Source organism: Hippichthys cyanospilos, chromosome 11 (assembly GCF_059441005.1).
Source record: "Hippichthys cyanospilos isolate Australia breed blue-spotted pipefish chromosome 11, RoL_Hcya_1.0, whole genome shotgun sequence".
Taxonomy (NCBI): domain Eukaryota; kingdom Metazoa; phylum Chordata; class Actinopteri; order Syngnathiformes; family Syngnathidae; genus Hippichthys; species Hippichthys cyanospilos.
The window spans coordinates 4,793,038-5,067,500 of NC_142379.1; the positions used below are offsets into that span (position 1 = coordinate 4,793,038).

General features: G+C 39.7%; 9 protein-coding genes and 2 long non-coding RNA genes across 20 annotated transcripts in view; 5 read left to right on the forward strand and 6 right to left on the reverse strand.

Moving 5' to 3' along the window:
• Positions 1 to 2,529, reverse strand: part of LOC148415518 (neprilysin-like) — a 40,935-nt gene extending 38,406 nt beyond the window's left edge. Inside the window, exon 1 of the mRNA XM_088428316.1 lies at positions 2,404 to 2,529. Within this exon, the coding sequence (XP_088284442.1) occupies positions 2,404 to 2,446 (43 nt within the window). The 5' untranslated portion in view covers positions 2,447 to 2,529. The remainder of the gene's footprint in view (positions 1 to 2,403) is intronic.
• An 18,962-nt stretch (positions 2,530 to 21,491) lies between these two features.
• On the forward strand, positions 21,492 to 36,662 carry LOC148415519 (putative G protein-coupled receptor 149). The gene is made up of 5 exons (XM_088428280.1): positions 21,492 to 22,538; positions 24,324 to 24,505; positions 24,930 to 25,432; positions 31,387 to 31,530; positions 32,854 to 36,662. Exons 1-5 carry the CDS (start codon positions 21,649 to 21,651, stop codon positions 33,358 to 33,360), a joined length of 2,226 nt encoding a protein of 741 aa, XP_088284406.1. The 5' UTR covers positions 21,492 to 21,648; the 3' UTR covers positions 33,361 to 36,662.
• Positions 36,663 to 39,149: 2,487 nt separating this feature from the next.
• dhx36 (DEAH (Asp-Glu-Ala-His) box polypeptide 36) lies at positions 39,150 to 79,619 on the forward strand. Of its 2 annotated transcripts, XM_088428151.1 has the most exons (27): positions 39,150 to 39,651; positions 39,765 to 39,922; positions 40,336 to 40,422; positions 41,666 to 41,924; positions 42,006 to 42,044; positions 42,702 to 42,872; positions 42,951 to 43,030; positions 43,624 to 43,698; positions 44,483 to 44,649; positions 44,741 to 44,822; positions 44,910 to 45,050; positions 45,324 to 45,429; positions 46,808 to 46,895; positions 47,102 to 47,157; positions 47,271 to 47,335; positions 47,684 to 47,827; positions 48,128 to 48,245; positions 50,140 to 50,238; positions 51,397 to 51,570; positions 51,665 to 51,751; positions 51,835 to 51,918; positions 52,004 to 52,103; positions 52,202 to 52,292; positions 53,232 to 53,352; positions 55,850 to 56,002; positions 57,485 to 57,762; positions 79,185 to 79,619. In XM_088428151.1, the coding sequence occupies exons 1-26, from the start codon at positions 39,412 to 39,414 to the stop codon at positions 57,728 to 57,730; spliced, it is 3,231 nt and encodes a 1,076-aa protein (XP_088284277.1). In that variant the 5' UTR covers positions 39,150 to 39,411; the 3' UTR covers positions 57,731 to 57,762; positions 79,185 to 79,619. The 2 variants fall into 2 exon arrangements, with proteins under 2 accessions (XP_088284277.1, XP_088284276.1); XM_088428150.1 differs by lacking the exon at positions 79,185 to 79,619 and having other exon boundaries at positions 57,485 to 58,390.
• Positions 58,136 to 87,837, reverse strand: LOC148415521 (rho guanine nucleotide exchange factor 26-like). Its single transcript, XM_088428152.1, has 15 exons — positions 87,630 to 87,837; positions 84,688 to 86,014; positions 83,879 to 83,930; positions 83,617 to 83,759; positions 80,237 to 80,293; positions 79,175 to 79,335; positions 74,131 to 74,283; positions 73,846 to 73,975; positions 72,638 to 72,712; positions 71,514 to 71,603; positions 71,273 to 71,427; positions 66,958 to 67,140; positions 60,503 to 60,573; positions 60,292 to 60,396; positions 58,136 to 60,188 (listed from the first exon to the last, which is right to left on the reverse strand). The coding sequence occupies exons 2-15, from the start codon at positions 85,924 to 85,926 to the stop codon at positions 60,046 to 60,048; spliced, it is 2,757 nt and encodes a 918-aa protein (XP_088284278.1). The 5' UTR covers positions 85,927 to 86,014; positions 87,630 to 87,837; the 3' UTR covers positions 58,136 to 60,045.
• A 7,216-nt stretch (positions 87,838 to 95,053) lies between these two features.
• Positions 95,054 to 122,274, forward strand: LOC148415522 (uncharacterized). 2 transcript variants are annotated; one of them, XR_015867277.1, is made up of 4 exons: positions 95,054 to 95,171; positions 98,236 to 98,320; positions 115,728 to 115,833; positions 122,194 to 122,274. It is a non-coding gene; the product is annotated as an uncharacterized LOC148415522 (long non-coding RNA). The 2 variants fall into 2 exon arrangements; XR_015867276.1 differs by lacking the exon at positions 122,194 to 122,274 and having other exon boundaries at positions 115,728 to 116,033.
• Positions 114,636 to 120,246, reverse strand: LOC148415523 (ras-related protein Rap-2b). Its single transcript, XM_088428153.1, has 2 exons — positions 119,357 to 120,246; positions 114,636 to 117,137 (listed from the first exon to the last, which is right to left on the reverse strand). The coding sequence occupies exon 1, from the start codon at positions 119,946 to 119,948 to the stop codon at positions 119,397 to 119,399; it is 552 nt and encodes a 183-aa protein (XP_088284279.1). The 5' UTR covers positions 119,949 to 120,246; the 3' UTR covers positions 114,636 to 117,137; positions 119,357 to 119,396.
• Positions 122,275 to 132,475: 10,201 nt separating the features above from the next.
• p2ry1 (purinergic receptor P2Y1) lies at positions 132,476 to 137,474 on the reverse strand. The gene is made up of 2 exons (XM_088427474.1): positions 137,210 to 137,474; positions 132,476 to 135,690 (listed from the first exon to the last, which is right to left on the reverse strand). Exon 2 carries the CDS (start codon positions 135,564 to 135,566, stop codon positions 134,505 to 134,507), a length of 1,062 nt encoding a protein of 353 aa, XP_088283600.1. The 5' UTR covers positions 135,567 to 135,690; positions 137,210 to 137,474; the 3' UTR covers positions 132,476 to 134,504.
• Positions 137,475 to 160,182: 22,708 nt separating this feature from the next.
• Positions 160,183 to 234,684, reverse strand: LOC148415525 (muscleblind-like protein 1). 7 transcript variants are annotated; one of them, XM_088428102.1, is made up of 11 exons: positions 234,325 to 234,684; positions 205,143 to 205,922; positions 179,574 to 179,744; positions 173,880 to 174,086; positions 167,309 to 167,548; positions 166,406 to 166,459; positions 165,754 to 165,904; positions 164,361 to 164,396; positions 162,814 to 162,905; positions 162,512 to 162,585; positions 160,183 to 161,302 (listed from the first exon to the last, which is right to left on the reverse strand). In XM_088428102.1, exons 2-10 carry the CDS (start codon positions 205,314 to 205,316, stop codon positions 162,529 to 162,531), a joined length of 1,182 nt encoding a protein of 393 aa, XP_088284228.1. In that variant the 5' UTR covers positions 205,317 to 205,922; positions 234,325 to 234,684; the 3' UTR covers positions 160,183 to 161,302; positions 162,512 to 162,528. The 7 variants fall into 7 exon arrangements, 6 of the variants coding, with proteins under 6 accessions (XP_088284228.1, XP_088284225.1, XP_088284227.1 ...); XM_088428099.1 differs by lacking the exon at positions 166,406 to 166,459 and adding an exon at positions 209,893 to 209,977 and having other exon boundaries at positions 234,325 to 234,338; XR_015867269.1 differs by lacking the exon at positions 166,406 to 166,459 and having other exon boundaries at positions 162,407 to 162,585.
• LOC148415526 (uncharacterized) lies at positions 229,356 to 242,599 on the forward strand. The gene is made up of 3 exons (XR_015867270.1): positions 229,356 to 229,493; positions 230,744 to 230,902; positions 242,375 to 242,599. It is a non-coding gene; the product is annotated as an uncharacterized LOC148415526 (long non-coding RNA).
• Positions 242,600 to 252,422: 9,823 nt separating this feature from the next.
• Positions 252,423 to 256,151, forward strand: LOC148415527 (succinate receptor 1-like). The gene is made up of 2 exons (XM_088427904.1): positions 252,423 to 252,545; positions 254,810 to 256,151. The coding sequence occupies exons 1-2, from the start codon at positions 252,543 to 252,545 to the stop codon at positions 255,758 to 255,760; spliced, it is 954 nt and encodes a 317-aa protein (XP_088284030.1). The 5' UTR covers positions 252,423 to 252,542; the 3' UTR covers positions 255,761 to 256,151.
• Positions 256,152 to 260,136: 3,985 nt separating this feature from the next.
• Positions 260,137 to 274,463, reverse strand: part of aadac (arylacetamide deacetylase) — a 17,075-nt gene continuing 2,748 nt past the window's right edge. The window contains exons 1-6 of one of the 2 annotated variants that reach the window (XM_088427179.1): positions 269,297 to 270,284; positions 267,129 to 267,642; positions 265,246 to 265,474; positions 264,089 to 264,158; positions 262,674 to 262,845; positions 260,137 to 261,768 (exon numbers count right to left, since the gene is read on the reverse strand). In XM_088427179.1, the coding sequence (XP_088283305.1) occupies positions 261,151 to 261,768; positions 262,674 to 262,845; positions 264,089 to 264,158; positions 265,246 to 265,474; positions 267,129 to 267,269 (1,230 nt within the window). In that variant the 5' untranslated portion in view covers positions 267,270 to 267,642; positions 269,297 to 270,284 and the 3' untranslated portion in view covers positions 260,137 to 261,150. Of the gene's footprint in view, positions 261,769 to 262,673; positions 262,846 to 264,088; positions 264,159 to 265,245; positions 265,475 to 267,128; positions 267,643 to 269,296; positions 270,285 to 274,463 lie in introns of those variants that run through there. The other variant, XM_088427180.1, reaches the window with a different exon arrangement.

The following is a 274,463-nucleotide window of genomic DNA, read 5'->3' on the forward strand; positions in this document are numbered from 1 at the left end:
TAAATACTTGGAGAATGATGTGGAAGAAAATGACCCAAAAAAGAGTCAAAATACTGCTTTAAGAAGGAAATGGATGATAATAAATCTGACGAGCTATTTTTAGAGTTTTGAAACTCCACATACAATGTACTGTACTTTATTATTTCATTTTGAACCACAAACGCATGATGCGATTGTCAAGGATGAATCGGATTGTCATTAACCCTTGTACGGTAACCCATTGTTTAGGTTAAAATACTGTGAGGATGATGTAGAAGAAAATGACCCAAAATGGTCAAAAAATTGCACAAGGGTATGTTATGCAATCCTTTTCTTCTTAACAGCAAAGGCATTCAATATTTTTTACTATCCCTTGATCTGTACATTAAAGGGAGAACATAAAAAAACAAGGGAGCTGAAATTTCACCCTGATGGTGATGACATGAAAAGTTCAAAATGGCTTGACCGCTCATTTATCACACTGCCAGGAGTGTGCCATCCCTTGGCTAAAATATTGCAAGAATAATGTGGAAGAAAATCTTGATCACATGATGTAAAGATGGCGGGCATGAAAAAAGTTCATCTCTGCTACCCCCGCCAGGGCACTGACACACCCCCAAGTGTCCGTGCACAAGGAATTCATTCTGAAGGTGTAAAGGGATACCCACCGCTTCATTCTACAAGTAATTTCCACTAGAATGGCAGCTCCGCGGCCCTATTAAAATTTTAATATATCTTTGCACCCCCAAACACTTTTTAATCTTCCACACCCCTTGAGGGCGCTGGAATGTTAATTTTATGAGAAAAAAAATACTGAAATGTTGCCATTACAGTCTTAGGCACCCCCCCCCCCCCCCCCCCCCCCCACCATCAAGGCATCGGCGAACCCCGAAGAGTGCACACACCAGTTTGTGAACGTCCGCTGCTCATTTCTATTCAGTAGATTTCCACTAGGATAGAATATTGGTTGCGCAATAAAACTTTTCAGTTTGCCCTCACACCTGACGGATATCTCATTTGAAAAAGTGAACTGCACCAAAAATATGGACATTGTCACTAAACTTGAGATAATAAAGATGCTTATGCTTATTGGTAGATTTTATAAAGATATCTGGTCAGTTGGAAGATATTTTGAATTTTAATGCAGATTCGGTTGTAATCATTATTTGGCAATGACATCATTAGTGGAATCCCCAAATGGTATTAAAACAAACACAATTTTGTTCACGTTACAATCCAAGCATCTCTTTATAAATTCAGATTTTCTGATCATTTATACCATTTTTTTATTTCATAAATCCTGTCTACCATTTCCATCCACTGAATGTTTGCAAGCATTTTAGGGGAATCAGTAAAAGCTTCGTGTTTTCCTCATTGCATTTCAATGGGTGTATCTTGAGATGTTTCCTGATACTTCTTTTATTCAAACCGATACCATTAAGAGCAGTCAATTCTTGAGTGTTCACCGATACCAGTGGCAAGTATAGATACCTCTAATAGTTTTGAAGTAATGACAACAGCAGATCATTTTAACCTTTGTGAGGTGTTTTGTCTAGTTCTCTGATGCTTACATCAAAATCATTTAGAAAGCTTTGAAAGATGCCGGTAGGGAGCTGAAATTTCACCCAAATAGTCACAGCATGTCAATGCTCAAAATGGCATGACCAGATAGTGATCGGTGGTCCATCCTTTAGCGAAAATACTGTGAGCATTATGTGGAGGAAAATGCCCCCAAAATGATCAAAATATTGCACAAGGGGTAAATCTCAAGGCAATTTTCTTTTCTTCTAATTTGTAATGTCCAATACGAGTCTCAACTGCCATCTCGAGTAAAATCTTGGCTTAAGGCCAGGTATCCATACTAGCAATTATTCATGTCTTTGAATCACATGCAAATTTTGGCCGTACTTGGGATGGACATTATCTCAAAAGATGTCATTTAAATGATTGAATGATCTAGTAGCGTAACAAAATTATTTCAATTGACTATACATCAGATAACAAAATATTACTATCATTTAATTAAGCAATTTTAGAAGCCGATGGGGTGGAGGCTAATGAATCCACAATGCAACCGATTCCCATTTCCAACAGCAGCTCTGCCATCCTATCAAACTTTCAAAATGCCCTCGGAACCTCCAGTCAGCTGCAAAACAGAGCAGCATACTAAATTTGACATTTCCACCGAGTAACAAAGATGAAAAGTTTGTGCGCAGGGGGACTCACTCATGCGATCAAATAAAAGCATTAAAAAAAAGTGAAGCGCCTCACATGGTGACACTCCTGTTGCACGTCGTGAACTCCGGTGAGGCTTTCTTTTTTTTTTTTTTTCGCGTGAATCAACTGGTGCACACGCCGGCTCGTGCCACGTAGCGTGCACGCGCACACATACCAGACATAGGCGCAAAAAAAAAAAAGGCTTACCGGACGTGTCGGGGAATTTTGCGACGATGCTATAAACTGGCATCCCATCCGCTCGTTAGACATCCATCAAATCCACTCGAGAGGAGGAGGAGGCGCAAAGTGCAGGTCCGTTCGTCTCAGTCTGAAAAGCTCCACATGGCGCAAAATCCCGCCTCTCTCTCCTTTTTTAAGTGCGCGCACGCGCACGCGCACGGACGGATTCTCCAACTACCTGCCCCTTACGAGGGTGTCATGCAGCCGGGCGGGGGGAAATTTGGAGGGAGCATCGCTGTGCAAGGGAATGATCCATTGCGCTCTTGCGCATGCGGTGCAAGCGGTCAGGTGCGAGGTGCTCCAATTCGAAGCGCCCCCCACCCCTCCCCACACCTCACAGCTGGTGAACTACAGAAAGGCTGACAAATGTGCTAATGGACAAAATGTGCTCAAAAGTCAAGCAATTTTACACAACTCAGTACGCAAAAAAAAAAGGAAAGAAAAACAACCAATTGAGTTGGAGGAATGAAAAGTATTTACACGGTGCTGGAAAGCAATTGAACGACATTACAATCAAAGAGAGTGCTTGCATCCATTATTTCTGTCTCGAGTAGTTTTTGTTTGACCTGACTGAACTTTCGCTTTGTCCGGACAATTCTTAAGGCATTCTCGACGTCATTTATGCTTTAACCTGTGCAGCTCAATAGCAAGTGTCTGCAATAAAAAAACAAGTTATTTATAAGGACATATTGCACAAGTTTATGAGCAGATCGGTGATTGATTAACCGGTTATTTTTTAACTAACTGATAGTTATTTGCAATTGTGATTCGCCCTAAAAATCTTGATTTTGTGTGTGTGTGTGTGTGTGTATATATAAGTAATCAATAGAGTAGCAACTAATGAGCATTTCAATAATCAATTTATCTGTTGATAGTTTCTCAATTAATCGATGAACCGTATTAAAAAACAATTTCAAAAACATTTCAAATTGACATATACATATATATATATATACATATATATATATATATATATATATATACATATATATATATATATATATATACACATATACATATATATATATATATATATATATATATATATACACATATATATATATACACATATATATATATATATATATATATATATATATATATATATATATACATATATATATACATATATATATATATATATATATGTGTATATATATATATATATATATATATATATATATATATATATACACATATATATATATATATATATATATATATATATATATATATATATATATATATATATATATATATATATACACATATATATATATATATATATATATATATATATACACATATATATATATATATATATATATATATATATATATATATATATATATATATATATATATATATATATATATATATATATATATATATATATATATATATATATATATATATATATATATATATATATACACATATATATATATATATATATATATATATATATATATATATACACATATATATATATACACATATATATATATATACACATATATATATATATATACACATATATATATATATATATATATATATATATATATATATATATAAATATATATATATATATATATATATATATATACATATACACACACACACACACACATCTTCTTTATCATTATAAATAATATAAATAATAATAACATACTTGAAGGTAAATGAAGCAAATCTAAAGCTGATAGCCCCGTGCACTAATGAGGTTTCTGTTTCAAAAATGTTGCTGAGCCCAGCTCATGTGCTTGTGCAAAATTGCTTCCCTTGCGTTCCTGGCGGTTGCCAAGGTTACTTGGATGCCAAAGATGGCGAGCAACATATCACACATTATTCTCTGCTTGTTTTACATAGCAGACAAGTGTCGCCTATCGGGAGCCAGTATCATGTTCTAAAGTTCATAGTTGCGTATGTTTAAAAATGCCTCATAATGTATGAGTCAAGGCTTTTCCACTGACTTTCAGGGTGGTTATAATTGAGCCTCATTAATTCTGCCTAGCAACAGGTGATCAGAAAAGAATAATAGTTTGTCTATAGAGCAATGTTCTGCTCATTACTCTCACATATTTTTAGAAAGCTTTATAATGTGGTTTGTGTTATTTCTACATTTTATGTCATTTATATTATGGATTATTATTCAACACTCATTATGGAGGATTTTAAAGATCATATCACAAGGTTAAACAGATTGTTTTGCACAAACTGTCTACAGCCATAGGCACATCATTATAATAGCAATGAAAAACCTGTTATATGATACAAAACTCTATCTTGTAATTATGATAATTCTATGGCTGGGAGTCAATAGAACCTTCATTACGAGATCACCTTAGATTTCGCCACCGTTATTTTCCAGTGGCTTAAGCATTTGACGTGAAACAACATTTACTTCGAAAGGTGTAATTTTCTTTGTTTTGGCTGCTGGTGATAACGAAAGATAAAAGTGTTTAATGGGCCATTTTGCATTTAGCTGCTCAGCACAATAGGTTCCATGCAATAAATCATTTACACACATACACAAATGACATTGACAGCGCAATTCAATAGTGGGAGAGTGACTGAACGGGAAATTCTTTCATCATCACTCACCGTTATGAACCAAGGGTAAACGTACCGAATTTCTAAATACACTTCCTTTGTTCTACTATGTTTCCTGTATCATTTCGACCGACGCGAGGCTATCAGAATTTGACCTTAGGGCTGTGGTTCTCAAATGCGGGAATGCGTATCCCTGAGCATACGTGAAGGCACTTTGGAGGATTTTAACAGTTTGTCCAGGTATTAGCAAATCTAATTAATAATAATAATAATAATAATAATAACAACCCCTCCAAACAACAACGAAAGATCATTTTAAAGAAGGTCCTACATATTCCTTTAAGCATACATGAAATAAATGGTAATCCAAATCATGTTTTTCTACAGTATTTGCAAAAATCTTAATGGGTGATATTTACAGGTTAGTCTAAAACTGAAAAAAAAGTGCATCAAAGTTCCAGAAATGATGCCAATCCTTTTTTATTTTTTTTGCAATTATACTTCACGTGACAAAAACAAAGCCTTTTCCCCGGGGTCATCCGTGCCCCCCCCCCCCACTATTTGAGACGGACCGTTTTATGACGACACAGTTTGAGTCTAGAACGTCTGAATGCACTTTTACATTGTTTACTTAGCGTAGCTACATGAGTTTTTTTTAAGTATATCAAGATGGCAACAAAAATTCCTGCATTCCATTTGCTCCGTTTACAAGTTGAGCCCCAAGTGGTCTTTGGCTTCTAGTGGTTTTAACTAAGGTCACCCAAGGGACAACAGTGCAATTAACTGCAAATCATTACCGACTTGGCTTTTGTTTTCCCAGCAAAAAGACAAAAGTTGGTAAGTTAGGTCACACGCTGCGGTTGCGGACACATCATCACATGCTGATGACAAACAATTTATGTTGTAATTGAGGTAAAATTATACATGATTCACAACACGGGCGTTTCGTATTGTCAAATCATCCCTCAATCGAATTGAACACTTACGCAATCTTCGTCTTGTGTCGCCAGGTCACCGCCGTTTATGTTTCCTTGCTTCTCTGGAAAACACCGACTTTCTTCCTCACTCACATCCGCAATTTCCATCCATGTGAAAAAGCCTATGATGAAGTCTGCGAAGCACAACTGACAGATTTCAAAGTCGTTGAGCGTCAACAGATGAAATACGTTCACATGGGCCAGCTGCGCAAAAGGCTGAGATCAAACTCTTCATCAATTTTGCTGCGGCGTGTCATAAATTAAAAGCCGAGCCCCTTGCGTCACAGTTGGCCATTTGAGCCCTGTTCGCTCACATTTTATCGCCTTGTAATTATTTTTGGCCATGGGTGGGCAGAAAGGTAAACATTCCTTTCTTTTGTATTGTGAAATTTATGATACTTTCATTTGACTTTTTTTGGCATTGATTTTGCATTGTTTTGATCATAGCCCCATAATGCAATAGTCAATTCATCTGTTCACTGACATAATAAACTAACTAAATCATGGTGCTTTTTTGATTTGGTTTTATTTTTGGCTTTTGGTTCGGAAAACACATTTTTTTCATTTATGCAGACTTTAACTGATTCAATCCCAAAGATATTTTTACCAATCTGTTAGCGATTTATATTCCTTGCATATTTTTTCAGTTGTTTTGCTGAAAATGAATGAGAAGTACAAAAGCAATCAATTACTTAGAGTAATTGATTTTTTTGTAATTTATTTAATTGATTATTTTTGGTAATTAAATATTGAACAATTTGATTACTTCAAGCAATCACTGATCGTTATAAGGAATTAAGCACTACTAGATTACATTATGTAAACGAGTACTAAAGTGAATGTTAAAGTAATTGATTACTTTAACTTGGACATGGATGCACAACACACTGTATCAAGTCAATAATTTTCTCATCGAAAAATTATTTTCATCTACGTTCTAACCCACAAAAAAACGGTACATTTCTCCTTTAAAGCAGATAATCCAGCAAATTTAATGATATGTAAGTAAAGCTTCGTGAACCACTTTTGATGGCATTCTTGGTTTTAAAAAGTAACAAAAATGATTGATGTAGCATGAAAAAAAAAAACTTTATTTGCTTATCTTTAACAGAAGGTCTTGACATATCAGTTTTTTTTTAACTACATTATATAGACAATGTGTAATTGCTTGCTTGCTTGATTTTTTTTTAACTCTTTCAGTGCCATGGGTGAGAATTCCCGTCATTTAAAATAGCAATACCAATAATAAACAATACAATTCTCGTCAATGACGTTTTTTATTGAGAGTAGCTGACACCCTTGACGAATGGTGACCTAAAATATGTAAGCCAATTGAGCACTATAGTTATAAGTGTGACCATTGGAACAGTGTTTCCACACTTACAACACAGATATTACCTCGATCAATTCTAACTGAAGAATGGAAGTCAATCTTTCATATGGCAGTGCCCATATTTACATAAACATAGCACACAATATTCTGTCGGCCTTAAAATGCTAACTATATGCCAGTTATCTAAATAGTTTGGACATCCTTGCACTAACTGTTCTTAAAACCAAAAGCACCATCTAGAGCAAGGGTGTCAAACTGATTTTTATCGTGGGCCACATTGTACTTAAAGTGTCTGTTAGAGGGCCGGAATAAATCCAAAAATAGTCTAAAAAAAGCCTCAATTTGAACGTAACCCTTTAATTTCTCTAAAATCCTGAAAATTTAGGACTCAAAAATAGAAAAACATGAGTCTAATAAACGCCATTTTTGCTGGTTTACATCTTTCCCTAGTTTTGAAAACAGAGGCCGATTAAAAACTGTTCAGAAGATAGATCGGGAACAGAAAATGGTTATTTTTGAAGACAATCTGCAAGTTTAGCTAGGAACTTGAAATCAAATCAGCATTTGGCGGGCCACATAAAATGATGTGGCGGGCCGGTTCTGGCCCCCGGCCTTGAGTTTGACATCATGATCTAGAGGATTTAAAAAAATCACAAGTGGTTCATTCGACTTCATTTTTCCACCATTATGCAAATTAGCGTAGAGATAAGTCAAAGGTACATCTTTTTATTTTTTAATTTTGGATGAATTTCTTTTTTTTTCTGTTCGATTGAGCGTTACTTTCACAGCCAATACTCCAACGTTTTAACCTCCTCTCAACAATAGAACAAGAAGTGACCTCCTAGCGTTGTAACAGAAAATCACAAATATAGCGCTACGAAGGCTTCGTTTTTAACTGCCCAATCATGCTGTCTGGTTCCCGAAATTCCATTCTTACCGAGACTATTTTACCCATTCCACTTATCTTCACTTTGCACAGCGGGAGAACAGTGTGATGTGAGCGTGTTGGAGGTGAGCTGTGAGGTTGTTTGCTTGGATCAGGTTCACTCCAGTGGTTTGTTTTATCAGGCCCTTCTCACTGGGAAAGCGTCAGGGGAGAGGTTCTGCTATCAGCAACAGACGAGCTGCCTGCTTCTGATGTAGGCGCACACACACATGCGCACACTTTAATGAGCTCGCTTCTGTCACTCACGCGAAAGAACGTCGAGATTGAGCCTTGCGCTGGTCTGCCAGAAATATTGAAGATAGAAATGGTTCCAAGTGCCAACTTCCTCTGTAATTCCCCGACTGATACAAGACACTTTTCTCATTTTATATATGTCCTTTTGAAGAGAGCCTCCATTTAATCCCTGAGCCTCACTCGCTCTCAAACGATGAGACAGTAGCGCGGCAATCTGGAGACGACCGATAGTCGGCCCGGAATGTGAAGTCACGATAATTCTTTCCAAAAATAAATAGGCCTTGCGTTTGCGTGCGGTACAAATGAGGCTATCGTGGAGAGATTAGACTTACCTTGGTAGGGACATTCATTCTTCTGCTTCCTGTCCACATCAGACATCAACATCCGGCGTGACATCTGAGATACTTCTTGAAGAGCAATAAATGCTTTCATCACAACAGAAGGGCTTATTCTCGCTTTATCTCCTGTTCTACCTGTAATGGCCTTGCTATTGGCTCACACTTTAAAAGCACATGTTTCAAAAATAAGACAAAGCGGTCAAAGGGGGACAACCCATTTTTTTTGTTATTTACCGTATTTACCCAAAATAAACCAAATTGGATCAAACTAGGACCTTTCCAACTTTAAAGTGACAATATGTAAGATTTAGACCGTTTTTCATTCAAAAAGGAATCATTTAAATGATTATAAATTTAAAAAACCTGCAAATAAATGTGTTCTTAATGACCAACAGTATGTTTTAAATATAATCGTACTTCTAGTTATAATTTATTTATATGGCACGGGGGGTGGCACTCCTCCAGAGGTCGCCATGTCTGTTATAGCTACGGACAGCATCTATCTAAAAACAGTCTAAAAAAACGTATAAAAACAGCATAAATAACTCAAGTCAAAAGGACAACATACCATTTTTGGCCAAATTTTGGTCATTTTTGTACCATCTGTTTTTAGAGTGTAGAGATCAAGATATTGCCGCTTTGCCTTCGTCCTCTAATTCCATGTTGGGGCCTATTACACCGAACGCTGGCAAAGGAAAAATTTGGCTTTAGCAAGCAGCATGACAGCAAATAAATCATTGGCTACCAAGGTGATGACTATGTCAAACATTCATCTTCTCGAGGAGACTCAAATTTGATGTTGTCAACCCCTGTGTCGTCCTGGCCAGTCGCCGGCAGAGGATCCACTGATGTCCGGGCCTTGATTGATGGCCCATATCGAATGGAAAAAAAGTTCAAGTGTTTTGAGTCCGGATGTGCCTTGTGTTGCATTATGGATGCAAGGCCTGGACAGCAGCCAGTGACCATGACTGGACTTCTTACTACTATTCCCATCAATGGGTGAACTGGAGCCTAACGTTGGTGTTTTTGAACGAGAAGCACGTTTTACTCTGAACTGAAGAATCCAACATGCATTTATTGGAATTTGAGGGCAACCGGAGTAGGGTTAGGATTAAGGATATGATTAGCCTAGGCTTAGGTTTGGGCCAAAGGAAATATATGGGACGTCCCTGGAATTTTGGAACGGTACTCACACTTTTCTAAAGCTATGATAAATCATGAGTAAGTTCTATAGTAATCCATTACCTTGAACAAAAGTAATCAATTTCTACGTTTAAGCACAGGTGTCAAATTCCAGTCCCCGAGGACCGATATGCAGTATGTTTTCGAACATTCTCTCTCAAACACACGTTTCAAATGATTATGATAACTTTCAAACTTCTATAGATCTTGCTAATAAGCTAATCATTTGAATCAGGTGCGTTGTGAAGAGAAAACCAGAAAATATGCAGAATACCGTACCTTGAAGACTGAAGAATACCGTTACTTGAGTGACTCAAGTAATCAATTACTTTAATTTACTCTAGTTGATAACTGATAGAAAAGGAATTTGTTACGGAAGGTATTTAAGTCCCTAAGGCAATTGATTACTTTAACATACAGAGTTGTGGATTAAAATCCTACGTTACCTAAGGTAATAGATTACTTTAGTACGTAATTCATTTCGTAGCAGTCATTTTTAGGCACTCCTCTAGCTAAAGACGTGAAAAAAATGATGAAAGTCAGTACCAGGAATTGAATGTCTCTGCTCCTAAAAAAACGTAAAAAGATGTCTTTTGGATTGAATGAGATAAAAGACTGACCAAATATTTGAGTCAATTTGAAGCAACTATACAGGTTGATTTATATAAAAACAACCCATTTTTTGAGGTTGTTTGGTCTAAATAAACCCATTTTTGGGGGGTTATTTGTGCAAAACAACCTAGAAATGAGGTCAAATTGCGTTGGTCCTTTTCTGACACAAAGTTGGGTATTTTTTAACCCAACCGTTTTAACAATGTGCAAACATTGGCGAACATGCAAACTCCATCCAAACATTTGGTTGGAGATTTGAACGTTGAACTTTTGACTTGCCACGTGCACTTAATAAAGTTAATTCATTCACTACCACCCCATAAAAAACGGGTCATATACACCCATAGCACTTAATGGCAGAGAATGAGTTAAATGTATTTGTGATCCATTTTCACAAACTCAGGCTTATATTTCCCAACATTTTTCCACATTCATCTTGCAACGGTGTGCATGATCTGCTAATCCCTTATTTTGATACCCTTTGATTACAATTGGAACCTTTTGGCTGCTGGGAAATGAAAGTCCTTAAAAGTGCCAAATCACGGCAAAACGACTCCTAAATGCGGTTGGGCATCCTGCTTATTCGTTTCGAACGGTCCAAAATCTGGCCTTACATTCTGGAGACAGGAGGGCACCTTGCTCAAATTCTGGGCCAATGGGTAACGCCCACGTCCACAGCAACTGCTGTGACTGTTTACCTATTAGGTGCTGACAGCTGGGTGTCAAGCAGGTCAATGTGATTCCTGTTGGACGAGCTGATTGTGATGATGATGTCGAGGCTAATAAAAATTTGACGATTGCAGTTCATGGAGAGTGCAACTAATGACTTGCTTTTGTGCCAAATGCCAAGGCTAACTTCACGCTGGTATTACAAGTGCTTCTCCCGGTGCCTGCCAAGGTCACGAAAGCTTTTTTTGTCACATGATCCTTGGAGGTTCAACACCAGTGTCAACACAAACATTCCTACACACTCCGCTCTGATAAGAGACTGCCAGAGCTCTCGATTTAAAGTCTGATGGCTTGCGGAAAGAAACTATTCCTCAGTCTGCAAGTGCGGGCTGGGGGGGTTCTTGGAGCCTTGTACTCTCTTGGACCTCAGTGGGGAGAACAGCCTCTTATGGGGGTGGGTGGGGTCTTCAATGATCTTCAGAGACATGTTGAGGCAACGCTGGGTGTAGAGGTGTTCCAGGCACACCTGGTGATGTTTTTTACGGTGCGAACCACCGTAATCATTGCCTTTCGATTTCTACCCGAGCAGCTTCTCTACCAGGCTGGGAAGCTGCTGGTCAGAGGCTCTCAATGGTGCCTCTATAAAAGTCTCTGATGGTATTTTTCCTCAAGCCAAACTTTTCAGGCGCCTGGGGCCACAAAGGTGTTGTTGGGCCTTTTTTTTCAATGCCGTGGTGTGGAAATCCCAGGACAGATCACTTCAGTGGTTGGACCTCAGCTATTTGAAGGTGTCCACTCTCTCCACCGGTGTGTCATTGATGGTGACTGTCCTTCTTCCTTCGAGGGTCCACCACTATCTCCTTGGTCTCACTTGTCATCCACACGCCGCTGCTCCAGTGCGGCTACCTCCTCCCTGTAGGTTGACTCATTTCCGCTGGAGACAAGGCCCACCACAACCGTGTCATCTGCACACTCGATGATGCAGTTAGTTGCATGTATTGCCACACAGTCGTGAGTGTACAAGTACAGAAAAGGGCTGAAGACGCAGCCCTGTGGTGCTCCTATTGTCACGCAAAGTGCGGAGGAGGCCAGAGGGTAAGATGGATTTGAATGCAACACTGTAGTCCACAAACAGCATCCTCATGAGATCCTTTCCAATCATCTTCAGCTTAAGACAAAGAACATTGTTTTTACTTTAAGAAATTATTGCAAAAACAAAATCTTAGTATAAGAACAGACTTATACATAGGCATTGGTTTAAAAAATTATAGCAAGACACCTCTGCCAATTAAGTTTAACTAGAATTACGTTTAAATCTACTCTATTTTTGTCATTGTTTTGTTTAATAAAGTCATCAGAAATATATTAGGGGTTGTCTTGTTTTAAAATTAAAGTTTTGTATGGGTATAATTTTGAGAAAAATGTTCTAATTTATGACTTTACGTAAGAAAATGTAATAAAACCTTAAATTAGGTTTTCTAGACAAGAAAAAAAATCTTACCCCATTGGCAGATTCTTTTTTGCTTAAAAAAAGAAAATTTGCTTCATTTTAGAAAAATGTATTGTCTTGTTCTTAGTCCATCATTTTTTGCAGTGTAGTATTGATGTGTAGTGTGCAACTCATCTCTCCTATAGCTCGCTGCCTGAATGTATTTTGATCCACTTCCAATTTCTGGCATGGGACCACCTGAGCAGCTGTCTGCAAAATGTGTATATTTTCAGCGACTTATCGCGCATTATGTGAATTCCCTTGGAGATCAATGATGTGTTATCCAACTGTCTATCTACTATAATTTGACAAATTTTGTTAGGGTGGGAGGAGTGAAGGCTTGGGATATTTACTCAGCTGTAGGTAACAGCTATTCGAATGTAAGTTTTTATTTTGTCTGAAAAAAATATATAACGCTTCATGTTAATAGATTTGAAAATGCAAAGATCCAATTTGAGAACTTGCATAAAATTTTACACACGCAACAAAACGGAGCAAACATTTCGTGGTGGATCGCAAACTTTTTTCACTGTTGTGTCTGCTGTGACATTTTTTTCGGCGTTTTTGGGGGACGTGAAAAAAAAAGACTTGCTGTGCCATCTGTGTCTGATTTATGAAACTTTGGAACTACATTTATAGTGGTATCTCTAAGGGTATTTTAATTAGTTTTTTTTTCAATTTAGTACTTCCAATAGGGCTGGCTCGATTCAAATAAGGGAAGCCCTCAGGTCAATTATCTACTAAAATTCTTGAGATGTGTGTATTATATGATAACATGAAAAATATTATAGACTCTTTGTATTGGAGACATGCAGTAATGACGTTTTAGTTGAGTGTGAGCCGTGAAAGCATTAATCATGAATTGTCTCTTTTACTGCTCCACATATTTCTGGCGGGTATTCACATTCATGGCTGTACCCATTTTTCAATGTAGCTCCTAAACCGCGCAAAAAGTGTCCGGTTCATTAACATTATTTAGCAACTATAGAACTGTAGTTCTGAAACGGGTGTACTTGAAGGAACTTCAGGGGGTACTCGAGATTTTAAAGAAAACAAACAAAAATGTACGCAAATTATATTAATTTCATGGGAAATACCAGGCACAAACAAAAATGTGAACGAGCTATACAGGGCAGCACAATATAACATGATGAAGATAAGAGCTAATATTAGCTAGCATGTTATCCACGGTCAGATGGATCAACAAACAAACTAATTCTGGCCATTCTATCATACATTAACATTCTTACGAAGAAAGTAGAACTTACAGACAGCCGTGGGCCAGATTTCACAGAGACAAAACAACGTGTGCGTCACAGACTGAACGCTCTCAAAACCACACCATCCTTCTCACTACAAAATGTAATATCAAAAGCGGCCAGAGGTGGCGCCAAAAAGACCAGTGGTTGGGACCACTGTATTAGAGTATTTGTGTACTGCACAAATATAACATAAAGCAACATCTTCAATGCTCCATTTTGACAACAGACATGTATTTATTTGAGAGCCCATTCATGTACCGTAACTCTGTAAGTGCTGCTGCTTTTGTCAGCAATTGAGTTGAATCTTTAGTGCTTGTGTGTGGGAACATTTATAAAGTAGTCGCTATCCATAGCTATGGTAGCATTAACAATAGAAGAAGACTTAACACGTTAAGGAAGAAGTTCCAGCTCACCCAAAACCATAATATGGATATGAGATACAAAATAGTTTGATATTGTGTTGTTTTTTTTCATTATTTTTCTTTTAGAAGGATTACTATTTCCCATCAAAGTGGATGGATGTCAAGAACACGAAACCGGAAAAAGAGGATTTCCATCAGTAGTTGCTGTTAACATTATGATAATTGTCCACATTTTCCTTCATTTTTTAGTGAATAATACATGAAGCTTAATGACAAAATTCAGACATGTGGGAGATGGTTATCTATGAAGGCGTCCAGGGCTATTCGACCTGGCTTTCAACATTATACAGAATGGGAGCGTGTGATGTTGAGTAATGGAGGCCTAGCGACATTTACTCTTTGCTTTATAACCCCCCGGTGGCAAAGCACACTTGCTATTTATAGTGAAGTTCAAAAGGAGGAAAGACTTTTCTTTTTAAAGGCAGCCAAACAGCTCATTTCAGAGTCAGCTGGATAGAGACTCAAAAAACGCACCAGATGAGGTTTGATGAGGAGATGTTGCACGTCAGATGCTATGTTTGTGTGCGTGTGTATGTATGTCTGTGTGTGTTTTTGTGGGGACGGGAGCCAAAGTGGTGCACAGATGGCTGCCAAGAAACTGATCACTGTGACATGTATTTTGGAGAAATAAATGTGGCAAAACTGTGGAGGGAAAAAAAAAGGCAAAATGCATATGTCACCTGACATAATGTTGCCTGCCTTCGCCTAACAAACGTGACAATTTACTCCCCAAAATGATGCCAGCATTAAAAGGGCCAATTTCTATCAGTCTCAGTTTGCTTAATCCATCAGAGAAGCATTTAAATGAGCCCAGGAGGAGTGCTAATGGGGCCTTAATGAAAACTTCCAGCCTGCTCATTAAATTAGACACACACACACACACACACAAACATCAAGAAGCAAAACACATATACAGAACATGCACTGACTAATGTTTGCCACATGACCTGCGTTACGCTGTCCTTTTATCAACTCCACTCCACGAAGCTTATCACAGGCTAGCAAGGAGCCAAATGCAACGGTCGCCATGGCAACTTGTTAAAGAGCATACATGGCTAGAAGTTTGATTGAATTCCCACAAAGGGTTATATGTTGTGCTGTCTTGTGGCAGTCACCCTACCTGTGTGCATTATATTTATATATATATATATATATATATATATATATATATATATATATATATATATATATATATACACACACAATAAAAACTGTGACTTACAACTTCAAGCCGTCAATAATGTTTGCTTTTTGTTAGCATTAAGCTAAAAAGCTTGCTTTCCTGAATCCTGAGGCAAATATTTGTGATTGTTTTAAATACAGAACGTGTACTTCACAATGTTTACTTGGATAGAAAACTTCAACTGGGGGTGGTAATAAACAGCTTGCAGCCTTCTCTTTGAAAAATAGTTCACTCTGTCAAAGTGATGCGATTGTGAAGTAAGTTTAGTTGGGTTTGCTGCCACAATCTGGGGATTGTATTTTCTTTCTCTCTCTCAAATAAAGTAGAGAAGCGGAACAATGACTTGCACCTCCAGAAAAGGTAGCACAAGTTGATAATAGAATCTATTAGTCTGAGTCACTTGTTTGTTTAGCTGCTGATGAAATGGGCTGTCACTCATTTTTTAATTTTGGGATTTGGATTTTTGGAGTAAAAGTAGAGCTGATACTCTGTTCTAAATTATGTCAAGAGAAATTCAGATTAGCACGACATAAAAACCACTATTATGGCCAAATGGCGAAAGAGTGACCACATCAATGTCTTCCAGAATGCTAATTGTCATCACTGCACCAGATTATAATCAGGAATTTGTTTATAAACGTGCCAAAGACACTACACTTTGAAAACGCGTTTATGTGTTGCTGTTTTGGTTAGCAATAGTGTTCAAACCTCAGCCATTAACTCCTTGCAGTCAGTGTAAACAACAGTGTGAACTGAGGTTATTGTTTTTTTTTACCAGAGCTTTTGTGTTAGGCCTTCTGAAAACAAACAAATCCTTTTTAAGCAAAGGCGACAATGCTTCACTTTTAATGAGGAATAAACTGCTACCGTTTCTGTGATACACGATAGACAGATGTTGATTGTTTTCGTGCCCACACTTGTCATCATCTTTCTGCATAAATATATTTCACTCGTCTTTAGTTATACTTTGACGAGCCTTCTGCTTGGCCGCCTCTTTTCTTCCCCTCCGTAATTGATTCCTTTATGCTGGGCGAGCCGAAGGAATTCATCGTGATGATTAGTGTGACGCAGGCTGCGGCGATGAAGGGTCACAGTTCGCAGATGGGGGTGAGCAACCCCTCCCAGAAAAAAACCTGATCTCATTTGCCACATTTCTTCACATCTTGTTAAGTGTTCCTCACAAAGAAATGCAGTTGTGACTCAGCTGGGGGGGATTCATCTCGCCTGTCCTTACCTAACAGCTTTTGGCAAATAGATAGGAGTCTTTCAAAGGATTATGTTCAATTACTTTACAGTACACTAAAACAGTGTGGACGCTGGATTTGTGGTTCACTTGCAATAATTGTTGTACAATAACGTCATCTGGTGGTCAATGAGAAAATCTGTGTCGATGCTGCTTTCGCAAACTGTTCCATCTATGATGGTTTTTATAACGGGATAAACAACGCTAACGTTAACTAACCAACACATCGTCCTATACACCGGAATGGTAAATAACAATTGCATATGTAAATATAGATGTATGCATATACTGTACACACACACAGATTTTATATATATATATATATATATATATTATACACACACACACACACACACACACACACACACACAAGTCCATTTCAATTACATATAGTATGTTCTCATTCGCAGATTGTGATTTGGTATGCACATTCTATTGTAATTTGGATTTTTAATTAAATCCAATGTGAATGTCACTGTAGGTGGGAATGGTAAGCTATTTTAGGTTAATTTATAATTGAAACCATACAAGTGTATAAATTGTATCTCTTCATTAAAACATTGGTAGCTAAGGTCTTGCTCACCTATCATCGTAATGAGGACAGGCATCCAAGAGATTGCAAGAAATGCTATATGTCATGTCTGCATATAGTGTATTTCTAATCCATATTTTGCTATTTTTGCTGCAGCATAAAATAAAATCACCGAAGCTCACAAAGTGAAAGAGAGCAGCTCTTTGTACCTGCTTATACTCATGGGAGCATCTTAGATGGGTTCACAGCACTGCATGTTTGGTTTTCATTTCCTTATTCAGTTTTTTTTTTAAGTACCATCACTGTCTTTGATGTGCCTCTAAAAGGATTCTTGATGCAACTTAGAATAATGAGGTTGTTGTTGTAAAATGTGCTGCGCTGAAACGTTTCACCAGAGGCCACTAAGCAAACACCGAAGCTGCAGTACAGGACATCCTCCTGAGACCTAGCCTGTTAAATATAAATATCCAAAACAGCGGACACAAATGAATAAGAAGGGTCTCAGCAGGAAATGATACATCAGGGGTGTCCAACATAAGGGCAGCGGGCCAATTCTGTACGGCAAGCGGGTTTAATGCAGCCCGCGAGATGATTTTGTTATGTAAAGAATAAAAATGAGCTGATTTTTTTTTTTTTTTTAAGATACGAAGACCTTGAAATGTTTATGATTAATAGTAATGTTAATGTTTTATGTTTAAATGTGACATTGTGCTTATACAGTACTACTTTCGGCAGTATTAGAAAAGAAAAATACATTTCTTGTTGTTTTAAAGTTACATAAACACAGTATCTAATCCTGATTTTTTTTTTTTTTTTTTGGGGGGGGGGTTGGCCTACGTGGGAATTTGACACTCCTGTGCTACATGGATTGCATGGTTACATTTTGAATACAGAGCATCCAATTTATATGCGATTCATAATTCATGTATTGATCTGCTATGCAAAGACCAAATAAATATTTTAATCTTTATGTAGTTAAATTGTGCATATTACCAATACAAGATATGAACGTGAGTTGCATGTATTAGTTTTATCTGATAGAAGTTGGCATCCTCACGTTCTGCATTGTAGTGTTCAAGTATCTCCGGCTGCAGCTAATGATGGTCCAGTGGGGCTTCAATGACACAGCTTAAGGAGGACATCTAGTGGTCATTGAATGAAGTGCAACAACGTCACATTGAGTCAACTATCTTTTTTTATTCCGAGCATACCCATTTAAATGCACAACACATTCGAAGCGCTCATGGATTTTTGTGGATTTGCTTTTCTACACACATTCTACACAAGATAATTGCATAGTTTCTATTCAAAACAATTATAGTATAACTAGTAAGAATAACAATACTGAAAGCGTGATCCTCTTTTGTAATATCTGTATGTAAACCAAAGATCTTCATTTGTTGGGACATTTAAGTGATGCTGTTACATTCATGAGATGTGCTCCACAAATAGAGACTGATGTCATTTCGCAAGGGTGGGTGTGAATACGGAATTGGGCAAAGTACGTCAAAATTGTTTCCTTGCAAAAGGAGTTTTTACTTGCTGTCGTGACTTCGACTTCACTTTTATTTAGATTTATGATATGTGTCTCACAGGGTGTCAGGAGTTGTGAGATCAAAAGTCTGTGTTCATTAATTTAAAGTTTTTTTTTTTATTGGATTTGACTTCAGTCGGTGTTTATTGAAGTAGACAGTGCAATGAAAGTGGATACAAGAAAGTAATGAAGATGTCAGCCTTCAGCCGTCGAGCTGATTTAGAAAGGCATTAAAAAAAGCCACACGCAATGTGAAAGTTAAGGGAATAGTTTGGCATAGATGGAACATTTTTAGGTGGTGTTTGAGAACAACTGGAATTATTTTAAGTTGCAGATTGACAATTATGTTTTATTGAGTTAACTTTATTTAAGGGATTCAATTCACTGCAGCACATTTTACCGTTTTTGCATCCCATTTGGGGGTAAAATTAAATGAGAAGTAATTAATGTGTGAACTTTCCGATTTATACTTCAGAGCTATAATTTATTTTTATGGTTATTATTTCTTCTAATATTAGCTTATATATGTCATTGTTATGTGTTTAGTTGTACTGAGTTAATGGTATTGCTATTGAAAAGATAACTTGCATTTAATGCCTTTCGTTAGCAAGAGCCAGGTACTTTCATTGTCCTTATTTGAATATGTGTTTATTTACTTCAATCCATTGTGTGTAAGATCAAACCAGCCCAAACTGTTTTTTTTTTTTTAATTTTATATGAGATAAATGCCTATCCACCAATGAAACTGTGTTGCTCAATCTGGTATTCAGACCGTGGCCACATGAGGGCAGTATAAGACAAACATAGAGAGGTTGAGCTCCTCTGTGATCCTTAGTACAGCAGTAATATTAATTGTCCTTTGCAAAAGATAAAACAAATATTTGCCTATGACTACTTACAGTTATACTGTATACGACCTGTCTGCATGTGTTGCAGCAAAATCTGTGTTTAGAGTTCCATTTTCCCAAAGCAATGATTTGCAAGTCCCCCGAATCTACACCAAGCATTCTTAACTGTACCTTTTGTATTAATTGATCAATATTGGTCACATACTAAGTGAAATAAACTGTATTACTGCCTTACATTGAACACTCATGCAAAAACACACAAACTAGGTCACCTTGCAGTGTATCACTGGGCTCAGTTGGTATGTGCGTTTGCAGTGTTTGTGTGTACACCCACGAGAGTTGCGTTTTGTCCTCTAATGTTCCCCGCTGCGCCCCTGTGGCTCCACAGAGAGCAAAATCATTAGGCGGCCTCGAAGTCACTTAGCCCAAACTCAATTAGCCGACCACAAGTCAGAGATGTTTACACTCATGTTTATGTCCCCAGTGAGGATGCTTCCCGCACCGTAGCGACCTCTGTACAATGACATCATTGAGTGGCAGAGGAGGAGTAGACTTTACAAGCGTGGGCTGTCATTGCGAGGATATACAACACAAGTGCTTAAGAAATGGAACATGAGTTTCATATTAAAGCATGTGAAAGGCCATGAACCTTGTCAACAAACATGGTGGTCCTTCGTAGCTGAAAATCCTTGAAAAGCCCATAAACCGACAAAACAAGGACACGGTCGGGAGGGATAGGCGCACACTGACATGAAAAGTGTAAACATCGGCTCAGTAATGCAAGATCTAAAATCTCATTTTTAACCTTTTTGGTGGCCACCAAGACACTTTGGAGTCAATTTCAGAAGAATTTTTTTGAGTGCTATGAGGTAATTTGCGCTAACGATTCCCAATTGGTGGCAGGTATCCTGAACAGATGGGCAAAGGTTTTTTTGTTTTTGTTTATCATTAGTTCAACAATTCATGCATAAAAAGGGGTGCGCACAAAAGAGTGATTGCTCTATAAAATTGGCTTCTTTCCCTGTTACCTAATCAAGCTCAACCGTTCTAATAAAAGATCATCACTAAAATGTCAATAAAAGTTTCACAACCTTTATTGTTTACAGAAAAAAAACATCTTTCCATCATTCAATTTTCCATAGCGATGAAGCCATTCCCTGACTTTGGGCATTGTGTAAAATACATGCTGTTCGTATAATTAATGGGCGGCACGGTGGCAGAATGGTTAGCACGCTGGCCTCAAGTATTCGGAGGTTTTGTTTTTTTTTTTTTATTCCAGCTCCAGCCTTCTTATGTGAAGTTTGCATTTTCTCCCCGTGCCCAAGAGGGTTTTCTTTGGTTTCCTCGCACAATCCCAAAAAGCAAGCATGGGAGGTGAATTGGACACTCCAAATTGTCCCGTTTTTCATAAACCAAATCTGAACGTAGAATATAATATCCATGAGAAAATAGCAGAAAGATTGTAACTATCTTTTTTTCCCCTTAAGTGTGGATGTGGCCAGAGAGTGACAGGTGGTTTTGGATCCCTGACCAGGACGTTGCTCCGGCCCTGGCTGATTAGTATTCAGGTGGACCACGTGCATGAAATGAGGAGTGCGCTGCACGGGAGCACTTTGACGCACGTATACTACAAGTACTACAGTAGTGAGCATGTCGAGCCCAGCCCCATCGTGACTGAAAAAGAAAAAAGGGGTGGGTACCGATAACGTGCGCACATCGGCAGCTGGACGCGAGGCTCCACAGTGGCGCGCTTGGAGCGGCCAAGTCAGAAATTTGAACAACCATCACGATGTGCTTTATGCTCGTCTTGTCTGCTTTTGGTGACAACCTTCGATTCGTCTAGCAGGGAAAGATGTCCACGCCGCACCTCAACTCCACCGGCGAGGTGACGGCCGAGGGGCGCATCCGCCTGCTGCTTTTCGCCTTGTGCGTAACCATCGCCGCCGCCACCTTCGTCGGCGGCGTGTACTCGCTGCTGTCCCTGCTCCAAATGCGAAGGAAGACGTCCCTGAGCCTCATCGTGGCGTCCATGTCTGTGGATGACCTGCTCAGCGTGGTGCCGCTCTCCCTCTTCATCCTCCTGCAGTGGGAGCGCGACGGAGGCTCGGCCAGTTTGTGCACCCTCGCCGGGCTCCTCTACGTCTTTCAGGGGGTCTCGAGCAACATGAAGGCCTGTCTGATCGCCGGCTACACTTTTTACGTGACCAAGCGTTTCGGGGTGCTTCGCTCCGTCCGCCGGCCCCTCCGGGTGATGTGGGCTATCGCCGGCGTGTGGGCGGTCAGCCTCGCCGTCAGCGTGCTGCCTTTGTGCGGCTGGGGCAGCTTCGCGCAGGCTCCTCTCGGATGCTTCCCGGAAAGTGAAAGCTTCTACACGTTGCTCCTCTTCCTTTTGTATTCTCTGTGCTTTTGCGGCTTGCTCTTCTTCTTCCTGCCGCTCACCTATCAACTGCTGTGCTCGGGAGAGCCGCAGAGGAGCGTGCAGTGCGCCGGATACCTGAGCGACGTCCGCTCGCTGTCTCGGGACAGCCTGGACAAAAGTTTCGGCGTCTACAACGAACTGAGCCCGAGTTCGTGCGGGACGACCTGCGAGATCAAGGAGGGGAAGGAGGCGGTCGAGGGGTACCCCGGGGCCGTCTGTCGGCAAAAGTCGGCGGTTGTGGGAGACTCGCCGGTGGTGTTTGCGCAAAAGCGCTTCTCCATGATCCTGGCGGTGGTCAGGGTTACTTTGTGGATGCCGATGATGATGAGTAACAACACACGCACCACATAACGTTAAACACGTACCTCGGAATGGCAAATGCATATTTCCATCGAAAATGTGCGTTTAGCAAACAAGTGCCAGTTACTTGCGCAAGTACTACTAGTAAAATAATTGTTTCACATTCACATGAAGATGCTATTAAACAGTTCCAACCTTTAAAAATGAATTTTGTAAAGCTATACAGTACATTCTATATACGGATACTAATGGTGTGCACGCCTTGGCCACCTGGGGCCAGTATAACATATAAACAAGCATACACATGAAGGTCACTACTGATACCAAAATAAAGTAAAAGTCATTCTTTGCAGAAGATTAAGAATATAAGCGAGTACTGCAATGTCTACAGGTGTTGATCTACCATTTGTGATGTTAGCATGGACGTTTAAGCTCAACTGCAACTTTAATGAGGACAAGTGCTGTAGAAAATGGATCATTAATAACAGTTTGCAGTAGTCTTTTAAATTGCTGCCATATTAAGTAATGCCTATTTTGTTGAAATTACTGACGTGACATGAATGGCAAATTCAAGTTCATGTTCATCTACAATTGCAAATGAACATTGATGCTTGTATTGAGTGGTACAATGCACACAGATAACCAATTCAACCACAGTTGCAATGTTGGTAGGATGGTTTGCTGCCCTATTTGGTCCTGTTTGAAAAAGACCCTAATACCAAAACACAACCATCATTTTTTTTTTACATTAAAACATTAAAACCAACTGTTTGCAGTAAGATAAACTACTCAAGATTAGACAAAACTTCATAGATGACTCTAAAAAAGGTACAAGTCAACTATAATACAGTAGATGATTACCAAATGAAATGGTCGTATTCAGCCTTCACCTGTTTTTTTTTTTGCTTAGGAATCAGTGTCCGCCCATTTGAGTGTTAACTAGGTGCTGCAAAGCCTACTAAAGCATTTGTAGGATGATCCCAGGAAGAACATTTCATTCTAGGACATACAGTATCAGTTAAAAAGCCTTTTGGCCTTGACAAGACCACTTTTATTAAGTATTCCTCCAGGGTGGCCATTAATATTGAAAATGGTGAGTTCAGGGATTTGGTACATGTGTACAATTTAGTCTTTCAAGCAAAATCTTTTGTAATATGTCCACAGGTCTTGATGTAGCACATTTAGAGCGCAAGGTCAGCGCAGTGCAGCGCAAGCAACATGTTTTGCAAATTATTTAAACACGCGTTGTTTGGAATCTTGAATTTATATATATATAAAAAAAGAGAAATTCACAAAGGTTACTGACAATAAGAAAATGGATGAGTGGAATTTGTCAAAATGCATACTGACAGGCTAGTAATCTCTGAAGGAATGCTAATGGGTCATGAGCCCCCCCCCCAAAAAAAGACTTCTTTTTAGCATTACCTGAATTATAAGTTGACTGACATAAAAATGGGGCCGCTATGCAACAACCAGCATTGGTTAGCTTGAATCTGTGTCGTGCAATGAGATGGAATGTAGTAACTCTTGAAATTAAATATGGTAACCACATTAATTAAAAACTATTGGAGTATGATGCATGTGTGTACTTGTTTACATTTTCATTTTGAAAATATAACAATAACCTGTTCAAACATCTGGCAATAAAATGACATCAAAACCCAAAATATTGTAACGCTCTCTCAAAAGGAGCCCTGATAAAGAACCCATTTCCCTCTATGATCTTCTGCATCTTCAGCCGCACATAAATTGAATTGCCCTCGCTCAGCTTTCATTCGCATTCATTTCATTCCTCTCTTTCATTCACAGACTCTGATGCTGGTGCGCCATGCTGCCAATGCACGCAGCTCATCCCTTGAGACGCTGGGCTTCTTCCTCACGTTGCTCGCGCCTGCCGTCACGCCGCTCTTTGTGCTGTCCAAACGCTGGATCCACATGCCGTGCGGCTGCTTCATTAATTGCAACCGCGAGCCGATATCGGACCCTTCAGGTAGCCAAGAATCACATACTGTACAGACTAATGACCCAATTATACAGCTCCGTAGAATTGCCAATGTGGACTAAAGGTTTTTGACCGGCAGAGTCGTTTGAATGTACTTGCAAATACGTGTGAACATTTTTGCAAAAACATACAGGCAAGCTAAATGCTAAAACTGTCCTTTTTTCTTCTCCAAAACGCCACATGAATTTATCTCCACAATGTTCAATGCATGCACAAGTTAAAAGAAAAATGTGCATTACTTGCATAAGTTTGCCAAAGTTTGCACTGCTTGTGTTTTTAGATTTTTAGACCTGCCATGATTAGCAAACTGGAATTTTACAGTCATTTCTGATCAATGCAAAGAAATGTTCTTTAAAATTGGAAACCAACATAGTATCACTACACCAACAATTGTCATAACTTCTATTCACAGCAATGAAAAGAAGATTCGAGTTCAACCTTTCCCTCCAAAAAGGCTGCGGGGTGTTCAAGCTGTCTCACGCGCCCATGTCTCACGCCGCCATGCCGGCTGAAAAGCGGGCCTACCACAGCCTCTTTAACAACGATTTCCCTAACAGTCGTCTGGACGCGCTGGAGAGCGGTGGGCTCTGCAGCTTGGGCCCAAATTTCGCTTTCAGTGCGACACTGCCCGTGGACAGCTCTTTTCATTCAGACCTCTTGTTAGAGGATGTCGGAAGCGTCAGAGAGACGCTGGCTGATTGTCCTCCGCTGCCCCGCGAGAACCACGGAGGTGAAGAGGACTTTCGCGACGTTCCCTCGCTACCTCTTAATCATCGGGAGAAGGAGCGCCACCTCACAGACACTTCGTCTGTGTTTGAGGGCTCGGAGAGGAGGCTGTCGCATGAAGAGGGCCGGAAAATTGAGCTGACAGATTGGGAGTGGTGCAGGAGCAAATCAGAGCGAACACCCAGACAGGTAAAACCCTTGCCCGCACGTTCCGTTTGTAATTCTGACACCGGAACACTCCATGAAACGATTTGTAGCTGTCGTTTTGTAGTTAATGGCCGGTGAGAATCGATTTTTTTTTTTTTTTCCATGGCACTCAATTCTCCATAGCTTTTGTATGCTAGTCAAACAATTGCTACGTTAGCACGCTATATATCTTGACCTTTAAGTCGATTGACTAGGAGCGATTCAAGATTTAGGACTGTAAAGTGGTTGGCTTTTAATCTCCTCACATGTGTTTATATTTGGTCCAAAGGGAAATTAAACAGTTTATTGTCGGTTCACATTTTCTTGGATGTGATAATCTGCAGGTAGAACCTGCATCTCCTCCTTTATGGGCACACGTGGACAAACCATTATCAAAATCTTTCATCATTTTACTGGCAACACTTTTTAAAGTAATCATTGGTGGAACTTGCGAGGTATTCCATTGCCTGATGCTGTTTTTGATACAACACCATTTTAGTATCAATCGATCAATCGCTATTGCAACCTAAACTATTGTCCGATATCAATCTGGTAAAATAGCAGGAATGATACATGCTTTTATTTAGATTTTAGCAAAAAATATTTGAAACTCGTTCAAACAAAGAAAAGTGAACAATGGTCGGTATATCACATAGAAAATCTGTACGCTAGATCCAGACCTTGCTGGATAGAACAATATGAACGAAATATGGATTGGAGTGCTTGTACATAAGTGCGAATGCAAAAGATTTTCTATACAGGTCAATATAATTGGATACATTTGAGGAGCCGATATCAGACCGATAGCCAATATCAATATTGGATAGGGCAGCCCAAATTTTGTGCATTAATGAACTAACTAATTCTTCCGAAACATTGATGTTCTTCTTTCTTTCTTCAGAACTAAGGTCTAGTAGTGTATGTTTTCCTTGGTCAGATAAATAATTATTTGGCAATTCTACTTCAACAGATAATTGATAGAAACCACTTGGAAAAGTGATTACATGAACGTTGTGTGTTTAATTTAATAAAGGCCAGTAATGTCAATATGGAAATGAATAAGGAACATACAGTAGCGCAGGAGTAAAATGTTTTGATTAAAGATGTTTTTTTTCCGATAACACATACTGTATATTGGTTCTGATAAAACTGCTTTGTCTACAGTATATCCATGCTAATCCAAATTTTCTCAACTGCACAGCTGCCTTAGCAAGGTCTGTTTGTCATATCTGTGCAGTGTGTGAGTGTTTGTTTTTTTTTTTACTTAGTTATGTCTCTCTCTACATCTCTTGATCCGTGCTGAACTCAAAACGTATTGCGACCAGTCGGGGAAATCGAACGAGGTGCTGTCAGCCACGCTTTAGGCAGAAAATGTCAGCCTGTCAATCAAACGCAAATATTCATTGCATGCTTCTCCACAGAGTTAAGCTTCCAGTTGGGCTGGGATCTATTTATTGACTTCCTCGGGCAGGGGTGTTGGAGGCTGTGATGTGTACTCATGTCTATATTAATTGGATTTATCCATTAGAGGCTAACATGTTTTTGTAATGGTTTACTCGGAACACAATACAAGGACATTGTGAAGGCAGTCGACTAAACACAGCATCACACAATGTTCGTTTTTTTTTTTTTTCCTGTTTCATTCCCTAACTCAGTTGAAATGAGATTTGAGAGTAGAAATGATTAAACATTTGCCTAGAGTTTGAAGTGAAATACGCATGGAGTTTTATGCATAAAGTACAAACACACACACACAAGCACACACTTTTATCTCTGCTCCACTTAAAACATTTTAGCTTGAAAAGGGTGTCAAATTCACCGAGCGTGCATCCACAGTCAGGCGTCGGCTCGCTCACTTTGCATTTTGTTTAAGTCGAAGATGATGACTGCTGCCTTCTGTATATGCAACTGGTGCGGCCTATTTTTTCACTGTAACAAAATTCTGCCTATTACAGCGTGTGCTTGTTCAGGCTTCGCTGGTTTGGGTCAGTTATTGCTGTCAGATATTACATTATTTTAACGACTATAGTCGTCAATGGCAGTTAATGAGTTTAAATATTATACTACTTCCAGTAGTGGCCAATAGGGGACAAAGGAAAACTGTAAAGTATAAAAGAAAAATGAACACACTCCAGAAATGTTTTATGTTGATATTTAAATGGGATTACTTTAACCATGATTCCTTTACCATGGTCAGAGATAAAACCCAGGTGGGTTTTGTGCTGTAAATCCTTCCTGGCAAGGGAAAGATGCATCTTTTTTTGCTAGCAAGCTAATAGTAGCAACATGGCAAGTGGTAGCTATCTTCTTGGAATTTTCTAAATAGCTTTGAATGAGAACATCAAATTCTTCTAAAATACCCAATGACAAATAAATTAGCAGAAAAAAAACAATTAATTGCTCTCTTAGATGACCTACTTTGCTGCTCACACCGCTTATTTTTCACCAATAATCTTCCATCTGCTCTAGTTTAGTGGCGCTTTTAGGGCAGGTGTTGATGCTCGAAACATGACGCTAACATATTAAGGTGTTTCGGACTGCCCGGAAAATTAGGGGAAATTTCACAAAGTAGGTTAGTATTGAAAAGAACGCTGAGAAATAATAACGTTATCCCGTTTTTTCCTCATTTGAAGGAGTCGTTTGACCAGACTTTCTCAAGGTCACACACATTTTTTAGTTTCTCTAGAACACTCCGACTGATTTTCAAAGTTATTTTTGCGTTGTACTCTGGTTAAAGTAGTTTTTCATACTCTCTGAACTTTGACAGATTTTCTTTTAAAAAAAGAAAAACATCTTGTCATGTTGCTACTAATGAGGTAAAGTAATTATGTTAAAACATCTTGTTTTCATACTGTATCATTAAGCACGTAGAGTATAAAAAGAGGGGAGGTGGTATGGATTTGTACAGCATGGAATGCACCATAATTTGTGGGGGAAAAAAATGATTCAGACCTACTTTACATACAGTACTATATCATGTCACCCTAAACATGTATTTAGAAAAAAAAAAGACCTCGTCTCATAACTCCTGGTGCACTGTGCAGATGAGTAAACAAACCCCCGTCAACTGTATGAAGAAGCACAGTAAGCCTGAAAAATGGCAAAATTAACAATCTTCCCACTCCCCTTGGTGCATGAAAAAGAGCTTATTTATACTAGCGTGCAAGCTGCAGGGACCCGCAAAGCTATACATCACCAACAAAGTTTGTGATTTATGGTGCGCCTGGCTGTGTTTTGTTGCTCATTAGTGGGCTAGATGTCATTATCCATTGTCTCTGCTGCGTACTGCCAACCCCTCTGGCCTCCAGCCTCCATAGAGAGAGGTGGAATTAAACCTTAAAGACATCTTTAGCCTCTCAGTGACTTCAGACTCTGTCGGTGAGCAAGTTTGCCATGCCGCTCCCCGGGAGGCTTTATCGTGCGTTCGCATGAAGCGAAATCGGAATCTTTTGATCTTTCTCCGAGCACATCCATTCATGGAAATAGATGCTGTTATATGGTCGCAGCGTGCACAATGAAACGAAAGTCCGTCATGAATGCGTCGAGACGCTACCAAACTGTAATCGATAAACTGCAAACAACAAAGCAAATGCAACATTGATTGAGGCGGACTGAGTCTGACAGGTGACAGCATTAGATATACTTGTGGAGTGATTTTACACTCAGGTAGGGTTAGCTTTTAAGATTCTCTTTTAAGATTTTTTTTTCACTGCATGGTTTGCATTTTGAGAATTTGGCATTTTGCGAAAAAAAGTCAAGTAACTAGTCAGTGGTGATTTTGGCTTTAGATCAGGTTGACCCACACATTGTCATTAGGCCACCGGTATTAAAAATAAATAAAGAATGTAGGGTGAGCCAAGGCAAAGCCTCATTTAAACTGTTTTAAGCGGAAATAAAATTACAGACATAGGTCTTTTGGTCTGTATTGTTCTCATTTTTAACCCAAAACCAAATTCATTGTTAAATTTGCTTTTTTAGAATGTAAAATATGGCTGTTGGAATTTGCGAACACAGATTTAAGAGCAACATAATTTGATTTTATATCTTTTTACATATGGATTGATGGCTAAGCAATTGCATCTTAAATGAGTCTTAAATGTGCAAATGTATGATGAAATAAATGAAGTTCTTTTTATCTTTTATTTTCTGATGCAAAAAACGATCTGATCCGTAACTCATATTCATGATCCGAACCTAAGTGGCAATTTTTGGATCAGTTGCAATAAAATGTCGTTAAACACAAATGGAATTTGAACAAAGACTGATGCAGATGATGATTCACTACATATATAAATAGTATTGATGAATGCACGCAAATGAATAAATAATAAAATAATTGCCCAGATCTAAAAGGAAAAACCCTGCAATTATCATAATCCCAAACTGTGTTTCAGCCAGACATTGGTGGTCTCCATCTTCTTTGTTTCTACAAAGATTACGTGATTATTTAATTGCAGCCCAAACTGCAGTTATTTTATGGCAGGTTTATCACTAAATAATTGAGCTGTAGCTCCTCTGTTTGCAAAAGAGACAGCAGGGAGAGACTGTGGCGGGTGTCATTAAGGCTTCTACATTATTTACATTAGCAGCCTTTTCTGTAATGATTGTGGAGATGGTGCACATTAGAGACAAAAGAGGATGTCAATGCCGCTCCATTACCTTGTCCGTGTCTCTTTATCAGTGTGAATGAGTGCGGGAAGAAGGAGGGAGTGAGACTTGAACGCTCAAGACACATTGTCAAGTAAATCAAATAATGCTTAGAAGCCATCAGCGTGATGAGCACACAGATGGGAGTCAGTGCGTTGTGGAGGCATAAATCTATTTAGGTTAGATCCGCCAGAAAATCAAATAATGAATGATTATGTGTGAGGGTGCAGCCTCGGATGAAGGTTACCCTGCATCTGTAATAAATGAATGTAAATCAGTGTACTGTCATAATGGAATCGCAGCCAAGCGTATCAAGTCAGGCATCATTTTGCCCGTCTTTAGTAACATAAGGTAATCAGAATGCAGTTGTCCATCAAACTATGTGCTAACTCCCACCAGAATAAAACATTCTGCGGAAGCAATTGATGATTATTGCATAATTTTCTCTCAATTGGACAGTCAGGCCAAATTTGATTCAAAGTCAGTTAAATCTGAGTTTAGTAGATTGAATGCTGGATTATTGAGGACAAATAACACTCGCTTCAAATCATAGGAAACTTTATCGTTTTTTCATGAGAAAATTTGGGGTAAATTTGACGTACACTGCACAAGCCAAAATAATGTGTTAAAATATTTTGAAAAAATACTTAAGACCACCCAAACAAAACTCACTAAACAAAATAGGGAGGTTACATACCTGTTTAACTTTACGATGGCCAACTGTGCATTTTCGGCAGTTAGTAAGCAACCCTTTAATAGAAAGAATTGTCATTAGATCATTTTAACAGCTTGGCAGCTAGCAAGTTAACAAATGAAATGTTTGACAATAAATACATCCTTACCAGAACAATGTCCTGACAGAGGCGAACAAAAGTTCCTAAAATTACATTTGCACCTCTGAGGGACGTTTTGGTTTGTCAATTCAAAGTAAAAAAAAATAAAAAATAACGAGGAAGGGAAAATTTCATTTCGATATGCGTAGGTGGGCCACCTGCCTGCAGTCTTAAGTGAACACGGCCAAATAACCGGAAGTAGCTCGTTGTCAGGTGTTACGAGCTGCCAAAATAAAATTGACTTTCAAAATAAATGCACAACTGAGGTAAATACAGTACTGTACTGTACTTATTAAAACGTACCGATCAAGCAAAACTTACCAAGTAAGTAAATGTAGATATATTTTGCCAAGTTGTCATGAACTAATAATGTGCAAAAGCTATGAGAAGCTTACACATTACTGCTGATGAATAATAGTGCACCTTGAGTAATTTGTTTTGTTAAATAATTTTCAATGGACTTTTCTTTTAATGTAGAGATCATCAGCTGGTCTGTCCATACCACTGTGCGCCTTCCAGGGAACCGTGTCTCTGCAAGCCCCCACTGGAAAGACCCTCTCCCTGTCCACCTACGAGGTCAGCAGTGATGGACTAAAAATCTCCCCCCAAAATTCCAAGAGGGTATGCAGAATTCTCCTATTTTGTTTTATATTCTGTTTTATATAAATTATTTCTTTATTTATTTATTAGCGTCACATTTTCTTTATTTGTTATTTTTTTGTCAGCGATAAATGGATTTCATTTTATATTCTGAAACAATAAAAATATTTATCCATTCAAATCACATTTTTTTTTTCGGTGATAACTGGAATGTTTGCCAATTTAGCGGGATTATATTTCATGGTACTTTCAAGTGTTTTTAACTCACCTCAGGAGAGTTATCTACTGAATTTACTGGCACCACTCAGTAGCGCTATGGTGTAGATATGCACTGCATGAAATACGTAATACAAAATATTTTGCACATTTTAGCCATGTCATTTATTTGTTAATTGATTTACATACAGTATTTGAGAATGTTGTGTGTACGCCAATGTATTGTATCGTATATACTTGCCAAATTGAAGTTGGAAAATAATTCTAAGTGTATTTACCTCTAGTAAAACGAGGATGAAGTCAAATAAAATTCATCTATATATTTCAATTATTTGTATAAAGTGTGTATGTAATATTATTTCACCATACACAAAGTGAAATATTGACTGCAGGCTGCATGAGAAGATGCAAACTCCACACAGGAAGGCCAGAGTGAGGTGGATTTGAACTCGGCTCCCTTTAACTGTGAGGTGGCTGTGCTATTCACTGCTCCACTGAGCCACCTACACACACAACACACGCAAAATTGTTATTCGGTGGTTCTCAAATGGGCCCTGAGGATACGTAAAAGCATTTTACGTGATATTTGAAGTTTCTGTTGCATATCTACTTTAATGTTTTTTTAATGCTGTGACAGGAACAGTACACTTTTCTTTTCAAATTAAGAACAAGTTAAATAGAATATAACGCCCTTTAAAAAAATAAATAAAGTGTTATAATGTATCCATTGCAAAACTTTTTATGACTTAATTTTGTGATCCGGATGCATATTGCGATACGATTCTCTGGCAGAAGGGATAGAAAAAAAACAGATGGTATGACACAATCTATCCTCTGGAGTGGCTGCATAAAATATGCCTAGAGACGCCACAACAAATGTAGGTCCATAAATTAGTAAATCAGAAATGGGTGTCACAGCACTCTGTATCATCCAAAAATTTGGCAGAAAAAATATTTTACAGGAAGGCACATCATTGGATTGAGAAATAGTGATAAGTGAGAAAAAACATGTCCAAAGGTTTTCAGTTTTAAATGACCTTAGTCCGTCTATGTAGGCTTCAGAATTGTGAATTTACATTTGTTTCTGTGGCATATGCTATGCTATGTTAATCTCCAGTTTGTTTACAGGTGGAGGTGTACCGCTCCAAATCGGTCGGCCATGAGCCCAGCGCAGATGACAAAGTGTCAAGTGGCCAGACAGGCGATGTAAACATCACTGGTGTCAGTATGGGCATGGACATCGGAATGGGCATTGGAACCGGGGTAGGGGACACCAACGTCAAGATCCACCTGGAGGTCCTGGAGATCTGCGATAATGAGGAAGCCATGGACAGCGTCTCCATTGTATCCAACATCAGCCAGTCGTCCACCCACGCCCGGTCGCCGTCACTCCGTTACTCACGCAGGGAAAACCGATTTGTTTCCTGCGACCTGGGCGAGACGGCCTCCTATTCGCTACTCATCCCTACCACGTGTAACCCCGAGACTGAGGCCATCAACATCACAATACCCGACACGGTGGAGGCCCATCGGCAGAACAGTCGGAGACAGACGCAAGGGAGCTCGGGGTATCAAGAGGAAATCCAGCTGCTCAACGAGGCCTACAGAAAACAAGCTGGAGATGCAGAGGACTAAAATGTATTTGATTGTCCAGTCATTTGATAGCTGATTTCCATTGACACCTTCTCACCGTTATTAGACAGACACAATTGGCCCATCAGAATATGTCATTCACCAGACGCCATTAAATGGGCATATTGGGTGCGACATACTTTCGTGTCCTGTCCCACCTCCCCGAGGGTCACTGCTAGACAATGTAGTGAGACACAACCCCGCCAGTATGTCTTGGGACAGCCTGAAGGCCGGCTCTAAATTCGACATGCCCCGAAGACATTCTTGGGGAGACATCTCGGAATCATCCATAATAGATGCGCAAGACACCTCACCTGGCTCCCATCTGTCAACATAGTTTCCATTTACAGAGTCAGAGTTTAGGACAATACAGAGAGTGGGAATATAAATTGAATGTAATTTGAGAGCATCACCAATTTTGTCAATTTTACACTCCGGCTGCCATCTTTTCCTCCGAGCCATCCATCGATCCATTCATCCTTTAAATTGCTGTTGCTATCCTGTTCAGGGTCATGGGGTTGGCAGACTTTGGACCAAAAGCAGACACAGCAGGGACTGGTCATTAGTCAATTACAGTGTATAACTACCCATGTTCCAGCGCATATTACTGACTCAGTTCAATGCTGCTTGTTATTAAGGCTGTTCCACTGACCAAACTGGGTCGATGTAAATCACTGTGTTATTGTAATTTCTCAAGAATATGAAAAAAAAGACCGTTTAAAGGTCAGGGAGTGAAGATTGAAAAGTTTTCTTGAGACCTTTAGAACCCCTTGTACAAAGCGTAACTGTCATTGCAAAGCGATTAGATAATAGATATGCAGTTCTGAATTTGTCCTCTACTGTTGGCATCGAACGCCCTCGCGTCTTTGATTACGATCGGATTGGTGATTTCACAGAAGCCGTATGAATCACGGCCACATTGTTAGCATCCTCTGTTGAAGGTTTGAGGATTCTGTCGGCTTTTGTATCAACATTTCTTCCTTCTCATATTCAAAAATATTGCTCATCATTGACTTTTCCATTCATCTCATAAAAAGATTTGTACAGTATATCTATGGCGTAGCCTTTTTTTTTTTCATGACAATACTTCCGGTAGCCCCAGCGGTGGATAGAGTAACTACATCTGCGATGCCTCGAGCTTTGGTAGTTTCAGCAAAACTCGGAATGCGTCATGAAAACCTAGTTTTGAATACAACTGTGATGGACAAATTCCTAGTTGTATAATTACAAAACATATTCATGATTATTAATTTCAAACAGACCTTAGGAAATCTTTACTCCCTGATCTTTTATGTTAACATGTAAATCTTAGGGCACTTTTTTTTTTTACTGTGTCTAGATTTGGTTGCACTGCCCATTTTTAAATTCTACAGTCACAAGCTAATTCTGTAACTGGGCGAGAGTGGGCATCGAGGTTGCCTGGTAAACTGAGAGCTTTGCCCTTTAGCTCAACTGTATTGATTAATTTCCCAGTCTTGCTTTCCACTTTACGCACATTTTACGCTCCGTTAATTTTCTACTGCCTGTCCTGTTCAGGATCATGGATGAGCTGAAGTGTAGGCAAGGTGACGGTGAGACAAAATCCGGCTAATTCACAGGACTTTCATTTATGGACTATGGGCTTTTCTGGTGCATGGTATTGGCAGCTTTCTAAAGGCAACACTAGGGGCATAAACCACTGAGATTTTCAGTCAAAGTATTGTTTTGCTTCTCCTGATTGTGCCTCACCTTCCGTTGTTTGCCTACCTTTTCGGTGATACCATTTTATTTCTTACTCATCTACTGGAAAAGATCATCATGGATAACAATGCACGTCTGGATAAAATGTATCAAACTGAGAGCATAAAGCATTTCCCAAAGGAGTCGCTAAACACAATTAGCGATATGTTGCTTCATGTTCCAATTAATTTTCTCTTAATGTGCAATTGAAAATGCATTATTACTATCACAGTTCTAAAAAGCATGAAGTTAAAATAGCTGATAGCTCCAGAGACCCTGTTTTTGGTTCTTTTGGGAACACCCATCCACTTGTTGCTATTTAGTCATTTTTGCTTCCAGGTAATTCCAACATAAAAGCAAACTAACGTCAAAGAGTACAATATGTGTTTTGTGCTTGTTAGAGGCGAAGATAAAGTAGGTTTGTTGAAGAAAATTTGACTTTCTCTAGATGCAGGCAGTAATAAATGGATTTCGACATTTTTTCAAGGCTGACGATGCGGTCTCATGTCTGTTGTCAACAATGACCGCGCTGCTAGAAGAGGGGTCAGATGACCATGGGTCTGACTCATCGCTTTTTTTTTCATGTTTCATTATATAAACTTGATCACATAAGAGCGGAAGCTAGATGATAGTAATGTTTTGTGATATGGCTGCCATAAGTGTTCATACTGCACCGTATTTGTTTTTATTATGCCGCATTTCTCCTTGCGCTTTCTTTATATCTATTATGTGTGTCAATGTTTGTGTTATAAAATGAAAAGACTGCAAAGAAAAATAACCACTGGTGCGGAGGGGACACGCACTTAGAAAAGAGGCATTATCGAAGGTATGACAAGAGGACTCTGATAGTTTCATTTTACAGTGTTTTTTTTTTTTTTTCCGGCACATAAGATTGTATAGTACCCCCAATCACAGGAACAATGTGGGGCTCACTTTCTATCCAATCAATATGCCACAAGGGCGTCTGTCTGCATGCATAAATTCTCAACCGGCATTCCAGAAGTCATTTTGTGCATTTTAACACCAATTTGAATTCTTATTTTGCCAGCGAGCATCTGTCATAACCAAATATGCCTTCATTTTCCCAGATAATGAAGTATATTTCCATGTGTGAGTGTGTGTGTGTGTGTCTGCATGTTGCAGACCAATTTCAAGATAATCTGTTCATGTGATGTTTTTGATGATGTATATCTCTTTGAGGCAGTCATTTGCAGGCTCCTCAATTTTCTGTTGGCGATCGCACCTCATCAGCTGCAACATGTTACTTCCTTCTGAAGAATGTTGTCGTTAAAGATTCATTATCAGAAAACTGCCTACGACTCGACTGCAGAGAATTTCCATTTCCACTGATGCCAGGCAAGACGCCTGAGAATTGCTGTAGGACCGCAGCAGTTGTAATGAATGTGAAAGTTGAATTTGGCCATTTCAGCTTTTATGGTGCCAAAAGTTCCAAGCGAAGCATTCAAGCGCGGCCGATACGAGTTGAAGTACTGTAACTCAATTATCCACTCGCACCTTACTTCTAATTAAAACAATACTTTTATGACTTAGCCATTTTAAGCAATAAAAAGTTAATGTTTTGTTTATACTTGATTAGGTAACTATTTCTTTCACATACAATTACTACTTTTAAAAGCACATGTACTTAGAACTCATGGTCTAATCAGGGCTCAGCTTACAAACGTCACATGACCAAACCCAGAAAACAGGTGAGCTGTGATTGGTCATGTCCTGAGCCTTGAGCACATGATGTCATTTTCATGTGCAACTGGAAATACATATTTTTACAAGTATTAGTTGTACATAAAAAATAATCTTATCAAATTAATTATAGACTCCACTTAAACGTTTTACTGCTGAAAATGGATTTTAAAAGTTTAGTATCTCTTTAATACTTGTGTTAAATTGATCAATAGAAGTTTTGCTTTCTTGGCGTTGGGAAATCAAGGGTTTGCATATCAGATGCTGCATGTTTATTCATTCGTGTCAGCCATCTGGCTCAGCACATGACACACAACTGGGATTCCTTCTTAGGAGGAAAAAAAAAGCAAGAAAAAATCCTTTTAGGCATTCATATGTTGCAATCCTGTGATGTTATACAAAAGCTTAATGACACATTCATTTCTGCTGTTAAGATTCATTAAAAAAAAAACGATATTCTTTAGTTAAAAGAAAATAAGGACGATATAATTACCCACAGGTCTGTTCTATGGCGCTAATCGGCGTTTGTTAGCATGACTAGCAGGGCAGTCTGAAATAGCAGAGGGTGCTATGGTCAAAATATAAAATCTTGATTTTTTTTTCCCAGTGAATCTGGACAATCACGATTTTATTTGATTTTAGTCAAAGTAATAAACTCAACGAATATTTAAAATTTAAATTTAAAATGGTGAGTTTTGACTGAGTCTACCTGGCAGATCGGGGTGGCGTCATTCAAATTGGTCCTACTATTACATCGCAGAGAGGCCCGATTCAGGATGGCTCACTCACACTTTTTCTAAACAGAAAGCTCACAAAATATACTTGATTGTTTCAATTTATATGATGGCCCGGCACTCCAGTGACCTACTTGTGTACAAGCAGTTCAAACTTTGTTTTAATAATATCTCCCCTTGGCAACTATATTTTAAAAGGGTGAGTGAGGTGATGATAACATGGAAGATGATGAAAATAAAATGCTCCGACTTCTTCTCGTTGCATCCAAGGGATTTCACATCCTATCCCACGCACAACCTTTCACAGTCACAAAAAAGAAACCTGCATATGTTCGAATAGTAAGCCTATAGCTCTACTGCGTTATTCATTACACTACTAAATATTAATGTAAGAAAAAAATCTTTTCACCTCAGGCTTTTTATGATTCAACAGGCCCACAGCTTTATTTGTATGCATCGCTGGTCGCCCCGAGGCAACGAAACCAAGGTGCGCAGACTAGAAATCATCAGCGGTGAGCAATGGAAAAATAATTCACCGCCCTATCCCTCACAATCTTTTCTTTAATTCGAAAAGCTCTCTCTCTCTACGCTTTTCTCCCACTTGATGTCCGGCTCTCGCATTCAGCTCCAGGTCTTCAAATTTTGTCCTGCAGTCTGGTAGGAGATTCGGTTCTAAGCACCACTGATATGTTTTCTGCCTCCTGGCAATCACAAATCGGTTTTGTTTTCCCAGAACACACAACAATATAATAGATGCCATCAAGAAGCGCCTTCTTTTATAATAGTTGTCGTACCTCCAATTAATCACAGGGTGTGTTATCCACAAATAAATGGACTTCTCCTTGTTTCTTTTAGATTTCAAATAGGTGGCTGGAATTGTTTTTTTGTTCTTTTGAGGTCTTAATCATTCTTAATCAGTCTTAATCATATTAATATTATATGTTTAATGCACATCTCTCCATGCTTTTATATACAAGCACCGGTAAGTGAGAATGAACAACCAAAAAAAATAATGATGTGAGGAACATCAGATTGCAAATATTGGTTTTGAGCTAGTATCAACAAAAATAAGGAAACAAAACAGAAAAAAAATTGCTTTCTGTTTTTAAAGCGGATATGTAATGGAAAATGTTTCAAATGTTTCAATTTCAGGCTGGGGGAACATTATACCATACTAATAAGTATATTAAGTGGTGGCGCTTGGCTTGATAAAGTTTGGTACGTAAGCTAGATTGTTTTCATTTGGTTGCAACCTTTAAGAGAGGGTCAACCCGGCCTGATGCATCAGCAAGACATGAGCCCGCTTTGTACCATTGGTCGCTGCTTGGAATTAATCTAATAAATATCTACAGGTCACAAGCGAGAGGTCATAAGCTTACTTTGCACACTTTGTCCTAAAAAATAGATAAATAAATAAAAAGTGAAATATTCATTAGGTGAATATTATTTTGTTATTAGTTAATTACATATCTATCTATCTATCTATCTATCTATCTATCTATCTATCTATCTATCTATCTATCTATCTATCTATCTATCTATCTATCTATCTATTTATCTACCCCCCGCCCCTTATTCGGTTAAACCAATCACAGCTCGAGACGTCATTTTCAAGCCACCTTCACCAGTGACGCCATAATGTGCGACACGACGGAAAAATGCACTTGAATAGCTGATAACTGCACATTTGTTGCATTATTACCAAACGACATATTAGGAATAATATCTTAGAATATTAAATATTCAACGCTAATGCTAGTGAGCTTTGTTTTTTTTTTAAGTAAGTCTTCGGCGTTCCTCCAGTTGAGCCGCTTAGCACCAAGCTAATGCTGCTTGCTAACTGTTGTGTTGACAAGTTCAATTATTTTGTGCCAAAGCCGCTTGTGATTCTCGCGGCGTAATGAGTTATAAATTCGGAGGCGGAGGTGGTGGACGAGGCAGAAGAGGGGGTACTAGTAGCGGTAGCAGTAGAGGCTCCCGTGATGGCAGCAGAGAAAGAGCCGGTCGGGGAGGTGGTTCGAGTGGCAGCTTGGAGCAGGACAACGGTGGTCGCCATCCATCACATTTGAAGGGCCGAGAGATTGGCATGTGGTACGCAAGATACGGAGCCGTGAGAAGGAAACAAGCTGACCGGAGATCGGTATGATTAAAAACGAATTCTCTCAAGTTTCTTTGAGTAGGGGTCGTTTGAATTTGCTTTAACCACGTTATGTTCAAATAATGTGTATAACTTGTGTTTTCACATGTGTGCAGCGAGCAGTGGTGCAGATGGATGAGGCCAGAGAGCAACACATTATCAAACTACTCGACTCAGTCCAGAATGACCGGCCAGGTCTTCAGAGACCCAACAGAGATGTGGGAGGCTCTTCATCGGACAGCTGGCGTGCACCTCACAGTAAAAGTGGTCACTGGTGAGAATTCATTTGATGGCTTTGACATCTATAGATACTACAGCGAACCTAGAAGATCATCTAACATCCTGTGTTATTTTTTTTGACTCGTCAGCTGGAAAATTGTGCCACTAATTACAACGCATCTTTGTGAAACTACAAAATAAAAGCATGGAACATTTTGCAGTCAAAAGAGCACAATCGAGCAATAACTTGCTTCATGTCCTCTTATTTTGAAAAGAAGGATGTACTGTTAATGACACAGCATTATATTTCATTAAATTACTTTTGGTGCCTACAGAAACCCTGTTAAAACCTCACGTATCACCTTCACGTACCTCCATTTGAGAACCACTTGTTCAATGGTCTGGAATGTGGTGCATGATGATCAGTATGCAAGCTGTTGAGAGCAGTGACCAATGTGCTTTGTGCAGCTACTTCGACGGAGACATGCCTGAAGAGGAAAAACAAAAGATGAAATTTGATGAAGATGAAGATATTGATGCAACACACAAGAAACGGTAACTACAGCATATTTTTTTTTCGGGTACTTTCCTGAAGCTCTCTGACTCAACTGCAGAGACTGCAGAGATTTGTGTTTCGATGGAGGTACATAAGATGTTTACATTTATAATGTGTGTAAATTTCATTCTTGGTTCCAATTACAAATGCAACACATTTAGAGGCAGATGTGACTGTTCTACTTGAAAGGGAAGTCAACCCCAATTTTTCATATTCTATGTACCCCCACTAATCCAAACACAATATTCTGAATAATATTACTGTTGTGGAATATGCATTAACTAGCAAAGTCTGTTTTGTTTTCCCATCCATCTCAACGTGCAGCTATCTTCTTAGTTGCTGTTGATTGAAAATGACACCACACTCATCAAAGCTCAGCTTGTGAACATCGCATAACCAAACTTAAAAAAAATTGTGGAGCCAATATTGGTCGTTACTTGAACCCTAAGTATTTGGATTTTGGTTTTTGTTGCTTAATTCATATTCCACAAAATGTAGTGTCAATCAGAGTGCTGTATTTAGGATGGTGGTCTGAGTAAAAAAAAGAACACATAAAAAAAATATATATATATATTGGCATCACTTCCTCTTTAATCTCCTGCAATTTCAAGGTTTTCCCTAACAGTGTTGCCACACATTTAATTTTAATTGTAGCAAGCTATTTCAGTTATATTGTGCTTCAGTCTAACGACTGGAGGCTTCTTGACCATATAGCCACACAGCTTACTTGGGTCCTATACTTTCCAGCAAGATGTATGTTAGATTCGGAATGTGCTCTTGGTGTCACAATCTCGGAGCATTATTTTTGTAACTTGCATTGTCGCCACCGTCATCCCCTCAATACTGGCTGAGTTCAAAGAGGCTACGGAAAAAAAAAAGAAAAAAAATGCTGTAATTTGTCATCGTTGCTGTAAGATAATGAAAGAATGTTGAAAAAAAATGTTAGCACTGTGAACTAATCAGAGTGTATGCCTTGCAGTGGTATGATTTAGGATTCAAATCTTGAGACAAGCCTTCCTGCAAGCTCTTCACCTTTAAATTGGTAGGGGTAAAATAAATAATGCCTATATATCCATGTCGCTACAAGAATAATTATGGCGTGGTATCTATTTAGGCATAGACTGCAATTTACGGATGTGACATTCAAACAAACTAAATGCCAACCGAGTTGAGTTCCTAATTACAAATGATTAATGACGTTCCCAGCCAGCTTGTTTTATATTCCCATCTTTTCCCTATTAGTTCAAACTCTGAGGCACTTGTTAAAGATGCGATCCCTGACGCTTGGGATGATTATGATGACGACAATGATGACGGCAATAATGACGACGATGTCAAGCAGCAGCAACTAGAGGTGGACGATGACAGGGAGGAACTTAGGAGGAAAGACAAAGATCTGGAGTTCTTACTCCAGGAAATTGCCAGAGATGTTTCCCTGGATGAATCGTTGAAGAGAGATCTCCAGAGTAAGAAACTACACCCAAAGTACAAGGAGATGCTGGTGAGTTGTGGTTATAGCTTTGCGTTTCCCTAATCACGATTCAATGCCTAATAAATAATCTGTCTTTTTGCTTTTCCGCAGATGTTCAGAGAGAAGTTGCCGTCCTATGGGAAGAAAGAGGTTATTTTTTTATGTTGAATTCAGTGATGTCTCGAGTTAAGTTTTGTCTTGTGATGATGGTAATAACGAGCATTCATATCTCAAAAAAAATTCTAATTGAAATGAATGAAAATGGCACTTAGATAGCAAAGTAAATAGAAGGGAACGTAATTAAACAGTTTGTTAATCACAATTTAATGCTACAATTCAATTCTCTGTGCTATTCCTTCTGGTGTGCACGATTTGGCCACCAGCAGCCAGTATAATACTGTCATGTAGACAAAGAATAATAGAATCATCTGGGATTAGGTCATAGTAGCTAATTTGAAATCAATTATTTTTTTTTCTATACACTAACACAATACAACAGAAGACAGATATTGACACTCATGATGTTATCAATGTAAATGACTGCTGATTTTACTGGGTTGTAGAGTTAAATCCTAAAGGATAAAGTATTGTGTGTTCTGCCTATAATTCATATTTTTATTTTGGCCCTAAAGATTTGCACTTATTTTACTGCTCCTATAAAATACTTCATAAAATGCTGTTGAACAAGTACTGTTTTGTCCATTAAGATGTTTGTTACTTCTAAAACCTTGTATCCCATAGCACAAGTTTACATACATTGATAGCGTGCATTCCACTGTGCTCCATCTGACTATTTTGTGTCATCAGGAGCTGGTCCAGCTGATCAACTCCAATCAAGTGTTGGTGGTGAGCGGCGAAACGGGCTGTGGAAAAACCACCCAGGTGACACAGTTCATCTTGGACGACCACATCAACCGCGGCATAGGCTCGATGTGCCGAGTGGTTTGCACGCAGCCTCGGCGTATCAGTGCCATCTCGGTACGCCGCCTCCACGCACAGCTCGTGTCGTCGCCTGACTCGGCTCTTATCGAATTTGCCCGTTTGCACCTTTTGCAGGTAGCTGAGCGCGTGGCTGCCGAGAGGGCGGAAAAAGTTGGCAGTGGAAATTCTTGTGGTTACCAGATTCGCTTGCAGAGGTGAGTGTGGTATTCATACATACCAGTTTTCAACTTTTTTTTTTTTTGTATGAGGCCTCACAAATGTCAAGGAAAAATTTGTATGTGTTTTTATTGATGTTATAGTGTGTGGTGAGCTTGAAATGAACAATGCAAATGATATAAAAACTCCCAAGTATGACCGTGTACCACAATTGCTCTGGACCGGTCCAAATTCCAGTCCAACAAATCAAAGAGTTAAAAACACATCTAATTGTGACACCCTGATGTTTTGGATTTCTTTAGTTTGTGCCAGTGCCACTAATGCTGTGGATGGCTATTGCAATTAGATAAGTGTACAAAATGACAGCTACATAAATTGGAATTTTACAAGAGACAGGTGGTACGTAATAGGAAAGGGAGTCTGATTGAGGACATGAAAGTAAAAAAGATGGTAAAAGATAATTAACATCAACTGTCAGAAAAAGGGGGAAATAATGGCCTGTCTTTAGACTTTTAACACATTTAAAGAACAAAGAAGTTTTTTCAAAATGAAACTTAATTATGTCTCAGCCATCTATATAGTTTTATTAGAACCTAATTTAGAAACTGCTTTTTTGTGTGTCTTTCCCCAGCCAGTTACCACGGAGACAAGGTTCGGTCCTGTACTGTACTACGGGAATTATTCTTCAGTGGCTTCGCTCTGACCCGTCAGTGTTCCTCCTTCAAGCGTTTCTTTTCTGTCTACTTCAGCTGGCTGTTTTTCCCTCAGTCACTCATCTTCTTGATTTGTGCTTGCTGTCAGTGCACAGCTCACATTAGTATGTACCCCCCATCCTCTTAGGCAGACAAAACACACACAAACACAGTTGAGTCATCCCCGCCCGCTCTTCGTCACGTCACGAGTATCCTCGGTCAGAAGCGAGAGTGCCGGCTTTTGTTATCTCGTTTTTGCTCATTCCAAAATTGGCGTGACTTGACCTGTGTGAGTCATTTTAGGACTACGGGCAGTCTGACAAAAAGCTGCAGCTATTATGCCTCATGTATGCACAGCAGTGGCCCAGAGATTGTTACGGTACATTTATACTTGTATGATATCCATGATGCATAAAAATTTCCAATAAAGAAAATCCAATAACCTTAATCATAGATGAGCACTTGTAGTACCAGGTACAAATCATTTCAGCTTGAAATCCCAGAGCTAAATATGTGCAAGATGCTGGTTGCAGATATGTAATTACGAAGAGGTGCATGCTTGAAAACTTTGGCCTACTTTAAAGAATCCGAATCTCAAATCTTTGTTTCGCTCAACCTATTTTTGTTTCCTATGTATTTAACTGTATTCCTTCATAATGTCTGACTACTAATCTACAAAAAAAACAACACTGAATGACTTTTGACTTGTATATAAACTTAGGAAATCATTTTGAAATTTAAACTATATCAATGACTGCTAAAAGAAATAAAATCAAAGAACTTGTGCTTCGTTATCAGGCGATTATCAAGTATCAGTCACTTGGTCCTGGATGAGATCCACGAGAGAAGCCTGCATTCAGACGTATTGCTCACTATCGTCAAGGACCTACTTGACGTGCGACACGACCTTAAGATCATCCTGATGAGTGCTACGCTTAATGCAGAAAAATTCTCCAAGTACTTTGGTATTTGCTTTCTAAATGACAAGCCTCATCTTTCAGCATTTAAGGTTTTGAATTTAGTAAATAAAAGCGCCTTCTGTGTCACATCTTTTAGATAATTGCCCCATGATCCACATCCCAGGCTTGGCATTCCCAGTGGAGGAGTTTCTCCTTGAAGATGTTGTGGAGATGACAAGGTAGAATATGAAAATTAAACATAGCCGTTACATGTAACTGTTGAACCAGTGTTTTGATTTTTTTTTTTTTTTTCCCTCCCCCACAAGGTATCGTCCCAAGAACCAAGACCGCCGGCCCGCCTGGAAAAGAGGCTTCTGGCAGGGGCGCCATTCCAGACCTGAGAAGGAGCAGAAGGAGGCCGAATACAAGGAGAGTTGGCCTTGTTATGCTCGGACCCTTCAGGCCAGGTGGGTTGGAGAATGCCAATTGTTAACTATATTAGGATAAGTCGCCTTTGTTGCTCATATATTTGAAGGTAAAATGAAAGGTATGTGTAAAATACCATTTATATTCACATCTATTTAGAAATTTAAGTCTTACCATGCAAGTTTATGGGATTGTGGGAAAAAGCTCAAGCAAACTAATGCAAATTTTACATAGGATGGTCTCGGCCGAATTTCCAGCTCTGAACTTTACAACTTTGAGGCAGATGTGCTAAACATATCACGTTTTCCCCCCAGATACTCTGAGAGCACCATTTCTGCTCTTGAGATGCTGGATGCAGACGACAAAATAGACTTGGACCTTATCTTGGCGCTCATCCGCCATATTGTGCTCAACGAAGAGGTGTGTTCTCCTTTGTAGGCTTCAATGGATAATGCACAATGAAATCAGGTCAAGTACAAGAATTTTGACTGTTTAGTAGTGAAAATCCAGACGGAGCATCATTATCTGCACTGAATGTATGTGTGGAGGTAGAACAGATGGGAGCAACAGCAGGGTTAGCATCCAAGCGCACAGTGACATAAGATCAGAGAAAATGACATGACAACTGGCATTGGATCAGCGCTAATGAGCGATAGCACAGATGCTCTCCCGCTGCATGGCTATTCCATTTTAATTTTGCTTATTGCCAGGTCCGCGTTCTAATGTACTTTGTTACACTTGTCGTGCATACTATTATCTGGTAGTCGTGCAGACTTTTGTTTTAAATCAGACATACATGCACAGGCTAACTGCTTGGCAACATTGTTTACAATGCACACGTCTATCAATTGGCACATGGAAGCTGGCTATAACATTCCCATGATCAGTACTAACATAAAGTCTGAAGCAGTTTAACAGCATGAAAAACGTTGGAACACTTTAATATGAAAAGACAAGATGTAGTGAACAGAGAACTATTATCAAAACAATTGGATATCTAAAGGGATGCTTTTAGATCGTTTTAACTATAAAGTAAACTACACAGCAGGATGATGAAACCCAAGTGATAAACGCTGAGAGACAGAGTCATTAGCCCATCGCATAAGAAGCTGTTGTGTCATGGCGACGCTCAGCCAGCCGGGCAGCCGATTGACCGCGACGTATGTCATATGGCCACAAAGAAAAGCAACTTGATCAGCCGTGACAAAATGGTGAATAGAGGAAGCGGCCAACTGGGCTGTGAGAGTGCTTAATTGTCACTGCAGCGCTTCATGATTATACATTCGTGGCATTGATGTGCATTTTGCAGCCATTAATTGAAATTTCAGGAAATAGTAACTCCTCATGACAGAAATTACTGTTCTATTGCTTCTAAGAGTTTATAACAGACTCCATAGATTAATACTAATAATCAGCTGTAATTTAAACACAGCAATGCTGGAAGCCAAAAATATGATTTTTCATGTCTGCTTTTATTGAAAAGATAAATTGGTTATTTTCCAGCAACTTAATATAATCCCGAGAGTATTTCTTTCCCTCATCTAAAAGCGCTGCTTTGAAATGATGAAAAACCATCAATCACGAAATAAAAATAGTCCTCCTCAAGTTGTCTCCCAGCATGCTGTGCAATGATTTGGCATCAAATGACAACGTGTACGAAAACAAATTGTTCCCGATAAGAGGCTGGAAGTTAATAAGTGTTTTGGACATAGGCCAAGACCAAGTAGCATATGAGCGTTTCTTCACTTTATTTTTGTTTGGTTAATCCCAAGTGACGCATCATTGTTTTGTCCAATAGGAAGGAGCCATCTTGGTCTTCTTACCAGGATGGGACAATATCAGCAGCCTCAATGACCTGCTGATGGCACAGCAGATGTTCAGATCAGGTTGATGCTCTTGTATTTATTTATTTTTTTTAACTTGAACCACTTATTTGTGTAATATATTATACGGGCCAGATGCACCCAGCAGCCCCCTACGTAAATTGAGTTTGAGACCCCATGATCAATCATTGTAGTAGCAGCCGAGCATAGCAGGAGCTTGTAGTCTACCAGCGCCAACGCTGACTTGTTTGTGCTTCCTGTTGTCACAGATCGTTTTGTTATCATCCCTCTGCACTCACTCATGCCAACGGTTAATCAGACGCAGGTCAGTACTTGCCAGCCCCGTCTCTCTCAGTTTCTCAGCCAAACGTCCAGCTTTATTTTTCCTTCTTGATTTCACCGAAATCCAATCTCAACCTCATCCCCTGCTCCTCCCAGGTGTTCAAACGTCCTCCGCATGGCGTGCGGAAGATTGTGATTGCTACCAATATAGCCGAGACGAGGTAAGTGTAAAGTGGCTCGCCAGGACAAAAGTTTATTTTGGCTCCAGGCTTTTACCAATTTCACTTGTGTATCTACAAAGCAGTGATTATTGATTGAAAATTTTGATAGTATCTTGAATGCGGCTGAATAACTGTGGCTTTATTTATGGGCTCATAAATTAAAGAACCTGTTTATGCTTTTCATCACTTCTCTAAAAATAGGATCTAAATTCCCCCGAGGGCTCATTTTTTTTCCTCAAACGTGATTATGAGTCAAAACTAAGCATTTTTGAAGCTTGTTTTGAAGTGGTTTTCATGTCTGATTTCATTCCGTTCCCATTTTCACTCCCCTCCTCCCACTTCTCTCAGCATCACCATCGATGATGTGGTGTTTGTGATCGATGGAGGCAAGATCAAGGAGACCAACTTTGACACCAACAACAACATCAGCACCATGACGGCTGAGTGGGTGAGCCTGGCCAATGCCAAGCAGAGAAAAGGGCGCGCTGGCAGGTGCGTTCATAGTTGTCTTTGTTTACTCACCTGGGCCATTTTATGGTTGTTAGGGCCACTGCGATTACGCGCCATGCCAATTTTCCTTTTATCATCCCTGTTTGTGGGCCAAAAGTCACAAAACGAGAAGGTTTCCAGCTTCTGTTGGCCTTCCAAAATCAGAGTGAAGCTAGGCCCAATTAGCGCAAGCTGCTGTTTCCATGCCATTGATTCTCAATTGAGCTTTTTTTTTTTTTTTTTTGCTTCCCTGACATAACTTTTATTTTCCCTCTCCTCTTTTTTCGGCATGCATTCACATAGAGTGTGCCCGGGGAAGTGCTATCATCTGTACAACGGTCTCCGAGCCAGCCTTCTGGATGCCTACCAGTTGCCAGAAATCATGAGGACCCCGCTTGAGGAGCTGTGCCTGCAGATCAAGGTCTGTTTGTTAGTCACATGCAAGCCAATCACAGGCGACAGCTCAAAGTACAAATCTTTGAGGATGTGCTGAGTTATATGAAAGGCACATTTTTCAGCAGCGTGACACATTGAGGCCATGTCTGTATTAACACGTTTAAAGTTCAATATTTTTCCCGATGCACTTTGGGTCTTATGTCCACAAGTAAGCTGCATGTTAAATTGCTAGCCTGTTTCAAGCCACCTTTTCAAGTCAGAATTTTGTGTCTTCTTTTTGGGACTCTGGTTTTGTATATAAATGGCATGTGAAAGCCCGGAATTCTCCTGTTGAGCTTTTCTGTATAAATTGAAACAAGCGCAGGACATGGCATAAAGCCTGTGAGTGGCAAAATAGTGGCACGGGTGTGAAATTAATTCTCAATGACATGTCTTGAAGGCCACGATTTATTTCTTCATTTTGGTCGTGATCTGGGGTTACTGTTTTAAATGAATGGCAGAATGTGGAATTAAACATATTTTCTGGGCACAGCGGCTGCTTTCGGCCGATAGTCTAAACAGGCAAATTCTGAAAATTCTTTCCTGTTCAAGATTGAAAAATAGAAAAGGGTGTCCCTAATAAAGGCCGTTATTGCCTGTTTAGACTATCGTCGGAAAGTGGCAGCTTTGCCCAGTAAAGGGTTAAAGGTAGTATCGAAATTAGGGCACAGATTAAATCATCCAGTTGATACCTACCTACACCACTTGCATCCAGTGCTTTGGGAGGAAACAAATGCTGTTTTATTCATAAGAATCTTTTGAAGTAATCGGATGATTTAATCAGTATTTTTTTCTGCCAAAAATCACCATCTGCCTAAAAAGTCCCATTATCAGTCCAGTCTTAATCGAGTATTCATGTTATCTGTTCAAGCTGTGATTTACCTGCTGCCTTTGTGATGGTTTAATTCTCAAAAAAATGACACTGGGGGTACTTAATAGTTCCCCATATTTCACTTTTATAGGTAGTTTCAGAAGCCCCTATCACTACCTTTTCTAGGCAGGGGCATAAACTGGTGGCATTAACGGGGAAGCTGAGTTAAAAAAATGTTTTTATAATTAATTCTATTCACCCCCTCTAGTATTGTGTTTGTAAAATATGAATAAACAGCTTTATTCCCCCTCTGAGGGGATTTCCAATTTGCCTCTTGCTGTCAGCTGAAAATGACATCACAGTTGCTCGGGGCTCGCCGATTACATCTCACCTGCTTCCTGAGTTTGGTCATGTGACATTCCTACTGCCCGTTTCCAGCTTTTCCCCATTAGTAAACAGCACCACCATGGAATGGATTGATAGTTGACTCAAATTTAAATCAATTAATTCAACATTTTATTAATTAATTCGTTTTTGTTAATTATTTAATGGTACATTTATTCATTTAATTTTAGCGTTTTCGGTCCTCCATAAGAAATGGCCTTACAATTTTTTCCTGTTAATGTGTTTTTATGCAAAGCTTTTCCTTTTACCTAAGTAACTGCACTTAGCACATAGGACCTACTGTTCAAATGGCGCCCTCTGGAGGAGGTGAGGGCATTGCCTCTTCAGCAATAGATTGCCATTTATTTCTCCCATCCTCTCCGCAATACCTCCCAATCCACTCAGTCTCTGCCTCGTCGCATGTTAATGGAACACAATGGCAAAGGTCACTCCCGTCGAGTGTTTGCGCCGGCGGATTCATTGAGTGTGTTTTTAACGTTGCTCTCGAGGTTCAGCTTGGAAGCATTTGAATACATTTTCACGGTGAAGCCAACGGGTGAGCGTTTGGATTTAATGCATCCGTTTGCATGTCGAGTAGGAGAAATGTAATGAGTGCGATCTTGCTCTTCTATTTGTGTCAGTCAGACGTATTAGCGTGTGATGGGTTTTGTACTCCCTCGTTCAGATATTAAAGCTCGGGGGCATCGCTCACTTCCTGCAGAAAGCTCTGGACCCTCCCACTGAACAGGCCGTGAATCTGGCCATCAAAAACCTCAAAGATCTGGTAAGAAGAATTTTACGTCCATTTTGCCTGTCATCTTTTTTGTAGCTGAAATGTGATTATCCTTAAGTTCTGTCTAAAAACACATTTTGGTTAAGAATATCTTTAAAAGCCTCTTCAAGTAAGTACAAATTAAAGTGAGCCATTGCCATTTCAGTGTGTCCTATTTTTTTTCGTAAATAAGAAAACCTCATTAAAACCTTGGTTTTTACGACTTTTATGGACACTTTTTTTCCCCCTCTTCACGCTCTGGGACACAGCCCTAACTCCTTGGTTGTCATGGCAACTAAAGTACGTCTCTACGTTGACCAAGCAAGTCGGAAGAGGGCGGGGTAACACAGGGGAACGGTTTTCAATAGCGACCTTAATTTACATGCTCTGTATTCATTGAGGCTCACAATATCAGGCAGAAAAAAACTGACCTTGAAGAAGTCTTTCTTCGCAGTAGTTGACGCTATACTCCCAATAGTTTGACATGTGTGAATCATCTTTTGTGTCAGTTTTTGCTTTCAATTTTTTTGTCATTATAGTACGCAATCTATTAGTACTCTGTATTGGTGAGTACTCAGTGAATAAAAAGTGGTGTCGAACTTGGTTTAAGTTTGGGGGGGAAAAAAGCATATTAGGGGTGAATCTAACTTTTTTCAATAATTGATTAATCTGTCAGTTATTATGTCAATTATTAGATTAATTGGGTAGGTTTTAATATCAGTCCCTTAATTATATTTTTATTCAAACTGATGGTGCAGAAAAGGTTTAATGTTTTATGATTCTTCTACTCGTATGATTAGTAACATCATGGATGAGCAAGTGATTGGTAATTGACAAATTACAATTGTAGAAAATTGACATTCTTTCAATGAAATTGTTATAAACATGTTATAATATGTTGGTCTTTTTTCTAAATTTATCTTTCATTGGGGTTTTCTTGAGTGGGAGGATTCTGTGTATGAAATGTATGCATGTAATCAGTTACTACTCACTTGTTTGCTCGTACTGTCATCAATTTGAAAAAAGTTGGTATAGAGCATCCCTAAATAACAAATAACCAATCTGGCTAAAATATATAATCATTGCTTTCCAAAATAAAAGTCATTATTCAACTAACAAGTAATTATTGATTAACTTGAAAAAAGTTGAATATCTTTTCATCTGTGTCAGAACGCCTTGGATCATTCAGAGAACCTGACGGCGCTTGGTTTTCATTTGGCGCGCCTGCCAGTGGAACCTCACATTGGCAAGCTCATCCTGTTCGGAGCACTGCTGGGCTGCCTCGACCCCGTCCTCACCATCGCCGCCTCCCTCAGCTTCAAAGACCCTTTTTTCATCCCCCTGGTAAGTCGCCAACACACTCGCACACACCAAAGCAGTGGCAGTAACAATGCACACGCGATTACCTCACATGATCCACTAACTTGTTGCTTTGCAGGGCAAAGAGGAGATGGCAGACAGGAGGAGGAAAGTGCTGTCCAGTAACTCTAAAAGCGATCACCTGACCGTGGTCAATGCCTTCCAGGTAGAAAAGCAGATTGTGGCTCCTTTTGCGGTGCGTCATTTACAAATCAATCAGTCTTCATTTGCGGTCCAACGATTGGTCAGGGCTGGCAGGAAGCTAAACAGCGCGGAGGCCGTTGTGAGCGGGACTTCTGCTGGGACAACTTCCTGTCTGCTAACACACTACAGGTGATCACAGTATTTTAAATTTCTGAGTGCGCTCTTGTTTAGAGAGATTACATTCCTTTCATGTTTTCATTCCTTTCTCATTTAGATGCTGCACAACATGAAGGGCCAGTTTGCTGAACATCTCATGCACGCAGGCTTCGTCAGCAGCAAGGACCCTAAAGACCCCAACTCTAACGTCAACTCAGGTGGATACATAAGAGGAGCTGCCTAATAATCGTAACTAAAATACAAATGATGATGTGTATAGTTTTACATAAATAGGACATCTTCTATGTTCTCCAAGATAACGAGAAGCTGATCAAAGCCGTGATTGTAGCTGGCCTTTATCCTAAAGTAGCCATGATCCGACCATCGCACAGCAAAAAGAGGCCCGGGTGAGCAAAATCATTCATCTCCAGACAAACTCTGTTGATGTTATCATCTCTCTCAAAAGATGTGACACTTGAACACTTTTTTAATTTATTTATTTTTTGCTTATTCCTACGCAGCCTTTCGTAAGTTGTTGTTTATTTCACGAGCAAACCAGACGGTCGGGCCAAAAACAGATTGTTCCCCGTCGTCAATGCGATGATTTCGTCAGGCTCACGCCGTGCCTTTGGGAATGTGGCCGTCTGAAGCGCTCATCTCAGTTGTGCTTCCCTCTGAGCCATGCTGGCAGGAGCTAAAAGCTCAAAACAAAACACAACAAAAGAATAAACAGCAGTAGCATTCCAATGAAATCCAAAGTTCCTTCAAATCTGCCTTTTCAGACATAACGAGAATAACTTTGTTTGATTGAATCGTGTTTTAGCCAGTTGGCAAAATTAGTTGCCACATTTTTTTAACGTTATTATTGAAATATTTTAGGTGACTTATTCCCCGCAAATGGGGTCAATGGTAAATATGTGGTTGAAAAAAAAACTGATATACTGTATTTTTTAGGATTCAAGGTTATAATAAGGCTTTATTTGTATTGAATAATGACACATGTGTAACTTAGTATGTGCAACAGCTCTAAACGGTTGGAGTACATGAAATTAAAAAGTAAAAAAAAAAAATAGGCAAATATTGGCCATTTGGCTGATTTATTTTTCTGCTAATGTTTGAACGACCATAATCAGATGATTTAATCGGAAAACTGATTAACCGCTTGGGCCCTAATTTTGACTCAAGAATAACACACTAGATTTATTTTCCAGTGAATATACCACACCCATATATTAATTAGAACTTCAGTTTCACCTCATCTGAGGCAAGAGTTTACCCATTTATAGTTGTTTTTATTTATTTTTTATGTTTTTTATAAATCTCACGCTCAGTGTTATCTCATTCAGGGTGAAAGTGTACACCAAACACGATGGGAAGGTGTGCATCCATCCTAAGTCGGTAAACTACGAGGAGACCAATTTCAACTATACCTGGCTCATCTATCACCTCAAAATGAGAACCAGCAGCGTAAGGAACATTTTTATCCATCTTTGCTTTTTGTCCAGATCAGATAATGTATTTATAGCTAAATCCCATTTAACTTGTGTTTAAAGGGACAGTGTGTAAGATTTAGACTGCTTTTCAATAAAAAAAGAATACATTAAATGATTGTAAATTTCAAAAATTTGCAAATGAATTTGTTCTTAAAGACCAACAGTGTGTTTTAAAAATACTCATAGGTCTAGTTATTAAATTATATTACATGGGGGGTGGCACTTCTCGGGAGGCGCCCATGTTTGTTATAGCTATGGACAATGGTAAATTCAGCACCTGCAGCACCTCCTGCTGCCTGTAATGAAAAACGTTTGAAATCTTACACACTATCCCTTTAATTGTTATGTGATAATTGTGAACACAGTGTCTTTTACACAATTAACCTGTCATTTATGCTATTTTTAATTAGATTAGATTAGATTAATTGGATAGGTTTTAATATTAGTCACTTATATAAAAAAGAGAATATTTTTATTCAAAAGTGCAGAAAAGACTTCATGTTTTATGAGTCATTTACTCATATGATTAGTAGCATCAGGAATGAGACACACAAAATTTGTCCTGCCAATGTTACAGCTCTGACATAATTCACATCCTATCTCAAAAGGTAGAAAAAAATGTTCTGTAGAGACAGGGGAAAAATGACAAAGTGTAACCATACAGTGCTGGTCACATGGTAACACGACAGGTTGAGAAAAAGATTCACACGTCTGTCCTAGTGTTGCGGAAAATGTCACAGGTGACTTTGTCCGCCCTATTTTGTGTTTGGGGGGAAAAAAAAAGGTGGGAGTTATCAGCTTTTTCAGACAAGGTAGCCAGCTGATCCGCGTGTGTGTTAGTATGTGTGTCGTCTAAGCTTTTGGCGTTGTCTCAAATGGGCGAGTGGTGAAAGGTTGGCAATTTTAGCCCGAATGAATATTTGATTAAAGCGCTGCCTTTCAACTGCCTCTCAAACGCTCTTAGGCTTCAAAGAACACACACACTCACACACACACAGACATGCTCACAGACAGAGAAGGGTGGCGATGACGTTAGAGTGCGGTGACGCGTTCGTCCCTGGCGGGGAGTCACGTTTCTACCTCACGGGGCCAAGGCGGTCGTCTCCGCTTTCTTCTTCCTCCTCTTTTTGTGATTTTATTGTATTTGTGACTTAGCTCTCTCGATTAAATGCGCTTCTTGAATGCGGACAGCCTCTTAAGTGGTCTGTTAAGGATTTATTTATTACCTGCGCCGAGCAGTAAGTCCGAAACTTCCCGGCTTTTTTGTAATAGGTAGAACCGTGGATTTTACAAGCCAATACCTTTTGTTGAAAATACACACAAAAATAATCTTCAAGCAGACCCCTGTAACGAAGCCCTTAGACTAACCTTATTGCCTAACCTTGAGCCCAAGGTCTTTGTTCTAATATCGTAGTTCCTAAATGGGGTTACGAGTAGGGTTAGTGATAGGGTATGTGAAGGGTCTTCAGGGGGGGATCTGAGATTTTAACAGGGTTTCTGTGGGTGACACGGAATTTAATTTAATGCTCTTAATGGCCATGAGAGGTACAGTGAATTTTCTTTTCAAATAAAGAGCACATTAATTGAAACGGAAACCCACTTAGTGCAAAATTGTGATATTTGTACGGCTGTGCATTGTCATTAGCGATGTGAGTGATTAAAAAAACTGATGATGATACGCAATTTAGGTTTTGAGAGTTGCTGAATAAAATCTCTTGAGATACAAATGCAAATGTAAACTATTTTAGTGGGGCTAAGAGAAACTCTCACCCCAGCATCAATATAGATAATTCCATGGCGTTGAAAGCACTAATTTCATCCGAGACAGAGATTTGGTGTCATCGTTTTGCATTTTCAGATGTTTCAGAAGAAGTACAGAAACAACAGCACTTTCTGGCAAATAATACAATACATCTTTATTTATATATCGCTTTGACAACAGCTACAGCTGCAACAAATAACTTAACAACATAAAATTGGCACATTACTACAACGCCTTGTTGTTTGAAGCTTATAGATGAAAAACAAATAAAGAAATAACAAAGGATATTTGATCACTCATGTACTTAATCAAATCTACCATGCATGAAATCTGATTATCGCCAGGTTGATACTAAAACGCATATTAGCAAACTCGATTTACTTTCCTTTATAAGAATGTTAAACGTGATTCACATTTTTTTTATATATATTACGGATAAGTCTTTATTTAGATGGTTGCCGTACATGATGGCAAATGGAGGTCAACGCACGCTGCACTTTTTCTTCTAAATCCATAACGTTTATTTTGACATGCTTGCATCACACGTCTTCGCTCTGCCACTTGAGTGCCTTTTCAAGTGTTTTTTTTTCATAAGTAGACAGGACAAGATGACATTTCTCATTACACCGGCAGACACTTCATTCGTCTCTAATGGGCCGCTGTCAGAGGCCCAGTCAGGTCGCGTCTGACACGTTCTGTGGCTTTTCAGATCTTTCTATACGACTGCACCGAAGTGTCTCCCTTCTCCCTGCTTTTCTTCGGAGGTGACATAAGCATCCAGATGGATGACGGCCAGGAGACCATTGCTGTGGATCAGTGGATCGTCTTCAGGTCGCCGGCGCGCACTGCTCACCTCGTCAAGGTAAGACTGTGTAGACAATTACAGTAGTTATGACCTTTTTTTTTATTATTACAGCTCAACAAGCATTTTTAAATTTAAAAAGCCCCGTAATACAGTGTTTTCCTGCTCTGACATGTAGGGATGCTCGATTCTACTTTTTTCACTCCAGGACTCAATTCTTGAGTAGTCACCGATACTAAGGACCGATATCACTAGTACTTTTGATACATAAGCCCCTCCCAAATAAAGAAAGACAGATGAGAGATCATTTTAACCCTTGTATGGTATTTTGTCCAACCCTGTGATGTTTACATGAAAGGGAAAGCATAGGAGCTGAAATTTCACGCAGATGGTGAGGTGTCAAAGTTCAACATGGCATGACTACTTTGTTATCACACTACCAGGAGTATACCATCCCTTGACTAAAATACTGCAACAATGTTGAAGGAAATGACCCCAAAATGGTCAAAATACTGCACACGGGTTTTCGACAGACCTATATATCCCAATTAAGCAGTTTTGCTTTAATATGCATGCATTCTTGCCCATCTCTACTAATGTGATTTACCTTTTTCAGCATTGCTATTTCACAACACAGTTTTTTCAATTTGAACAGAGAATATGTGAGAAAATAGGAATGCCTGACAAAAGTGTATTAAGCATAAGAAAAGAGGTGGGTTTCTAGCCTTAAACATGTATGATAAACAAAAAAAATGATGAAAGAAAACGATAAACAAATACATATATATTATACATTATATAATAAATGTAAAAATATATAAGAAATAACAAATGAAAAATGGATGAATGTTTATAATGCTCCCTCACTAATTTGCGGTTTGTTTATTATTTGGTTATTCACTCTATCACAGATTTTCATTTATGACCATAACTTTTTATATAACTGATTTCCATTGCTCTTTTTTATTTTTGTTGCAATTTTTCTTCCTTTTAAGTCAGACCAATCAAAAAAAGTTCAACCTCTACTATGTATATATACACGTTAATTTATGACTATATTTACTGTTGGTTTCACTATTTTTCTAGATTTTTTTTTCCCTCCTTCTAAATTAGACAAAAAAAAATCATATATTCTTTTAACAAAAGAAACAAACTTAAAGGGAAAAAAAAAACAAAGTTAAATCTACTCTGCAGATTTTTGTTACAGCGGTTATTTTTGGTAACGTAAACCCTACGAAAACAAAAAATACAAAATGACAAAAAAATCAATCTACACTGGGATTTCACTTATTGGTAGTGTTATTTGGAACGTAACCCCACTGCTCCATATAGTGAATAAAAAAATATAATGAACAAAAAAACAAATATGTACAGTATAATAATCAACAAAAATGAAAGAAAAAAACAAGTGAAAAAGCAGATGAATAAACTAAAAGATAAAAAGACCACGACATATAAAAACAAATCTCTACCTCCACAGATTTCACTTTTTGTGGTTGTTTTTTGGAACTTAACCCCAGCAATAAATCACGTTTCCCCCAGAGTCTAAAGCGAGAGCTGGATTCTCTCCTGGAGGACAAGATCCGCAAGCCGGCCCCCGTGGACTGGCAGAACCAGCAATCCAAAGACTGCGCCGTCATCACGGCCATAATTGACCTCATCACCACGCAGGAGACACCCACAACAGCGGCAAGGCCGGGGGGTGCCGCCAGAGGACACGACAGGACGTCGGCCCCCAGAGGACAACACGTGTACTTCAATGACGATGACGATGATGACGATAATTAGCTTGAGATGAAAACCGAGAGAAAGAATCGCAGGTTAGTCAGCCTATTTATTAGAAAAGCACCAAACTTTTCTTCTTGTCTCTTTTTCATGGGAATGGTGTCGAAAATGTTTGGGCTGCTCTGGTTTGATCACTGGGATGGAAAAAAAAACTACAACGGTCAGTCAGAATGCTGGAAATTGGCTGGCACGCCTTTAAACATGGCTGACATTAAAAGAGTTATTGAAGCAAAACTTTCAAATAAGCCATCAACTCCACCAATCACCATACACAAACACACACACCTGCTTTCTCATATTCTTTTCCCATGTAGAAATGTCAAGGTAAGTAAAGCAAGGCAACCTGCTCAAAATATGAAAATAAAATTTCCAACCTGTCGATTTTGCCATGTAAAAATGAGTCAGTGAAACAATGAAGCTTTTATTTATACTTGATGTGACTATTGTGCAATCCCGGGACACTTCATTAGGTACACCTGCATCATCAAAGCCAGCACAAGCAGCCGTATCAAAAACTTGTTGACAGCATTTACAGGATAAGATCAAAAGTTTAGAAACACTTTTGAATTCAATCGCATGAAAAAACGTGCGTGACATTTTGACTGCGGATAAGAACGTTTCTACTTTGTATTGTTTTATGAAAATAAACAACGCAAAAACTTTTTTTTTTACATATTTACACACGGCTGATTTACAATTCATGCTCGGATATAGAAGAAACCTTGAAACCCACAGCTCGGGCAGATGGTCTTGTTTGGCAAATGGGACAGTATGTCGCCAGACAGCAACATCACACAAGTTCATGCGTCACCCAAAGGCTTCGAGTGTGTGCAACTTGTGACATGTGTTACTTATTTTAGAGAGTGCCCTTGGCTTTTAACAAATTGGATTTTCCAACTTAGGCAACAATTGCAATCTTTATTATTACCTCCCCACCAATATGGCTGATATGGTCAAAAGAAATGGAACACACAATCAATTACTTAACTCATTCAGTGCCAGCTTTTTTCAGACTCCCCTTTGCAGCTTATATTTATATAGGCCTTTTAAACTTTATATCTGGGAAAAAAAACTGTAAATAAATACCCAGGATTTCATGTCTGTATTCTGTAACAACGTATCGATATGTCTTTGGGATTGAATAATTTAACTGTGGATTTGGGAGGCATTTTTGGCCTATGACAATATTAGCAACATTGAATACCCTGCAACTTACTCCCCCAACCCCCCCAAAAATAGTTTCGCAAATTTGCCTTTGTGTGGATATTTTTTAATAACCTATCTTATGTTATGAGTTGAAAGACATATTGGTGACAAGGAACTATGTTAAAGTGAATTGTGGGTCTTCATTTAGAAAAAAAAAAGTATTTTTGCAGGCATCTTGGTGCCAACATGCTAGGAAGTACGTTGAGTTTTAGGTCAGACAAAAATAGTATTTTGCTGCCATCTTGCGGCACCACTAAGGTACTACGTTTACATGAATTACAGAGCTATAATTAAACAAAAGTAGTTCTTAGTTTCCAAGAAACGATGATGAAGTTGAGCAGCTTTGAGTTTTAAAGGTATTTAACCATCTTCCCCTGTAAAAAGTTCAAATTGTGTCTAATTTGATAATCAAATCAATTTTTTATGTACAATATATACCTTTGAAAACACATATTCCACTTGCTTTCAGCTAGAAATAATATCACCTCTTTTTAAGGCACAAGTAATAACCAATCACAGCTCACCTGTTGGTCAAGTGACATCAACAAGCTGAGCCGAGATTGGTACCTACATTTCAGTTGACGGTAAGTAGCAAAATGTGTTTTTAAAAATACTAATTGTACACGAAAAGTTTTTTTTGCCATCAATTTAATTATGAATAAAATAATAACCTTTTAATGCTGAAAATTACTAAACAAATAAACAATCTCTGAAGGAGTTCTTGGCATGAGACCCTATCTCAAAAATGGTCTCAGTAGCAACTTCTGGATGAAATAATTTAGCTACCATTGCTAGTTTCAAGTCTTATCGTGAGTAAACCCTTTTTTTTTGAAGCAGCCATTTTGAGTCAACTGGTATTTTGTAGTGACTGTGAGTCATCAGTTTCACGTCCCATAATTTGCGGGTTTGTGTCCCAATATGTTCTGATGTTTCAAATGCCGTTTTTTTTGTTCAAAGAGACCTTGAAGGCATCAGGTTGACGCCACCTTCTCGAGTGTCTACGGGTTATTCAGTAGACGTCAGCCATCTTGTGTCTTCCCCGTTCCTCATTTTCACCAAGGACTAACGTGAAGAACGTCTCAGGTAGAAGTCCCTTACGGCCCCCGAAGGCATCACACATTGGTCTCCAGGCCCTGCAGGCGGTCCATCCTTTGCATGTTGCGCTCAATGGTAGCCTGACACGTGATTGGCTCGGCGCACTCCGCCAGGAACCAGCCGCGTTCGCCGTCGCGTAGACGCTCACCCTCGTACCAGCCTGACAGAGACAGGGTGAATATTTGAGCGTCTTAATTCTTGTAGTCCTTGACTACCTACATACCAATACAACCAGACAATAATGCAAAATATTAGTTTCTTACCGTCTTCTACCGTCTGCGAAACAAGGACCACGTCAGCCACTTGCAGCGATAACTCGTCCGGTTGCTTGGCCGTGTACGTTCTGATCACATTCATCTGCATGGCGTCTACAACGGCAGCACGACACATTTATTTTACAAACGACTCTATAGATGCCACATGCAACCAACGGGTGTTTCAGTCAACGGCCACACGGGGGTGCAATTGTCTTACTTGTCCTATCCTGACTCTTGTCTTTGTTGGCGTTGTGACTCAGGGCGCTGATCCACCGAGCACGTTCATGCCTAAAAAAACAAAAAAACAAAACACATTCTGTCAACAAGTAACTGAGCACCTTAAAATGCGTACCTTCATATTGTTGCAATGTTTAATCGTGATAAAAGCAAACCGTAACATTTTTAAATATATAATAATAACTTTTAAAAAAGACCTGCAGTTGACGTTTTTTTTTCCCAGAAACATGTTTTTTTTTTTAATATATATTCGAGCAATGATTTTTAAACCACAGTACAAGATCTGGAGACAATGATCAAAAATAATTGATTAATAAGCAGTTGCAGTTGCTGTCAATCATTTCAGCACTATGAGAGAATTCCATAAATAACCAGTAACACAACTGCAAAGTACTGTAAAGTGGACTGGAAATACTAGCCTTAAAAAAACATGCACAAATTGAGAAAGTTGCACGTTATTTATTCACTTTTGACTACCTACAGCCTACCCAGAGCATGTCTGTAATCTACCACCAGGGAATTTTAACAGTGCTTATTATAATTGTGCTGCATCATACAACTCAAGTTTGTAATATTTCAGATAGCAAAGGTGCACACCCAATAAACTTTTTTTTGACAATGTAATCACCAAATTGAGCATTATCCGAACAAAAAGTAGTGTGCATAAGGCACATTTGATGCTTGAACAGAATGCGCCTCTGAGTAGATTTGAGCGGCTCAGCAGGTTTGGAAACAACAAAGGTGTGTTGTCGGGCTGACAAGCTAAACAGAAGCAGCACAAAGACAAAATCTCAGGAGGCCACTGACAGACTTTAGCTTGTTCTTTCTCATTCTTCACTGATCCGTGGGAAGAAAACACACGCACAAGGTGGGCGGAGCCACACAGGTCCATTTCCACGTAACATTATCTCTGGTTTACACCTGTTCCCACATTCCGCTGAACTGAGGGTTAGGATCTCAAGAGTGAGGGGATTTTAAGGGATAGTTGTGAGTGTTTTCTGGGCCTGACTCATAAAACATGAAGGAGCATGCTGATGGAAGTAAAGCTTGCACTCTCAAATGGAAAACCTGTGAGTCAGCTCGGATTATTGTTTTCCAATTGTGCACTTTGCCTTTTGATCCTTTATAGGAGACATCATGTCTCACATTGCCCAGGTTACCGGATATAAGACGTCATAAAAATTTGACTTCTTTACTGCATATACTTATGTGCTTTTTACGAAGTACTAACAAACGTGTTCAGTAATTTTGACATTTGTGAGTGTGATTCGAATAAGAAAAATTTTTTCCGTTAAATAACAAGCACAACTTAAAGCATTAGTTGTGCTTTAAAAAAATGAACAAGCCAGATAAATTGACTTGAAATGTGACAGCTAAACTGCGAACTTTGCAACCAAAATTGGAGGATTCACACTTTGCAATGCCAAGTTTAAACTCCGTATTAGTCATCCATGCTTGCCCTTACATTTCACAAGGCCTTAAACGCTTTTATATATATATATATATATATATATATATATATATATATATATATATATATATAAGAAATTGTGAACATAGTAGATTTGTTCACAAATTGAATCAATAACTTGACAGGTAACGAGAGGAGGACATTACAAGTTGGGTCAAACCATTATATTATGGGGAGTATCTGGGTTAAGATTAATGAAATTCAATCCCTTACTCATCATAAAAAATGTTTTATGAACTTACTGTGTATTTTCTTGAAACATTTCATTAATTCAATTATTTTTGAAGGTTTTTTTGCATGATGGTTTGTTTTAAAATCTCAAGTACCCCCTGAGGTTCCTTCAAGTACCCCCATTTGAGTACCACTAATCCAGAATATATAAATCAATTATTTTTTGATGCCCTGACCTTTCACTCTACCCGCCATCATCATTTTCTAACTAGACTTACAGACCACGTAAATGCCATTTTAAGAATTTGCTTTGTACCGCTGAAAAAAAAGGATGGGAGACCACAAATTGTCCGCGGGCTGTAGTTTGGACACCACTGCAGTAACTTACAAAATACTGCAGGTTATTCGTCATGCTCTTGCGCCATCCCAGCAAGAGGAAAGAAATCACAAGCGAAAAACAAAACAATCCCCTAAGTGGAATCATATGGTGAAAAACAAGACGGGTGCAACGGTAGCTAGCGCACAACACCTTCCTCCGACGCGGCCCGTTGCGTAAGCGCTACTGTTGTTTGCTGGAGGTGCCTGTCTGACTAACAACTGTGTTATTTCGCCACATGCTTTTGTGTGACGGTCTCCGTTCCAGCCTGGAGACGAGGAGTTATTCACTGAGCGGAGAATGGGGGTCACGTTAGCGTGTGCACCACACCAAAACAAAAGAGTACAGAGGCTGGACAACAATGGCAAATGTCATCCCCCTAAAACGGACTCGCTCGATGATTCTGTCATTCAGTTTGAACAGCAGTCTGGAATGTTTTATTCTTTTCCTTTAGCCATTGACATTATTCTCATAAGTCATAGAAAAGTCAAATTTGGTTCGCATCATTGAGCCGGTCCCATCCTGCAAGATCAATCTCATATTAGGGTCGTCTTATATTGGTAATATGAGATGAACCCCAAAGTGTATTACTTATGTCCGGTTTCTCTACTCTGTAATTTTGTTTTGCTTTGCGTCATTGCGGAAAATCCTACTTTCCAAAGATAGGACGTGGGAAATAGAAGCGTGGTTTGCAATGTGTTTTAATTTTTTTTTCATTTGTGAGTTTGTAGCCACATAATGTGCAGTGCAAGCTTGGTGAGTGACAATCACCTGTAGCGATAAACCCAACAAATAGGACACGGATAGACCATATATTCAGCCATTTTCAGCAGTGAAGTTATTTTGTCAAATTAATTTGATGATTAAAATATTATTACTGCACAATTCATACTTGTAAAAACACATTTTGTCGCTTGCTGTTAAAATGACATCACCTGTTCTGATTTATCTGATTGCTCCATCTCGTAGGTGCGTAACACAACCTCAGCCACCACTGTAGCTTCTATTCTATGCACCTCATAATCCAGTGTGCCTTTTAGTATAGAAAATATGGTACAATTAACTTTTAAACATTTTTGCTCAGGATTTATTTTTGAAGAAATCAAACCTTCATTGAACAAATGTTAACGTTCAACTTTGTGAGCACTAAGGATGCCGATGCTCCGCAGGAGTTTATTCCAATTTAATTAGTCTGACTCAATGATGACCACTTCCATGTGTCACATGGGGCTCAGTCACTAACTCGGGAAGAATAGACATCGGAAGTGAAAGCTATTTTCCGACCCAAAACAAAAGATGGCGCAGACGCGAGATGATCAAGACCAATGCATGTGTGTGTTTGCGTGCGTGTGTGTGAATGGGGGTGGCGGTCGTGGGAAATAGCCCGTTTAACAATGGGACGCTGCTACGCGACCGCTGTAAAAATGGACACTTGCCAGAGTACTACTGTGACATCCCAGCCAAGGCCCCCCCAAGTTATCAAAGGATGAAGGGCTTTTCTATCACAGCGCACAGTGCACGGAGGGGGCAGTAACCGCTCATGTAGACATGGCCAACACTTGTCATGTTTGTCGCAATGGCCCCTCCTCAGTGGGCCCCACACAATTAGAGCACCTCTTAAGTCACTTTGTTAAACACCAATAAGCCAACATGAGAATGCCCACACATTATTTAGCATCACTTTACACTTGAATGACTTATAAATTTGAAGATATCCCTAATTTTTCCTGTAGAGCGTTGGTTCTCAAATGGGGGTACGTAAATGCAATTCAACATGATATTTTAACAGCGTTTTTGCAGGTATCCAAACATCCAAATAGTTGATTTTTTATGATGTGACATGACAGGAATCGTTTCTTTTACTTCTCGAATTGAAAGCAAATTAATTGGAACATGAACTCTGCAAAGCCTTGCACGCCTCTATTTTGTTTTCTACAGCTGTGCTTTAAGTTTCTACAGAAATCAGCGCATTTAAATTCATGTTTTTTAATGCCATGGCAAGAACTGAAATATTTCTTTTCACTTAAGAGCAAAATCAAAGGAACAAGATGCAACTTGTCGCTAAATTGTGGTTTTACACCCTTGAAAACACTGTATGCCTGTACTTTGTCATTATATGCTGATTCGCCTTGGCATTATTGAAGCGATATCGTGGGACCCATGGCTAACCAATTAAAGTTTGAATTGAGCACTAAAATGCACTATAAGTACAATATTGTAAGCACTCACACAAGATCAAGTCTTTAGCATATCGGCATCTTCGTGACACCGTTACGCCGACCAATAGCAGACCGGGAGCAGCGCAGGGAGTTTGACGCAAACCGAAAATAAGAGCAATTACCTAAAAACGCCTGAAGAGGGAGGCAAAACAACATAAACACAGCCAACCCCACAGGTCATGACAGTTGTTGATGCCGTAAAGCGGGAAAAAGTAGTATTCCACTTCGTACCGTGAAAAAAACGTAAGTCAGGGACGCCGTAACCCGGGGGTCCGCTGTACTTAAATTACTCGAGGACTCATTTCACCCTTTGTCCATAATTTCATGAGGCAAAATTGATTCTAATTTTAGATTGACCAGCATTCCGAACTGCTCAGCTATTGTTTTAATTGTCATTAAAATTATATCACTTCTAGTAGAAAATCTTGATGAGAAATAGACTGCTGTGCGCTCACCCCAAGTGCAACTGTTCATTCTCAAAGGCGGGCTGTAACAAATAAACCGCATACGAAGCCAAATATATGACAGATCCCCTTTGTTTATGCGTGCGTTACATAATCCGTCCAAACAGACCCTCTTCACTCTATTTACTGTACAAAAGGGAGATGGAACTGGCGGTTCGGGCAAAGCCTTTCCTAACACAGATAAAACTGTAATCCAAATAAAAGTACTTCTTAGTCAAACGTATACAGTCATGGATTGATTTAAGAAGCAAATTCAAACCGCTGGGCTGGAAGGCTGTCAACAACACAATTAACCGTTGCAGCCGGCATGCCTCACAGTACAAGCCGAGACAAAATGACTGAGTGGACTAATAAACTTTATTTCCGAGGTCCCATTAGGAGAAGGCAGTAAAAGGTGAATGTCGTGGCGCGACAATGCACGTGTAACAAAATACCCCTGCGAACCAGAAACCGGCCGAAAGAGACTGGAGCGAAAACGTTGTTGGTTGTTGGGGTTAGTTTGTCGAGAAAATTGGATGCTGGCTGTGACTGTGTAAATAATAACCGCTCTATTGCACTAGGGCTGATTATGAGAAAACAATCGCCAGGATTATTTCGATTATTAATCGTGATCTCAAAATCAATCTCAAAATGTAGTATTTAGTCAAGTAAAAGTGAAATTCAAAATAAAACGTGTAGAACAACGTTGTGCTTCCGCTATTATAACATAATTTTTGTGTGAACGTATTCATACAGTGTTTGTGTATGAGGAGGTTAATGCTGTTAAAATGAACCCAATAACGAACTAGTCGATTTATTAAATTAATCAACAGCTATTTTAATAATCACATAAGTGTTTAGAGCTTTTTTTTTTTCAATTACCTTGATCAAAATCCTCAGATTTCAGCCTCTAATTATTCATTCATTTTGTAGTACTTCATGGAAATAAACATATTTTTTTCTGTTAATCAAAATAAGACATTTTACCTTGGAAAACAATTTCAGAACCAGTACTTCAGTTTCAAAAAGTGGGCAACTTGTGACATAGTTTGTTGTTTAACACCAGGTAATAAATACAAAAAACAAAAACAAAACAATAACCGGTTAGTAAAAACTAATCTGGTGGGGGAAAAATGTGTAATACAATTACAAATAAGTAAAATTTTACCTGATTATTTGATTACATTTTACTTACTTTTTTATTTTCAAATTTAAATTTTAAAACATGCTTTACAAACAAACCCTGACTTGATTGATACAATAATTGATAGAATTATAAACATTGAAACCATTTCGCTAGTGACAACCCTACTAATTAGCCATTAGCATGTCAATCAGATTTCACATTAGCACGGAGGATGTTTTAAACATTTACTGTATTTAAATCTAAAGTGTGTATAATTGCTGCGTGTTTAGTTTTAACTGTAAACACCAACTGGGAGATCATACTTAAATGGATGGTACACTTAATATAATGTTAGCCTTTTGTTTTTAATTCATTTGATAGCTAAATTATTTTCAGTTACGATTCATGTTTTTAAAACTCATTTTGCCACTTGCTTAAAATAACGACTGATCTCTGAGGTACAAGCTAACCAGCTACAAGCTACGGCGAGATCGCATCCTCGAAAAAGTTAATTAGCTACATTTTCGGTTATCATTAGAGGAGGGCGAGGAGTAGCTAATCATGTGACACACCAAGCAAGAAGAGAGAAGTTGGAGACGCTGTTCTAATTGAATGGGACGTGTACTTACAGTGACTCCGTCCCCAAGATCATGGGCACCTTTTCCCCAGAGTGATTGCTGAGGAAATGCAGTCGGAAGAGGTGGTTCCCGGCGGTGCCGCGGACGGGTGACAGGTTGACCCTCTCAGGCTGGCAAGAGTCCACCCAGATCTCGTTCCTCAGGGCGTAGTCGATCACGGAGTAGCTTTCGTCGCTGGTGATGAGAAGAGGTCGTTATTCGGAAACATTCTGCTCAAAAGTTGCCGACTCAAAGTCAAAGTTTGTCTTTTGGTCGAGTTTTAGAACTTCAAGAGCGCGAGAAAAAAAACACAAATAGGAGAGTTTCTGGAGTGGGAAACGTGAATATACGATTACCTTTAAAAGGGAAGGAAGTCAAGTCAAAAGTCTAAACGTGACATTCCGAATAACTCATTCACTACCAGTGACGTCTGTAGACGTTCAAATATCTAAATTACTTCCAGTAAATGAGTTATATTGAGTTTTTACAATAGGAATTAAGAAGCAAAAGCCAATCCGTTTCAGCCATCTCAGCCGGCGGCCATTTTGACACTTGCTATTGACCGAAATTGACATTATAGTTGCTCGGTGCTCAGGTAACAGGCTTCGTACTAGCTTGAAACGTAGAAGTAGAGAAAAACTTTTTTAAATGATTTTTTTTCGCTTGATTTCTGCTTTAAAATACTTGATTAAAATACTTCAACATCAAAAATTGATGGGTAGAAGTGATGCGCCACTGTCCCATCATAAGTACAACAGAATAGAATAAAATGCTTTGAACGTCATTGTATAGCTGATACGTAACCAAATTCAGAGTGCTGCTCCGATTGGTGCATATTAAATAAATTTGAACAGTAAATAGAATAAATATTATAGAATAAAAAGCATAGTTTCATAGAGTGCGTTCGATTCATTCTATGTTGTGTGGGATTATATAATACACAATCGTCACCCCACATCTGTTACGGTTCCGATACTACCGCCGAAGGCAGAAAACCGCCATGTCGGCTTTTTGTCGTTGCCCGGAATAGCGACCCAGAAAAAGAGCGGAAATTCCAGCTGGTTATTTTATTCAACCCCCTTTCACCCAAACATTAAATTAAGCTCGGGTTTCTTCATCGGGCGATGTTTTAAACCCCTCCGAGGCTAATGATCGTCAAGGTAATAATGTTCACCTTGAAAAGCTCGTAAATCAGCAGCCCCTTTATACGTCAAACCTTACAGCCGTTATATCAAAAGTTAACCTGTTTCTTTAGCCTGCGTTCCCCACGAGTACCTGTCCATGAGTCGAAGCTTTTGTCGGCTAGCGCACGCGCGCGGTAGGAAACATCTGGAGTCAATTGCGCAACCTTACATGCGAAGCGTGTTTACGTAGCGCGCCTAAGAAACAGGAGCTTAAGGCGAGCCCATGTGGGTTTTATCAAGCGGAGACTGGAACGGCAGCTGAGCTGGTGGGGCTGCTGGACGTCGAAACGGCATCATGTGAGCCGCCGTGTCCATTTAGGGAGCACGCTCCAAAACAAACAGAAGGGCGTAAGTGTCGAAACGCTTCTGTTTTTGCAACCTCGCTTCAAAATATAACTGTTGGGCTGTGCAGGGGTCGCGGTCGGTCAGGGAATCCTGTCACGGTCTGGAGGTTCTCAACTAGCTTTGAGTGTTGCTCCAACAGCACCTGCCCAGTACCACCCCTACACTGTTACCCCACCCGTTGTTCGCAAATCAACCACGCCAAATAATTAGGACTTCTGCAAAGAGGAGAACAATAGCGCAGTCTCTGAATGAGTTTCAAACCGTTTGAATTTGAGGTTGTTTCCAAACTTTTGTTACAGCGGGCCCCCGGTTTACGAGATTGATCCGTTCCGCGGTTGGATCGTAATGCGAATTTGTCGTATGGCGGGCAATCCAAACCTATGTTAAATGGCTAAGACGTGTAAAATCCCAGGCAAAAACATCAAAATTGTATATACATGTTAAAAATTGGTATAAAAATAGTATAGTGCTTTGTATATATAATATAAAGATCATATGTAAAAATATATAAAGGATTTATTTGCCTTTTGGGCAACAAGTTTGTTATGGCCATATTCCCTAGTGAAGGTAGCCTAGGCTAGGCTAGCTTAGCCTTCTTCGTATTCCTTGATTATCTTGCGCTTCGTTTCCATATAAATCATCTTCTTAAGTCTTTCCTTAACATCACTAGCAATCATACCATATTGAAAGCACTCTAAAACGAGTTCAAGTCTTTAGGCAGCCATCTTTGTGACCCCGTGCACCGACCAATAGCAGCCATCTTCATGACCCCGTGACGCTGACCAATAATAGATCAGTTTTTTAGGGAGTGGTGACGCCGACCAATCGCAGACCAGTATTGTTGTGACTTAGGCAGTGATGCGTGTAAAGACTTATGAGCGCACACTGACCGCCATGTTGGATGTGTCGTAAGGTGAAAAAAAACGTAAGGCGGGGACGTCGTAAACCGGGGGTCTGCTTTACTGTATGTTTTCCAACAAAATCCAGAAAACATAATATTCTGAGGAAAGGTTTGCAGAAAATCATTACGAAAGAAAGAAAAATGATGGGAACCATCAAGTTTTAAGGAGCTAATGTTTATAACGGTGATCGTGGTTGCTCCATATCCATCTTCACCACACCTTGTTGCTTTGATTAACGGCAAGCACGGCGCAGAGAAGGATTTCCGCAAAGTCCGTGAATATTCCTTCAACAACGGCAGTATTTCTTTCTTGTCACATTTCATGACTGATAGCTCTACAGGTAACAAACATGTTTGGAATGCCATTCGCACGGTGGGGGAGGGGGGTGGCTGGAGGGGATTGTGACACAAGCAGAACCTGCGTGCTTGTGTGCTGAGTTCTCTCCTGTGGAGAAAAGTGGCTTTAAACAGTATAAGTGGCCCTAATCCAACACCGTGCAACCTCGGAGATTGAACATAATTCCTTCTGGAATGCAGTTGTTTGGATTTTGAAAACATTTTCCCGGTAGGAAACAGTAGGAATTGAAGTAATCCGTTTACAGAGCCGAGTCTTTTTCAGTGACAATTTTGAATGTAGGGCGACTCGGTGGAGCAGTGGTTAGCACGTCCGCCTCGCAGTTCAGGGTCCCGAGTTCAAATCCACCTTGCTGTTTGGAGTTTGCATGTTCTCCCCGAGCCCGTGCGGGTTCTCTCCGAGCACAGCGGCTTCCTCCCGCACTCCAAAAACATGCATGGCAGGTGTATTGGACATACTAAATAAAAAATTAATAAAGATGCTTTTACATTGGAAAGTTTTCATAGAGGTTCAAGAATTCCTGTCAGTAAGTATTGTTATATTATCTGCAGAAAGAGTTGAGGGAAGTGGAGATGAGAGAAAAGCCAGCTGCTGTGGATCCTTCAGCGTTATGTAAGCGTTCCCGCACAGTCCGGCACCTCAGCACTTTCCTGCTGCGTGGCAGCCAAATCTGACAGGGGCCTGCTTTCCACTATTCCCCACCTTGAATCCAGGAATCTATTCTTCTCAACAAATAATCAAGCTTAGCTGTCATTATTTGAAGAGAAAAGTGAAGATGATCAGCATTCGCCTACAATACTTAGTAAATCAGTGGAATCTATAGTAACACACATATTATGAACATATTTCCGCAGTACTAGATGGTTTATTGATGACAAATTGTACAACACAAGCTACCTTGTGGGGACTAAAACATTTGGACCAGCACTGGCTCTTTGTGGATGGAAAAGTTGCTAAATGCCACTAGAATCTGTAGATAAGTGTGTAATGATTCACTGAAATGCTATTTCATGTTAATGCTACCATTCCTATATCCAATGCCGTTTTTTTTAAAAAAAGCTGTGGGACAACACATTTCTCACCCCCTCCCGCCCCCCCAAAAAAGGTCAGGAAAACATGTTTTCCTTCAACAAACGATGACATCATGGCTGTTAGCAAGCCGGCAGTAGCTTGGCGGCGTTTTTGTTTTGTTCGACCGCACACGGCCAAGTCGTGCGACACTGCGGAACAAACCAATATTATAACAGCTTCTCTCATTCACACCCCCGTTTCCCAAAAGACGTCTCGTTCCAATTCCAAACGCAAGTTGGACTGCGCTCGCCAAAACAGTCCGCCTTCTTCCAGGTTCCGTTCCCAGAAAAAACATCATTTGGAATGTTTCTTTTTATTCCCCCGCCCTTCTCTATGATTCTTCAGAAAATACAAGTAGAAACGCTGCAGGCTCAGACACCTGCAGCCAAATAATTTCATCCTTACGCCACCAACTGGCCAAAGCCGGTTTCAGGATATTCGCCGTATTCGTCCACGCCTCGCCGCGCTTACCTTTTTTTTCGGGTGACGATGAGAACATCGTTGAAAAGGAAAAAGTAGACTTGTTGCCGCGACGTCCGCTTGAGGAAGATGCCGTTGTCTTCCACGAAGGCCGTCAGCTCGCCGCGCTTCACCATCCACCGGGATGACGAAACCAGCGGGAAAGGCTGCGGGGTCGGACAGGACCTCGATTAGTAAAGGCTTCAAAAACATCCTAATTATTTCATATTAGGTCACGATAAATATATTTCACCTTGATCTTAAAGTCCAGCTGAGAGTTAATGGTGTACATCATCTCAGTTCTCTCCATGGTGCGTGCACCCTCGTTGCATTTCCTTACCACCTGCATGTGGGGGGTGGGGATGACCCCAGGGAAATTTAGTTTTTGCCATGGGAAGTATAATTGCGATAAAATAAGGCTAAGCATCATTTATTTGATTTTTATCAGGCATTTTGATGTACTTGGTTATTTTTTTCGATTTTAAACTAACCTGTAACCTGTATACACGCTGTAAAAAGTAGTTAACAGTTGTCGAAAGGTATCTCATGTTGCTTTTTTGTTTTGTTAAGGTTCAAAATGATACAGTTTTAGGTATATAATTTTTATAGAATTTATTTACATTTGGCATAGCGAGAGGGTGGACGCGAAGGTTTTTCGCATTGCAAAATATAATTGAGCTTGGGTTACGGCAAGGTTATTTTTTCATCATTATTTCACCTTTGTGCAGTATTTTGAGTCATTTTCTTCCTAAATATTGGCACATTCCTGGTGGTGTGATTAAAAAAAAGTTTGACATGTTGACAATCTTTTGTTGAAAGTTAGTGTATTGATTTTTTTTCTTAAAAAGGATACAGGTTTAGGTATAGTTATATATTTTTTAGCGATAATAATCGTATTTATAGTCAGCGCCTTGAATGGGGGGGCGCAAAGTTTTCTCTTTCCTATGTGGGCTTGATAAAATATAATTGAGAAGCACTGTTCTAAATGAACTAATCTATTTTTTGATTTATTTTTATTTACTTTTTTTTTTTAATTCTTTACTGAGTGGAAGAAAACTTTTTCCCGTAGCAGTTAGATATCTGACGTCAATTTAATCAGAGGATTATTAAGCCAATGCCTACAAATTATTGACTTATTCTGAAGAAAATGTCCATTAAAATAATTTTCAATATTGGGGACTTTTATCTGCTTGTTCTGGACTGTTGCCATGATTTTTTTTTTTTACAACCAATTAAATTATTAGTATAACCATCCCATTAAAAAAAATCTAAATAAGAATTATATAGTATTCGATGAAGTCTGCAGTTTTCTGATTTACAGAGATTAATGTTCATAACATACTGTACTTGTGCATATTGTTGAATATTCTTACTGACCTTGCTGACGGCATGTAAAGCCTTCTTACAGTCTTCATACTGCGCACAGTCTTTAGGAGTCTTCTGGCAAATTGTCTGCAAGACGCAGGGCAAAAACAAAACAAAAATCGGAATCAACTCACTGCGCTTCGAAAAGCACATTCAGCCTTATCAATGCTTGATAGCGCGTCGAAACCTAAGAGCAGCTGTGGGAAGAAAACGAAATGAAACTAAACTTTCTCAGGATCTTGAGGCCTCTGTGTGGACTAAACCCCGGAGACTCTTGGGAGACGCGCAAGATGTTGCAACAAAAGGGGGCGAAAGCGGAGCGCGAGAATTCCGAGGGAGAATAACGGATACTAAAAGAATTAACTAGAAGGAAATGAGCAAGATCAAGTTTGTGAAGTAAAGTGGCGATTATATTCGCCATGTTGGCTTCGGCTTTGGCATTTTTTATTCATCTCGCAGTCGATAAACTTTGTCATTATGCCTCTGATCATACACTAATCTGATTGTTTGTAATGGAGCCTCGCTCCAGCATTGCCCCGCCCATAGTAGAATCTGATAAGCCGTGCAAGAATCAGAGCCAGTCAATAGTTAAAGCCATATATGGCTAGCAAAACACGTTAGGAGAGAATATGTTTAGTAGTCGGGTAAATTTAAATAATCTCCAACAAACTTTTAACCATGAAAACCACATTGAATTACCTCGTGTATTAAATGTGCAATATACATAAAGTTGCATTGCATTCTTTTGAATTCCCACTAGCATTCTTGGCTAACGTACGCTACTAAACAGTGGGGACATGAGCAGTACACAAGCTAACATCCAGCTAGCTGCTAATTCGCGCCATCATCGCCTGCATTTTTACTTGATAAACCTTCATTTAACAATTGTTAACGCTGACTGTGCGTGCGTAAGCCACAAGAGAGATTTGCTGTGTTAATTTAGAAATCCCAAGCAATTTAAATGAAATGTTGGGATTTGTATTATTCAAAGATTTTCCCATTTCACTGCAAAATATTCCTTGATTCCTTGAAATCAATATTGGCTTTAAATACGGGTAATCGGCCTGTTCGACTCCCGATAATCGGGATCAGAAAAATAGCATATAGGTCGATCTCTAATGTGAGTTAAAGCGTACGCCTTGCATGCTGTGCAATGACAATTTCAACAAGAATGACATAAGAGCCAAAGTCTGATCATTCCAAAGCTCAGGCGCACTCACGTCCATGAGCAAGGGCAATCGCGTGACCCTCTGCATGGGCAGAATGAGGAAGGAGATCATGGGGAGGTTCCTGCAGTCCGGGTGGCCCTCGATCCTGCTCAGCACCTCCTTAAACGCTGGATTCTTGGATCTGCACCATGTGGAGGAGGACAAAAAGTAGCTTTAGTAAACTGCCAAGGTCAAAGTGTGAGAGTAGTACATTCTGCATGAAAAGCCACAGGAGATAAGATAATGTGAGTGTGTGTGTGTGTGTGTGTGTGTGTGTGTGTGTGTGTGCTCACTCACAACAGCCTCTGCAGGGTTCTTTGTTGGTAGACCTCATTGGAGCAGTACGTCACGTAGGGATCAAAGTTGGATTCGGCGTGCTTGCAAATAATTTCGCTGATGCTGTCGATCACAATGTTGTGCTGATGTTTCTCCTCCAGTTGTTTGAAGAACCTAAGAAAAAAACAAAAAAACAGCCATGTTGCCATTAGCCTCGAAAGGGTCCCCAAAACACTTTTGGAGAAAAAAAAACGGCATTGACACAAAAAACGGAGGGGGGGTGAAGTCATCTTGCAAATATTCGGCCTTTGGAGGTATACCGGGCAGGATTGTGCTTGTGTGTAATAGAATGCTACCGAACGCCAGAGTATTGACCTCCACCCCACCCAATCAATCAACAACAATGACATGTCGTGCTGAGGAGATTTTGGAGAACATGTAAAAAAAAAAAATCCTTTTTGAGTATTGAGGCCAGTTTGGGTTATCTTTGACCCGACCGTTTTTAGAGGGTAAAAACATGTTGGTTGATGGACTGACCCAATCTTCTGGGTAAAAAGTTGGGTTGTTCCTCTTTTGACCAGTTTTGGGTTATTTTGACTTTTTTTTTAGTGTAACAAACGTTGGTTGGTAAAAATTCTACTTTTGGGTCAAACATTACCCAAAACGTGTCAAAAATGGCCTGACGCAACTTTTCGGGTAAAATTAATAACTTGAAAAATTAATTTATTTATGTATTACTGTTTTTGGAGTGTAAAAATGTTGGTTTAAAGAAACACGGTCACAAAAAGTTGCGTAAAAATTCACCTAAATTGGGTCAACAATGGATTGACCCAACTTTTTGGGTTGAATAAATTTTTGATTGGACTTGGAATATTTTTCACCCACCTTTTTCTAGCGCTTAAAAAATATCTAGCTGTTGAAAATAACCCAAATTGGGTCAATAACTTTGAATTTTTTTGACCCACTATTTTCTAGTGTTAACAAATATTATTTATACTCTAAAGCAGGTGTCGAAAATAACCCAAAATGGGTCAATCACTGAATATTTTTGACCCAGCTTTTTCTCGAATGTTAAAAAATATTAATACTCCAAAGCAGCTGTCGAAAATAACCCAAATTGGGTCAACAAATAGACTGACCCAACTTTAAGTTGAACAAATAACTTAAAACGCTGGGTTGATCTACTTTTGACCCATTTTTCTTAGGTTAAATAAACATTCCTAGCTGATAATATCCCAGATGAAAAAGGAAACGGGTAGGAGGAAAAAAAAATCGTCACTAGCATTATCCAGAAGCATCAGGGGAACGTGCAGGACATGACAGATGCTAGAGTCAAGCAGGGCAGGAAACATCCTCAACACCTCTCTCTTGTAAGATCAGAGAAGAGGAACTCCGCGCCTCCTAAAATAGAGACACTCTTCAACATTAAACACCAACAGAGACCTTTTCTCTTCCTGAGGAGCAGCAGATGGTCCGTTTAACAGCATGACACAAAAAAGGGTTAGCGTGTCATGCCAAGGTAGCAAACAGGAAGGTGACAAATGGCGACTTTGAAAAAAAATCCTCCTATGCTACTACTCCACATCCAAACGCACATTTTGTCTATCTATAGGAGACAATGCTTTTGAGGACCGCCTCTTTCCTTATGAGGACATGTCCACCTACTGTAGGATCAAAGATCGCGTGAGTAATCCTTAACATCTATTCTGGGCTCAGAACAGGTCAAGGATGTGGGCTCCCACTAGGGGCAAAACTCACTGACCCGACCCCTGTGGCTCCACGTTGTCGTCGTGACGGAATGTGCAGGGCTGACCCGACAGCATTTGGAATCCATTTGGACTTGGGATATATCTAAAAACAGTGTCAAAAGTATTCCATTGTGTGCTTACTCAAACTATAGCTGGCCCTACAACGTAGCTTAAGTACATTTCATTTAAACCTTGTTGCTAACCGAAACAGCAGCGCCGACTCGAGGACGTGAACAGTCAAATTTTCGCACTGTGTTAATTATATATATATATATATATATATATATATATATATATATATATATATATGATAGTGCGGACACACTGACCGGCATGTTGGATTGTTCATAAGACGACAGGTTTGTGCGGAAGAGGGGGACAAAAAACGCCGCGGTCCACGATCGTAAGATGAAAAATTCGTAAAACAGGGAGTTTGTAAACCGGGGGCCCACTGTACATAAATATATATATATATATATATATATATATATATATATATATATATATATATATATATATATATATATATACACACAGGATGCATAAAAATTGATTACTTGTCATTTTATTTGATTTTGACACTTCTCATCACGACCCCCCCTCCCCAGCTACAATCCCATCAATTGCCAAAATTTGTTTACGTTCTGTGAAGATGAAGTAAAGAATGCGAGTAAATGAATTTTGGTATGACCTGAGGCGGCTCCTGAAACACAATGAGTAACACACCTGCGTGTAAAAGACTCGAGGCCCTCCCACGTGCCGTCACATCGCACACTTGACGGCGTCACAGGACGCCCCCAGGCGTGATAGACATTCTTTCACACGGTAAACCCAAATTCCAACTAATCTGTTTGACTGCTGCTACGGGCCATTTGGATATTTTAGCTGCCCACTGTGGGTGGTGAGGTGTGGCGGTTGTGCCAGAATGAGGTGTGTGTGTAATGAAATGCACAAGAGGTCACTGCAAGTCTCAACAGAGACAGGGAATTTACAATAAAGGAAAATCTGAATTCCTGGTTAATTTAAGTTCGTTTTCAAAATGTATGACAGGGGCACCCAAACGTTTTGCCAGAGATCTACTGAACTCTTGTGATCTACAAGGGGGTGTGGCGAGCGGGCTAGTTTAGTGATATCAAAGTTTCGTACCAATGAGAAGACACATCTGGGTAGTGTCACTCACGTCTGTAGCGTTGTAGTAAGAGACTTAGGCATGCAGTACTCATTGCTTCAAATGACCCAGGCAGGATAGACATAGTGGACCCCTGTGTTACAACGTCCCTGTCTTACGTTTTTTCCATGTTGCGACGTGGAATACTGTGTTTTTTGGTCCCCTCTTTACGGTATTTTCCTCGCTTTGCGACAAAAACAACTGTCACGACCCTAGGGGCTTGGCTGTGTTTGTGTTGTTTCGGCTCCATCTGCAGGCGTTTTTAGGTAATTACACTTATTTTCAGTTGCCGTCCCTGCAACGCATGGTCGAGACAACAATCTAATATTTGATCATTTTTGGCTTCCAGAGTGAGCATCTTTCAGAAATTGTACCACTTCTCTCAGAACAAAGGTCAGGTTATGGAAACCCTAATTGAATACCAAGAACAGTCGCTGAAGCCATTTGAACGGAGTCATCTATGACTACAAATGGGATTGTACGGGCTGCTATTTTCACACTCGCGTATGATTATTGGCCCCACGGGGGAAATAATAAAACACAGGCAGCTGCTAAACCAAGTTTAGGCGGATTCCAAGTTTAGGTGCGAGAATTCACCACTCTCATGCTTGTAATAATACACAAATCATACTGCAAGCAGGCTCGAGTCAATTTTACATGGCTCATAAATGGGAGGAATGTTGATTTTACAAAGTAGTTCAACTAAATATTATGTAGCAGTAATATCAGATGAGAAGATTGCCGTTTGTTCAAATGAATGTATGAGTGCACTTGAAGTTTTTACACTTAGATGAGTCTAAATTTAAATTATACAAAACTTATTTGGACATTTTCGGCAGTAAAAAAAAATGCCTATATTTGATGATTTTCGTTGCACAATGAACAACTTAAAGGGGTATTACACTTATAAATTTTCAGTGGTAAAAATGTAAAATTTTGTGTATGGTTAATTTGATAACTGAATGACTTTTTACATACAATTAGTAGCTTCTAAGAACAGTTTTCTCCACTTGAGGTAACAGGTAACAACCAACAGGTAACAACCAATCGCGGCCCAGCTTGTGAATGTCACATGACCAATCCCAGAAAACCGGACTTGTGATGTCATTTTCATTCGACAGCAAATGCCAAAACTGGTTTTAAAGGTATTAATTTAATGTATAAAATAATTTAACTATCACATTAAGAATGGACAAAATAAATATATTTATAGTTCAAAAAATGCCTAAATATGTGTAACTATGCTTTGAAAACATTTTTTACTGGAGTCAACTGAAAATGAACAACTTCCAATTGAATTTACTGTCACTCTTACACCCCTTTGTCATTTTTACACCCACACAAGTAGTTTTTATGAATGTCATTCATCACAAAAAAATATCAGCAAATTCTCATGTTTGCCATATCACAGTTGGGAATGAGGATGAGGAATCCCTTGGTAAGAGTGTAGCAATATTTTTTCAATGACATTCCAGGATAAACGCATTCTGGCGCCAGGCTTTCTCCTCTTTGTGCATTGCGTTCTTTTGTATCATTTATACATGGAAAAGTTAAAACAATTTCACCTTGCTTGGGAAAACAGTGGGAGATTTGTCTCAAAATTCATGTTTTTCTCATTTTAGATTCATGTTTTTCTCTTTTTAAGTCCTAAATAGGCAGGAATTTTCAGGATTTTAGGGAAATATAGGGGTGCGTTAGAATTTAAGCAATGGGTGTTATGGAGGAAATCCACTTGATAGGATTCTTACAAGTCTTGCTAGCAGACTGGAATGGACAGATTGCGGTCAAACTGCCAGGTGAAACAACAATAAAAATAGAATTTGATCTTAATTTGCCTTTAACCTCTTCTCCCAATCAGTTTTTTTGGGTCAGTTTGAAAACAAGCCAGGCTCGAAGTGAAAAAAGAAGGCAAATGTGGTGGTGTTTATAGACACACCTCACATGGAAGTGAATGTGCTCTCCCAAGTGTTGAAGCGCTATTAAATGCGAAATTATCCGGCTCATTGGCCGTAAGCAAAATACCACAAACTTTTTATGAGGTGCTCGGAGTAGGCCGAGAGACAGCACTTTTGTTACAGGAATCTAAATTTGGCGGCTGAGCAAACCATCGGCCAACACAAATTGTAACATGGACGTTTATATCTCTTACTTTTTGCTAGCCTCGCACACGTCGCCGATGTTGGAGAAGAGATGGTGGTGTTCCGTCTTGGTCATGGCTTCGCTGAGCTCCGGCGAGTTTTTGAACATGCGGATCAGGATCTCCAGACTGTGAAGGTACGAGTGCTCTGAGGAGATCACTTCGAAGATGGCCTGACGAGGAATTTATACGTCATGAAAATGTTTTCGGCGTAAGGGCAAAAATATTGGGACAAAGACACAACTCCATGTTTATATATATATATAAATATATATATATATATATATATATATATATAATATATGTGTGTGTGTGTGTATAAAGGAAACCACCTTTGCTTGTAAAAACACATATTTTTCATCACAGTTGCATATTAAAAAAAAATGAAACCTTGTTGCTAACCAAAACAGCAGTGCAGTTTTAGGAGTCCACAACACACACACACGCACGCACGCACACACACACACACACACACACACACATATATATAAATATATATATAAATATATATATATATATATATATATATATATATATATATATATATATATATATATATATATATATATATATATATATAGGAAACCACCTTTGCTTGTTAAACAAATATTTTTCACCTCAGTTGCATATTAAAAAAAAATAGCAAATGTAAATATCTGTGTAAGATGTGGGCCCCTTAAAGATGGAAGTAGGGCCATAAACGGCCCCTGGCCCTTAGTTTGGACACCTCCTGTTTAAATGACAATATAGTTTATTGGAATAGAAAATTGATCATCCGTGAAAATGTGTTATTGTGGCGGGTTTAGTTGTGTTTAAGGGCAGGGAGACTTCCGCAAATTAGGATCATTGACAAGTAAAATAAGTCTGACATCTGATCGATTGACACATGTATCGAAACTTCAGTCGCTGAAAGTTTTTTTTGTGGAACTGATAATTGTGTATCAAAGGTAATCAGTTCTAAATAATCAGTCAGGCTTTTTCAGAAATGGGCCGGGAATCTTTCAAGAGAGACTGCTTCGTTATTCAGCATGAATCATAACTGGTATTCTATTAAGTATAAAACATAATCAATACCTCTTGTCTTTTGCGTTCTTCCTGACTCATCCGATCAAACATCCCGCTTTTCTTGACCTTGGCAGGAGGGGGAAAGCATTTCAGTCAGCAAAACACTTTTGGCATCAAGAGTCAATGTTTTCAACTCGCTTCCCAGGGCTTCTCCCAAGTGTGTGCTGAGATTGCGTCTGTTTGTCCCAGCGCACAATGAGCGGAGCACTTAACACAGCGCGCCGGGCGGGAAGAAGGGCAACAAAGTTGTTGTGGAAAGCGGGACAAGAGATCTTCATTGCACAAGGACGCCCATGGCGACGGGTGACAAGCTGACGTAAAAAGTAACAAACGGCCGTCCGTTGTGCTCATTCGGTATCTTTTGACTGGAAGGAATGTAAAATGTGTTTGAAAACAATCGAAATCAAAACCCAGCTTTTGGAATGGACTCTGTGTCAACTGTGAAGTGAGAGGAACTGACTCTGCCCGCACTTTTGTCCGGATGAACTTAAGCCTGAATTAAAAGCGCCCCCGGCACCCTCGCTTAAAATTCAACATGTGAGGAGGACACCAGGAAGTGATACTGCGTCGTCTCTGGTATCTAATCTAACGCCCAACTAAGAACAACATCAAACCAGGAAATACTTCTTGAGGGTTCACCATACATTCTAATAGGCGTTATTCAAAATATTCTTGTCCAAAAAATTTGGATGCAACTTAACATTCATAGCTGGTACAAACTTACTTATAGGGATGGTCCATTTATTTTTCATGTTTAGCAGAAAAAGGTTAATAGTTTGTCCGTAATTATTTTAGATAGCTAGCCTTTATTGTCTTTCCAACTACACAAGTACAAGGCAGTGAAATTTTGACTTAACGAGCTCGAACCGACCAAGAAACATACAATAGAAATGACTGACGGGTCAAGATCCTAGAAGAAGAAGAAGAAAAAAAAAAATGGCTTAGGCCATTCCCCAAGCAAAAGGCATGGCTTAAGTCCGGAAAAAAAATTTTTGCAACACTTGCGCCAACAAAGACACTAAAACGATATTAAATAAATGATTATCCTATTATATTATTGTAATAATGTACAATTAATACCTTTAAAAACACACTTTTCTACTTGCTCCTAACCCCAACCCTGAAAATGACATCATCTGTGCTCCAGGCTTGGGTCACAACCAATTACGGCTCACCTATTATGTCATGTGATGTTCATAAGCTAAACAGTGATTGACTGCTCATTACATCAGCCTTTAGCACAGTACTAAATCACAGTATTAAATCGATACTTAAGTATCTGGGATTGAATGTCTGGACTCCTTAAAAAAACGTGAAACTACGTCCTTGGCATTGAATGAGTCAATGAATTAAGAAAACTTTGTATTCCTCCCACCTCAGACTTATTCAAACAATACTGTATTATGACTAACAATGCTGTTTATCTGAAACATGTTCAAATATACCTCAGCGAGGAGATACAATGGAGACAACTGGTAATTCCGGTTTTCATTCTTTCGAGTTTCATATCGTCAGAAGAGGACGACGAGCGTGTTGTACCGGTGCATCCTCCGAAATTCTAAAATAACTTTCCCCAAAGCAAACAATTTTGCGGCCGATACGTTCGGTGCGTCGGCATCGGTACAGGATGTTGTCCCATAATCTCTCCTGCTCACTTTCGATTTATCTTTCACATCTTTTATCGCAAGTAAACAAGCCAATGAGGATGCCCTGGAGAAAACAAAAGTCCATCATCTCTTCCTCGAGTACATTCCCTCCATTCCGATTCCTAACTGCATTATGCAACCTCGGCCCAGCGCACGTCCCTCTAAAGGGAACATTTCAGGCATAGTTTGAGGAGCTAGCATGAGACTGTGCAGTTCTCCCTAATGGGCTCTGGGTGACTGAGTGCCTCCTTCTTCTTGAAGAAGTGCGCCTGCTCTTCACTCACCAAACTGGATGTGACGGCATTCTTCGCAATGCGCACATTCCAAGCACTCTGTACTCTATTTGGTGACCAGAATGGAAAGGGGGGGAAAACTATTAAGTATTCATTGTGGGTGAATGCTGAAAAGGTCAATTTTAGGATGTTCGAATATCTGTCAGAATGGATTTTTTTTTTCTTTGTGGGAAACAAAGTGTTTTGATTAAAAGTAGCTTCTCTGTGGAGGATCTCTTTTTGTAGTTTTCTTTTGGATGGATTCTTACTAGATTTTTATGACTATGTTACATAAAAACGGAGTACCGTATTTTCCGCACTATAAGGCGAACTGGATTATAAGGCGCACCCTAAATTAATGACATATTTTAAAATGTTTTCCATATATAAGGCGCACAGGATTATAAGGCGCACCCTCAATTAATGACATATTTTGAAAACTTTTTCAATCACAAAATAGTAATATTCAAAGTAATAACAATAATAACTCAAATAATAACTCTCAATACATAATAACTCAATGTCAATATGACCAACTTTGTTCAACTGTAAACACACAAAAGAAACAGGTAAAGCTTACTTTACCACTTCATTCCCCCATCTACCAATCCCAATCTCAATATTAATCCATATATAAGGCGCACCAGCAGCTTCTGGAAAAAAATAAGGCTTTTAGGTGCGCCTTATAGTGCGGAAAATGCGTTAAATATTTTTGAACATACTGGCAAATACATTTGGATATACTTGTAGGCTGAATTCTAAAAATATATATATTTTTTTATTGCGTATTGGCTAAGTAAAAAGCAGTTGGCTTACATTACAGTAAAAGCCATACAAGTTACAAATAAATGTTTACTTACTTAATCTACAAGCATAATACTAGACCAAATGCTGAAAAATATAGCTATTTTTTAACTTGAATAAGCAAAAGCATTTGGCCATCATTAACCTAAAACACATGTGCATACCGTGTGACATTATTGGAGAGCTAAAACCATGAAAATTACAAATAAATATTTATTTTTTATATATAAGGTAGCCCAAATGCAGAAATGTATGTAAACACCCCATGGCATTTCAACTGATATAATAATGATAAGTTTACTTAATTTTTTAACGTTCTACAAAAAGGCGAGTCAATAAAAACAAGCGTAATAATAAATCCAGAAAAAATATTAATAAAAAATGATTACTTTGACTTTTTTTTTGGATGGAATTTTGTTTTGAAAATTCTCCCGCCTGGTTTAAATGTTTGACAACAAGATATAAATCTGTTGCAGTGTTGCAAGATTTTATGAACGAAACATTCATCGCAAGTCGTATTCCATCAAACGCCGCAAACATGATGTCCTCTCTGGAAACTTTTAAATTTAACGTTCGGGAAGTTCTTGTCACAAAATCTCTTGGAACTGGCGATATGTCATATCTGCAAAAATGTTTAACGCCACCATGTGTGTGTAAAATGTCTAACCACAGTCAGCTGGCTCCAGGACGTCCGGATGGGTTTGTATTGCAACACGATGCCGTTATCGACCGGAGCTTCTCTGGAATCGCCGTCCTCATCCGAATCGTTATGCAACGCCTTTTCCTGATAGTTCTGGTACAGTTCCTCCTCTGAAAACGTTTTTTTTTTTTTTTTTTTTTTTGGAGAAGGGATTAGTGTCTGAGACAAGAATGGAAAATGATGCGAGCTGTGTTACGGGTGAAATGCAATACTGAAGACTTGCGTTCACCTTCGCTGTCAAAGGTGCGTTGAGGGGTCAGAATGTTCTTCTTGTCAGGAATCTGAAAATAAGACACATGTGGGATTGTACATATACCAACTCTGCCATTTTGTCCCTGACCTGTCTGTTGACCTCTGTCTAATAACAGAGCCGTTGTGTGTGACGAGGATTACGTCATGTCTGCAAAGCATCATATGATACAGCGGGCACTCAAAGGGGGTGTTACGTAAAACCACATTAGGGGTTACGTGTTTTTTTCACCGTTTATGCAGGTATGAGCAAATGTATTGCTTTTTAATTGCTGCATAAGCAACACTATGTTTTCAAGTTAAGAGTAAATTGATTAGAACATGAAGTGAAATTTTGTTAAATTGTATTATAGTGACTTTTTTTCAAAAAGCTTTAGTCTTGTATGGATATGCATTGTTATTTAATGTATAAGACATTTTAGAATTGCTGAAGAAAATACACCTAGAGATACCGCTACAAAACTGGTTGCAAAATTTGATAGATTGTTCAGACATGGATATCACAGCACTCTTTTTTTCAAATCTTACAAATCTTTTTTTTTTTTTTTTCATCCAAAAACATATTTCCTAGGAGTTTCATCACCGAAAAAAAAGTTGAGAACCGATGAAAGAACAGATACCCTTGTAAGGCTTTCTTCTGTGATGCGGTGCAAGTACATGAACTTTTTGCACCTTGATACTTAACGACCGCTTGAAGGAACACACAAGAGCCAGTCGCCGTGTTTGATTTGCGTTGTCGACCGCTTATCTGGATGGGCCCGTTCTCTTTATCTCGCTCGCTCCGCTTACCTTGCCGTTCCTTGTGCCGGTTGGACTCGTAGGGCTGTCGGGCTTGGGTGCCCCCGGGCCGGCGGGCTTTATAACGCGAGGACTGCCGGGGCGGCCCGGAGGACTTTTATTATCGTTGTCCAATCCCTTCACGGCGTTCTGGGCCAGCGCCTGGGTTTCCGTCTCGACTCCGGTGACGACGGCCCTCCGGTAAGAAGTACTCCTCAGGCCCCTCCTCAGTGTCCCCGGGCTTTCGTTTTCCCCGTCCGTCCCGTCGCCGTGCCCCCCTCCCGTGGAAAAGTAGGCCCCCGTCTCCACCATGCTGAGCGTTTTCAACGTCCGCTTGGGCGCATCCAAACCCAGAAGCCCCGCCAAGCCTTGCGGCCCGGACGCGGGGGTCTTGCTCTGTCGACTCCCTGAGGCTAAACCCTTGGGGATGATCTGCTGGGTGCCCATCTTCAAGGCGGCGGGGCTGTGGGTGCTGAGGACGATCGAGGGGGCGGGTGAGGTGCACGGGGAAAGGGAAGGGGAGGGCGACGGGGAACCAGCGCGTCTGGCGTCCTGCGGGACGGCGGGCGAGGAGGAGCGTGGGGTCGGGGGGTCGGAGGAATTGAGGGAGGATAGGGAGGGGATGCTCGAGGTGGAGCTGTGGGAAGGAGTTCGTTTCGACGAGGGATACGGACTGGACGGAAGGGACGGCTCGAGGTTGTTATTGTTAGGGGTGCGTTGGACTGTTTCTGGTGAGGGGTTATGATTGGACGGGGTCTTCTCCTTGGGTAAATTTAGGCTAAAAACACTGGAAATGAGCGCTTGAGGAGAACGGGCGTACTTGTCGGGCCAAAGCGTCCGTCCGTTACTTCGATTTATCGCGTTATAATCTCCGTCGTTTACTTTGTTGTCCAAGGAGGCCGATCTGCCGCCGTCGGACTTGAACTTAGACAAGGAGAAGCGTCCGTTGGAGATGTGGCCGATACTAATACTCCGAACGACTCTGGACTTTTTGGAAGGCTTGTGTAAAACGTGCTTCAGCACCGCCGCGTTCTTACCCTGAGACGTCACCGCAAGTTTTTCGGCCGGCTGGCCCAAAGTGAAAGCGCGCTCGTCCTCCGGCGGGAAGTCCGTCGCCGCCGCACCGTTGGCGTGGTAACTCCGCGGCCGAGGCTTCCTGGAGTCCGGGGGGCTTCTGCGGTTGTCCGTGCGCCGCTTCCACAGAGGCATGATGTTATTGTTGGACAGGTCCACGTCGTTGCCGATATCCATGGTCCGCGAGTGTCCTCTTCACTTTCGGAGTCACGGCCGGAAGGCCGCAGCGCAAACACTGCCGCCCTGCCGAGAGCCGATCTCAACCCTTAGAGCAAACAAAGAAGAATGGCAGTTCATTCGGCCGCGTCCAAATTCCTATACTCATTAACAGATCGTACTAAAACCAAGTGATGAGAAATGACCTCAATAGCAACTCAATAAAAAATAGAGCCAGACTGATTTTTTTGTTTTTTCCAGGACCGATACTGATTGTTTGTAATCAAGGAAGTTGATATCCGGAGTTTGGAGCCAATGTTTCTTTCGAAAATGCATATTATGCCCGTGAAAATTATTCTTGTTCAGCGGTTTAGTGCACGCTCATAAGGGACTAATTTAAATGTTTTCAATTTTTCGAGGTAAATGATAAGGATATATAACAAAAGAACATTTTTTCTTTATTTTGGCTCATTGATACTAGAATGGAAGATGAAAGGCTAGTTATTTGATTAGCTATTGTAAACATAACTCACTCGATGGATCATACATAAATACATACAAAAAATATCGAAGTTTAAATCTCGTCGTTCTCGATCAGATTTATAGATTGATTAAAAAAAAAAAAAACCCACGTTGTTTTGATATTTGCTGTGTTTAATGCATTACTGGACTTCTTTCTGCCTGTCTTTGAAATGCCCGACTGCATTTGAATGCACCATGTCTATAGCAGTTTACGCTCATCCTCGACACATGTTAATAATTGACTAGCGGGTTCTTAGCATCCTTCATCAATGATCGAATATGATTTTTAAATGTCAGTGTGATGATGTTAGTCGTTGGCCATAAAAACGGGAGTTGTGTGAAAAAAGCTGGCTTCAGACTTCAAAATAAAAGCCTACTACAGTCATTGCATAGACACACATGTATTATTTGATGTGTTTATTTTGAAGTTGGCCTTAATAAGCATGTCTTTGGTCTGTGACGTGAAACTAGTGGTATCATCTTTGACATATCTTATTTCACGATACGCATCACATAAATGTCACATCCACGTATGTACTGTTTAACGTTTGATTTTATAAACTTTTCAGCAGCACACACTGACTATTTACAGGTGAAACGGTCAGCAATTTGAGTCCTTAAAGAAGATCCTAATGAGAGTTAAACACCGTCTCTATACCTATTAGCAAACATGATTTTTTTTTTTTAGGCTGTCACCGATTTTAAGTCTGAAAAAAACTGATGATTAAATACAATGTTATCTATACTGTACTGAAATAAATGACATTTGAGTCCTCCCAAAGACGCCTGTAAATAGTTAGACTACATTAAGGTAAATAGTTAAAATAATCAGCAAAATATCAGCAATATGTCCGATGCTTCAAGAGTCATAATCGCTGATTTAAAAATTGTGTTCATCGACAAGAAAAACATGTCCAAAACTAGTCCATGAGGTTCAATGTGCAAACTTTTATGATTTATAGCTGAATGCTCACAATGATCAACACAGTATAATCATAAAACTGGTAGATGGGAGTTTATAGTCTATAATTAGCCGTTTCGGGTATATTAGCGTTAAAAAAATATCACCGCAACTCATATGCAAACTCTATTCCCCACACTGTACAAAACGCAACACTTTTATCACCCTTGAAGGAAATCCCTCCAAACCACAATTGCAATTCTACGCAATGCAATCAGTTATTAGAAAGTTTCATATTCACCTGAAACAGAAACGTGCAGTCAGTTGACGTGCCGCAGGTCCACCATGTTCTCCCGATCCCCCCCTCCTGAATTCCGAGGACTTAATCCAACATCGTTTGAAAATCCAGACACGCAAAACGTGCGTGAAAGCGGATCTGGAGGCGAAACCGCGCGGATCGAGCGCAGACGAGTTCGGTTAAGTGCGCGGCAAAGAGCGCGTCTGAGGCGAGACGGGGCGGGTTGGACCGGGACAAAGGGGCGAGGTCTCTCGGGGCCAGGGGGCGGGCATCGCAGCAGAAAGGGGACACCGCTCGTCCGGTTCCCATGTGTGGACCCCCAAGTGGGCAGTATCGACCCTCTCACGAGGCCGAAACAGAACAATCACGTTTGATGCATTTACACTCCAAAATATAATCAAGACTTTTGTAACAACTAACTATTGAAATACATACATGGGCTAATGCAACTATTTTTTTAATAATTAAATTGATGAATAATCATTATTGTTATTTAATGAAGTATTTGAGTGAGATGTTTAACCGTGATTATTTTACTTCTTAAAAGGCATCCAAAATGTTAATTCACCGTCTATTGGAGGACAATAACGTACGCTGGCTCTCGTGGATGGATTGCGCCCTCTTGCGGCTGTTAAAGGAGTTACAACGTGCACTGACAAAAATGATGCACCGGCACAGTATGTACTGTACGGTAGATACAGCGTTATCTTGTTTATCGCGGGGTTATATTTCTAAAAATACCCGCAATAACAAAAATACGCGAAATACTGATTGAACTTTTATTTTTTGTTTTGCTCATGTTAGTTTTTTTCCAAATAAAAAAAAAATAGTGCAGTGGTTTGATTAAGGAGAAAATAGGGCAATACCGTGTGTAAACTGTTTTCACATCAGTAAAAGTAACTAAATGAAAGTAGGTACTAAAAAACACTTTGACTTTTGTGTAATTCAAAACAAACATTAGACGTGATCCAACTTTGAAGTTTACAAATCTCGTGCGCCATTTTTAGCAAGCCATAAAGGTCAATTTACATCACTCAACAATTGATAGGGGAGGAAGGCAAATTAATAATTGTTGAGAAATTTAAACTGTATCTTATATGTTTGAATTTAAGACTACAGATAAGAAGGACGTGGAAATTGCGCATTTTTGGACAGTAGGTTGGCGGCTCGCAAGCTTTACACTCCTTACCAGTAGGTGGCGGTAATGCACCTGAAAGTTTTTATTTTTCAACCAACAACCTTGAAACTTCACAAGAAGAAGAAGAATTTAACAAGGCAGTGGGCAATTACAGGTAAATTGTTCACTTTTCACCTGGGCCTCCACCGACATGGTAAGCGAATTACACAGTTCGATTTTGGTGTCCTCGTTGAGTCATTTTTGTAATCCTGGAGTTCATATCAACCACGATAATGTACATTGTAGTTTTAATAAGTTTTGCAATGTTATCTGAATTGCAGCTAGTGAAATGCTAGCAACGCTAACGGTAACGTTAGCAGATAAACAAAAATTAACTCTACAGAACAACAAACCACTGTGAACCTTTAACACACCGAATACAAAGAACAATTTATTGTTTTATTCAAGGTTTCATTGGTAATAAAGTTCCCTTTTGAGGGACTGATTGGCATTTATTAGAAAGGAATAGAGACTAACAAACCGCAATGCATTGTTGGACATGTAGTATAAGTGATGCGCGCTGGAAACATAGTTCTCCGTTGAAACGAAATAAATGGTATTAATCTTTTTCAACTCTCAAAATACCAGAGAATTTTGTAAGGTTCTCTTATATATAGGAACATAGCTCTCTATCAACTGTACGGTAATATAAATAAATAGAAAGTAAGAAAAAAAAACACATAATGTGCACAGATATACCTTTTTGTGTAGAATGATTTGATACTTTTTCACATTAAGCAGCTCCTGATGTGCATACCTTGGCCACAGTGAGGCAGTATAATATTTAACTGTAATATATACAGTACAAGCAGCAGTAATGTTCGTTTTCACGTTTTTTCAGCATTAAACTAGCAGAATTTTGGTTTGGCTTTGACTTTAATTAATGCTTACTTTTACCTTTCAGCTGGGAGAGGACTGAACACCTTGAAGCAAGCAATGGCCAAGTGTTATTTGAAGTTCCTTGGGAATTGTAAGTGTTGCTTGCCGGAAAAAAAAGTGTTGACTGTACAATTAAGTTTTTGAAACGGTAAAAGATATTGCCAGAAACCATTTTTTGATATGAATATTAGTGCTTTTAGAGCTGACAAGGTGAAATCTAGGGATTTTGAATGGTCCATATGGGAAGCTTGAGGAACTGACAAGTGTTTACATGATCAACACATCTGAGAGATGATGATGAGCTGACTACAGCAGGTGCACAGATGTTGCAACCTCACACGGAAACAAAGTCCAGTCCAGCAGAGCTCATCTTGAAAGTAAACGAAAAACAGATGAGACGTTTCACCTCATGCTCCACTTGAGCTTTATCTGATGCCAGACCGGTTCCCACATTCCAAACTCTTGAAGTATTGCTTTATGTACACAGAAATCAATCTTTGGCGGGGATTACTGCACTAGCCTTCCTGCTTTTGTCTCTAAGCTGCTTAACTCCGTTCGGGTTTAACCTCCAGAGTTGTGCGCGCCGGGCGCCGTCGGATGCAACAACGAATCGGTACTTTTCTGTGAAACTTGAGAAGTCCCGCTAGTATTGTGTATTTGTACTTCTCTGTAACCTGCTATTATGGAACACATTCAGTTGATATATATATATATATATATATATATATATATATATATATATATATATATATATATATATATATATAATTTTTTTTAGGGTCCTCTACATGTATGTAATAATCCCATATTTTGTTGTACGTAAATGTTTTGGTCTTATCAATTAGTGTTATTCCAAAAAAACAAATTTACTGTACTATGAATCAATACAAAATACAGATTTTTATTTTTTTTCTCCACTCTAATTAGAGCTAACTTGCAATCTTTCAAAAAAGTTGAACACTTTAAATCTGGGGAAGTTTGACATCTCAACAGATGACCTCCTCAAGATCTTAAAGGGACAGTGTGAGATTTAGACCGTTTTTCAATACGGACAGCAGAAGGTGCTGCAGGTGCTGAATTTACCATTGTCCATAGCTATAACAAACAAATGCCACCCCACCATGTAATAGACCTACGATTATATTTAAAACATACTGTTGGTCTTTAAGAACACATTTATTTGCAAGTTTTTGAAATTTAAAATCACTTAATTCATTCCTTTTTAATGAAAAAAAAAAAGTCTAAATCTTACATAGTGTCTCTTTTAAGAAGGGTTGTTTTATATAAATGCATAAATGGACATCTCTGTCCAAAAATAGCAACTTTGTCATTCAATATTTTAGTCAAGGGATGGCACAGTCCTGGTAGTGTGAGAACTAAGTGGTCGCGCCATTCTGAATTTCAACATTTCAACATCTGGGTGAAATTTCAGCTCCCTAGTGTCAATGCTTTCCCTTTGATGTCAAATGCCTTTGATGTAAAGATAAAGGGTTAATCAGGGCTTTGGCACCATTACGTCGGATCCTAGGATGCTTATTTTTTAGTGTGCTACGCGAGAGTTTTTCAGCAAACAGTGTACAATAAGTTCCTCAGAAATAACAGAATGTCACAATTCCACCATGAACTCAAAACACCTTTTGCTTTCAAAAGCCCCACCGCCGAGCTGACCTTCTAATTCTTAGACTCATCGCCACTCGTCCTCGCCTCCCCTTTCCTCGGCCGCCACCCACGAGTCTCCCGGCCCCCCCGTCAACGGAGAGCCCGCACCGGCTCGCCCGCGTCTTATTACGTATGCATGAGCCATATGTTGATCAACAACAGCTAATGACTGTAAATGCGTTGGCGTCGTGAGGCCCGCTCATCCTCTCCACGCACACAAGTGCATATGCCAGCAAAGCGGGGGAGGCGGGTAGCGGGGGCGTCCGTCGCGCTCACCGTTGGCACTCGGGCTGGTCGCCATGGTTACGGGGCATCTCGTCGGTACTGATTAGATGACCTGTGATTGACTCCCCCCTCCTCCTGTGTGTTCTCTTGCACATGCGGGACCATGATGTCATCGTATGTGCAGCGCCGGCGGGCCGGAAGGGAGAGATGAACCAGATCACACCTGGAGGCATGATAGATGGCTAAATGTTTTCCATGGATTGTAGAGCTTCATCAATGTGCCGCTAGAGGGCCACATCACAACAAGTGCAGTGTGAGATCATTCATAGTTTTGTTTTGTTTTTAACTCCTACGATGACAAATGGACCTAAATCTACAAAAAATAGAAAATAAGATGGGGTTAAGACGTTTGCTGGCTTGATTTTATTAATCTTGTTTGTAGTCTCTTGTGGCTTTCCTATTGAGCTGTCATTGCAATTAACTCATTTTAAATTTAAAAGAAAAAAAAAAGAATTTGCAGTCAGTTTATCACATCTTTTAATTTTTTTAATTTGCAAAGAGTCCCCTAATTTACAACACAAATTGACCTGCTGAAGAAATATATTTTTTTACTAAATTTAGTTAGATATTCTGAGCCATAAAATGTTCATATTTTGTCTATGAGTCATTTGATAGTTAAAAGATTGTTCACGTACAATGAAAACCTTTAAAAACACATTTATCCAACGGCCAAACGCGGCTCTCCTTTTTATCTGGGTTTGGCCATGTGCCATTCGTAAGCTGCACCCTGATTGGTTGTTACCTGAGCCATGAGCACATGTAATGTCATTTTCAGTCCATACCAAGAGGAAAAAGTTTTTGAATGCATTTCTTGTGCATTAAAATAATTATAAAATTAAACACAGCAATAACAGCACATTACCTTTTTAATTTAAGAAAATAGCTAAATACGTTTAGCTAAATACATCCAGGCTCATTTGTGAGATCCTGGATGTCATTAGGAGTAATTACCTTCCTTTGGGATGTTCTCAGTCTAAGCTGTGAGTCCCCAGATCCACTTTGGCAAAAAAGACATAAACCCACACATACGCACACAAACACACACACACACACACACACGTACACAAAGAGTGAATTTAGCCTGAGGTGTATGACTCACCTGAAGGTGGAAAGTCTGATTTACAAAACAGCACAAATACTGCTTGTTGGATAATATTCATTTTATGAATTTGAAACATTCTGCCTTCACAAATGGAATCCTGACTTTTGAGTTTTAGAATTGCTGTTTTAGTTTACAGTGTCCGGAACATTAGGTCCATATCTTTTCCTGCATCTCATTAGCGACCTAATGAAGTGGCCTATGAGGCTATGTCGTGATGCAGTGAAAGAGACGGATGCTCATCTGGAGCAAAGATAACATCTGTAAAAAGTATTTCTACAACAAATGTCTCAAATGACAGGCGGTCGGAATGTTGTTGCATTGTTTAGAGACAGTGTTTGCATGTTTTTGTGTTGTGTGTGTGTGTGCATGTTTGGAAAGGAGGTGGACAAACAGCAATTTAGCGCCGCTGGGCGTAAACCAAAAGACACATCTGTTTGATTTTCTCACACAGGCGGCTGACAGCAGCATGGGGGAATAAACTCTAATAGGACTCGCTTACTCCACAACTGCACGGCGTGACCACATTTTTCAACATTAACTTGGATGGACAAATACACACACGTAGAGGGCCACAACTCCAGCAATTGATGCTCTGTCATCAGTAGGTAAACGAGGGGTCAGTGTCAAGCCCTTTGAATACGATCGAAACAGAGCAATGTTGTTTTTCAATAGGTAGAATTATTGATAAATGAATATCAGACCTGGCCTTTCTGATGGTGGTGATGCTGGCATGTTCTTGCCATACACTTGTTTGTTTTTGAAGTCCTTAAGTACATAATTCAAGTACCTCGGTTAACCTTGGTATTTAGGAAAGTGTACATTGTCAAGTTCACCGCAGCAACAAGAGTTCATGCGTTCATGAGTTCATATGGACATAAATGCCCAGCTAAGGGGTTTAACTCTAGGCCTTAATATACCATCATGTTTATTATTTTTATAATTTTGTATACCTAACACGCGTGTGGCCACCGGCAGGACCATTGACCAATGAGGGAAGGAGTTGTCATCAACTCCTGCGCTAATTGGTCAATGGCTGCGCCGGGAGCCAATCACGTGTCTTGTATGAATGACCGTCTCCCTAATGAAACACATACACACGCAAGTTAGACTGAGCATTGCACCGGAGCGTTGTGAATCTCTTTCCTGGATTTCTTTTATAAATTGGAATTTCAAGTATACACTCTTATTGTTATCATCTTTGGTCAGCTACGGGCTTCACTTTAATTCAACTTCTGGGCAGCGCTAATTCAACCGCGGCTCTCAGCGAGACTACGAAAGGATGGGAAGGGATAACAGTACAGCTACTGTATGAGGTTGAATAATTTAAGATTCAAGTAAATATGTATACTGCAGTAATATTTTTCATGAATATGTAAAGTGCAAACACTTTTCACATTTCAAAATTCATGCATTAAAATTCTGCTGGGGGGCTGGGGGCTACTTTGCGGTTTTTCACCTACTGTTTCATGTGGGGAGTTCCTGTCCCTATTAACTGCAAAAAAACAAAGCATAAATGTGTGTGTGTGTGTTATATATTCACTGATAGAATCAAATCAAATACTGTACGTAATCAAATATGCCAGACCTATTTAAATGAGTACTTTTCAGACATGCAAGCACAAACATGTCAGCGCACCCCGCTGAGTTGTATTCAAAAGCGAGGTGAAAATGCAAGCATATCTTGCTGTCCTGTCAGGGTGTCATGGTCTGAATAGCTCACTCTACTGTGTTGCCTCTCACTATTTCCTCCCACATCGCTGAGCTCGCGGATGTAGCGTTACCGCCTGAGCGGCCCACACTGTCATTGAATGACAGTTTTGTCTTGATGACACACGAAGCCCCCCCCCCCGCCCCATTATTTTTTGCGTTTGATCTGTATATTCTGCAATGCAAATGCATCACGGAGTTTTTCAAACAACACATGATGGCTCCACCGTCGCACAAGTGGTCATTTGTGAGTGTGTGTGTGGACACGTGCCACAAAACTCACTAAAACATCCGCAATAAATCATTTAGCACGCCTGGCCGCCAAGAAAAGGATGACATCATCAGGATGGCATCACAGGCAAATGTACAATTTTCTCTGCAGTGTGACTAATGACCCAATTGACATTTTCAACTCTAAAGAAACATGGGAAAGTTAAGAATGTAGTTTATTTCATTAATGTACGCTTGTATGCATTTCTTTAATCTAACACATTTAGATGCTTAGTTTGATTAATAATGGAAACGCTAGAGACGAGAGTGACTATTATCCTTGAAATGGTTTCTCCTCTGTTTTGATGGATGCTATTAATATGCTATTAATTACCTAAAATTGTGCAGGTGTACCTCATGTTTGTTTCTCAAGGCGTCAATGTTTTCAAGTGGTGGAGGAAGCAAGAGGGAGTGTTGGCCATGAGTGAACAAAAGGAACCGCAGTATGAGCTCATCCATGAAATAGGTGAGCTCATGTCTTCTGCCTGCTGTTTAAGAGGAAGTCTGACAATGGTGGCGTGGCAAGACCTTGGTCAAACTGTCTCACAAGCGTTCAGTTGTGCAGGTGGACCTGATCTTTATGACAACTTTTCACACAATATACTTTTACAGTACATACTACCGTAGGGATGTTCATAGCCACTTTTTTGTCAGACCAGTATGAATACTCAAATTCTTGAGTAATCATTGATACCGATGACTCTTGTAGTCCATACAATTCTGCCCAGAAACAATGACAGATCAATTCATTGAAATACATTACTTTGTAGATGTAGATTTTTCTTTAAGAATTTCATGAAAACAATGCCCATTTTCTGTTTTAATTTGTAACTTCATTCTATTCTAATTTGTAAACTGCTCCAAGAGAGTGTCTAATTCTTTTATCAGCTGCTACTACTAATACCTTTAATATCTGGACATTGCCTGGAAAAAAAATATATATATAATGGGTTCGAGCATCCGTCAATCCATTCATTCTTTCTCAGCCGCTTAGCCTCACCAAGGTAGCCGGCTCACTAGTGTCTATCAGATCCGTCTTGGGGCAGTAGGCGGGGAGCACCCAGAACTTGTTGCCAGCCAATCGCAGGGAACACGGAGACAAACAACCATTCACACGCACAATCACACCTTAGCGCAATTTGAAGTGTCCTATTTATCTGCCATACAAGCTGTTGGACCGGTGTGCCCGGAAAAGACCCACGTGAGCATGGGGAGAACATGCAAACTCCATACAGGAAGGCCAATTGAACCCACAACCTCCGATTGTGAGAGAGGTTTGGGTTTGATCTTATCTTTTTTAAATGCTTCACAAAATAATCTTGTGGGACGGATTAAACTTGCTTGTGGGCCCTATAGGGTCCACAGGCCGTACCTTTGACACCCCTGGTATTGACATACAGATGAACAGAAACTAATAACGGATAAACTTTATGCAGTATGAGCTAAGATAATGGCGATTGTTCGAGAGCTCTGCATGTTTTTCCTCTTGCTCCTTCCTACACACTGACTCATCCGTCCTCTCTTAGCTACAGTAATCTTTTCATCTTGTGCTCTCGCTTTCTCTATCTGTGGCTAGCACATTGGAAGAGAGCCTCCTCGCCCAGACAGATGAGCTGTGACCCCACACAGACTAATGCAACACTTGGCCATGAGCTGCGTCCCAAAAAAAAATGCATGCGCAACAAAAGCACAGGGTTCGTTCGGCCTGCTGATGCACAAGGAACAAAGTTGGTTGTAGTCATCATCTTTTAAATCAAAGTAATAGCATGCAAAGAAAACGCTTGAAATACAAACAGGGACTGACCCGCTATAGGAAAGTACAGTCCGATTGCCTATGCGCATTCACCACACGTGAAATCGCTTTTCACGCTTGACAAACTGCCAAAATGTGAAAACTGCACGTGTGCTGCTTTAAAAATAAAAGACAATACAACACTTGAATGTTTAGCGAGAAAACAGGTCAATGTATTTATTGAGCTCAAACACAATGGTCACAGTCACACTTCACTGAATGAGCTTACAGTATAGCTCCTCCTCTCCCTTTTTCACAATTTACACAATGAAAATACCAAGTAACTCTGAACCAGTGTAGAGCATTTTCGGATAAGGGGAAAAAACAAAACAAAAGCAAAACAAACAAAAAAACAACACAGTACTGTGCCATCCATGTCTGACCTATTAAACTTTGGAACTACTTTTGTAATAGTACCTCTAAGCATATTTTGCCATGCTACAAAATTGATTGGGTATCATCATCTGTTTCATTTTTGACCACCGAAGAATTGCGTCTTGAATGACAATGAGCATTTGTATAAAACTTAATAAAATAAAAGCATACATTATATTGTAAAGGAGTCACAATAACACAGTTTAGCAATATGCCGCTTCTAATGCCCATCAATTTGCTTTTTCTTTCATCTTTACAGGCTTCATCCCAACTTCCAACCAACAATTTACACCTTAGAAGAAACTGTCGCGCCTGACGTTCGCTATTAGCACGTCGTTAGCATTTTTGCGAGTGGGCCGAATGACATCACACAGGAAGCATTTTGCATGAACCCAAACTAAACAAAAATAAATATTATTGCGCTAATGGACTTGTAAATGTTTCCTGGATCACTGGAAATGTAGAATTAAAATGTACAAATTAAACGACCTAAATAGGACTTTCTCGCACTGGACTCATCACCAACATACCAGAACCATCTCAAAGAAAGTGTACTTCATATTGTCAACTGCTACAATTAATACTGGTATGATGAATTTAAAAGGTTCAGTTGCATTTTTTATTATTATTATTTATATTTATTGATTATGATGCCCTAATTTAATTCTAATATGTATTTGTTACCGTTTTTGATGCATCTTTATAATTTATTAACAGTATTCCTTGAAGGGCATTTTTGGGGACTTGGAACAGATTAGGCTATCTACATGGCGGCTCTACCTATAAAAGATTCATATTACGAAAACCTCCGGAACAAATTCATTCCGTAAATAGATATACTGTACCACTGTACTACAATAATCAAACTGTTCAAAGGAGGTTTGCCATCTGGAGCTGCGCCATTCAAAGTCTTTTCTGTCAACAGCTACCGCGCTACAATGCTATCTTTCTTGCGAACTGTGTAACCCAATCTTATCATTGGAAGGCACAGATATAAAAATGTGTGTATGTTGTTGAATATGCTCCCTGGAGATTGGGGGGGGGGGGGGGGTGAATTCACTTCACAGGAATGCACAGCTGAGTCTAGCTGTTTTTACATCAAAACACCTTCTGTACCGCTTTTTAGTAATAGCTTGCTACCATCTCCCCATGCGCTTTCCATGTCAGATTGGGCCGCATGCTGTGAGCCAGGCACCAAAATAGTCTTTAAATGGACCTTTTGTCTGAGTGTGTATTTTTTGGCATTGGGTAATGTGGGAAAAATACGACATTATACTCGCCATGCAGCATAAAAATGCACACGCACGTTGAATGAATGCATCGAGAGAGTGGGCCAAGCTAACATGTTCGTTTCGTTTAACAGGAGACTGAGGGCAGAAGTCGAAGGTCAGCCAGCAGCAAAGCGGAGACTGTGGAGTACCGCATCACAGTGTCCACATTTTATACCGGTAAGATAACGTTGGCATGTCCAGCCACATGAGTGATCCCCAAAGAAAGCTTGGGCTGCAGCTAATATCTGTTTCAAAAGTAAATTAATCTGTCATTAATCAGAATCTGTCGGTTCTTTGATGAATTGGATACAAAACACAGGTTTTCATGTCCATCCTTTTATTAAAAAAAAAAACAGGAAAAACCTTTTTTATTGGATGAATACTTCTGACAGTTTCAAAAAAAAAGGCGGGCATTATCTTTGTGGGTAGAATTTAGTGCCTGTGTTCCTAATTTTGCGGCCAGCCAAGTGCATCCTCTCGAGAACATCTCCCATCATGTCCTCCTGGCTAGAACACTTCGCTCTCAGCCGCCTACACTCGCTTCCAGAAATAGGCAAATATTCCGAGGGAAGCATGACGGTCACATTGAAGGAGCCGCACACCTTGACAAGGGTGTAAACTGCTCTTTGACAGCGAGCGTTTAATCGCATCATGTCGATTGAGAACACATATGACACCAAAGGCATTTTCATTCCGCTAGAATTAGCCGGAAAACCGGGAGGGATTTAAGTCCCCCTTTAAAAGCGTGGATCAGCAACACTATCACAAATGGCGCTTTAAATCTATAAACGCTCAATTTTGATTGGCATGTATGCTGTACCTGTCAAAAGTTTCATTTTCATATATATATATATATATATATATATATATATATATATACACACATACACATACAGTATGTGATTGTGTACTTTATGCAACGTGACTACATATTTGGTAAACAGGCAAAGTCAGTGGGGCAAATTTAAAATAGTTTAGGCTAGTTGGTTTGAACTGCTGCTGTACTAGCCATATATATGGTGTGTTTTTTTTTTTTTAATTAAAAAAAACATTAAAACTTTTTTTTTCCAGGCCTAAATAAGTTGCCAAGGTATTAAACTGAGACTGTATTGGTATACACATTTGTAAATTAATATTTATGAATATAATATTAATATTGTTACAATATTTAAAACATTTTGATGGAACTATTTGATAACAATAAAATGTAAAATTAAAAAAAAAGTTGTGAAAGAAAATGATAAAATAACTTTGGTATATATACTTGTAAATGTTTAAATGATATAAATAATGATTATTTTATATGATTTTAATTTGATGGCTTCATTTCTTTTATATTATAAAAACATATCCAATGTAGATGTAGATATGATCATTATTAATTTTGTTTCACATATTTCAGCGAGGAGATACTTTAATAAGCCCAGGAGCGCGTTTAGCCACGTTGTTTACATAATGATGCCGTTGTGTGATATAATATCCACCGAGGGACACGATAGAAGTGCGGATAGCACCAATTAAACGGTGGTTTTAAGTGTGGCGTAGTCATGGCAACGGGTCGAGCAGGCCACGTCTGAAGTTCAGTTGCCTTTGTAAACATGGTTCCTTTTTTTTTTTTTCCTCCTTGTGCCGTTTTGTTACCTCAACCGCTGCAACTGCAAGCAAAACAGCTTTGGCGAACCTTTTTTTTTGTCTCTGGGGCAGTTGTTCGTGTTAGCATGGCAGACACTTTGGCTCAAGATGGAGGATTGGTGCCAAATGGGTTTGCAATTTACCACCCACACCACCGTGCAATATTTCTTACAAAATGTTGAGATTTCAATATTAGCACAGATAGGTAGAAAGAGGAAGCGTGGCATTCTTTGATGCCAGTGACCTTCCTTTTTTTTTCAAATTTAGTTTCAGTCTGATGCAAGTCTTTGCAGGTCAGACATGCAAAGTGAAGCAATTAGTCAGCCTGCATCAGCAATCTTCGGAACCGAATGTGCCTCCTCTTACCTTTTCCACACTCGACCGGGGTATCGTTTGAGCATTCTGTACTAATTGTACTGTTGAGAGAAGTTGGAATTTTGCCACACCCTTGTTGGATCTTATTGGCACATTACAAAGTTTTGCCTTTAATAATTCTAATTTATCAGTCCAATGAATTACTTAGCACAGTTTGCTTGAGGTCCACACGTAGCTGTCATATACTTTTAGAATTGATTATTCTCTCAATTATCAAATCATCTAATTGAGTAATCGTACAAAAACTGATTTTCCACAAGTACAAACGATGCTTGTGCAGCCCAGGTGTAAATTTTGTCGAATCAGGATTAAATTTATTTTTGCTTGATATTTTCAAATAAAAACTAATTAAAATTTGGTGGCAGATTGCTATTTTGTATAGAACACATAACATGAACTAAGAATAAATAATTAAATATCTGATAGATATAAAAATACCCCAATTAAAATGTTTGGTTTTGACATTTTTATTCAAGGAGTACAGTGAAGTGCAAAGACAATCTAACTGAATAAAATGGTGATGCAGTGTCTCATTTTGGACACCGGGTGGCACCTACGTAATGAAATACATTACAAAAGAAATTGAAAACCCACAAAAAAAAAGTCAAATGCAGAAGAGCTGTAAATAAAATACCTTTAAAAAGACAATGTTTGTAACACGGACCGAAACTGAATCTGAGTGAATCTTTTTGTCGATCTCTTCGGAGCGATCGAAGAATCTTACCTGCGCTGAGCGGTTTCACGACGAAGCTAGATGCTAATGCTAACACTGAAGCGATCAGCAAGCTACTTCACAGAAGCGTAACTAATCGCTTCCTCTTGTAATTTGCAGTGCTCATCTTGTAAAAGTAAGAATTTTTGTCTACTTATTTTGGACAGCGGACTAATGGGTTAAATCATTATTTATTTTTTTTAATTATTATTCACAAAATTATCAAGCGGGCCCAATTAAACCTTCTTGTGTGCCCGAGTTGGTCCACGTTTGACACCACTGTAAAAAAGTTTTGGAATGCGTCACTAGAAATAGCAAAGTCATTCACTTTATTCCAAGTCATTGGAAAAAAAAAAGTTTTTACTTAATGAAGGAACTTCTCGTTAGCGTGCGGTGGGCGAGCACCAGCTTCTCCGCTTTTGTTATTGAGGAAAAGCGCAATGACTCAGACTAGTAGTTTGCGCGGCCATATGTGCGTCTAGCTGCGTATACGGTACACGTAGACAAGCACAGACTGGTAGGCAGACGCCACTTCAACTGAGTAGGAGGAGGAAGACTGGCTGACGTGTGAACACAGAGGTTGCATATTGCTGTTGCACAACCGCAGACGCAAAGGTGCCAACTTGATAACGTGTGTGTGACTGTGAGTGTCCTGTGGGGATTTATCTTTGCCCAGCAGGCACCATATGGTCCAAACTGTAGACTTCCTCAAAACAACACACGTTTCTGTAGAAAGAAAAGAAAAAAAATATAAAATTACGCCAATAAATGGAAAGAGAAGAAGGAGAAGAGACAATGAACAAAAAAAGGGTAAAACATGCTTTATTTTGATCAAAATATCGATGCAGGAAGTAAAGATTAAGATTAGGAGTCACTCCTGGCAGGATTTTAAAGAAAAGATGCCCCTTGACAGCAGGGCTTTTATAAGGGTGGGAGGCCATGGGATGCTGGTTGGGGGGGTCCACTAAACCCCTCAAGGTCCATCTGGCGAGGAGGCATTCAACACTCCTGCAACATGACAAGGCAAGATGCTGACGACAGCATGTGAGTGCCAGAGTTGTGTTACACTCCAGTTGTGATTTGTGTCCATGGAGCCCAAGTGTGTGTTTGTCGTGTGACCCGCCCGCTCAGTGACAATTGAGCCGAGGGCAATTTTTCGGGATTGGCACATGGGCCCCTTTTTCACAAACTTCATCAGCTCTACTTTAGAAAATTATGTACCAAAAAATCTACCCCGTTCTACTACCTACCGCTTTGTGATTAAAAAAAAAATAGTAGCTGAATTCCAAAACGTGACTTAAATACTACTTTTTTGTAGCCCTGAATTTAAAAATAATTAAGTATATTTAGCATGTTCACTGAAGTCCGACAATGTGTGCTATGTCTATGCAGATATGGGTGGTATCATATGAAAGATTGACTTCCATTCCTTATTTTGAAATGCATGTAGGTAATAGCTATGTTGAATGTGTGGAAACACTGCCATCCAATGGTCACAGTTATCACTACAGTCCTCAATTGGGTTATGTTAGGTACAGTAAGCGTTAGTCAGGGGTGTCAGCTACCCTCCATAAAAAACTTATTTGATGAGAATTATTTATTTTTGTTTTTACTGTTTTAAGAGACGAGAATTCTCGTCTGGCGCAAGTTGTACGAGAAAACTGTAATGTCACAATGCAAAAGTAAGGACATGACAATTTTATTAGAAGTAATTTTTAAAGGGAAAAAAGAGATGATTTTGCCAGAATAAAGTTGTTGATTTTAGGTGTGGGGGAACCTAATAATTTTACAACAGTCGTCATCAAACAGAAAAAGAAAACAAATCATTTTTCAAAATAAAGTTGGTAGTTTTTCTTTCTATGTACATAAAATTTAGGAGAAAAACACAATTTTACAAGGATAAAGAAAAATAATTATATGCGTGTGCCATATTTTGCCGGCATTTTTTAAACATTTTTGTCTGATAATGCTATTATTCTAAATTTTGAATGAAACTAATGACTCACATTTTTTTTAGGTTACGGCCACCACGTCATTGTTATAGGGTTAGGCTCCAAATAAGTAAAAATATAATACACCGTTATGTTGAAGGCGTCGTAATTAGGAGGCAAAAAATGTTCCCCATAAACGTTCGACTTTGTACTCACCGATAATTAAAACACGAGATGCTAACGTGTGCGATTATTCGTTTTCAACTTTTAAACGGCGGCGATAGCGGAGCCTCGTCGACTAATCTTGATTGACCTCTTTTTCACCTCATTGGTGGGAAACAAGAAGGTAAAAAAATGATTTGAGGAATGTCAAGGTTTGTCTTAATGACATTCGAATGTGTTGCTCTCCTCCATCCTCTCAGCTTTTTTTTTCCCCTCTCTTCCAGCCTCATTGATATGCTCCATCTCGAGATTGATTTTTTTTTTCTTTTTTCTTTCCCCTTGTCCTAATTGGAGCACAAGTCATTACGGCTGACATTTCACACATTAAGTATCAATCAGCCGGGCTCTAATCACGCTGGAAAAAGCAACAGAATTCACAAGGGAGGCATTTGGCGCCTCGAAAATCTGATTTAGTCAACATTTGTCCTTCTGTCAAATGAATACGGAGCGCAAACTAAAGAGGCTAATATGCTTATTTGCTGTGATGATAGAGGAGGAAAGCCGTGCCTTCAACAGCTAAATGGGGGCGAACGAGGAGAAATGATGATCCCGCCTGGGGCCAGTGTAGCGCTGAAGCATATTTATGAAGCGGGGAAAATACTATGATGGACGCTTTGTTGAATGAGGGAAAGATGAGAGCGTTCTCAAAAAAAAAAAAAAAAACGACCAAGCTTCCACCTAAACCTAAAGGGATGTTTCTCTTGTGTAGCTATTTTAGCAGGAAATTGTAATTTTGTCTGTAATTGTTGTTGACTAAATTATTTTTCATGTAGAATTCATATTTTTAAAAACTCATTATGGCACTTTGGACTGAAAATGACATCGCATGTGTTGAAAGTAACAACCGGTGACAATATCACATGAGTAGCAGGTGAGCCGTGATTGGTCGCCACCCGACTTGAAATATGCAATCATTTCCATTTGATAGCAAGTCGAAAGATTTGTTTTTAAATATATGAATTGAACATGAACAATTATTGAGTTGTCAAATTAATTTTAGACAAAATACTTTTTTTTTTTTTTTTTTTTTTTTTTTTAAACTGCTAGAAATGGCTAAATAAGTGGATGATTCCTTCAAGATGAATGCAGCTAAATTAATACGAGAAATATATTGTGTGTGTGTATATATATATATATATATATATAATATATATATAATCTCTCATTCATTTACTATTTGAAATTTTAAATGGATTCTTTTTTTCTCATCACAAATTCATTTTAAAAAATGTAACCTATTTTAATTCTCAAGTAGATTTTTGTGTAGTGTAATTCATATTTTTAAATACATTTTTAATATTCTATTAACATTTTTTATGTTTCAATATTTTCAACTGCAGAAGTAGAAAAACATTTTACATTTCTTTACCATGTTCATATATTTTTTTAATTTTGACTTGTAATTTTATGAATGTATGCATCAGACTAAAATTAACATATTGTGGCCCACATAGAATAGTTTCCTAAGTCATTTGTCAGTGGTCTTGGAAAACAGGAATTTTAGAGCACACCTATTTTGTAAGATTTTTTATTATTTTAACAACATTTTAACAATTGTGCCTTCCAAGTGTTGAAATATGAAAGGCTGAAATATGCAATGTGGCTGATGATATATGACTTGAATCACTTGTATAGAATTGTATCTATACATTTTATATTTGAAATGTTTTGTAGGTTTTAAATATATATGTATATATAGGCTTATGAAACATTTTTAAACATATACTGTATTTTATAAATATTTTGTATCTTTTATAAATATACTGGGCAATAATATATATTTGTTTTCATTTCACTGATAATTTTAATCCTAAACAGAATTTTTGAGGGAACACATGGATTACCACGTTTAAGACGGAATGGCTGGTTGTCAATGAATAGAAAAGTGAGCGTGAATAGTCCCAGTCAGAGTTTGTGCACAGGAATTGTGGATCCACCCTTCCTTCCTGTCAGCACCGGCGTCGTCACTTGACACTATAGACGCCTTTCATTCAGTGAGACGTTGCGCTCGTACACGACATCGTCCATTCGTTCATTATGAGGATCGTAATTTATTGATTACGATGATCGGATATGTCAAACGAATTGGCTCGACTGATGCGCACCCGATGTGATTTGGAGACAAGTCAACAAAAAAGCTCAGCGGCTGTTTGACAAAAAAAAAAGTGTTGGTACACCCGAGAGTTCAACGCGGCCCAGCGGCACTAATACGGGCCACGAGGCCGCCGATTCCCAGTGTCACGGGAGTGTCACTTCCTCCTCCGCTGCTCCATACAGGATATGAGCAATTTCCTGCGGGCTTTGCCGCTCTGAAATTCCCAGAAACGGTCGACATTTTTCAAGATAACGCACGGTGATAAGGATCGTGTCATAAATGGCTGACAGGCGATGTCAAGTACGGCCAAAGTGTGAAAGTACACGCGCGCTTTTTAAAGCCTCCTCTCATGTTGCGGGTCAAACTGACCTATTAGTAAGTTGGAGTAAATGTTGAATGTAGTTTTTTTTAGTTTTATGCAAGAGAGTGAGAAAAGGTTCAAAGAGAGTCAAGCTGTGTCACTTCATGCACTGTTTTGATGCGTGAAGTACAAAATAAAACTGAACATTACGAGGCCAAAGTTTAGCATTTTTCTTCAAATTGCTATCTAAGTAAAATTTGTTGACCAAAAAAAAATAGAGTTTGGGGTTTTGGCACTTTTCGCCAAGTGAGGCTTACCCAGTTATTAACAATTTTGATTCATATAGCAAAACCTTGGTCAAAATGACTCATGAATATTATTGCGCTTTCCAAGGGTAAATACAAGAAATCATAAGCTCAATTTGTTAGCAAGATTAGACTTAAAAAAACATTTCTATAACTTTTGGATGATTACACTTGACCTTGGGTCTAACCGATATGGGCTGTTATTACTATTCCAGGTATGTAAATGTAACACACAGATTTGATTTAAGTGTTGCATTTGTTACTTTGTGATTGGATTTAATACTATACTACTATAAAACAAATACTATACAGAAATGTTTAATCATAGGTGAAAGGAAAACATTTAAAAAGTTGCATGTAAGTGTACCCCAAAAGAGAAGTCATCAAAAAAAATGTTTTGGATGGGATACACACAGTAGCATCTCTGTCGTTGTCATGGTAACACTCCACTGGCCTATAATTTTGTTGGACCTGCCAGGACGCTTCTCATGTAGCGTATTATTGTTCGGAGTTGTGCCTGGGAGTAATAAAGCCTGGCAGCAATAAAAACGTGAAAAAAACCCAACAAATTGTTGTTTCAACAGTAAAACAACAATCAACAGGCTTCAATATCAGTTTTAAAAGTTCAAACCCGGTGCTACAGATTGCGGGGGAAGTTAAATGTAAAATTTGACTTAAAATTCCACAACTCTTCCATCCTCCCTTCTCAAACTAAATCAGTAAGCGCGATACGTATTGTACCTATAGCTATGCATGAAAGGCTTAGCTATATTTTACCCGCTCCCACCAGGTTTTCTCTAGCCTGCCTGCCGCTCAGGTTACGAAAGAGGCGTTGCATAAAATTTGCCCGAGGAACAAAGTTTGATGATGAATCACAACTCCTGACGGGGGCTTGTGTGGAGGTGGGGGGGGTCGAAGGAAGACAAGCTCGGAGATAAGCAAACACACCTCGGCAGCAATATGACAGGCGAAGGAATGCGGGGAGGAAAGATGATGGAAAGAGGAGCACAACGCGCGGGGGCCGCGCTCGGAAGGTCACGGATGTCGCGGCGCGTTAGTCACATTGCGAGATGGTGACAGCAGGCTACGGACGGAGTGGTGGGAAGCGCTCACATGACCCGCCGTCGGGCCCCGAGGAGGATGCCACAAAGCCTCCCGACAACCGCTATTGTACTATGATGATGATGGGGGTGGGAAAGCAGGAATGCTGAGAGGTCAAATGCAGTCTTTTCTCAGCGAATGCAAACTATAAACGTCATTTCTTTCAACCCACCCACCACAAAAAAAAATGTCATGCTAATCAAGGGAAATTGCACTCTTGTTGTTGTGTGTAACTTGGCCACCGGTGGCAGTATAGAACACTCGCAGTGTCAGCCAAAGAAGAGTTTCACAACTAATGTGAGGGATTTACTAAGTCACAATAATATTCGTTAATTTTAAAAAAATTAAAATTGTGATCATGATTAGGGGTAAGTTTGTTAGTTTGGAAAATAATATTTTTCAGTGTGCTAAGTGTTTTGGTTGTCCATTGCTGTCACTCATTATATAATGTATTTGTGTTGTTAAAAAACTTTAAAAAAAACTAGGTGCTACAATACGCTTCAGAAAGATGATTAGGGAGTATATAATAGGGTATGGTTTTTTTTTTTTAGATTCTACTTATTGCAATTTATTGTTGTTCGTGTACGTGTGTTGCTCCACCGTTTATGTGTTTATATATTAATAGTTGCGTAACATTGCCACATTCATTAGCACATACTGTTTTCAATACTTTGTTAGCGTTAAGCTATGCCGATGTCTGCCATACCTACTGTATGCTCATATTTTCAAAACCTCATAAGTTGGGCCACTTGTGTCTCCAAGTACCGCTATACACAAACATGACTGTTAAAAGTTTGCTTAAAGAAAATGGCGTACACAAAGGTTTTTTTTTTTTTTTTTTTTTAAATGCACACATCTGCCGAGTGGTCACCCGGCAATTGCCACTTCCGAGCGGAACGATAAGAAAACAAAAGACTTCTTTTCGTACTCGGTGTCATAAACAGCCACCTCAAGAAGACAACACAAAAGACGAGTTGTCCGCTATTGTGTTCTGTTTGTTCTTCTTGGGTGGGCTGTGTTACCAGTGTTGTTGCTATCCAGCATCCAGCCCGCCAGTTTTTCTTGACTGCTCACCCTGTTCAAATGAAGCTTATCTTAACTCCTTTTGGACAGACTATACATTTAATCACAGGACAGAGTGACAGAAATACATTCACACGGTCATATGGTGGGAACCAAACCAGCGCTACCTAGATGCAAGTCATCCATCACAATCCAAATTTATCTCAGTTTTCTTTTCATGCAAAAAAATCTGAAGAACTCAAGTACCAGAATTTTTTATTTATTTATTGTTTTTACCAGTCCTGTCTAGGCCAGCTCAGTGTAATAGTGGTTAGGACTTCAGCCTCGAAATGAGGACATTTGTAGAATTAGCACGCTATTTCCTCTTTCTGCAGGTAGTCCTGCTTCTCATATCTAAAATAATGCATGTTTATGTCATAAGAGACGATAAATTCTCCATAGGTGTCTATGTCTTTTGCGATCGACTGGTGATCAGTTCAGGATGTTACCTGGTTTCTTGCCCAAAATCAGCTAGGATAGGCTCTCGTTACTGACAGGCAGCGAACAAAAGTGTGTGATTCTCTATTGTTTTGTGGGTAAATGTCTACGGTTCAAATCCTGATCAGGGTTGCGTCACCGCCGATGGATGTGTCGAAAGTTATGTACATTTTTATATTCTCGACATCTTCCCTTTCTACTTTTATATTCCATTGTAACAAGGAAGTGAAAATTGTCAACCAATGGATGAGCAGAGCTGGCTTTTTTGCAACCCTACAGAAAGCTAAAAATACTCTTACAAAAATAAACTGTATCAAATGGAGATTTTGAAACCCATCCATCCATTCGTCCATTTTCTGTATGGCTGATCCTCAGTTGCGTGGTGATTGAGCTGCGACCTATCTCGGCTGACGTTAGGCAAGAGGTGGAGTACACCATGGATTTCTCACCAACCAATCACATGCATAATAACATATTCAATGACCCCTTACAACGGAAATATCTTAAAACGAACCGTTCTTGTTGGAAAAAAAAAATCAGTCACCAAACCATCCCAGGCGTCAAGATCCTATCCTGCTGTTGTCTGGTCTCAGAAAGCTCCCAGCTATAACGGTGAAGCCAGAGGTTAGGGGAGCGTGTCTGTCATTATATTCTAGAAAAGAGACTTCCAGACTCCTTGTATCACGCAACGTAGGCCCTTATGCGGTTTCACCCCAGAATGCTGCGCGATTGCACAAATAGCAGAAACTCATCTTCCCTTTCTCTAAATGCATGTATGCGCTCAAGTGGTTACGTCTGAAGGCAGGCCTTGCGCGCGACGCTAGTAAATAAACGACCAGGAAATGTTCCAAACCATAATTCCCGTGGCGGAGAGTGAAACCACACCCAAACCTCAGGAACTCTGTCAAGTCGGTCTGAAGTCAGCGCCGAGCTTAGGAACGACTGTAATACCCTCGAGAGTATTAGGGTGCTTTCGCATCAACGGCCTTGAGTTTGTTTTGAACAAACTTTGTGTGGTTCATTTGGACAGGTGTGAACACAGCAAACAAACTCTGGTGCCGACCAAACCAACCGGTCCTCCAGAAAGACGTGGTCACGGTATGGTTCCAAAGGCGCTCTAGCGTGATTCCCGATTCGTTTCTACTTTTAACATCAAATGCCGGCACTTTCTGTGATTCGGCTAAGAGGATGACTTAAAATATTTTTGATAAGCTCTAATTTTGCCCTAAAAATCACTATCTTGACGGAGACAGATTGGGTAGTTGACCTAATGGAAAAGTCAACTTCTTTTAAAAGTACACTTGGTTAATTGCTGGTTTGCGGTATCCTGGTGGCTTGTCCACATAATTCTAGTTTATGATGACCAGATTTTCAACATTTAAAACAGGGATACTACAATTTGGCGACCCCAGAAACGCTGAGGCCGTTATGATCTGACGACATTTCCCATGATTCTTAGACACAAAAGCTGCAAGCAGTTTTTGTTCCAGTATGATGCAAATGTGAATCTGAACGTATTGCTATCACAACTGTGATTGACATACACATGGCCTCAAACTATTGACTGGACTAAAAAAACAAACAAAAACAAAACAAAACGGAACTTCTGGACGTAACCGACATAAAATCGTGACAAAACAATTGAGGCTGTTGACATCCGTTATGACTTTGGACACAAAGTTAAAAAAAGCCAAGACTGACCAAACCGGGAAGTCTGGTTAGAAGGTTATTATGAAAACATCACCGAGCACTCATTTTTCATTTTGTCGCTGGTCATTATCAAAAAACATCTTTACGTCCTCGACAATATGAGAAGTGTGTGCTTTGTTGTGATTTCTGGTATGCGGAAACAAACCAAAGAGTTAAACAAACACTGCATATAAACTCATCAACCGATTCAGATCAGAGACAGCTAATCGCATCAGTTAAAACACCCTTAGTTATTGTACTCGTCACCACATTCTACCAATCACTCATCCTTAAAACTGTGGTGGCAAAAGTTACTAATCCACACTGGGAGGCCGTAAGTAACTGGTCCAGTCTGGCTGGATCCTTTGGCCTACTTTTTTTTTGGTGTTCTGTTAGTATTATCGCAAAACAGTCATGAAGTTCATTTGGCTGAGCCGTGCGTGGATCCGTCTTGCGACACATTTGGGACGATGAACTCTATCACCGATATTACGTGAGCCCATGAATCTATTGAATAGCATAAATACCACAGCTATGCAAAATCAGCGAGTCGCATCCATGACTCTTCCTCCCCGTTGTTTCACGGGTACCGGCTAAAGACATGTCCAGACATTACAGTGCACGGAATGTTGGGAATGGGAGGAATTCGGGGGCATTCCCATCCGCGGCTCAACGAGCTCCACGGGGAGAAGGCCGCTCCCTGACTCGCGGGGGAAACGCAGCGACCCTCGGCTCATACAGACCGGCCCTTGTCCGGCCGAACAAGTCTCGGCTTCTTTGCGGCAGAAACGTTGAAATAGGCCGACTGTTTCTGAAAATATGTTTAGCATGTCCTACGATCCTTCGGCTACCCGGAAATCAAACTTTACCAACTACACTGTACTTTACTGTGCGGAAAACATCACAGTAACGTAACCAAACTGCAATTTTGATGGAATGTTTGCCCAGTAGCAGGCGCCATTTTGGGGACAGAGGCATATGGGTGTGGAACTCCTAGTCAGACATGATAGATTTAGCCATTTTTTACATTTTAACACGATTTTATCTTTAAATTCAAGAAAGCGACGCATGACACTTTTGGTCATGGCTATTCAATTATCTAACTTTTGGAACAATGCCAGGATGTGGCGGCAGCCATGTGGCAAGAGGTGCTGCTTCAGTCAACGTGACGTTTCACTTCCCGGTTATGAATGTCTTCTACAAAAACTCACATTTTATAAAATTCTGAAGAGATTTCACCATTTCTATGCATATATTTAACTGTGGAAAGTTTTAACATACTTAGCGAGAAGAGGGAGGGGTTGGGTGAAAACAACTTTTGAGGTGTCATTTTGTTATTAGGGTTAGGGTTCAAAAATGAAATCCAATAACATCCATGCCCTGCAGAATACATGCTGCCATTGAAAAATTACATTAGGATTTCTACCTAAATGCAACTACATGATCAACTTACATCCAAAATCTTAATGATTTCCTCCTGACAAGTATTTACAGTTCTTGACTGTGGAACAGACTTTTTCCTGATTGCACAAAGTTGCTGTTGCATTTAAATGTGCTCTTGTCCTCCATGGGTGAAGGGAAGACAAACAGGAAGTGGTTATTTTACTCTCATCTATGGCGATACATGCGGCTGCTTTTATAAAAGAGATATGTTTGACCAAACACAATGAATAATCATGATGAATAATCCTGAGTTCAGTATAGACCAAAATAATCGTGATTATTATTTTGCCCATAATTGTGCATATATGTCGATTAAATGATATTGTATCAAGGTTAGTCCTGAGAGCAAACTGTTCGTATTGCGGATCTTGACTGGGAACATCGCTGACAACGATGCGCAGTCTAAATCAACTCATGTTGTCACTTCGGATTTAACACAGCTGCTGCACAGGCATTTTTTTTTTAGAGGGGGCTTAATTATCAGCGTTGAGTAACTCGATAACAGGAGGCTAATACGGTTAAGGGGAAAGCCAGAGAGCTCCAGCGAAGGAGAAAAGAAAAACCACAGTTGTACACAACACAGCCTCCGAAATAGCGCTCTGACGCGCGGGGAGCTCAGGCAGCCTGTAATTCAGTGAGGAGTCTATATAGTGATTAAGTCTAGTGTATAAAAAAAACAAAAATGTTGAAAGCACTCATGATGGCAGCTCTGTGACTCCAGCAGAATTGACGGCATGATTAGATCAATAGGCATTTTTAATGCAAAGTTAATAGTATATGTGTGGTCAAAACGGACGACGCCCTCAACCTCACAATTGAACCCCCTCCCCGTTGTGGTCGTACCACATCCCAACCCCCTTTAACCATGGCAACCACATCCCGTGACATTAAAAAAAAAAACAACTAAGATACCCAAGTCCGGTAAATATAAGATTGAAAGCAGGAAGTGAAACCCTCGAGCAGCAATTAAAAAGAAAGAAGAACTCGCCACACCGTTTTTCTCCTCCAAAGGGCAAATTCTTTTGCTATCAGATGTTGACGCCGCAGCCTCTGATGGAAACAGTCAAAAGACAGAGGAGGGGGCGTTCACACTATCGCGTTTATAAGTAGCAATAAAGACGCTTATCAAGCAACAGCTTGAAGCAGAGTTCAATCTCCAACACGCGCATCACGACACCATGCAAACATAAGGCGGGCCTCCAACTGCAACCGACCAAAAGTAAAATTAGTCCGTACATTAAACATGCAGGAGGCGTTGGTGAACATTCATCTACTTTCTGTACTCTGTAAACTTAGAAACCCGTACAAACGTACTTGCAAGTATGTTTGAATGCATTTACAGGTACATATTTCAATACGTTTGAACATAAAGTATGCTTGAACATAATTACGTTGAAATTAACTTGTAAGCTAAATGCTAAAAACGTAGCATTTTTTTTACAATAATGCTGCGGGGCATACTCGTCAATACTACATTGCATTATGGAAACAAATGTTTTTAGCAATTAGCCTACAAATGCTTTTGGAATAGTTTGAAAATACCAAAGGCATCTGAAAGTATTTGAAAATAATTCCAAACTAATTTTCAAATATCAGCATATTCCGTACATATTGCCGAACTGAGATGTCATCGAGTATACTAAAGTTTTTGCGCAATACGCTTTCATCTTGCTGTGTCATCCCTCTTTCGGAGTAAAAGTGTGACCCAACAAGCCAAAGGCGGAGGTGTGAAACGGATACACGGTTTACTCCTTTGATCGCGCTGGATTGGCATAAAATTTGGACGACGATCCAGATCTTTCGTGTCTCACGTTTAAACGTTGACATGCATGTGTTAAGAGTTGGGGGTGGGCTGGTTGATATTAAAAGCTAAAGAAATAAAGTGCAAAAAGAAGTTGACCACGAGAAAATGTAATCCACAACAGTATGAATTCATATGGGTTCAATATTGGTCAATGGGTTGACCAGACATTTCGATTTAACTGGGACATCCCGGTGGAATTCACACGGTTGACTCCAGGTGCGTTCACTGACAATTCACACAGTAGGACATCTCAAATATCTATGGAAATACTCTTTCAGTGCACCAAAATGCAATGCCAAGTCCACGAGCAACACTGCAAGGGGTACGTAGAAATATTTTATCATTTATTTGACGACCCAAAAGAAGAGCTGCGTGTCAACTCTACTTGCAGGGCAGGTGATAACTTTTTTTTTTACCACGTTGGCACAACACCGAAAGCACCGTTGAACTATCAACCGAGATAGCATTTGACATTCGCCAAAGTAATAACACAACCAGATTACAAATACGTATCTCCTAGTGCGAATTTTTATCCATATTTGTATTTTTTTAACAAAATTGGAGCATTGTAGCTACTGTCATTTTACCAACAGAATAAAATTTGTGACGCGTCTTGCTAGGCTTCTGGAATTAGTCGATTTGACTGGCCCACATCATTTGAACAGTTTTCAGCATTACTTATATGTAAAATGTGATTAATTCCATCGGTTCCATTGCTTTGCGGCTGTAGTGTGTCTTATATTAATGGCGTCTTCACCTGATAGTTGCAGAGATCAGCTCCATGGTCGCATGTCTGCCAAGCCAAAGACGCTGACTCAGGAGCTTCGCGGGATGGAGCACTAGCCACAAACTCACATGGTTGACATACACATGAGTAAAGTACGTATATGTAATGTGATACCTCTCTAACGGTGTTAATTAAAACAGTCAGCGTTTTTAATACAGCTTTTGTATTGCCTATCATTATCTCAGGCAAACAGGATCACAAGCAAGAGTGGGGCACTTTCAATTGTGACAATCGGAAATTTCCGTTTTCACTAACGGAAAGTTTGAGCGCACGTTGAGATGATATCGTTGGTAGTCTTACTTCCTGTTACGTTGCTCAAACGACAACCCCATCATTTATAAGTTGGTAGAGGAAGTATTTTGACCTGTCTGAGCAGGGCGGCTATGTCCATGAATTCGCAAGCTAGCCAAACCGCATCAACTATTCTTCAAAGTAGGCATGGGCCCATATCAGATTCTGATGCTTTGATGAGCAAAAATATTAAATTATTAATTAGTAATATTAAAATTACAGCTCTTTTTTTCCAATAAATTTTTAAAACAATTCACTGAATACTTGGTAAGAAATGTGTATGATGTTTAGGAAATATTAATAATTACATAAAAGTCTTGTTTTTTATTGTTTTTAGCAAGTCACAGTGACACATCACTGGTAAACTATTTAAAAAAATAAAATAAAGACCTCTTCCATGCATACCAAGAAAAAAAAAAAAAGATTGCCGTCTTATTTTTACAGGCGGATTATTGATTCACTTCTGCAAGCACTAGTGATACCATATTGTCAAACTGCAGCGCACTTCCATAAATGTCCACTGAGGAAGGCTAAATTTTGAAAAAATCCTCCAAAATTATGGTTTCAAAACAACTTTGGATGTATCCACGTGTAACCCATAAACTTCTAAGCACATTCACCGAGCCATTCGTTTTTGAAAAACATAAATGCGGTATAAAACATTTTTCTTTATGGACATTCAGACTCTTGACTTGTCAAACCCTTTAGACTGGGTTAATAAATCCTAAGGGTATGATCAAACCCATTTTAAGAACCACTGGACTAACATGAGCATAAATTTGTGTTTTTGATAAAAAATGAACATTTATGTTTACCTTTTTTGAAGTCATGTTTTGACATCCATCTTGTAAAACCCAAAAGGGCGCAGATAGCATGCCAAGCATCATAAATTGAGTTTGATCGATTTTTTTTAATTTTATTTTTTGAAGTCCCTTGTGAAACGAGAAATTAGTGAAGGGAAAATGAAGCGTCATGAAGCTTTTGCAGTATGTTTTTGCTCCTCCAAATCAGAGGTCCGCAACCGCCAGTCCACAGCCCAGTATCGGGCCACGAGGGCTGCACCCGAAATACGAACTATTTCTGTTTTATATATTATCTGCGTCGAGCTATTTTATTTTGAAAAACCTTTTATTTTGAAAACCCGCCGGATTCTCTTGGATTCCTTTCGGTCACATGAGCTCCCAAAAATTCCATCCAGGGGTAAAATGAGTAAAAATAGATGTCTTTAGGAAGGGGAAAAGGCCAAGTCAAGAGACGGGAATTGAGCTTACAACTTTTAACGGGCAATCGCAGGAGTCCTACTTAAAAAAGTGACTTCTTGCGGCAAGGACTTCAAGCATCACTTTGTCGCAAAAAAACGACCCACAAACTGACATTCTCTATCTTCTTGTTACAGAATGGGATGAGCTAGCGAACGGCGGCAGCCTCCAAAGTATATCCGAGACTCCATCTTTTGTGAAGAGCGAAACAAGCTGAGGGTTCCCATTAGTTTGGCCCTACTGGTGAGTTTATATTTTATGTGCACTTTATACACCCCCCTGGCGACTATGTTGACCAGTCCGCCTATTTAACAAACCGGTGGAATTCAGAAATTGCCGTCATATCTGAGTCATGACGCTAAAAGTATTTTCAAAAACAAAAAGCCCATCTACGTAAAGTGGAAATTTAGTACATTTCCAATATACAAGCCTTTACTTTATCTCTAAACCAAAGGCACCATCTAGAGGAGTAAAAGGATCGAGTGCTTCATGAGGCTTCATTTTCTCATCACTAAAATAAATGTCTAAATTTGACACACCACAGATGAGATTGTCATTAAAAACCCTCCCGAAAGATAGATTTTAATTTTTTTTTTCTCGTTTGGATATGGCAACATCAAAACAGAAAAGTGACCATAAACAAGACACAACCTGGTGTTTTTTGTGTGTGTGTTTTTTTTTTTTAAATGCCATCTGTATTAAAAGTTAAAAAAACAAACAAAAAACATACGGACCACCCTCTGTTAAAAGACTGGTCATTCAATTTACAATCAGGATTAGATTTGTCAACACCATGTACACCATCATCGCTTGTCCTACAAATTAAACATTGATTGAAGAGGTCTGGAAGTGGTTCAGTGCCGTTGTCGTAATGGTTCCAGTACCTGTGCGTTTCGAGACTGGACGCAGGAAAGGATGGAGAAAAAAAAAAACGTACAGAAAAGCACCTTTCCTTGTACAGAACACCTCCATTACCACTGAGGTGTGTTGGCACTAAACGGGAACAGCTGAAGTGTGTTGGGCGGGGGGCAAAAACAACAACAACAAAAAAAGGCACTGGACACAAGGCGGTAGTCCTCACGTTGAGTCCGCTAAGATCTCCTCGCAACCCCGACAAGAGATTTGTTGTAATATTCCACCACCAACCTGTTAGACTTTGGAACAAAAAAAAAAAACAAAAAACTAAAAGAACGTCTAAAGTTTGCGCCCGTCCAGGATCGAGTGCAGTTATTAACAAAATATACTCTTGAGAGTCTTTCTCTTCCCCAAATCTCCTTTGAAATGTTCACCGTGCCGTTTCCTGGAAGGAGAAATTTGAGTTGGCTGGTGGGCTAGAAGCAGTGGGATCAGGCCGCGGACCACGCCGCAAAGATTCTCCGACCCAGCAGAATTCCTGAAGAGAGGCCGGACCCCTCCCCTCTGCCTCTGATGCTCCTCCTCTTCTTCTTCTTCTTCTTCTTGTCCCTATGCAGCATTCCTCTTCATTTTTTTTTCTTCCCCTCCGAGGCCAGGCCGAGACGCCAACAAGACACACTTGCTGCAACACACTGCCGCAAACAACAAAAACAACGGTCACCAATCACGTCAGGGCCACAAACGAGTCCTCGGATTGGGGCCAATAATTGAGAGTTCCTACTCTGGGAGACGCAAAGCCCACGCGATCTTTTGTCACACAAAAACCACCCCTTTTTTTTTTTAAAAACCTAATCACGTTGCGAGAACAACTAGTCTCTCCAGTTCTGCAAATGAGTCAGACACTTCCTCAATCCTATCAGTGTAAAAAAAAAAAGACAAACAAACAAAGGGCTGACTCAGTTCAGAAGGAGAAGGTTTCGGGACTACGGGGTCAGAGGTTCATGACTTCATCATGAGGTTCATCCACTGGACTCCTGAGTCACGACACAATTTACATTTACTCTCTTGCATATTGAATTGGATGCACATGGGGTCCTCGGTTTATGACTTTGATTTTGGTTCCTACATTAACGACATATTTTTACGTTGGGACGTTTCATAGCCTATCATAACATTAGTCAGAATTTGAGTAATGTTCAGAAGGGCTGGGTGAAGTGGCCCCCCCAAAAATCTTTTTTTTTTTTTTCTTCAGTCAGTCTGGATGATTATCATCATAATCGGTTTTAGTTAACATTAACCTAAAGGTTTGATTTATTCGATTTTTTTTTTCAAACTGTGCCAGATTTTCAGACAATATTAATGTTTACTAATAGTCATTTAAAATCAGTTTTAACCCCAGCTTGTCCACAAAAGGACAGCTTATTTAAATGCAACAATTAAGAAGTTAATTATTGTATACAAGTATGAAGTAAAATTTCAAATTCACGAATTAGCTCATTTTCAAACAATTTTTTTGTCGCATTAATTTTTGATTTACAGTTGCGTTCACAGTTCCTTTACCAAAAAATATCACAGTAACCAAAATCTGCAAAATAGAGCCCCCAGCTAGTTTTTTTTTTTTTTTTTTAGTTTTAATCCATGTGGTAGAGGTTGCTTTTTTTTTAAATGAATAAACTTATTTTTTTGACTGAGGAAAAAAACCCAAAATAGAAAGTTATGGTTGTTAATGAAAATTTGCAATAGTGGCACCGCAATAACCAAAGAGCAAGGGAACAATGTCTTGCCCAGTCCTAAATATCAGCCATAAATATGAAAAAACAAAAAAATCAGATAAAAAAGTAGTGATAGCTGAATGTGCCTTTTTGTGCCGCACAATCTGACAGTCTTAAACTCCCGCACGAACTTGTTTGTTACACGTGATTGAGAACCTCAAACCATGGTATGGCGGACAAATTTGTAAACAGAAGACCCTTTGTACCATGAAAATTAGCGATGGACATGTTCACAACTGACTTAATTGATTAGTAGGAATATAGTCAATTGTGGTATTGATTCAGTCTCATTTAGTTTGCCATCCGTCTAAAGGAGGACAGCGTGACATCAGCTATGACTGAACATACAGAAAAAATATATAGACTATTGTTGTGCAATTTCGAAATCACATTTTCTCTGTGCTGTAAGAATCCGTGGTCATGTGGCGCAAGATCGGCATATGCGTTTACCACCATATTTAATTTGTGTTTGTTGCTTAGAATCGTAGTTACTGTAATTGACTAGACAATGTTAAACTCAATTCGGGACACACTAAAGGCTGTTTTGACTTATTTAAAAAAAAAAGAAACAAGGGAGCCTAACTACATGTATATTAATTTCAACATGTTTTTTTTTTTTTAATAACAACCAATTCTCTTAGTTCTGAACTTTGAGTGTGACTGGCGCTCGGCCTATTTTTCGTTGGCCAATAGGGCAGTTAAGCTTGAACCTCTTGGACTCTGCCTAGCAACAAGTGGCCACGTGACCAGAAAAATAGCAATTCTGTTGAACGAGATAGCTCCATTTTGCAAAGTTTTACAACTACTACGCCAGTGACAACATTGACGTTGGAGAACATTTTTTTTAAACACTCGGCAGTTTTAGTGAGTGATATTTAACCGTTTCAACAAAAAAGTCAATTGTTGCAAATAAGTAATACAGCACTGCAATGTCATGGGTCTGCATGTGTAAACGGAACCCCACCAAGAATGCGCCGGTTTCTCGCCTTGGCCCCCGCCCCACCCTTCCACAAAGTTTGCGTTTGGATTTTTCAAGTCGTTTAAACGCTATGCGCCCATCGAGCAAACAAACGGCGATAATGGAATCAGCTCAACTTACGCGAGTGTGGAGTTGCGAGTTCGGAAAAGGGGCGACCTACCATTGCAAAACAAAAGCGAGCAAGGAGCCAAAAGTTTCCTTTACAGGATGACACAGGACGAACAACACTGGTCGTCGCCATTCGGCGTGGACGCATAGTTCATCTGGCGGACGATCTCGGCGAACAGCTCGTCCACCGAGGTTTTGTTCTTGGCCGAGGTCTCCATGAAGGGACAGTTCCAGTCGTCCGCCAGCGCCTTGCCCTCGCCGGACGACACCTCGCGTTCCCCCTCTAGGTCCACTTTGTTGCCCACCAGGATCATGGGCACCCTCTCGTACCGTTTCACCCGAATGATCTGGTCCCGCATGGGCTTGATGTCCTGGAAGCTCTGCTGGTTGACCAGGCTGTAAACCAGGATGAAGCCCTGGCCGTTTTTGATGTACAAGTCTCGCATGGAGGCGAACTGCTCGGTGCCGGCCGTGTCCAGGATCTCCAGAACGGACGGCGAGGAGTCCACCTCGATCTCCTTCCGGTAGAAATCCTCTATCGTTGGATCGTACTTCTCGATGAAGGAGCCCGTCACGAACTGGACGGTCAGCGCGGATTTGCCGACGCCTCCGGAGCCGAGGACCACCACTTTGTACTCCCTCATGGTTCCCCGCGAGAGCAGCCTCGCCAGCAGTTGTATTCGGAGGGATGGGGGGGCTCTCCGATCGCTGGCGAACGGGGCGTGGCTGCTTAACTAGCGCCGCTCGGGGTGTGCGTACTGGGTGGGGGTAAACGCGGTGCTTCCCGAGCCCCACTCAGCGCCAGCGCGGTGACATGTCGAGTCAGCACCCGAACACAGCCCGGCTTGTTCTTGGACTAGCTAACCTCTCGCCTTCAGCGTTCGCTCAAGTAGACACAACGCGCTCCTTTCCACACTCACTTTGCCGCGGTCAAGGTTTCGCGACACACCCGCTACTTCCCTTTAGGGAGTTTCAGAATAAAAGCTTAGAAAACCACTCGGCTAACCGCCCACCCCCGAGTCGAGCATTCTTAAAGTACGACTTCCGGCGCCGCCCTATATAATTTTATCTAACTTGAACCACCACGCCGGGCTTCCTGCCCACGCAAAGCGTGCGTCTGACGTCACAGATAGCGTAGACTTGCCCCGTTTTAAAGGTACAGGACGCGCTAACCTCACAAGACCTGCCTCTTGCTGCCCCACCTTGGACTTTCGACATGGCTGAGCCCCCAGGCTTGCTACCGCTTGACTCACAGCATTCTTTTTCCTCTCTGCTGTCATGTGATGCACTTTACAAAGTTGAGAGCCTCAAAACAAATGCCGTGAGATGTTCAAAGCCATCCCTCCGTTGAGATTTTACACAAGTGTTCTGGATCATAGATTGTTTTTATCGATATAACATTTGATGTCGGGCCGCAAACCTTTTGCTCAATAAGTAGAAATTATTTCTCACCGCAAGTCCAGATTAATACACGTGACAAAAAAGTCCCTTGAGTCATAGATTCTTGCTCAATGAAACCACTGTTATTGTGCCCCAAATTTACAAACTTTATAAAACTGAGCACAGCAAATCAAGTCTTGCACAAGTCTTGAACTGTAGAATTTCAACAGATGACCAAAAAAAAGCCCAAGTAGGCAGTTCAGTTTAAAATACCAAGTCGTGTGAAGTCTGACTGGCTTCAAAGTTCTCACACAAGTTCCTCTTAATCCAGTCCACAAAACTGACATTTCCTTAAAGTCAGTAAGTCTATGCCCTAAACTCCTAACAAATCCAACAGACTTGAAATTTCTCACATGACAAAAATGGATTTTGAACCATAAAATTTCACCTGATAAAACTGCTGCTATGCCCCAAAACCTCTTCATTAAAAAGTTTGTGAATCAGTTTTAATTTCATACCTTAGTTTTTCACAAACAAGTCCAGCTTCTAACCCAAAAATCAAGATCATAGCATTTCCCAAGACAAGGATGCTGTGATCAGAATAACTTTTTTTTTTTCCTTCATAGAGGCCAAGTCTCTCATTCAGCAAGTCTGGCTAGCTTAAAATTTCTCACACGCACACAAAAATTCCATTGGGACCACAGAGTCAAGTGACCGTCATCACCCTGTGACACAGCAGCCTTTGTTGTCACGGTCTAAAAAACTTTTGCCCACAAATAATGCAACTGTGCATTGAGAAATCAAGATCAATATCAGAACCGGGCCTCTTCACGGAACTTTTTCCCCCCCCGCAACGGACCATCACATGTGACGTCGTGGCATGTTGGCAAGTCAGTTGCGCAACAAGCCTCGCGTGTTTCCGATCAATGGTGATTCAAAACCCGGCTGCCGTGACTTCATCACCTCCGGAGAAGTCCGCCGGATCGATAGTGTTTTAATTTGTCCGCTAATCAACAGCAGAGCACGCGCACAAACACGCACACATCAAGCTGAATCATGAGTGTGAATCACGAGGACTCCAAGGTGTTTCACACACATTTCCATACGAGTCCCATGCAGCGGCAAAACTATTGACATTGACGCGCTCCGCTGGGTCAAACATGCGGATTGGCCCAATGAGACCTCCGTGATGCGGATTGGTCACGATGGCGTGACCCTGTCAGGTGGAGAAGGCGGTGCTTATTTTCACGCCGCCCTGATAATTAGATAGACTCTGCCGCCTAATCGGGCCGCTGCATTTTAACGGCGACTTGCCGAATGCGCAGCAACACCGCGAGATGAAAGAGTGGTGCGATGGTGACCATTTTCACACGCTTGTTGCGATTTCCTCCGGTCATTTCAAACTGCTAATACACACATATAATGACTGTTACAATAATATTGTGTTTTATTGATTCGAAGATCCGATTGTCTCCGTGTATTTTGACTGATTGAACATTTTGTTCACAGGGCATTGAATGCATCACAAAACCTTTCGAATGGCGACGTGACAAGATTGTCGAAAAAGAAAAATGAAAGTCTGCAAAAAGGCAAAGTGAGTTTGGAAGGGACACTTTAACTTTTATGTAGTATTTTGATCATTTTTAGATAATTTTCTTCATTCTCGCAGCGTTTAGTTGATGGATTGCACGATTCTGATAGTGATAGATAGCTAAGTGGTCGTGTCGTTTTTAACTTTGGCATGTCGGTGAAATTTCAGCTCCATACTGTCTTCTTTCACTGCTTTCCCTTTGATGTAAACATCAAAGGATTGGACAAAATACAAAACAAGGATCAACCAGAGTACATCACAGGAAGAATTTTGAAAATCAGATGAGGCGCTGTGGAGAAATTCAACCTTGTGAGAGGAATGCTTCCATGTGATTTAGCATTTAGAAGATTTGGTCAAAAAAACACTTTCAAATCAGAGTAGGGATGTCCAGATCCTGATCACATGATTTTCAGCTGATCGGAATGATATTTTATGTAACGTATATATACGCCTTTGGTATTGAATGAGTTAATATGTTTCACGAAAAATCCTTTGGACCATAGATTTTTAAATTGCACTTTTGTAAGGGCCTTTGTTCATTTTACAATATAATATAATCACTAAAAACAGTTCAACTGACATGACAATTTTTCCCTGTATATTATTGCGCTCTCTATATATTTCCTCGGTGCACAGCTATTGAGTTAATATGCTTAGCACAAATTGACCCGAAGAAAAAATTAAAAAAACACATCCAGATCTGATAGACTCGACCTTATAATTTAGCCAGTTGTGCCCTAAACATAAAGTTGCATTGATAGGCCCAGCTTCCATCATATATTAAGTGATTGACACAAATTGTCCCCAAAGTCAGATTTAATACACGTAAAAACATTGTTTTCTTTTCGCATGGTATTTGGTCAAGAAACAAAAGTTGTCAAATTAAAATTGTTGTAATTGAAAACTGAAGTACACTGGCCTGGTGTAATCCCAGCAGAAGGTGAACATCTTCAGAAAAACACAAGAAGATATCCATAAAAGATACAACAGACGTTTTTTTTTTTTTTTTCCTTTTTTAATTCTCACTCTCGGCGACGGGAGAGTGACGGTGGACTAATTAAATTGTCTGAAACACCCCGGCTAATTAATTAAGGGGATTAGTCGCCTCCCTCGTCCCGCCGGTTGAGAGAGGTTTTTCAAACAATGTTTTAGGTTCTGCCATTTCAATTGCAGTTTGTGTGCGTCTGTGTGTCTTTATAGGTGTGTGTGTGTGTGTGTGTGTGTGTGTTATTATGTGCCGTTTATAGCCTCCCAGATCCTGAATTAATTACTCAATTTTAGTTTGTGTTTGCACTCAGCCTCAAAGGCCGCGCTAGTGTGTGTTTTTGATTTATGAATTATACAGATGACCATTTATCATTCCTGTAGAGGCACGCACTGACATTTAGTGTAAATACTAAACTTGTTTTTTTTCCCCCGCTAGCATCTTGTGATGTGGCTTTGCTGTTATAAATCTGCAACTGTGCTTGGAACGTGAGAGTCACTTGGAGCGAAACGATTTGCTGTATTTTGTAACTAGCTAACTAGCATGTTAAAACGCGAATGAGACCAACTGACTCCGCATGTATCTAATAGTCAGTTAACATGTAAATTAACTGACTAACTAACTAACTAACTAACTAACTAACTTACTTACTTAATGGTGGCATGGTTAAAAATCTATCTATCTATCTATCTATCTATCTATCTATCTATCTATCTATCTATCTATCTATCTATCTATCTATCTATCTATCTATCTGTACATATATACATTCATACACATACGTATTCCCTAATTTTTTGCAGCATTTAAAAAAAAATGCAAGGTGAAGTTTACTGTATGTCCAGCAGGAGGCAGCAGACTGCCGTTCAACAACCTTTTGCTCAGCGGTTGGAACGCGTGTGAGAATTCACGGTGTAGGAGAGTGCAATAGCTGGATAAGAAGACACAGCATCTTTCATTGAGATCACAATAGCAGCTTTCATACATTATGTGGAATGTGGCCCACATTAAAAAGCCATACAGTCGGCTACAGTGAATGGGTCATAGTTAGGGTGAAATATCACTGGAGCTACTTTTGCTTCATTGCTGATTAAGTTTATCTATCTATCTATCTATCTATCTATCTATCTATCTATCTATCTATCTATCTATCTATCTATCTATCTATCTATCTATCTATCTATCTATCTATCTATCTATCTATCTATCTATCTATCTATCTATCTATCTATCTATCTATCTATCTATCTATCTATCTATCTATCTATCTATCTATCTATCTATCTATCTATCTAAACTAACTAAATGCTGCAATGGTCAGACTAATTAGCCACTTTGAATTAAATTAGCATGTTTAGCATGTTCAACAACATGCTAGATTCGAACTAAAAGGCTAATGGATTGATGGCACAAACCTTGACGTAATCTCGTTATTTAAGTGCAATGACCTGTTGCTGTTGTTCAAAACATTAGCGTTGACCTTGAAAGCAGCATCACAAATGTAAGAGTTTGGCTAGCGGCTTCGTCGCCCCTCGCGGACTTGCGCCCCGATCGATTTGTTTTTGATTGGTCACTCGATGTGCACTGGGTAAGACGAGACAACGGGCCCGTAGACGGCCCGAGAGGAAAAAAAAAAATGCTTGGTCACCGTCAAGGAGCAGCGGCTAAGTTTAGCGGGGAATTCAGGACGACTGGATCGGCTTTCACAAACAACCAGCTCAAGTAAAAACACAAACGCAGAAAAATGATCAAAGTTAGGGGGCGCTATGAGCGGATTTTAGAGGTCTCATTCAGTACCCCTTTAAATACATTATTTACATTTACACCAGGATACACACCCTTATTTTTTAAGAAAGTCATTTGTCTTAATAATAATAATAATAATTTCTAATTAGTGTATAATACACCCCGAAAATAGGACTTCATATTTCACACCAGTGAGAATGGACTCAGAGACAGACTTATTTTTACACATAAAAAACTCTGACAAAATTAGAAAACACACATGTGTCTGCGTGTGTTCGTTCCTTCACGCTCTCAGGACACACACGCACACACAATGAAGTTAATGGCATGAGACGAGGAAGATAATAGAAGGTAAACAAGCAGGCTGTAGCGGGAATCGAAAGGTGAAAAGGCGGACGGGTCGGTTATATTGTTCACATCACTCTGCTCCGTTGCTCATCAGTCATGGAAAAAAAATGGAATTCATATGGAACATTAAAGTGGCTGTATGCAGCGGTGAATTTTATTTTATTCTTTGAGGTTTACTGTTAAGGTAAACCACAAGCTAGTAGAATTGCACATTGCGTATCGCAACGTAGCTTTTCTTTTTGTCTGATTTTATAACTCATGGAATCCCAAAGACAAATTTTTACAAGTCCAGACATTGAATCGCAGGCATCATATTTAAATTTAATAGAAAATTCATTTTAAGCCGCACAGGACCGTAAGATCCAAGTCGGAACAACAGATATTTATGCAGAAAAATGATACATGCTTCCATGATTTTCCCATTTTTGTTTTTCTTTATAACATTTAAAAAAAAAAAAATCAGTGAGGAAAGATGATTCTCAAACTAATGATTAGAGTTAGACGTCACAGAAGAAATGAAACTCATTTCTCAAGGAAGCCCTCTTGTTAAATAATAACAGCATCGGTTCTTGTATTGTCTATATTGCTTTTCTTAAGTGGGGTCAGAGGTCAGCTGGAACACACACACACACACACACACACACCCATATATATATATATATATATATATATATATATATATATATATATATATATATATATATATATGTATATATATATATATATATATATATATATTAGGATGTCTCCGTTTCTGCACATCTGTGCAATAATATATTATTAATGAAGGAGAAAGAGATTCATTAAAAGGATTAAGGAGCAAGGCGAGAGCAAAATGTTTCCTCCTTTTTGCGCTTGGCAAAATGTCTTCCTTGGGATCTTCTCGGCTTTAAACACACCAAAATAAACAGCGGCTGCATGAGATAAGAAAAACAACAGTGGGGAGTCAGCTGCTAAGCATGCGAAGGTGTCACGAATCCACTTGTGAAAACACACAGATAGTTGGAGGAGATCATTCATGCTCGCAGGTGGCAGCAAGAGAGTGGAGGCGGTAATAAAATAGAAAGACAGCGGCTCCTTTGAGATCATAAATTCGGACACGTGACGATTATGTTCAGTGCGCAGCTATAACGGGTAATACGCTGCTGTTCTTGAATTGAAGCTCATTTAGATCAGCCAATCAAGTTGAAATTGGTTATTTTGTAGCTCTAAACTCGATAGTGGTGCCTGCAGAGGTTTTGAGGTCCCTGAAATGCATATTGTCATTCAATGAGATGAATAACGACCGTTTCCAGGGTGCTAAAAATGTTCTCGCGGGGATTCGATCGTTTCAACAAAAAAAAAAAATCGCAAACCACCGCTTTAATAAAGGAAAAAAAAAAGATATTTAATCCGTTGGCGGAATCTATTAGTGCATTTGCAAGACAATTAGCAGGTGATGCTGGCTTGTTGCTGTTTGGCACAGATGCAGGACCGAATTTAAACACTCCATGTGGTTAATGTCGGGATCCATCAGCAATGTTTTAGTGCGCTTATGAAATATTCAGCAAACAGCCTGGATGGCGCGGAGAGAAGGTAAACACAAATAGAAAGTTTTCATGAATGCGGTATAAAAATTCATTGGGGAATACAGGTACAGATACTAAACTTATTTAGCTATTTTCAGCAGTTTTTTAATGAATGTTTTGGTTGTTCGGATTTTGATAACGGAGTAAATATTCAAGTTCAATAAAACGCATTTACACTTGCTGAAAATGACATCGCACGCAAGGCTCACGTAACGACCAATCACTGCTCAGCATGTGAATGCCACGACAACAACAAAAAAATAATTCACGGAGAATGCATTAATACGCAATGAGCGTCTATTCAGTAAGCTAAAAATGACCTCTCCCACAACGGCGCAAACACCAATTTCTCACTTTATTGATGAAAATGCCAGAAAACTCCTTTTATTACACAAAGAACACACGTAAAGATTTTTCACCTTAATTTGTGAGTTCTTGCACATATTAAACAATTGTTAAACTTGTGTGTCCTCCTGCAAGTTTTTTTTTTTTTTAATCCATTTCTCGCTTTGGAATTAGCGCTTCAAATATGATTGCGTCGCTCTACTTTCTGTGTTTAACGCAACACACAGCTTGTTTTGCACTGTAATGCACACAAAGGCACGCTGCACCATTGCTTACAATCTACCCGCGTTTAAACGCTAGTATTATAGAGATTCATCACCTTCGCCGCAGCGCATTCCCGAAAACGACAACACAGTATCATACCCCGGAATCATTTTTTTGCATATTTTTCGCCTTAGCCCTCGGCTTTTTATGCTCACACCTCCCTTATCTCAAAGTCCCCCCTCCCCGACTCCCCTAATCCTCTCTCCTCCACAAGTTTTTTTTTTCGGTATTTAACCTCATCTGATCTCAAAGGCACAAGTCCTACCTTGCAGCGCTTATCAGACAGGCGGTCTTGGCCGGCACATCTCGATCCAACACCCCCTCAATAATCATGTTGTTCTATTTTTGGCTTGCTTTCTTCCAGCGTTTAAGTGATAATCTTGCTTTTCGTGTGTTATATAGTATGCATGGACAAGAAATATTAAAAAAAAAAAAAAAAAAGTGTGTCACACCCTTTGCTGATTGGTGGACAGTTTACATCGCAGCAAATAAACCACTCCCCAAAAATATACAATTTGGGCTCAAACCTGGAAGTTTTTTCATCTACTTTGGCTTGAGTAACGCGCGGCGCTGACCTTTAAAGCTGACTATGCAGCAGAACCTCTGCGGGAACTTAAGATGCCGCCCGATTCGTGCACAGTCCGGTGGCGTTGCTATACGGAAGAATGCGGTTAGCTCAGCGACATAACGGCAACGTTAAAAATGTTACCTTATCTGATTTGCCGCTTGTTGCCAGGCAGGCGGCGTTTCCCTCTCTATTTGTACTCCAACTGCTGTCAACATGATGGAATTGGAAAGTCAAAAGGAAGCTCTCACAGGACATTCAGCTCACTGGGCCGACGCCGTGGAAAGCGGCGGCCCCAGCAGGCGTCCGGCCGACTCGATAGCGTCGTTCTGGTGCTGCGGCCATATGCCGTTCATCATCCTGGCACCCTTATTGTGGCCACTGACAATATGGACGTTCATGTTGAATGACAGCATGATGGATGGATTGCCTTTTTGAATACTTCTGAAGGCCTCATGTGTGCGTGTTTTAAACTGGAACGGCTTTTCGGTTTTCCTGTTTCCTTTCATCGTGACCTGTTGTTTTTGAGTTAGGGTAATGTACGGTAATTACGCTAGAAACGTTTGTTGCTCCAATTGTCGTCGTCATTGAAATATAAAGCTATTTAAAAGGATAGTAAATATGTTCCACCAGTTTCAAACATTACATCAAAGGGAAAAGATTGAAAGAAGACACGAGGGAGCTGAAATTTCACCCTGTGAAACTGTGAGACTTATGTGGATGAAAATGACACAAAAATGGTCCAAAATACTGCAACTTTGTGAAGTATTTTGTCCAATTCTTTGATCTTAACATCAAAGGCATTTCACATCAAAGGGACAGCATTTAAAAGAGACACTAGGAACTGAAATTTCACCAAAGTTCAGCATGGCATGACCACTGACACTTTGGGAGAAATGTGAAAACTACAACAAAACAGAATAAATCTAATTTTCCGAAACTCTTCTTTTTGTCTTGTACCGCAAGTTACATATTTATTGTGCTTTAAGTTTGCCTCAGATTCCCACAATATGAGCAGTCAGTGAACGCCTCGTGTGTATCTTTGAATGCACCCGAAGCAGAAGTTTTTCTTTTTCCTCACGACGCAGCTCGAGTTCATTTTCCCATAAATAGCCAAAGTTGTGCAGCATCCGTAATTCTTAATTGAATCATGATCTCCTCCATTTTAGTAATATTCCTGTGTGTGAACAAGGATGGACACGGACCATTCTGCTTGCTTTTTTTTAATTGAAAATAATGCTGTAACAACCTCAACTAACATGAAAAGTTGTTAGCTGCAACACGCAACTCTCGTCCCGTTACTGTAATTCTTTTGAGTAAGAATTCGCTTGATATAAAAAATGCGTCAAAACTCGGCTTAGGTGACTGATGGATAAACCTCCCTGGAATGGTGTCGGATTAAATATAAATTCAACTTCCCGTTTATACGACGCGCTCGTATTTTTGTCCTCCATTTTTTGGGAAAAAAAATCATCTTATATTTGGGGCATTTCGATAATCATCACACTACCAGGAATGCTCAAAAAATGCTCAAAATACTGCACAAGCCAAAGCAATGAAAAATATTCACCAATTGGCAAAAGAAGAAAATATGGTTATAATAATGTTGCGAAATAGTTATGAACAAACAACACAGTCAATGACTCACACGGTCTGAGTCATTGGCTGTTTGCTTCATTGACTGTCAGTGAGGTGTGAGATATGCCAAAGTCTTCCACGGTCCGAGCTTCCAAAAATGTAAATGCTTGAAAAAGTCCACGATTGTCATTTACACGGGGACCGGATCTTGGTGTATTGTGCGGCGGAGTGCATAAATACCATGGTGTAACCGGGAGTTGCGGTTTCCACCACAGGAAATGCAGAGCGTTTTTTATGCGGTTCCCACAGTGGCGTTTCCTCGCTTTGGCCCGCTCACAAAAAGCATCTGTCGAGGCAAACGCTGCCACCCCGTTGTCGTGGTTACAACGATAACAACTGCACACCGACCCACGTGCAGTTTTATCACAAAACTGCCATGAACGAGTACTGACCAGTGAACAGTCACACCCAAAATGGTTCCCTCGAGACACCAGCCAGGTTTAAGATAAAACGCATCACACGCGCAAAACGCGAAAGCACCTCAAAATAAAACTTCTAAAATTGTTTTGAATGAATCAAATTTATATCGATCTTTTATCGGCTTTCAGATTATTTAGAAAGGCAGATTTTGCGAATATTCGTCAAAAAGCGATTTGAGTTTAATTTTTTCCAGTACCTCTATGTGTAAGGTTTGAACTCAACACCCAAACATCGTCATTCTGCTACTGTCCCTTTTTGCGCCAATGTCTAAAGTATTAGGATTGAAGTTGTATGATTACCGTATTTTCCGCACCCTCAAATACTTACATATTCTAAAACTTTTCCCATATATAAGGCGCACCAGATTATAAGGCGCACCCTCAATCAATGACATATTCTAAAACATTTTCCATATATAAGGCGCAGTTGATTATAAGGCGCACCCTCAATCAATGACATATTTTAAAACACTTTCCATATATAAGGCGCACCCTCAATTAATGACATATTTTAACACTTTTTCAATCACAATATAGTAATACTCAAAGCAATAACAATAACTCAAATAATAACTCTAAACTCTCAATAGCATAATAACCCAATGTCAATATGTGCAACCTTGTTTAACTGTAAACATACAAAAGAAACAGGTAAAGCTTACTTTATCACTTCGTTGCCCATCTACCAATCCCAATCTCAATATTGATCCATATATAAGGCGCACCTGATTATAAGGCGCACCATCAGCTTTTAAAAAAAAAATTAAGGCTTTTAGGTGCAGAAAATACGGTAATATGCTAGTGACACCAAATTCCTCGTTTGTAGTTTGCCTGCAGACAGGTGGCTTCCCCGTGATGGATGTGTTTGCGTCCCCCTCTGACCTCAGCACAAACACATTATAATTTTCCTGACCGTCCACAACTCTAGCCTGTGTCCTCATTGTCTCACTAAACTCTTGTTTTTCAAGACTTTGATTCCACTTTTGGTGCAAGGGTACCTTCCTGTCATCAATCAGAGGGTACACACAAGTGGAGGCATAGTAAATCTCCGGGATTTAAGGACGCTTGTCAACGCTTAGCTTTCGTTTTGACAAAAGAAGCAACAAAACAGCAAGGAAAAAAAGTCTTCATTACCTTCAGGCGCCCAAGCAAGGAGGAGATGGAAAGCTTGTTTTTTATCCACACGCCAAGCAGGGAGATTGGTGCCCACGGCCATGTGTGGACGCCGGGTTCCCGGCCAACGCTGCCCCCTCCCTCAACGCCGCAAATACAAAAGATCTCTGAGGATAAGCTCGAGTAAAGAAGTGCTACACTTTCAGTCCCCTACAGAAGCAAAGTGACAAAAAGGAGGTGGAAGCTCACTTTGAGTCAATGATGACGTTTTCAAAAAATTGATCAAGGCATTTGATGAAGTGGCTACGGATAATATATGAGACAAAAAAAAAAGTCCAGTGACTTACAGTTTGACAAATAATAAATCAGGGGGTAGACGATACACCCCTTATGTTCAGTGTGCAGCTTAAAAATTATAGACAGTTTTAGGCTTCCGATTACTTTTGATTTCCCTCTGTCATGGCCAAAATGCACATAAACACCACACATTTAATGAATCAGTAAGCAACAAAACATGCTAACATTGTTACGTTTTTTTTCACTGTAAGGGTTCAAAGGAAAATGGCCACACCCCTTTTTGCTTGTCAAAATTTGGCAGGCCGTAGCTCTGATTTAGTATTGCGTAACCATCAAAAACTATGTACACCATGCTTCTCAGTTATATTTTGCAAAGACCCCCAGGAAAGAGACCCCAAAAAGTATACCAAAAACCGTTTCCTTTTTAAGACTTAATAAAATTAAATGCATATATCTTAACTTATTAACTGCATATATACACATTACAGGTTAGTCTTAAACTGAAAAAAAAAACAAGTGCATCAAAGTCCCGGGAAAAAACAATGACACCAATCCTTATTTTATTTTAATTACACTTCACATGTCAATAACAAAGCCTTTTCCCTGGGGTCTCTGCGCTCCCCCTTGGCATGGCCTTGCGCCCCGCTATTTGAGAAGCACTGAAAAACACCTAGTTTCAATTCCAATCGGCTTACTTAAAATTGTCAGATTTCTTTTTTTTTTAATGATTAGGCACGGAATAACCTCAGCGCTTTACTACGGTTCTGCAACCAATAAAAAATTGTGCAAAGTAGCTAAAGTTAGCAAGGAGTATGTTTCAAACACTTTCCAAATCTACTACACTCAAAATATTGTGGTAACCTTCAATTTGTAGTCGATGGCCCGTGCAGTGTGGCGGTATCTCCAAGTGACTCTCTTTTCACACACGTTTATTCTCCACGTTGCAATAAACACTTAGTCAAGTTTTAGTGACAGTATTTGCTACTAGACTCCACACCCACACATTAAACAACATCCTGTACAGTGAAATGAACATTCATTACGGTGTCCTATACACACAATACTGTTGCCATTTGTCTTCTTCTTGTTATTGTCGGTGCAAGTAAAAAAGATGGCGGCCGCACAGCCGTTTCAACCTCGGGGCTGTCAAGCGGCCAAGGGCCGTTCAGTGTAGTGCATTTCATATTCCATATCAATAAGTGTGTTCGCTGGACATTTCATTAGGAACGCAATCGAATGAGATCCAATGCAAGAGCTGTATCATAAATGCGCTCGGTGTGACAACGTGCTCGTGGATCGACTCTCATCAGGCGTACCTAATGTTGTGTCTATTACGTAGATCAAGTCCTTCCACGTCCATTACGGCCACTCACTTTTCCCCGGCTCCTTATCGGCATTTGGTAGAGCTTACGCTCGGGTACTCCCGAGGGCAGGTTCCAATCCTCTTAATCTTTTACTCCTCAGCAAATTCAAAAATGAAACCTTTCAGTCCCAAGTCCTCGCGGGGAGGATGGAAAGGCCGCAATGTAGGCGCTACCGTAGCAGCCTGTGAGATTGTTAGAAAATAGCAATAATTTCATTGACTCTTGGGCCGGTTTTTAGGGCCCTATCTATCCATTTATACATTTTTCTGTTTTCTAATACAGATGACACAGATACATTTATCGTACGTGACACAGTTATGAATAGACATCAACCTGCATCACAGAAAACATCAAAACAGAGCGTTATTATCTTTGTGAAGGCACTTTTTGCTCGATAGACAGTAGGTGTATCAAATTGGGATTGGAATATATTGAATATTTAGGTAGTCTGATACCCTACTAAAATTTTGCGACTAATTAGGGATTTGGGTCTAAAGAATAAAAACCTCTGACTGCTTAAAAAACAATTATGAATCTAAAAGTTTAGAAAAAAATCGCCATTTCTGTTTAGTTAATTTTTAATTTTTAGACAATATTTTTTACTTAGATTTAAACTGTGCATATAAGCACAATACTTAACGTATTTTCCGCACTATAAGGCGCACCGGACTATAAGGCGCACCCACAATTAATTACATATTTAAAAACTTTTTCCATATTTTAGGCGCACCGAATTTTATAAGGCGCACCCTCAATTAATGACATATTTTAAAACTTTTTCAATCACAATATAGTAATACTCAAAGTAATAACAATAATACCTCAAATAATAACTCTAAACTCTAAATAGCATAATAACTCTATGTCAATATGAGCAACCTTGTTCAACTGTAAACACACAAAAGAAACAGGTAAAGCTTACTTTATCACTTCATTCCCCATCTACAAATCCCAATCTCAATATTGATCTATATATAAGGCGCACCTGATTATAAGGCGCACCCTCAGATTTAAAAAAAAAATAGGCTTTTAGGTGCGCGTTATAGTGCGGAAAATACGGTAATCTAGAAAGCAATAAGATTTTACGCAATAATATCGATCATTTTTGCTGACTAAAGCAGAATACTCGAGTAAGGGCGGTTTGGCAAAAAAATCGTAATTGAACGTTAAGCCCCGCAGCGTGAAGGTAGCCAGTTTTGTTAGCGATGGTTATGAGTCAAGTCAACTATCACGCCGTGTAGCGAGGCACCTCTGTCCATATTTCATTTGGGTGGGTAAGATTTATTTTGAAGTTTGCATGCACCCTTGTTTGCCGCGGTTAACTCCTTCTTAACGTTGCACACTTAATAAAACGCTACCTTCGGCTGTAAAAACAAACAAAGAAAAATGCCTCAAGCATTTTTTTAAACTGAGGTACTCAAAGCACTCGAGGACTCGTTGCACTCCTAGCTTCTAATACCGCGGCCGGCGTACGACGACACGCGCACAACAACACAGCACGGGAGCGCATCCACACTGACGATCACAGGGTAAAAATGGCCGCCGGGTCTTTTTTCCGATCTCCAAAAGGCGTAAGTTCAATCCGGCCGCTCCCCGTTTTCCACGTACTCGGCCAGGCTGTTGAGCGCCGTCTCCCCGCTCTTGGACTGCAACACGTTGTCCCCCTTCTTGGAGGGTTTCTTGGTGGCCCGCGACAACTTCCTCCTGAAGGTGTCGCCGGCCAGGAAGTAGAGGATAGGGTCCACGCAACTGTTGAGGCTGGCCAGCCCGCGGGTCACCTGGTAGGTGGCGTAGACGCGGTTGTTGAAGTCGCACATGGCCGGGCTCTGGAAGTACAAACGGGCCCGCATGTTCAGGTTCTTCATGACGTGGAAAGGCAGGTAGGAGACGGCGAAGACGGCCAGGACGATAATGACCAGATAGATGGATTTCTGCCGCAGGGGCGCGTTGTTCATGTCGCTGCAGATCAAAGCTCTGACGATCATGCCGTAGCAACAGAAGATGATGATGAAGGGGACGCAGAAGCCGAAGACGGTCAAGGTCATGCTGTAGATGAAGTACCCGGGCAGCTCATCCTCGGTGGCGGTGTCGTAGCAAGTGGTGACGTTGCGCTTGGAGCCCGTCCGCGAGTAGTAGAGGATGGGCGAGATGGCCAGCACCACCACGGCCCACACCAGCGCGCTGGTGATGACGGCGTTCTTCTTCTTGAGCCGGCCCAGGGACTTGAGCGGGTGCACCACGCCCGTGTAGCGGTGCACGCTGATGCAGGTGAGGAACAGAATGCTGCCGTACAGGTTGACGTGGAAGATGAAGCGCTGCAGCCGGCACAGCACGTCGCCGAAGATCCAGTCGGTCTTGTTGAAGTAGTAGAAGATGAGGAAGGGCAGCGAGAGGACGTAGCAGAAGTCGGCCAGCGCCAGGTTGAACATGTAGACGGAGATGCTGCTCCACGGACGCATGTGGCAGACGAACATCCAGATGGCCAAGCTGTTGCCCACCAGGCCCGTGATGAACACCATGATGTAGACGGTGGGCAGGTAGTAGAACTGGAAGCCCGTTTTGGTCAGCGAGCATCCTCGCGAGTGGTTGTGCAGCTCGCTCGAGTTCAGCAGGGAGCTCAGGTTCAGCTCGGAGGTCATGGTGTCCGTCGGGGGCGGGGGCTTGACCTTGGAGCGGGGAAAATCAGAGGACGCATCGGGGATTCGGACCTTTTATGGACGGGTGCTCTCGCTGCCGTAGGGGTGGACATTTGACAATGTTTCCCTGTTGGGAAAAAAAAGAAATGTTTATTCACGCCCGAAAGTACCCGTTAGTCCAGTTTTTGGCGGGTTTTTTGGCTTTGAAGAAACAAAAACTTCCATGTTTTAATTTACAAACGTGTCCCGATGTTACATTCTTTCTGGAAAAAAACTAACACAATCTAATTATACACAGATTTTTGTTTTTTTTTAATATATAGACCAGTTTGTTGTTTTACGTAGGAGTCTAATTTCACCCAATATCCGATTGGGTCACCCTCAATGTCCTTTCAAATTGGCATGAATGAATTACGATTCACTTGCTGTTTTGGTCCAAAACATATCAGGAAATTCCCCGAAACATTTATCATGGATTTCCAACAAAATAGCAAATTTCGATTCGAAACAAAGATAATCAATTTGCTTCCATAGAGGACTACAGAAATCAAATTTAAAGAACATAAGATGAAATTCCAAGCATAAGTTTATTTTAAAAGAGGTACCAAAACAATCAATCAATCATAAAAATAATATTAATAATATAATAATTCTATTCTCTATGCAGATTATCCTTTTTTTTGGATTGATACAAACTCAAGCTGCTGATTTTGGATAAAAAAACGTGGACTAGCCCCCAGACACATGCACATCCTTTAGACTGCAAACTCTTGGAGACTAAATGAACGGCGCCTCTGCTGGTTGCAGTTCAGTAGTGCCCTGTATTTTTCATCCTTCAAAACACGGTGGCTTAAATTGATCCTAATTTTAATAATGCAATCATTATGTGTCATCCCTTGCCATGGGAAAATGCAGCCACAAGTGTGGCTTTATTTGCTTTGCGGTCAGTTAAAAATATTACAGTGGGGAACCATGAAAACCACACAGCATTGAACAAACAATCAATGAATTAGACATGCTACTACAAAGCAACAATAGAGGAGAACAATGGCCTCTTTTTTTAGTTTTACTCAGGAGCGGCAATTTCATCCGAATAAAAGCCGCAACATGACAGCGCGTTCAAGACGATGCTAAAAGCAGCGTTTGGTTTCTTAATCGAGGATCCAACGAGTTGGCATCGCGGTAACCCTAAAACTTGGACTGATCCCCTGTTCATCACCTTCACACCCGAGCCCGACTCGATTTTGGAAACGTCCATTTCTGATTATTCCTAACACAAAAGACACAAAATTTGCCGAAAATCTAAACCTGTGTTTTAGATTCAGTTGAACACCTTCAGTACACACACACATTTGACACATTCGGCACTTTTCCAGCACCTAAAATTTCTGGTCGTTGATCAAGGGCACCTCATTGGAACCCCATTAATCAATGTCATTCTAATATATATATATATATATATATATATATATATATATATATATATATATATATATATATATATATATATATATACATATATATATGTTTGCATTGCAGAAATGAGCTGGATGCATTTATTACATTCACATGCAGAAGTAGTTGCGCAAAGACTTCACATTGAAAAAAACACATCACAACCGCCCACGCAGACGTAACGTACTCACCACTCAGCTCCACTTGTAGCCCACATTCCTGCTCCCACTCGGGAGATAATAAAAAAGAGCAAGGCTGAGTCAGGTGTCTCTGTTGGGTCCGCTAAAGCGCTTGGAAAAGTTGCGCACTTTCGACCTTGCGTGCGCTGGCGCACCGAGGCAACGTGCGTGCGTGTGTGTGTGTGTGTCTGTGTGTGAAAGTCGGTTACGTGTGAGGCGGGGGGATTGTGTGAGGAAGTGGAAGGTGGCCAGCGGCAAGACGGCGACGGTGGAGGGACAGAGCAACAAGAAAGAAAGAGACAGCTGCAGGCGTTGGCATGAATGAGCTGCGGGAGAGGGACATAGCGGGGGAGGGAGGGAGCGAGCGAGCGAGAGAGAGAGAGAGAGAGAGCAAGGGGAGGTGCACAAGAGCCACGAAAACCACTCACAAGCTTCCCAGACCGCCCCTTCCATCTCCTCCTCCAGTTACTGAACCCTAGCCTGTGAAATAACCGAGAGATTATTAGATGATCCCTCATAATAATAATAACCCATATCTCGGACACAAACAAATCATTTTAAAGGCCGTGCGGTGTGTGTGTTGCAGGGCATTTTAGAGTTGGAACGCAGGCGTTCGAAAAAGGTTGTTAGCCGAAGGTTAAAAGAATATGGCCAGGAACATTGGGTACAGTACAGCTGTGCCATCTCGTGAGATCCAATCGAAGAGCTGTGTCAAATTGGGTGTGGGAAAAGATAATAATGCTCACTCACGTTTGACTGTCGCACCTACCATATCTTCCGCACTATAAGGCGCACCGGATTATAAGGCGCACCCTCAAGTAATGACATGTTTTAAAACGTTTTCCATGTATAATGCGCACCCTCAATTAGTGACATATTTTAAAACTTTTTCAATCACAATATAGTCATATATACTCAAAGTAATAACAATAATAACTCAAATAATAACTAAACTCTCAATAGCCTAATAACTCAATGTCAATATGAGCAAACTTGTTTAACTGTAAACACACAAAGGAAACAGGTAAAGCTTACTTTATCACTTCATTCCCCATCTACCAATCCCAATCACAGCCCAAACAAAAATGTACAAAATGATATCTTCCTGTAATTAGTTTATAAATGAACTAAAACTCAATAATACCTATTTAGCTTTTAGATAATAGTATGTCCTTAATAAGATTGGGCATTTTTATCGTTGTCCAGTCAGTATTTCTTTGGAACATCTTTGGTGACTGTTATCATGAGATTGTGCAGGTACCCAATGTTTGGTATGCATGTGGCGATGGTATTGTTCTCTGTCCAAAATAATCCTCTGCAGTACTTGTAGTTAAGAGAGGCCCAACGCGCCATGCGGACTATAAATAAAAGCAATAAGCTCATCAGGACCGTCACTTGTGTGTCTCCTGCAGGACCAGACAGCACTATGAGAGGGAGAACAAATGGAGCCTGGCAGCAGGCCGGCGTACGGGCCAAAAGGCTAAGTTAATAACATTGTTATGCCAAACATCTCAAAAAGAGAGCCAAGACTATAGCAATGATCTAGTGCAGCATATTCCTGAAATTCCAAAACTAGGGCCCGGATGATTAATCATCTGTATGAGATTATTCTGACAAAAACAGACCTTTTTTTAAAATTAATTTTACTTTTGCATTTTTTTTTATGCAAATAAATCACAATTTATATATATATATATATATATATATATATATATTAATTGTATCTTTGACAAACAGGCTTCGGCTGATATTACATGTTGAAGATGTGATAAACATGAGCAAAAATACCACAGTGTTACAGTATCACAGTGTTAAAATTATTGGTCTTTTTTGTTTTTTAATCCATTGAATACAGTCAATTTTATTCTCAAACAAAATATTGAATATTCGATGCATTAAGAAATGTGTACCATGTTTAGTGCAAATGAATAAACAGAAAAAGACAAGTATTTCTAAGACAAACACATGCTACTTATCCTCCATGCATGCCAATGAGGTTAAAAAAAATTCAATAGTCAACTAATTGAGTCAACTCTGCAAGCACTGGTGATACCGTATCACCAAATTGCCACACACTTTCACAAAATTCCACTGTGAGGTCCGCACATTTTCACTTGTACCCCTTAAAATGATGCAGAAAGCAAGTTCTTTTTGATAGCATGAGCGTGAATATGAGTTTTTGATTAAAACGAGCACTTACGCTTGCCTTTTTGGAGTTACATTTTGGAAGCCATCTTGAAAAATTCAAAAAAGGTACAGTGGGCGTGGTTAAGGGATTGGTTAAGCTTCGTCCATTCGTCTCCCAGAAATGGACAACATCATTAACATTCAGCCTATTCAATTGTTTAGACACACAAATGTGTCATGTCCTCCAGCATGTTGCTTAGGTCCGAAGACAAAGACATTCCAAGAAGGTTAAAAAGAAGGAAAAAAGGAAAAAAAGTTTTCATTTGATTTCAATAAGGTGGTTGAGTCAACTCTGCAAGCAGCCAATCATATTCTTCTCCAGTTAAACAGCCTCTTTGTTAGATTAAGCAAAAAAGAAAAGTGTCCACTACCAGTCATGGACAGCACCTTGACTTTTAACACTATGGTAAATATACATATATATATATATTGCATGCTCCCAGTTCAGCTGACAATTCGGTGACAGAAAGTAGACTCAGCTTTAGACCAGGTAAAAGCTGATATTAGTTGTAGAATCTTATCAAGGCGCATACAGACAGCAACCACATCGTGCGAGACAGGCTCAAAAATAGGGCCTAAGAGTCAGAGAGACCATTAAAAAAAATAAAGTTTCAACCATATTGGTCTTTGGCTAATGCACTGGTAAGATGGACTTGAATGCACTGACTCGGCAAGGTGAGCAGACCTCTCTTGAATCCGCTCACGGACATTAACCGTCTCGCTGCATTTCCAGAAAAGCCACTCAAAGCCCCCCTATGGAAAACAAGGCCACGCTAATGTCGCTAAGTGGACTCTCGGAGTATGAGGTTGTCTTATCAATCTAAATGATGTCACCTAAATTGAACCGAACGATGCATCGTTTTGAGGCATTTAGCTTAGTCTTGCTTGTTAGTGTCAGATAGATTCAATTAAATAAACATCACACTTTATTATTATTGGAAGATTCCATTACACTTGTACTGCGTGTAATCATAGTGCTCACTAAGGTTATATGAATATCACAGAATTTTGGTCAAATGTGCCAAATTAACGCATCAGCTTTTTCTTTGGCTTCTGTGTGACACATTCAATTCAAAGATATTTTTTGGGCAATTTATTTTTAATATTTCTGAAGCGGTTGCCGTCTAATTGCATGGCGCACAGAGACCAAAAAAACATTCACACACCCAATCACACCCAAGGACAATTTAGAGTTTGATTTAGATTTTTGGAATGTGTGAGAAGGCCAGAGTGTCTGAAGAGATCCCACGCGGGCTCGGGGAGAACATGCAAACTCCACACAGGAATCCCGGAGCGAGGAAGATTTGAACTCGAGTCCCTGAACTAGGACGCGAACGTGCTAAGAAAGGCGCCACCGAGTCACCCAGCAGAAAGCATTGAAAGAAGACATAGAGGAGCTGAAATTTCACCCATATGGCGACAATGTCAAATTTCAGGAGTGTACCATCCCTTGGCTATGATCCTGTGAGGATGATGTGAATGAAAATGACCCAAAGATGGTCAAAATACTTTGACAAAATTATAAGAAGGCGCCCGTTGTGAATCCAGCCATGAGTGTAAAACGGCGCACGTTCCTGTATTTCTTTCCACGCCGCTCCACTGGCTCCTGTGACACCCCAATCAGCACTACCAGGCGCACTTTCCCGCTTGTGTCATTTTCATTAGGCGGATCTAGCGCCACGGTCCAGCGAAGCTGACCTCAGACGGCTGGAGCACCCTCCCGTTCCATCGGGGACATCGACATGAATGAGTCGCATTATTCCAATTTGCGCCAATGTTATTCATAGCTTGTGAATTGCCTCCCATCTGCCCTCCTTCCATTATGTATTTGTCTGACGCAATTTCCATTTACAGTCCTTGCATGTATTGTGATTTCTACGTTGATTCCCCGCAACAACAACCGGACCGCAGTAGACCAACTGGATTGTATTGATCAGCTCCCCCCTTTGCCATCCAATCTTCTTCCAGGTTCTCCACGCATTTCCCACGAGAGTCCGCGTTCCGGACGCCTCGCTGAGCTCAGCTGGCTTGCACATTGGCGCGCGGGTTTCACACACGTGCGTTTGCTCAGGTAATACCTGTTTTTGTTTCCATACGCATGCCGGCTCTCCATGACTCTTTTCGCATCATGTCGCCCATTTCATTGTTTTATCTTTTGTAAATACAATATTTCACATGGATTGAGAGTTTGATGGATGTTCAAAAATACAGTGTCTCAACATGATAATGGAGCAATGCATCAGCTGTCATTTAGCCAGGCCCTTGGATCAAAATGTAGCGTAATCTAAAAGAAAAACCCAAACATAACCTTAATTGAATATTGGTCATTTCATTGTATCCATTTATTTTCTTCCACTGGAGTTGGATGGTTGAGAAGAAGCAGAAGTAACTTTGGATTTTTTTTCATAAACATAATTATGTAAAAATGAAAACCATGTTAAGTTATACGTGACCTTTTTAGAGAAATCTTTTCAGGATTTAAGAATATTATTGCAAAGTAATACAACACAATGAAATTCTTATGCTGTTCACTTCCCTGAGCAGACTGCATTTCACAATCGAGTAAATAATAGAGTAGGCAATAAAACAAGAAAAAAAACAGCAATAAGGGCAGTAATAATTAAGCACTAATAAATTAATAAGACTTACATTCCGAGCATATTATGGAGTAAATGGAGTGGAACGAACCATATATATAGTGCAAAATTTTATGTATTTGTACTTAAAACAATAAAGAACATCCAATTGTTGCTAAATTATTATATAATTATAGTTATAGTAGTATAGTATAACTATAATGATAGTTTTTATAACTGCATTTGTTACATTATTCTGTTTTGTTTTCCTCAATTATGATGCTGTGACTGAAAAATGTCATTTAAAACTCACTTTATTTTTTTTTTCAGTTTTAGAAAAATGTTTAACCTGTATAAACGCTGTAAAAAAGTAGTAACAGTTGATGAAAGTTTATATAATAACATTTTCTTTTGTTGATATTAAAAATGATGCAGTTTCACCCTTTTTTTTTATAGGTAATAACCTTATTTATCGCGTGATGAGTGGGGGGGGCACAAAAGGTTTTCTCTTTCCTAGGGGGCTTTGAAAGAAATAATTGAGAAGCACCGCCTCAAAAGAAAGGTCGATTAAATTATGCAGCGGAAACAACACACACATACACACAAAGGTCAGCTGCTTCCAGGCTGCGATAGAGGCTTAACTTGACATCCACATTCTTGACCTTGTTTTGGTACGAAACATAACCAAACGGCGCCGTGTGATTATTCTAAGCCGGGCCGCGCTGCAGTCCAGTCGATGGACGCGTGAATGTCAGCGAGGTTTTGGTGAGGAGGAGCCACGAGAAGGTCAACGTGTCCACCCGGTGCAAATGTCACCGTGATGGACTCGTCACATTAACGTCCGGGGCTTGTACGTACGCCTATGTGTGTTATCACGGCGTGGATAGAGCGAGAGCTGATATTGACCGCGGCCTCATACATTTTTCATCCTGCGGTGATATTCATCTCTCTGCGATAAGAAAAAAAACATCTATTAATATAACTTAAATCCTTGTAATGAATCACCGGCTTCAAGTTTTCCGCTTGTTTATTTCCCAGTGAAAACGGCCACCCGCTCCTCTGACCTCTTAAGGCCAAATGGACATTTTTGCTGTGGTGTTTGTCTAACAAGCAAGCGCACAATTTACTGTAAGTTTATTGCAGCAGTAAACAGACAGTTATCGCACAGAGATGAAGGACATGCAAACTTACTTGCGCCAATGTGAGCACAGGAGTCAGGAATATCAGCTCACATGAAGCGTGTATGACTATAATGTAACGTGAGCTATCGATTAGAACAGTGCTTCGAAAATTTCTTTCACCAACCACCACCGCACACAAAATTTTTTGTCACTCTAAGCTATTATGACCGACGTTATAATCAAGTAAAGTCACCTATTATAAATATGACACTGGTTTTATTCCTAAAAAAATATTCCCGCCCCTTTGAAATTGTCAACCACAGTTTGGATGTCAACACAGCGTGAGAAAAAAAAAAAAAACAGCTTACAAAATGTACTTAAAATGTATGAACATAAAAAATATACATATAATCTTTTCTAAATAAATGTTTAAATAATAAAGGTTATACTGTCCAGTCAATCGCAGATATTTTCGATAAGGACTGATCTTATACTGCAGAAATAATAAGCAATAACTTTTTAAACTACTATAAAGGTACCCCCCCCCCCCCCCTCCCAAAAAAAATAAAATAAAAATCTATTGGTGCTAATCTCCATGCAGGTAGAAGGGAAATTGAGCTGTATGGGTTAGAAAATGCCATTTTTGTATTCTATTGCCTATCTAAAATCTGGTCAAAAAACACCTTCAAATTAGAGTAAACCGCTACAGTATAACCCAATTATTTCTCAAGATTGTCTTTTTTCCATGTTATCTTCCACTCAGGGAATCATTTCCTCTGATTGTTTGAAAGCTTTCTGTTCAAAATATCGAACAATTTTTGAGAAAAAAAATCACCAGATAACGTCTTAAAGTTCTTGAAGACGTTTACTGTGTTAACTACAAATATGGGTTGTCAAATTTGATGTATGCATCCAAGATTGTTTTGAAAGTCCAGAAAGTGCAGCTAAACAGGAAGCCTCAGCTCACTTGAACTGATAAGTCTGCCGGGCTTTCTTCACAGATTTGTAAACACAAACATTACTGGGAAATACGAGGTGCACAACAAGTGAAGCTGGCCTAGCTGTTAGCTAGCTAGTAGAAATGAAGTACATCGTTGTTGTTTTCACGGTAAGATGAGTAGAATGACTGCTCTGTCTTTGACAGGAAAATTCATGAATATTTTTGGAGTATAATTTTAATGTGCTTTTTATTAACACACTTTGTTATACATTCACTGCTATTTTTGGTCAGGCACCTGTGTGGACAACCCCTTGAACTTCAATAGGAAAAATTGTGTGTTTTTGTCATGTGAAGTGTAATCTTTTTTTTTTTTTTTTTAATTTCACGCACTTTGATGGTTATTTTTTTCAATTTTAGACTAAGCTGTAATCCATATAAACACTGTAAAAACTAACATTTATTGATAGTGATCCAATTTTTTTAGATAATAAACATAGCATGTTTAGTGGGGGAGGGGGGGGGGCTTGAATCACTGGCTTACATGGTTAAGTGGAAATGTGTTATATAAGAATTTTCATCTTTTTTTTTCAATTTCACGCACTTTGATAGTTATTTTTTCAATTTTAGACTAAGCTGTAATCCTATAAACACTAAAAAAGAACATTTATTGATATTGATCCAATTTTTTTAGATAAACATTTGTCAGCATGTTTGGGGGGGGGGGGGTGAATCGCTGGATTACATGGTTAAGTGGAACTGTGTTATATAAAAATTTTCATCTTTTTTTTAAAAATTTCACACATTTTGATGGTTATTTTTTCAATTTTGGACTAAGCTGTAATGCCTATAAACACTAAAAAATAACATTTATTGATATCGATCCAATTTTTTTACATAATAAACATTTATAGTCAGCATGTTTAGTGGGGGGGTTTGAATCACTGGATTACATGGTTAAGTGGAACTGTGTTATTTTGTCTTCCGTGTCTATAGATTTTCACCAAGCAAAAACAATATAGTTTTCTTTTCATCTCAATACTCAATATTTGATATGAATTGAATTGAAATGATATCCAAATTCCCAAAATACCGTTAACTGCAGCCCTAGATAATATTACTAAAACCCTGTTCCTTGTTGTCATGCAAGAGCAACATGGGTGTCAGGAAAACCACAGGGGCATTTGTCGAAACCGCTGGGGAAACCTCAACGGTCTCCCATCGCCACAATTGTTCCCCGCGCATATTTATCCTGATGGCTAGACGAAAATCACTCAAGTGGCAATTAAAGAAAGTGAGCGCTCTAATGGAGCGTGGTTGTTGAGTAAATTTAATGAAGCGCGTTAATAGAGAAAAGCGCTGCGACGGGACGGTGTAACTGCTGAAAAATGAGCTAACAGTTTACGCCGGCTAATTATACGGTCGTCATCAGATTTCGCTAAACGCAAGCGAACCTGCAGAAGTCATGAAAAAGGCTAAATCATAGCGTGAAAGTGTCAAATTGAAGTGAGTCATTCACGTGATGTAAGAGAGGTCCCATTAAACGGCGGCGACCCCTCCGGAGTTTCAAGCGTCAGTGCGGTCAAGTGCGCGGCCACGCAGATGCGAAGGATTGCGCAGGGCCAGCCTAATGGAGCGTTGCACTCCATCATTTGTTGGCCCCGAGGATGCGTTTAGACGAGACGCTGAGTGCAAACCGGCGGCGGGAGTCGCCGGGCTAATGGCACGCATTAGCGCTTTTGTTGGTGCCTTTTGCTTGACTTAGTGCTGACTCATGAGGGCAAACAGGATGTACGGGATCCCTTCCCAGCAGAGTTTCATGCAGACGCTGTTCGATTTTAATACGATGTTTGCCGCATGGTTTCCATGAAATTCCCACGGACGTATTCATCGTTTGTTTTTGCGGTTGCAGTGGCGGGGAAGTGCATTCCGTCGGACCGAGAGCTAATATTTTGCGGTAATGTACGAATTAAATAAGGTAAATACATTATTTCGCGCTTTGTAGCTATATTATATACCGTACGTAGCGCCACGCCGGGAAATTTTGGACGCTTCGTCAAGCATAGTAAATCTTGATGCCTGATTGATCGCTAGGAATCAAGGTTCTTACAGTTATGAAAATTAAATGAAAAAAACTAAACAGGGATTTGAAGACTTTGGGAGAGTTAGCGGCCGCTGGCCATGCTCTGGCACACTCTATGTTGTGTGTTGTAAAAGAAAATAAAGTTTGTGCCCCAAAAAAGACACTGAACAGAGGGGAAAAAAACGTTTTATTAAACACATTCCATGCACTTGATTTATTTAGAATTTCAGTAAAAATCATTTTTCGTAAAATTGGGTTATTTTTCTGTTGCCATTAACATATAAAAAAAGCGACAGAAATGTTTATTTATTTAATTTGTGAAATTCGTTTCCACAGATGCGCATTGTCTTGAGCAAAAAAAAACAAAAAAAAAACAGATGGTATCACACGATAAATCCTGTGGATTTCTTCACTAAAACGCGCCCACTACGAATATTGTTCTAAGATTATATTTTATTTATTTGGTCAAAACTTTCAGGATAAAAAGTATTTCAGAGGGTGTATATCATTGAAAAAAGGCGGAGAATGGGTGTAGTTCCATAGATAGGCACAAAAAATGGGTGTTGGATCTATTTTGAAATATTAGCATTTTGAAATATTAGCTTCAAAACAAAATGTGTCTGACTTTTTTTTTTTTTAGATCATCTAACTGAATTTTAATGTCCATTTTGGCTTAAATTGGGCTACTTAATTTTTGAATTAAAATAGAAAAACGTCAACATGTTATGCTAACATTTTAGCGGTGTTAAAATGACCACACGTGACTTAAAATGCAAATCAGTGAAAAATACTAAGCAAACGAAATAAACCTGTTGCAACTTGCAGATTCCATTTCAACCAAACACCCTTTCATATTTCAGAGTTTTACATTTTTTTTTTCTCTTGTTCGCAGGGTCATGTATCACTGCTATGTGCTCCTTAGCATGTTCAGACACATCGTAACACTGCCGGCGTGTGACTGGAATCACTTTATTTCATTTGTAGTGAATAACTGACTGATAAAATGCACGCAGCTCTTCCCATTTCCACTCTGGAAGTTCTCTCGTTTTACGCAGGCTTATCCCCCTGATGGGAAAAGTTGGTCAAAGTCAGTTTAGGGCTTCTTCTGTGCCTTTGTTCCTGCGTGTTTTACATGCATTAGGTGGAAGTGGATTTGAGTCTTTTTGATTAATTTTCTCGGGCGGACGGGCCACCCATGGTAATGTCGTTCAATGCAAAAATTTAGAGCCGGGGAAAGGGGTGAACGGAATTATAAATTACTGATTAAAAAACGTTCCCCTCAGATTGCACTTTCAAAACAAATAAATGTACTTTTTGAAACGGCAAATTTTTCCAGCTTTTAACCATTTTTCAATGTTGATTTCTCACCCTAAACATTTTCCTTCATTGATGCATTTCTAACTAGCCTTTGCTTATTCTGCGCCCCCGCACTGGCCCCACCCATGCAGATGAAAACGGTTCGGAGTTAAGAGGAGTGGTTAGTGTCACATTCTGTGTCCACCGTCCGCACACCTGCAGCCCATTGTCCTCAGTGGACTATTTGGGTGCGGCCGACGCACAAGGACGTTGCCAGATTATTGCCTTGTGCACATCCAATCCCTACGCCTGTTCCGAGTTCCTGGCTTCCTAGTATCTCTGTTTTACAGCATATGTATTTTAGTTGCTACTTGGCCTGCTCTTGTCCCGCGATCCGCCTCAGTAAATTATACTTTGAGTTTTATAGCAACGTCCTCCTGCTGGATCCGCCCTTGATCACGGGCAGTTAGATGCGCTTTTGTCATGTCTTTGTTTTGTACTTTGAATCCCAATTTTGTTCCTGAGTTGTACTTCCTGAGTTGTTACTTCACGCGTTGCGCGCACTTTTTCTTAAGAAACCTTTTTATATCTTTAACGCCGCCTTCAGTGTGTTCCGGGGTTCCCATCCTGTTCGTTCCGTCGGTTAGCACGTCCGACTCGCAGTTCAGACTCCCGAGTGCAAATCAAGCTAGCTCGAGCATACAGTACCTGTGCAGAGTTTGCGTGTTCTGTCTGAGCATCTCTCGGGATGTTTCAGTTGTTTCAAAAACATGCACGGAACGGTCTGGAAACATTGCTGAGTGACATCGATGAGCCACCTAGGTGCCAACGTGACATCATAAGACGCCTCGTTGATTTTGGAGTTAATTTATGCTTAATTAATGGTTAATTAGGTATTATTGATTTGATAACAGAGGCTGCGGGCTGATGAAAATTTGAAATTGCGACCCGCGGGCCGGACTTTGGACATGCTTGCACCAAATAGTCTAAAGTCCAAGGTGTCCCTAGCCACTGCCCGGAGACTGCTGGGATAGGCACCGGGAGTTTCTTTAAGTACCCCCGGGGGTACCCGTATCCCCATTTGAGAACCACTGCCCCAGACCATCGCCGCGAACAAAAATAAGGCCCTAAATTTCTAGCCCGGCATTTGGTGTGCAGCTTCGATTGTTGTCCTTGTGCGCAAGAGACAGCCGAAGGCCACACTTGTCACTTCGAGTCATTTTTTGTCAGTATTTAATGTGTTTCAACACATTGAAAGTCGTTCACTCGGTCATTGTCAGTATTGCAACCAATCGATGCTAGCGCGTAATCAAAGGCAGTCCCGGGTGGATGCCTCCGAAAATTAAACATCCAAACCTGCGCCGTCAAAAAGAAGAGCTTCACCGATAGCCAACCGGCCCCGCCGCCCGCCGTCGCATGCCCGCTTATCAATATAGTGCAGCGTGACGGGCCCGAGTGAGATGGATATAAAGGCTCAGGAGGGAGGACAACTTGAAAGGGGGGACGCACACAGAGAGAAAAGAGAGGGAGCTTTTGAGGGGGAGGCAAAGGTTGAATGACTAAAAGAGGAGCTGGAACAGGGATGAGAAGAAAGGCAAAGCTTGACAGAAGAGATGAAAAAGCAAAAAAAAAAAAAAAAAAGCGGGGAGGAAGCAGCGGCGCGTTACATCTGGCGGGGAGAAATGGGAGCGCCGGGACGCAAACAATCTCCTCTTTCTTGTTGTCGGAGGAGGAGGCAGCGGTGCACCATGGGAGCTCACGGGCGCTCGCAGATGAAGACTTCCCACTGAATAGCGGCAGAAACAATAAATGCACGTCCGGCATGAATGCGCCGACGTTTTTCGGGAGCTTTTCATTCCACAAGAAACGCTTTTAGGATAGTACTTCAACACTTGCGAATAAAACAAATGACAATAGAGCTTTTGATGATAAAGCGTGTAGAGCTTTTCCTCTCCTGAGGTGCACAGATAAAAACCCAGCGGATGTCTGAAACCACGCCAACGCAATTAGGTACAACGCAATAATTCACTCTAGTCCAATACAAACATTGTAATATGAAATTGAATTTGAAGGAAAACAGTAATGAACGCTAGGCCCCGACCAATTAATTCAAGGGCCGCTTTAATCTGAGCGCATTAGGTCGTTTAATTATTAAAAAAAAATAAAACGCATTCATGGAAAACTGGTTAGTTTTGGAAGTCACGGGTTTGATTCCGGCTCCAGTGTGGAGTTTGCATGTCCTGCCCGTTCGTTTTGTATTCCCCAAACTCAAAAAGATAGCTGGTCCTACATTTTGTTTTGCTTTTGACTCTTCTGTTGGAGACACGCACAACTAGTAACTGTGTAACATCCGCATTAAACTTAACACAATAAAGGTTGACAACATTTAACAAAGGAGTAATTATGTCAGCGGAACCAAACATACACTTGAAGCAGGTAGGAGCTCAGATCGGTTGTTTTATTACCGTATTTTCCGCACTATAAGGCGCACCGGATTATAAGGCGCACCCTCAATTAATGACACATTCTAAATATTTTTCCATATATAAGGCGCACCGGATTATAAGGCGCACTCTCAATTAATGACATATTTTAAAACTTTTTCCATAAATAAGGCGCAACGGATTAAAAGGCGCACCCTCAATTAATGACATATTTTAAAACTTTTTCTATATATAAGGTGCACCGGATTATAAGGCGCACCCTCAATTAATGACATATTTTAAAACTTTTTCCATATATAAGGCGCAACGGGTTATAAGGCGCACCCTCAATTGATGACATATTTTCAAACTTTTTCCATATATAAATTGCACCGAATTATAAGGCGGACCCTCAATTAATGACATATTTTAAAACATTTTCCATATATAAGGCGCACCCTTAATTAATGACATATTTTAAAACTTTTTCAGTCACAATATAGTAATACACAAAGTAATAACAATAATAACTCAATAACTCTCAATAGCATAATAACTCAATGTCAATACAAGCAATCTTTTTCAACTGTAAACACACAAAAGAAACAGGTAAAGCTTACTTTATCACTTCGTTCCCCATCTATGAATCCCAATCTCGATATTCATCCATATATAAGGCGCACCTGATTATAAGGCGCATCATCGGCTTTTTAAAAAAATTAAGGCTTTTAAGTGTTGCTTATAGTGCGGAAAATACGGTAACAATATCAGCGGAACCAAACATACACTTGGGGCAGGTAGGAGCTCAGATCGGTTGTTTTATTATTTAAAAACAAGGCTGGATAGAAAAGCAACTGCGACCAAATTGTACACAGAGGCACAAGCCGCAGGAAACAGGCAAGGTGAATTACGCCCACGCAAATTGTCCGTTCAGAAGTAGGTGAAAGGGTGGGACGGCGGCCAGATCAAGACAGCAGGTGTTCGGATAGCCAGGGGCAGGCGGGGTTGGGGTCCAACTGAGCAGAGCAGGTGTAACGAGAGAAACCTCGGCATGAGTGTGAGACGATCTGACAAGGACGTGACAGGTAGGGAAAGGTTTTTTCTGAAGTGAAGCTTTATGTTGAGCTGTGATGGTGATTGGACTCCCAGCGGACTGTGACAAACTTTGACACAATTAGTATGAAGTTGCTTCATTTGCCAGTCAATTTGATCTTAATTTGAAAAGCTGTTCTTTCCTGCCATTAAAAAACACTTGTGTCAATTTAATGATACCTTTTGAAACCCTGGTAAAAATCTCACTTCACCCCAAATATGTTTTTTTACGTACCCCCATTTGAGAACTGCAGCTATAGAACATGAGACAAAAATAATTACACTCTTCTTCATTTTTTTTCTTTCTCTTTATTAGGAAGATGTATTTTAAAACTGTTAAATGTTTGTCCTGTAATTTATATCTATTGTTAAAGACGTTTAGTGGCCAAAAATTGAGATATTTGATTCATTGCATTTTATTTAATTTATTCTTAGAATAATTATTCTTATTTTATGCCTTAAAAAATATTAAATATCGAACTGATTAGTTTCATGGGGAAACTGTTGCATCAAAGCCTAGTTTTGGTTTTATTTAATACCACTTTTTTTTTTTTCAGATGCATACCAAGTAGTACCAAAACCAAATAATTTTTGATAAGCTAATTTTCTTTGAAATTGATGATTTTAAAAAAAGACCTACCGATTCCAAAATTTTATTTTTTTTAAATGTAATGAAATGACTGACAACTTTCTATTTTTATCATTTTCAATTACTGATTCATGATTATATGATTCCTCCAAGGGTGTCCAATACTTGTATAGGCTGCCATTGCGAGTAGCTTGAAATGTGGCGATTTTGAATCCTTATTTTCTATACTGCTTCTTGCCATTTTTTTTCCCCACGCAATCACAAACAAACAACTAGCAATCGAATAGTTGATAATTTACCAACTTAAATTCTGGAAGCTAACAATGAGTCCGCAGAAAGTAAGTGATTCACCAGCTAATGATTAGCTAGCGGAAGGAAAACGAATCCACGCACAGTGCTAAGTACTTCCTCATTATTATTTCATAGTCATCTCACGAAGCATGTTAACTTTTTGCTGGGTGCCCCTCCGCATGCGGTCATGCATGCTGAGTATTCATTAAATAGCTGATTTTAATCCTCAAAATGAGTGCACGCCTAGCGTGGCGTTAATTTGAAACCAAAGAGGCAAGACGCTAACTTCCTAATGCTAAATCTGTCCCTTCTTTCATACAGAGCACGTTTGGGAAAAATTAAAGCTTTAAATTGGGTAAGAAGATCCAGCATATTTCAAAAAAACGTCTTTCACATTCTTGTTATGTTGTGGGTCAAACTGACCTATTTGAAAGTTTTCAAGTAGGCATTTGTATGCATTTTTGTTTAGTTTTTTTGAAAATTTTCAAATTGGGATAGGCAAAGCCTGGATCAGAATGACCCAAGAATATGACGTAAAGAAATCACAGGTTTTGTTAGTTAACAGGATTACACACAAAAAAAGTTTCTGAAACCTTTGAATGATTACACACAAACCTGGGTCAAATCGACTTGGGATGTTATTACTATTCCAGAAAAATAAACGCAACACACAGGTAAAAATTCAGTATTTCCTTTGTTACTTTGTGAATGGGTATTTTAATTAAAAAATACAAATAAAAAAATATTTTTGACCCCTTTGAATAAATGCACACACCTCCGGGTCATTTTGACCCGGAGACTTTATCACCGTTTTGGAGAAATGAACTTAAATCACTAATTTAAACAAAATATTGAATTTGAATTACACACATTTTGGACATGTTTGGGTAACAAAATACATCCCGGGTCAATTTGACCCAAGATCTTATTACTCTTCCAGTGAAACATGATCTAACACATCACTATTTATTAAGTATTGCCTTTGTTACTATGCAAGTGGGTTCACAATCAGAAAATAGATTTTGAAACTTTTGGATAAATGTACACATCCGTGGGTCATATTGACCCAGCAACATTATTGCTGCACTTGAGAAATAAACATTAATCACGGGTTAAAACATAACAATATGCACACATCTGACATTTTAGTGTGACTAAATACACCCCGGGTCAAAATGACCCAGAGACATAATAGCTGTTCCTTGCAAATGAATGTATTTTGCCTTCTCCTGGACCGTTAATATCCAAATCGAAAGCGTTACCAAAGAAAAATTAGCATAAGTATGCTGTGAGAAACGACCTGAGAAAGCCTAATAATTTCAATTCCACATCACTGTTTCTACAGCCAATTCTCAGGACGAAGCAGTCGGTTAATATCCTGCCTTCAATATCTTTCGGTGGACGTTTCCTCAGAACCATTTATCCTCGGCGGCATTAAACCAGAACCAAGCAGAACAGTTTATGGAACTCTGCGTCACATCTGCTCAAGTGAAAATTTAAGCCCTTGTAACTTGATGTCCGGCGCCCCGTTAAGTCACATGCTAATATTGGCGTTCCGCATGTTAAATGAGACGCGATTAGCTTCCGCTTGTACTTTTTGGTGGGAATTAGCTGCAGGCTGAGGCGCCATCGCAGAAGGAAATGACAAACGCCGCTCATCACTTTTCAATTAAACTTCCATCGGTCTTTGACGTCACGCGCATTTGGATTCTTTTATCAAGGGAGTAAACGTTGGAATTTGATGGGGAAAAATAATCATCTCCCGTGATGCGATAGTGATCTCACAAAAAAAAGAGCACAACTGTTTCTTTCTATTTTGCAACAGAGATTTTCGATTTTAGCTCAAGGTTAGTTTAATTTAGCTATTAACCCCTTTGAAAGGGTCAAATATAAATAAAAAGTATAAAAAGTTGCCGCTTGTCGTCTGGAATTTACGGTACTTTGTCTATAAATAATTTGAATGCTAAATTATTTTTCAAGGACAATGTTTTTAAATCTGCTTAAGGCTGAGGTAACGACCAATCACAGCTCAGTTTGTGAACTTCACATGAACAACAGATGAGCCGTGATTGGTCCTCACCTGAGCCTTAAGGACAGGTGATATCATTTTCGGTAAACAGCATGTTGCAAAAATGGTTTTTAAAAGTATTAATTATACGTGAAAATAATTGCGTTATCTAATGAATTATCCAATTTATTACTTCTGAAAATTTTTAAACTTGATTGAAAAGTCCCATTCACTATTTAATTCAGAAAAATAGGTACTTCCTGCACTATAAGGTGCACCGGATTTTAAGGCGCACCCTTGATTAATGACATATTCTAAAACGTTTTCCATATATAAGGCGCACCGGATTATAAGGCGCACCCTCAATTAATGACATTTTTTAAAACTTTTTCAATCACAATATAGTCATAAAGTAATAACAATAATAACTCAATAACTCTCAATAGCATAATAACTCAATCAATATGAGCAACCTTGTTCAAATGTAAACACATAAAAGAAACAGATAAAGCTTACTTTATCATTTAATTTCCCATCTACCAATCCCAGTCTCAATATTCATCCATATATAAAGCGCACTTGATCATAAGGCGCACCATCAGCGTTTAAAAAAAAAAAAAAAAAGGCTTTTAGGTGCGCCTCATAGTGCGGAAAATATGGTAATATCCCACATATCAATAAAGGAGAATATAAATGATTGAAATAATTTGAATTAATTCTTATGTGATAATATCATTTCAACAATATTAAATATTTCACAGGGTTATGAATGTGTATCATTATGTTTGTCCGCCTTGCCCCTCCTCCTCCTGCTCAGCTGGGCCTCGTTATCCCTGATGACCTAGTTCATGGATCTAACCTCATATGTCGTCTTTTTCTCAAGAAATTGATGAAAATTCCTCTTCTGTGATCATTTTCTGCTTTATGTGCTGGATTTTTTCCAACGGCTGCCATTGTAAATCTCAAAAATGGACTTTCCCATAAATGAATCCATCTTGGTCTGTTAGCTGGCATTGTTTGCATGTTCATCCTCCACGGAAGCGCCACGGCGTCTTTGACCGTCGCCGACCCCCCAGCTGCACCGGGACAATCCCACAAGTTAAGCGAGCCTCAATGGATGCTCTAGCTCAAAAAACGTGAAATATTTCCCTACTTCCTGTCGGTGCGTGAATGGCGTCTGTTCATGCGTGGGGGTACAGCTGCGCCGCCACTGCCCTCTAACGTGACCCGTATTGTGACAGTTGGGGATGGTAGACACCCACTGACTTCTTCTTCCTGGACTTGCTCCGCATCTGAATGTTTAATTCATGAACATTAAGTTTGCCCTCTGATTAAGGTTGGAAAATAATCTTTAATTGTGTCGTATGATACATTAGTGTCGTATGATGATATTAGATTCTAACGGTGTGATAACCGTCGGCAAAAATATCATGGTATTAAAATGACACACTATTGCATATTTGGTATAATATAATGTACGGTATTTTCCGCACTATAAGGCGCACCTAAAAGCCTTAATTTTTTTTAAAAGCTGATGGTGCGCCTTATAATCAGACGCGCCTTATATATGGATCAATATTGAGATTGGGATTCGTAGATGGGGAATGAACTGATAAGTAAGCTTCACCTGTTTCTTTTGCATTTTTACAGTTGAACAAGGTTGCTCATATTGACTGAATTTAGAGTAATTATTTGAGTTATTCTTGTTATTACTTTGAGTATTACTATATTGTGATTGAAAAAGTTTTAAAATATGTCAGTAATTGAGGGTACACTTATAATCCGGTACGCCTTATATATGGAAAAAGTTTTAAAATATGTCATCAATTGAGGGTGCGCCTTATAATCCGGTGCGCTTTATATATGGATCAATATTGAGATTGGGATTCGTAGATGCGGAATGAACTGGCAAGTAAGCTTCACCTGTTTCTTTTGCATGTTTACAGTTGAACAATGTTGCTCATATTCACATTGAGTTATTATGCTATTGAGAGTTATTATTTGAGTTATTGTTACTTTGAGTGTTATTATATTGTGATTGAAAAAGTTTTAAAATATGTCATTAATTGAGGGTGCGCCTTATAATCCGGTACGCCTTATACATGGAAGAAGTTTTAAAATGTCATCGATTGAGGGTGCGCCTTATAATCCGGTGCGCCTTATACATGGAAAAAGTTTTAGAATATGTCATCGATTGAGGGTGCGCCTTATAATCCGGTGCGCTCTACATATGGAAAAAGTTTTAAAATATGTCATTAATTTAGGATGCGCTTTATAATCCGGTGCGCCTTATAGTGCGGAAAATACGGTATATAAATGTGGCCTGATGTTTCCCTTCTCTAACAGTTTGTAGGTACAAAGAAGATCAACATATTAGATGGTTGCATGATTTTTGTGAAGGCAGACATTTTGATTTTGGATCACGTCCATGTTGTTGTTGAGTCGAGGTTTGGCGTTACGTTCTGGATCGATGCTGCTCCTTTTTCATGAGACGCGATTTGAAATGCTGCACTCTCACATCTGCTACTGCAAAAACACACTCAGTGTAATCAGATGCACACTCCCGAGAAAATTGGCCAAGTCACGACTCAGCAAAAAAAAAAAAAACCTTGGGACGCCGTATCTGAAATAAGTAGTTTTAGGATGTGACCTGTGCACAAGGCCGAAGCGTTCATATTCGGCATAATTATAAACAATTAATGAATGACTCTCAACTAATACTTTACTACTTAAAATACCTGATTACTTTAGTGGTTAATTACCTGAAGGAATCCATTATTTAGTACTTTATTACCTAAAGTAATGTCTTACTTTATTGCCTAAGGTGATTAATTATTTTCGTGCAAAATTACCTCAAGTAATCACTACTATTTGTTAACCCAAAATAATCTTACTTTATTACTTAGTTATCCAAAGTAATCGATTACTTCAGTGATTTTTTTTTACCTAGTGAATTAGCTTTGAGCTTGACTACCTAAAATAATTACTATCTGTAGTACTTCAATACCAAAGGTAATCCATTACTTTATTACATTAGAGAAAGTAGTGTGTTACTTAAGGCACCTTAGGTAATCAATTACTCTTACTTCATGAATTATTTCTATTATCAAAGTAATCGATCACGATCGTACTTTATTACCTAATGTAATCAATTACCCTATTTCTTGATTACCTAAAGTAATCACTTACTGTAGTACTTCAATATCCAAAGTAATCCATCACTATAGTAAGTTACCCAGAGTCGGAGATTACTTTACTTTCTTAATGTATTACCTGAAGACCTAAGGTAATTGATTACTTTTGTGCTCAATTACCTAATCATTTACTTTACTAGTTTATTACCTAAAGTAATCATCACTTCATTGCTTTTTACCCAAAGTAATCCATCACTAATACTTTATTACCCACAGTAATCAATTACCCTTGTACTTAATTACCTAAAGGAACCGCTTACTTCAGTACTTCAATATCCAAAACAATCCTTTACGTTAGTACGTTATCCAAAGTAGTAGTAGATTACTTAAGTACTTTCTTACCTTATTACTTAAGACCTACATTACTTGATTAGTACTTAATTACCTTAATACTTAATTACCTTCGTACTTAATTCATATAGCACCAGCCTTTGTTACACCTTCCTTGAGCCAAACACTTGCAAAATTATGGCTTTGCAATTGAATAATTTAATTGCACATGAGACGTAATGTAGCCATCAAATGAATTGTTAATTATTTTTACCGTTTAAAATGGCTAAACAAGTGGACCATCCCTTTATAAACATGTGTTTGTGAGAGGCAGCGTAGCTCTGCACCGCCGCGAGTCCCTAATAATAAAAATTAATACACATACATTATTACCTCTCCGATACTGATCATTTATTATAAGTTAATACAGTACAATCAAATCGATGACATCCACTGTTATGTATTTGCAGGCACTGGCTCACGTGCCGCAAAGCAAACCTGACAAAGTTGCAGCTCCATCTCGTGGCTGGACGGCGCGTCACAGTCATTCGGCTCCTGGCGGTTCCTTAAAGGGACAGTAACTGCTTTTGACACACGAGGACCAATCAGCTTCAGGTAAGGATGAATATCAACAAATGTATCTTTACATCACCCATAATCCTTGCACAAATACACCATTTAACTCACTTATGCAGTTGCTTTGCGTGTGTGTGATTTTTTTTTAATACATTTTCTTTCTTTCTTTTTTTTTTTATTTTATTTTTGAAATCCATAACAGCAAGAATCAAATATAGCAATGCGGGCCCCCCCCCAGGGATAACAAACACTTCCATTCATATGAAACATTTTTATGGCTTTAGACTAGCATTTTATCTCTGACTGACACACTGGTTCAGGAGGGGGGATTGGAGGGTGGGGGGGGGCACGCCGCACTTAAACAAGCAGAAACAAACGGCAGCAGAGGTCGCTATACATCATCGTAGCACTAAGAGCAGAGAAAAAAAAGAAAAGTAACAAAAATGTTTTTTCTACCGTCAAAGCATGCGCGCTGATCGCAGGTGAGAGATGATCCGATCTGGTGACCGAATCCCAAAATGCTCTTTAGTCTTCTAAAGAAGCACAGCTGACATAAACAGAAGAACATACTAAGAGCTATTGTGCTGCATGTCTCTCCAAGTGGTGACTAGAGTCAAGAATTTTTTTTTTCTTTCAAATAAATCACTATTCTATATATATGTTTTTTTTTTTCTATAAATGTCTTATTCCGTTACATATAGTGTATGAATATTGTAAATACATGTTTCTCTGTAACCTCTTTTTATTTTTAGTACTGTGTGTGTGTGTGTGTGTATGTGTGTGTGTCTTAATGTGTTTATATGTTTAACATGCATTTTTCTCCCAGTTAAAGAGACAGTACGCGTTATGTTGTTTGGGCCTCACAGTAGACACCCCCCTCCCTCCCCCCAACTTCTCCGGACGGTTACCGGGCAAACTACAAGCTGCTGACTAATTAAAAAAAAAATGAAGGAAAAATAAGAGCGACATTGGCCATTCCTGAAAAGGGGCGGGGTTAGAGAATGACAACTCAGCGCCCTTTGGATGCAAGCGATTTTTTTTTCAGCCTTTTTCTTGTGGTTATCCTAACAAAACGCTCTGTCGTTACAGACATTGATTTTTTTTTATTCAAAATAAGATCTCAATATACATGTTTTCTCTCTCTTTTTTTTTTGACTATGTACAGAAGTGCAAAAAGTCAACTTTTATCGCCTGGGTGCTCGCCCTGGCTTTCCTCCATTTTGTTTGCAATTGGCTGAGTGAGCGCGGACTTCCTGTCCTCGCAGAGGGGTAAAAAAAAAAAAAAAAAAAAAAATATGCAGCTTGTTTTCCCAACATGGCCCAGTTTCCAAGGAGAATAAAAATATCCAAACAATAGATATTTGAAATGGATACAGTAGAAAATAACATATTGAAAACATCCAAGAACAATATTTTATAGATATATATTCATATTTTTAAATTAAATGACTAGTTACAAACCTTACAATCGTTAAAATACTAAACGCTTGTCGCCGGCGACAGTAGCCGTAGCGACGACGCGACCTCTCCGTTCTATTAGGACTTTTAGTTAAGTCGTAGAAAACGCCTTTGCTCGGAGAACACAAAGAGACGAGAGGATTGAACATGGATATGCGTATGGTCGCTATGACAAAGGTACAAAACGCTAACGTTACCATCGAGTCGCACTCAAATCAAAACGGACGCACGTACACGGAATTTCAGGTAACGATGAGGGAAAGAGACAGTCAAAGGAGTTGAAATGAATGTCGGCGTGGCTCGGATCCGGCTTCCCGCCGCGCTGACCCGATGGTACGTTCTAAGGCTTATGATCAGGTGTACAATCGTAACCTTTGTTGTTGTTTTTTTTTGTCACTTTCAGTGCGCTATCCGTCTGATTAATACTTTCTAACAAACAAAGGAAGTACGAGTGAGCTACACGGAATCCTTAAAGCGAGGGTACGCGCATACGCTAGTGGCCGGGACACACCCACGACTTGGCTAACCTTCAGGAAAGATTCGATTTTTTTTTCACACTTCTAACGCTGCTTAGCAGCTACCATCGTTTTTTTTTTTTTTTTTAAATAGTATTGTGTATTTTTCGTATACGACGCGGGCCGCTCAAAAGTCGATGTGGGCCACAAATGGCCCCCGGGCCGTAGTTTGGACTCAGCTAAATTTAAATTCCAACAGGCTAAGGCTGCAAAAAATGCACCTAAGAAATGAAACGAAAATGGTCTTAGTTCAGAGCCCTGCTGCAAAATCACAAGATTTTGGGGGTGGGGGGGGGGGGGGGGGGGGGGGGGGGACTCAATTTTAACACATTCCACACCAGAAATGGGCAAACTACGGCCCGGGGGCCAAATGCGGCCCGCCAAGCGTTTTAACCCGGCCCGCCGAACTTGAAAAAATTATCAGTCAGGAGGTGAATGATAATATTAATATCCCGAAGTATCAGAACTATCAGGACTAAGAAAAACAAAAACAACAAAAAAAAATGCGTTCACTTAATTTTCTGTTGTTATAAGAGTCGTTTTAATAAATAGTTAAATTCACGCGTCTTGAATAACAATGTTATAATGCTTTTGTGAAAGTATTATTTTAATATATATCATTGTTTTTCGATGATAAGGTGGTTTATCAAAACATTCCATCCATCGACTCCTGGTGGCGGTCAAATTTTCGAACTTTTTGTGTCTCTGCTCACCACAATCGGTCAAGGAAAATGCTCAAATTCTTCCAGGTTTGTCAGTATGCGTGTACCCCGCTGTAGTCAAACCACAAAAACACCAACGCTATTAAAAAAAAAAAAAAAAACGGAAAATTCTTCCAATCACAACACTCCACTGACACTAACAAACCTCCGTAAAAACAAAACCACAAACGCCCATCAGTAGTCGCCACGGCGACCGAACACTAATTCCACATCTTTGTTGACCTCGTCGCGGAAGATTTAAGGATTTTGTATCAGCAGTGATGGGTCGTGACGGGACCAAAGACGAGTAGTGGCGCCTTAAAGGGAAAGCCCATTGCTTTGCTTGACCGCAGTACCATTGGCGTATTAGCACAAGTATGGCCTATTTTTTTTCTTCATCATAACATAAAAACCTGCGTGACACAGTCTGATTCTTCGTCGTCTCTTTCAAATGAAAAATAAGGTGCACCTTTGTGTAAACACGTAAGAGACAACCGATGAAAAAATGTACCAAAAAAAAACAAAAAAAAACCGCCACGGTTTCTCCTCCGCCTCGATGGACGCGGCGCATCGTCTTATTCGCTTCACATTCAAAGTGTGCCCGGTGAATAAAGGTAAACGCGCCCTCCCTTCACAGACAGGAGGAAGAAGGCGCTCTCGAAATATATGCGGTGTGCGTGGATTGGCTGGAGCGGACTCCACAAATTCTCTCTCTCGTCGATATCCGGTTTCAGCACGTTCAAATTGTCTCGCCTGTTCGATCGCTGGTCTCGGCGTTCCAGATCCTCCTGAAAAGAAGTCGGAAACAAAATACACACACGGCGGAACGTTAATTTATTGAAGCGCTTTTGGGTTCGAGTTGTTTGTCCAAATAATGTATTTATTCTTTTTTTTGGACGCACAAAACAAGTTTGGTTTTAATGTAGATCTGTTGTTCTCAAATGGGGGTATGATTATAAATTAAATCATTCGATTACAAATACGGTTTATTTATATATATATATATATATATATATATATGCATGTATGGTGGCACAGTAGCAAGTCCGCCTCACAGTTCAAAGACCCGAGTAGTTCAAATCTTCCTGTGTGGAGTTTGCATGCTCTCCCCGAGCCTGTGTGGGTTTAACATGCATGGCACGTACTGTATATTCGATTTTCCTTTGGTGTGAACCTTGAGAGGATAAGTGGCTCTAGAAATTGGATGGATGGATGATTTTACGTGTATATATTTATATATATATATATATATATATATATATATATATATATATATATATATATATATATATATATATATATATGTATATATATATATATATATATGTATGGTACCACAGTAGCATGTCCGTCTCACAGTTCAAAGACCCGAGTAGTTCAAATCTTCCTGTGTGGAGTTTGCATGCTCTCCCCAAGCCTGTGTGGGTTTAACATGCATGGCAAGTACTGTATTTTCGATTTTCCTTTGGTGTGAACCTTGAGAGGATAAGTGGCTCTAGAAATTGGATATATATATATATATATATATATACATATATATATACATATATATATATATATATATATATATATATATATATATATATATATATATATATATATATATATATATATATATATATATATATATATATATATATAAAAATATGTTATGTCCAACACACACACGTACAGTATTTGGAACCTATAACTGAATTAAATTTAATGTGAGTCTTAGCGAGTCTTGAATGAGCATGATAACTTCCTTATTTTCGAGATATTTCCTCAAATTGCAAGTTCTATGATTTGCATAGTGTTTCTTCAAAGTGTGACATGGAGAGCATCCAAGCAAAAATGGATTGACACTTGTGCAAATAAGTGAAAATGTGTAACACCAGCTGGACACAATTTACCTGCCAACATGAATGAAAGTATGTTCGGCCATCAATCCATTACATCCGTTTTTTATTCATGTTTATATTTTCCATTTTCATTGAATTGAGTTGGTGACTACATACTGTTGTGATTGAGGCTCCTACATCTGGGTCACGTATTTGTGACTAGTCAGATGCTCCGCAGATATTATTGGAATCTGGGGAAAATGAAAAAAAAAAAAAAAATCAAAAAAACAACACAGCATTTCAAAAGTAAGTGGAGACGCTCCCAAATTCAACACAGAGCATGCTGAAATTTTAAGCCATCGATATTAGCTTACAAGTTGACAGAGGTTTAGTCTCATGCTTGCATTCCTAGTTCATCAGGAGGCACACACACACACACACACACACACGTGGGGGCGCAGCAAAAGAGAAGAGCAAACCTGATTGGCTGAGGCGCTTGCAAAGGGAACACTTGTGGCAGATGTGGTGGCTGCAGACACAGTGGCTGGAGTAGCACCGTGCATCATGGGTACTTGGGGAGGGAAAGATCACACACACACACACACACACACACACACACACACACACACACACACACACACACACACACGCACGAGGGTTTAAACTAAAGTTCTTGAGCAGCATCGTATGAGTAAACATGAGCGATCTGGCACACAGAAATACCACTTAAAATCTATGTTATCATGTAATACTAAGGAGAAATATCAATGGTGACATTTTTTCTTGATGCTATATCCCATAGGTGTCGAACTCCAGTCCTGGAGGGCCGGCATCCTGCATGTTTTCCGGTTTTCTTTCCCCAACACACCTGATTCAAATAATTAGCTCATTAGCAAGCTCTGCGGGAGCTTCGAAATGATCCCAATCATTTGAATCAGGTGTTTTTGAGGGAAAAGGTTTGAAAACATGTAGGATACCGGCCCTCGAGGACTGGAGTTCCACACCTGTGCTGTATCCCTATTGTAAAATATTAATTTCTTTCCATGTAATAATATTCTTTTCTAGAGACGTTTGATACCTCGTCTTTTTAGACCGATACTAGCACAGATCTCAACTCGAGCAGAAATCGATAGTGATATCAAGCACCGATACTACTAGTTCTTTTGATACACACAATTTATCCGCAAAAATAACATATAATTAAAAAAAAAACATGTATTCCAAGACAACATTTTTCCTTGAAACAGTAGTAAACTTTTTATTGTATGATTTCAGGTATGTGATTGTAAAATTGCTCTTGAGTGGCCAAGCTTCATGCAGATAAGATCAGGTATCGCCCTGATACACCTGCTTGATATCGGTACCATCCCTGTTCTTTTACTGAATAAAAACGACACTCTAAATATGACACACATTGACATGAATTTGATATATATTTCACTGGAATGCTAGTAAAGAGTTGATGGAGAAAAGTATTTTTATGCTTTTTTTTCATTCTTGTGCCGTATTTTGTCCAATCTTTTGATCTTTACACCACAGGAATTTCTTATCAAAATGAAAACACTGGGAGCTGAAATTTCACCAAGACGATGACAACGAGTCAAAGTTCACCATGGCACGATCACTTAAGTTATCACGCTATCAGGTATGTGCCATCCATTGGCTAAAATATTATAAATAAAATGGAAGAAAATGAGCCAAAAATGGTCAAAATACTGCACAAGAGTGGAAAAAAAATTTCTATCCACTCTATGCAACAGTCAAGAAAGGCAAAATAATTTGAGTGTGTACTGTAGATTACGCAAAGAAACGATATTACAGCACCAACTAACAAAATAAAATCCCTCATGTTTATAGCCAGGCAGCATAATGAGGTGTTAGCGAGCTTGCTTGGAAATAAAAACTGCAACAAGCATGGGGCAAACCTGCGGCAGTACTTCTGATTTGAAAAACTTTTGCTTGTCTTACACGGCAAAAAACAAACAAACCAACAACAATAGAATCGGTAAGGAAAGCTGGCACCTACCAACACTTGTTGCAGGCGTCATGCACAATATCGAGCCTGACCATCATGCATTGCAACAGGAAGTGGAGTGGAAAGGGAAGGGAACAAAAAAAATGAAGAGAAGTCATTTTAAAAAAAAAAAAAATCAGACATGATTGACTTTCATTTGGATGACATTTGGCCACACAAAATGATCATAATAGAAATTAGTCCGCAATCATACAATGTGTTAATTTTCCAAAGTTTACTTTCCGCATTTGTTTTTCTCAGTTAACGTTGATCGAGTGGAAATGTCGGCATGAAAGAGCAATGGTGATTGAAAAACAAATGCGTGCGCGATGCAGACACTGTATATCAATATTTTTGTGTTTGCATATATGGATTTAAGCTGAGGCTGTGATGTATTGTTACGGCTCAATTCCCTTCGTGTGCTTTGATCATTCGCAACAAAGATCATCACACGCAGCGATCGACTTCTGTGACTGTTATATAAAGTTGCGAGAGAAAAAAAGCAATAAAAAAAATATATTTCTGTTTTTTTGGAGAAGAGGTATTAAAAAACTTCTATCTTACGTGTCCTATCCAAGAGCAAATCAGCGTGAAATTGCCACTGCGATGTGCACATTTGTTACATGATTGAAAAGACATCTCTTAATGCTTTGCTCAACTATGTGCCAGCGATTTATTCATTCAAATCATATGTAAAAGGCAAAACAACACAAAAGTCTCTTATTACTTAATCATAAACATATATAATGAGTGTGTTGCGCAAGATTGTGCGCAGTGTGCAGATGAGTTCTTGAAACCATGACTCTTTCACCGCTGGCCACCTTGCTCTTATTTTTTGTTTTTGTTTTTGTTTTATTGCCTACTTTATTATTTGCTCGATTGTGGAATGTAGTCTTCCAAGTAGATGGCAAGTTGTACATTTCTGTGAAATACGGAAGATTTAACTGGGTGAAGGTGACAAACCATTAACCAACAATGACAGATGACACAGGTGATGACGATTACAGCAACGGGTTAAAATGACGGATGAAATCTACTGTTTCGTAGGTCTTCCGCCTGTCATTTTTAAAATGCTTTTGTCAATCGGCGATGGATGTTTTCATTCCATTGACTCGCACCGTATATTATACCATACCGTATCTTGGCCGTATATTTTTTATAATTATATTTTGAACATATTATATTATATTATATTATATTATATTATATTATATTATATTACATTATATTACATTATATTACATTATGTTATATTATACAGTAGACATTGCAGTCCTCCACCTAACAGTAATGTTTCGATTAGTTTGTTCGATTAGTTTCGATGAGTTTAGTGGAAAAGTGGCGTTCGTCACGTCTCGGCAGCCAGCGAGCATGCACAGAGCGGCGCTTGTGCGTCAGGACTCACCCGACGGGATGAAGGCAGCCTGCTGCTGGAACTGCATGTTGGCCAGGGCCTGTTGGTACTGGAATACACCGGCGTTGAACATGCTGGCGGCACCGTTGGCTTTTTCAAGTGCGGGTCTCTTTGGTAAAGGGGGCAGGACGGGAGGGAGCCCCTGATGAGGGGGAACAAGAGCGGCCATTATGGACCAAAAATGCGGGGTGAAGAGGGAGAAAGAATAGTTAGAGGATGGAGTCAACCTCCAGCACTTTCAGTGAGATTATGGACCTCAGAACGAATATAAAGATAGCAATTTTGCACAAGCTGCACTGAATCTGCGGGATACTAATTACAGGACTAAAATGACAAGAAATCTTGACTATACTATGCAAGACACACAACAATACATTACACATGCATTATAGACTCAAAAGATGATGAACTGACCTTTAAATCTATGTACTTAACTCATTCACTACCGTTGACGGCAATGGACGTCAAAGATCCATTTTGACGGCAGTTGAATGAGTAGATTTTAATAGGAAACGCCTGACTGAGAATGAGTCATTCTTTTGTTTACGACATCCTATAATAGTCAGTTCATCAGCCCCAGTCAGGTAAACGTCTAGCAGATGACAGCGACATGCTAGGGCAAAAGACGAAAGGTGATAGGTACCAGGTCCAAAGCCGCGTCGAGGGGCCGCTTCGGTGATTTGACAGCCGACCGAGTCTTAAATAGCAGGCAGCGAGCGCATGATGGCAATGGGCCAATGGGGTTCAAGCGCATTAACATAAACCAGCAAGCGGCGGGTGCATCATGGGGAGGCGGGCAGCGGTGCATTGTGGGTCGGTGCGGGAAAAACAAAAAACAAACAAAACAACAACAAAAAAGAATCATTGCAGTTCATTACCACAAGAACATGCGGAACATTGTTACATCAAGTATGAGTAAAAATAGGCATTCTAAACATGAATATTCTTTTTTTATGTGTTAATTTTTTAAATAGCGTTGCATATATATATATATATATATATATATATATATATATATATATATATATATATATATATATATATATATATATATATATATATATATATATATATAATATGTGTGTGTATATGTGTGTATTTTTTTGTGTATTTCAAATACTTTAACAAAAGTATTGTCAGGCAGTCCACATGTTTGGGTGTACTTTTTACAAATTATATTATTTCTGCAAAAAGATCTGATGTTACAAATGGCTCACGATGCAATAACAATGGTTAAACAAATTTGCCATTTTTAGGGCCACCTGAAATTTTGCTTATGATTTTGGACACACGAAAATTCCCAAGAAAATAAATATATTTCTTTATTTTAATAAGGCTAAATGAGTTGAGCATGCTTGACTTCTGTTTACGTGAACTTTAGGAGTGTGAAAGGTCAGTTTGCGTGTGCACACTCAGACCACTAAACTGTGTTAATTACCGGATTAAATGTCACGGTACAAAACGTGATACTCATCAAGACTGTAATGGAGTCCTGCTAAAATCTCATCGAGCGATAAAGCAAATGCTAAAAGTCCCGAGCGCCTACCATGGCTGCAGCGGCGGCCGCCTGGTTGACTTGATGCTGGGCCGCTTTGATTTTGGCCTGGAGGTGAGCGGGCGGGTGGAAGTACTTGCACTTCTCCCGAGAGCATCGGCCCTTGATGTAGTCCATGCACACGGTCACCGTGTTGTCGTTGGTGTCGATCATGGTGCTGTCGGACGGGTGCGCGAAGCGGCAGTCGTTCTCGCCGCGGGTGCAATTGCCCCTCTGGTACTCCCGACACACCTGGGACACAAACGTTCGATTTACTTTCTAGAACATTAGATACAGGCGTTGATTTTCTCAAGATGAAGGTCCAGAATTGCCTGAGATTTTCCACAGGGTCAGTAAATGGAACTGTGGAGCCATTGAGTGTGTTTGAAATCAGCATTTCGCAGACCACATAAAATGATGTGGCGGGCCGGATCTGGGCCCCGGGCCTTGGCTTTGACACCTGTGTTTTCAAGATTCGAACATTGTATCGTCATAAGCATAGGAATACTACACAATGAAATCCTCGTTCTGTTCACTTTCCCGAGCTGACGCCATTCCATAATCGAGCAAATCATAAAGTAGGCAATAAAATCAATAAAAGGTTACACAAGTAAAGTAATCAATAATTTTAGGTACTAAAGCAACCGATGACTATTTGCATTAGGATAATCAATGACTGTACCTTGGGAAATAGTACTAAAATAATTGATTACTTTAGGTAATCAAGTACTAAAGTCCATCCATCCAGCCTTCCTTGCTTCCAAATTACCCAAAGTAAGTGATTACATTAGTGTATATACCAGGGGTGTAGTGGGCGTGGTACGCGGGGGTACGCCGTCCACCCACTTCTCCCGACGCCACGTTCAATTTTTATTTCGGTTCGAGTCATGCTTAATAATGTTGGCCTGTGATTATTTTGGAGTGGTAAAACATCAAATTTAACATTAGTTCAACAGGTGTTATAGCCTATAATTGATGTTCTGAATGTATATGTAGAACATCCCAGAATCGCGTACACCCACTTAAAAAAAAACACTACACCACTGGTATACACTGTATATATTTGAACCCTGGGTGGGCAACAGATGAGTTCCAAAGCTAACCCCATTTCCACGTTGACAGAGCCTAGCAAAGGTTATTTTGAGAAAAAAAAACATTAAGAAACACACTAAAAAGGCTAAGAGGCGAGCCGTCAGTAATCCACAGCTTCATTTCCTTCAGCCTTTGACAAATTAATTAATCCGCTTCGCCTGTTCACAAGCCGATGATCACTTCGGGCTTACAGAGACAATCAATCTAATTGACGGCTGGGGGCATTACTCTCGATTGATAGGCAGAACGGAACGTTTTTACGGGCTCATCAATCAAGCGTTATTCAAACGCACCGCCTTGCAGTTCCGCGCATCGACGATAGGGGGCAGCAAACGCACGCGGAAAGCGAGGCCCATGGGAAATACGAGAGCTGAAGCAGAATTGGCCTGACGTATTTGACGTATTTACCAACGCATACACACAAAGTTAGCGCACGTATAAAATGAGATGTTGCTTTTTTTCCTTTAGAATTACATTTTGACACTTTTAAGAGGCGCGCAGTAACTTAACGTCCCTGTTTGAGCTCAGTCTGCTTCTGCTGAGTCTCAGTCGCACTAAAACAGATTTAATATCATAACAGTCTATGTGTGTATGTCTATCTGTTTCACCCCCCTTCTCTGTTTATCGGCCCCGCTGTCTGCACGCGTGAAGCGATTTGCGGGCAAACTGTCTGTCGCCATGACGGCTAATCATCCGCAAACACCTATGAGAGCGAGAAGTTGGGCTAAGGCCCCTACCAAGCTCTCTAAATTTACATACATAACACACATTCATCCTCTCCCCGCACCACCGTGGACCGGTGGCGCCTCTAGATATTTTTGAGAGCACCTAAAATCTTTGGATGGCAAGAAGTAAAAGCTAAAATGAAAGATCGCTGTCAAAAAGACCTTCACACTTTAAGTCACAACTTTTTTCTCGTGATTTGAGCCCTGCGGCTTATAGTCCAGTGCGGTTCATCTGCATTTTTTTTTACTAGCCACTAGGGGGCAATCTACAGGTAATTTGTCAATTTATGTCAATTTATGGAACAAATATAAATGAGAACTGAATCAATGACTGCTCTAAAAAAGTTTTCAAAAATACAAAAAATATGTATAAATTGAATAAGATCTTGTTTATATATATATATATATATATATATATATATATATATATATATATATATATATTTTTTTTTTTTTTTTTTTTTGCACGGCATTATTCACATCACTGTCTCTGTTTGTTGTTTATTGCTATTTATTTACTGTTCAATTATGGAATGTATGCTGCTTGAGGAAGTGAACAGAATACTCCATTTCACTTTAGGATCCAACCATACATATGACAATAAATCTCTTCAATCTTGAATAAACATTTGAGACATGGAAATTTAATATGCATAATGTATGTATGATATATGAATCAAGTGCAATTTGTTGATATGTTGACTAAAATAATTAAACAACGGGAGACAGAGGAAGACGTTATCGATGTAATGATTTTGAGTTTGATGAGCTTTTTTTACGTTGAAAATATCCATCCATCCGTTTTCGATAAATATGTTGATGCCAACCATGCTTATAGTCCGGAATTTACGGTACAATTCTTGTACATGAATCAAAAGTAAATAAAAACAAATCTCCATGTGGCATCCTTCTGCATAAATATCTGATGTTTCAACCTGCAGCTTAGCATCTGCTGTGGACAACACTTGACCAAAAAAACTCACGTTCAATTAAAGTTTTGTCGCTGCGTCTTATAATCATAAAAAATACGTAACTAGGAAAAAGTACCGAAATTGAGCAGCTAGTGGGTTAACCGGCAAATTCACACGGGCGGCCCTGGCCACCCTCTTGTGGCGCCACAACTGGCCTTATTGAGAAAAAGGAGGCCGCCTTGTTGTCAGGCAGATGTCGGCCATGGAGGGAGGGAGGGAGGGAGGGAGGGAGGGAGGGGAAACGTGGGAGTGGATGATGAATTTGGAGTAAAGGACAGCCGGATCGGGATCAAGGAGACAAGAGTGCTCGAACGAGCGAGAGAGAGAGAGAGGAAGAGAGATACCGTTTGCTCGGTTTGTAAAAAAACGAAAGAAAAAAAGAGCGAGGCCAAATCGGAGCAATTTGATGTTCCCTGCAGCCGGCGTGGACCGGCGTGTCTCCCTTAACGGCGCTTAATCATGCATTAGAGTGAGCTGTAACCCGCCCAGAGTGCTTAGGTGGGGAAGCAAATGAAGGGCCCGTTAATCATATTTGCATCGCCATGGCAACCGTCGCTCGCAGGTAAAAAGCAACACGTGCCTTTCTTTTTTTTTTTTTTGTTGTTTTTTTTTTTTTTGCCCGCGTTTAAGCAAATGACGGACGGAATAACAAAGGAGAGTTCAAGAAAATATTTGGACAGAGATCCTCGTCGATTCTTCGCCACCGAGCGAAATGGGGTGGAACGTATCCGTCGACTACTACGCATGATAACTCCGCGGAATCGCAGCTCCCGTTTATTTGGAATGGCGCGGCGGCAAGTCAAATACGTCTGGCCGCTAGGACATTTTTAGCAAAGTGAGTTCCTGATGGATTTGCGCGCAATAAAATGAAATCTCACTCCCGCCATGTAACCGGAAGGTCATTTAAACCAAATACAAGGCACGACAAAAAGTCATTACCGAAAAGCATTTGTGCGGAATGAGCTTGACGTAGAAATAAAACGAAATATCTTCCTCAGACCCGATCTACTCATTTGTGTCCAAAATCATTTTGTTAGGGTTTCATTTTGTCATTTTGTCTCGGCAAGATACCAAACATGAGACATCATCAGAAAGGTCAGGATGTCCTCGATTGAGCACACCAGGACTTACTGGTACTTGAGTCGCTTGAATAACCCAAAAGATAAAGACTGAAAACCAATGTCCACTATAGTGGACGCAAATGAATAGGCTGGGACACAGGAGCAAATGCAGTAAAATAAAAATAAGAATAAAAGTTGTAATGTTTGATTTGTATTTTGTGCCATTATCTCCTTAGATTTTACAGTAACTAAGTTGTTTTTATTATGTTATTAATTAATAAAAAAAGCATGAAAATATATAACTGCTTTCCATTAGAGAGGCTTTAATAAGCTGTTGCAAACCAACAATAAACACTGAATATTGGGGATGCTATTACTTATAAAAAATGTTTCATTCATGTTTCATTCATCTTTTTCTTCGGGTTAAAATATTGAAAATTCTGCTGTAAATATTCCACATCAAAATATTCATTCTTTTTTTTTTCATCAACAAACGTTTCAGTTGGTAAAAAATGTTTCTTGTTTGAATAAGGATTGGCGTCATTATTATAATTGTTTTCATTTCAGGCACTTTGATGCACTTTAAGATTTTTTTTTTCAGATTCAGAATTAACTGTAACCTGCATTAATCCCTGTAAAAAGAAGACATTTGCTGGAAGTTTATTTAAATATTTGTTTTTCCTTTTGATCATGTTAAAAAGATATTGACCTCATTTATAGTCTTCGGCGCTAGTGGGGTGGCTGTGAGAAATATGATCTTTCCTCGGGCGTGTTTGCAAAAATAGAATTATAAAAATGTGCGATACTAAGATACATACCAATGAAATTTCGTGTTTCCGTTGTGAAATATTTTGGTTAAAAATGTTGTCATGCCGCGGTCGGGGCTTCGTACGTTTTGTCATATTTTTTTCTGCGTTTGAATGAAAATGCTAACAATAGCCCAAGTACACGTTTGGATTGATAATCGTGCGGAAAACGCCGCGGGCTTCCAGCTCGTTCTCGTCTCATCTCCGGCGTGACACTCGACTCGCCGATGAAAGCTAATGCCTGCTCTGTCTTCTGCATCTGATAGCGCCCCCCCCCCCCCCCCCCCCCCATCATGACGGCAACAGGTCTCCAAATCGATTTCTCTCTTAGCTCCGCCCTGTCTGCCCCCGCCATCTATTTTGTCCTGTCACTGATCCAATCCCCCCCCGCCCGGCCACTCCCCCCCCCCCCCCCCCCCGCCGCCATCAATTACCTGACCGCCCACTGTTACATGTTAAATGCAGGCATCCCAGCTCGGTCGCCCAGCACCCACCCGCCTGCGAGCTAACGATCAGCTCGTTATTCCGCCGCCGTTGTTTCCCGGGCGGGGCCGCATAATGGATGAGATGGAGCTCGGGCCCAATTAATGATTAGCCGCGCGCGGCCAGACGAGCGGCGCTCATCGTGTGACTGATTGCTTTCATGGAAAAAGGAACGATTCTTTACAAGTTCCGTCGCGATTCCGGGAAACTCGGACCGGGCTAATGTGTGCGCGGGGCTTCTCTTATTAATGTCACTTCCTCTTGGCTTAAGTCTGGGTAATGACCATATTATGGTAATGCTTATAGTGTCGAGTACACAAACTGTGTACTGGATACATAATTAAAGTCCACGCGCGGACGCCGTTTGAGGGAAGTGTCTTTAATATTCAGACACATGGCATATTTCAAATGCTAATCGCTCTGCCGCGCTGTGGACTAATGTTTCGGCGGCTGCTGTGTTTACTAGAGTTTGATTTTAAACGCGATTTAAAAATGATTCTAATACGCCGTTGTACATAGCGATCAAACTTTTGGCTCTTTAAAGGGTGGGGTGGGGGAACCGTTCATTCATGAATCGATCACGGAAGGGGCCCTTCAAAATAGTGGTTCTTTTTTTTTTAGTTAATTTTCATCCTTGAGCAGTATTTTGACCGTTTTTGGGGTTTCTACCACACTATTCTCGCAGTATTTTAGCCAAGGGATGGTAGTGTGACAACTATGTGGTCGTGTCATGTTGAAATTTGAAAGGTTGTCACCATCTGGGTGAAATTTCAGCTCCCTAGTGTCTTTTTTTCAATGCTTTCCCTTTGGGAAATAGCTTTGATGTAAAGATCAAAGAATTGGACAAATAAAGAAAACTTACATTTTTGATTTTGATTAGTGATACATCACAATTCATGTCATAGTTTTTAAGTGTTAAACTGATAGGACATTTAATTTTCTTTCCTCTAAAACAGTCCCCCCCCCCCCCCTCCCCCCGGGAACGAGACAAATTATCGCCCCCCCCAACTCGCCAAGCCGACGATAATTATCTGTCTATAAAAACATAAAAGTATTCCTAAAATTGTATCCTTTTGAATTCAACAAAAGAAAAACACACTGCATCTGAAATGTTTTGAAAAAAGCTACTCAAAGAACCACTCGTGTCCATACGACATCTTCAACAGTTCCTCCGCTCCACCTTTGCCCCTCGCTCCCTTTTTTTCTTCCACTCAGCCCCTATGTGGCATTTTTTTTTTTTTGCTTGCTCCAATTTAAATAAAACACACACACACACACACACACACACACACACACACACACACAACTTTATGGTGCTAATATGTTAGCTCCGCAGGGGGGATGAACGATTCCGAAGTCCCATCGTTCACAGTGATGATGCGTTCGAAAGACTCAGTTCGTTTGAGATCGCCCCGTGACTAATTTCCCGCACGTGCGCGTCTCACCTCCAATCTGTCCGTCCTCATCAGTTTCTGCGCGGCGGTGGCCACCGGGACGGGGACGCTGGGGTTGCTGGTGAGCAGTACCGGGGCGCTCGGCAAGATCTCGGCGGGCATCAGGCCGGGCGACACGGGGCCAAGGTAAGGGTTGAACGCCGCGGCCGCGCCGCCGTTGCCGTTGGTCGCCAGGCCGGGCGTGACTGAAAACATGGGCTGAAAAAGACAGATTTTTGCATTGTTTTTTTTTTTTTTTAAGCACATTCACATTTATATAGTTGGCAATTTATGTCTATAAATGGCCAGCACCAATAGAGGTAATTATTAGCTAAAGTAATTATTACCCTGAGTAATTACATACAAAAGTATTTCTTGACTTTAGGTGATTAAATACTAAAGTAATCAACTAACTGTTTGAAATTAACTATTTTAATGCCAAATACACTTTACCTATACTTTAAATACTTTAGGTAACTAATTACACAAAGTAATTACCTTACTTAATTATTGCTTACTTAATACTTACTTAATACTTACTTAATACTTACTTAATAATTGCCTTATCTCATAGAATACTTGAATACTTAATTACCTACAGCAACTGATTCTGTAAGTGCTTAATTACTTAAAATAATGAATTACTTTTGTACATAATTACCTCCTTTAAGTAATTGAGTACTAAATAATCAAATACTTTGTGAAATTAATTTAAACCCAAAGACACTTTACTTCTGCTTTCAATACTTTAAGTAATTACTTACTTAAGGTCATTGATTACTTAATTGACTAAATTACTTTAATACCCAACTACAATAACTACAGTAACTGATTTTAAAAGTGTTTAAAGTGCTTTAAAATATTTTTATTTTATACAGTTCAAATTCAATGCTTGCTGAAGGTTTGTTTTGATTTTATTCACATATTTTTGATAATTTAGCATGGTCAATATTTGTTATTATAACAAATGCTCCATTAAAAATTTTGTTGAAAAATAAAACTTTAGGAAAATGTAGCAAGAAAAAAATTTTAATTTACCCCAAAAGGTTTTAAAATTATACGATTAGGAGCTGTCATTTCAATACGGTGATACGGCAATATCGTTATACTTTTGTCAAGGTTATCATACCGTCAGAATCTGATATCGTCCCCCGTCTAGTTATAACTAAAAATCAAAATACCTTTTTTCCCTTTATTCCTTTTTCGTTGGTTTTTAATCAACGGGATGACGGCGAAGTGAAAACCGGCAGCAAATCTACTGAAATATGAAAGAGATAAACGATTTGTTATTCTCTACGAGGCAGCCATTTTTTTTCCCGTTCTTGACCTGGACCCCGTCTAAGAGCTGTCCCTTGAGATCCCGCCAACAGGACACAATGAGTAATAGAGCATCAACGGCAGCCAGGGTCCGCGCAGCTCCAAAAAAAAAAAAAAAACTCATTAAATCAAGAAAAACGGCAGGAAATCTGTAGTATTTCCAGCGATGCCTTCAGGAGCATCTGGGGAATGAAATCTTATCTCGAGGTACACTTGAAAAAGTGGATTTGCGCCTTTCAAGGTGCGCCGATAGCAAGCAAGGTTTGGCTGAAGCAGACATGATGTCATTGAAATGAATCTCAGTCATGTGGCTTCGCCAGTGCGATGATGTCATGCGCTAAATATTTTTCAAAGCGTATCGCGGCCATTTCTGGAATATCGTTTGGCTAGAATGTAGAAAATGCTCTCATAGATGATAGATACTCTTTGACTTTGAGGGGCTCATCAAAGTGAAGCTATCGTATTTTTTTTTTTTACTTACTAATGATGAAATATCAAAAGGGTTTGATGTCGAATCGCACGGCCAATTAAACAAATCATAACGATCGATTTGACGCGGTCGCTCGACGGACGATTTCTTTGAATGCGATTACGATGGGAAGCCGCTCAGGGTGAGCGAGTGAGTCGGTGAACGAGTGACGGCGCGGCCGTCTGAGTAAATGAGGGTTAATAAATCATCCAGCGAGTCGAGTGAAGATTGAAACGGTGAATAAATAGAAATGAGATAAGTAGAATGTAAATAAGTGTTGCCCAGGAATAAAAAACCAAGGAGATAAATATAAAATTTGAGCAAATATACGGTATGGTTGATTATTAGCGGTGCAACGATTACTCAAATGATTGACAACTAATTGATCGTTTTTGAGACCAAAAATTGTCCAAATTTTCACAATTCAGCCTCTTTACAGTAAATATGTTCCGATTTATCTATAATTAACGATTACCATTGTTGAAATATTAACCTATATGCACACACTTTGCAAATTATATCATTGCATTTCTTTTCCTAATTGTGTCAATTATTTTAAAAGCGTAATAACGACATATTTATGATTTATTTTTTTTTCCTTCAACCACTCAAATTGTTCAGTGGCATCTGTCGTCTGTGACGCGGTGACCCTCTAAGACACAGGTGTCGAATTCCAGTCCTCGAGGGCCGGTATCCTACATGTTTTCAAATCTTTTCCCTCAAAAACACCTGATTCAAATGATTGGGATCATTTTAAAGCTCTTGCAGAGCCTGCTAATGAGCTAATTATTTGAATCAGGTGTGTCGGGGAAAGAAAACCGGAAAACATGCAGGATGCCGGCCCTCCAGGACTGGAGTTCGACACCTATGCTCTAAGACTTAGTGAAACACAAGTTAATAAATAATTTTCTGTTTGCTGACGTATTTTGAAGGCCGCTCAATGAAATCTTGCAAAAATCGCAGCAAAATCAATGTAATGAATCCTATTAAAATGCCTCTCAAAAATTGTAATTGTAATAGTTTTATACGGTCCAAAATTTTGACAATGATTATTTATGCATACAAAATCTCGCACGTCCAGCTGCAATCACATAGAAATGTCAGAATCACTGCAATTTCAAATTTTACATGTTTTAATCATCTGCTGGAAATTTCAGCTCCCTAGTGTTTTTTTCCCCACATTGATTCTTTGAAGATATCATAAAAAAAAATCAAAGGAATTTCCATAAAACCTCAAATATGGCTGCAGTTCGAACATTTCAAGGAGGGCAAGCAAAAGTAGATGTTTGAAGTTCATAGCTGTCTATGTCAATACGTTTTTTTCTTCGATTCTACATAATCAATTGTAAATAAAAAAAAAATAACATGAGTTTTCGATTATTCAACCAATCGTTAGTTGCAGCCACGGTGAGTAACGAGAAGAGCGAATTTGTGACTGAATGAATATTTGCGGAAATTGTTAAAGGGGTGAGAGAGCGAATGACTGCGGCGGGCAAAATAAGAATTTATTTTATTGCACGGGCGGGAACGCGATCACGATAATAAGCACCTGAAATCGGAGTCTTGAATCATAACCCGGATTTTAATTAGCCAAAGCTGCGGCGGAGAGAACTAATTGCTTTACAATATGTTCATTTTATAGCTTGCCTGTCCCTGTATGTCCATATGCGCTTTGCTAAACTATACAACGTCATTTATCGCTAATTATTTTGCGCGCCACACGCAGACGGATCCCATTGGATGCGGGGGAAGCGTCGAAAGCCCGGCCGAGCGAGTCCCGAGCCGACGATTCCCGGAAAGAAGGTTGTTGTCGCAACAGAGGTGTATTTGCTCGACTCGTCTCGCTCTGTCATGCCGTCGCCCGCGCTTGACCCCGCCTGTCTTCTTTCTCCCTCCGGCCGTTTATCTCCGGTCGCCCGGCTTTCTGTTCCGTCCTCCTCCGTCTCCGCCGTCCCCCCCTTTTCTCTCGCCGTGACACCAACAGAAAAGGAAGGTTGGGCGTCCCCGCGGAGATCTATCGCCTCTTTAAAGCCTTTCATGGTTTGCTCCGTTCCTCTCCGAAGGGGCTTTCCAATCCGTGCCGGCGATAAGCCGACGTGTGTTTGTGTGCGCGCGCGGCTTTGAAACGGTTCGAGCTTTACACTTGGACACATTTTACGATTACTGTAATTCCACGAGTATAAGATGCGACTGTGTGTACTGTAGAGGGTGCACCCTTAATTTTAGGGTCAAATTCTGGTATTTTCTATGTTACCATGAGTAGGACGCACCAAGAGTTTGGCGACACTCTAAAATCTGTTCATATCTGTAAATTACCGTAATTCACAGAATATACCGTATTATTCGGACTATAAGCCGCAACTTTTTTCTCATGTTTTGAGCCCTGCGGCTTATAGTCCAGTGCGGTTTATCTGAGCTTTTTTTTTTTTCTTTTTTTTTGTTTTGCTAGCCACTAGCAAGCAAATGTGCGTGTATATTATTAAAAAAAAAAAAAATCTAAATTTAATAAGAGAATGTACAAAATTTGGGGTAAATTTGTGACGTGTAAATTTATATACAGTACACATTATATGTGAATTTATTTATGTATATATGATTGTCTATGAATTATGTAGATATTATGTTCACTAAAATAAACTATCACACACAGGGAGACAAAAAAAGATGCTCGTGAAGTATTGATTTCGATTTTGCTATTTAACTAAGAGATATTCATCCATCCGTTTTCTATAAATATGTTGGAACTAAACATGCAGACATGTTCAGTCTGTTAAGAGAGGATGTTGCTGTTGGCAGACAATTACAAAGAAAATTAATAACTAAAAAGAGTTATAAACTTCATATTCCATCTTTTTGCGTAAAGATCTGATGTTATTACCTGCGGCTTATAGTCCAGTGCGGCTTATCCGTGACAAAAATTGTTGTTTTTTTTTTTTGCTCATATTTTGCTGCTGTGGCTTATATACCGGTGCGCCTTATAGTGCGGTATACGGTAAGTGGCACCTGTGTATACGATGCACCCTTAATTTTGGGGTCAAATTCTGGTATTTTCTCTGTTACCGTCTGTAAGACGCAGCAATATCTCCCACATATAAAATAAACCTTAGTTTAACAAATTATGGACAGGGATGCCGTGATAGACCTTTATTTTGAAATGATTCCAGTCAGTATGTCACGGCATAACAGCTTGAATAGTTTTTGAAATAGCTATAACTGTTTTATTCAGCAAATTCAGAAGATATATTGTATAATATATGCTGGGAAATGTGTCACTAATAAAAATGCAACTCAACAAAATCAAGGCATACATTTTATAACCAATTCAGTAATGTGTTGCCTCAAGTTCCAATTCATTTGCTGTTAATTCGAAAAGAAAAATGTACTGTTTGTGTCACGGCTTTAAAAATGAAACTTATATTTTCTGATGCAAAAACACCAGTTCAAATCTCGTGTGTCCCCTGAAGTGCATTCAGGTCCCCCTCAGGGGTTCTCCTTTTGAGAACTTCTGCTCCAGAGAGCAGGTATGCACAAAACATCATCAGCATGCGTTCTTAAATTTGAAGAGTGCGGATGGGGTAGAAGTTCCGGCAGTCTCTTTGACTTTTCATCCCCTTGAAGTGACAAAGTAAATTTGGATATGTGCGCGTGCGTGATGGGATCGATTCACGGGCGTGTCCACGGTGGGTTAAAGCCGTCGCTGGCCAAATATCCAAAGGGCAAGCGTTCCTTGCTAAATGAGGACATTCCGTCTCAAAAAGTTGGAAGGCCTCACCAAGAAATGATGGCGCTGTAACAGCTATTGTGGGACAAGATTTTGCAGTCGTGACTCACAATCTGTGTTCCACCAAACGTCTGCGAGCACGCCTTATGAATTTGTGGCAAACGCGTTTCACAAGACTTTTAGTCCTCCAATGACTCACAACAGGCTGCAGCTGGGTGCCAGGCATCATGGCGTTTGCAATCTGCATCTGCTGGGCCAGCATGGCCATGTTCTTCTGCTGGATGAGGTTGTTCCTCCCGTTGATCTCCAGTTGGGTCTTCAGGTGGGGCGGGGGGTGAAGGTACTTGCAATTTTCCCGGGAACAGCGGCCCTGTCGGGAAAAAAGTCATGAGACGTTTAAAAAAAAAAAGGAAAAAAAAATCATATCATGGGATTGAGCTGACATCATGGGACTACTTGGTCTGTTTTCAAAATACTCCTCTTTTTTTTTTTCCAAACCTCTTTGCGACCTAAGCTCTGTACTTGGGGTTTTTTCTCTAATCTCTTTAAGCTCTCAAAATGACAAAGTAGCTCCGAAAGCAGATAACGCAGAGTTGCCTACCTGGCTGACAGACTGTAACGCAATTCACTTGAATCTGCAGGAAAATTCTGCCAAGGTTGAACAATTCAGAAATGTTTTTTCAGTTGAACAAAAACAAAAGATGCATTTAGTCTTGTGTTTGGTTCAACATAAAATTAGGAAAACGATCAAGAACTTTGTGAGGTAAACCTGCAATATTGTTATGGTTATAAATGAAATTCCACAATTTTCACTGTGTTTGTTTTTTTTCCCCATTTTTAGTTTGTTTCTTTCATTTAAAAATACAATTGTGAAAAATTTAGCAAAGTAAACCTGCAATATAATTAGGGTTACAAATGAAATTCCACATTTTTTTTTTTAGTTTCTTTTGTTAAAAAAATACATAAAATCATATACTTTTTGGAGTTGTCTGGTTGAAAAGGAAGAAAAATTGCAAGAACATTAGTGACATAAACCTGCAATATAGTTTTGGTTATAAATGACATTCCCCCCCCAAAAAAAACAAAAAAAAATGCTTTCATCAAAAAAAAAAAAAGCATAAAATCATATTTTTTTTGACTGGTCTGATTTAAAAGGGAGAAATTTAATGCAAGAAAATGAGTGAGGTAAATCTGCAATAAAGTTATGGTCATGAATGAAATTCCACAGAAAAAAAAAAGAGTTTGGATTTCTTTGTTTTTTGCCCTTTTGTTTCTTTCATCAAAAAAATTAATACAATCATATATTTTTTCACAGGCCTGATTTAAAAGGGAGATAAATTGCACGAAAATTAGTGCGGTAAACCCAAAATATAGTTATGGTTATAAATGAAATTTCACAAAGAGAAATGGTTTGAATTTCTTTTTTCTTTCCTTTCGGTTTTTGTTTGTTTTTTTTTCATTGAAAAATAAATGCATAAAATTATTTCCTTTTTTTTGACTAGTGCGAATTAAAAGGGAGAAAAACTACAAGAAAATTGATGGGGAAAACCTGCAATATAAAAAGTTATGGTCATAAATTCAAACACGATGTGAAGAATGTACAATATGATTGTTTTTTTTCCATTAACAACTTATACCAGTATGACTCTTTAAATCCTCCAATTTTATTAGAAAATGACTACGGTTTTATGATCCAACTGTGACCGTGGAAAATATGACTTCTGTTCTTTATTTTTCTTTCTTTTTACAACGGTAGTGTTTTAAAACTTCTTTCTCTGAGGGCAAAAATGTACAAAGTATAACTGAAATGCGCTCGCCGTAGCGAGAAATGGATTTGTTAATGAACAAAAAACATTCAAAAAAAAAAAACTACCACTGTTTCCGCTCGCTCTCAGCTGCTAGCGTTTCGGTGACAACACCTGAAATCGATGAGAGATGCTTAACGGGGCCTGCCGAATCATTATCGAGCGCCCTCCGATTGAGCCGCGTGTCAATATTTGCCGTCGCCTCTCAGCGCAAGAGGCCGAGGCGGGACGTGTTGCCGATTGGCGGGAATAAACACGCGCGACGTCGCGCGTTACGGAAACGGGAGGGAGCGTTTTGCGAGCGGCTTCTCTACGCCCGGGGTCGTTACATCCGCCCGGGAGGGGGGAGGCAGGGAGGCGGCCGATACAATTTGCGCTCCGATAATGCCGGCTGAACTCCCCGCAAAGAGACGTAATAGCTCACGGCCGCCCTTCGTTCCCGCCGATATGCGTGCCGGCGAATACAGACGAGGACGACTGGCGTGTCGCGATCCGGCCGTTGGCGCGTTCATCTGCCGCCCCGTAAGTCTCGTGTAGAGCGGAGGGCCGGCTCCCACGGGGAATTAAAGGTTGCCTGTCAGGCTACTGCTTATCTCCCGTAGATTATGTCCGACGCGCCTCGGCGTGACACCTGCGAGCGAACGAGGCGCCTCGCGCTCCTCCTTTGTATTTCCCCCGCTAGTCTGCCCGGCGACACTTTGCCGCCGAGGATGTCAAGAGTTCCGCCGCCGTCGCCATTGGCTCACGGCGCGACGGCGTTCCCGGCCCTCGGCGCGCATTACCAACGCCTACGGCTCCGCTCGCCCGGTGCGCCCGAGCTGCGGTTATCGATCGCAGCTAATTGGTTAATGTCTTTTGATTTTCAGGGTTCATTACCCCCATGGGTGGCGAAATGTCTTTTTGCCTGCGAGTGGGTGGTACCATGCAGCCGGCGGGAAAGGAGACCTAAAAGGTGATCACACTTCACAACATCTACGAATCGCAAATCCTCCAAAGACGCTGCCTGTTTATTTGTGTCCCCTGGTGGACACTGTCAAGTTAATTGCATCCCTTCCGAGCGCAGGAGGTAAGCATGTCCTCTTCTAAACAAACTAGGATTTAGTAGGGAAGCTTGATTCAGTCAAAAAGAAATAGACCAAAAATGAATGTCCACAAATGTGGACACAAAGCAGTAGGCACAGTCTCAGGAAAAGGCCAGGATGTCCTCTATGCAGCACATTAGGACTTAGTAGGGCAGCTTCAATGAGTCAAAATATACAGACCAATAACTAACGTCCACTATTATGGACACAAATAAGTAATAGGTCTCTGGAGAATCACGGGACATCAGGGGAAAGTTCAGGATGTCCTCTACTGTGTCCAAAACAGTCTGTAGACCAAAAACTGTCCACTGCAGTGTACGCAAATGAATAGGCTAGGTCCCGAGGAGATCACATGACACATCTGCGAGAGGCCGGGTTGTCCTCTATGGAGCAGCACACCAGGACTTGGAAGGGCTTCTCCAATGAGTCCAAATAGATAGACCAAAAACCAGGGACACAAAGGATTCGGTTTCAGGAGGATCACAAAAGACCAATGGAAAAAGAAGGCTATCCTCTACTGACCACACAAGGATTCAGATCACATGAGACATCTATGAAAAGACCAGGGTTTCCTCCATGAAGCACACTAGGACTTATCTGTGCAGCTCCAATGAGTCAAAATATAGAGACCAAAAACCTATGTCCACTATAATGGACACAAATGAATTGTTAGCTCAGTAAACCATATTAATATTTGTAGTTCTCCCTCAAAGAATAATTACGTCTGTGAATATTGGAATATTGTCTTTCTCGATGTGTTGCACCACCATTTGTGTTCAGATTTTTGTTGAAGGTTAACTGCGGTTATTTGCGTTGTGTTGGAGCATTACACCGAACTGATCATTAGGACCAAGTTATGTGCTTGTACTGCATGGGAGCTTCTCAGGAAGATGCAGTGCAGTTGTTCATTAATCCACAAACAAACTAACAAACAAACCCCTGACTGATATCTTCTTTCTCAAAAACAACAACAAAAAGTTGCGCAGCTGTCCAAATCTCCCTTTAGATAGATAGCGCTGTCAAGACATTATCTGGGTGATGTATTTCCATTAGCGTTGAGGTGCAATCGATATTAGCATGCTTGTTAGCTCAGTGCATTTTATCAGCTAGCTCCGTTCTCGAAAGGTCAGTGAAGCAGACGTGTCACCGGCAGTTTCGCTTTTTTATCTGCGCCTCTTTTTGATCGTTGCATTAAATGCCGCTCGGAAAGCGAGCCGATGTCGGTCAATGGTTTTCGTGTCTCTTCTGCCCTCGGAGAGTCCGGAGTGAGCTTCCACGCTAATGTCTTGAACGTGAATTGCCGCGGGCTCCTACTCATCATTGTCACCGCCACCTCCTTATCACGTCTGTTTTGTTAGCCTCCTGAATCCTAAAACGTCAACATTTTGAGGCCAAGATGGATAAGGGTCGTGCCCATATATAGCTACATTTAGCTCTCTCACTTTGTGCTGATAATTTTATTCCTAACGTGAGTGTGAGACCTTAACAGGCTTTCCGCAGCTATCAACAAATCTAATTCAATGCTTTGTGATATCGTGCGGGAACGGTTCATTTTATTTTCAAATTAAGAGCAAATGAATTGGAACATGAAGCAGGTGGTAATTTGTTATAATGACTCCTTTGCAAAATGTCGTATGCCTTTATTTTGGTAAGTCTTATAAGGATGCACATGGTGATTTGTGATGCTAATGACCATGATGTGGACAATGAGCCATAAATATAACAGAGGATGCGACAGAATGTATCTTCTCAGTTGCTGAATAAAGTTCACCTAGAGATACAACTACAAATGTAGATTTAACACTACTATTATCATTTCAGTATCAGCCGCAAAAAAAAATCTGACATCATGTAACAATTTTTAACAATTTCCCTCCATGTAGTCTCATATTTTTTACATTCACACTAACGCTGCGCAATAAATTGAGTGAATTGGATTAATTTGTGCATTTAAAAAGCAACATTTTGAGAACTTGCAAAATGGGGAAATCGAGGTTTTTCACAATAGTTTACAATATCTATTTACTTAATTGTAGCTTTTACATAGATAGATAGATAGATAGATAGATAGATAGATAGATAGATAGATATCATTGTCTTCAGTGCTAGCTTGTAGCTAGCTTTCTATTTATTTTGTTAGCAAGATAGATAGATATCATTGTCTTCAGTGCTAGCTTGTAGCTAGCTTTCTATTTATTTTGCTAGCAAGATAGATAGATAGATAGATAGATAGATAGATAGATAGATAGATAGATAGATAGATAGATAGATAGATAGATAGATAGATATATATTTAGTACATTTTATATTTTTGTTGTCTGGACATTTTGCACGATTTAAAAACTATGTTTTTCATCAAGCATATTCAGATAAATGTTTTTTTTTTGGATGAAAATCGATGAAAATAGTTTTAATTTGCCTGACCGACTTTCATTTTGAGCGCCATATCACCCAGCCCTAACACATACGGTTAATAATCAACTCATCAAGTCGTAGCCACGTCATGGCCTATATCAGTTCGCGGTCGTTGCCTGGCCATATTTACACGGTAACAGGAGCCCCCCGCGGTCCTGTCACAATGCAATTTGCAGCTTGGAGAGTAAACAAAATTTGCGGGGTGCTTCTCCACCCACAGCGAGGCCGACCCCAGCAGCGTGAGTAAACACAAACATAACAGTCATGCCCCAGCCCCCTAATTTTGATTTACACCACATTACTTGCATTCCCACCGCTGCACTATGGCCATATCGCGTGGCGCCGGTTACGACCCGGCCTTTAATATGAATCCCATAATCCTCTTTCGAACGGGACTTCGGCGTCCTCGAGAAAATAGCGTGGAGAAAGTACTGCGGGGACCGCACAATAGGCGACTCCTCTTTTCTTCCTTGCTGATTTTTCTGCCCGCGGAATCCCCTCATGAAAGAATTCCACTCAGACTTGCAGGAGAGCGGAGAAGAAAGAAGTCAGACAGACGAGCGAGACAGATGCAGGGAGCTGCTCTCTTATTAATATTAATCATAGGCGTCTGCTTGTTCTATACGTCCTCCAAGGGAAGGCCCCTCTGCAGTCGCATTACACGATCACGCGTCGATTCCTATTAATCTCATCGTCGACAATGACTCATTTCAGATGAAGCTCACGTAATCCCGCAGCTTCTATCTTGTTTTTTGTTTGCGAGCAATGTCATAAACGCGAAACCGGACCCCGCCCCATTAAAAAAAAAAAAAAAAAGCGATGATTATTTCCCTTCTGAGGACACCTCCCTTTTCTTCCATCTCCCGACGTCAAGCATCAATCCGGGAGGCGCCATCTGCCCGGGCAAGAGGGAGCCGTCGCCATGAGAAAAGGCCAGAGCCATATTTCCGTCGCCTCGGAAACAACCCCAAAAACAACGTAGCCGCCCCTAAACTTATCTCCGCGGTGCAATCAGTCATGTCGACCGGCCCCCGAAGATTTGGCGGGCGAAAACCGCGGCCTGAAAATATCCATCCATCCATTATCTATAGCGCTTGTCCTCATTAGGGTCAGCCTATCCCGGATGGGGCACGCCCTAGCCTGGTCGTCGGCCTATCACAGCGCAGATTTAGACAAACAACTGATAGCAACATAAACAAATTATTCACATATCTAAAACGGGGAGAATCCTTTGATACGGTAGCGTATAAGAAAATGCATTTGTTACGTGAGAAGAAGTATTTGAACTCCGAAGTAGACAGGACATGGAAGTGAAAAAGAAAGTCTTTAGACATGAAAATACAACTTCAAAAAGTAGACTCGGAAACTAAACTTGTAGAATTAGGCTTGGGAAACTGACGCGGTAACTTGAATGGGAAATATACCAGGAAGACAATGATAATAAATACATACATTCGCGAAATGCTGACAAATACATAGCAACTAAAAGTCTCAATACAAATATGTCGTTCTCTTCACTGTCCACGATTTACCTCAAATGAGGGTGCGTGATATTTTGTGATTCATGCACGTATCAGCAAATCGAATTCAATAATTTTCAAGGTACTAACAGGAGCAAGCAGTATATTATTCAAAATAAGAACAAACTATTCGGAACATGAACCAACTTATTGTTAATTGTGTTATCGTGATTGCATTTTTATATACAAAAATGTAACAGTTAGGGGGTGCTTGGCAATTTAACACAATTAATACCATCAACAAAATAATTTGACACAATTCATGTCCAATCCTTTAATCTTGACCTCAGAGGCATTTTACATAAAAGGAAAAGCATTGAAAAACTACTCTAGGGAGCTGAAATTTCACCCAAATTGTGATGGTGTTTCAAATGGCGCAACCTCTTAGTTATCACATCACATCACAATACTACAAGAATGATATGCAAGAAAATGACCCATAAACGGTCAAAATAGTACACAAAGATGAAATAAAAACGTTATCCCACTGACAAGTAATAATTAAAAAATTAATTCTCTATCTTAGAAAGTAAATTTCCTTTCATTCCCATGGAAAATTTTCATTGACAAAATTTGCGACCAATTCCACGCCAAAGCTTTTCCAAAAACTCAATGATAGTCCCTTTGCCCTACTGAGCCGCGTTAATGGCGGTGATGGGGAAATAATCGTTAGCGCAGGAAGCTAACGATCGAGCAAAATCATTCGCCGCCATGCTACCCGCGGATCTCTTTAATTAACCTTAACACGAGCAAAATACATTTGGATGCGAGGCGGCATTGTAGTTTGTTTTCTTGAAATGATCCCACAAAAAGTTCGAGTCCCGACTGATGTGAAACTCTCAGCCCGACCTTTCGGTTCGCCTTTCTTCAAAAGTTATTAATCCATCTTTCGGCCTTCGTTTTACTTTTCCCCTCTCGCTAACGCCTTCTCCATTCAACCTCTTTCAAGCTTAGCTTTAGCGAATCGTATCTCTCAGTCAGTGAGCCAAGCCGCGATCACAAAGAGCATTATAGTCGACTGAATGCAAGAGTGGTGGCCCGTGCCGCTACTTCAGATTGGGGGGACGCTGCCAAGTGGCGACGCCGCCTTCCGCTTCGAGAATACGGATGATCTGAAAGCGATCAAGTTTGTTTCCTCAAAAGAAATCCAGGCGAAGCCTTGAAACGTTCATGAAAAACCCACAACAAACACAACCCCATTGAAAAATAAGCGTTAACACTCGCACGCGCTAAATAAACAGAAGCGGAGACAAAAACGATGATCGCACATTTTTGGATGGTTTGTTTAGTCAGGTGTAAACTATGGGTGTCAAACAAATGGCCCGCGGGCCGGATATGGCCCTCAAAGTGTTGCAACTTGGCCCGGGAGACGTTTTTTTCCCACAAACTTCGGAACTATTTGAGAACACGAGAAGCAGTGCATTTTGGCGTCACATTGATGGGCAAATATATTCCCCACAAAAATACGCGTTAAAGGAGAGGTCAACCCAAATATTTCCTTTTTATTATATTTGCAACCATTTCCGCACCCACGTTTTTTACAGAGCGCTTTCGTATGCAGTGTTGCAATGGGGATAAGGGACGAAAAACGGGATTTCACAAGTTTGGGATCATTTCTGATTCAAAAAATAAATTAACGTTTAATTATTACAAGGTGAAAAAGGCATCCCATCTAATCACGTTTGCTAACCGATTAGCATTGGCATATTTTGTTGTAGTCTAAACAAATCACTTCAAAATTCATACGTATACAAAATAATAAATGAGTATTTACATCCACTGTACTTCAATTACCGTATTTTCCGCACTATAAGGCGCACTGAATTATAAGGCGCACCCTCAATTAATGGCATATCCTAAAACTTTTTTTCCATATATAAGGCGCACCGGATTATAAGGCGCACCCTCAATTAATGACATATTCTAAAAAAAATTTCCATATATAAGGCGCACCGGATTATAAGGCGCACCCTCAATTAATGACATATTTTAAAACTTTTTCAATCACAATATAGTAATAAACAAAGTAAGAACAATAATAACTCAAATAATAACTCTCAAAAGCATAATAACTCAATGTGAATATGAGCAACCTTGTTCAATTGTCAACACACAAAAGAAACAGGTAAAACTTACTTTATCGGTTCATTCCCCATCTATGAATCCCAATCTCAATATTGATCCATATATAAGGCGCACCTGATTATAAGGCTCACCATCAGCTTTTTTTTTTAAGGCTTTTAGGTGCGCCTTATAGTGCGGAAAATACGGTATATATGACAGGATGATTACTCGATTATTCGACGGTATAATCGAGGGGTTCATCGGTTTAAAAAAAAGATTTGCTTGTGCTAGCCTCAATCGAATATAAATGAAATATTCCCTTGCTGCTTGTAATGATGTTTCATGGGAAGGGAGGGCATCACACCACACCTTAAAGTTCCATGGAAACAACGTAAAAAAAAAAAAAAGTCTATCCAGAGGACAATCCGGACGGACAATCATGCTAACAATGACCACACACACACACACACACACGCACGCTTACACTATAGCCTACAAACGCAGCGTGTCACTAGCAGCTCATATCATTGCCTGGAGGTTAAAGCAGATAAGAAAGGATTAGCATTCATTACCGCGGAATGCGTTGATACCCGACCCGCAGCCGTACATTACCGTACGACAATGCTCAGCGTACGAGTACAAGAGCTGGAGCTGTAATAGAGCTTGTAATCCCTTTGTAAAAACTGCCATGGAGCTGCTAAATCCTTATGGCGAAGCACTGAATAGACAAGATGGAGAGCAGCTAATAATAAGCAGAAAATGATCTCATCTTCAGAAAAATAGCAATTTGCTGAGTATGCCATGAAGGCGCACCGCATGGTCACGTAGTAGGTACACTTTCACCATGCCGATGAAATCGGATACGGGGAGACCTCGGTTTACGACTGTTTGGCGGGAGAGGCGGATTGGACTGCTGATGAACACTGATTTACTGCCGTGTTTGCCGTTTTATTAGATGGTTTTCAATTTATGGCCTAGAAGTGTTTTTAAGTATGAATTTACTCCTATTAGGCAATAGAAATCATTGGAATTATTTATTAAAGGACATCAAATTAGGTTTTATATTCCAGATTATAGTTTGTTTATTCATTTGTGTCCACTGTAGTGGATGTTTGTTTTGGGTCTAAATCTTTGGATTTATTCAAGGTACCCTACAAAGTCCTAGTGTACTCAGTAGAGGACATCCTAGCTTTTCCAATGCCATATAATTTGTTTGGCTGAAATCCATTTAATTTTGCTTTCTTGCTGGGACAAAATGGACAAGAGTGGGCACAAATCAACAGGCTGGGTCTCAGAAGGTTAACCTAGGATATTTAAAAGTAATTTTTTTTTTAGCTTATACTGTACAACGGTCATGCTACCAAAAATTACGTTTACCAAATTTGAACCGCTGAAGAAATACTCATTTACAATAATTACTAAGTTTACAGTACGTAAAAATACGTCTTTAGTAATAAATGAGTCCTTACACGTATTTTTCTCTACACACACAAATATACGTGAGGGCTTTTTCTATCATAGTGGGGACTTTTCATTGACATAATGCATTTCCCAGCCCCGAAACCTTACCTCAACCATCAAAAATGATTGCCTAATCTTAATCTAATCTAATCTAATTCAAATTTAGAGTCTAAAACAAATTTTTGACCCTCAAAAAGAGGTCCACCAAAGTAGTCCCCGCAATTGCAAGAGGCCCCTACAAATTACAGTACAACCCTGGATTCGGTCCCCACTTCGCAACGAAAACAAATGCGCACACATCCACTCACACGCATACACAAAGCGACAAAGTCAGAAGGCCCGCACCTTCTGTCCGCACATTCATCCTCATCAATGTGCATTGATCAAAGCCGGCTTGTACCACTTTGTCAAGGGGTGGGGGGGTTGGGGGGGTTGGGGGGGGTGGGGGGGTGGGGGGGCGGGCGATCACCTTCCAAGAACATCATTGTCTGTGATGTCCAAAAAGAGCAGGCGGCCCCAAAACGCGCCTTTGTGCGTTAACGCAGCCAGGCGGGCGGGATGCGGGTCGTCACGGCAACACGACACAAAACAGCCTCCGTATCTGTCACGACGGCTGCTCCGAACGTAATCCCCTTAAAGTGTGTTGACGAATCGCGGCGTCCGACCGAGACGCGCGCTCCGACAATAACAGGGTTATTACACGCATTCTTCAATTTCACACCGGCGCTCAACAGGCGGCACGCACCGCGTTATTACTCGCCCGTCATCCATCTCTTCCTTTTTCGCCGCTCCGCCCGTCTGTCCGTCAACATTGGTGTTACACCATTAAAGGTGTGTGTAGCCGTCCATCACTCCTTCGCTTCCACTCTTTCCGCTCTGTCTATAATCTGCGCATTGACACCGGCCGCCCTCTGTCAGACTTCATGTCGTCATCATTCAATCACGCGGCCAATCAGCAAATTGCCTCCTCCGGGGCGACTCCTGTACTTCCTCAAGTAGAAGCCTCCGCTCGCTCGGCAGACGACGCGTCTCAATTAGTCGCCGGGTGCAATGTCGACTTGAGCAAATATATGACTCCATTTTTGGAGTCATATAGTGAGGCCACTTGGTGGCTGCAGTCACGTTTTCCACCAACAAGCACAAGTTGCTGCTGTTAGTTCCCATGATTGATTTGTAGCTGATGACATCATGACAATGTCCTCCTGTGACCCAGCCTATTTATTTGTCCGCTGTTGTGTCTGTTTCGTCTTAGCGAGACAGGAAAGGTAATTGCATCCCACCCAAGCACGAGACATCGTCGGAAAAGGCCAGGATGTCCTCGACTGAGGACACCGGGGCTTAGTTGAGTTGCTCCAATGGGTCAAAAGATAGAGAACAAAATCAAATGGCCACTACAGGGGACACAAATGAGAAGGCTGGATATCATTGTTTGCTAACTTCAGATAAAACAAACCATAAAAAAAAGAACCAAAAAATATAAAAGAGACATATTTTGTATTTTCTTAACAAGTTAAAACAGGCCTCAGTTTTCTCACACAGGTTGAGGCACTGCAAATCCAAGTGCCCAATTATAAGTTTCACACCTAAAATACAAATGTAAAATTCAAGTGACTAAATTAAAACAGAAGATACACGATCTTTCTTACGCAGTTGCTGAATAAAATATGCCTTGAGATACTTCTTCTACTAATGTAGTTCAAGAATTTAATAAAACAGTCAGTTTTAAGCCTTTACTTTTTCATCCAAAATTGCTGTGCGCAGGTTTAAGGATTACTTGCCTGAAAGTATAGATTTCACAGGGGTACATCACTTTTTTCAATAATAAAAATTTGCTGTTGAATACTGTGGAAACATGGGTGTGTTCAAATGTAGCATTCATCAAATCATTCAGGTCCTCTTTAGAAGAAGGAAATTTATTTGTGAATGTTGGAAGTTTTGAGTCTGATCGATGTGACATTCGGCGTCCCTCAAGGGTCAATACTCGCACTCCATTTGTTCCCATTGCTTAAATATATATATATATATATATATATATATATATATATATATATATATATATATTTGTGTGTGTGTATGTATGAGCTTTATTTTGCCGTCCTAACTTTGCAAAAGTACTTGAGCCACACCAGCATTCAGGCAGGCAAGCACATCCATCATATGCGATGGATAAAAACTTACGCAGGAAACAATTAGTTTTGCCTCTGACTGTACTGCATTATTGATAAGCGCTGAGAATGAAAGGGCATGCAAATAGAAGCTTCTAATGCGGGGCACTTACACATTGCATTGCTGTTGTAACAATTTTAGGGGTTGTTGACCAAGCAAAAGACAGGAGGTCTGGCTCTGGGTATTTTCAGTTATTTGTAAGAAAAAAACAGGGCTTCTACTTCAAATAAATCTGTAGTAATTTTTGGCAGTCGGGGAAATAACTACCGCATTTTCTGCACTATGTAGCGCACTTAAAAGGCTTCCATTTTCTCAAAAGCTGACAGTGCGCCTTGTAATCCAGTGTGCCTTATACAGTGCATTAAGGGCGAGTTTTTATTTATGGGGGATGAAAAAAATACTTGATCGCCATGTAATTCGTCAATTTTTAATTCTGCAGTTCAGTTGCAAATGCATTTTTTGCAATATAAATACCCCGTTTGAAATTTTGCTCCAATTTTGAAGCAGTTTGTAATGAATGGGACAAGGCCGCAGGGCTCAAATCATAAGAAAAAAGTTGTGGGAAATCCGTCCGAAAAATATGGTAACCTAATAACTTTGACTGGTTGATTTTTTTTTGACTGCATTTAATTAGTTGGATTCCAACTCAGGTCTCTAAACTGCGAGGCGGGCTCATCCAAAAAGTTAAATCCATGAATAAAAGCTAGCGATCATTTTCAGGTGTATCCTGGAGCGAATGACAACTGGACGCAATCTCGCAGGCTAAAATGCTCTGTCGAGAGAAAGAAGCAAGGCAATAAAAAAAAAAAAAACACCCAAAAAATCGAGAGCGCTCCACCCTGGTCTCGAAGGATCAATACCGCGCAGAGACAAAGTGCTGATAAACACTTAGGTTTCTGTTAATTAGCACTAATAATCTCTTTTTCTTTCCCTTCCACCTCCTTTCCTTCTTTGGCCTTTCTTTTTTTCACGTATTCATTCTACGCCGATGCTAGGAGAGACAAGAAAGCAAAGGGGGGAGCTTTGCGAGTTCTTTTCATAAGGCTGATAAATCTCCCACTCCTGTGTTGTTTGTAGCTGACGGCTCCACAGATGAGATTTAATGAACCTCTCATCCAACTCTGATTATTTTCTAATTAAAAGAGCGTGAGCGATGGCGACGCGTGCGCAATGACGACCGCCGGTTAATAACAGCGTGTTAAAAACAACAAGTGACAGGCGGGCTTAATTCGTCCGAACAATGGGCTGAGCTTGTTTGTCGGGAAAGGAAGATTGTGTCAATTAGAATAAACAAAAAACGGCTATACTTTTGATTAACTGCGGCAATAATCTTTCAGTCATGTGATGCGGTCATGCTGCTAATAAATAATATGATTTAATATCTTTATATGGTTATGGGAGCGAACCGCTTGGTGAAAACAAATTCTGAAACACAGTTAAAAAAAACCTAGCGGCGATTTTCAGGGTTTGCTACTAAATTTACTGTTTTGAATTGTGAAACAGTGAATAGAACTGAATATTACGCTGCGAGTTCATCCTCAGATTTTTGACACAAACGAAAATTTAACCGTGGCCTCGATCGATTGACCTGTGCCCACTATAAAAAGTGAAGAGTGAGACATGTTGACCAATGCTATACTTTAGTTTTGTTTTCATAATCTTTCACGTTAATATATATATATATATATATATATATATATATATATATATATATATATATATATATATATATATATATATAACAGCACATTTTTGGCAGAAAAAAAAAACATTCAGAATATTTTTACTCAGTCAGTGTGGCTTGCCTGCAGTTTACTTTACTAGCCAGCAGAGGGCAATCTTCCAATAAACAAAGGAAGACTGAAGAAGAATGTATTGAAGTATTAATTTTGAGTTTTAGCAGCTATTTTAGTCACCACCAGGGGCACTCTAATAGTAAACGCAGTAAGGCAAGAAAAATATAATGAAAGTGCTTTTTCTTTTCATTTTAAAAGAAAGTTTTAAAATGTGATACATACCTGCAGGTCTTTATTTAAAACGATGGCATTGTATCTTTTTTTTATTTTATTAATAGTACCAATGATGTCTGTACTTGGTATCAGTTAGTTCAGTACTCATCCCGGTATCGATCAGGAAAAAAAAGCGATTTTAAACACCCCTAATTTGTTTTATTTTTGTTTCATATTCTGGGAAATTCTGTCACTTAAGGCAACGCGCATCCATTTTGCAAAGAAGTCTTAATACAATTTAGCAAGTAGCTCCTTCAAGTTTCAAGTAATTTGCTCCTAATTTAAAAGCTAAAATGTACCTTTCCTGTCACGGCACTAAGTTAGATTTCCTGATCACGTGCAGAAAACCTGTAAAAATCTCACATACCACTGAAATGCCTTCACGTACTCCCATTTGAGAGCCGCTACTGTAGTCTTAGACCTCCACCAAGGCCAAAATGGTTTTAGTCCAACCATCTTATTTTCTGTGAACTGTTTCATCAAAATAGACTAGCAGTACCATTGATTTTTTTTTCAGTGCCATTGGTTTCCATAGTGACTAAAAAGCACTCTTTCCAAAATCTCACCAAGATGTCTTGTAGCCTCAATAGAAAACATCTTTTGTCATTTGAAATCTGCGTGTTAAGACATACTATACATTTTTCCTGTTCCATTTAAATCAGCTTCAAACCGTCCAAATCACAGAGAACGTTGCATGCGGAATTCCGGACCGATTTATTGCTTGGCAAAAACGCAATATGGAGTGCCAGGAATGACTTGTCGTTTCCCTCCCGAGGTCGCGCTCGTTATTTGGCATCGGCGCACTCCGACGCGGAGATCAGTCTACACCTCTATCGACAAAAGTCTTAGGACACAGCTCTTTTTTCAATCGATGAATCCATTAGCTCTAGGACTAGACTCCTTCATCTTAATTCCTAGACAATTCGGACAATCGGATGCTTCCAAAATGGCGGCGACACACATTTCCACGTCGTACGGCAGGAAATATGATAACCCCCAGGGTTGAGGTTAGCTCAATGCACAAGTCTTGTGAAAATAAATAAAGAAGAAGAAAATGATGAGAGTTGCTTATTCAGTCTTTTGAATGTGAGAAAAGATGCAATGCAGCAAAGGTGTGACTGCAGCAGAGTGAAAATGCAAGAAGCTTGAATTTCGCATGATATTTGCATCATCATCTTCAACTTGACAGAAAAAATAGCGATCAAAAATGGAGTCTGCTAGTGCAAGGATGGATGGGCAAAAAGACTGTGTCGTAAGTGGAGGGGCAGCAATGAATTAACTCATTTGAACTAACTAACTTTAACTAACTTATAATCGATTATTCCTCGAGAATCCTAAAATTCTTCAAACGGTAAAAATTTAAGGCTCAAAACTGGATGTTCTCGGGTCACATAAGTCCTTGTCGAAAGCAGTCTGATTATTATTGTGTTGACTCAAAATAGGACAATTTCAAACATATGCTTCTTCTTCACAAAACTATGATCCACATTTTTGCAGATTTTATGACCATATGGAGCAAAGCAAATCATTATTTTCTTTTGCTGTCAATTAGAACAAAAAGCCCAGTTTTATTTTTTTTTAAATGAACACTTGTGCACTCCTTTTGCAAAGTATACACATTGCATTTTTTCTCAAATTTTGCAAATGCTTTTAAAGGCGTAATAAAGTTATTTATGTTTTTTTTTCCCCCTTCAACCACTCAAATTGTTCAGTGGCAACAATTCTATCCAAACATATGTAGGTTGAATTTATTAACACCCACAAAAAATTGAAAAATTATGTGGTCTGTCTTTGTAGTCTGTGACGTGATGATGACGACAAAGACATAGCCATAAAATGGTCTCCACCGCCACCTACTGTCTTGAAGTGAAACACAAGTCAACAAAGAATTTTCTCTTCACTGGCATATTAGTTTGACCGCCGCTCAACGAAATGTTGCAAAAATTGTAGGAAAGTCAATGTCATAAATCCTAAAAAAAAAAGGCTTAAAAATTGTAATCGTAATGGTTTTATATGGTCCAAAATTTGGACAATGATTATTTTTGTACACAAAATCTCACATGTCCATCTGCAATCACAAAGAAATGTCAGAATTGTTTCTATTTGAAAATTTACATTTTTAAATCATTTGCTGAAAATTTCAGTCCCCTGTTCCTTTTTTCCCATTGATTCTTTTATAATATCATAAAAAAAACAAAAACAAAGGAATTTCCATATTTTTTATGATAATGTCACATAGGTTATATCCATAGGGATGGAAATTCTGATGATTGATTCAATGATAATTAAATGTTAATCAATTTTTAAATGAATCATTATTTCCAACGCTAGATGATAGTTTTGTGTAGTGCTGTCAAGGAATTAAACATTTGATTCTAAGTAATTAATTAATGAATCTTTTTATTGCCACAAATCCTCATCCAGTGCTGGTTGCAAATTTTATTTTGAAACATCAAGAGGAACAGTTCTGTTTTCTGTTGTCAATGACCTTAAAATAGAAAATATTGACAGTATCACGGTATTTTTTTTTCTACTTTCCACTGTTAAATATTTGTTTACACATTACTTTTGTCATATTGGCCATAATTTCTAGTTAAATATGGGTTTTATTATATATAATAATTAGAAAGGTTAGAAATAGTTATATTTCTAACCAGGAAGTGAAGCGTCTCGTTTACTGAAGTCGTGCCTCTCACGGTTTGGCTGCCTCACCCTCTTCACGTGACCTCATTCAATGTTGACCGTGAGATTAACACGATTCACAAAAACGCTTTAAGTATATCTTTAATTAATTGATCGCAATTATTCAGCTGTAGCACTAAGTTTAAAAGTCAATACGTAATCTTTTCATTCGTGATTTCAATCTAAATAGTGGAGCGTATTTTTCCTAATCGCCATAGTAAAAGTCGAACAGCAAACCATAACGGTGAGCCGCAATTACTCAACTGTCTTTTCACTTCCTGTGTGCATACGCGTGTGTGTGTTTACGTGCTGCGGGACTCAAAGCAAATGTTAAGTGCACGGCGGCCAGATTCCGCAGTATCAAATAAAGAGCAGAAGGTCAGCGACATTTAAAGGGAAGACGAGACGACGTGAACGCGAGTAGACAGACATATAAAGCTGCTTCGGGACGGGGAAAAAAAAAAAAAACGCTAAACAACGAGTTAGCAGACGAACGGTCGTCCTCAGGCGTGTTCGTGTTCTGTTGCTCCCTCTCCATCTGCTTTCCCGCCACTGCCCCATTACGCCTTATTTGTCTGCAGTCTCATTTCAAGGCTTGTTTAAACCAGCCGCACCCCAAAATTCGTGAGGCTGGATTTGGACAGGAAGGAGACAGACTAACAAGAAGCGATTGGATATTCCCTTCACAACTACAGCGGCGGGACATCACGACTCAGCGCTCAGACACGCTGATGTCACCGCCCCAACGCCTCCGTACAACACTCGGGTGATACATTTTAGTAGTAGTCGTAATAAACATCTTGTCCGGACTGAAAAAAAGGTGACCCGGGACAATGGCAAAAGTTCCTTAACACCCTTGCGCCAATTTTAGCTCTGATGTTATGTTACGTCTCCATGCTGATGTGGCGTCTTTTAAGATGGATGCGTGCGCGCGCTGAGGCAGCGTATCCGCAGATGGACGTAAAAACCGTGGCCAAGCCTCTCCGAGGACACCGAGACATTTAGAGGGGAACTTTCAAGGGGAGGTTGGGAGGGGCGCTCGGCCGCGGACGGAGTGAGACGCCGTTGATAACGGCTGTCTGCTCTCCGCTTGTTTCGTGTCCGCGAGCTAATAAAAGCCCCCGTTCGTAATGTCTTGTGTGGGCTGAGAACTGACGGATCAAATGGGATGGATCCTGTTCAGCCAGGCCTGCGAATTCAGAGTCTAAAAATGGATTCGGATCGCGCTAGACGTTGTTTTGACGATCGCTTATATCTCTGTTATGCAGTCAAAGACGCGTCCACGACGGATTGATACTGAGGCCTTGTCTATATGTAACCAAAGCTATTTAAACCCGTGTATTTTCTACCCCTTTGTGTGTTTAAAAAAAAAAAAAAGGCCACCCACATGGCTTTGTTCATAAAATTGCTGCAGTTTTATTCATTTACAATTGCCAAACCGCTAGGCGGGAGTGTGGTCGCCAAATCCTGCCCAATCAGAAAGAGCTTCCGTCTCTTAACATCGTCGAGGAGTAGAGTGATGACGATTGCTACAGGCAAAAGCGGATCCAGAGAATTTGAAATCTTTTTTTTGGAGTTCTGTAGATCTTTGGTTTTAATTACAATTTCTGAGAAATCTGAGACATTTACGGCCCGTTTGCAAGAATCCCGGCAACATATACTGTCCAGTCCTTGAGAGCCAGTATGGTGCATGCTTTCTGGTTTTCTCTGTCCAACACTCCAGATTCGAAAGATTACTTCATTAGCGAGACCTGCAGAAGCTTGAAAATGATTCTAATTATTTGAATATGGCGTGTTTTACGAGAGAAGGTTTGAAAACGGCGAGACACCGGCCCTCAAGGACTGTAGGACCAGTGCTGCCCGAATCGCTGACCTTAATGATCATCTTGATTTAGGTCGGTGGTTCTCAAACGGAGTCATGTGAAGGTCGGTCTGTGGAAAAGTGTGATTGTAACAGATTTTAGCGAATCTAATTTAAGGATTTCAAATCCTATGCCAGGAGCTTTACATTTTCACATCGAAAGCAAATGAATTAGAACATGAAGCAACTTACTACATTTTAATAGTGACTCATTTGCAAAACATGGAATGCCTTCGTTTTCGACGGACGCACATGTTCTTCTCTGCTACTTTCTTACGTTAATTACACGACTTTGAGAATTCATCCATAAGACACCAGAACCACTTTAACCATAAATAGCTAGTCCAGTTAGAGAGGAAGCAGAGATTTCTATGAAAATTTTGAAACATGTCATTATTGGACACAAACCGGCAAAATGGATAATGAGTTTGCTAGCAGTTACTACACTGATGAAACCCGCTAGATAACGCAGCAGATATGTGGCATTAGTTTAATATCACAAAACATGATCCTGCTAAATAATTGTAACACGTTAAATGTATCTTCAAATGAATACGGGGACAGCCACGTTACACAAATAATATTTACCAAAGCAACTATGTAATAGCGTGCACATCAAAAGTCAATGACCGGGCAAACGACTTTAGCTACAGAGTCCATCTCACCTCATTAAAACTTAATAAGGTTCTTCTTCTCTTTGACATAGACAAATATACGCCTTGAAAGGTTGTTAGCTGGTTAAAGGAGAAACGCGCGCACTCATTTGACCTAAGCCAATACCACCGTGTTAAAAAAAAAAAGAAAAAAAAAAGCTGATTCTTCTACTGACATAGTACCCCTTGAGGCCAGCTGGCCAATTGCATAGCTTTCATTACTCCCTGATGTTTGGCTAGACTACAAAAATATATATATTATGAAAATAATATCCCGTGAAGTAATGCCGAGGACGCGTCCGACAGATTAACAGAAGCAGATGAGAAGAGAATGAAGAAGGGGGGCAGATTAAAGGAGGTGGAGTACGTCTCCATTTCAAAGCGGTCTTATCCTAAATGCGGCACACTCACAAAGACACACAAAACGCGTGACAGAGAGTTTCGAACGTGACGATGAAGGATCCCGTCTTCTCGGCATTTTTAAGCAACTACAGTAAGAGTTACGCAACATGCTCGCTCTTCCTGGGTGAGGCACCCGCAATGAACGTCTGACCCCGTACCGATATTACCCTAAACTTTGCTAATCTTACTCGGATTTAATTTGTATTTGTTCTGCTTTTGTTGTGAAAAAAATCATATGGTAAGATGAGAAAAAGTGAGAAAAAAAATGATGAAAATCTAAAAATAAACATTACACAGGCAAAACATACATTACATTCCTGATCCATTGCTTAGGGTAAATTTGACCCTGCTTTTTTTTGGGTTGTTTTGTAGAAAACAATCACTGTGTTCAAAAGAAGCCAAAAATTTGACAATTTATGGCCTGAATTGGGTTATTTTTATTTATATATTCTTTGATTATTCAAATCATTTACATTGTAAAATCATTGAGGTCAAAAACACCCAAATTTTGAGTCACTACTTTGATTAATTTGACTCAATTTAAGGGTTGTTAATTTCTCCCTAAAAAGTTTGAGGAATTAATAAAACAATTTAAAAAGTTCTGATTCGTAGTTGGTTATCGTGGCAATAACTCCCCCCAAAAGTTGTATGTAACTAAAAAAAACCCAAATTGGGCTGCTTTGTGGGTTAATTATTCGACACATTTTTTTGAATAGCTTGTGATCAATAACCCAGTAAAAAAAAATAAACACAAATAAATAATACACTCTAAAACAGGTTTGTTAAAAAAAAAACCCAATTATTGCTCAAAACTCAATATTTGATTCAATTTGATCAATTTGGATCATCTTGTGCAAGAAACCCTGAAAAATTGGCCTGTTTCCTATTGGTTTAAATAAACCCCCAAAGGTGGTGGGTCAAATTGACCCATGCGATCAGTTTTGACCCAAAATTGACATATTTTGGACCCAACTGGTTTAAGTGTCCCATGAAGATTCCCTTTCTAAAACCCTGGAGGTAACCGCATACTTTTTAGGGTCCGTAAATTTCTCCTTTTATTCTGGAAGCTATCTCTCCTACCTGTTAATTTTTCATCTGCCCGCCAGTCAGGAGATTCGTGTTACAGTCTCCGTGAGAATATCTTTTTATGGAAATGGCATGTTCTCCCCGTGCTTGCGTTGGATTTTGTCCCGGGTACTCGGATTCCTCCCGCATTCCTCAAACGCGCATACGTTCATCCGCCGGCGTTAATACGAGCGCGAATGTCCACCGGGAGAAGCGCCGGCTCACCGGCGTATTTTTTGATCAGTGTCAACACACCTTCTTGCTAAATGAAAGGACATCGGGTCTTCAACTGCACATCTTCCCCGCAACCCCCTCCTGGTCTGGATGTGTGTTATGAGTCCATGCGCAGATAAAGCTGATACATCAAACTGTCAGGGAGGCATGCCGCGGAATGCCCTGGCACGGAGAGCAAGGTCTGTTTTCATGGTCTAAGCAGGCCCCGGCAGCCTCCATTTGTCCAGTCCTGTCTTACCTGTACCTACCGAACCCTGCGCAGGCATCCCAGTAACCGGGCAGGCCCCATTTAGAATAATAACGATAGTAATACAGAGACCAGCTGAAGCAGAAACAGGCTCAGCTTTAAGCCAAGGTAAGCTACGCTCGGCTTGACGGACTTCCAGCTGGGCTCTCCGGTTACGCCGCTTGCCAATCAGATAGGAGCCAAATTACACGCTGCTAAATAGAACGCTGGAATTCCGATGCACTGTGCCCAATCGCAGCACTGAATCCCTTGTGCGCGCGCCGGGGTGAAGCCATGAAGTCACCGGGGCATGCGCCACCTTTTCACTTAACTCTTTACCTCTTCTCCGACGCTTGCGATGTCCATTCGGTATGGACCCTATTTACATTCTCCCCAGTCAAAATACGTTCATTTTTTTTAAAAGATTCCAAAATATAACGTTCAAAAGAAGTCATGCTAACAAGTGCTGATGCTATGCGTCGCAAAAACTCGCCGAAAATGCAGTGAACGTCAAAATTAAACTCACCTCCCCAAATAACATATCGGCTTCAGAGCCTTTGCGCACTTTTGATTGGAAATACATCCTGGTAGCGTATGGTGACGCAACAGCTGACTTGACGTCAAACACACGAAAGTGTCCTGAAACCCAATGTAATTGCGAAGTAATGCTAGTTAAGAATGCTTTCAAAATACATAATTTCACTAACATCATACATTATATACATGATTATACTATACATATATATTTGCCACCAATTAGCAGTGGAGCTTTGGCAGCTAGCAACGCTAGCAGCAGCAAACAGCACCAGATGCTGACTGCATTACCAGATAGCAGCACTTAACGGCTCCAATAGAATGACAAGAGCCGTCAGATGACTTTTCAAAGGCAGTTTCATAGTGTTACGTTCTGGGTAGTGTTTTGTTTTGTTGTTGTTGGTGTCAGGATTTTCTGTTCTTATCTGTTCTGGGTTTTTGTTGGGCTTTGATTTGTCTATTTGCATTCCCAGTTGTTTTGTTCATCTTAGTTCATGTTTCTGTTTCTATGTGATTGCATCCACCCGTCCACGTTGACATGCTTCCCTTGTTTTAGCCAATCAGCTCCCTGTTCCAATTGTGTCTTATTCAGGTGCTCCTTTTTGTCTCGTCAGTTTTGAGTGTCTTTAGTTTCCTGTTATCTTTCAGTTCTTGTCGGGTCATGGTCACTGTTGCGTCAATTGTTGCTGTCCCTTTGAGCTTGTTTGTTTTTTGATCAGTTTTATTTTAAATTATTAGTATCGCTATTATAGTTATTAATATTCTATATTATATAATATTATAAGTATTAAAAATTATACTAAAAATGCATTACTTGCCGTAAATAACTGAAGACCATTTTTTACTCGTTCACTACCAATGGTTTATAGATCATGGGGTATATATAAGCATATATATTAATGGTATATATAATCGTAGAACCACCAAATGCTCATATAAAATCATAGTTAAGAGTCGTATCGCGTTTCAGAAATTGATTATGACCCTCCCACTTTTTCGTGCTTTTACATAAACTCACATTTACGCAACCTGTGCACCTCATTCATCGAGTGTCCATGCCGTCCCTCCTGCTGTACTTTCCTTCCCCTCGTGGAGAAAGTAGAGCCGCTCAGTGGGAGTGTGTTGTCTTAGTGCCAGGCAAAAAATAGAGTCAATTACCAAGCTTTCCGAGAACGCCCCACTATGCCGTGACCTCAAAATGAAACACAAACTCTTACATACGGCCCTTAACATAAACGACGCTGTGTACTCTGCCCTCATTCTCCTCCTCCTCGCCCTCTGACAGTCTCCCAGCAGCTGGGAGAGAAACCTCCTTCAAAACCCCGCGCCAGAGTCCCCGCTCTTTAACTTGTCTGCCAATGAAGGAATCTTTTAATCGTAATCACAGATGTTGACGCGATGACCGCCTTCGTATCCATTTGCATGGGAACACACAAACAAACAACAGTCCTATTTACGCTTCCTGACCACAAGTCCAGTTCTTTTTATGTGGTCACAGCATCACATTTACGCCAAACCTCAAATAATTGCATTAACCTGTGTGTAGTATTTTTATCATTTTCGGGTCATTTTCTTCCACTTCATTCTTGCATTATTGGCACACTCCCCAGTAGTGTAATCATTTGTGCCACGTTGTAATTTGACATGTTTTCGCCATCTGGGTGAAATTTCAGCTACCTGGTGTCATCTTTCAGTGCTTTCTTATACTTGCTGACTTTAGGTGATGCCTGCAAAGTCCGCATTTCATTGGCTATCCACCAGACTGAGGCAGGTGTGCTGGCTTATATTGCATCATGATGGCCCACACAAGTTGTTTACAAGTTTGGTAGGCCTTCATACTTTAATTCATTGGAGAGACTGTTTAAGTGCCTCGGTAGATGCTGCTGCTTTGGTCAGCAGCAAAGTTGCTCAGTGCTCAGCAGTTAACTTTTGTTTGCGTGTCAATAACAGCTTCCACGGACAACGTTGAGGTGGTATGACAAGGACGTTTTGGACCAGGTGCAAGTAAATGAAGCATGAGACAACATCTATTAGAGTGAAGGCCGTCACCCATCTCCAACTGGAACCAAATGAAAGATAATCCAATGGTCACAAAAACCTTAACCTTAACCCTAACCCTAAACTACGGGGAAAACTTTGCCAACTATCATGCTCACATCACAAACAACATTGACTGAACAAAGGTTTGGATACCATCAGATAGTCTTCTGTCGCCAGCAGCGAGAGTCAAAACAGCAGCCAAAGGGGCCGACTGCAGCCATAGATAATAACACATAATCCAATTGTAGGAAGGAAACTCCGTATCTGTATCACTAAGAGGTACCCTGGAAAACTACTCAATGTGTTTCTGGGTTGACAGTTTTTTTCTGTCGAGCGCATTCCATTGTGGAGTCTCTTCCAACATCATTTGATTGTCTGGGCTAGTATATGGCAAAAACGGGGTCGAGGCATTCCCGTTTTTTTTTTTTTTTTTTAATGGAGAACAAGTAACAAAGAACAAAATAGCATGTGTTTTCTTACGCAATGACATTGTTGTTGCACACTTTTATCCTTGTCATTTATATACTGTTAAATAACTTTCAAGATGCATTCAAATACACAAAAGAAGAATTTGCTACATTTGTATCCTGGCTATTGTGGATATCAAAATCACCACATCTGCGGCTTTGGAAAAACAAAGATTTTCTTCAGTTCTTGAATCACTCAGAACCACAAGACAATATAATTGTGTCTCTCTATTAGAGGTATCTAAGAATCAGTGTTTTCTGATTTTATCATGTATTCCTCCATCCATTGCACAAGTCGCTTATCCTCAGGAGCATCGCCAGCCATATTGAGGGCACGTAAAGACAAACACCCAAACTCACACCCGCAAACACACCCAAGGACAATTAAGTGTCCAGTATAGCTACCCTGCACGTCATGTCTGAGGACACGGAAAACAACTTGCACAGGCATGGGGAGTGCATGAAAACGTCATTCAGGAAGGCCTGAGCCAGAAGCGAAACAATCGAGGGTAAATTATCGGCACAGGTTATCGGTATCCATATTTCAAAATTTGCTGTTTTAATTTCCGAAGGTTTTGACTTGGGGAATGGTTTTGATTGTTTGTATAAAGATAGACTTGTGGATGCAGCTCTTGTATTGGCTCTCATTAGAAGAGTCCTTCTCAATTATATTTTACAAAACCCCTCCAGGAAAGACAGAACCTTTCGCGCCCGGTCCTTGAGGGTTGCACATTTTAGCCTCCCGTCCTTCAAAACCCGTTTCAAACTATCGGGATCACTATCATGGCTGCTGAAGAGCTTGCTTATGAGCTGATTATATAAGTCATATGTTTTGAAGGACGGAATGATCTAAATCATGCAGGATAGCGGCCCTCGAGGACCGGAGTCGTCCACCCCTGCACTTGATAAAGTCCCAAAGTATCACAGAGTTATGAATCACCAAAGCGTTGGATTGGCTATGATTCCAATGCACCCCAGACAATTGTTGTCTCTATTGGAAGCTGTAAAAAAAAAAACAGCAAAAAAAAAGGCAAAGAGGGCAGTGATGAATTGCGTGGCGATGAGTTGTTTGTCACACTCACCTTGAGCGAGTCAAAGCAGGCGATGACTCGGCCGTTTTCCACTTGGCAGCTCTTGGCGGGGTGGGCGAACTTGCACTCGTTGTCCGGCCTGGAGCACGTCCCCCTCTGGAACTCCCGACACACCTCCAGAGTCAGCCACTTTGTGTCCCGGATGGGCGTCACGTTCACCGCCATTTTGAAGCAGGGGCGCAGGCCGTCGCAGAAGCAACCGAGGGGGACCGATGAAGAACAACGCGTATCCGGCAAACGTGATTATGTGCGCGCCTGTGTGTTGCTAATGAGGATGAATAAGTCAATGACATGGGAGAAGGTGGGCCGGAAAGGTCTCTGTCGGGATTTGAGCCAAGGGCGGCCTCTCGGGGCTCTACCACCTGTAGCCCATCCTCGGGGCCCGCTTGCCTCAAATAGGAAGCCTTTAGCGGTCAGATACGGGCTCGCTCCTCGGCTCGGCCGTCAGACGAGCAAACGCTATAACGTTATTGATCGCGTCGGCCCATGATGGGAAGAGGCGAGGGGAGGAGGAGTAGGGCGTGGCGGCGAAGACGACGAGAGCGACGATCTTCTTCCCGCTCACGGCAGCTGATTGGATCTGCTCCTTCTCAGCATCGGGCTTTATCTGCACAGGGGGGGACGCGAGCTGGGAGGGAGGGACTCGACTTTAGCGAATCAGTGGCGCGTCGGAGGGCGGCGGCAGCCCTGCGAGGTAGCGCTGCTGACGACTGTGGCGGGGTTCAGTCCGGTCCAAGAGCCGCGGGCGGGAGAGGAAGAAGGCACTTCTCTCTGTGGGGAAGGAGGGAATCGTGTCAGTGGGGCGACACGCGCAAACAAACGTTTACCGTAGATTTTAGTCGGTTGCTACGGACCGATTTTTTTGTTTTTACGAATTCTTCTTGGTTTATCAACAGAGTTCTGTTCCTACTGCAACAACGAATCCAGATTATAAGTCTGAGCCGGGTTTAATGCTCAATTCCGAGTTTTTTGTGAGTTTGTTCACATTTCCAACTAAATGCGATCTCTATGTGGCTTTTGTGTCAACTTTGAACAGCCCAAAAATGGCGTGCTTAACGTCAGTGTTTACAGAGGCACCGCAATGGATGGCTGAATTGATTACCTGGCAACGTTATGGCTGTCATAACAGAGCCAGAATATTTTCAATTTGTTTAATTTCAGGCGGAAATAGAAAAGGAGATGAGTGAGGTTTTTTTTTGCTTCTCCTGCCATTGTTGTTTTGTTTTATTCAACCTGCCTCGATTGCCTTGGAAAAATCGGACGTGTCATTCAAACTGCCGTTAAAAATCAGACAAAGGTCATAGGGGCACTAAAATCGGAATTGGGTCACTTCATTTCTTAACGCAGCTTTCATCTATCATTAATCTACGCTTAGTGTTGTAGACCACATCAACTGAGACCAAAGCATTATCCAAACTGGAGAGACTGAGGGATATACTTTTGGAAGTTGAAACAAAGACCAGAACAAAAAAAAACGACTATTACATATGTAATTGTGGTTCTGTGAAAGCACAGAATAATCCCAGTGACCCAGGCTGGTATATAAAAACCTGTATTGACGTGAAGACTCAAAGAAAGATCACCAAAAAAAAAAAAAAAATACAAAACCAAACATTTCTACTTTTGAAATAGTACAACGAAAGAAATCAAACCCAAAGCCCCCATCCCGCCGACGAGTGAATGTTGGCGATAGTTTCTCTTCGGATATCCTCACGGTTCATTCAAGGTCGCTAGAAATTGCCGGAAGTTGCTGCTGTTGCAAGAAAATTTTGAGCGTTTTCAAAACAGAACAGTACAAGCAAATGTCTGGAAACATTAATTTACCTCTGTCGACCTTGAACAAAGCCAGAGAAAATCAAAAGAACCGCTGCCTTTGATGACACTCACCAGCGTTTGCCCCTGACTGAGATAAGGACTTAAGCAGTCATACTTATTAAAACTGTCAAGCCATAATAAGTGCCAATTATACAAGGAAAATATTTTTTAAAGAAAAATTCAGTAATAATGCTTAAATTAAATGAAGTAAACAGTGGAAGACTCATTAGCAAGTCCGCCTCAAATGAGGAGGCGGGTTCGATTCCGGCTCAGGCCTTCCTGTGTGGAGTTTACGTGTTCTCCCCGTGCCAGCGTGGGTTTTCTCCGGGTACTCCTCCCACATTCCCCAAAACACGCATGTTTGGTGTATTGGACACTCCGAATTGCACTTAGATGTGTTTGTGAGTGCGAATGGACGTTCGTCTGCAGGCCCTGCAATTGACCAGCAACCAGTTTTGGGTGTACGCCGTCGGATGGGTGAAAAAAAAAAAAACGAAAAAATAACAGATATAACGATAAAAATCTCAAGTCAAACCAATCTAGACAACTACCTTACTACCTACACCAACACGGTAGTGAGTTCATAATTTGTGAATATTAGTATGAGAAGCACTTCAGAAAGATACCTATAAATTTTAGGTTACCCTTCGGAATAAAACCAATAAAGTTTGTTTAACTCTGGCAGCGGAGCTGTCCGTCTTGGCAATCCCATAATGAGATGGATGTAATATCAGTATTGGCAGTCGGCCACTATGAAGAGAGACCAAGGCGACGCGAGCGTTCTCATCACAGGGAGTCCGAATACAGTAAAGTGATGATACTCACTTCCACGTCCTCGTTAGTTCGACCCTGACAAACGCATTTTGACCTCCTCGCTCGCACAAAAAAAAAAAAACAAACCCTCTTAGCCCACAGCCCACATGTTGTTACATCATTTCCTCATTCCCTGCTCTCGACAGCAGATGTGTTTGTGAATACGCTATTGTTAGGTGCCCTTTATTTAAAGCAATTTTCCAGCTCTCCCCTCGGAAAATACAACATCATGTAATCGCTTATTATACTTCCCTTCTTTTGTCTTGGTTTTAAAGCGACAGACCTGTACGTAATTCTGAATATCATTTCGGCCTTCTGATGACTTCATTTGATAGTCCCGTACGACCAGGACAGAATGACGTGCTGATGAGTTTATTCTGTGTTATGCTGGAGATGCATTCAATGGCCACTCACACAGTAGGACATCTCAAATATCGATAGAAATGTTAATTTAATTCATCAAACAGAAATATCTAGTCCATCACCACAATGGATTGGATCATTTTGAGTGTATTGGTCGGTTTAGGGATGTTGATGTGTCTTTCAAGATAGCAGCTAGCATTAGCTAAATTTAAAAAATCAGACAACCAGATTGACTAGTGTTTACATTTGTTATGATTAGTTCTCGGTGAGAATTAATTGCATATTTTCAGCAAACTTGTCATTTCCCAGTTTTTATTTTTGAAAATCTGGTTACCCTATGCTAACGGTAACCACTAGCAAAAGCAGCTAACAGGCTAGCCCCTGACTGGTAAGACTTATTCAATTTTGCTACTTCAGTGACTCTGCAGTATGCAACAAGAGTTTCACTCTTTCGAAACATGAACCAAAGACAGACAAGAAATAAACACAGTTAAAGACAAAAAAAAAAGGCAATAAAAATGTGGTTACATCCGGATTGGGCCAGTCACATTTGTGGTGAACGACTTTTTCGGGCCAGAGTTGATATTTTAAGCTGTGTTCATGTGCGTGTGTTTTGAGGTTAAAGTAACCCACTGCATTTGGCAGGAACGAAACTAAGAAGGGAGAACTGCAACACCCGCTTATATTACCAAACTATTAAAAACAGAAAAGCGCAATGAGTCTTTTCTATTCACAGAAATCCGGCAAAACCCTAAACACATCTCTAGGCTATCAAGGTTGTAATTTTCTCACACAGTCACGATCACATGCTCACCTCCTATCGTCATTAACCGGTATTTTGTCCAATGCTTTGATCTTTACATCAAAATCATTTCACATCAAAGGGAAATCATTGAAAGAAGACACCAGGGAGCTGAAATTTCACCCAGACGGTGATAACATTTCAAAGTGCAACATGGCAGGTAGTTAGAAATGTGGCATCCCTTGGCTATAACGGCGCAAGAATGATGTGGAAGAAATTGATCCCAAAATGGTCAAAATACCACATAAGGGTTAAACTGAAGATTAGTCAAAAATATTTTGATTTTCTGTTAAAGCAATGTCAAAAGATGACTGGTCAAATGTTGCAAAACACTGCACACAATGAGGCACATAGCAAATGAATTGCCCTTTCACAATAGGGGCAGAATGTCAATGAAGGACAGAGGTCATCTCATCCAAATTGCTCCCCTGGGTCGATGCCGATTTGAAATGAGCCACTGTTGCTCCGGCTTTGCACACACATCGGACACACCAGACCAGTCAGACCAGACAAACAAATACCGTATTTTCCGCACTATAAGGCGCACCTAAAAGCCTTATTTTTTTTAAAAAGCTGATGGTGCGCCTTATAATCAGGTGCGCCTTATATATGGATCAATATTCAGATTGCGATCCGTAGATGGGGAACGAAGTGATAAAGTAAGCTTTACCTGTTTCTTTTGTGTTTTTACAGTTGAACAATGTTGCTCATATTGATGTTGAGTTATTATGCTATTGAGAGTTTCGGGTTATTATTTGTGTTATTATTGTTATTACTTTGAGTATTACTGTATTGTGATTAAAAAGGTTTTAACATATGTCATTATTCGAGGGTGCGCCTTATAATCCAGTGTGCCTTATAGTGCAGAAAACACTGTATATTTTATGTTTTTATAAAAAGAGAATAATCAAAAATGTTCAATTCCTACTGTTTACTGCAGATATCTACCTGTGCGTCTTCTTTGGGTTGTGCGTCAAGACATACGGGGTAATGCGCTGCCGGCTAATCCACGTTTTGAGGAAGTCAACTAATCCTTCAAAAGAAACTGTATTATGGTACAAGTAACATATTGGTCCACTTTTATTTTGAATTTCTTCCCGAAAGCATCGTGATAATCTTGATCATCTTTGGTTCCTAGCGTGAGCAGGTCGTTTGAGGAACACGGTGCTCACGGTGCTGTTCTGAAATCAATCATGTTCATGCGGTGGTGTTTTGAAATGAAGTTCAAACTCAATTAAGTGCACTTAAAAAAAAAAAAAAAATCAAGCGTGCTACCTGTTTATCCATAAATGAAAATACTTCTGAGGTGTCAGTAAAACGTGCTCCTTTCGAAGGATAAGAATTAAAGCAGAATCGGCTTAATTGATCGAAGCTTTTGAAAGTGTCGATGCGCCATCTGCTCGACCGGTTGCCAAGACGGGCGCCGCTTTGATTCCCCTTCACAAACCGACAACAGGTGAAAGAGAACAGGAACCTTTAACGCCCACACTCCTGAACAACCTTCCAAACTTTTATTTTTATCACTCAGAAGAAGAAAGCCCATTTTAGCAATTGAACTCCGGCGTTTCTGAATGGGAATAAAACCAAATACCCCTTGCATTAGTGTCCAATGACCACATGAAAAGAAGACCGGCGCCAAACTCGTAAATAGACAAAAAAGGCGATCCGCCGAGGTCGCCGCTCATCAACACCCTGGACAAAACGAGCCGTCGTTTGCTTTCGGTCCTTTGCGTGAGTAAGTGAGAGCGTGACGGAACGAGACTAAAAGTGAAAGGAACGCTGCTGTGGAGGAAATAAATAAATAAGGGCGTCATCAATACGCATCTCAGTGCGTGTGAATAATGCATGTGGCCATTTCCCATAGCCGGAGGCAACAGATATGATTATACCACTGGATCAACTCCAGACGATGTTGACCAAGGAAGAGAGGTGTGGAAGTAATGCGCCGCGCAAACTTGGGACCTTTTGACCCCGCATTTTCTGCTCACATTCAGGATAGATTATTTCTATACATCGGGGGTGCATAAATATTGAGATATATTTCATATCGTCTCATGAGACCATCTCAATTAGTGCTGGGACACTATCAATATTATGTTATATTACGTCAACGTTTTTTAGGGGCCGGTATCAATTAGGGGTGGGACAAAATATCAATACAGTGATATATCACATCATAAAAGCGCACCATACGGTATCATTGATGTGCGGGATGCAATTTTGATGTTCCAGCGTATAGATCTCACAATGTATCATAGAAAAAAATATGCATGTATGCACCTGTTATGTATTAATACTTTCTATTTCTTATTGACTAGCAATCACTTTTTTTTTTTCTAAATTTCCATCAGGGCGATTTTTCAAGCGAAACTCACCACCCAGCTCACGAATTGCTGCACACTCATTTTTGATAGAAATCGGAATCACTTTTGACAAAAATCTGAGGCTACAAATAGTGTGATAAGATAATAATAAAGATAATGCGACAATCTTTGCGATAAGCTTAAGGCTTTGAATTTGACAACCCAAATAAATACATATATATATATATATATATATATATATATATATATATATATATATATATATATATATATATATATATATATATATATATATATATATATATATATATATATATATCTGAATGGTTACCCTTTTAATCGATTTAAATTGAAGTAAAAAGCCCAACAAACATTTATTTGAAAAGAAAATACAGTACAACCTGCGCAAAATGATAATGTATGCAGATTTTCAATCAGCGTTAACGTAAAGTTAACTCATAGCGTGTGCACAAAGCTTAATTATGACAATTATATACAATTAATATGACAATTGTTATATATATATATTTTTGTAACGCATAATGAGTTCGACTGATTCTTACCAGCATCAACAACAAGCACAATTATTTAGCACCTTGTTTATGGAAAGCCATCGGCTTGGGTGCTAATATGGCTGCTATAACGGTGCTGCTCATTTGGCTCCATGGAATTATTTGTAGGCTTGTGGCAATAAGCCTCAATATAGACAAGGTGATTACTTTTGATTTATGATAATAAACCCTCGCTTTGCAATGATGATTAAAAACCAAGTGAAGGGGAAATAAAGTCTGCTATTTACGTTGTGTCAACCAAGGGCAACAAAATCCTGCCTTAACTGCATTTTTTTTTATTGTTATTCTCAAAAGCAATATTCTCTTCATGCGCAGATGTGGAGAGAGAAATAATGAACAGAGAGGATGGAAGAGAAAGCAAAAATAAGGCGGGCTGCGACACGTTTGCGTCAATTTGACAACAAGCTCAATCTGTTAAGCCTGAAAATTAATTTCAAACATCAGCTAAGCAAAGCAGAAAAGCGGCGTGGTCATTTGGTAATAGGAGCAGTTCAAGGTCCACTGACTGTCTGATGCTGCAAAAAGCGGACGTTGGACGCCTCGTATTACAAACGGCGACGCTGTTGATGTTGGACCTGAGCTGACCTTTACACTGATAGGACCGGCGAGAAGGGAAGGTGGGGGCACGGGAAAGGAGCCCGGCCGAAGGAGGAGTGACGGGATGGCTAAAAGTGGTTATTACTACTAGTTGCTGAAAGATAGGAGTTTGGAAACAAGAAGGTGTGACATCTATGCCACAGTACGATGTACCGTTTTGGGAAGCAAACCACAATTTCGGACTATCCGAGGTCTGAGCTCACCGATCGGTGGCTTAATACTCTCAGGTTGAACTCTGGTGTGGAGAGAAGCTCGTAGAACAAAGTATTCACATTAAAAGTTTAATTAGATGAAGAATAAAAGCAAGCAAAGTAAAAAAAAAATTACAAAGTGAACATAATAAAAACCAGAGATAAACAGGGAAACGAGAATCGAGAAAAACAGTAATGTAATTTACGTGGACTACAAAAGGGTGATGGCGACTAAAAACAACATGGTTGGAAAAGAACTCAAAGGAAACAGGAAACGGAATCCACTTCAAACTGAGGAGACAACAATCAGCACACGGACTAGACACAATCGGTGCACGGAGCTGATTGGCTTTCATAAACAGGTTGACGAGAACAGGTGGACACAATCCAAGTAACAAGAAGCAAACATAAAGAAACATAAACAAAACCCAACCAACAAACCCAGAACATTATAAGACAAAACACAAACATACAAGCTCAGAACATGATAAGAAAAGAAAACCCTTATATCACCCCAGAACACAAACTTAGCATCGCATCTACGTAACGCTAGAAGCCATACTCCTGGAAGTAATCTCTTTCGTGGCTGCTTAGCAATGCTAAGCGCTATGCTAGCTTGCTTCGTAGTGCCATATTGGCATTTTATCCATACAAGCAACAGTAACAGGGTGTGTGACGCGAATGTTTTCCTCAAATAAACGACTCAACTAACAAGTAGCTTTTTCACCAAAGGTGCTAAACATGCTAATCGCTAATTCAAAATGCAGAGTTATGAAAAAGACCCCAAATAAATGCTTTGTTGGAATAGTACACTTTCCAGAAAAGTCCGGCGAGTAACTCTTAACCTTAAGCCTAACCCTGTATCAAAATTAATAGTTATTTAAATGTCTAGTAAGACGACAGCTACGTTAGCAACTTAGCACAGACGCAAACAGCGGAACATGCTACTTGCTGATGTCAGTAGCACGACGAAGAAGGTAAAAAAGTAAATTATTTGTCAATCGTTGTACTGTTTTGAACCACAGACTTTTGAGATTCGCACAATGATAAAGCTCAAAATGATAACTATTTTTGAATGGAATTGCAGCATTTGTCGTAGAATTTGATGTTTTTTCCGTTTAAAATTATCAGCTCAATCACATAATTGCCTGCAGCAATTCCAACTTGCAGTCACAACATCAATTAAAAATGCAAATATGTTTTCTTTTAAAAGCGTCTCCTTTATTTCTGTTTGCGTAGATTCTTAGTCATCCATTTTATAACAATTTGCAAAGACTAAATAGCGACTGTGTAGATTCTTAGTCATCCATTTTATAACAATTTGCAAAGACTAAATAGCGACAGATGACGCTTGTTTGTTGGATATTTTTTGTCTTCTGAAAAACATTGAATTAAATAACTAACGCAGTTATGCTATTAGCCACAACATTTTGAACAGCTTTAGCATTTACAATTGACAGCGTTATTGTTTTCTGTGAAGGTTGAGAAGTGAAAAAAAACAAAATAAAACACTCAACATACACCACACTGCAAGATAATCACTTGGGATAATCGCTTTGTGATATCCGGTAATTGTTCTCAAATCTGAAGTTGTGGGGCTGGGTACATTTTGGATTACGTGTACCGACTCTCTGATGGCACCTTCACATGACAAATCAGTATTTCACATCACCACCTGTTCTTCTTTTCCTCATCTCTTGTCATGCATATGTCTCCCTTGTCCCCTAAATCTGCTCAGCCTTCTGCTCGCCTGCACCCTGAGCGCCACGTCTCGACTTTTCATTGTCGCCCCCCCAGAACAACAAACCTCTCCCCGCTAAGCCAGGTTCCTTCGCACAACACCCTTGGCGCCGCATCGGCGCAGAAATGTGCTGCAAGGTCGTCGGCTTCGCCGCAACAAGAGTCAGAGCATCGAAGGCAAGGACAAATTGGATAATGGTGTCAGGTCCTCAGTGGCATCAATGCGCTTGCTTTGAGATGAGGTAACATCTTTTCTAACCTCATCACAACCATGGCTAGCAGTCATTTTGTTCATTAGAAGCAAGAAAAAAAGCCACCAAAATGCATGGTAATGATCATTAGCTATCTGTCTGTCTTAGTGTTTGTCTGTCACGTTAACTGGCAAGCTAGCGCACTAGTTGGCTAGCTAGCTACCTTGCAACCAGGTAACAAGCCATCTATTGATCAATCTATTTGTCTGCCTGTGTCTGTCAAGTTAGCTAGGTAGGTAGCTATCTTGCAAACTATCTATCTGTCTTGCTAGCTAGCTCACAACAAGCTCACTAGCTAAACGCTACATAATTGCTAGCAACCTATCTATCTATCTATTTATCTAGCTAGCTAGCTAGCTAGCTATCTATCGAATCTCTAGCAATATAGCTAGCTGGGTAGCTACCTTGCAAGCAACGTAACAAGCAAGCTATCTACCTACATACCTAACGACCCACATTTTGTTGTAGACCGAAAAAAAAACATTCTAACCATAATTTTCATGCTTAATAAAGCTAGTGTTGAATCTTTACGGACAAATTTCAAATCTGAACCCCAATACACTTTTTTATGGTCAGCAGGTTACTCAATTTCATTGTTTTAGAAACCAAGATTCTCTCCCATACGAGAATGACTTGTAACGTGCCATCTCTCGTTACCTGTCAAGTTAGATTTCTCCAAAAGATGGTTTGGTTTCACACAAATGGCGTTATCTTCTACGTTATTAGCTTGAGATGTAAAAATCGAGATAAGACCAAAAACCTTCGGCTTGAGCAACATATTTTGCAAGAAAAACATCATTTCAAACAACCAACTTGCTTCACAATTCTGGAAATTGAACTTGTAAAACTGTCTGCCTAACTAGCTTCATAATCAGGCCCGGGATTTTAATTGACAGTAGTGGCTTAAGGCCAAATATATTCCCATTAGCCCAAACTTTGTGTTGAGCACTGATTGCTTGTTTCCACGGAAAAGATCAATTAACATTTCCGTGTCCCTCAACAGAGGTGTGGCAACACTGTCAGCATTTTCAATGAGAGCTTATCGCATTTCCAGCCGCCCCCCATTTTTTTCCTCCTCACACAAATTCCGTTACTAACATTGCATCCTTCCTGCTGTGCGTTTTCCATCTGCATAACCGCCCGGTTATGTAAACGGCCGCGTCAGAGGGGGTTAACGATACCGAAGAAGGTAAATGTCAAACCTGTAAAAAAATCAACCTGCTCCCATTGTGAGTCAAGCTTTCCACCTTCACACACTTTGATGCATGCATGATTAATAACATAGAAATCCCTCATTGGAAATAAATCATAGGGGCTGTATCATGGGAGTTCAACTTTTTGGAGGTTTTTACCCTGGTGCGGTAATTTGTTCAATCCTTTGATCTTTACATCAAACACATTACACATCAAAAGGAAAGATGACACCAGGGAGCTGAAACTTCACCCAGATGGTGAAAACTTGTCAAAACATGGCATGCCCACTTAGTTATCACACTACCAGGAGTTTTCCATTCCTTGGCTAAAATACTTGAGAGAGGCCTATTGACGATCAAAATCCAGTGCAAGAGTAAATACACGCCGACCTTAACCATGTATTTTATTTTTGTTTTAGTCCCGGAGTTCACGAGGACAGATTTAGCATCAGGTTGCCAGAGATAACAGCGTTTTATTTATTAGTTACATTATAATGTAAAAAATGACAAAGTTTGATAGGAAGAACGTCTCTAAGTGAGTGCAGCGTCTGGGCACGGTTTTGCATTTTAACATCAGTAAAATGCCTGTTTTGGGCCCTTTTGTTTACTCTGCTGGGATAGGCTCCAGCTCCCGCGAGCCTCATGAGGATGAGTGATCAAGATGATAGATGGATGACCAACAGCAATGAGCAACGTCACGAAGGCGGTGAGGCAACCACACGGTGAGTGGTGCGGCTTCGGTAAACGAGACAATTCGCTAACTGGTTATAAATCTCCGTAAAATAAAACTCATATTTGGCATAAAAATACATTTACAATGAGCCAAATGTAATTTTGTATTCATTTATGTGACACTGAAAAGTTTAAAATATCATGATATGGGCCCTTTCAATCAGAGAATAATAATATTTGTTGGACAACAAATAAGAGATTGTTCCTGGAGTCAATAAGTTGACTGCCTTTTTACATTAATATTAGAAGGGAAAATGCTTGGGTCGAGAAAAAAAAAAAAAGAGATGGACATCCCTGCAACATTAATGAGATCCTCCACCTCGCCAAGGGGACGACCGTATTAATGAATTGATGAAACCCGGCTGCGAGAAACCATGTCGAGCAACAGCTCGGCCACGCCCCTGCCAGCCTGTGATTGGACTCGCCCGTGTTGCCTTTGAGCGCTCATCATTCTCGCGTCGGATGAAGTCATTTCCACTCATGGTGCCATCAGAGCAATTTTGGACTTCATTTCGATTCGGAGCACGCAAGCGCCGACTGCTAAGCGTGAGGCAGCAGATCTGCATCGTCGAGAGAGGATGCGAGTGAAGAGATGAATGGAAGGTCAACCGCGGCATTGATATTCAAGACTTGGCCGCATGAGTAATATGTGTGCATACGATTAACATTGACTCTAGCACACTTTGGAGAGTGAAGACTCCCTTCATCCGAAAGAACAAACCTAGCGTGTTTTTCTCCAATAGTCGACCATCACTGTCTATTCGTGTTTACGTTAGAAAAAAAAATATTCCTGCAGGTTGGCTTACATTCCAGGAAAACTACTCACATGCTTGCCCGGCCACTTGTTGCTAGGCAGAATTTGTGATTGTACCCCACAGGCCAACGAAAAAAAAAAAAAAACGCCAACCTCACCCACTCGGCTTTTCGAAAGACTGCCAGTAGCAACAGGAAGTCAGGCAGACACTTACAAATCCTTTCTCTATATCAAATATATATGTGAACAAGACCTTTTGTTGTTAGGTTGTGGGGTTTGAATAGTGAAAAACAAGGATTTTTGCCAGGCTTCTTTTTACCATTTGTCTCCCTCAAAGCCCAATGGAAAAAAAGTCATGTGCCAGCCTCGCCCACCAGTGTTCAAATGAGTGCCAGCAGCAACAGGAAGCCAGACAGACACACAATTTAAGGCATTTCTCCCCAAAAAGTACCATACTCACTTGAAACCCTTGCTCTGAAATGAATGTCAAATATGTGGCAGAAAGAATGTAAAATGTGGCCGTCTGTTATTAGGATATGGATTTGAGTGTCAGGTAGCTCACAGACCAGCCAAACTGGAAGCTTTATGAAAGAATACTTGTTGCTTGCCGTTTGATTCAAAAAGGTCAGGAAGACATACCTTTCGTATATTAATTCAAAGAACACATATACACTACAACCAATTCAATCATAGGGACATCTATTATTGAGATGTAGGTTCAAATCAGACAAATATAGATAGACAGACAGACAGACAGGCAGGCAGGCAGACAGACAGACAGACAGACAGACAGACAGATAGATAGATAGATAGATAGATAGATAGATAGATAGATAGATAGATAGATAGATATGCTAGCTAGCAAGATAGATAGATAGATAGATAGATAGATAGATAGATAGATAGATAGATAGATAGATAGATAGATAGATAGATAGATAGATAGATAGATAGATAGATAGATAGATAGATAGATAGATAGAAGATGGATGGATGGATGGATGGATGGATGGATGGATGGATGGATGGATGGATGGATAGATAGATAGATAGATAGATAGATAGATAGATAGATAGATAGATAGATAGATAGATAGATAGATAGATAGATAGATAGATAGATAGATAGATAGATAGATAGATAGATAGATAGATAGATGGATAATATGAATAGAGACTTATTAGAGGGATGCAACTAGAGGAAATAATGTGACTCATGAAGCGTTTAAAAATGTCCAGTATTGCTATAATACTGATCTACGAATCACGACAAACAAAAAAATAATACAGAATGCTTATTAACAAAAGAGGCAAAGCGTCCATTTTTGTTTCTGCCATTTCTAGCCACATGTCCCCCAAATATTACGACGCTGCTGCCGCTCAAAAGAGAAAAAACTCTATGATTGACAGGCGACCGCTCCCGACATTGCCCCACCTCCTGACAGCGAGCTTCCCCTTGACCAGTAAAAAGTGTTCAAGAAAATAGATGGACGGATGTAAGGTTTAATGTGCAGCTATTGTGCAGAAAAGCACACATCTGATGCCTTTTACTACCTGCATGTGGCAACGCTAGTGCGGCGTAATGCAGCAGCAGCGAGGGTGTCACTGAGTTCATGGACATAAAGCAAGCCACCGCCAGACCGGTCTGCTCCTCGCAGGAATAGCAATGGAGAAGGGTATACATCTCTGTGTAAAGAGTAAGAGAGAAGGATGGGGACGAAGAACGCAGGCGTCCGAGACAGACGGAGACATAAAGGCGATAAAAAGCGCAGGGGATGCAGTGGTAATAGGTGCGAGGTTGGTCAAGGGAAAAAGTCTGAAAGGCTCCCTCGGGTGATTTTACAGGCTTCTTCACCCAAATTAGAAAGAGACGTACAGTACGCAGTGTCTTTTAGCCTCCGGTGAGAGCACGTGTAGTGGTGTAATCCAGACAGACGTGCAGCGAGACAGATGCGAGGATACGGATATGATCTGATGGAGGGGAGGGTGAGGATGCTCTGCGTGTGAAATGTGGGCAGGGAAAGAGCAGAATGTTCTTAGGAGAGAAGAAAAAATGAAAATGCGGTGTCAAAGTTCACACGGCTGACTTTTCCATGTTTCATTCATCGTTTCATTCGTCAATTTGGTTCTGGAGTTGAGGAGGAGAAATTTTGCACCGAGTCGACCATGACAGCAAATTTTCATTTATTGGTTTGGTTTTACTGTGAAAAATGCCAAAGTGGCGAAAATGTGTGTTTTGGGGAGCACGCAGCCTTACAATCAATGTCAGTATTGAATAATACATCCACGGGCGAAACTATTGAATGAATACTGAGTTCCCATGATGGGAGGAATGGTTATTACACGGACACTGTTTTGCATTTTAATGCCTGTTTTGGGCCCCTTTATTCAAAACTCATATTTAATAGGAAATTAAATCAACAATGCTCCAAATATCATTCTTTGCTAAGAGACGCGGCTTCAGTAAACAAGACGTTTCACTTCCTGGTTAAAAGTAGTTAGAAGTACCATAAACCTAATATTTAATAATAAATTCAATCAACATTGTGCCAAATGCAATCTATATGCATGTATTTAACTGGAGGAAGTTTAAAATATTATGATATGAACCCTTTAAATCAGGCGACAGAGATTAATATCCCGCCTTAGACGCTAACAATGGCAGTGATGTTTAGGGACGGAAGTTCTCTACTGCCACCTAGTAGCTTGGCATGCTGTCCAATTAATAAAATCGCACGATGCGGATTCATGTAGCAGCAATTATTTTTTTTAAATAATCAAAGCTGAATGAACTGTGTGTTTTTTCTTTGTTTTTTTTACACATGAAGAGGTTCTAGTTATCCGAGTTTAGAAATCTCTGGTTACGTGTAGCCAAGACCAGATTGTCCCTATTTATTATGAAAGAAAATGTGATGCAAAGAAATTACAAAACGTTCAGGCGTCCTGCTCGTTTTCATACTTTTTTGTTACAAAATCCAAATTATAGTGAGAATAGAAGGAGATATCAATAAGCTGATGATCACACGGCATGTGATCTGTGAATTTCGATGTCGTGACCAATTCAGGAAATGCCAAGTTGCGTAGCGGAGACTCAAAAGTGCAACATGTCCGATGTGTGACTAAGGACAAAAATACTTCCAAGCAAAACAATCTTGATGACATAAACCTAATTCCAAAAAAGGCCATTCTAGCGAAGAAACAGCGGTCTTCACTTCGAACCCTCCAAATGCCTTGTCATACTTCTTGGCGCTTGATACCCAAATTTGAAAGCACCATAAATCTGAAAGAAATGCACACTCACTTGCGTCGATGGGAAGTATCTGCTTACCGTGCGGGTGGCGCATGGAAGACAACCAACCAAGATCAGTTTTTTGAGACAGTGCCACAAACCTCAAACTCCAACACTAGTGTTTTACAATGTCGAAAGAAAAAAAATTTTTTTTAAATGACCCAATCATGATTGTAGTCGATGTTTTTCCATATAAAGCTTAAAATGAAGCAAATAGTGTTTTAATGTTATCATATGTTAAAATTTAAGATGACACATTTATCACGCCAGCCTATATGGAGCACGTGGTCACGGCTGGTTGTGACCATTTAAGGCTAGTCGCAGCCCAACGAAGTCCAAGCCAGCGGTAAAAACTGGCAAGAGGTCAAACATCTCAATGTCATGGTTGACGTAATGAAATTTTTAGCGTACTGAATTGGCAAATGCATGTGATTTCAAAACAACGTTGTGTAGTTTGTATCAGACGTTTGCAGTTGAGATACTAGTAAAGATGCAAAGCCACGACACACTGCCAGGAACAAATTCAAAATAAAAGCCTACAAGTCATTTGTGTCTATGAATTATTTAGTAAACTAAGGTTTATTTTGAAGTTGGCCTTCTCACCACCTTTTTGACATGTTTTACTGTCACATTAACAACATATGTCACATTCACATATTTTTCAGACTACACTAATAAGCAGGTATCCAGGGTAAGAAAAAAATGCGTCAGCATTTTGTTTTTTGTTTTTTTTTAACTGAGGCCTTTAAGGACTCATTTCAGCCCTGCTTGCGATCACAGGAAAATCACGTCGAAACGAGAATTGTCACTACCGCATGTCAATTTTTTCTAAGTAGGTGAACAAAGAAGATAGCAATGTTACATTAAATACCAAAGTTGGAAAAAAAACAAGAGAAATGATGCTGCTCTTGATAAAGTTGCACATTCTAAACTTCGATTTCCGTCTCGTCCCCGTATGTCGCTTCCAGTTCTCATCTCGTCTTGTGCGCTAATTCGCTAGCTAAACAGCCGCTCAAAGCGAAGACTGCTCCGACGGCGCCGACCCGATTCAACACGCCGAATCGTCCCGAAAACCCTTTTCCGACATCCCGCCATGAACGCCGACGTTCCATCACACGATTCCATCCGCACGATTTCTGATCGCGGAAGCCCTTTGAGTAATCTAGCAAAATTAGCCTGCTAGCGAAAATCAACCTTCGAAAGATCTCGTCTTTGCCATTAATCCGAGCGCCTTCAAATTAAAAAAATTCTCATATTATTGCAAAAATCTTAGTTGTTTGCTGCCGGGCCAATAATCGACGCCCACTTGGACTGTTCTGCTTGTTATTTTGCAATGAATGACTGCTCTCTATTCACTTGAAAATGCGTAAAAAAGAAAAACACAGATGACTGTACTGCTCTTGTACTGGCTCTCATTAGACGGTGCAGGTGTGTTTCTTTCTCCTTCATAACCGCGGCGCCCCCTTGTAGATCCGTCATTCAGACATAAACACGTTGCTTGTTTTTTAACGTGCGGTCATTTTTCTCAGCCGGACGAAAGCGGCGTGAGGCCAAACGTGCGGTAATCCGTCCACTTCTCCCGTCTATGACTAATGGCTCACGTTGACGCGGTAATCTGCGGAAATGGCGACGGGCAAACTCCGAGGGGGCCGGCTGTATTTACCAAAGATTACATCTTCGGAGGGTGTGTGTTGAGGGGCGCGACGGCTTTACTGACTGCTGGGAAAATAGCAATCATACGCCGTTGACTGACTCGCCTGCGATTTTGCCACTCGCCAAATGATCTCCAAGGACTCCCCCCCCCGGCCATTTTTTTTTTTGTCTGTCTAAATGCCAGCGGCGTGTTCTGTGTTAGACTGCCGTCACCTTCCTCCGCCTTCACCTTGATCCCAGCTAGCAGTTTTTGCTCCGTTATTGGATGCATGCTGACTTTTTACTTTTATTCACACACACATCTGCATTCAGCAGACGACCCTTCAGCGCCAGAGGGAGAGAAAATTTGACACATTTATTGTTTTTTTTTTTTTCATGTAATTCCACAAATTCCAATCCGGGTTTTCTCCCCTCATGAACACGCTGTTGTTCGCAAGTTGATTTTTTTTTTTTTTTTTTTTCCCTCGGATGACCTTGTAGTTCTGTCTGCTCTGATCTGCAGCGACGCCTTTTTTTCCTGAGCAGACATTAAAAGAAAACGCGGGAGCGCAGAGGGGTGAGGAAATGAGCGGGAGGCTAGCGAATTATTAGCGTTCGCCGTAATGTTTGGGCGGGAAGCTCATGCCACAATATTGGGAGTTGATGGAACTTTATCCCCATTAAGAAATTTTCGGCATATTTTTTTTTTTTAAAAAGCAAGAAAAAACAAAGAACAGAACAGTGATTGTGACCTTTTTCCGTAAAATTTGCATCGTCACTAAGTGGTCCCCTCCTGGTCCGTGTGTGTGTGTAAAATTTGCTCACCTGTAAACACATTGCTGGTATATATATGTTTATTTTTCTTATTTTCTTGTAGGTCACAAATAACAGCTGTCCGCCTTTGAATTCTGCCTAGCAACAAGTGATCCAGCACAAGTATCCAGGAAAAATTACGTGAGTCTTTTCCAACTTGTAAAGCCAAGACAACCTATTAACATAAGGAAAAAAAATAGCAAGGAAATAAACTAAAAGTAAGTCTACTAAAAAAAACTCTAATATACTTATTGAATCTGATCCTTTTTAATTGAACATAAAGGTAATATACTTTAGTTATTCTGCCGTATTAATGGCAACAGGTGGATACACTGTTTTTTTGCACCTCATATATATATACTGTATATATATATATGTGTGTATAAAAGCTAGGCTAGATAGGCTCCAGATTTCCAGAAAACGAATGGATTGATGGATACACCAGCGGTGACAAAAACCTGGCCCTGCGGCCATTTGCTGCCCACAGCTCTTTTTTTTTTTTTTTTGGCCTGAAGCTTTATTCTAAAAATAAAATCGAACATAGCCAGCATCATAACATTAAGGTTGCCTGCATTGCGCTTCTTACTTTTCAAAGTGCACTGTTTAAGTGTTTTGCATTTGAATGTGTAGCTAAACTAACTATGGTCAGTCAGAATGCATTGAAAGAACACACCAGGGAGCTGAAATTTCACCCACATGACAGCATGTCAAAGTTTAACATGATCATTTAGTTAACACAGTGCCATTAATGTGCCATCCATTGGCTAAAATACTGCAAGAATGATGTGGAAAATTACCAACAAAAAATACTGTCAAAGATTTGAAAGCTAATGACAATGTGTAGTCATAAATAAAGCAAGATTTTGCAAGGAGTCACCAAACACAATTTAGCCCTTAAAAAAATGTGAATATCCTGAATAGTTTGGATTTCTGTGATAACGATGAACCTACAAAACCTTTCACAGTATTGCATTTATCAGGGTTTGTGGTTACAATAAGCTGCAAATCTTAATCATCAAAGTTACCATAACGAACAACTTGAGATATTTCAGTTTGTGTGTAATGATTTAAAATGTGTTGGTTTCGTCCATATTAAAATAAACAACATAGACGGCTTTTATTTGAAATTCATTTTTTTCCCGCAGTACCCGTAGCGGCTTAATGTTCCAATTAATTTGCTCTTATTTTGAAAAGTGTGCTTTTATTTTCCGAGTTTTATAGAGCAGCAAATGATCTTTGCTCATACCTGCATTAACTCTGTAAAAACCTCACGTACCCCCTCAATTCCTTTTTCTTACCCTTAGGGTACTCATACCCACTTTAATGAATCGCTTGATTAAATCAAACTTAGTTCAGTCAAGGTTCCCATTTGAAATAAAACAAAATCTCACCGGTGAACCGCACACGGATCAAAAAACTTATGATCATTTCTGGGATTTCTTTTTTCAATAAAACAATCTCGACAGGCCTGATGCAAGGTAAAAAATGGTGATTAGCGTTTTCCTTTCTTACCCTAAGAGTTTGAAAGGCCTTTTTTTTTTTTTCTGTCCCGCCTCTGCATCAAAGCATCGCCCTTAATGAACCTTTTGGTTTGGAGCCACCTACATGAACAACACAACTCACTCATCCACTGTGCAAACAACAGTCTGGTCACATTAGGCAATTTGTATTCAAACTGAATGCAAAATTCAATAACGTTTTCCTGAGCATGGCTGCCATTAAGCGCATATTTGCGAGTGTGTTTTCTCATCCACAAACACGAGTGCGGCAGCATTAACAGTGGGACTCGCACCACGTCGCTGTCCAATTGGAAGAGTGGGAGAAATAGTCTGGCAGAATAGAGGATGCGTGTCAACGTCTCAACGTGTGTGTGTGTGTGTGTGTATGTGTTCTTGTATGGTTGTACTTGTGTGAACTGTTTTGATTTTTCTGCTGATATAGTGAGGACATTTTGAAGAATTGAGGACTTTTAGGCCGACCCACACTTGTTCAAACCTCTTTCTGAGGATCGTGATTTACTAGACTTACTCGACGCGCTGACTATCGATAAAATTATTATCTATAAAAAGGGTTATAAGTATACCTAAACCTGTATCCTTTTAAACATTAACAAAAGAAGAAAAGCAATAGAAATCAACTTTCAACAACTGTTAATCATTTTTTACAGCGTTTATACGGGTTACAGCTTAGTCTAAAACTGAAAAAAAAAAAAAAAACAAATGCATGAAAGTGCCTGTAACTTAAAAAAATAAAATTCTATGATTGCAATTACACTTCACATGACAAAAACAAAGTCTTTTCCTTGGGATCATCCGTGCCCCCCCCGCATCACCTCGCACCCCTCCAGGGGAGCCCGCCCCACTATTTGAGAAGAACCGGGTTAGGTTTAATATTGTATTCTATCATTGCATTATGTCAATGTATGTCCTTACAAGTATAGCCGCACAACCTTGTGTGTGCGCGTTCTTGTCCGCCTATGCTTGTGAGAACCGATTAGAGTTTTCTATATACATCACGAGGACATTTTGGAGAAGTCAGGACTTGAATTGGGTTAGAGTCGAGTTTAGGGTTTGGAAATCATTCGCGATCGTTAAGGTTAGTGGCTAGGAAACACATTATGTCAATGGATGTCCTCACAAGTACAGCCATACAAACATGTGTGTGTGTCTTCGTGTGTGTGTGTGTCTCAGCTACTCCGTGCAACATTAAACACTGACGCTCGGCCATTTGTTTGTCCCCTCAGCTCTTTTCCACATTAAAAGTGTCCCGCCTCACACTACTGCACATTAGGAGTGAGGCACGGTGCCCATTTTGCATGCTATGTATACTTATATGCACACACACACGCACACAGAAATATATGCAGGGATCCATCCCACTGATCATCCAGATGGTTGGTAAAATATTCCAAAAGTGATCCGGCAGAAGCGAATGGGACTAAGTAAACAGAGACAACTCGTGCGCGTGACGAAACACACGCGCGCACACACACGCGCAGCAAGTAAACAGACTTACTGTGAGCAAGGACTCTCATCTGACTGCTGCCGAGAGGAGAACGGAAAGTGAAAACCTCATGCTTGCTTGGCGGCACTCCTCTCTCCTCTGACACTGCCCCCTCCCTCCTCCTCATCCTCCTCCTTTTCCTTCCTCCTCCTCCTTTCTCTCTCGCTCGCCCTTCACTCCCTCTTCCGCGCCACGCATCCCGTCTCCATCTAAGGCAGCGCCGACTGAACGCGTCACGCGCAATTTATCCGCAACGGGAATCGTATGCAGAAAAGTGAAGGGGCTTGTGCAAACTTCTACTGTCCACACCGCTATTATTTCACATGCTGTGAAGATTCTACGGCCGAGCGGGATTTCGGCCCCTCCCTCGTCTTTTTTTTTTTTTTTGTCTCTCCACCATCTGCAGGCACTAACGCTCATACAGATGCGGTTGTTTTACACAGCGGCACCTGCACCCACACACACCTTCCTTTTCTCTCTGCATCCACGAGAGCGGCGTTGGGGGGAAAAAAAAAAAAAACCTGCATGGTAAACAGAAGCAAGGTCGGAGACAAAAGGTGAAGGGACGTAGCGTGACTTTAAAATCAATGTTTTCCCGTAGGAAATAATGGAAGGAGAAGTTAATCGATGGCGGGGTCAAAATGTCACCGTTATGAAACCTTTAGTTACTTTTGTTTATTATTGCAAAGATTAATCGACGGTTAAATTCATTTTCAAATTAATTGATAGCCATTTTTAATTGTTCGTCGTTTGGAGGTGTAGTTTCATTTGAATTTGTCCTAATCCTCAGAATTTCAGATTCCCACCAGTAAATAGAGCGGTCAAAAGATTAATCTAAAACTAATCAATTAGCAAATTAATTACCGTATTTTCTGCACTATAAGGCGCACTTAAAAGCCTTATTTATTTTACAAAGCTGATGGTGCGCCTTATAATCAGGTGCGCCTTATATATGGATCAATATTGAGTGGGATTCGTAGATGGGGAATGAACTGATAAAGAAAGCTTTACCTGTTTCTTTTGTGTGAGATTTTACAGTTATTATTCGAGTTTTTATTGTTATTACTATATTATGATTGAAAAAGTTTTAAAATATATAATTAATTGAGGGTGGTAATTCATTATCCGGTGCGCCTTATGTCGCGGAAAATACTATAACTAGTTTTAATAATCGATTCATTGTTTTCTGAACAAATCCCTCACGCACTAATCTGCCTCATTGCCAGTCACTTTACCGTATGCACACATGCACCTTACAAATCCTGCACAGTGCAAGAAAGCTGCTGAATACATATTTTGCACGACATGATATTTTGTACTATCATCCTCATATGTATACAGTTCCTTCCACTCCATCTACTCAGTAATATGCTCAGAATGTGAGTCTATTCATTTATTCGTGCTTTATTATTATTGCCCTTATTGCTCTATTAAAATCTATTGTTTTTTATTGCCTACTTTATTATTTGCTCGATTGTGTAGTCTGCTCTAGGAAGTGAACAGAATAAGAATTTCATTGTGTAGTTCAAAAGAGAGATTGGAAACAGATTTTGTTTGTTTTTCCCCAAAAACGTTTAAAAGTTGACGACAACTTGCAAGTTTGGTATTTTAGCCAGAAACCTGAAGTCAAATCAGCATTTTGCGGGCCACGAAAATGACGTGGCGGCCCAGATCTGGCCCCTGGGCCTTGAGTTTGACACAGGTGGTTTAGGGCCATTATCTAGAACAAAATAAAATGTCTTTGTTGTCATTGTACACTGATATACAACAAAATTTGGAGCATTACTAAAATTGGTACATATTTATAATATCAACAATAAATACAATACAATATACATACACTATTAAATAATAAAATGAAATAATAATATAATAAAACATTTAAATCATAAAAAAAGTAAAAATAAAAAGTCATATTTAAAGAGGCAATAAATCACTGTACAAATATGATAATAATAATAAGAATCATAATTTCAGTTCACAAGTTCATAAAGGAGACAAATCTGCAAAACGTGGTGACGTTTTGAATCTTTTTCTACACTTAGTATTCCAATTTGACACTTTTTCTTTTTTTTTTCGCCATCATTGATACTTTATGTGGTAGCGCCAGTTGAAAACACACCAAAAAAAAAAAAGATAAAAAAGACCTTGAGGGGGCACTGGATTTTGGATGTTCCACAGTAAACAAACGTTCCTGAGATGAATAGCTGGAGGTAAAACAAAGGCGCTTCATCAAGGATATTTTTGGAAGCGTTTCCATTTGGCTTGACGGCTGTCATCACCATTTGGCAACAAAGAAGACTTGAGTGGCGTTCAAGTATCCGAATTGTGCCTTTACGAATTCAACGTAGTTATTCATTAAAAAAAAAAACAACAACAACAAAAAAAACTATCTGTTCCAAGGTTTGATGCATTGTTTTTTTTTTCTGTTTTCGTAACTTATTTCAAGGATGTTTACCTATCCAGATTAAAGATAAACATATGTGGGTTTTTTTTGTTTGTTTGTTTTTCAGGGCCAATACAAATTATTTTTAGGTGAATGATAACCAGTATTTTGGATCAGATATCCATAATCAGTAAAATGAAAATTATTGACTCAAAATTCAAAAGCAAAAATATAAACACCAGCTCTTAACGTTCTTTAAATATCATTTAAGACATAAAAAATGTATGTAGCCATTTTCCACAGTGAAAAGCTAATATTTTGTCATTATTTAATTTAATGATTGAATTATTTTCAACGTACATTAAACACATTTTTTACGTTTGTCGGCTGAAATTGACACAACTGTGCGCAAGGCTCAAATAATGACCAATCCCTGCTCACCTGTTGGTCATGTGATGTTTATCAGCTGAGCTGTGATTGGTTGATGCTTACTTTCAGCACGCCGTGTCATTTTTAGTCGACAGTAAATAGCAATATTATTATGTATTTATTTATATATTATTTCTTAAAATAAGATTAAATACATGAATTTATTTATATATTATTTCTTAAAATAAAATTAAATACATTTTATAAAGACAAGTAAATACAGTATCTCCCTCTGGTTTTCTACCCTAAATTTTAAAATCATACTGTTAAAATTTCACATTTGTTTACATTTTCAACACAACCAAACGGTGCAGTTGATTTCCCAAGGTCAGCAGAATCTCTTATAAAGTTACCTAAAAATTTGAATAAGTAGTTCATTGATGTTAGCACTGTTTTTTTTTTATTGATTTATTTACGAGCTTCAGATTTTAAAAAATGACTATATTAATGATGACTATTCTAAATATTATATATATATATATATATATATATATTTTTTTTTTTTTTTTTTTTGAGACAAGAGAGCTATTGCCACGCAGACGGTGAGTGGTGCAGCCTCCCTCCTCCACAGCATCCCTCCGCTCCGGGACAGCAAGAGTCCCAACTGTTGCCATGGCGGCAAACTCCATCAACATTACGTCAGGTGTGTGTGTGTGTGTGTGTGTGTCAGGTGGATGTTACCAAGTGACTCACTCTCACTGACGTGCGACTGCAACGGGTCATGCGTTTGGAATTCATCGCTACATTTTTTTGCGAACGCGTGATACGATTGAACGGAAGCCTGTGATGAATCGGAACGTGGCACGGATAAATATTTACACCATGTCCACCGAGTCCAGGAGAAGCGTCGCAGTTGTCTGCGATATGAAATGACAATTTCCAGAGCCCCTCCCCCTCTCACTCCTCCCGCTACGCCACTCGCTAAAGGCCCCCGCGCCGCCTTCAAGGCATTGCGCAGAAATCACAAGGTTCTGATTGTTTACAGATGGAACGCTAAAAATACAAAGTCTGATGTCACACCGAAGGGGATAAACACTTTCCTGCAAAGGGAAGTTGTGTTTACTTCTCTCGCTGAGGGTTCACACGGCAGACAGTCGGCTTTCAACGATTTCCCTTATCAAGATGGTGGCGCGCAGAAGCCCTTTTAAATGCTGACGGAAGAGTCGAGTTCGGATCCTGAAACATTTTTAATCGGGTCTGACGGATTGATCGGACCATTGCGGCTGTTCTAACATCGTCCGGAGATAATTGGCCGAATATTTGCGGATGAGTTTAACTTTTCAACATACTGACGTTACAAACTGCGGCTTATAGTCCAGTGTGGTTTACACGTGACAGAACTCAATTTTCCATTTTTCGCGCTGCATCTTATACTTCGGTGCGACTTATAGTCCAGGAAATGCAGTATGTTTATCACGAAAACTTTTTCGCAACATGGTTGTCAATCCGCACGCTAACTGACGGTCCACTATATCCTCATTCAAGGCTAACATTAGCCAACAAGCATCCACCCTGTTAGCAGGCTCATATTTTGCCTGAAGGAGATGGACTAATATGGACAGCAAAACATGAATTTAATACAGGAAAAGACTATGAAGCAGCGCATAAAATCAAATATGAGATTAACAAGCGGGTGTAACAAAACAAGCGCTTTCGGTGGGAAGTCGCACTTGAGTAAATATACTCGCCGCTAATGATGAGGTACTTGTGGTTTAAGAGGCGCACACTGATGAGAAAACAAGACATGTTGAAAGCTTTTGGACTTGAAGATAATTACCGCAATTTGCAGATAATTTGGGGAGAACGAGGGCGCGAGTTTGAGTGGGTGAAAACGGCATGCCGGTCGTAACACTTTTGCCGTCCCTTAAAAAGGCCATGTGCGCGTGTTTCCAGGAAGAAAAAGAGGAAGGGGTAAAGAGAAAGAGCACACGGAGAAGGAGAAGGAGGATTTAACTGCGACATCTGGAGCCGTCTATCATTTCGGATGCTAAGCGAGGCCAAAAAGCTCAACTGACAGCAAGAGAAGCTCACAGATATTTTTTTTTTTCCAAGGTGAGCTGCTTTAAGCGATCTTTGCTTCGATTGGAATGGATTTCATGTCAGTTTGTCAACTTTTTTTAACACGATGAATATGCATGCCTTTTTTTAATCCTTGCCAACTCGCATTTTTATTTCTAATCTAAGTAAACAAGCTAAATAGAATCAGCCAAGCCCCCCAAAAATGTATCCTAGTGCACTGATGGCTTTTTTTTCCTTTTCCTTTTTTCTTTTAAATAATTGACTGCCAACTCAGTTAAAATGGATTTTTAACGTATATAGCCGTCACTGGCAGTGAATGACAGTGAAATGAAACAGAAGGCTAGTTCAAATTACAGCCCTGACTTTAATTTATAAACTCATTCAATTCTAGGCGTGTTTTTATTTTTGAAAGAGTCAGAGAATTTAAATTCCAGCTATTTATTTATTTGTTTGTTTGTGTGTTTGTTTTGAACTTTTTCCGGTGTCCAGCTAAAAGTGGGTCTGAAATCAGCTAATTACTTTAATTTACTAATTATTAAGACAACTAAACCTAGCTCTTGAACCTATTTGATTACTTTAGTAATCTTAATGTATCTAAAGTAAGGACTTTACTACCTGAAGTAATTCCTTTATTACTTTAGTACCTAAAAAAAAAAATCACTTTATTGTTTTAGTCCAAAAAGTATTTGTTACTAAAGTGTTTAAGTACCAAGAGTAATTGATTAAATTAGTACTTTATTACGTTAAGAAATCATAACTCCTAACTACTCACTGTCAAAATTTTTCTTTCATGATGTGCCTGCAAATGAGGCTTGATAGATTACTTTAGTAATTCCAAAGTACTTAAAGTACCAACATACCCAAAGTAAGACTTCACTGCCTAAAGTTATCCCTTTGTTACTTTAGTACCTTATGTAATCACTTTATTACCTCAGCACATATGTATTTGTTACTATAGTACTTAATTTCATTGAGTAATCAATTAAATGAGTATTTCTTTACAAGTTATGAAATTGGACTTCTAAACTACTCATTGTCAAGATTTCTCTTCCATGATGTCCCCACAAGTGGGTGGGGCTTGATAGATTACTTTAAGTACTATAAGAATATATTTGTTATTACACTGCTTAGTACCGAGAGTAATTGATTAAATTAGTACTTGAAGTTATCGATTACTTAGTGCCAGCCATTTTTAGGCCATGATTTTGCCAAAAATTTGAAAACAAACGAACACACCTGTGATTGTACTGGACGTAAAAATCCGTCTTTGGGATTGAATGAGTTAATTGTGTACCTTTGTACGCAAGAATTATAAAGTAACGTTTTGTTTAGGACCCTTAGAGTTACTTTTTCAGCATGTAATTGCAGTATAATTAGACTTTACACGAGTCTGATCTGCATTTTTCATTTTCTGTGTATTTTGTCATCGGTCATATTGCCTTTAATTTACCTTAAAAATGCCTTAAAAAGTCATCGCAAAATGACCCTTTATCAAAAATAAATTTATCACAATTGAGGGGGTTGGGGGCCGGCAGTCTCTCGCTTTGGCGTTTTGACAGCTGGATTTGCAAGCCGAAGCGAAGCGGCGCTTTGAGCTAAATGGAGCGAACGAAAAATGTAAGGGACTTAACATCCGATCTGCATGTTATTTTCATATTTTATTGCCTCGCCACACACGTGCGCATAATGCTGCGCAGGCAGCCCGATAAAATCTAACAACCGCGCCGAGGCTCGCCTGTGCCATAAAGGCCAATCTAAGTAAAATGACCGGCGATGTAGCCGGCGTTCTTCGGGGATGGCGGCGCGGGCCGACTTGGCCGCCGATTCATTTAGCTTCTATTTGGAAGCTATTTTTCACTCAGGCCCCTATTTGGACTCTGCGGAACGTCTGCACACGAGACTGAAACATGATTTCTCAGTGGAATCGCATGATCCAGAAACAAAATCTCCCATTTGAGTCCCTTAATAAAGTAATTACGTTTCAAGAGCCCGCAGCCAGCGTCTGTCTCCGATGCCACGCCGCGGAACGACCTTTAAAAGACGACGGCGGCCGAAGCAGACGATACGCACGAAGAATATGAGACATTTAGTGAATTTCCCTTTGAACTTGCAGTTGTTTATATCTGGATTACATAAAGTAGTGGTTCTAAAAAGGGCTACGTTAGAAAAAAGAAGATATACATCATCGATTGTTTTGGGGTTTTGCTTTGTTTTGCATCCTTGTGCAGTATTTTGACTGTTTTGGGTCATTTTGTTCCACATCATTCTGGCAGTATTTTAGCCAAGGGTTGGCACATTCCTGGTAGTGTAATAATTCAGTGGGCGTGCCATGTTGAACTTTAATATGTTGTCACCATCTGGGTGAAGTTTCAGCTCCCTAGTGTCATCTTTTAAAGCTTTCCCTCTGCAGTGTCTTTGATGTACAGATGAAAAGATTGGACAAAATACCGCGCAAAGGTTAGATTTAAAAGCATTTATTGATTTTGCCCTGGCTGGAACAGTAAGTTTTTCCTTTCAAATTAACAGATAATTAATTGGAACATGAATAAACTCTGTGCTAAATTGTTTTAGTGGCATCTTTGCAATTTTTCTGTAGATGAGCCAGAAATTGTTTAATGCTACGTGAACAGTTGATAAAGCTAAAAAATGATTTGCTTCAGAGTTATTTAAATGAACAAAAACGAACAAAAGAGCCAAAGCTGCAATTGAAGAAACATTTTTGTTAAAAATTAAAATTCTTAAAAAAAATACCTTTATTCAAGCAAATTATAATTAAATATATTTTGAAAAAAAGAATGTTTTATTTTTCGGATTTGTGTATAGACAAAATGGTGACACGTCAAACAAAGGATGTGTTTACATAACACAAGTAACTTTTTTTTCTTCTCTTGCATTTGAAACGTGTTAAAAAATAAAACTTATAAAACACTCTTAAAACAAAGTATTTTGAAAGAATGACAACAAACAATAACAAAAAAAAACTGCTGTTAAGACTAACTACTGTATTCAAATGTAACCAATGTGGTTGTAGTTTGAATAAGGGTTGACATATTTGTTTAATTTTTTTATTCCAAGCAATCTGATCTACTCAAGCAATTTTTTCAGATTCAGAATAAGATATAACTTGCATGAACCCTGTAAGAAGTAAAAATAACATTTGCTAAAAGTAGTTTTTGCTAAAAGTGCTTTAAGTGTTTGTTTTAATGGTAAAACCTGATACAATTTTAGGTATATTTATAAAACTTTCATAAATCGTGATCTCATTTATAGTCGCCACAGCGAGTGGGGGGGGGGTGCAAAACATTTTCTCTTACCTTGGGGGCGCTTTGCAAAAAATAATTGAGAAGCACTGAGTTCTTCCAATGTTATTAGATAACACATTAGTCAGCAAAGCAAAATGTAGAAACAGACTGGATGGTTTTTTTTGTTTGTTTTTTTTTTTTCCGCGGTCTTACCTGCTGGCTTGTCGCGGTCGTGTGAGCGTGAAAGAGCCTGAGTACACAATCCCCCCCCGCGAGAGCAACTGATGAATGTGCACGACAGCGACGTTGCCTCTCTCTCTCTCTCGCCCGCTCACTCAGCTGATCCAGGGGGGGATGTCCTCGCCTCTTGCGCGGCGACAAAAGGCCAAACCCACACACTCCTGCGTCCACTCGGGCTCAGTATAAGAGCAAAAGCGGAAGAAGCCTCCTGGCGACCACTGCCGCCGCAGCTCTCGTTGCCGTGGCAACAGCCTCCCACCTCCCCCTCAACCTCCACTTTTCTCCCGCCCTCTTTTTTTTTTTTTTTTTAATGTTTACATAGTGAAAGTAGAAAAAAAACCCAACAACATGAAAACAAGTGGGCTTTGTTTGCGCTGACAGAAATATCCTGGCGCTTGGTGGTCACCAACTGTTGCTTCTGCGGCGCGAGGGGAGAGCGAGGGTGCGTGTGTTCCTGGAAGTGGGCTTTGCTTGTTTATTAGCGGCTTCCGCCCTTTGCTAACGCCATCGGGGCCTGGTGCGCTTTGATAAGACACTCTGCAGCCTCACAACAGCAGCTGGACACTGATCAACTGAGGGGCTCAGGCTGCCAGACACCGACGCAGTATAGACGATATTTAAGCGGCATTACTGTCATCATTATCCGTCCTTGAGTTTGATTTACCCTTTGTGCAGTATTTTGTCCCTTTTTTTTTTCAATTTCACATGTTGTCATCATCTGGGTGAAATTTCAGCTCCCTTTAGTGCCTTTTTTCAAAGCGTTCGTTTGGATGTACGTCAAGGATTAAACAAAATAGCCCTCGTCTAGTATTTTGACCATTTTTGGGTCATTTGCGTCCACGACGTTTTTGCATTATTTTAGCGAAGAGATGGCACATTCATGGTCATGTGATAACGAAGTGATCATTTGAATTTTGACATATTATATATATATATATATATATATATATATATATATATATATATATATATATATATATATATATATATATATATATATATATATATATATATATATATATATATATATATATATATATATATATATATATATATATATATATATATATATATATATATATGTGTGTGTGTGTGTGTGTGTGCGCAGGTTTTTTTCAAGCTCAACTTTTGCTGCTGTATTTATGTTATTTATATTTGAATTTTAAATGACTGCTGCACCAACATACTTCTAGAAAGTTGCTAGATGGATGGCTATTTTCAACATAAAACTGACAGAATACTGCAGAGTGAATTAGCAGTTCAAACTCCAAAGCAATAGCTTACAAAAAAAAAAAAAAATCTGCAGATAAGCTGCACTGGACTATAAACCGCAGGGCTCAAATCATGAGAAAAAAAAAATGCCTTCTTGTCTGAAAAATACAGTAGATGGCAATTGCTTTTCTTTTTTCTTTTGTGGAAGACAATGTCCATTGTCAAAATACTGCACAAGGGCGAAACTCAGTTGCATATTTTTTATACCCCAAGGTTATGTTATCTTATTTCTTTGTTATTCTTTTGTGACTGGTCGGCTATTGAATGGCATCATGAAGGTTTCAGACAACGAGACGTTTCACTTCCTGGTTAGAATTAACGCTACCAAAAAACATATATTTCACATGAAATTAAATCATGTGCCAGATTTCATTATTTATATGCAGATATTTAACTGGAAAAAAAAATACCATCATACAGGGGGGGGGTTTAAATCAGACAATTAATTTTAAAAAAAGGGGGGGGAGTGCTTTCCTCTCGACCGTCTCCCATGGAGACGGAGTGGGCGGAAGGCCGCCGTCCTCCTTCAGGTCCTGTAAATCCCACAGCGCAATCATCGCACTCTCAACTTCACCCCCACGCTCCACTTGCTTTCTCCACATGGAGACTTCTTATTTGACGCTCATAGCTGTCATGTCGCCTGCGAGTCCACAGTGACACACTCCATGATGGAGTGGCTTTTATTTATTTTCCTAGTATTTATCCAGGCAAGAACGATTCCCCGCAGCCGACATGGTGAACAATCGCAATCAGAACCGATGCGGCAGTATTCTGCTTTATGACAGCTGGTGCTATTCATGCTATAATGGAAAAATATTCAGCATGACATTTTGCTGTTTATTGACCACCTGTTTTGTTTGAACAAAGAACCTTTCACTTAACATACACGCGAATTCTGTGTAACAGGAATGAAGGATTTCACAGAAAAAAGACAAAAGAAACAAGCAAGATTACCCAAGAAACTAGTGATGTTCAATACCACTTTTTTTCAAACCGATACCAGTGTTTATACTATTAGGCCTTGTCTACGCATTTTTAAACCCGCATATTCTGTGTATATGTATATAAAAAAAATTCCACCCAATCTACAATCTACATGGCTTTGTCCATTGAAAAATAAAAAATAAAAAATCACCGCTACACTAATACGAACAGTGCAGTTTCATTCATTTATTATTCATTCAGTTATTCATGCCAATCCAAATTCTGTCCAATCAGAAAGAACTTCCGCCTCTTAACCGCATCGGTAATGTTTGTGGCGGGAAACAGACAAGCGTGATGACGTAAAATTCCAGTTTGTGATTGCTCCACGCAAACGTCGATCTGGAGATTTTGGAAAATCTCCATCAGTATTTTAGACCTTTGCTTTTAATTAAAAAAAAAAAAAGGGGTTACACCTTAGTCTAAAACTGAAAAAAAAGGTGCATAAATGTGCCTGGGAAAAAAATGCTGAAAACGGGGTGACGCCGGGGGGCCCCACCCCACTATTTGAAAGGCATACTAAGTATTGGTACCAATGATACTTTTGATATCTAAAATTTCCTCCAAATCTGTGACAAATACAATAATTTTTAAAAACTCCAGCGATCCCTCGTTACATTACATCTTATTTCAGCTTCCTTCTATCGTAGACTTTTTCTATGTCAAGTTTAGGTCTGTATTTTAATTTTTCCCCTTTTTACGTCAGCCCAGTCAAAAAAAGATACCGAAATCCATAATATAGAAAAGATACACGCGCAGGCATGCAGCGCTCATTTGAATGATTTATTGCCCTTAAGCTCAACGGTCATTGATTAAGCTCATGCATAATAACAGTGGTGGAACTGCTGAGGTATTAATTACTGCACTCAGTGTTATAGACCCAGCTTTGTTCTTTTAATCATACTTTCCACGTGGATATGTGATTATGGTAAGAATTAACTGCAATTTGAGTTCATCTACACGGAAATTAAGGTACAGGGAAAAAAGGTTTGTCAAAGGTAAGAGAAAAGCAAAACAAATAAAAAAAATTCTGTTGGGGTGAGGTTATTTAGCTGGTGTTTTTTTGAAGAGGTAGCGGGAATTATAAATTAATTTTTCTACGTATTGTGTTTTTGTTACCACTTCTTCCTTTGTTATATTTAAGAATGTTAAAATATGACTTTTTAACAGTTTATAAATGTTTCATGGAGTACAGATTGGATTGCGTTCTGCTTTACAGGTTGCGCTCATGTTTACATAACCTTCAGAAACTTCCACATATCAATATTCAACACTACTGTAGCTCGCACACATACTAATTGTGCTCATAAGTTTACAAAGTTTACTCGTCAGGGTCTGTGACCAATGAGCATATATGATACATATTACACATACCTACATCACCATTCGCCACTATTTGGCACGGGCAGACACACTTGTGCTCATAAGTTTACATACGTATCTTAAATGTATGATCATGACTTCATATGTCACCATTCGCCGTTAGTTGGCAGATATATCAGATACCCTCACAAGTTTTCATACCCCTCGAATATGTCAACTTTTGAGCACGACTGACGAGGCTTCGCTTGTTCACCAGTTGTGCTCAAAGGTTTACGTGATGGGATTGTAAACCTATGACCACAACTGTATGTATCTTTCTTCACCACTTGTAGTCAAACTTACAGTTGTGCTCATAAGTTTAAATACGCGGTGAGATTCTAAACCTGTGAACACAACTGTAAATGGCATCATTCACCACAAGTTATAAAACATATAAGTTGTGCTCATTACTTTAAATAATCGATGGGATTGTAAACCTATGAACACAACTGTATGTCATCAATGCCCCATACATGTCGAACATAAGAATTGTACTCACACACACGCAAACCCATGGGACACTTGAACTTATGAGCACAACTGTATAAATCACCATTCACCACGAGTTGGCACTGGCAGACATACTCTTGTGCTCATAAATTTACATACCGAGGGGTTTGTGAACTTATGAGCATGATTGTATGTGTCACCATTCGCCACTAGATGGCAGATATATCAGTTCAGCTCACAAGTTGACTAGAATATTTCAATTTATGAGCACAACTGTACTGTATGTCATCAATGCACCACTAGTTGTCTAACGTACAAGTTATGCTCACATATTTGCAAACCCATGTGAAACTTAAACTCATGAGCACAACTGTAAAAAAAAATCACCAGGGGTTGACACTGGCAGACATACACTAAGTTTTTACATATCAAGGGGTTTGTAAACTTATGAGCACGACTGTATGTGTCACCATTTGCCACTAGTTGGCACATCTATCAATTCACCTCACAGGTTTAAAATAAAATCAAATATGATGTCAATATGACATCAAATATGTCAACTTATGAGCACAACTGAAGAGGCTTCACTGTAAAACTCACAGCTTCTGTAATATAATCAAGTGTATGCTTCTGTCAGCTGCAGTCTCAACAATCTTTTATCTGAACTAACTCGACTCAATCTCGTCGGGTCTTGCAATTTATTGAGAAAGAAATAGAGGCTCTGCATCTAAAGCAATAAGCCTAATCAGACGCTACACGTACTAGGCAAGGAATATAAATATTCATAAGGAGCATCACCAGTCTCCAAGCATGGCGCTGAAAGACGTGTACACGAGGAAAAACGACGGCGGGGGATAATGAACGCCACTTTTGACAAAAACAACAGGTGCTCAAACAAAGAGACGCAGACGGGCTGAGGATAACGGAACACAAACCACTGATTGTAGAAATTGTTTTTGGTGTCGAGCGAAAAACTGATTGATGCTCAAAGATTCATTTGATTCCAAAGTAACGCTCGCGGCTCGTTAATGCAGAAAAAAAAAACCTGGCAACTTTGTTCGGTTTAGATGCGAAATCACTCGTTCATTCCCAGCAATTTATTTTCACGTATTTCTTTTTGTTTGGAATCCATTCATTCCATCCCAGGTATTTATACATCTTTTATTTTCAATATACTTTATACGGTACTAAAATTACTACAGTAATTGATTGCTTTCTCTGGGTATTAAAAGTATTAAAATACTTTAGACACTAAAGTAATCAATTATCTTAGGTATTCCAATACCAAAGTAAGCATTGAATTACTTAAGTATGTAAAGTAATTACCGTATTTTCCGGACTATAAGGCGCACCGGATTATAAGGCGCACCCTCAATTAATGATATTCTAAAACTTTTTCTATATATAAGGCGCATCGGATTATAAGGCGCACCATCAATTAATGACATTTTAAAACATTTTCAATCACAATATAGTAATACTCAAAGTAATTGGTGTCAAACTCAAGGCCCGGGGGCCAGACCCGGCCCGCCACATCAATTTATGTGGCCCGCGAAATCCTGAGCAAACTTCAAGTTTAAATTTGCAAGTTGTCCTCAACATTTAAAAATAACTAGCATTTTTTGTTCCCAATATCTCTTTTGAACAGTTTTTACCGGGCTCTTATTTCAAAACTACTTAGAAACACACCGAAAATTGATTTGATTTCACAATTATACCGGCCCTCTGACAAAAATTATAACTACAATGTGGCCCCTGATAAATATGAGTGAGACACCCCTGCTCAAAGTAATAACAACAATAACTCAAATAATAACTCTAAACTCTCAATAGCATAATAACTCAATGTCAATATGACCGACCTTGTTCAACTGTAAACACACAAAAGAAACAGGTAAAGCTTACTTTATCAATATTGATCCATATATAAGGCGCACCTAATTATAAGGCGCACCATCAGCTTTTCGAAAAAATTAAGGCTTTTAGGTGCGCCTTAAAGTGCAGAAAATACGGTAATTACTTTTACTCTATAAAGTAATTTATAATTCTGTAATGACCAAAAGTCTTTAGTGTGTCTTGCACTTTGGTTGGCTAAAGTCTGGTGGCGAAATAATCACCTAAGAGGATCTGCATCTGCTGGATCGACATTGCCGAGTTTGAAAAAGAATTATGACTCATTTGTGGGATCTATCTGATTTGGAACAGCCCCGTTGGAAGTCTAACGAAGATAAATGGGGTCTCACCTTCAAAGCCCCCGACTTTCAAATCTTTCAATGTCTAGAAATACTATTACGGCCTTTGGTGTTATTTTATTCAAGATTAATACGTGACACCGAGCTGACTCGCGGTGCATTTAGGGACATCCTGATCCGACTCTCCTGGATCCGTACTCCGCTTCTTGTTTCACGCGGTCATGTGATCCCTTTTGGATTATGGAAACATTTTCCATCCTTGTGGTTTACCATAAATCCTCGCCCCCTCAGCAGACCAATAAAAAAAAAGAAAAGGAGAGAAATTGAAAACAGCAATTGTGAAATGATGCAAATTGGGTGACTCCTTTTAATTTTCGTGATTGCCGTTTTCTCAGTTCATTTCAAGCGTTGCGTGAATCATACAGTGCGCGCGCGCGTGTGTGTGGGTAATATCAATTGAAGTGAGCGGGGAGCAATTTAGTCCTCCTCCTGGGTTTTCTTTAATGTTTGCTTGCTCTTGGAAGCGGCCCAGTGCATCTTCTGACATGACTACTCCTCGTTATCTTTTTCTGACATTTTTGCTCTTTCGGCCAAAAATAAGTTTGCTTCCAAGAGGTCCCGGCCATCTTAATTAACTTCAATCCCAGGAGTACTGTAACAGTGAAATGGAATTTCTCAAACAACTCACACAACACTTTGTACGACAGCGTTGTGGAGTTGCCATGTGTGTGTGTGTGTGTGTGTATATATATATATATATATATATATATATATATATATATATATATATATATATATATATATATATATATATATATATATATATGTGTATGTATTTTCATGTTTTTTCCCCCTTTTAAGTCTTTTTCATTTCTTCTGTCAAACATGCAAATCCTTGCGAGCGTCCTCTTTTGTCCCGCCCTTTTCCTTTCTCGTTGGGAGACGTAATCCCCAGCTGCTGTACTAATAGCATTAGCAAAGCTGATCCGATCCTTTTATGCGGAACTCCCACAGAGAAGACGGCTCAGAGCAGCGCTCTTAGTGACAAAACTACGTTTCCCATGGTGCACCACATCTGTGCGCAAGCGCGAAAGGACTTTTACGTTCGGCACGTTCGGCATCTAGTTTAATGTCAGTGATATTGCTCAAAATATGACTTGTCTTGAAAGTGGAAAAAAAGTGTGATGTCAAAATGAATTTTGCATTTGAGTATTGATAACGATGCTCCCCAATGTAATTAATTTATATTAATTTTGTTGGTTCGCAGTTTTGTGCCTTACGTATACACTTGTGGTATTTTGTTACAAATTATGGAAATTCTTTTGAGATTTTTTCATGATACCGTGAAAGAATTAATGGAAAAATAACACTGGTTTTATATGGTCCAAAATTTGGACAATTACTATTTTTGTACAAAAAATCTTGCACATCCAGCTGCAATCATATAGAAGTGTCAAAATCGTTGCATTTTTACATTTTACATATTTTAATCATCTGCTGGAAATTTCAGAATTGCGGAATAAAACTCGCCTAGACAGACCACTAAAAATGTCATTCCAGATAAAGCACAAATCATTTTTTTTCCATTCCAGAAAATACTTTATACTGGTTAGGGTGCTTGTTAACAAAAATGTTTTGAATCAATGTAATCAAAATTCAATTTCCATCCACAATAATACACATCATTTTAAATGAACACCCCTTGTCCAATATCCAATTATATATTTAAAACGAACTTAAAGGTTCTCCTATGTTTCCATTTCCAGGGAAGGAGCTTGTGAGAAGATTATCTGGATTTACAACATGTAGTAGATTGGAAGCCACGTTAGCTTCGGTGTTCTTCCAAGTCCAACCGAGCCAGGTCTGCCTCGGTGGACTTCCTTCCAGGCTGGCTTCGCGGCCCCGCCAGCCACTCGCCGTTCTCCATTTCTCAGCTTGCTCAGTGTGAGTCACGGCTTTGGAAAAAAAAAAGGCCTAACATCCAGAGTCAACATTCTTATTATTATTCTATTTTTTTGCCATTTGCGTCTGATGGAGGAAGTGAGCGAGAGAGAGGAGAGTAACAAAAGGGAGCACAAAATCAGTTGTCAGGCAGAACCGAATGATTCTGTCCGAAGTCGATTCTTTTCTCTTCTAGATCAGCTTCTTAGTTGAACCCTTGTGCAGAATTTTGCCCATTTTTGGGTCATTATATTCCACATCTATCTATTTCAGCCGATGCATTTCGTGGCTCGTGGTCGTACCGTGTTGAACTTTGACATGTTGTCACCATCTGGGTGAAATTTCAGCTCCCCGATGCATGCTTTCCCTGTGATGTGAAATACATTTGATGTCAATTTCAAAGCATCGAACAAGTTTGAATGATTTTGCTAATGCAAACCCCTGTCGGCTGTATTTTGGTATAACGGCTCCGCCTCCCACGCATGCTCAGAATGCTAAACTTGGCCTGCGCTGCACCCGGAGTGACATCACCCAGACATTTAATTCAAGAGTGCTTACAGCTGGCGCGAGCCGCCGTGCGCGCTTGTGTAAACACAGGAAGGCAAGTGCACACTTACCTGTGTGCAATGTTGACACAAGACATGGGCTTCTGTGCTTCGGAATAAGGATGGAGCTTTTTCTTTTTTTTTTTCAGAGGGGAGTCTGATGAGGATTGGATGTGAGTGTTGAGGTGGAGTGTGCGCACACAAGGGAGAGCAAGATGCTTGACTCCGGCTTAGGGATACTGTAAAGATGTTTGTAGAGGCAGTGGGTCATTGCAAAAAGCTTAGCGGCTTGGTGCGCTGCCAGCGGCATAGGAAGCAAAAAGGCGAGAATAAAAGTCAAGGGATCCACATGAAGAGAAAGCTCAGGTGAGTTTGACAAATAGCGGGAGAAGTTTTCATCAAGGTGCCGCTTTTTTAAAGAAGAGTTTCCTGGGGGGGCGAGTGAGATTTTGACACTGCGGCTGAAACAGTATGTTTTTTCTTTTCAAATTGTGTGCAAATTAATTAGAACAGTGGTAGAAAGAAAAAAGGAAACACAAGAGAAAAGGAGCACACGAGAAAAAGAGCACTCAAGAAAAAAAGTAGCACACTGAATTTTTCTTCCAGCAAGTAGCCGCCGTGGGTGGGGGTAGAGGGTGTGGACTCAGCTGATTTGTGATTGGATGACAGGAGACAACTTGATTGGACTTCTTTTTCCCACTATCAAAGAATCGGCCCGGGCAACTTACTTCCCAGGAGCCAGTCGAAACGGGCGGCTGTAAATTAAGTACCATATTAGTTCGTATCATCACCGGGGTGCGTTTTTAACTTTACGTATAACTTTAACACGCAACATCCCCATCAATAAGTGCTGCTGATTTGTAGAAACAATTTCGAGACAAGAACAGCTTTAACCAGTTTGTTTTTAGGACATCGTGCCAAACTAGCTTGGATAAAATCTGAAAAAATATGCAAAAGACAGCCTCCAAAAATTGATAGTTCTAATAATATAAACACAGTCTAGTAGTTCAGTTCTGTTGATGTTAGCTTCTTCGGATAGTTTTTCCAAACAACTCTCCGTATGATATTAAACAGGATTAAATTATTAATAACCGGCTTGCTGGACATTAGCTGCCTTTGGAACAGGCGCTTTCTATTTGGAGTTTTAGGCTCACATTTTTCTATCATACAGTGCTCACTTGCTTTAACTTCATGGATTGCAATTGAAAAATATCATTTTAAGGCAATTACAGTAATTCTAAAATAATCATTCGTAGCATGCTAGTACTTGGAATGCATCCGTGTAAACATTGTATAGTTCCTGTCAGAGGGCCTGAATAAATTTTAAGTATGTTTGTCACACACTTACCTAGTTTTGTGTTCAAAAGACAGATTCGAGACAAAAAAAAAATGGTTGTGTTTTCGAAGACTACTCGCAAGTTTCGTATTTTTGCCGGAAACTCGATGTCCGATCAGCATTTAGCGGGCCACATAAAAATCATGTTGCGGGCCAGATCTGACCCCCGGGCCTTGAGTTTGACACCTGTGTCCTAACCCAATCCTTTGATCTTTACATCAAAGTCATTTCACGTCAAAGACAGGGCATTGAACGACGACACTAGGGAGCTGAAATTTGTGACAACGCGTCCAATTTCAACATGGCTCCACCACTTAGTTATCACGCTACCAGGAGTGTGCCGTCCATGGCGAAAACACTGCAAGAATGATGTGGAAGAAAATGATCCCAAAATGGTCAAAATACTGCAAAATGTTAATATCATCCACATCAATAGATTGCGTAAAAGCCATGATCTCCCAGACACTCTTAATGTCTGCGCAATTATCTATGGCAATCCATTTGGGACTATACGAGACAACGTTGCCATGCGCGGTCACACATCTATGGCATATGTGGAATACCAATAAAAGGTCACGCCCGGAGTTACAAATGCAAATCAAGGGAAGCGCGGCAAAGAAAATGATGAAAATCTGCTGCGGATTCATTGGAAATGCGTCTCGTATGTGTGCGGAAATACAATCGAGCTCCACCGCGCCTCGGCCACCTTCACGAAACATATTTCAAGGGCAGTGGGCCAATCGCTCAAATACACTGTCTGACCGATAAGCAGATTTTGGAAAAACTGTGAAAAATAGACACTAGGATGCTGAAATTTCACCCAGATGGTGACAAAAAAAAAAATCACAGTATAACGTGGTATGAACACTTAGTTATCACACTACCAGGAGTGTGCCGTCCCTTGGCAAGAACACTGCAAGAATGATGTGGAAGAAAATGAGCCCAAAATGGTCAAAATATTGCACAAGGGTATGTTGTACAATTCGTTTCATCAAAGACATTTCACATCATTGGGAGAGCATTGAAAGAAGACACGAGGGAGCTGAAATTTCACCCTGATGGTGACAACATGTCAAAGGTCAACAAGGTCATGATCACTTAGTGGTCACACTAGCAGGAGTTTCACACCATTTGGCTAAAATACTCTGAAGATGTTGTGGGAGAAAATCACCCAAAAATGGTCAAAATATCGCACAAGGCCATTCACTATGTTTTCATTGAAAGAAGACACCAGGGAGCTGAAATTTCACCCTGATGGTGACATGTCAAAGGTCAACAAGGTCGTGATTAATTAGTTGTCACACTAGCAGGAGTGTCACACCATTTGGCTAAAATACTCTGAAGATGTTGTGGGAGAAAATCACCCAAAAATGGTGAAAATATCGCACAAGGCCATTCACTATGTTTTCATTGAAAGAAGACACCAGGGAGCTGAAATTTCACCCTGATGGTGACATGTCAAAGGTCAACAAGGTCATGATTAATTAGTTGTCACACTAGCAGGAGTGTCATACCGTTTGGCTAAAATACTTTGACGATGATATGGGAGAAAATGACCCAAAAATGGTCAAAATATCGCACAAGGCCATTCACTATGTTTTCATTGAAAGAAGACACCAGGGAGCTGAAATTTCACCCAGATGGTGACAACATGTCAACATGGCACGACCACATAATTGTCACACTACTACTACTACGCTGTGAGAATGATGTGGAAGAAAATGACCCAAAAAGGATCAAAATACCACAATAATGGGTTAAATTAACAATGCCATCTAGAGGAGCAAAAAAAAAAAAAAAAATCAATTAATTTTCCCATCTAGTCACAACAAGTGCACGGGCCTCATGTCATCCAATCGGCGGTGGCGAAACGGAAGCCACGACGAGGCAAGCAAAGTGCGCTGATGTCACAGAGCGGGACCTCCCACCCTGCCGAGAGAGGAAATGAAAGAACCGAGGAGGTGCCATGCGGCTAATAGGGAAACAGTAGGAGTGCAATTGGGTCATTTAGCTTCATTATTTGACTCCTGGCCGCCATTATGGATCTAGACTAAAAGCTACAGGTATCAATATGGTATACCACTACAATACACACATAAATATGGCCTACCTATTTTGCCACCGGCTGATGTGGATTTCTTGTAGCTAAGCAAAAAAAAAAAAAAACAGACATTGGTGTCATCACAAGAAGGCAAAGCAAAACACGGACGGAGAAGTCGGTGAATCAACGCAGACAAAAATACACATCTTGGCCCCCGTTTGAGAAAGCGTTTAGAGAGACATCAAAACTGGAGCTCTTACAAGCCGGCAGGCAGAGGAAAAAAATTCCTGCGGGATGCTTATTTAGGAGAACAGGCCGACGATTTGACAATGGCCGGCCCAAAGAGATTTGGTCCTCTACTGCCAACACACACTTTTCCATTCATCACTGTGATATGTATATATAAACGGTATCCACACATGTATTTACTAAAATATAGCACAGTTTTACCAAACTTTAATACAGTTTTGAAATTTTCAATACGGTGCGCCTGGTCAGAAATCACTACCTCCTTACATATGTAAGAAAAATTGTAAATAGTAAAATAGTGTGTTCATGAAACTGTGTTAATCGAATAAAAATTGTTAATGTCAGTGTCAAGCGGATACAGTGGACCCCCGGGTTACAGAGTTCCTGTCTTACGTTTTTTTCATGTTGCGATGTGGAGTACAAAGTTTTTTCATCCCCTTTACAGTGTTTTCCCTGCTTTGCGACAAAAACAACTGTCATGACCCTAGGGGGTTGGCTGTATTTGTGTTGTAAACAGATCCCAAAATAGTGTCCTCTATGTATAATATTTTTCAGTGGAAAAATTCCTTATTTATTATTGTTTCTTTTTAAGAACAAGTCTTACACTTTGTTGATTATTTTTGTAGAAAAATATGAATTCATAATTAAGCGGATACAGTGGACCCCCGGGTTACAGAGTCCCTGTCTTACGTTTTTTTCATGTTGCGATGTGGAGTACAAAGTTTTTTCATCCCCTTTACATGTTTTCCCTGCTTTGCGACAAAAACAACTGTCATGACCCTAGGGGGTTGGCTGTATTTGTGTTGTAAAGAAATCCCAAAATAGTGTCCTCTATGTATAATATTTTTCAGTGGACAAATACTTATTTATTATTGTTTCTTTTTAAGAACAAGTGTTTTTGTGGAAAAATATGAATTCATAATTAGGTTATTTCTTTTCGATAACAAATCTCTTCCGTGATCCAAAAGGACACTTTACGTTGAATATTATTTTGTGCACCAATACAAATGAAGTTTGAAAGGCTCTAAAGTTTAATAAATCAGAAACTGATGGCATGTTTTATTTTTTTTTTAACTCAAATATGCTTTGCACTAATTAAGGGGCGAAAACATATTCCACATCACTGAAAAAAGGTTGATGCTATCCAGATTAGCCCATTTTGTTATGTGTTAGCATTAAGCTAGCAAAAACAAACTTTATTTGGCACGTTAACACCTGTTCAAATGAAATAGGGGCATCTATTGCTCCCAATGTAATGATGTCATCGTGTTTAGACGCTAAACAAGTAAGCCAATGTTCGGGCGCAGTTCCTTAAAAGCTGCTCATGAAACAGCCTCTATGTGGACCGCATCTGTGTGTGAGTGTGTGTGTGTGTGTGTGTGTGTGTGTTTTTTTTTGAGGGGTGAAACGACTGTACAGAGAACGTGAAAATGCCACCTGCGGAAATGAATGGCGAAGTGTGAGAAGAAGACACCAGGCAAATAACACCCAGATGTCTGTTTTTGGAGCGCGTCGCGCTAGCACAGCTGTCAGCTTTAATGCACAAAACACACACAAGCTACAAAGCTTTATGGAAATTGAAACAGTCAAGCTACTGTTTTTTTTTGTTTTTTTTTCGGGGGTAATCACACAGCTGCTTGTTGCATTAAGACTAAAGTGTGTCGAATCAGACCCCTGAACGTTTTTTTTTAAATGTATTTTTAAAAGAGTTTATGGCACTTTGATTCGATTACGCCAAGACAGTACTCAGGTTTTGATCCAATTACGTCGCTGTCTGAATGGTGACACTAAAAAGCTTTTAACTGTGTCACCTTCCAGAAATGGGCCAGCGAAGGCTAATGGGAGTCCTCTTTTCAAAATGGGCCAGCTTGTGACGCACGGGCCTCACGTGTTTGATTGACTAATTTCAGAAAAGTAGTTTATGGCTATACATGTAGATTTGTATTTTTCTCAGCGAAGGGTGTCCTCGTTTTGAGTGTCGGATAAAAGGCAAATAGTCCGTTGCGTAAGGAGGAAACTGATGTTGCCGTTTTTTCCATTTCCTTTTTTCTCAAACACGTAATGAGGTCACGGTGACGCCGTAATTGTCACAGATTGACCCTTGACAATCAAAGCCTCACAAGCTTTTTTTTTCTTCACTCCAACTCGTTCAATTTTCCATTTTGAAATCACGTTTTCTCCCTGCAGATTAATGTATTTTTTTCGATTCCGATTGAACAATGTGTTCACCGTAATGTACTGCGGTTCAAAGGTGATCACGTGGTAGCACAATTGCGGCGTCTGAGACAAAGATTGCAGATGTAGGTAACTACTGCCCTCTGTCGATTTTTTCGGGTATGACATGTCTAGTTTGATACTTATTGGGAAGCATATTGAAATAATAATCATCATACCATCATGTAAGGCGGAATTTGAAAAAAAAATAGATGTAGAGCATACCAGGTCAAGTCTGGTGTTGAGTAATCACAAATAATAGCAATGAACAGGTGCAAAATTATGGAGTTTACGGAGGTCATGAGTGTGAGACCTTATTTGAAAATATGGAATTGGAACTGTGAATCATTGACTTCATTTGAGGATTAAATTTTAGATTTTGTGGAACATTTTAGCAGGTTAATCCCAGGGACTTGATTATTTCTCTAAATAACAAAAATAAGACATTATTTATGATTAAAGTTATTGATAACGCATCGATGACGCCCCTTGTAACTGAACTTGAAATGTCTGACTGCATTTAAATGCACCATACGGCTTGTTCTAATATTAGCTGCTAGCGGAGACTTCTGCCATATCATACAATGACAGTTTGACTAACGAGCAATCCATAATCAGGTTATAATGTCATATAGGCATAGTTTTTAAAAAGAAATGCTTCTTTGGTTACCTGGGATTGCCTTGGAGAAAAAAAAAGAGGCTCCACGAAATTAGAAACTTGATCCTCAAGTCAATAATTAGCAACTGCTCTGCAAAAACAAAACAAACATAAAAAAACAAACAAACGTTCAAATAGATGAATTAGGTTTATGGCTGTCAATGGCAGTGAATGAGTTAAAGGTGAATCTTGCCTCTGGAATCCAGTCCGGTATGTTGATGTTCCCCACTTTAAAATCCACTGTCCCTAATAAAAATGCTCTGTAAAAGGTGCCTACGCTTATTCGCCGCTAGAGGGAGCGCTCGTTCTCTAAAATGCTGATTGAAATGGCCAGTTAGCTACAAACCTGAAGGAAATGATTCCACACGAAGAGTTTAGCGATATGAAAGTTACTCTTTTATGTTTGCTATAGTAGTTGCAGTTTACATTAGGGTCCAACTTTTGCATCATAATCATACCATAGATTATCTTTCATTTTTTTCTTACCTCAGTGATCAATTGTGGTTATTTTTTTGAACATGTGACGATTGGGATCAGAATGTAAACATGCAAATAGAGAGCATCAGATGAGATATGAAATAACTTGAGAGATTGAGATTCTGAGAATTTTTTTTGTTTAGTGCAGTGGTTTTCAACACAGTAATAATTATACGCAGGTGTACAAACAAACCCGAAAGCAACCGACTTGGGAAATTCCCAGAACCAAGAGAAGCTAATGGGAGAAGCTGCAAAACCAGTTTTTGGCTAACGACTCTGCGCTGATGCGCAATCAGACACTGGTTGAGTCCAACCCACCCAGCGGAAAACAATGAAAGCCTGGCTGGCGATTTGAAGGTTTTAACGCAGGCTTGAAAAGGACGGTTTAGTGTCTCACAGTTGCCCCGCCCCGTTATCACGCTCTTCCTCCTCAAGCAACAAAAAAGATGAACAAACCGGCTGGTTCCCATCTCGTTTGGCACATCTCCATGAGAATTATTGCCGCTTCGTTTTATTTGCATAACTGACACTACTGCGCAGAACTGGGCACTTGTCGTGCTAAAGTACTTGGCAATGTTTACACAACTGTTGCTGTCATTTTATAAGAGCGCTACTGGTCACTTCGTATTACCTTACAACTCTATTAATGATTTGCATGGCTGGTATTGCTCAATACGAGCTATTCTTACATTGCTGAATGACTGTGTGTTTTTCTAGGTCAGGGGTGACCAAAAAAGGGCTTGTACTGTGAGCCAATCATAATAGTCTAATCAAAATGTTTAAACGTGTCTTTGGGATCATGTGAACAAAAAACAACTTTATACTACGGCAGCCTGTCAACTTTCAGGAATGGATGGCACTGGTCTATAAATGATTGATGAAAATGAAATAAAACTGCATACAATGGCTCCAAAGATTATGATTTTTCTTTTTCGGTGTTTTGATACCTGTTTAATGTGCTCCTCAGATTTGCTGTAAAAATCATGTATATATAAACAGTGGACCCCCGTGTTACAACGTTCCTGATTTACGTTATTTTCATGTTGTGACGTGGAATACTGAGTTTTTTCATCCCCTCTTTATGGTATTTTACCGGTTTTGCGACTAAAACAACTGTCATGACCCTAGGGGCTCTGCTGTATTTGTGTTGTTTTGTCTCCATCGGCAGGCGTTTTTAGGTAATTACACTTATTTTCAGTTGCCGTTCCCGCAACGCGTCACTACAATTCTTGTCTGCTGTTTGTCGGCGTCTCCTCACGGAGATGCTGGTTTCAAAATGGTGGAACGGTAAAGCTTTGTTTGATCGCGAGTGGTTACAAAACTGTATTTAGTGTGCATTTTACTGCTTAATTCAAAGTTGAAAGGGTTAGCCATGGCTCCCAAGATTGCTAGCGATCTTAACGAGAAAAGTAAGGAGATGACACATAAGGAAACGAAGGCTGGAGATAATCAAGAAATTCGAAGCTAGCTTAGTCTAGCCTAGCCATACTAGGGAATATGGGCATAACAAGCACCACTCAAAGGTAAATAAATCCTTTCTATATTTTTTTATTTATGATGTTTTCTGATTGTATACATGTATATTATATATACGAAGCTAGCTTAGCCTAGCCTAGCCTTACTACGGAATATGGGCATAACAAGCACCACTCAAAGGTAAATAAATCCTTTCTATATTTTTTTATTTATGATGTTTTCTGATTGTATACATGTATATTATATATACGTAGCACTTACTATAATATTTTGGTAACAATTACTAAAAAACAAAAACGCGTTAGCTACTTAATATAGGTTTGAATTGTCTGGATTAATGTCGAAACATGGGAGCCCACTGTGTGTATATGTGAGTGTGTGTATATACTGTGTGTATATATATATATATATATATATATATATATATATATATATATATATATATATATATATATATATATATATATATATATATATATATATATATATATATATACACACACACACATATAAGGTCATTTGTGTTATACCTACCTTACGCTCTTTCGTTGGTGTCGTTTCTCTAAAGTAATAATCGTTAAAAATACAAGAAGAAGAACAATGGCTGTGGTTTATTCTCACATGTGTGTCAGCGGTGAATCATGTGCTCTGAAAAGGCAGCCTAACATTGCGTTGCCAAAACATGCAGTGGTCGGCATGTCCAAATCAAGCTCACTAATTGTGCAATTGGCGTGAAAAGCACCAAGCCTTTCAAATGAAAGTCAACATCTTGCTTTTATTCTCTGTATCTACACTAAACACGGGCTTGTGTTTGGTGCTGGGAAATACGGCACGGTTCCTGTGTGTCATTTTTTTTTTCCCCAACAGTCAAATAAAAGTCAGCGGTACCTGCAGCAGTCTGTGTTTACCGTTTCTACTTTCCACTTAGTAGGCTCCGCTCTTCATTTGTTTGGCCACAACCTATTTGTGTGTTCACCTACTTCAGCTGGACTGCGGAATGGTGAGTCCACTCTACAAGCACTCACTTTGAATTGTTCCGAATAATGCGTTAAAAGGGACGCTGGATTGTTTCGAGAGTGTCAGTAGATTATGGAAAAGTATCTTTTTAAATGCTTGTATACAAACAAATGGAGTTTATGGAGTGCCTACCCACCTGTTAAAGGGGAAGTTAAGTCAAAAACGTTTTCACAATATGGCCCCCACTTGTCCAAACAAGGCATTCTGCTTCAAATTGTGTTGGTGGGATACAAATGAAGCAGCAGCTGGAACAGGCGGCGGCCATTTTGTGGCAGTTCCTCTGGTAATGACCAATCACGGCTCAAGAGTTTTTTCATGTGATTTTTATTGATTGGGAAGTTTGATCCAGGGGGTGTCCAAATGTTTTGCCTACAGAAAAATAGAGATGTAAAGGCCATGTTTTTAAAAAAATAAATAAATTCAAGCATATAAACACCATATAAGTACATTACATCAAGACTATGTGGTGTTATTGTTTAAAAAAGATTACATTTTAAAACCACAAAAAAAAATTCCCTGCTGCATCAACGTTTTCTGTGAAATGTGATGAGGTATTTTTTTTTCACACATTTCTAACACTGTTTACCATCTAATCTTTTCATGACTTTTTTTTTTTTTTAGCTAGCGTTACAGGTCATGTGAAAATATAATTTTTGGTATATGCGGTGGCCAAAAGAAAGTCGAGGACAGGCCACAAATGGCCCTCCGACCGTAGTTTGGACTCCTGCGGATTAATAGTCCACCTGTAGGTTATTGGTTCACTGATGGCACGGAGTTTTTAGAGTTTGAAAATCTAGTATAGCACAAAAAAAAAAGAAGTTGGGAAGCACTGTTTTATATGAGCAAAATATGGTATACATCCTGGACTGGTTGCAAGCCCATTCTATATTCCCTTTGTGGTCAAGGATGCACAGATGACTAAAATATGCCTCAAGATTCCACTATAAATGTAGTTCCAACGTTTATGAAATTTAGCACCGATGTTATAATCTTTGTTTTTCCTCATCCAAAAATTCCGTGCACTGTTTGGGGATTTGGCTAAAAAACAAATTGCACAGGGGGCTCATCATTGAAAAAAGGTTGCGAACCACAAGTCCAAAAATGCATCGAGGAGCAAATTGGAATATTCACCAAATTGCATCGAAACAATTTCAGGCCTCTTGCAGCGTCATCACATTTGCTGCCACATTTGCGGCTGAACCACAACAACTACAAAAACAAAGCCAAAAATTTAGCACAGGTCATTAGCTTCTGATGACCAGCAAAACACAAGATAGGGTTCACCAAACTACTCTCGCACAATAATTACACTAAATATTTGGATGAAAAACATTTACAGGCCATAAATTCAAAACAAACGAATGACAGTGTTAGGGCGGTGATTGGGTCAACTTTTTAGTCTGGATTCATTGCAAAAAGTGGCGGTCAAATGTAAATATATTTTTGAAAAGGAAAAAAATTAATCAATAAATAAAGATCAATAAAAGACAGTCACTTTGAAAAACATCTTGAACAATCTCTTGGGGGCCATATCTGGCCTGCGGGCCGTATTTTTGACACCCATGCTCTAAATCAAGTATGTCAAAGTCATTTTAGATCACGAGCTGCAATGAGGAAAATATTCTAAGACGTTAAAATCATGCTACATGACGTCAAGTCAATCAGTGGCGATTATAAGTCGATTTTGTTCGACCTGGTCTCAATTCTTTGCTTAAAGCGGGGATCAACTGTAAATATATTTTTGAACAGCCAAAAACTAATTAAATAAGGAGAAATGAACTAAAGTAACTTTCTTTTAGGTAAATAATATATTAGGGTGAGAAAATAAAAGGCTTTTGTCATGAAAACATGTGCGAAACATTGCCCCCTGGTGGTAGAGCTTGATTTGATGTGTAATTAAAAAAAAAGTGCTTGACTTTTTAAATGTTAATATCGCCGTGGATCAACTCAGTGGCAACCAATATCGTGATGGCGATCAAAACCCGATTAATTGCGCAGATCTACATGCCGCTTATCGTAACGTACGCGTTATCGACAAAAAGCTCCGGCTTTCTGTTTTCAAAATCCGTTGGAATTAAGCTGCTAGCGCGACCGCCTCAGGAGTGACGGCGATTTGAAAAATATCGCGCGGCCGGGTTCAACCCGGCTACGGGCCTTACACGGCCCGCGGGCCGCATGTTTGACAACCATAATTTAACTCGGCGTGATTTCCCGCACCGGTGCAAATCTGTCCTTCTCCTTTCGCAGGTGTTGAACTGCACGCAGCTAGACGAGGCGCTGAAGAGGTTCTACCTGTCGCCGTCTTACGGGCTGGAGTTCTGCGTGGGTTTCCCCGGGAATCTTCTGGTGGTGCTGGGCTACCTGTTTTGTCTGTCCAAGTGGCAGAGCTGCCACGTCTACCTGTTCAACCTCGCCATCTCCGACCTGATCTTCCTCTGCACGTTGCCGCGCCTCTCCTACCTCTACGCCAACCACCAGAAAGAAAGCAGCTACTCCGCTTGCATCATCAACCGCTACGTCCTGCACGTCAACCTCTACTCGTCCATTTTGTTCATGGTCTGGCTCAGCATGGATCGCTATTTGCTCATCCGCCACCCGGCCCGCAACCACTTCCTGCTGAGGCCGCGGGCGGCGCTGCTGGTCACCGGGTGCAGCTGGCTGGCCGTCAACGCCCAAGTGGTTCCCATGGTAACGCTGATGCTCCGGGACCTGCGCGGCGGAAATTGGAGTCGCTGCAATGACTTCGCCAGCCTCCAGGGGGACGGCGGCGTTTTGGGCTACAGCGTGGCGCTCACCTTGACGGGATACGTTCTACCTCTGCTGGGACTTTGCGGTTTCTCCAAACGGATCGCGCGGCTACTGCGGAACCAGGAAACGGTTTTCCGTCGCAGGTCGGCGCAGTACAGGCACGCTCTCAGGGCCGTGGCCTTGGCGTCGGCCATGTTTCTGCTTCTCTACACGCCCTACCACGTGATGAGAAACGTCAGGATAGCGTCCAGGCAGGCCTGGGCCGAGGCGCGCTTGTGTACCAGGATGTACATCGAGGGTCTCTACATCCTGACCCGGCCGCTGGCCTTCTTGCACAGCGTCATCAACCCGGTCTTCTACTTCCTCATGGGGGACGAGTTCCGAAAATCCCTGCTGGCAAAAGTCCGAAAGCTGGCCCGAAAGAAAGCGCGGCTGACAGAACCCGTGTGAAAAATTCGTAGCGCCCGGGGACCCGGATTGGGCTTCTGTGTCCACCTTTGTGTCCGATTGGTCTCAGCGGGACAGCGAAGTTCATTGGATCCCACCCTAATACAGGAGACATTGTTGGCAAAGGCCAGGATGTCCTCAAACGAGTACACCAGGATTTAGTAAGCTAGCTCAGTGTACGTTTAGTACGCTCTGAAAGACGAATATGTAAAAATGATACTCTTCAAAGCTATCTGTCACATACGCACAAAGTAGTATTGCGCTACTTTTACATTTTGCACTGGTTGACTTCATAATGACCTCCATTAACATTCAGATATTTATAATTTAATCTTTGTATTACATATTATTTGACATATTTTCTGCGTTGTTAATAAAAGTATTATAACTGTGAGATTTTTATTTCCCCAACATATCACTCACCGTATTTTTTGGACTATAAGCATAAGCTGCACCAACAAAAAATGAGCAGAAATGATTTTTTTCTCATATGCAAGCAGATATTGATACAGAGAAATGGTAGATATTTTTAAAATGTTTATTTTTAGTTTCATTTTTTTTGTTTTGTTTCAGCAATATTATGCCTTCAACACAGACTGAACATTCCTGCACGTTTAGAAATAAGAGCAGCACTAACATAGTCTCAACCTAAAACTTAGACACTTGAATTGTTAGAATACCGCACCAACACAAATATAACATTCCGAATAGAGAGTGCCCTCTGGTGGCGAGCAAACAGCAGTTCAAATTCAATCATTCGATATCTCCTTCCATCTCCCTTTCTTTACCAGTAGATTGCCCCCTAGTGGCCAGCAAAAAAAAAAAAAAAAAATTCTCACCAGACTATAAGCCGCAGGGTTCAAAACATGAGAAAAAAGTAGTAACTTAAGGCTCAACATTTATAGTACAATTTCAATTTTTAACCCACATACTCCTTTAGATCAACCAATCAGAGGTCAGAAAAATGCTGACATCACTCCTGAGTTTTGGTGAATCTTAAATGGGACGAAAAAAAACCACAGCCATTCAATAGCATGTATTGACAACTACTACTATTCAGGGATAGATTTACAGTAAATTTTACACTATAATATAATATAATATAATATAATATAATATAATATAATATAATATAATATAATATAATATAATATAATATAATATAATATAATACAATAAAATATGAGTAGCATTATAGGGAGCCCCACACTTTAATCAATTGTAAAGCTTTGTTTCTTATTGCATTCGGGCAAAAGTAATGGGACAATATGCTCCAAAAGAAAAATGGCATCGGGACCGAAACGGAGCAAAAGCGCGAGTCAAGAAGAAGCCGGTGGAAGAACATGAAGGAAAGCGCTCTGCTGGCACGTTGAAAAAAAACAAAAAAACCAAGTGTGACCAGCACTAATGCGAGGCAGTTGTTGGAAGAAAGTCTGGGAGGTCATTGCTATGGTGGGAGGAAAATACACTCAAATCAAAAACAGAAGGTACAATAAGTCCCAAAAGAAACATGGATAGCGCCAAAAGAAATTGATGAAAATAGCCGTGCATGTCAACATTTCCATCTTAATCATAATCATGTTAGCGATAGATTGCCAGTAGATATTATTTTATTGCTCTGTCATTTTTTTTCATTTTACGTTCGCTGGAGGAACTTGACAGTTCACAATAACATGCCAATCCTAAAAATAACAATTTTATTTCCCGCTTCCACTGTTATCTTTAATTTACGTTAATATCAACGGCCTTATCCTTTTAAAGCCAACTTCAATTTGTTCCCTGTTTTGATAAATGATGTCCAACGTCAACTGAGAACAACATGAAAAAAAAAAACATTACCCGTGCATACTTATTTTTCTACTGTCCATAGACTTGCTCACATACTGAAATCACATGACATGACAGAAGTTGTTAATGCTAAGCCACTTGACACACTGAACATTTCATTTTTGAAGGCAAAGTGCAGTGGTTCTCAAGTGGCATTTCTGGGGTTAAGTGAGATTTTATCAAGGTTTTCTTTTCAAATTACGAGCAAATTAACTGGGACAATGAAGCAAGTCATCACTTCGATGATCTTACTAAGATCTTAAAAGGGTTTTGGCAGGTGAGCAGATATATTTGAACGCTTTTCATGCTGTGACAGAAAATGTACCGGTTTCTTTTCAAATTCAGAGTCAATCAATTGGAACATGAATTAAATCATCACTCAGATTACAACAAAAAAAACTAAAAGGATTTTGGCAGATGAGCAGATTTAATTGAATGCTTTTCATGCTGTAAAAGAAAACTACCGGTTTCTTTTCAAATTCAGAGTCAATTAATTGGAACATGAATTAAGTCATCACTCAGATTACAACAAAAAAAACTAAAAGGATTTTGGCAGGTGAGCAGATTTAATTGAATGCTTTTCATGTTGTGACAGGAACACTACCGGTTTCTTTTCAAATTCAGAGTCAATTAATTGGAACATGAATTAAGTCATCACTCAGATTACAAAATAACTAAAAAACTAAAAGGATTTTGGCAGGTGAGCAGATTTAATTGAATGCTTTTAATGCTGTGACAGGAACACTACCTGTTTCTTTTCAAATTAAGAGCCAATTAATTAGAACATGTACCAAGTCATCAGTTGGATAAAAAATAACTCCTAAGGTTTTGGCAGGTGAGCGGATTTGATGTAATGTTTTTTTTATGCTGTCACAGGAGCAGTACAGACTTATACATACATTTAAATATTGATTTCAAATTAAGAGCAAATTAATTTCAACATGATGCAAGTCATCAATCAGGTAGAAACTAGATTTTGAAAGGGGTTCGCGGTTATGCTGTGACATGAACAGTACCTATTTCTTTTCAAATTAAGAGCATGTTAATTAGAACATGAAGCTAGACATCATTCAGTTGAAAATTAGACCTTAAAAGGTTTTGAGGAGGTGAGCAGATTTATTTTTTTTTATGCTGAGACAAAACACTACATATTTCTTTTCAAATTAAGAGCAAATTAAAAGGAAGATGAAGCAAGTCATCACTCAGGTGAAAATTAGATTTTTAGAGGGTCACACGGTTATGCTGTGACATACGGGATTTCTTTTCAAATTAAGAGCAAATTAATTGCAACATGGAGCGAATCATCACCCAAACTTCGATTTTCTCATTTATGCCTTGACAGGAACAATACATATGTCTTTTCAAATTAGAAGCAAATTAATTGGAACCTGAAGCAAGTTATTACTTCAATGGGACCATGTGAAAATTAGATTTGAAATGTGTTCCTGCACATAATCAGATCCAAAGAAAATAACGTGAAAGAAAAAGATCCCAAAATGATTCACAAGTGTTTTTTGTCCAGTCCTTTTTATCTCACCATCAAAGGCGTTTCACATCAAAGGGAACACGAGGGACGAGGCCGAGGAGCCCAAATATAAAAACGTGAAAACTGAATCCATCTTGACAGCTTGGCTAACATGCTTAGCACGTGGGGATGAAGTGGAACTTTAACCGGCTCTATACGTGTTGTTTTTTTTTTGTGTGTGTTTTTTTTTTCCCTCCCCGGGAGTCGACGCTTCTAATCCATTTCACGTTACTGTTATTATCCCTTTGTAGTGGTAAAGGAATTCAGGAGCGGATCTGCAAAGGGGGGTTGGATAGCACGCAAAAGCATATGGAAGCGCACCTGCGTGCAATACGGAAGAATAAAACATATTAATGGAGCGCGTAACTCACATTTACACAAATGTTTTTTCAATCGTCCTTTACCATAAATGGTTGAGCCCTGCTTGTATCTTACATCCGTCCTTGGTGGATTTTTTTTTTTCTTATCCTCTCAGGAAGAATGCATTGTGTATTGAATGACAACATAATTTAGATAACTTTTAATAGCTCAGGGAACTTATTGTAGAGACAACATGCATATAGCCATGCTTGCCAGCAGGGGGCTGACATGTGACAAGCTTAAATTTTTTCAGTTGTTTTTTCTAATTAAACAATAGTAAGTAACTGTATAACAATATGTGTGTGTGTGTGTGTGTGTGTGTATATATATATATATATATGTTTTTCAGTTGTTTTTTCTAAACAATAGTAAATAACAGTATAACAATAATACAAATATATACACTTGATTTTTTTGTATGCATACTCGAAAAAAAGAAAAAAAATCTATTCAGTTCAGCTTATGACCATCACATGATCATTAGGTGAGCCGCGATTGGTCATTCCCAGAGCACATGTGACATTTTCAGTCAAAAGCAAGTAAGAAAAATGTGTTTTTAAGAGTAAGAATTCTACATGAAAAACATGAAAAAGTTATTGACACATATTAACTTTTTACTCTTGAGAAATTCCCCAATCCTAATATAGAGGTAAAAGAAATGGAAAAGTTTGTTCCTGTAAAAAATAGCACTGATTTATTCAATAAAACATTTGCAGCCATACCCCTTCAGCTTGTAATCACATTTCAGACAAGCAACTCTTTTATTAGGTTTCACTAAAACATTCCACAAATACTACACCAGCTATATATTTCATAATGATCAATTTTTCCAGATACAGTATATTCCAAGTCCTACGGAATGAACCAACTTGGCCACTTTGGAAAATCTTCGATTTACATCTGGCTTTGACACGCTCAAGAATCCTATAAATAAATAAATGACTTGTTTCAAGATCTGTATTGGTCCATCTGATGATCAGATTGTTTTCTTGTACACTGTGTGTAAAAAAAACCTGTTATTTTATTTCTGTACAAATAATAATTTGTATTTTTGCTTATTTAGAAAAGCTCTACAAGATATAAACCAACGTAGTTATTTTTGTTAAGCTAGCTTTGCGGGCCGTGTAAAATGTCATCTCTAGTTCACGTTCACAGTTTGTAAGCCGATTTATTAATTGTTATTTTTAGCTAACAATGCGGGCCGCCGATAATTGAATTCCGGGCCGCAAATGACCCCCGGGCCACAGTTTGGACACCGCCACCTTTTATATGTTCCTGAGATCCAGCCTATTGATTTGTAGTCAAAGTTTGGACACCCCTGTGTAATCCCTACCCCTTGAGATCCAGTCTATTCATTGATGTCCACCATCGTGGACATTGGTTTTTGGTCTACATCTTTCGACTCATTGAACATACCCTATGATGTCCCGGTGTGCTCGGTAGAGGACATCCAGCCTTTGCGGCGATGTCTCATGCGATTCACTTTGCTGTCTTCTTAAGACAAAATGGACACAACTGTGGACACGAATGAGTAGACCGGGTCTCGGGGGGATATTCTGATCTTCATACTGCAAAATTCTTCTGAGCCAACTCCGGAGTAATAATGTCAAAAATGCGACAAATGTAGTCTGGATGTTTTCCTAATATACATGTATTTACAACGCCAAACGGAAGCAACTTTTTACAAGTTTTCTTGGAGCCATCGGACGTAGTTGTCCATCATGCGATGGGCGATGAGGAAGTCCATGGGCCACATGGTGAACATCATGGCTCCGTGAAAGCCCGACTCGTAGTGTTGGTGCGTCACGTCCACGCCGGCGGCGCGCAGACGCGTGACGTACATGATCCCGTCGTCTCGGAGGACGTCGTACTCGCACGTCACGATGTAGGCTTTGGGTAGGGGGCGCAAATCCGCGTCCGGAACCAGCAGAGGGGACGCCCTGGGGTCGGCCAAAGATCGAGACGGGCCGAGGGATTGCCCCGCCTTCCCCTGCGCCACGGCGGGGGCGCCGTAATTGTAATTCCCGCGATAGGTCTCGGGCAGAAACGCGCTCCAGTTGACGAACTTCAACAGGTGGGACGACTCGGGGTTGTTGTGGGCGTTGGCCATCATGGCTCGGAAAAACGTCTTATCGCTGGTGAAGTATTCGCTCCAGAATCGTACCATCAGGGTGCGTGGTAAAATGGGCATGTCTTGATTTTGTTGATAAGAAGGCGTTTTGAGGTCCAGCGCCTGGAGCACCGGGTAGATGAGGGCTTGGGCTTTCAAATGGATCTTTTGTGTCGGGTCCTTCAGTAACTGCAAAAAAAAAAACACAATAAAAAATACGGCTATCTTCTTCAATTGTTTATTCGCACATATAAGCAGAGATTAACTCTCGGTTTTGTCCAATCGTCCGATCTTTACATTAAAGACGTTTCACATCACGGGGAAAGCGTTGAGAGAAAGTACCGGGGAGCTGAAATTTCACTTGTATGGCGACGACATATCAACTTGGCACAGCCAATCAGTTATCACCCTAGCAGTCTCCTATGTTTTGGCTAAAATACGACTAAAGATGTGGAGGAAAGTGAACCAAAATTGGTCAAATATACGTATGTGCGGTATTTTTATCCAGTTCTTTGATCTTTACATCAAAGGAATTTCATATCGGAGGGAGAGCATTGAAAAAAGTCTGTAAGGAGGTGAAATTTCACCCAGAAGGTGAAAACATAGCAACATGTCCACTTAGTTATCACCACCACCTTGGCTAAAATAATATAAATGATGCGGAAGAAAGTTACCCTTGTGCGGTACTTTGTCCAATCCTGTGAAATTTACGCCAAGGGAAGTTTACATCAGAGCGAAAGTATTGAAAAAAGACACTAAGGAGTTGAAATTTCACCCGGATGATGACAACGTGCCAAAGTTCAATATGGAACAACCGCATGGATGAAAATGACCCAAAATGGTCAAATACCGCACAAGGGTATTTTGTTCAATCCATTGATTGATTTGTTCAATCAATTTCACTTCAGAGGGAAAGCGATGAAAGAAGACACTAGGGAGCTGAAATTTCACCCAGATAATAACAACAACCCAAAGATAAACATGACGTGGCCACTTAGTTATCACGCCACCATGATTGTGGACGGAAATGACCCAAAAATGGTGAAAATACTGCACAACGGTGACCCCTGAGCCAAAACCAACATTTGGCGTACCTGTTGGGACACGGCGGCTGCCAGGTTCCCCCCCGCACTGTCCCCGGACACTGCAATCCGCCCCGGGTCCACAGAATACTGGGCCAGCACCCCCTCCTGGAGAAAATGCTTAACAACACGATAAACATCCTCGTACGGAACCGGGAAGTGGTGAGGAGGGGCAAGGCGGTACCTGTAAGAACAAAAATGTATACAAGCACACAGAATGTTCATGAAGGGAACTTAGCCAAGTCGTCTGTTTTTTTATTAGATTGATTTTGTCCCCGTTTTGGGGGCCCACGCAGCTTATATAACTCCTCCACTAGGGACCCCACAAACTCAAATGAAAGCTGATCCAAAGATTCTAACCCGTTCCCACACTACTTAAAGTGTACGTTTTAATTTGGTGACATGATGCTAACTTTTATTTTGGTACATTAACAAGCGTGACATCCTTTAACTCATTCAGTGCCATTGACGGCTATAGACGTGAAAGTCTCATTTTCGCCTCGCTCGTTTTTTCATTTTCATTTTTCTCGCGATTATCTACGAAATTCAAATAGCTGCAGATTTGAAAATTTCTCAAAAATAAAACAACAAAATGACAATTTTGACCTCTGGGTTTTGGCAGAGGGAATCTCTATGTCAGGGGTCGATAACCCAGCTCTTTAGCGCCGCCCTAGTGACTCACTGAAGCCTTTTTAAAAATTATACACCTGGAAAAAATAAGCAAAAATCTTTAAAAAAAAACATACTTTTTTTTTAAACATTTTTTAATTTATTTTTAAATGTAAAAGTCTTCATACTATACATGTTTTTGAAGACTACTGTTACTGTTACTTACATACACACATTTACTTAAATCTTCAATTATTCAACCCGATACATTAACCCGGAAGTCGAATGAAAGTCAAATCTGTAGATAATCATGCACGATAAAAATGAGAGTCCCATCCTATTGGCCGCCATCCAAATTTTGTATAACCTTGAGGCCGGGTCAAGATACTAATCGTCAAAAATGCTGCAAATGTCACAGGGCAAATAGAAAAGCGCTGAGCCTCACTTTGCTGCATCCCCACTTCCATCAAACTTGCGACGAACAAGAGACGACAACAACATGATTTGCGACAAAGCATGAGCTCAGCGCTTCAAAACTTTGGAATGAAAATGTAAAACAACACTTTCAAAGTGAAAAGTGTTTTTATTTTTTCCAGATTAGGTCGTTCTAGCCCTACCCACCCCCCCAAAAAAAAACGTCGTTTTTGATTATGTGACTTCACTGAACAAAACCAGCACTGTATTGTATTCAAACGAAGGCCCTGCCGATTTATCAGCCGGCTGATTAAATCGCATGATTACGCACGTTATGAAATTATCAAAATTTTTGCAGCACTGGAGTTTTTGCAGATTTAAAAGTATCGGTTTACGGTACTTACTCTACCGACAGAATAACTGCATTCAGCTCAGTGGCCACTTTTCTGGCGAGTAGATCGTAAGGACTCATGCCTGTAAAGTCAGAACACACACACACACACACACACACACACTTCAGAATGCAACTTAAAAAACTCATCCATATCAGCAGTAATGATAGATGCTTTTCTTATAGTTTTTATTGTATGAAATGCTAGAAACAGAAATTGCAAAAGTAGGAATGACAACATATGACATTTATTGGATAGAGGAGCTAGCAGGTACTGCTTGTAAACGAATGCTAATATCCGAGATTTTGAATGCATTTTTTTTTGGACTGATATCAGACCAACCAATAGCAGATATCTATATTGGAGCATACATGTTCCAATTAATTTGTTCTTAATTTGAGAAGAAAAAAATGTAAGGGCTAATGTAAAGGGACTTGAATTTAAAAATCCTCAAAAGTCTGCCAAAGGATGAGATTTTAGAAAGTCATCGATTGATTGAAATGGAAAAAAAAAATAAAATAGTGCAATACTTGGTTACAAACACCAGGGGCGCTGTTGAACGTCTCAAAAAATTGCCTTTAGGCAGCTTTATTTTGGTCCACACCCCAAGGGCATCCAAACAGGAGTTTCAGGATTTTTTTGAAATATTCAAAACACATTAAAATGACTCATTTCCTGCTTGTAGGCATAACGTAGCTCAAATAACATGTATTCAAACGTTCATTCCTTCGAGGCAGCTAAAATATTTCAGATTAGGACAAACAGATTGCAAGACAGCGTGACACGTGTCAAACTCAACGGTGTGTCTTTGGGGTTATGGATTAGCAAGGCCCGGCACCCCTTTGTGGTACCTATCGTTCCAACAGACGGCATGTTATTCCCTCAGGTATTGAAACAGTTTGTTTGCCATCTTTTTTTTTTTTTACCCCTTATGCAATATTTTGACCATTTTGGGTCATTCCCTTCCACATCATTTTTGCAGTATCTATTCAAAGAATTGTACATTCCTGGTAGCGTGATAAATAAGTGGTCATGCACTGTTGAACGTTGACACGTTGTCACCATCTGGGTGAAATTTCAGCTCCCTAGTGTCTTCTTCCAATGCTCTCTCTATGATGTAAAGCTCAAAGGATTGGATCAAATAGTTCTGAGTGCGTTCATCTACTTACGAGAACTTCCCAGACACCATCCTCCGCCGTGCAGGTAAACGAGAGCCCTCCTGAGCTCCGTGTCGCCGCTTGACTGCTGGGGTTGGTAAAGCACCACCTCCACCCCGTCGAAATTTTCTACAGTCACGTTGACGTGTTCGTCGGAAACGGGCACGATTTTTTCCATCAGCGTGATGGCGTACATCACTCCCATGTAGTCCTTCAATCCTATTAATTCACTGAAGTCCGCCTGCAGGGGAAAATGAAGCAGTTAATTATAAATTCAATTAGTTGCGGAATTACCAGAGATAGTGTTTGCACTGGAATGTTTTTTTTCTAAATTATTGCAACCAAACAGTAATATAAATCAAAAACATGGCAAGAAAAAGTTAAGGCATGTGCGAATGTTGTCTCAACAACCAGATTTTCGCAGCTTTTACAAGTTTGCTTTTATATGGTGATTCTCAAGTATTTTTGTGCAGAGAAAATATTTTGCCCCCTGCCACACACACACACACACACACACACACACACACACACACACACACATGCTTGACTACAATGATCTAATTTTTTTTAACTATGCCTAAAAACATATCCTACAAATGTCAACTTTATTTTTTATAGGGGTTTATACAGGTTGCAGGTTAGTCTGAAACCGAAAAAAACCTTTTAAATTCCAACTGAATTGTTTGACGCTGAATAAAAATGTTAAAACAATAGATAATAAATGTGAATTGATCTGGAACATTAACAAAGGAACACCAATATCTTGAAAATATTAACCTGTGGAAAAAACGAAATCATTGAGCTGATAAATTTGGTAAATACCGTTCATCATTATTGTTACTTTGGGAAAATATTTTTTTAAAAGCAATTTAAAGTTTATGAATTTTGCTCACTTTGACTAAAGAGTGCCACCTGGTCCCGTGGATGTGCAATTGCAGTTCTCACCTCCAACGCAGTCTGTTTAGCGCCCCGATATTTGAGAAAAAAATGTGTTTTTAAATGTTTTACTGCTGAAAATGTCTCTTTAAACACATTCCCAACAAGCCACAAAAAAATGAAACTCCATTTTCTTTCCACTGGTTATTTCCAACTACATTTTCTTTTTCCCCCAAACAAGGCACGTGCATTTTCTATCCAACGCGTTTGGAAGAAAAGGCTCCTTGTGCACGGATGACGCGCAAGACTACAAGTTAAGAACTTTACAGAGGGCGAAAAGCGCATGTTCCCGCGGTCATATGTCTGAACCGGGAACATACAGTAAGTTCTTAAGAGTAGGCCTCAAATACAACCGCGATTGACGAGGTGGAAAGTTGAGGCTGTTACGTATGAGACCGATCAGGTGGTCTGCTACTATAACCCCACAACCGCACGACGACAAATTGTTAGCTCAGCACATTAGCGGGAAACCCTTTTGCAATGACCCTTTGTTAGAACACACATCATAAAGGCTCCTTGAAAAATGATCAGAACAATATCAGCAAATATACTACTGAAGCGTGTTTTCAAAAGAGTCATATTCATAACCTCGGTGGGGGATAGGAAACTGTATACCACATCCTTAATAAGATCTATTATTAGAAGGTGTGAGCAGGACTATACTACACATGGATTAGCATTTGACATAATCTGGTGCAGCCCCTATGTAGAACCACATCAGCGAAATACAATACAACGCCTTTTTGAAAAGTACTCGTGAACAATAGAACGAGTTTCAAATAAACCCAAATAAACGTCTGAATATGCACTTATAAGTAAGCTTTTCTTTGCCTACACAGCCAATAAGAATTTGAAAAAATCAATTAGAAATGTAAAATAGATTACAAATATGTGACACACACACACTGTAGACAGTATATGACATTTTATCCCAAAAGTCGAACAACTTGCGTGCTTACCAGATGACTGAGACTTCTGAAGAAAGTGTCGGTCAGCATGAGTTTCCATCTCTCGTCGATATTTTCCGGAATTGGCTCGTAAATATAATAAGCGCTCAAGGAGCAGAGAGCCACGAAAAAAATGATGCTTCCCAGCCTCATCGTGCAGCGCGCGTATGGAAAGATGACGCCACTAAAGATTGTTTACCCTCTCACTGGGAGACGCCAATAAAAAAAAAAAAAAAAAAAATGCCCCTCCTTCAGCTGCACGAGTCGTTTAGCGGCTTGCGGCGTTCGTGACGATTCTTCTGTTTGCGTGGTCAAGTGGAAGCTGAGCAGGGGGGCATGAAAAAAAAAATGAGGAGCGCGCTCACGAGGCAGAAACCGTCCCACCTTGGCCAGAGCCACGAATTCCTCAGGTGCCTCTGGATCAACTCTCGCAGGGGGGGGGGTGGACCATCCACGGAACTTGTGGTGCAACTCAGGCCAAAGTGATGTAATTAGCGTCCCACCAGATCCTGCAGATTGCACCGTGCTGCGCGGAAGAGAAAGAAACAAAAAAAAAAACACCTCACGTAATGGCCACGGAAATTTGAGTGACAAGCATGGACGAACGCTTTTGCGGTATTTTTTTTAAATACACCTTTTAAATTCACAATATAAATTATGACCTTTACGTCATGGGCGTTTCACAACAAAAGAAAATCATTAAAAGAGGACAACGGAGCGGAAATTTCACCTAGGTGGTGACAACATAAAATACAGTGAGAATTTGTATGGAAGAAAATGACTCAAAAATGGTCAGAATACTGCACAAGTGTTAAAAGGGGACACTTTTTTTAGCTGGCTGTTGGTGTAGATTAGAGGTGTAGATTAGTGCATTAGTTGCCCTTTAGGGATAGACTGCCCCCCCCCCCCCCCCCTCCCTAAAGCACTATTGCTTTATTCATTATTAGCATGATATCTCCACATAGCCTCATTGTAGCACACACAACACCTCTTACATCATAAATGCATGGGTATTATCAATCCTAATAATAACAGTGATATACTGTATATACACGTTTGCTTTGTAAATATACAAAGCAAACTTGTATATACTTACCCCCCTACTCTCCCCACCCTCTGTGCCGATTATAAAATAATTAAACGATTACAACTTCAAGATTATAACCTCAAGTGTTAAAAAAAATAAAAAGTTAACAGCATTGAGACAAATTACAGCAGTACGCATCAAATAGTGGGGCGCACGTTAATGCCAGGGAAAATTTGATGACAATTCACATGAAAAACAGCCTTTTCCCTGGGGTGAACCTCTTACAAAAAAGTTATGAATAGAACAAAAAATACTATTAAAATTAGTGTCATCTTTAAGAATATTATAATCCTAATAACAAAATATATTGGTGATTATAATAGCATATGAAACTTCAAGACCCGATGTTTTATTGCTGTTTTTTTCCATACCCCAGGTTGTACGAGGACAGTGACCTCAACACACACAAAATAAACAAAAAAACAAAATTTAGTTCGTAATATAGACGCCAGCACAGAAAAAAACAGAAAAAACAAATTGGGAGGAAACAATTGCAAATGGAAACCATAGAACAGTGAGACGGAGAGTGAGACAGGAGGGATTGGTCTTTCTTCTCACACAGTATCTGATTTACGTTTGGTGACCTTCGAAGCTGTCATATTAAATATTTACAAGATGACTTTACAAGGGGATGTAAATACTTTTCAGAAACAGAATTCTCAGTTGGCATATGTGTACTACTGACTGAAGTACGGACTTCATTCAAAACTTTTTCCCGCAGTCCTGTTTTCTTGTTTTTAAACCCTCCAAATTGTAAACACAGGGAACTTAATGCATATATATATATATATATATATATATATATATATATATATATATATATATAGTTACTATAGCATATAGTTACATTTAGATAACTTATAATAGCTCAGGGAACTTATTGTAGAGACAACATGCTTGCCTTTTGCTTGTTTTTCAGTAGTTTTTTCTTAATTAAACAACAGGAAATGACAGTAATTGGTTACAGAAAAACTAGGGGGAAAATGATTTTGCAATGCACCTAATTGCAAAATGAAAATCTTGTAGGTTGAATCTGTGAAATAATTAATTTCTAAGAATATTTAAAGGTGACAGCCTGTCAGTCTGTACTTACCTTAAAAGAAACAATGAAAGCCTCCTGATAATGGTCCCAAATTTAGCGTGCAATTACTGGATCTCGAAAGTAGGCGTGGCACCCAAACATTTAAACCTCGAATTCTTTCATTTGACGTCAGATGACACTGATGGAATAACGTCCGCCTCATAGTCCTGACGTCCCTGGTCGCTTTCGGTTCCCGCCTTCCTGCGTGGAGTTTGCATGAGCTCCCTGTGCCTGTGTAAGTTTTCCCTGGTACTCTAGTTTTATTCCGCAAAGCATGCATAAAACGTACCCCTTTAATTGCTCTAAAATCCTGAAAATTTAGGACTTAAAAATAGAAAAATATGTGTCTAATAAACGCCGTTTTTGCAGGTTTACATCTTTACCTAGTTTTGAAAACAGAGGCTGATAAAAACTATTCGAAAGATAGATCGGGAACAGAAAATGGTTGTTTTTGAAGACAATCTGCAAGTTTAGCTAGAAACTTGAAATCAAATCAGCATTTGGCGGGCCACATATAATGATGTGGCGGGCCGGTTCTGGCCCCCGGGCCTTGAGTTTGACACCTGTGTTCTAAATGGATTATTGAAAGAAACATCTTTGTGGACTTCTAGATGAAACGATTCCTTCAAGGTCCTTGCAACGTCGCTTCGGAATTCGAAATCCGCCAGTTAACTTGGCCAGGACCGTGCCAACGCAGATGTTAGGAGCAACTTCGGATCACTGCTGTGATAAGTGGCGGAATTGCAAAAGACTTGCGTGAATACAAAAGTATCCTTGAGAAGCTCCGGGACGCGGAGCACCATCTTTCTGCACTCGCTTCTGAGTCGACCACCTCGTCGGCTCCATAAATCTTTCATCAAACCCTTCGCTTTTGCTCGGGTTAAGGCGAAGCGTGTCAAGGAGCGTGGGTGCGGACGTCTTCATCCGCGCGGCGTCGTGCTGCGCCACGCCGAACGCCCCGCTGAGCGTGAGGGAAAGAGCGCCCTCGCTTGAATTAAAATGTGCGCTCAGCCCGTATCTTACTAGCGTTTTATGAGCGATTCTTCATGCCAACCCTCGCCGCCGTCATGCGTAACATCTCAAGTATTACGAAACCCGCCGGAGAACTCCCCGAGCAGCAAGTACGAGTCAAACTTTTGAATTTGCCGAACTCCTGCCGAGGCGGCGCTACGCAAGATGTCAAGATGGGGCTACTGCCTTCCCGGTTGAAGGATGCTCGGAAGATTTTTTTGGCGTGATATACATTCATGAAATGAATGAAAATACATTGAAATTGTTTGACGATGAATGACATTGACGGTCACATTGACGCCGAGTGTTCATTGGTTTCAAACTCGGGCAGTTTTAACCCTTTACTGGGCACGGCGGCTGCTTGCGGTCAATATTCTAAACAGGAAAAATGGCGTCCGGAACAGTCATTGCCTAAATTCTAACGTACCCCTAAATTTCTTTAAAGTCGTGAAAATTCTTGCCTGTTTGGGACTTAAGAATAGAAAAGACTATCGTCCGAAAGCGGCCGCTGTGCACAGTAAAGGGTTAAATGACTGTTTATAAATATTTTTTTCCCAGCAGTTTTTAGTCTCCCATTACTTTTTTTTTTTTTTTGCGAGGAACCAGAGATATGTTTATCACCCAAACATGTCCGAAATGTGTATAATCCAAATCCAATGTTTTGTTTTAACCATTTGGTTATTTTTTTCAGTTTTAGACTAAGCTGTAACTCGTATAAACACTGTAAAAATAATTAACAGTTGTAAGTTGTTTTATTGTGGTTTTTCTTTTGTTAATGTTAAAAAAGATACAGATTTAGGAATACTTAGTTTATTAGTTTTCTTTATAATCAGTGCGTCGAGTGGGGGTGGGGGGTGAAAATTTCGCTCTTTCCTGGGGGGGCTTGGCAAAATATAATTGAGAAGCACTGACCTAGATAGATTATTATTAATTAATAAAAAAAAAAATCTATATTTGTGTTCATTTCATTGTCTACGATTGCGATGAAGCCAGCAAAGCTAATGCTGTTTTTCGACTAAATAATTATCAGCAATCTTTTTTTTTTTTGGGGGGGGGGGGGGGGGGGGGGGATTGACCCAGTTTGCGTGAGGAGATGTGCAAATTGCAATTTTCATTTTCTAAACTTCAATGCAGCTGAAAAATAACAAATATACTTGTTGTCAAATTGAATATGTCGCCGAATAAAAAGGGCACTAATGTTTGTCTTAAATGATCTTTTTGTTTGTTTTGTTTCCGCAAACATTTGCAAAGGGAGGTCCTTTGAAAATTTGCTTTCTAAAAAGGCTTCCTGACTCCAGAACGGGCTGTGTTAAACAAAATAAGATGTCCATTAGCATTGCCGCGCCAAAAAAATATTGTGCATTAGTGCTCCCACCGAGACATGATTACAATTGAAGACTCATTAGGATTAACTCCAATTAGCATTCGCTACAGATATACAGGATGGAGTTGGTTGAAAATTACGCAACTGCTAAAGAGATGAAATGACTGCTTCATTACATAAAAAAAGTTCCCGTGAGATAAATTGGGTTAGGCTCGGCGTTCCGAAACAGTCTTTTCTGAAACAGTCTTGATTTTTAAGTCGTGAGGAAATTCTCAACATGTTTCTTTCAGAGAAAAGATCAGCAGACGTCTGCCTATTCCGCTCTTATCGCAAAGAAATTCCTTGCAGCAGGAACAATGTCTGACGTCGTTTCGGCGACCTTTCGACAACCTCTGGTGACCTTAAACGAACTTGAGAGAAAAAAGTAACTACCTTCTCCCACACTCGCCAGCAATCGCCTCACAGTAGGATAAGGTCTTAACACCCCAAGGATATTATGTCATTTTATTAATACACTTCCGAAGAAGCTTACCCAACACTGACAGAATTATTACATGACCAGTAACGTCACAGTGTTTTTTTTTTTTTTTCTTCAACAATGTGCTTGATTATCATGAGACTGTTATTAACAGCAGGGAGTTATCACTTTATCAGTAGAGTGCGCAACACTTGTGTGATAAGGAATGTTGGAATCTTTCACCCCATTCCACGTGAACTCTGTTATCAGCAGACATTGGTTCCACAAAGAGTAAATGTGTACATTTAGAGAAAGCTAATTACTCTTGTGTAGTAAAAATGTGTGTTGATAGTTGTGACTTTTCCTTGCTTTTACTCAATAAAATAGTCTTCATATTGAACACAGCTGGAGTGAAAGATTTATTATTATAATGTACTAAAACAACTTTAATTTTCAAATTAAGAGCAAATTAATTGGAAGATGAAGTAAACGTCTAAATTGTCTTATTGCTTTCTCTTGCAGCTTTTTGTCATTTTGTGGTTTTATAAGAATGCACGTCGCAGTTAGTGACACAATTTTACGGCAAATGAGCCACAAATCAAACAGGTGAAGTTACGTAAGCTGTCTTTAGAAGTTGCTGAGTAAAATAAACCAAGATATAATACTTAATTTCAAAAGTTTATTAAACCAGGGAATTGATGGCACATCACTTTTTTACAGGCATGTTTCCCCCTATTCAAAAATGCTTTACTGATACTTGGTAAAAAAAAAAAAAAAAAAAAATATATATATATATATATATATATATATATATATATATATCCCCTTGAAAAAAGGTTGAGAATCACTGCTCTATAATGTGATATTTGAAATAATGAAGCAAAACTTCATTCATTGCCACAACATTTCTATTTTTTTTGCTATGATTTCCTGTATCCCTTTGTGACCAGCAGATGATGCCATAACCTAACTCTGCAATGACTTGTGCGCTGCCTGTCCTTCCCTTAAACGTCATATCGTCTGATTAGGGATTCACATACTTGTTCTTAATATTAATTTTGAAAGTTTTACTTTTCATGTTTATTTTGATGTACATTGTACAAGATGGGAAGGGGAAAACATCATGAAACGTAAATGTCCTTCCTGTCTACTCCAGTATACATTTTTTAGCAGTACAATGCTCATTCGAAACCTTTAAGTTTGTCCACTTGACTTCGCTGACCTCTACAGGTAGCTTTACAGTATTGCAACTCTAACAAAAGAGCTCTCTGTTTTTAAGGATCCCGAAAACACACCAATGATATTTAGTAACAATGTTACTGACGCATTTTTTTTTCTAAAAACACAGGGCAAAATGATGGGTTAAATCATAAGGAAATAAATTAGGTCAGGGCCACAAGTGATGAAGGGCCACAATTGATGAACAAAGAACATGACTTTTACCTAGGGTAATTATTTTTGGACAGATGAGTCTAAAATTAAATTATGTAATGTTTTTTTTTTCTTTTGGGCACTTTGATGCACTTGTTTTTTTTTTTTTTCGTTTTAGACTAAGCTGTAAGCCATATAACTGCTGGGGGGGCGGCTGAAAAAGTTTTCTTTCCTCTGGGGTTTTGGCAAAACATAATTGAGAAACGCCGATCTAATATTTGCGTGTGAAAAATAAGATTTTCTTTCTTTTTAATGACAGATCCACAGAATGACAATTTTAAAGATAAAAGGTTATGGTATGAAATACCTTGTAACAAATTAAGACTTGTGCATGTTTTTATACAACTTCTGTACATGGTTATACAACATAAAGGTAGAAAAAAATGACAAATATTATCCCTTAGGAGAGTTAATTTTGGCTAGTATTTGAAGGGCTATAATAATTGACCGGCCGATTAATCGGTCGGGTCCTAGTCTGTGATACCATGGCTACTTCCTGGTCTTGCCCAATAAATGATCCCACATGTGTACGATATGGAGCTTTTATATAGGTGTTGATGACAGTTACTGATGACAAACTGACAGGATTATAACACCATTACATAACACCGGTGGGACCTTTATATCCTGTAAAGATTCTGATGAACTGCACAGGTTTCATTGGTACTGTCGCCCCCCCCCTGGTGACCACTCGGCCCAAATTTATTGCGGCGGATATGAAGGTAGCAAAAAACAGATTCACGCTGGTGGTGTAGGATCCCTAAGGCCATCGGAAACATACTGGATGTTGTCCATATGTTCAAAGTGAAGGAAGCCCCTGGGTGTACAGTAAACCACGCAATGACACTTAGCTATTGCCACGCAGCACGGCAGGAAGTTCTGAGCACAGCAGCAGAGAGCTCAGTAAAAGCAGAACAGAAAAACATGCAAAAAAGCCTCCAATAATCTCATATTTC

Coding starts and splice junctions, on each gene's coding strand:
- LOC148415519 (XM_088428280.1), top strand. CDS start 21,649: ATGTCCACGCCGCACCTCAACTCCACCGGCGAGGTGACGGCCGAGGGG. Junction 22,539..24,323: donor ACTTTGTGGATGCCGATGAT/GATGAGTAACAA, acceptor CTTTCATTCACA/GACTCTGATGCTGGTGCGCC. Junction 25,433..31,386: donor CAGAGCGAACACCCAGACAG/GTAAAACCCTTG, acceptor CTTTTAATGTAG/AGATCATCAGCTGGTCTGTC.
- dhx36 (XM_088428151.1), top strand. CDS start 39,412: ATGAGTTATAAATTCGGAGGCGGAGGTGGTGGACGAGGCAGAAGAGGG. Junction 47,336..47,683: donor ACCAATATAGCCGAGACGAG/GTAAGTGTAAAG, acceptor CACTTCTCTCAG/CATCACCATCGATGATGTGG. Junction 56,003..57,484: donor GCACTGCTCACCTCGTCAAG/GTAAGACTGTGT, acceptor CGTTTCCCCCAG/AGTCTAAAGCGAGAGCTGGA.
- LOC148415521 (XM_088428152.1), bottom strand. CDS start 85,926: ATGGATATCGGCAACGACGTGGACCTGTCCAACAATAACATCATGCCT. Junction 67,141..71,272: donor ATCGTCACCCGAAAAAAAAG/GTAAGCGCGGCG, acceptor TCTCATCACCAG/CGACGAAAGCTACTCCGTGA. Junction 60,397..60,502: donor CAAGAGTCAGGATAGGACAA/GTAAGACAATTG, acceptor CTGCCGTTGTAG/ACGCCATGCAGATGAATGTG.
- LOC148415523 (XM_088428153.1), bottom strand. CDS start 119,948: ATGAGGGAGTACAAAGTGGTGGTCCTCGGCTCCGGAGGCGTCGGCAAA.
- p2ry1 (XM_088427474.1), bottom strand. CDS start 135,566: ATGACCTCCGAGCTGAACCTGAGCTCCCTGCTGAACTCGAGCGAGCTG.
- LOC148415525 (XM_088428102.1), bottom strand. CDS start 205,316: ATGGCGGTGAACGTGACGCCCATCCGGGACACAAAGTGGCTGACTCTG. Junction 179,745..205,142: donor CCTGCTTTGACTCGCTCAAG/GTGAGTGTGACA, acceptor TTTTCCCGACAG/GGCCGCTGTTCCCGGGAAAA. Junction 164,397..165,753: donor GGCTGCCTTCATCCCGTCGG/GTGAGTCCTGAC, acceptor CATGATGGTCAG/GCTCGATATTGTGCATGACG.